This window comes from Stenella coeruleoalba (assembly GCF_951394435.1).
Source record: "Stenella coeruleoalba genome assembly, chromosome: 4".
Lineage (NCBI taxonomy): Eukaryota > Metazoa > Chordata > Mammalia > Artiodactyla > Delphinidae > Stenella > Stenella coeruleoalba.
This window is the reverse complement of record NC_137149.1, coordinates 2,260,104-2,542,958: the sequence shown is the minus strand read 5'-3', so window position 1 is coordinate 2,542,958 and position 282,855 is coordinate 2,260,104. Positions and strand designations below refer to the sequence as shown.

Here is a 282,855-nt window from a genome sequence, read left to right as displayed (position 1 = left end):
AAGAAGTTACACTGAGTCACATAATGGCCATTTTTATTGCCGCGGTACTTGAGTTACGACTTCCTGCACGGTTATGTTCTAACATATTTAATGACACAAGTCACAGAGCTGTTTTTGCATCAAAAGGACAATAATTCTCCCAGGGACAGATCATACCTGCACTCACCATTTATCAGACTTCCTCACGGCATCTCACTGTCTTCTCAATTATGCCCTAAAATCACCACATGCAGGGTGTTCTCAGTGATATATCACTGGACATAGGATAACGTTAAAAGAATAAAAGGCTACACAAATACGCAGCACCAAAAGCAAAAATAAACAAGTGGGACAACATCAAACTAAAAACCTTCTGCACAGCAAAAAACCGTCAACAAAGTAAGAAGGCCACCTACCAACTGGGAGAAATATTCGCAAAGCATATATCTGATAAAGGGCTAATATTCGAAATACATAAAGAACTCATTACAATCAATAGCAAGAAGGAACAGTCCAATTAAAAAATGGGCAGAGGAACTGAATAGACATTTTCCCAGAGAAGGTGCACAGGTGGCCAACAGGTACATGAAAATGCTCAACGTCACTAATTATTAGAGAAATGCAAATCAAAACCACAGTGAATTGGGACTTCCCTGGTGGCGCAGTGGTTGAGAATCTGCCTGCCAATGCAGGGGACACGGGTTCGAGCCCTGGTCCGGGAAGATCCCACATGCCGCGGAGCAACTAATCCCATGTGCCACAACTACTGAGCCTGCGCTCTAGAGCCCATGAGCCACAACTACTGAGCCCATGTGCCACAACTACTGAGCCTGCGCTCTAGAGCCCGCAAGCCACAACTACTGAAGCCTGCATGCCTAGAGCCCATGCTCCGCAGCAAGAGAAGCCACTGCAATGAGAAGCCTGCGCACCGCAGGACGAGTAGCCCCCACTCGCCGTAACTGGAGGAAGCCCACGCACAGCAACAAAGACCCAACACAGCCAAAAATAAATAAATAAATTTATATATTAAAAAAAAACACCCGCAGGGAGCTACCATCTCACACCTGTCAGAATAGCTACTATCAAAAGACAAGAAGTAGCAAGTGTTGGTGAGGTTGTGGAGAGAAGGGAACCCTCGTGCACTGTTGGTGGGAATGTAAATTGGTTCTTCCTCTGTGGAAAACAGTATGGAGTTTCCTCAAAAAATTAAGAATAGAACTACCGTATGATCCAGCAATTCCACTTCTGGGTATTTATTCTAAGAAAATGGAACCACTAACTCGAAAAGATACATGCACCTCTGTGTTCATTGCAGCGTTATTTACAATAGCCAAGGTATAGAATAGACCTGAGAGCCCACTGATGGATGAATGGATAAAGAAGATGTGGTGTGTATATACACAATGGAATATTACTCGGCCATAAAAAAGAATGAAATCTTGCCACTTGTGACGACATGGATGGACTTCGAGGGTATTACACCAAGTGAAGTAAGTCAGACAGAGAACAAATACCATATGATCTCACTTATATGTGGAACCTAAAAAAAACAAAAACAAAATGCCAAGCTCATAGATGCAGAGAACTGATTGGTGGTTGCTAGAGCAGAGGGGAGGAGGGAAGAAATTAGTGAAGGGGGTCAAAATGTGAAAGAAAAATTCCAGTTTAATTTTTAAAGAAATAGTAAAAGGCTATAGTAAACTATACCACAAAATCGATAGTGGTTATTCCTACATGAAGAAATTCTACAACGTTTCACCTTTCTTTCTTTCTTTCTTCCTCCCTCCCTCCCTCCCTTCCCTCTTTCTTTCTCTCTCTCTTTCATTCTCTCTTTCTTTCTTATAATTTTCTGTACATCCCAAATTTTCAAGAGTACGTATATATTTTACAGTGGAAGTGTACGTCTCTCATGTGAATTCAGAGGTGTGCATAGACCGTGGAGTAGACAGCGGGGTGCCCCCAGTCCCCTTAGTGCTGCACCACTGCCTCTCCTGGGGGTGTCGGCTGATATCTCACAGCCGCTCCATCCCCCAAGCCTGGCCGTCCCACACGAGGGGGACTGCTGCACCAGGAGGCCGCCCTCCCGGCCACGTGCAGGCCTTGGCCGTGACTGGGCCCACACCCAGCTCCCCGAGGGACGGGGCTACAGCGGTCCGGCCGGGACCCCTTTCTAGCTCATCTGCTCCCCCTGCCCCATCCTGCTCTCCTTCCCCTTGCCCTGAGATCACCCCCGATAGATCACACCGCACGAGGATGGCCGCAGCCACGGGTGGCCACGAGAATCAGGAAATAAAGAGGCCAGTGTCCAGCGCACGGTGGCGGGCAGCGCTCACCAAACACAAGTGCCTTGGGTGTCCTGAGGCTCCAGGACAGCCCGGATCACGGCGGAGCGCCGGCCTCAGTGCGGGACGTGTTCCACGAAGGCCTCTGCACCCCAAGCCCTGCTGGCCCGGGGCCAAGAGTGACGACCCCTCCACGGAGGCTCGGCTCCCCAGCCCCAGCTCCTGTGCGACCAGGGGGACCGTCGTTCCTCACAGGCTCGAGCCAGGCCCAAGGGAGAGCACGGGGCGGGGGGCGCAGGCCGCTGCCCCCAGCTGTGCCCAGGACCATCTGCTGTGTCGTCCGCTGTGACAACCGAGGCCCAGGGACCCTCCCGGAGAGTAAGCGGCTGTCCTGGGTGTGTCAAAGCCACTTTCTGGAAAGCCCCCTCCCCGTGTTAATGGGGGGAATCAGGCCATGATGTGGGTTCGTCAGGATTAGGTCTCTTCAGGGAAACAGAGAAGCCCCTCTGGGCAGGGCAGACCCCACGCACACAGCCCGGGGGACCGGCGAGGGGGGCGCACGTGGGTGTCGTGTTGCCTAGGCCACCCACGTGCAGTCTGTGCAGTGCCTGGAATTAGCCTGGAGTTTTACAAACATTTGAAGCCCATCATCTTCAACGACTGTAAAATTCGTAAAAGAGCTGAAAGTTCTAGTAAAACGAAAGGGCATGGTTTTTAAAATAGAAACTGGTGAGATAAATGACAAATGTTGTGTGTTTGTGGGGGTGAATCATTTGACGGCAGCAGTGATTCCCAGGACGGGTGAGTCAGGCCTCGTGGGAGGGGTTGCTGTCCTCAGGAGGCTGAGGGACCCCCCAGGACGGGCGTCTGGGTGCCTGAGGCCTGTGCCGCCTCCCGACCCGAAAGCGGGAGGAAGCTGGGCTTTCGCCGGAGCTCAGAGGCCAGGCAGGGCCACGGCGCTGCCAGGAAGCTTCTTGGGCTCCCCGGGCCCCCGGCCGACCAGATTCACAGGCTGGACGTGAGGCCTCATCCAAGCTCCGGTGCACACCTCATTCACGCGTTCATTCATTCACCCTCTGCGCCAGGCCCCGTTCTGGGCTCTGGGACCCCACGGGGAGCGACATCCTCGGGGAACGTGGGACCCAACTAAGCTCCTGGTCGGTGGAGGTGCTCAGAAGCATCTGGATGCTTCCAGGGCTTCAGGAAAACCTGCTCTCCAGACCTCGAGACTCAGCCTCAGAAGGAGGCGTCCCCCAGCACCACCAAGGGAAAGGTCTGCCCTGGGGGAGCTCTGAGCCCCCTCCCCTATCCCTCAGGGAGGCTCCCAGCATCCCCTGCTCCCCAGCTTGGGTTGGGACCCTCCTGAGGATGAGAGAGGATGACAGGAACAGACTCAGGAGGAACAGTCCCAAGTGGCACAGACGAGGCATCTGGCCAATCCCGCAGGACACAGGTGACCCACCAGCTCTACCCAGGCCCCAGCACCATGGCCTCCACACACTGCCAGACAGAACCCAGGTGCGGCCTGGCCGTCCCTGGGTGAACATCCTGGGGCTGCTGTAACCAAGTCCCACAAACTGGGGACCTAACGCAAGGGAAATTTGTTCTCTCACAGCTCTGGAGGCTGGAAGTCCAAAGTCAAGGAGCTGGCAGGACCCTTCTCCCGGGAAGGGTCCTTCCCTCCTCCCCCAGCTCACGCAGCTCCTGGGCTCCCCAACCTCTGCCTCTGTCTCCACAAGGCCCCCTCCCCTGGGTCTCTGCACCTCCTTTTCTATCTTTTTTTTTTTTTTTAATTTATTTCTGGCTGCGTTGGGTCTTCGTTTCTGTGCGAGGGCTTTCTCTAGTTGCAGAGACCGGGGGCCACTCTTCATCGCGGTGCGCGGGCCTCTCACTGTTGCGGCCTCTCTTGTTGTGGAGCACAGGCTCCAGACGCGCAGGCTCAGTAGTTGTGGCTCACGGGCCTAGTTGCTACGCGGCATGTGGGATCTTCCCAGACCAGGGTCCCCTGCATTGGCAGGCGGACTCTTAACCACTGTGCCACCAGGGAAGCCCTCCTTTTCTATCATATAAGGACCCCTGTCATTGGACGTAGGGCCCATCCAGGGTGATCTCATCTCAAGACCCTTAACTTAATCACATCTGCAAAAACCCTTTTTTCAGATAAGGTCACGTTCACAGGCTCTGAGGTGTGGCCGCGAATGTATCTTTTGGGAGTCCCCATTCAACTGTGACCTTCCCAGCCCCTAGGCCTTCTCCCCTGATTTCAGACTTAGCTGGATCCCACAAAGCCAGTTCTTTGGGGAAAAAAAAAATCTCTTTATATACATATTAATATATATTAATCTCTTTCTATACATGTATACACACACACACACGGCTCTTTTCACTGGAGAACCCTGAAGGTATACATACATAGAAAATAAGCAAGTAAAAAATGGGTAATTAACTCCAAGAAAAAGAAAACTTAGGACAGAATGGAACTAAGCACAGCACAGCAGTGACAGCTAACACTGATGGGTCTCTCTGCGCCAGGGGATTCTAAGCACTTTACGTGTACAACACATTCCTCACGATAACCCTGCGTGGTAAGCACAACCGTCACTCACACACTCTCCAGATGCGGAAACAGAGGCACAGAGAGGCTTAGGAACTTGCCCCCGGCCACACAGCCGCCAGTGGCAGAGGCAGGGTTCAGACCCAGACAGGCTGGCCTCGGGGCCCCGATCCTGACCACGGTCAGGACATGGGACCCCAACTTGTGACACGACAGCTTAAAAGCACGAGGAGGAGAAGTACGTCTGGGACAGCTGCAGCCTTAACCATTGCAGCAGGTGTCAAGGGTAATGAACCCCAGAGCCCAGAAGACTAGAGAACGAGCACATTACGTCGTGATCACGTGAACACTCAAAGAAGCGCGTGCAGATATGCGGAAGTGGTCGTTCTGGGGATGCGTGTGACCCAGGTGGGTGGGAGGGGGTTGGCCTTTCAGGGTTTTTTACCTTTTTGACTACGTGCAGGTTTTTCTGTAACAAAAGCAGAATCATTTGGAACGGGGTCCCTGCCTGTCACCAGCCCCCGGGAGGCATGGGACCTCCCAGGGCAGGTGCTGCGGGGTAGGGGAGGCCGTGACCACTGGGCTGTGACCCCTGGGGCGCGTGGCCAGCCCCCGCGTCCCTGGAGAAGCCACTCTTGGGAAGAGCAGGTAAGTCACGGTCCCCAGGACTGTCTCGAGCCGCCCGCCGTCCCCTCCTGTCTGCGCTCTCCCGGCTCTTGTCATTTTTCTTCCTTCACGCGGTGTTGCCATCGCCGGCGGCACGGGAGTCACCCTGGCAGCTTCAAAACCTGCCCCACGGCCACACGATTCGGCCTCCGCTTCCGTCTCTGCCTCCTGCGCCTTCTCCCCGCGTCCTCTCCCTGGATCGGGCTGTGCCAGGTGGCCCCTCACCCCCAGCCCTCTGCCCCCAAATCTCAGCCTCCCTGAACCACCCCCAGACCCATGCCGCCCTGGACCCCCGGCCCAGCCAGTCTCCCGCCCCCGAAACTCTGAGCCACGTCTTGTGGGCCTGGTCCCTTCTGCCCAGGCGATCCGTCACAGCCCAGATGTCCTCCTAGATCAGCTCTCCCACTTTTTCCCTACCCTTGCCTGGGCACTGCAATGCGGGAACGGCTCTGAGCTTCCCCCCGCCCCGCCTGTTCCCCCGGCCTGCGCCCCCCGGCCCTCTCCTGGGGCTTTGTCGTCACCCACACCACATACCTGCTCTAGAACCTCCCCACGACCTGCCACCCCCTCTTCAAGGCCCCCAGAATGAAGCCCCATTTGCCACCGAAGCCTTCACCCTTTGCACCAGGCGGGCTGTGTACTCACGGCACCCCGAAAGCATCCCTAGTTTTCCTACCTCTGACCTGTCCACTCACCCCCCGCCGACTCCCGTGTGCTGTCAATCTTAGACCAACGCCATCCCTCCCGCCAGCTTCGCTGGGAACCCCACATCTCCTCAGCTCACCCCACAGCCTTCCCTGTCAGGAAGCAGCACTGTCACAGCTTCACAGGTCTGGGCGGGACCCACGCTCCCCTGCCCTCTGCCTGTGTGCCAACGACCAAGTCACCGCACTACCTGAAACTCAGTGTCCTTGTCTTTAAAATCAGGAAAGTAATTCACAGCACCACGGGGGGCTGTGAAAAGCCAGTGAAATAACATGTACACCACACTTGCGGGGGCCGAGATTGGGCAGAGCTAATGAAATGACGTTTCCCCGACCTGACAGCTTGGCACTAAGCGCGGACGTCCCGGCCAGGTGCAAACACTTGGGGGTGGAGAGTATCCCCCCTTAGGTCTCAGCACCCCGCCTGACACCCAGAAACACAGGAAACCTGGTAAGCGAACAGCGGCAAGGGCTCCCTCCTGTTCAATTTTCTAGAAGAGAATACGCACACCGGTTTCATTTCTTCCTTCGGGGTTTGGTAGAATCCACCAGTGGAGGCCTCTGGGCCTGGCGTTTGCTTTACGGAAAGGTTTTAACCACGAATTCAATCTCTTCAATGTGGGTGCAGCTACTCAGAAGCTGTTTCTTCTGGGCTGAGCTTTGAGAGTTTGTGTCTTTCAAGGAACTTGTCCATTTCATCCAAGTCCTCCATTTACTGGCCTGAAGTTCTTGTTAATAGTCCCTTGATAATAGTCCTTGTTAAATATCGTAGAATCTGTGCTGAAATCACCTCTCTCTATCCCGATGTTGGTAATACGCATCTTCTTTCTTTTTTTCCTGATCACTCTGGTTATCAATTGTATCGGTCTTCCAAAGAAGCATCTTTTGGTTTCATTCGTCTTCTCTATTTTTTTTCTGTTTTCTATTCCACTGATTTCTGCTCTCATCTTTATGTTTTCCTCTCTTCTGATTATACTGGATTCAGTTTTCTCTTCTTCCTGTTTCTTAAGGTGGGAGCTGAGTTCATCAATTTCAGACCTGTTGTCTTTTCTAATACAAGCATTCCCTCAAAATACTGCTTCGGTTGCATCCCATAATCTCTGATAGGTCATCCAGTTCGAAATATGTTCTACTTTTCCTTCCAATTTCTTCTTTGACTCAAGAGTTATGTGGAAGTGTGCTGGTTGGTCTCCAAATATTTGGAGTTTTGTAGATAGCATTCTGCTGCCGCTATTGATTTCTTCTTCCATCTTTATTTTTTTAACATCTTTATTGGAGTATAATTGCTTTACAATGTTGTGTTAGTTTCTGCTATATAACAAAGTGAATCAACTATACATATATATGTCCCCATATCCCCTCCCTCTTGCGTCTCCCTCCCACCCTCCCTATCCCGCCCCTCTAGGTGGCCACAAAGCACCGAGCTGATCTCCCTGTGCTATGCGGCTGCTTCCCACTAGCTATCTGTTTTACGTTTGGTAGTGTATATATGTCCATGCCACTCTCTCGCTTTGTCCCAGCTTACCCTTCCCCATCCTCATATCCTCAAGTCCATTCTCTACGTCTGTGTCTTTACTCCTGTCCTGCCCCTAGGTTCTTCAGAACGTTTTTTGTTTTTTTTTTTTTTTAGATTCCATACATATGTGTTAGCATACGGTATTTGTTTTTCTCTTTCTGACTTACTTCACTCTGTATGACAGACTCTAGGTCCATCCACCTCACTACAAATAACTCAATTTCGCTTCTTTTTATGGCTGAGTAATATTCCATTGTCTATATGTGTCACATCTTCTTTATCCATTCATCTGTCGATGGACACTTAGGTTGCTTCCCCCATTGTAGCCAGAGAACATACTTTAGATCACTGGAATCCTTTCAGTCTATTGAGACTTGTCGTAGGACTCAGATTTGGTCTGTCTTGGTGAATGTCTTCTGTGAAGGTTTCCACTGCTGTTGGGAAGAGTGTCTACAAATGTCAGTTAGGTCAGTTGGTTGACTGAGTTGCGTAAGGCTCTGGCTTGATGACTTTCTGTCTCCTTGTATCGGTTTTTGAGAGACAAGCTTTATCCCCACTTATAACTGAGAACTTATCTATTTCATCTTGCAGCATTTTCAGTTTTTCCTTCACATATGTTGAAGTTCCGTTATAAGGTGCATAAACTTTCTGGATTGTAATACCCTCTTGATGAATTGATTGACTCCCATATCCACAAGAAATAACCCTCCTTAACCCTCTAATACTCTCTGCTCTGGAATCCACTTTGTCTGACGTAATATACCCACTCCAGCTTTCTTTGGATGAATGTTTGCATGTATATTTTCTCTGTTCTTCTATTTTTATCCTATTTGTGTCCATGTATTTAAACTTCCTTGTATCACCTCATACCGGTCAGAATGGCTATTATCAAAAAGTCTACAAATAATAAATGCTAGAGAGGGTGTGGAGAAAAAGGGAACCCTCCTACACTATTGGTGGGAATGTAAGTTGGTGCAGCCACTGTGGAAAACAGTATGGAGGTTCCTTAAAAAACTAAAAATAGAACAACCATATGATCCAGCAATCCCACTCCTGGGCATATATCTAGAAAAGAAGAGAGCTCCGATTTGAAAAGATACATGCACCCTAATGTTCACAGCAGCACTATTGACAATAGCCCAGACATGGAAGCAACCTAAATGCCCATCAACAGACAATTGGTTTAAGAAGATGTGAGATTATATATATACATATATATATATGTGTATATATATAATGGAATATTACTCAGCCATAAAAAAGAATGAAATATTGCCATTTGCAGCAACATGGATGGACCTAGACATTATAATACTAAGTGAAGTAAGTAAGACAAAGACAAATATTATATGATATCACTTATATGTGGAGTCTAAAAAATAATACAAATGAATCTATATACAAAACAGAAAAAGACTCACAGACATAGAACACAAACCAAAGGGGGAATGGGGGAGGGATGAATTGGGAGTATGGGATTAACAGGTACATATACTATATATAAAATTGATAAACTGCAAGGACCTACTGTATAACACAGGAGAATATATACAGTATCTTGCAATAACCTATAATGGAAAATAATCTAATATATATATATATGAATAACTTTGCTGTATACCTGAAACTAACATAACATTGTAAATCAACTATACTTCAATTAGAAAAGTAAAATTTAATTTAATTTAATTTAAAAATAAATAATAAAATAAAGTTCCTTATAAGCATCATATTATTGGGTCTTATTTTTTTCTTTATCCAACTGACCACCTCTGCCTTTATATTTGAGTGTTTAGAACACTTACAGTTACTGTAATTTTTTTTTTTTTTTTTTGCGGTACGCGGGACTCTCACCGTTGTGGCCTCTCCCGTTGCGGAGCACAGGCTCCGGACACGCAGGCTCAGCGGCCACGGCTCACGGGCCCAGCCGCTCCGTGGCATGTGGGATCCTCCCGGACCGGGGCACGAACCCGTGTCCCCTGCATCGGCAGGCGGACTCTCAACCACTGCGCCACCAGGGAAGCCCCAGTTACTGTAATTTTTAATGATTTAATTTAAATCTACTATCTTGCTATTTCTTTTCCCATTTTGTCTTTGTTCCTTTCCCTCTCCTTCTGCCTTCTTGTGGATTAACTGAGAATTTGTTATGTTTCCATCTTATCTCCTTTGTTGGCTGAAGAACGGTAACTTCCTGGGTTAGCGTCTGGGGATTCTCTCCACCTGGGCTCCCCTCCTGTTCCTGGTGGTCGTGCTCCTTAGCTGAATGCTACCTGATGTCCTAAACCCCACTGTTTCATATCTTTTGTCTGGGTTTTTTTTTGCTTTTCATTGTTTCCCACGGCACCATTTTGGCTAGAAGTGGAAATCCCTATTAATCCCTTTTTTTTGTATTTTTTTTAACTGAAGTATAGTTGATTTACAATGTTGTGTTAATTTCTGCTGTACAGCAAAGTGACTCAGTCATATATATATACACATATACACATTCTTTTTCATATTCTTTTCCATTATGGTTTATCACAGGATATTGAATATAGATCCCTGTGCTATGCAGTAGGTCCTGGGTGTTTGCCCATTCTATATATAATAGTTTGCACTTGCTAATCCCAAATTCCCACTCCATCCCTCCCCCAACGCCCACCCCCCCCCCCTTGGCAAGCACAAGTCTGTTCTCTATGTCTGTGAGTCTGTTTCTGTTTTGTAGCTAAGTTCAGTTGTGTCGTAGTTTAGATTCCACATATAAGCAATATCATATGGTATTTGTCTTTTTCTTTCTGACTTACTTCACTTAGTATGATAATCTCTAGTTGCATCATCATGAGAGAGTTGCATCTCTCTCTCTCTCTCCCTATTAATCCCTTTTTGTCGCAGTCACCTCTCTTGCTTACACCCAAAGACTCCTAAGCGGATGCCTCATCCCGCGCCCGGCCAGCCCCGCTCTCTGTTTAGTCTCCGTTTAGACATCAGCCCCTCCCAGGGCCCTCCCTGCCCCTGTGTCTGTCTCAGGTGACCGTTTTTGTGCCCCCCAGCCCGTCCCCTTGCTCCACCCCAGCCCTCTTCCCACTGCCACCATCGTCTGTCCCCCACCAGACCGTGGGCTCCTTGAGAGCGGGATGGTCCCCATCGCCTGGCACAGTGCCTGACACACCGTGAGCCCTCCGGAGATAAGGGGCTTTGTCTTACTGGCCAATGGATCTCACCTCTGCCATCCAGAAGATTCCAGGCCCTACCTGCCTGGGGAAGAACAAAGCACGTCAGGAAAGGCTTGTCTTGTAGGTGAATCCTGACTGGCCAAGTTACCAGCTCCAGGGCAAAAGCACGTGCTGGGTGGTATCCAGTGTGGAGCTGTGCCGGTTCCAAGCCTGACCCGAGGCCTCGGGCCAGCTCCTCCCCTCTCTCGGCTCTTCTTCCCTCTGGGGCTGCAGCAGTGCCCGCCCCGCTGGGTCCTTCCGCAGACCCCATGAGTTGGGCCCGGAAAGGGTCAAACTCCGGGCTGCTCACGGGTCCAAACTGTCACGGTTACTCCGTACATCACCGAGCTCCTTGGACAAGCATCGCAGAGTGTCTGCTCGGCACATCAGGAACTGAAACACACGGGAATCTAACCAAACGACCACCCAGAGGATTGGAGTGACGAGTGCTGGGCGGGGGCCGGGCGGGGGCCGGGCGGGGGCCTGGGCGGGGGCTGGGCGGGGGCGGCGGACAGCGGCACAGCCTGGTGACGGGCCCAGAGCGCGGGGAGGGGTGCACAGGCATGATTTTAAACATGGTGCTGGGAGGCTGCCCTGAGAAGGGAACCTGAGCTCAAACTGGAAGGAAAGGCCCCCACCCTGCCCAGCTGTGTGTGAGAGCAGCAGCCCTGCTGCCGTGGGAAGGGGGTGGCAGGACCACCACCCCGTCACAGGAACCCATCCCGTGGCTGCGATGCCAGGACAGAGGTGTCCACCACCAGGTCCTCCCGGGCCTCACTGTCAGATGGGCTGTTTCCACTGCCCTCCACTCCCCCATCCCTGCCTCAGTCCGTGCTGTCTTGGCCTCTGTCTCGGTTATGATTTTAGGACTCTGGGCCTCGAGTTTGTTTCGTTTTTGCCCGGAGTAACCACGTCTGTTCAAATTGATGGAGGGACATTTGCAGAGCAGAGTTTTATGGCTTGTTCTTTGAAATGATCACTCTATTTAAAGTAAAAAGTGCGGTCAGATATTCAGGCGCGAGGAAGTAGAGTGCCCACACTTTTCCAAGCACAGTTTGCCTCTGCCCCCCAGGCCTTTGTTCACGCCGCCCCCTCCCCGACCCGGATACCGCCCACCCCAACCTGGGCCCCCTACCCACCTGGCCCCTCCCCCACCTGGATCCCCCAAGGCTCCTGGACAACCCCAGCCTGGATAACTCATGCTCACCTTTAAGCGGCCTCCTTGCAGTGCAGCCTGAGAAGGCCCTGGGAAGTCTTCAGGAAGAACTTAGGGGTTGGCGCCCAGGATCCTGGGACCCTGAGATCCCAGGAGCTGGGAGGAGGCAAGTTCACCCTCAGTGGAGTCGTGCATTCAGCTCCACTGACCGCCTACTGTACGCTGTCTCAGAGGGGCGGGAACCAGACAGAGCGGTCCTGAGGGGTTTCTAGTCCTGTGTGTGTGTCGGGCGGTGTGTCCTAGTGCAGTTGTGGGGAGGGAGCCTAGTCCTCCTCCCCTTTCCCTCCCCTCCCCCTCCCCCTCCTTTCCCTCCCCTCCCCCTTTCCCTCCCTTCCCCTCCCCCTTTCCCTCCCCTCCCCCTCTCCTCCCCTCCCCCTCTCCTCCCCTCCCCCTCTCCTCCCCTCCCCCCTCTCCTCCCCTCCCCCCTTTCCCTCCCTCCCCTCCCTTCCTCTCCCCTCCCCTCCCCTCCCCCTCCCTCCTCTCCCCCTCCCCCTCCCCCTCCCACTCCCCCCTTCCAGTGGAAAGTTCCAATGACGTGAGTATGACTTTTCAGAAGGAGTGTTCTCCCTGGGAATGTCCTCCTGAGAGGAGGAGGGAGCAGGAGGCGAGGGTGGAGAGGGAGCTGAGCGTCTGGAAGCAAGAGAGCTTCTCTCCAAGAGGAAACGTCTCCAAGCCACTCAGAGCCGTCTAAGGACCGAATCATCAGACAGTGTTTTCTCTGGGCGTCTGTAGGCTGGCCTGGAAGGCGGGCACGGGGGGCCTGGCGACGCCACCCTCGCAACAGCAGTGAACTTGGCGTTCAGGGCGCAGGAGGACGCCCGGGCTCAGGAGCTCGGCCGTGGGAGGCTGGTTCTGACCCAGGGAGGCCACCTCACTGTGCGGGCCTCAGCCCCCCACCTGCCAACACCACCATCACAGGCTCGTGTGAAAATTGAGCAATTCTTCATCTTGCCAGGCTCTGCCCCGGATAAACGATGACCTTCACCAGCACAGCTCAAAGTCAGGCCTTGAACCAGGCTCCAGGACTGACGTCTCCCCCTTGGTCGGTGCCCCCTACGGTGGACCCACCTCCCCACGAGGTCACCCCCAGACCATCCCAGGAGCCCCACGCAGACCCCCGGCTGCGTCGCCACTTCCCCTGCTGTATGCAGCTCCCTCGACAGGCCAGCCTCTGTGGTCAGAGCAGGGGGTCAGCGTATGGCTGAGGACCCAGGCCCCGCTCCTCGGGGCTCATCTGGGGCCCCCAGGCTCCCCCCGTTGTCAGGCAGCCTCTGTGTTCTGGGGCAGAGTCGAGGCCCTCCTAGGGGGCCCGGGCGTGTCCAGCAGGGGAGAGGGGTGCTTTCTTGAGCATGCTGGAGGGTGGGGGATGGGGGGTGCACACTGATAGGCAAAGCCAAGAGGGGCAGCTCAGCCCACCTCCCGGCTCACGGTGGTCCCAGGCCTGTAGCCCCAAGCCAGCAGGAGAGCAACGGGGTTGAGTCCAGTCCATCGGGGGTCAAGGCCAGCAGACGGCCCCTGCCTCCCTCTCTGTCTGCCTGAAGTGTTCTGCGTCCTCTCCGACATGGTGAGTCTCTCCTGGTCCACCAAGGTCCAGCCCAGGCTCCCGAGCTGGCAGGTCTGGGGTCTATGGGGGCATGTCCATCCTTTCCATGCCTAAGAAGGCCACCCCTGACGCCAGCCAGGACCAACCCAGGGCAGCACAGGGCCCTCAGCATGCCCCGGGTGGGCCTGGGAGAGACTGTCAACAGCACCCCTGTCCCCACGGTTCCCCTCCCAGGCGACCCCTAAGGGCACAGCAGAGGGACGGGGGAAGGGACACAACCACCTCCCTGCAGGGCCTGTACCTCTTCTCAAACTCAGGGCTTGTCTCGCCCAGCCTCTCTGCCCCCACCAGGCATGTCTCTCGGGACTAAAATAAACTCAGGACCCTGGGGTTACATAACCCTGCCCACAGACACTTTCCCTCCTGGGCCCGGGAGGGCAGTGGGAGGCCTCCGGGAGGGAGCAGGCTGTCCCCTGCCACCAGCCACCCAGGCCCTGGGAGACCCTGGGATTCATCCAAGGCCAAACTTTGAGGCCAGCCCTGTGCATCCCCACCCAGCAGGGAAAAACCAACTCCACAGGGCCAGCGACTTCCACACTGGACTTCCCAGAGCAGAAGACTGGGACCTGGGCTTTAGTCCTGCCAACTGCCCGCGTGGCCCTGGGGACCACACAGCCTCTCTAGGCCTTGGGCACTGGCCACCTCTGTCCCGCCCAGCTCAGGGTTTGTGAACCATAAAGCCCTCGTGTGAAAAGCACAGCTGGTGCGAAAGTCCTGCCAAGGACCCACTGGCTCAGCCAACCTGACAGAAAAGCTGCAGCCTTGAGGCCTGCCTCCCAGGCCAGTGGGAAAGGGCCTGACATCTTCCGGTCAGTTGTAACTAACAGAGGCCTACTCAAACCAGCTCAAGCAAAACTAAATTTAAAATAAAAACATAAAATGTGCAATAACTTTTAATTAATTATTTATTCATTTTTTAATTTAAAATTTTAATTAATTTCTGACTCTTGTAACTGAGGAATTGTGCACCTTCAGGCACGGCTGGATCCAGGGGCTCAGTGGCATCACCTCTTGCCGTCTCTCACTGCTTCCTTCTGCGTCAGACTCATCCTCAGACAACTTCTCCCCAAGTGGTGGCCAGATGGCCCCAGAAGCAAAGCAAGACCAGCAGTGGCAGCCAAAGTCCCACTCTCGACACTGATTGGTCCAGTTTCGGTCCATCACCAGGGCTAGAGGGACATAGGGCCCTTCCTATTGACCATTCCTTGATCCTATGTCCCTGCTGGAGTAGAGAGGGGTGTTGCAACAACCCAGGCCACAGGGACTGAGAGTCGAGGGAATGGCTGAGCTGAGGGATGAAGAAAGAGAAGGCTTTTTCAGGCCGAGGGGCAGCATGTGCAAAGGTCCGGAGGCCCAAGGTGCTGGGGTCGGCACACAGCATCAAGGCACAGCACTCCCTGCCTGGAGGAGCCAAGTGGCCTGGAGGAGCAGGTAGGAGGTGAGGGATGGATTACGCTGTTATCTGCAAGCAAGCTGAGCAGTTCGGCCATCGCCTGCTGGCAGTCGGGACGCTGAAGAGTTGATGTGGGCCCGGTGAGTGTCCAGTGGTGGCTGGAGGACACTGGTGAACCAGGACTGCCCACAAATGGGAGGTTCCAGGTTCCAGAGTCAGGGGCCGGATACTGCCCTGGCTGTGCCAGGACCCACAGTGAGACCTCGACCCAGCACCCTCCTTCTGGCAACTTCAGTGTCCCCATGTGTAAAACCAGGATGTCTGTCCAAGGGACCGGCCGGGTCACCAGACATTCTGGGGTTTATAAGGTGAGGGCCGCCCTCTGGACAGCCTGAAAGGAAACGGTCCTGAGCCCCTGGGGCCCCGACATCCTCCCTGCTGGATGCTGGAGCCGCTCCTGCAGAAGGAGCCATGATACCCACTCCCGCCGCCTCCGTATTGCTGCCCGGTGGAAGGCGGGGTGGGATGGCCAACGTCGCTGTGGCAGGGGCAGGGGAGGAGGGGCACCGAGGCAGCCACATCCCTGGAGACGTGGCAGGGGAGCCACAGAATCTTCTAACAGGGCCCATCGGGATCCAATCACTTAAAGCTTACATTAGTCTAGGGGGAATTCTAGGTCCCAGTAAGGCCATGCTAAAATCGCTCCTGGGACTTCCCTGTGGTCCAGTGGTAAAGAATCCACCTTACAATGCAGGGGATGCAGGTTCGACCCCTGGTCGGGGAACTAAGACCCCACATGCCGTGGGGCAACTAAGCCCACGTGCCACAGCTACTGAGGTCGCGTGCCTCAACTACAGAGCCCACGCGCTCTGGAACCTGCGTGCGCGCGCCGCAAAGAAAGATCCTGCATGCCGCAACGAAAGATCCTGCGCGCCGCAACGAAAGGTCCTGCACGCCGCAACCAAGACCCAATGCAGCCAAAAATGAATGAAATAAACAGTTTATTAATAAATCTTTTAAAAATCAAAAATAAAGTAAAATCGCTCCTCTTTTTGCAGTTGGATTCTCCTGGCAGCAGTGGGTTTGGGCTCCCTGACTTCTAAGCAGGAACCAGCAGCAGGAGACACAGGCTTTTTCTGCCTGGTCAGCATCTCCTGCCAGATCCCTCGAGCAGCCCCACCCTCTGGTCTGGGACAGCTGCCCTCACGCCCTGCTTCCCATGAAATTCCTAGAGCAGGAGCTCTGACCAACCCCATGGCCAAGGTTCTGGCTCAAGGAGACCCAAGAAGGGTCTGCGTTGACCTAGGGCCCCGAAGAATAGACGTTCAGATCCTCAAGTCTGTGGAGATCAAGAGAGCCTCACCTGTCGGGGTGTCAGGAAGGAGACTGGGGGCAAACGTCCCTGCCCTGCAGAACCGAGTCCTGCGAGCCCTGGGGTACAAGGTGGGTGGCAGGGTAGGCTGGTGTGGACCCGCCCCATGGCCAGGCCAGCCAGCCTCCATGCGCACACTCATCGGGCCATCAACCCATCCCACCCCTAACATCACCAACCCAGCTCCCCGACCACCCGTCCGCATACCCAGCTAAAACCCAGCTCCCACCGTTCCACCTTGACAAGCCTAAACTAACACACTCCTTCCACCCACCACTCATTCAGGGCATCCTTTTATCCCACCATCCACCCACCGTCCACCTACCTGCACACCCATCCCTCCACCCACACGTCCAGCCGGGCGCTGACCTGCCCCCATCCATGTGCCATTCATCTACCCAACATACACCTAGCAGCAGATTATCTAGTCACTCGCCCATAGCCATCCAACTGGCAATGAATACATCCACCCAATCATCCCTCTGACCATCAACACTTCATTGATCCACCCATCCATCCAACCAGGAATCCATCCCCCACGCCCTCGTCCTAGCCACCCATACAACCACCTGTTCAATAATCCCATCATTTATCAATGAATCCACCTCCCACCTAGCAGTCCAGTCACTACTCCATCCTCCCATCTACAGATCCCTAATCAACCAACACCCAGTCATTTAACTAACCCACCACCCATCCATCCATCAGCCTACCATCCATCCACCTGCTGCCATCCATCTATCCACTCATTCCTCTTGCCTCTAACCACCCGCCCTGGGCAATTATGCACGACGACTTGCTCATCCACCTACCTGCCTATTCATCCATCATCCACCCTGTCTCTCCTACCATTCATTCATCCTCCAAACTCCCCTTCCATCCATCCATCCACACATCCACCCACTGATCCGCGCATCCATTCATTCATCCAACAAACACTCATCTGTTAAATGTTTATCAAGCATCCACCAACATCAGGCATTGTTCTAGGGGGTAGACATACCACAGGGAACAAATGAGGCATAGTCCTTGCCTACGTGGACCACACATTCTCGTGGGGTGAGACAGACAACAGAGCAACGAAGAGACGTGATATATCACATTATGATCAGAGCTAAAATGAGTAAAGGTCCTGGAGCGTGACGGGGGCCCGTCTCAGGTGAGGTGGTGGGAAGGCGTATGGGGAGTGACACATGGGGAGACGTGGAGTTTGGGAGGGAGACGTGACTCCTAGGCGAGCGTTCCAGGCAGAAGGGACAGCAAGTGCAGAAGTCCTGGGGCTGGAGCGTGCCCGGATGTTCGAGGACACAGAAGGCTCCCTCCGCCTTTCTCACAGCGAGACGTGAAGCCACTGAGGGCTTCAGGCATCAAGGGACCTGATCCTTCCAAGCTCTGCCATTGATGTCGCAGGGCTGCAGCCGGGTGACATCCAGGGGCTCTGAATTACAAAGAAAATACGCGCCCGACACTGTGAGGATGGCCTCGGCTGCCCCCCTCGTCCACACGCAGAGCTGGGAGCTGCCCCTGCAGACCTCACTGCTCGGGGAAGGGCAGTGACAGCCAAGCTTCTGCCACATCGCCCCGCCACTGCAAAACCTCACGACGGGGGCAGCCAAGGCATCCTACCCAAACTGTAAAAGAGACAGAGAGGGGCCTCCTTTGCCCCGAAGGTGGGGATCACAGGCGGCCATCTCTCGGAGAGAGAAGAGACAGCACAGAGAGTGACAAGAAGGACAGAGGGCAGCCTGATGCCACGTGAGCAGCGGCCGTGTGAGCCGACCACGTGTGCCCAAGAGCCTTCCTCGTGCCCCGCTCCCCCCACTCCTAGACGCTGGGTCCAATCCCCAGTGCTGGCAGCCCGCAGGAGTGCTGAGGACATCAGAGGCAGAGGCAGGCCGGGACTGTACTTGGAACCCCCGGGGGCCGCCAGGCAGACAGCCATGCCCAGGACACTGTGCTAAGGGAGCTGTATCTCCCTGGAGGAATCACCCCTTGAACCTGGCTCCCGTTCCTGGTTTCCAAAGAAATCGGAGCCCCAGAAAGGCTTCTAGAAGCCTCAGGGTGACAGTCTCCTAGCCGGTTCCACACTGAAAGTTTGTCCAGTTTTGTTCTGTCCATCCCTTGGACCACCCTGGGAGGGTTGGACCGGGACACATGTCCCAAAGGAGAAATCAGCCGGTCCCAGGCAACAGCCTGCACTATGCATGCGGCAGACACAGTCATCTGCTCTGCCATTCCAAGCAGGGTGTTCAGCCCACCCCTCCCTGGGACAGAAGAGGAATCGAGAGCCCCCTGTGTAGGGAGCTCTCATCCTCGAGGGAGGGTGAGTGATGGTCAAAATGAATATCAACACTGAGCCTGTAAAAAGTACCGACAGCAACAGCGTGGGAAGCCAAACTCAGGATCAAGGGCTTAGAGGAAAATCCTTTTTCTCAAATAGGTTTGCTCCATGAAACAGTCAAAAGGATTTTTAAAGATTCACTGTGTTGTCAATAAGCTACAAGGGACGCAGCCTCTATACATCAAAATCAGGCTCATGTCTCAATCGCTGAAACATGGACGCAGCCCAGGTGTCCATCGACAGGTGGATGGAGAAGCAAAATGTGGTCCATCCATACAGTGGAATGTGATTCAGCCTTAAAAAGGAAGGGAATTCTGACACAGGCTACAACGTGGACGAACCTCGAGGACGTCATGCCCGGTGACATAAGGCCGTCACATAAGGACAAATACTGTGTGTCTCCACTTATATGAGGTCCCTTGAGGAGTCAAATCCATAGAGACAGAAAGCAGATGGTGGGTGCAAGGGGCTGGGGGGAGGGGAGGATGGGGAGGGAGTTTGAATGGGGACAGTTTCAACGTTACAAACGAAAAGGATTCTGGAGACGGATGGTGGTGACGGTTGCACATTATGGCTGTATTTAATATCACTGAACTGTACACTTAACATGGTTAAGATGGCAACTTTTATGTTATATGATTTTACCACAATAAAAAAAAATCGGGGGAGAAAAGCTTAGAGAGACTAGGGCGCTATGATCCACATGAGGAAGATTCTAGAAGACAGCGTCTGCTGAGTGCCCACCACACTCAGGGGTTCAGTCCTTCCCATCTGAGTGCCCCACACGCCGGGCGCTCCAGTGAAGTACAGGTGCATCAAGACAGGCGCCTGGCCCAGCCCTGGCTACCAGCAGCCTCACCTGTGAACCCCAGGGGTCTGTGAGGAGGGTAGCATTATCTGTGCACACTCCCAGGAGCACCCAGCTGGCGAGTGGACAGTTATCCCCAGTTCAAGGAGATCAAGGCTCACCTGAAGTCACTCTCCCAAGGTCACACGTTTAGAGAAGCAGAGATCTGAAGCCAGGCCACCTAGCTCGAGTCTGCTGTGTCACTACTAAACTGTAAATTAATCACTAACCTTTGCACTGTGTGCGAGGCACCATACCTATGTTATCTTATCTACTCTCAGGAGACTGCCAGACAGGAATTCTTTTCTCTGTGTTGACGAGGATGAAAAGGAGACTGACGGGCTGAATCACACAGCTGCCGCAGGACTGGGTTCTGGAAGAACGGGTCAAGCCTCTGAAACTGAAAACAAGAGGAAAGTTTATGCCAGACAACTTAACGCATCGGGAGAACGGAGCCAGCAGAACACGCTTTAAAACAATCGCGAGTAATGAAGACAGGTGGCATCGGTATAAGGACAGACAAACTGACAGATGGGACATGAGAGAGTCCAGAAACCAACACACCTCTGTGTAGCCGCCTGACTTATAACAAAGGCAACAGTGCAGTGCAGTGGGGGGACAGGTGGAGGGGATCATCCCTCAATACATAGTGCCAGGGCTTCCCTGGTGGCGCAGTAGTTGAGAGTCTGCCTTCCGATGCAGGGGACACGGGTTCATGCCCCGGTCCAGGAAGATCCCACATGCCACAGAGCGGCTGGGCCCGTGAGCCATGGCTGCTGAGCCTGCACGTCCGGAGCCTGGGCTCCGCAACGGGAGAGGCCACAACAGTGAGAGGCCCGTGTACCGCAAAAAATAAATAAATAAATAACGCTGAGTCGATTGGAAATGGAAAACAGAAGATCTTGACCCCTACCTCACACCATACAGAAAAATAAATCCCAGGTGGGCTGAGACCTACAAGCAAAACGTGAAACAATAAAGCTTCTGGAGGAAAACACAAGTAAACACCTTCCTGACCTCAGCCTTAACGAAGATTTCTTAAACAAACACAAAAAACACTCACCACAAAACATTTGATAAGTTAGACTACATTGAAAAAAAACTTCTTGTCATCAAAAGACACCATTAGGAGTACTGCAATTCAATACATTATCTGAAAAAGGACTCGCAACAAAAACAGATAAAGAGCTCACATAAATCAATAAGGAGAGGTTGACAACACCACAGAAGAGTGGGCGGAAAACGTGAAGGGCACTTCACAAAAGAGGAAATTCAAATGGGTGATAAACATATAAAAAGGGGTTCAACAGCATTGATCGTCAACCATAATGGGACACACTTCCAGCCCACCAGCAAAACTAAAACGAAAGGACAGAGAAGAGCAAGTGTGGGCAAGGCTGCGGGCCAGGTGGGCTCTCACACCACTGCTGGTGGGGTGTGGTCACCTTGGAAACACGTCTGTGCCCACCCCACCATCCCACGGTTCCACCCAGGACACACAGGGGAAACGCACCCATGAGTTCCCCATCGACTCGTGCTGGAACATTCACAGCAGCTATGATGATAGCCCCAGGCTGGAAGCTTCCCTGATCCCCACAGTGGACACACCGGCCCTTGTGAGGACGAGGACCCACGGCACCACCTGGACTCCCGGGGTGGGGGAAGCGGGCCTGTGTTCCACCGAGGGCAGAAAACCCAGCCCCGCCACCTGGGGACTGGAAGAGCGTGCTGGGCGCCGGGGACCCTCTTTCTTCTGAGCTGGGCACTGCACTAGCTACAGAGTGTGTCCAGCTCATTAAAAGCCCGCTTACTATGTGAGATTTATAGAAGTGCGTGTATTAGTGTCCTGGAGCTGCCGTAACAAAGCACCACAGGCTGACGGTCCTAAACAGCAGAAACTGCCTCAGCTCTGGAGGCCGGAAGTCTGAGATCAAGGTGTCGGCAGGGCTGGTTCCTCCTGAGGCCTCTCTCCCAGCTTCTGGTGGTTGCCAGCATCTTCCGTGTCCCTCGACTTCTAGAAGCGTCACTCTCATCCCTGTCTCCATCTTCACATGGCCTCTCCCCATGTGTGTCTGTGTCCAAATGTCCCCTGTTTACAAGGACACTAGTCAGATTGGGTAAGAGCCCACCCTAATGACCTCATCTTAACTAATGACATCTGCATCGACACTATTTCCAAATAAGTCCACATTCTGGGGTCCTTGGGGGTTAATACTTCAACATATACATTTTGGAGGAGCACAGTTCAATCCGCAGCATGTGAGCATGTCTATAAAGTACATTATGCTACAACAAAAGGGTTTCGGTATTTTTTTTGAGTTAACAATAAAAGTAGCTGAGGTGTATTAGACATATGCTGAGCTGGGCACTACTCCATGCATATTCCAGGCATTACCTCACCCTCACGACAATTGCCCCAGATCCTTGGGAAAGAGGTCTAGATTTGGGGTGCAGTGGAGAGAAAAGGAGGGGACCTATCTGAGGCAGGTGGTCCTCCCATGCTGGGCATCCACCCTCCAGAGGACGTACCAGGCTCCTGTGTTGTGTCCCTGCCGGGCTGCATCTCGGGGCGAGACCCTCACAGAAGGTTGGGCTCAGGTGCCCGTGGCCTGCTCCTCTCTGATGCCCCCCAGGGGGCATCTTTACAGCAGCTCCCAAAATCCACTGAGGAAAGAGGGAGAGTCGTGGCCCCAGCTGCTCCATCTTTAGACGGATGTGACGCTGAGCTGGACCAGGATGAAATAAGGCCAAGAGGCTGGGAGTGGCTGACCCGAGTCAGACCCTATTGTGCTGTCCTTATCATCACACGTTCGGGGCTCACACTTGCTTTTCTTTCATCATAGCTCAGGGCAACCTAACCCCAAACAGGATTCCAAATAATCTCCTCTCTAGACCTGAAGAAACGCGACACAATGGCCGTAGTAAGATCTTCAGGGCAAGAAGAAATGGCTGGCTTGATGGCAGACTTGAAACTGGAGAAAAACAAAACAGTGGCACAAAGGAAGAGCTTGAGACACATTTTTCAATGCAAGTGAAAAGAAAAGAACACAAAAGCGAGAAGCCAGGGAGAATGGTGGTCTCGCATAGCCTGACCCCAAATACTAGGAGACCCAGAAGGAGGCAGGGAAGGAAGGGGCAGAAGCATCCAGAAACTGAGATTGCAGGGGGAAAGTAAAAAGGCGGGGAGAGCAGTACCAAGGGATGTTGTGGGAAAATGATCCATTTTCAGGAAAATCAAGGCATCTGAAAAGCTCCCAAGAGGAAAAGCCAACAGACGATCTTGAAAGTCGCTACAAGCAAGGTGTGCTCGTGTTTTCCACCAAAATGAAGGACACCAGAGGACCACAGGGTAACCAACATCGGCGTGTGTGTGTAGGAAGCATCAGGACCTGAGATGGTCTGGCCCTTTGGCGAAAGCCCCAGAAAGATGGCCCCCAAACGTGATTCTTCAAAGACCCACGCGATCCATTTTAAATAAAACGACAAGGGGGTGTCATGCTAGAAAACATGTGTCTGAGATTTGAGAGTCAGATAAAAACAAGAGAATAAAAGCACTAACCACTGTGGAAGGTTGCTGCTGACACGAATTTAAAATAAAGTTATAACAATGCCAACTAAATGGAATGCATTTAAAACCTCAGGGCGATTCAAATGTTACAGCAGGAAGAGTGAGGTTTCCAGGCTCTGAGGACTTAGGTGCCCTGAGAGAAGGAGTGAAAAGGAAGAGGAAAGCCTTCCTCTGTCTCCCGTAAAAGCGAGTCAGGAGTTACTGTTCAGATTTTGATTATTAGAGAAACACAAATTTAGGACTCTTAGTTTAAAAAGGCAAGTTAAGTGGTAGAAGCAAAAGCACCACGTCTGCCTTCTAAACCATCACAGAAGATTAAAAAAGGAGAAGAGATGTGAACAAAAGAAGACCAAATAGAAACCAGAACCTGTAAGGGAAAAGAATCTGAAAAAGAATGTGTATGTGTGCAACTGAATCACTGCGCGGTACGCTTGAAACTGACACGACACCGTAAATCAACTATACCTCAATTTTTTTTAAAAAGAAGAAAGAAAGAAAAAAAACCCAGCAAGGAAAGAGGTAAGAAGGAAAGGACAAAAACTGCATCAAAACTCATTCCAGGGCTTCCCTGGTGGCACAGTGGTTGAGAGTCCGCCTGCCGATGCAGGGGACGCGGGTTCGTGCCCCGGTCCGGGAGGATCCCACATGCCGCGGAGTGGCTGGGCCCGTGAGCCATGGCCGCTGAGCCTGCGCGTCCGGAGGCTGTGCTCCGCAACGGGAGAGGCCACAGCAGTGAGAGGCCCACGTACTGCAAAAAAAAAAAAAAAAAAAAAACTCATTCCAAACCTATCAGGATTTCTGATTGTTTTTTTAAAAGCACTCCAACGTCTTACTATTTACGAGAGACATCATAAAACAAAATAACACAGGAGAGTATGAAATGAAAAGATGATGAAGGGCACAGATGGAAGTGAAAATACAGAAAGCGGCAGCAGGAGCTGTAATATTGAAACATTGAATTTACAGCCAAAAAATACTCAATGTGAACATCAGGGGTCATATTATGTTGTTCAAATATGTGAATAAAGATGGAGAATAATAAGAAACATTTGCGAGCTGAACAAAACAAGAAAACACCAGAAAAAAAAAAGGAAGAAAATTATTATCAATACAAGGAGACGGGACTAGGTCTGCTTTACGGGCCAAAATAAACAAGCCTGGCAGGGCGGAGACAGAGCAAGCAGATGGGTGAGGCAGTGCCCTGCAGCGGACGCCTCAGGCGCTGTGGGATGTACACACGTATTCCCTTAGACACAACATAATTTCAATCAATATGTAAAATGCAAAGTTTATGCAGTTCTTGTTTTCTTACCATAGTGTGATGAAGCTACAAATAATAAAGGTTTAAGTAAAAAAGTCAACCACGGGCTTCCCTGGTGGCGCAGTGGTTGAGAGTCCGCCTGCCGATGCAGGGGACACGGGTTCGTGCCCTGGTCTGGGAAGATCCCACATGCCGCGGAGTGGCTGGGCCCGTGAGCCATGGCCGCTGAGCCTGCGCGTCCGGAGCCTGTGCTCCGCAACGGGAGAGGCCACAACAGTGAGAGACCCGCGTACCGCAAAAAAAAAACAAAAAAAAGTCAACCCCTTAGAAATGGAAAAGTTTTGGAGCAAGAAGGATATAAAATAATGTATTGTTTGTCATAAAATAAATATAAGGATACTCAGGACCCACATATACGAGATAGAGCCAGAGCTGTCATCAAGCGTGACTCCGTAGCTGCGACAACGAACGCAAGTTTTTAAAGTACGAGTAAAGAAACATGCTTGGTGCTCAGCTTGGGAGTTTGAAAAATACTCCTGGTTTGAAAGGACGTTTGGCCAGCAGCCCTGGACAGACGCCTCAACCCCCCGCTAGAGAGATGGCCGTCCACAGACAAAGGCGCCCTCACAGCTCTGCCAGCTCCTACAGGTGGACAAGTGACCCACAGTGAGGAAACCGGGCTGAGACACATCACTGGACACCCCCTCACATGCGCCTGCCCCCATGACAGGGGACCCCGTGCCTGGACTCCGGGCCAGACCCCAGCATCCCCCTGCCGTGCCACACCGCCTTTTGGGGTGACAGTCACACGACCCCTTCCAGGCCACGTCATCCCATCACCATCTTTTACTGTGGCCTGAGAACCTTGTACCCAGCTGTGATAGGCTGAATTGTGTCCCCCCAAATCCATATGTTGATGCCCTAACCACCCCACCCCCGGGCCTCGGAATGTGACTACACTTGGGGAGAGGACTTTTAGAGAGGTAAAGTAAAATGAGGTCATTAGGGTGGGGCCTAACCCGATAGGATTAGTGTCCTTATGAGAAGAGATTAGGACAGAGACATGCACAGACAGACACAGGGAGACAACAGCCATCTACAAGCTAAAGAGAGAGGCCCCAGAAGAAACCAACCCGTCCACACCTTGATCTCAGATTCCCAGCCTCCAAGACGGTGAGAAGATACATTTCTGCTGCAGAAATGTATCTTCTCCCAGTCTGCAGTACTTTGTTACACAGCCTGAGCTGACTGGTACAACAGCCAAGAAAGCAACAGCAGACATCCCCAGAGACAAAGGACAACCTCCCATGTACCCATCTTGAAAACTTTGTTTGAAGATGAACCCAGCCAATTAAGACATGGATGGAAATGATGTTCAAAACATCAGGAGGAAGACAGTGGAATGATAAGAAGAAACAGTGGGGCCAGCCTGGAGCCAACAGCACTGTGACTGTGATAGATGAAAAGACAGACACGGCAGAAATACTTCTTGAAAGGGATATGACATGAGCTAACACAAACCAAGCAATCAAATACTACACAGCGTACAGACGGCTAAGAGGCTCTGGCCTCCTCCTTCACCAGGAACCCTGGGGTCCTTGCCGTTAGCAGATCCCTCCGTGAGACCCAGATGGTCCACTGGGAAAGCCCTCAGGTGTGCAGGAGGATGCGGGGGTCATCCTGAGGGTGAACCTGACCCAGGCGAGCTCCGGGTGTGCAGGACGACCCCAGCATCATCCGGAGGTAGGACCTGACCCAGGCGAGCTCTGCCTGCTCCGGCCTCAGCAGCCCATCTGGACTTTGCCGCCCTTGGGCCCGCTCTCCGGGGGGGCTGACTGCCCTCAAACAGAGCACCTTGGCACCTCTCCACTTGCAGCCCAATTACAGAAAACCTAAGGGAAAACTGCTCGGAATGAAGACTGAAAAAGACACTGGGATGCGTGGCAGAGGCTCTGACGAAGCAAAAAAAGAGAATCCAGGAGATTACTTGACCGTTTTCCAGCCCTGCGGCTCCACCGTGTAAGCAGGTCCCCGCCTTTCAGCCTCACTCTCTTCCCCAGCACATCGCAGCTCCCCCAGCCCTTGGGGACCTGTTTATAAGTGCTTCCCCGTCTCCTCCCCAGCAGGAGGCCAGGCACAAGAGAGAGAAAGCAAGGAGCAACTTTGCTCAGCACGTGTCACCAGACACTCGTGCGGGTCCTTAGGGTTCATCATCGAGCCAGACAGACCATGAACACCTGCCTTCAAATACTCAGTATGTGTGGGGAGATAGAAAATGATACACATGGTATCACTAAATACATCATATTGTTAGCAGGCCATGAGCACCATGGCAAACCCGGCGTGAATGCCAGGCCCGAGGGCAGCGCTCGAGCTGAGTCTCGAAGCCCGAGCAGAAAGGCCAGGGACGGCTGACAGCAATCGTGCCTGGGAGGTGGCATCCCAGGCAGAAAAAAGAGCTAGTGCAGGTCATCCGCGGTGGGCAGATAGCGACTCTGTCAGCGTAGCCGTGATCCCCAATTTCTCCACCCACCCCCGCAGGCCCTCCAGGACTTGCCGGCCGTCACCTCGATGGGTGACGGACGGGGTGCTAGGCTGACCGCATCAGGGGTTGCAGTTCCCCACCCTCCCTGCGTCCACCCTGCACCCTGCCTGCGACCTGCAGGCCTCCCACTGGAGCGGGGGGAGCCTAACCCTTACTGCAGCCCACTCCCTCCTGCCTTGGCTCTCCGGCAGCTTTGCTGGGATGTACCAGGTGTGGTTTTCTTTTCTGTTTGTCATCACTGCGCTTCTTGAATCTGCAGGTTCATGTATTTCATTAGTGTGAAAACACTGGCAGCCAATATCTCTATAAATACAGTTCCTGCTGCATTCTCTCTCCACGTCTGCTGGGGGCCAGTCCCACACACACCGGCCCACTCACCTCCCTGGCCTTTCATCCTTTGCGTTCTGTGTGCTTGGAGTCCCGGCTGCCCCAGTGGTCACTCAGCGCCTCTAACAAGTGGTGCTTTGTTTTGCTGCGTCCTCATCTGGCTTTTCTCGTTCTCAGCAGGAGGCAGAGATCCAAGCACATTTTTAATCAAGGCCCCGAACGTGGCCCAGCCAGAAACAAAGCAAACTGCAAAGCAGCAGGGACGGTGAGCCCAGCAACACGGCCCACGTTCGCCACGGGCGCCTGGACCCACGCCAGCCAGCACTTCCTTCTCACCTGGACGCTCAGTCCAGAGCCCACTCTTCCCTCTGAGCAGACAGCTTCCAGGATAGGAACAACAGGACCGACTGGTGGGCCGTCAGGAGACAGGGGACGTGCGGGGCCTTGGGGTGAACGGGGCCAGGGAGGGGAGGGGGTGAAGGGAAGGGAGGAGAGTGTCCACCTTGCCGAGACCTGGCAACAAGACGGGGGGGCGGGGGGCAGACACAGGCAAACTCTCAAAACTCAGGGAAAAAACCCTGCTTCCTCCCACCTTTCACCCGTGTCAGTCCAACCAGCCACCGTGCATTTAGTCTTGTTTAAAGTGAGAACCGCACGTCAGTACCTTCAGACGCTTTTCCTCCAATGTTCCAATTTTCTCATCCCCTTGCTTAAGCCGCTGAAAGGAAGTGCATCTCATTTCAGTCCAGCGCAGGCCGAGCCCCTGACTGGGCCCTCCCTCCCCCTCCCCCAAGCTGGGGTTGGAGACACAGAGATGGGTCAGACCCACCCCAAGCCGAGGGAGGGAGACCACGGACACGGGACAACCCAGAATGCCACGTCAGAGGGGAGTGTTAGGGCTGCAGGGGAGCAAGGGGCTTCCACGGGGGTTTCCTGGAGGAGGCGGCATTTGAGCTGAGTCTGAAGGCTGAGCAAGGAGAGGTGTGCTGGATGAGAAGGGAGAAAAGGGAGTTTCAGTGGAAAGATGAGCATGGACAAAGGCCCCGGGGCAGGAGCACAGAGACCACGTTCAGGGCTGCCGTGGAGACACAGGCATGGGCAGACAGGTCAGCTCACTGAAGGCCTGCAAAGTGGACTTGACTTCAGGCTGCGGCCAGTGGGAGCCTTTGAAGGATGTTTGGCGGTGACGGGGCATGAGCAGATCTGAAGGTGTTTGAACTGAGCCGGCCTGGAGGCAGGAAGGCCAGGGGAAGGTGGGTGCAAGGACAGGGGTGGCGGCCGTCTTGGGCCCGGGCCAAGGAGAGCAGGGGGCAACCTTGGGTTCAGTCTGAGAGCGAGGTGTGGACGAGGAGAGGGGAGGAGGGAGCAGAGTGGAGCTCCTTCCCTGGGGGCCGACAGGCCGGCCTCTCTGTTCCACCGTGTGACCTCCAGGACCCACGTGGTGAGACCTCCCCAGGACTGGTGACAAGCACTGCCGGGCTACCTAAGGTCCCCTGGACTCCTGGCACCAGGAAGGCTCGCAAGGACCATGCTGAGCTGTGACAAACGGGAGCCGCCTTGGACACCTGGTCCCTCGGGCGCCGGGGTCAGGCTCTGGACGCTCTCGGGAGATGGGGTGGGCAGATGCAATGCACTGTCCGGGGCTGCGGTCTCCCAGCCAGCCGGCCAGTCCCAGGAATCCACAGGAAACTTTGCCCGCTCACCTGCACGGGGCTTTCAAAAAGCTGAACGAGGCTGAGTGGGCACCTGTGCGTGTCTGCAAAGCCCCAGCAGTTATGGGGACCACGCCTGCCGCCTGAGGCCCGAGGACGCATCACCCCTCCAGCCCCCACAGGCCACGGGAAGCTGACAGGCCACCCAGGCGACCATCAGGTTCCACGGCACCTTCGTGGGGCTGCCTCACCTGTTTATTCTCTCCTGGAGGGAGGGTGGTGCGAGGGAAGGGGCAGGGGGCGCTCCCACGTAGGGGGCAGCGGGTTCCCAGGGAAGGGGCAGAGGGTCTTCTCAGGAGGGGCTGCTTTTCTGAGCTGAGCCTCTAGAGAGATGCAGGCCTTAATTCCAGAGAGAAGCATCCAGTCTGGAAACTTCTGTCCATCCCAGGTGGGCTGGGCAGAAAGCCTGCGTGTTGGTGCTCCTCGGGCATAAGGTCGGCCCTGCAGCACCTGCGGCCCTCCACGTGCCCCCCACACCTAGAGCCTCGGCCGTGTGGAGAGAAGGATGTCTCGGTGAGACAAGCTGGGTCCTGCTCTAGCTCTGCCCCTTCCAGCCCCACCAGTCACGTGATGTCCCTGAGCCTCAGTTTGCCCATCTGTGCAGTGGGCAGGATCCGCCCAGCCTGGGATGCTGAGAGGACCGCAGGGGGTGAGGAGCTCACGTGGGGCCAGTACGTGGTCCAAGTCCTAGGTGACCTCACGGGCGTCCACTCAGGGATGAGCCCCGGGGAGGGGGAGAGGCACACCCCGACATGACGCCAACCTGAGGGTGAGGTTCAGACTCGACCTGGATCATGTACGACTGCCAGCCCCGTGGGCACTGGAGCCCACAGCTGTTTCTTGGGGTGAAGCTGAGACCGAGCCCCTCCCCTCTCCCCAAAGGACCAAAAAGGACCCATACGAAGTGTAATCTGTCTGTGTTGTTGCAGTTGAGGGGATGTCTGTGCCCAATGACAACAGACACTGGGGTCCTCTCCATCGGACAGAACCACAGCACAGGGCTTGAGACCAGAGGGGAGGTCCCAGGCTGGGGTGGCCCGGGTGGAGGTACAGCCGGACCTCGGCCAGCCCGGCCCCCTGCCAGGGGCCCTTCAGACCCTGCAAACCGCGTTCTCTGAGCGTTTGCCAAGCCATCTGCCAAAGAAAACAGAGAGAACCTCTGCCTGGTCTGTGCCTCGGGACCACCAAGGACGTGGATGGAATACGCACACGTAACCTGTAAAGTGCAGCGCACCCTGTAACATGAGACACCTATGAATGAAAAGGCTGGAAGTGATGCGGTCCAGGCAGCCTTTGGGGGGAAGAACGTTCCAAGCAGAAGAGAAGCAGTGAGGAGGGAAGGACTGCAGAGCAGAGAGTGACAGGGAAAAGGTGGTGGGCAGGGGCGGCCAGCAGGGCCTTGCGCGTGCTGCCAGGATCGGCTGGGGGACAGGCGGGCGGGCGGACCACGAGAGGAGCAGACACTGACCAAGACGGACCCAGACAAATACGGGCGAGTCCCTGCCCAGCAAGGATGGGCACAAGTGCCAGGAAGAGGGTGGTCTGGAGACGTCCCAGCCCTGTGTCCCCATCCAGCTGCCCGATGGGAGCCCCAGCCCTCTGTGCACGGCCCTCAGGTCCTCATCTGGGAACCCGGAGGTCAGAGTGCCTCTTGTCCAAGTTCCCTCCGGCACAGATGTTCAGCCCAGCAGCCACCAGCTTGGGGACACTCCAGCCTGCAGCAAGGAGCCGGGAAGGGCGTGCGTGCCTAGGCTGCAGCCTCCCCGCGTGTGCCCGCTGCACGAGCCCTTGCTTACCACCTGAGGTCAGGCGGGGTCAAGTGGAGAAAACCCTGAACACAGCCCCTGCCTTCATGCCAGGACCACGGCCCCCAGGTGCCAGAGAGATGGGCTGTCCCTGCCCTCATCCGTTCACGGTGACCGAGGTTTGAGCTCCCAGTGTCTCCATGACGGCTGCACGTCGGGTCAGGCTGGCCACAGTCGCTGCCCTTGGCAATGATTCCAAAACTGCTGGTCGTTTGCAGTTCAGCACAAAAACCCTATTTCAAAGGAAGCTATCATGAGAAGTGTGACCCCAAGAGGGAAGAGCTAGCGTTTATTTACAGCCACCTGTGTGCAGGGACCACAGGAACATTGCTTCCTATTTCTCTAATCTGTAACAGCATCGTTTCCATGAGAAAGTCAGGACCTTGTGTGATGCCGGCGCACTCTGCCCTGGGAGCTCTGCTAAGACCCAGCCGTCCCCTTGAGGACCGTTCCCGACTGAAGAAGCAGACAGCGACAGGGACCACTAGGCCCAGACCCAGTGGGAAGGTCCAGGAATTCACAACCCCGAAGCAGCTTCAGGGCCCTGGGGCACTTTGCCTTCTCTGGGGGAATTACTCAGTTTTCCTCCTGACTCCTGGCAATAAGTCCCTGATTTTTCTGCTGCCAACGCAAGGGACACGGGTTCGAGCCCTGGTCCGGGAAGATCCCACCTGCTGCGGAGCAACTAAGCCTGTGCGCCACAACTACTGAGCCTGCACTCTAGAGCCCGTGAGCCACAACTACTGAGCCCGCGTGCCACAACTACTGAAGCCCGTGCGCCTAGAGCCCGTGCTCCACAACAAGAGAAGCCACCACAATGAGAAGCCCGCACACTGCAACAAAGAGTAGCCCCCGCTCACCGGGACTAGAGAAAGCCTGCACGCAGGAACAAAGACCCAGCACAGCCAAACATAAATAAATTAATTAAAAAATAAAAATAGGACTTCCCTGGTGGCGCAGTGGTTAAGAATCCACCTGCCAATGCAGAGGACAGGGGTTCAAGCCCTGGTCTGGGAAGATCCCACACACCGCAGAGTAACTAAGCCCGTGCCCCACAACTACTGAGCCCGCATGCCACAAGTACTGAAGCCTGCGTGTCTAGAGCCCGTGCTCCGCAACAAGAGAAGCCGCCGCAATGAAAAGCCCGCTCACCACAGCAAAGAGTAGCCCCCGCTCGCCACAGCCAGAGAAAAGCCCACACGCAGCAACGAAGACCCAACCCAGCTATAAATAAATATATATATATATATAATTTTAAAAAATAAAATCAAATTAAAATTTTAAAAAATTTTTTAAATAAAAATAATAAAATAACTTAAAAAAAATCCCTGATTCTTCAAAGAACACAGAGCACCCCTCCCCCTCCCCCTCCCCCACTGAAAAACTGGAGCGAAAGGAGGTTTGTTTCAAATATTCCAGACGACTGGCACTCTGACGGTATTGTGGGGGCGGGGTCCCCACCCTGGACATCGGAAGGGGCAGGGACGTACGGAGGGCGGAAGTGCACATTGAACATTTCTGGACAATGGTGGTGGCCAAAGTGCAGGCTGCCTAGGGAAGAGGAAGTTTGGGGTGGCGCCTTGTAGCAGTCAGCTGGTGCTGCATAACGACTATTTCCCTGATGTACAAACTCAGCCTTTCTGTTGTCTGGTCAAGGCTGGGCTCAGCTGGGAGGCCAGCTCTGAGCGGCCACTTGGGTCTGGGTCTGCTCCACGAGCTTCTCATCCCCCGTGGTCCAACAGCCTGACTGGGACCGTCTCCTAGGCTGAAGGCAGAGGCACAGGGCGGAGAGCAGGAAACCCTCTTAAAGCCCAGGCCCAAAACCCGCATGCTCTCTCTTCTGTCCAAGGTTGATGCTGATCACATGGTCCAGCCCCATCCAGGGTCCCAGACGCGCATTCCTCTTTCAGTCGGAGAAACAGTCTGGTGGCAAAGGGCTTGGATGCAGGACAGAGTGAAGAATGGTGGCCAAGGATGCCACCTGCCACCCAAGCCTAAGAAACTTTGACTTGGTTCCAGGGCGATAAGAGGCCGTCAGCAAGTGACACATCACAAGGGTGGGGGTGGGAGGGTGAGGTCGGGCTGCTACAGTTCATCACCCAGGGGACGCAGGGAGGAAGTGCGCTGCCTGCCAGTGGCCTAGAGAGATGGCACACAGCCGGAGCGCCCGGCTGGTCCCGTGGCTGCGTGGGCCTGGGGGACGTCTGGACCACTGGGCCGCTTTCTCCCTGAGCCCAAGTACAAAGGCGCCACTGCCCCTCTCTCCAGAGCCCGGGGGTCCCTCCCCCGAGCCCCTCTTGTCCTCCCCAGATCACGCAGGCCCTGGGCTCCAAAGGGTCCTTCCTCAGCAGGACGTCTCCCCGCCTTTGAGGGGAGGGTGTGCACGGGGACCCCTCTACCCAGCCTCAGTCTCCCCATACCCACTTTTCCAGCCCCTCCCGGGGAGCCTCCCCCACAGAAGGGAAGACTGTCCCGCTCCTGTCTTGTCTCCACGGCCCCAGTGCTTCAGGGTTTGGCTGTGCTGGAGGCCAGCGTGCGCCTTCCCTGCCCAGGGCGCCCCGGTACAGTAGCAGGGGTCCTCACGGCAGCTAGAAGGGGGGCCACAGGACAAGGCCCTGCACCTGTGCAGGCAGTGGGGCAGCAGGAAGCCAAGCGGAGGTGGCAGGGGCTTTCCAGACATCAGAAGCCCCCAGAACTACCCCCATCTCCCTTGAGAAGTAAGGAGCAAGGGAGGAGTGAGGTGGAGGCAGGAGGGGCGCTTACATGCCTCCCTGGGCAGTGAGCTCACTCCTTGCCTGGTCTAGGGGGCAGAGCCGACATGGGCGACACCCTTCTTCCTGCTCCTTCCCCCTGCCCCCCAGCCTCCTGTCTCCCACACTCGCACACACACACGCACACGCACACACACACACACACACACACGCACACACACACACACACACACACGCCAGGCAGCGCAGGGGAGCAGCACACGGAGTTCTCAGCCCCCTCTGCACAGGACCGCCCCGCAGGGATGGGGACACAGGGCCCGCGGCCCCTGGCAGGCAGGGAGGGCAGCGGGCCGTTGGCAGACGATGGCCTGGGCGGGGGCCGCCCTGGTGTCTGCACAGATGGAGGCTCCCCTGTGTCCAGTGCGGCCACGTGGCCTCTGCCATGGCCTCCCCCCCCGCTGAGCATCTTGCCATCAGTGCACACACTTAGCTCCAGCTCCACCACCCTGGCTACGCTGGGCCTGCCCCGTCCCTGCGCCTTTGGCCTGCCTGCCCCCAGCAGCCACCTTCTGCCGTGAGGGCTCGACCCCATCACGGCGCTGTCTACAGCCCTCCATGGCTCCCACCGCCCTTGGGACCAAGCCTGGGCCTGACGCTGCCGGCCTGGAAAGTCTCTTCTGCTGGGCCTGGTTCTGCCCTCCCTGCCCCAGACCCTCATCCCCTCGTGGCCCAGCTCTGGAGAACCCCACAGTTGCCCCCTTTCCTCTGGACGTGCCACCTGCTGTCTGGGACCTTCCCCCAAGGCCTTGGAGACGAAAGACTCCGTCTGTGACTCAGCTCAGCTCCCCTACCCCCTCACCAGTCACGCCACCTCGGTTCACTCTGGATAACGCATTTTACAGAAGAAGGTGGCCTGTGGGCAGAGACCGCAGGGGTGAGGGAGTGAGCCATGTGGACGCGGGGAGCCGTGTCCCGGGCAGCACGTGCAAAGGCCCTGAGGCAGAGCATCCTGGGGAGGCGGAAGGATGAGCAGAGAGGTCATGAGGCTGGGTGGGCTGAGAGTGGTGAGGGGATGATGGGCTGTCGAGAGTGTTCAGTGCAGGAAGCGCAAGAAGCAGCCCGCTGGTGCCCGGCCCAGAACAGTAATTACTATCCCGTGTGGACCTCCCTCCTGCCAGCCACTGTCCTGTGCACACGTTCGTGCCAACACAGTGTTTAACCCTCACAGCAATCCCCTCATTATGCCATCTTGCAGATCAATAAGTAGACAGAGAGGGCAAGTGACCTACCCAGGGCCACAGAGCAGATAAAGAGCCCCAGGCTGGGCCACACGTGTGCCCCCCGCCTCCCCCAAGGCAAGGTCCCATCTGGCCTGGGTCATGGGGTGACAGCGCAGGACTCAGCGTCAGCAGCCCTCCCAGGAGCCAGCTAAGTGGAGGAGATGCGTGCTCCCAAGTCCCTCGGTTGCCTGAACTGAAACATTAACCCGTTCATTCATTCACTCACTCATTCATACATTCACTCACTCACTCGCTCATTTATTCAACCAATCCCACTAAGCCCCACCCACTCCTCAAGCCCGAGCTGAGGACGCTGCAAAGCACAGCCGCATCCGCAGCTGGAGGGGTCCTTGGACAAGGACAAGGGCCACGGTGAGGAATGCACAGGGATGGCTGGGTGTGCGAGCTCTCTCCTGGCCACCAGCCGAAAGACACTCCATCTCGCGGGCACGGCCACGCCCTCCTAGCTTTTAGGGCCACACTGTCCGTTCCTGTTAGGATTCTCAGGGACCCAAGAGACCCTGAGGTCTCCTGCCAGGCCTGCCACCCCACCCGCCCTGTGTCCCAGGCTGGGAAGGGAAGACGTCACCTGCCAGTGGCCTAGAGAGATGGCACACAGCCAGCCTGCCCGCCCAGACTGGTCCAGATGCTCTGCGGACCACTGAGCTTAGAGACGCCGGCAGATGGGCACGGGGAGAGGACCGCCTGAGCCTGCCAGGCCCTCTGGCAGATGGAGGTCAGCAGGGTTGCTCAGGCCAGACCTCAGGCAGGGGACTTGGGGTCTGGGGTCCCAAGAATCAAGGCAGATTGGGCGTGGGGCGTGGAGAGACATGTCCTGGCCTCGGCCCAACCGCGCGGAGAAGCACAGTCGAGAGGGGCTGGAGGCGTGAGACCAGACACCAGACACAGCAGACGCTTAAGTGAGAAGGAGTTCCCTCCCCTGCAGAGGGGCTGCTCCGGGCTGAATCGTGTCCCCAAAATTCACACGTTGAAACATTAACCTTCAGTTCTTCAGCATGCGTCCGTGTTTGGAGATACGGTCTGTAAGGAGGTGATCGGGGTGGCCCTAACCCAGTATGACCAATGTCCTTATAAGAAGAGCAGATTAGGACATAGACACACGTAGAAGGAAAACGACAGGAGAAGACGGCCGTCTACGCGCCAAGGAGAGAGGCTTCAGGAGGAGCCATCACTGCCCACACCCTGACCTTGGACATCCAGCCTCCAGGACCCTGAGGAATAAATGTCTGTTTTTTAAGCCACCCCGTCTGCGGTACTTGGTCATGGCAGCCAGAGCAGACTAACAGGGCCGCCCAGAGAGGGCAGCACATGTTAGAGTTTGGTCCTGCCTGGCCCCATCGCCTCCCAGCTGCATGGGCCCAGGGGGAACTGGGAGTGGTTGCCATAGTTACCGAGCGCCAGGCGAAGGCCAGCACTTCGTCATGTGGCTCCGGAGCCTCGTAACGATGGGTGAAGTCTCTGCGGTTCCCGCACAGTGACTGAGGCTCAGGGTGGCCTGCAGTGAGGGGCGGGGAAGCCAAGAGCCCCTGAACTCCCGCGCACCACCAAGCCCTCCTGGGGGGACAGGTAAGCACTCAGCGAGGACGACGGAGAGCAGGAGGTCCAGGACCTACGACTTCACCCTGGGGAGCCTGGACCCTGGCCTCTGGCTGGCCCAGGGAGCCCTCCACCCAGAGCTCGATACGCCCAGGAAACCAGCCCTGCGGTGCCCTCCCAGCCCCCAGCCTCACAGAAAGATAGGGTACCCGGAGAGCCCTGCTAGGGATGGTGACCCATGACCAGTGAAGCTCAGGGGCTCCCCGCAGAGCTCGGGGAGCTCTGAACCCTGAATTCGCCAGTTGATCTCCCTCCTGGGAGTGATGAGTGGGGTGTCCAGGTCGGAGCCTGGGCTACCCCCACAGATGTGACTGAGGGACCCAACGTGCCGCTGGTCTCGGGGCCGGGCTGGAGCCTCCCCCGTGCTACGGCTCGGCCTCCAGTTTGTTTCACTGCTCTTGCTTTGTAAGTGAGAAGGCTGGGCCCAGAACGATTGCAGCTTGCCTGGGGACACACCTCCTAAGGGACTGAGCAGAATTTGAACCCAGGGGTCCTTGGCTTGTGACCCCCCTCAGGTGGGTCCCACACACACACCCCACTGGCTCCTTCTCCAAGGTGTTCCCTCTACTTGGAATGCCCTTCACTGTTCGGTGCAGACAGGTCACCTCCTCCAGGAAGACTTCCCTGACTCCTCCACCCCACCCAGCCAGCTAGTGTAGATGCCCCTTCTCCGATGTAGACAAGCTGTCGTTAGCTCATTCGAGACATTCTGGGCAGAAGCCTGTCCCTATCCGCATCTTCTCTCCAACCCCTGGTGCACAGCGAGGTGCCAGCCCTGCTAGACCCACCCCCGTCTGAGCAATTGCCGTCCTCTGGGCAGCTGTGAGTAAACCTTCGGTGCCTTCAGCTAAGCTCTTCTCACTAGCTCTGCGTTTGTTTTGGTTGTTTTTGCCCTTTTAAAGTAGAAATGGTTTATTTTTAGCATATAGATGCTGTTGCTTTCTTTTAAAGAAGGTGCAAAAAAATGCTGTTTCTTTGCTCGGTCCAGCATGTCTGTGAGCAGCCCTTCTCCGCAGACACCCCTGAGACTCTGTCTGGGCCCCGGCACCCATGGCTCCCCTGGATTCTCAGAGGGGAGGCGCTCTGGGTTGAGAGGGAAGGGAACGTGGTGATTCACCTCTGGGGGACAAACCAAAGACGCAGAGGAAGGCCCCCTCCCCACTGGGAACAAGTCATCCTTGGGCTTCAGGGAGGCAAGGCTAGAACGCGAGCAACAGTGTTCCTGCCACTGCCGGGAGCCCACTGGCCATCCCTCCTCGCTGGGCGCTGGAGCCTGGAGATGCAGCCCGTCCCTGCCCTCGAGAATCTCAAAGAGCAGAGACGGAGACAGAATAAGAGGCGTGAGGGCTGCGGCCAAGTAAGGGAAAGGGAATGGGGCCGCAAAGAGGGTTCCAGAAGGCCTCCTGGAGGAGGTGGCTCCTGAGCTGAGCCCTGAAGGACGGGCAGGAGTTCAGCAGTTGAACAGGCACAGAAGGGATGCGGCAGGAGCCCCTGGCGGCACAGGGGACGGTCCTGGTCAATAACGCCCACCGGGCAGGGCTGTGGTAAGGGCTCTCCAGGCTCGTCCACCCACTTATTCACTTCTCCCTTCTTCTGCCAGCGGTGTCCCCCCTCCGGGAAGGTCCAATCCTCTGGCCAGGCCTCCTCCTTCAGTTTTTACTCACCTTCCTGCTTCCCCACGTTCCAGCCAAGGAGAAAGAAGAAATCAGGCCAGGCAGCCCCAGCCTGCCAAGAGGGAATGAGCCACGTGGGCATCTGCCTGGGTCCCCCATTTACACACGGGGTTGGGAGAGCTGTGCCCACACATCCCCACGCATGGCACGCACAGGGCACTCACATACTCACATGCAGGCGCCCACCCGTGCAGGCACACACACACCAAGGCCCCCTGATGCCCACATCACAGGCTGGTGGAAGGTGGCAGGAGTCACCATCACCGGTTGCATCTCCGCGGTTTCCATGGCAACTTCCCTCGCAGACACCCTGGGTCTGGTCCGGCTCGGCGAGAAGCACAGCTCTTCCCGCCTTCTGCAGCCTTTCAGAGCAGACCTCTCTGGTGCTGGACGGCTCAGCGCTCGGTCATTGGCCTCTGTCCTCGTGGCAGGAGGTGGCAGCAAACTGCCAGGAACGCACCTGCCCTGCCCTTAAGATGCTGCTTGACCTCCTGGAAGCTGCGACCTCGCTGAGCCTCAGCTTCTCTGGGCCCGTGGAGCAGAAGCCACCGTCTGAGGACTGGGCGTGCGGACTGGCCCGGCACACGTAGCTGTCTCCTAGCGGCTGTCCCTTGACTCGGTCTGGGGGTCTGGGGTGGGGGCCCCAGAAGGGGGGCTGCTCTGTATGTCGACCTGGCCGGGGTGCCAGGGCAGAGCTGGCAGAGGACCTGTCTCTGCCTGGCAGTCCCCTCAGGAAGGGCACAGATGTGGCCCTTCTGGTCACAGCTCTGTGACCCCACGAGGCAGAAAGCCACCTGGGCAGCGCCGGCCACTCAGGGTCCCTGGGGCCAAGCGCTCTGTGAACGGCAGTCATTTTCTCAGCCAAGGGTGGATTGGGGCCATCCTGGGTCCCCCTCCAGCTGGATCCACGGGCCACTCTCCACTCAGCAGCAGGTGACCTTTCAGGGCCCCTGCCTCTCTCCCTAATTCTCTGCCCCAGCGACACACGCTCCCTCGGGGCCTCTGCACCGGCCTCCCGCCCACTCTGCCTTCTCACACCAGCACACGTGGGGCTCGATCCCGGCATTTCCGCTCACAGACTGCCAGGGGCAACCAGCGTGACCCCAAACCCCCAGCACGCTGCGCCCTGAGCCAAGGCCCAGGCCTGTCCCTCCATCGAATGTCCAGACCCGGAACCATGGGATGGGGGCACGGCCTCTGTCCCTGGGTGGGGACCGGCACGGCCTGCCTGCCCCCCAGCCTCCCTCACTCTCTGAGAGAGGCCACGCAGCATCTTACCAGCCTTGTCTTCTGTCTCGATAAGGAACAGACCGCGTTCCCCCTGCTGCGGGTCACACAGGCTGACAGCGGCTGCCGTTCCTACTGTCCCAGAGCTGCGCGCACGGACTCCCGGCTACCCCTCACTGCCCACCCCCTGAGCCCACAGCGTCCCTCCTCCACGGTCCTGTCACAGGTCCACCTGTGCCATGCACCCCTGGGCATTCTCCAGACACGGCAGTGGTCACCAGGCACAGTGTCCCCACATGGTCCACGTCCCATATGCCCATACAGGCCGATCCAGGGACCACGTGGCCTTCCCCTTCCCTGTAGGCACAGGTACAATCTGTAGGGGGCGCGGGTTTGATCCCTGGTCAGGGAACTAAGATCCCTCAGGCCACACAGTGCAGCAAAAAAAAGAAATTGAAATGTGACCGAGGAAACTCTACAATTGCCCCAGAATTTGTGAGTGGATTCCTTTAAAATCTAAGAGCAGGAAAAGCCTTTCTAATCATAACTCAAAGCCAGAAGCAATGAAGGGAGATACTGGTGATCCCTGTACATACATACAGACTGTATGTGTGCATGTGAAACACTGAGCCCATCAACAAGGTCAAACACATGAGGTCAAAACGTGGAGGAAATACGACAGTTCATGTCAGGGTCCAAGGGCTCATCCCCCTACTGTATAAAGAGATTTCCATATGACAGGGAAGGGGAGGACCAAATCTGATGAAAAAAAGAGGGGAGGACAGAAGACGTGAGCAGACAGGTCACAGAAGGAGAAACGCAGAAATGCAGAGGCCCCTCAATCACAGGAAAGTGGGCTGAACCTCACTGATCGTGAGAGAAATGCAAATAAACCACCAGAGATCCCCTCCCCCTTCCCCAGCAGAGCTCCAGGGAGCTCTGGACAGGTGGGCGCAGAGTCACGCCCCCTCACCCGCCGCCGGAGGGGAAGCAACGCAGTGCAACGCTGGAGGGAAATTCAGCAAAAAACAGCAATTTCCCTTTAGACCCAGGAATCTCCAATCCATCCGGAAGACACGCCTCCTAGAATGTGGAATCGTGCCTACAGAGGGTGCTCGTCAGGGCGGGGTCAACGTTGCCACACCACGGGGCACCCGCCAGCGCCCTGGCTTCAGTCAGGAGGGCCAGGCGCTGAGAGCAGGCTTCCTGGCCCCAGAGCAAGGGCTACACGGGATCCATTCCCACAAAGCTTAAAAACCAGCTTCAGCTCACCCTTCCCCCACCCCATATCCTCAAGTCCATGCTCTAGTAGGTCTGTGACAAAGTGAGAGAGTGGCACGGACATATATACACTACCAAACGTAAAACAGACCGCTAGTGGGAAGCAGCCGCATAGCACAGGGAGATCAGCTCGATGCTTTGTGACCACCCAGAGGGGTGGGATAGGGAGGGTGGGAGGGAGGGAGACGCGAGAGGACATATGTATATGTATAACTGATTCACTTTGTTATAAAGCAGAAACTAACACACCGTTGTAAAGCACTTGTACTCCAATAAAGATGTTAAAAACAACAACAACAAAAAAAAAAAACAGCTTCATAAGGACCACGCCGACCTACCAGTAAAATAATTGCTGGCCGGGGCACAATTCATGTTGATCATTTAAAAACGTATATTGTAAACCTTGGGGAAACCTCTAAAAAGGTTTTTAAAGAGGTGTAAATAAGTCAATAGAAGAGATTCATTGAATCATTTTTAAATGATCTATCGAAACAGAGATGGCAGGAAAAGAAGGGGAAAGATACAAAAAGCAAACGTAGTGAACGTTCTCACGTATGTGCTTCTGAAGAATAATGGTAGAAGAACACAGCTCACTCATGGAAAATAAAAGAAAACCTTCACTTAGGAAGGACTCATACCTAACTTCCCATTTACAGAACAGACCAGCACACAGGACACCTTGCACAGTACTGGGGGAGCAGACAAAGGCAGGACCTCGGGGCCATCCACACCTGGCCCACCCCTTCAGGATGAATGTCATGAAAAATGTGTCGAGGAATTACAGTTCTAACCCAAAACTTTAAATCTAGAAAGAACTCATCTGGATTAAAAGATACCAAAGAGGCAAACAAGTGATGCAGTGCATAAAACTTGGCTGCGTCTCAGTTCAAACTCACAGCTACAGAACAAGCTTGAGGGCCATTCTGGCCACTTTCAGTCTGGACAGGATATTAGCTGGTATTTGAGAACTAATTTCTAATTTTCTTAGGTATGACAGTGGCATTATGGTTCTGTATTTAGGGTTAAGTGTCACTGTGTCTGCAACTTATATTGAAATGTTCAGATAAAAAAGAGGGAAGGAGAGAAAGAACACACATGGCAAGATGTTGATAACAGGGCTTTCCTGGTGGCGCAGTGGTTGAGAGTCCGCCTGCCGATGCCGGGGACACGGGTTCGTGCCCCGGTCCGGGAAGATCCCACATGCCGCGGAGCGCCTGGGCCCGTGAGCCATGGCCACTGAGCCTGCGCGTCCGGAGCCTGTGCTCCGCAACGGGAGAGGCCACAACAGTGAGAGGCCCGCGTACCGTAAAAAAAAAAAAAGATGTTGATAACAGCTGAACCTGGGTGGGAGAGATACACGTGCTGATCTTCCATATTATTCTTCCATTATGAAAGCATTCATAAGTAAGAAAAAATAAAAATCCCGCAGTTACGCGCAGATCAGATTTCCAGGAGGTGCGACCATCTGGCGCACAGGCACGGGCCCAGAAGCGAGCGAGAAGGGCTGCTCAGCGGCCACCATGGCCAGCACAGCCACACCAGGCCGCGTCTGCCGTGTGCACGTTGACTGGTCCAGCCCCGGCATCCAACCCCCCCTCACCCCCCCACCCTCTGCCCATCTGCTCTGATTCCCATCTGGGGATCCACGGGGTTTTCAGGAAGCTGACTCCACCCTAATCTGAGTGTTCTATCCTCCAACCTCAGAGGTTGGTTCAAGGATGCTCAGGTGATCTAAGTCAGTCCAGTCAGCTCAGAGTGGGTGTGGATAAAGAGCCGTAGCCTCAGGACCTGCTGGCAAACAACTTGAGAACAGATGGGAGGGAGCCCTGGGACAAACCAACCCTGCAGGAGCAGCATGCAGAGGTTAAGGACTGGGTCCTTGGTGACACCCTGGAGCTGCTGGAGCACACCGCACCTGAAGCTGCCACTACCGCTGGGTTGGTCTGTTGTAGAAGCTGATAGATTCACTTAGGCTGCATTTCTGTTGCTCACAGCCTAGAGCATCCTTTAATGCTATACAGTTCTATAGGGGAGTCCCTCAGGCCCTCAATTACAGCCTTAAATCAGTAAACAATCCTGTACCTTGTTTCCCAGAACTCAGGAGTGTAGAGCCTAAAATTTAGGAGAGGGAAGGGCAGCTGCAGGCAGGCATGTCAAAAACATGGAACAGTGAGAACTGACAGCACACAAGCAGATGGGCTCAGCACAAAAGAGGAAGCCCAGATGCTCACCCTCGTGCATAAGCAGGGAAATGCGTATTGAAACCACAGTGAGATAGAGCTTCACACCCACCAGGCCGGCAAAGTTCAAAACCAGGGTAAAATCAAGGGCTGTCAGGGCTGTGAACGCCTAGAATGTTCGCACACTGCTGGTAAGAGTGTCAATTCATGGAGCTTCGCTTTAGAAAGCAATTTAGCACACCTGAAACTAACACAACATTGTAAACCAACGATACTCCAATAGAAAATTTAAAAAATTTTTTTAATTGTTTAAAGGAAACCAATTTAGCACATACACACACATGCATATACATATATACGTGTGTCTGCATATTGTATCATATGTATGCATATATGTGTAGGGGTGTGTGTATATAAATGTATACATTTATATGGCAAAATGGTAATAACTGGTGAATCTAATTGGAAGGCAGGCAAGTGGTCATTGCCTTATTCTTTCAACTTTTCTGTTTGCTTGAAAGTTCTCTAAAATAAGCTCAGGGAAGTTGGGGGATTGGGATTGACATGTATACACTAATATGTACAAAATGGATAACTAATAAGAACCTGCCGTATAAAAAAATAAATAAAATTCAGGAAAAAAAAAGCTCAGGGAAAATAAACTCAAAGAAGGCAAGAAAGGGAAGAAAATATACACAGAACCAGTGGGCAAACAGAAAGCACGAGACAGAAGAGAAGCTTCGAGCTTCAGTGTATCAGAAACGCACTAAGTATAAACGGAGTAAGAACTCTAAAATCCAGCATTGTAGACCGAATACATTGCCTGGAGGGGTCAGGAAGAGGGGAGCCAACACCCAGAAAGCTCTGCGTCTGCTGTATCTTGGGAGGGTTTTCTCCAGAATGACTAAAACAACAAAGCCAGAGCCCTCCCACACGGGACAGAGCGGCCCAGGCCTGGCCAGACGGGGCCGCTGGGTGGCACTGCATGGCACCCCCACCACCGGGTCCCATCAGCCTGCCTGCCACACCCAGAAACTCCACCGCGGGGTGGGGGGGTCCTGGGTCTGCTTCCAGGAGAGGGGGCCGCTGAGTCACACTGACAACTCCGAGAGGTGTAGTGCCAGGCCGGACGCCCTGTATTAACTGAGTGATGGGCTGTCCGGCAGGTCACACGCTCCCCGCCAGGCTGGGCCAGGGCTCCCCCCGCTGTGGACAAGCCATGTGGGAGGGTTAGGGTCAGAAGGTAGCCAGGGACCGGAGTCAGGCTGGAAGCTGACACACGGGGAAGGGCAGGCCACGGCAGCCAGGGGCCCACCTCCAAACTCAGGGAGGGCAGCTGGGGTGCCGGGGTGGAAACCCCTCCCCGGCACCGCCAGGGGCAGCCATCAGCCCTCCCTTGTCCCGGCTCCCGGCCATCCTCAGCCTGGGAAGGCCCCCCAGAAGGAGACTCTGCTACTCTTCATGGTCAAAGTCACGCGGGCCCCTCCTCCACTTCTCACCTAGGGAACATCACCGTTGCGCCTAGTCTACCCTACACATGCTCAGGACATCACCTGAGCCTACGGTCGGGCAAATCACCTCGCACAAAGCCTACTTCATAATAAAGCGTTGACCGTCTCGTGGAATTTACTGAATACTGGACGGAAGGTGAAAAACAGACCTGTTGTCTGAGTCCAGAAGGGTTGTGAGTGTATCGGTTGTCAACCCTGTGATCTCAGGCCGACCGGGCGCTGCCGCCACTGCCCAGTGACACGAGACGGGATGGGACCAAATACAGAAAAGCCATAAGTCACACCGTCATTAGTCAGGCACCCCCTGTGTACAGAGGGAAAGATTTATTTCAAGGATTGGCTCACGCAATGGCGGGGGTTTGTGGGTCCAGGATCGCAGGGTGGGAAGGAAGCTGGAAACCGAGGGAAGAGTTGCGTTCAGGTCCACAGGCGGGTCAGGAGCCCTCTTCCTGGGGGAGGGCAGTGTTTGTTCTATTAAGGCCTAATGGACTGGATGAGGCTCCCCCCATCACGGAGGGTAACCTGCTTTACCCCAAATCCACCAATGTATTCAATAGCTGTTAACCTCATCCCAAAATGCACCATCACAGAAACATCCTGACCAGGTATCTGGGCACGTGGCCCAGCCAAGCTGACACACAAAACTACCCGTCACAGGTACCATTTCTGATAATATTGATAACATGAAATCCCTGGGAATAAACCTAACGAAATACGTGTAAGACAGACAGGAAAAACAAAATCAAACTTCTTTTGCATGCCGTTAAAGAAACATTAATGGAGAGAGAAAACAGGTACGTTTAAAAATCAAACATGTACATGAATTAAAAGTCCCCAAAATGTTGTGAAGATATCAATTCCCCCCGGAACGACTTGTAGAGTCAGCACAACGCCAATCACAATCTCGTGTGCGTGTGTGTGTGTGTGTGTGTGTGTGTGTGTGTGCATACGTGTGTGCATAGAACTTGACAATCTGATTCTAAAATTTCCATGGAATTACAAATCACCAAGATTAGCCAAGATACTGTTGAAGAATAACAAGGCAGGGGGGCCTGCCTGCTCTACCAGACCCCAAGATTTCCTTTAAAGCTACCGTAAAGCCACCGGTGAGGAACCGGGGGGCACCACGTACGCTAGGGAAGCATGACCTCCCCTGTTGGCTGGAGAAGCCCGGAGATCAGTGGACAAAGGGCAGACCTTTCCTTACTACCAGTTTGGAGACCTGATTATCGAGAGAGAAAAAGATATTAATGAGACCCCTGTTTCACACTGTCCACAAAAATCAATGCCGGGAAAAAAATAAGTGATAAATTAAAAGCAATACAGGTGGATTAAAGACCAAAATACGAACGATAAATCCACAGATCTTTTGGAAAGGCGTAAAGGAGAAAATCTGATGATTTCAGGTTAGGGAGAAATTTCTTAAGCAGGACACAAAGGGCACAAATTATAAAGAGAAGGACGAATTAAATGGGCGACGTTAAAATTTAGACCTCCGTTCTGTTCACCAGTCACCACACAGAAAATGAAAAAATAAGCCACACTGGGAGAAGACGTTTGCAGCACAGATGACCAGCAAAGACCCATTAGGAAATATAGAGAGAACTCTTAACTATTCTCTAAGGAAAAGACCAAAAAAAAAAATTTTTTTTTTTTTGCGGTACGCGGGCCTCTCACCGCTGTGGCCTCTCCTGCTGCGGAGCACAGGCTCCGGACACGCAGGCTCAGCGGCCATGGCTCACGGGTCCAGCCGCTCCGCGGCATGTGGGATCTTCCCGGACCGGGGCACGAACCCGTGTCCCCCGCATCGGCAGGCGGACTCTCAACCACTGCACCACCAGGGAAGCCCAAAAAGACTTGAACGGGTGCTTCAGAAAAAAAGAAATTCAAATGGCAAAGGAACACAAGCAAAGATGCAGCCCTGCTGAATTTAAGAAAATGCAAATTAAACCACAGGGACTCCTCTTTGACATTCACTCCGTTGTCAAACATGTTGAAATCCTACTGAACCAAGGGTTGGTGGGACGCAGAGTAAGGGTCCGGCTCACAGGACACTGCTGGTCCTGGCCACGGCTGCAGCCCCTTGGCCACCAGCCAGCGGCTCCAGGGAAGGGGTGAAAACCGTGGACAAAGCGGGTCCCTTCTGGGTGTTTCAGTAAAGGAGTGATACGATGCTTTCAGTGCCCGAAGCAGCAACGTGTTAAGTGTGGCACAGGCGTCCGCAGGACACACACAGCAGCGAGAGTGAACAAAAGCCCGGCACCAGCCTGATGGAAGCGAGTCACTAAAGGATTCCTATCACGTGGCCCCATTTATAACAGATTCAAACACAGAGGAACAACCGAACGGTACGGGTCTGGGGATGCACACACGGTGGAACCAAAACAAGCTGTCACAGAAGTAGGGTTTGGGGCTCCGAAGCGGAAGGGGGCTCCAGGGGGGCGGGCATCACGGTTCTTGTGTGTCCGTGATGCACTTAATGGCAATAAAGCAAAATCAATGTGCACAGCGACTCTCCTCTCTGCCAGTGGACTGGGGAGGGACTGGACGGCCTCCGACCTGACCGTCCAGGTGCACAGGGGCAGTGGATCAGCAGGGCAACCTGGTACCCAGGAGCACAGGCGCCAAGAGGCACCTCAGCGGCACCTCAGCCAACCTGGAGTCACGCCCACAGGGCAGCACCCAGTCAGCCAGAGAGGCCCTGGCCAGACTCCTGTCCGGACAGGAAAGGACCCCGCCGGTCTCTGGTCAGGCCCCTCTCTGGCACCTTGTCTTAAGGGGAACGAGGGAGAAGGACCGGGCAGGACATCCCTCCTCCTCCAAGGTGTGGCCATAGCTCTGGTCCCAGGCGGGCGTGGGAGAGACCCCGCTTTGATGGACCTTTTGTCCTAGAGTTCCCTTCCCAGCCACAGGCACCCGGGAGAGGGAGGGGACACCACCGTCTGCTGGAGGCCTCCCCTGGCAGGCTTGACCCCATGAAACATGTGGCAGCTCCATCATCGCTTGGGGAGCAGCAGGGAGGCTCCTCCAAGGTCACGCCGAGGTCCCCTCTCCAAGGTCACGCCGAGGTCACCTCGGGAAGGTGTGAGCCGGAACTGAAACCCAGAAGTGACAGCCTCCAAGTGCTGTGGGCCCCCCCCGCCCGGCGCCGCAGGTGCACATACACACTCACACCCCCATTCACACTCACATTCACACGCCCCGGCCCACTGACTCACAGAGGACTCACTCCTGGGCACAGCCAGTTGGGTCAGAACACAAGGTCAGCAGGACACCGTCCTTGGTCAGGCGGGTTAGACCGCAACCTGAGAACGGGGGCCCGGGCTCTGTCAGCGCCCGGACGGCCCAGGGACTTTGGGGACACAGAGACTCGGATAGGAGGAAGAAAGAGAACTGGAGAACGAAGCCACTGTTTGCCCCCCTCCCCGCTTCCCCTCCTCTCCCCGCCGCCTCGCCCCTCCCCACCCTACTGACCTTCCAGTCTCCACACCCTGACCCCGAGCTCCAGCCTAAGCGCCGTCGTCATACCAGCGACGACCTGTCCTCCCCGGAGCACAGGCAGACATCCCATGTGCATCGGAGCACGTGGACGCCTCACCCAACACCCTGTAACGCAGGTGTGTGGGAACCCCATCACCACCACCCACCTAGATAAGATGGTGGGAAGAGAAGAGGACAGATGGGGGATACGTGTGAACCGTAGCTGAGGCTGGTCCTTGACCCGTATACACACGAATATGCACGTAAGTTCCCCACCTGAGGAACTGCAGCCAGAGAGATGGTCCCGGCACCAGCCCACCTCCATGGAGGGCGTGGGGGCTGCAGTGGCTGGAGTGAGCCCCCTTCTCCTTTCCCGTGTCCCCCCAGTTAACCTCCAGGTCACCTGGAGAAGCAGCCTCCTTCAGTGTCCTGGCTGGACCCCAGAGGTCTGTAGGGCCAGAGCGCCCGGGATTGAGCCGCCTGTGCCAGAGGGGGAGTGGGTCCTGAGTCCCGCACGGGCTCTGCGCCCTTTGGTCCTGCGACCCAGAGCAGCTCCCGACCCCTCACAGCCTCAGTGTCCCCAGGAGGTGGCAGAGAGAGCCTAGAAAACCTGCTGGATGAATGAGTGAGTGACTAACCCCCCTGCCCCCTCCCCGCCCCTTTGTCCTGTCGTCTCCGGCTCCTGCCCAGCAGCACTTACGTGGGCTCCTCTGGTCCTTCTTAAACAGGAAAAAGGACCACTGAACCCTCAACATCTCACCTCCCCTTTGCAGCCAAAGTCCAGGAATCCTTGCTGTCTCGGGCTGGTGCTGCCCTCCCTCCCTGGAAACCCTTCTCCCTGTCGCCCACCCAGTGACACTGCCCTTCTCACGCCCCCAGGGACCTCGGGCTGCAAGGCTTTCTGTCCTTCCATCACTTCTTATCCTTGCTTCACTCAACAGGGGATCTCTCCCTCCCTCTCCCCCCCACCCCCCCCCCCTCTCTCTCTCTCTCTCTCTCTCTCTCTCCTGAAAACCCACCTCCCATGGACCCTACCCACACACAGGCTGGAGCCTGGCATACAGTAGGAGCTGAAGCAGTGCACTTGCTCTGCACACACCCACGAAGCACCCACCAAGTGCAGGCTCTAAGGACCCAGGGGCCACCCCGGGACCGTGGTCCTAAGCAGGAGGGTGGGCAGCAGGGCCAGGCGTTGCCATGCACGGGACCGTCTGTGGGCCCCGAGGACGGTGGTGGACCAGGACAGCTGGAGCTCCTGAGGCTGCAGTGCCTGGTGGGATCTGGTAGGGGCGGGCTGGACAGAGGATTTCAGGCAAACATGGCGCAGACAGCATTTAAGGAGATGCCAGGGGTCACAGGGCCCTCGGAACCCACGCAGCCAGGCCAGACATGCTGGGGAAGATGCTCATTTCCTGGGACTGGGCACAGCCATCACTGTGTCACCAGTCAGAGCAAACGGACCCATGTCCCAGACGTGAGGGCCGGGCTGCTTCTGCTCTGCGTGCGGTGCTCCAGGGGAGGGCTGTGCTGGCTGGCATGGGTTCCCAGGCCAGCTCGTTACCCCTGGGCGGCCCCTGCAGTCCAGGCCTGGCCGTGGCGTGTCAGGCAGGGTGTCGCCCTGGAGGGTGCTGCCCTGGAGGGGGCTGTGAGGAAGCTCGGCGGGCTTCCCTTTGATGCCACAGGGACTGTCCCCCACAGAGAGCTGTCTCCTGTTCTTCCTTTCACACTCCCCAAGTTCACGTCCTCAGCTCTAACGACGGTGGCAATTGTCCATTTGTCTGCGTCTATCCCCCCACAGGCCACCCAGCCCGTAAGCATGCGGACACACATAGGGCAGGCGGTATCCAGGAGGGCGCCTGGCAACCGTCCCAACAGGGGCAACTGGGACCGAGGGCTGGCCGGGAGCCCCGAGCACGTGGACCCCAGAAGCCCTCATTGTGTGCTCGCCATGTGTGCTCCTTTCATAAACTCCTTTGACAACATCCCACAGAAGGAGGAGCCGGGGTTTGAATCGGGGCCACTGGCGCCAGGACCCACACACCTACCTCTGCACCCATGATCCCAGACATTGCAGGACAAATGAAGCAAAAAGGGCAGAGGGAGAGCAGAGCCAGGGCCTCCCAATACTGAGACGCCACTCACGTTCTGTGGGTCCAGAAGCAGCCTCTCTCTAGCTGCAGGTATTTATCTAGGGTCTGCCACCTCCTAGGTCCTTTAGTAAATATTTATTGGGTGAATGGATGGATGACTGGGTAGATGAATGAATGGGTGGATGGATGGATAGAAGGGTGGGTGGATGGACAGATGGACAGATGGATGGATGGGTAGTTGAATAAGTGAATGAGCAGGTGGGAGGATTGGAGGATAGCTGGACAGGGAAGGGTGAGCAAGTAGATGGCTGGATGGGAGGATGAGTGGGTGTGTGGTGTTAATGTGAGATTGTTTTTATGTCCTCAAGCTGGTTTTCTATACTTAGGAAAGATTATTCAGAAATCTGTTTTTTTTTCCATTAAGTTTTCATTTATTAATGTTACAGAAACCTAGATTTTTTCCCCCTTAAACGATTAGTTTGATCTACAAATCTTATCATACTTTTAAGTCTAACAAATTTCAAAATTCTTTTTAAAGGTTCTTTGATTAACATGAGGTCCCACTTTCAAACTTACTTAACAAAAAAAACACCTTCAGAAATGCAATTACATTCGCAAACTTGATGTACTGTATTTTATCTGATAAACCTTCCCACTATGTTAAGGAATTCTTGTAAACCTAAAAAGATAACTTCCTAATATGATTGTTTGGTTATTTGGGTTTTTTTGGCTGCAGCATGCGGGATCTTAGTTTCCCAACTAGGGATCAAACCCGCGCCCCCTGCAGTGGAAGCTCAGACTCTTGACCCCTGAACGGCCGGGGCAGTCCCCCTAATATGAAGAATCTTGGATTCTGTTAGATGTTCCAACACTGTGTAGTAGACATTTCATGGGATCTCAACGTAAAACCCTCAGTCTAAATCGAGTAATTAAGTGTATATTTTAAATTTGAATTGAAAGGTCGACTTATTCTTCTGATGGCCCAAATCCTCTTAAACAAATGCTTACAATATCAAAGACACTCAGATTCCTTCACGTAAAAATATCAATGCTGTGGACCTGATGCCGTTAAATATTCCTGTACTTAATCCTAAACATGCTTTGGGGTTTTCAAATGTGCTTTTGCACTGAGCAAACAACCAAGAGATTGGGGGCCATTACCTTGCTCATCGGAGGTTGCAAACTACTAGGCCCTCACAATGCAGTTGTTTCACTGCATTGATGGTATTTCCACCAACACAGACGGGGCTCCCAGAGACCGGTTTGTGTTTTATTATGAGAACTTCAGAACTTAGAGTTTGGTCTTCAACCCTTGACCCCACACAGACCCACCCCAGTCCTCTCATACACATCTGCAAACCTCACCCCGGAGGCTCTATTGGATTTTGCATTTATCAAACCCTCCATGATGGGCACAGTCTTCCCGGTAAGACCACACATTCCAGGTGCTAAGATGATGCCAACCGGATGCTGCAAATCTCAGAGCACTTGAGCTGGAGTCTGTGGACAAGCCTTCTAAGATCCCACCACCACTGTGTGGGGTTCGGATGAACGCGTGGATGAAGGGTGAACCGTGATCTGGTGAATAGACGGGTTGGTGAGTGGATGTAAGAGCAGCTGTATAAGTGGGTGGATAGAAGTTTTATGCGTGTGTGGGTGAGTGGGCAGTAGGGCGGGTGGGTGTGTAGGAGGATGACGCGTGGGTGAGTGGATGGGTGATGGGGAGGGGGGCTATGGATGGAGGAGAGGCAGCTAGGTGTGTGGACTGATAGGGAGTTCGTTGCACAGGTGGGTAGACTGAGGAATGCGTGGGTGAATGAGGCAGTGGGTGGGTGGATGGACGGGTGGGTCGATGAATATGGGGAAATATGGGAGGAAACTTTCAGTGGGTTTGTGAGTGAACGGCTGAGTGAATAGGAGGATGAGTGGGTGATGGACAGGTGAGTGGGTGAACAGACAGAAGAAGATGGATGGGTGGGTGGGTGGTGAATGGCGAAGGAGGAAACGCATAAGTCTCTAGTTTAGAAGACGAGTCGGGAATTCCGCGGCAGTCCAGCGCTCAGGACCCGGTGCTTTCGCTGCCGGTTCTCCTCCCATCTGCTCCGTGAGCGTCTTGGAGCAGACGGACATAATGAGTTGTGCCCGTTCGGTCCTCCAGCCCAGGCCCGGGTGCCTGGGAGTCACAGCCCAGGACACGGCCCTTGCCACTGGGGCCAGGGTCAGCAGCCCGTCCTCCTGGGACCAGCCCCAACCGGAAGAGGACTCCGCCCACTGGTGGTTGCTATGGGAAACCCCTGGCTGCATGCTTTTCTCCTCGACTGATCAAGGAAAGAGACTCAGAGTGACAGGGCGTCACCGGGCCTCGCCTCTGGCCAGCTCTGACTTGCCCCCTGACATTTCCCGAGAGCCGGCTAACCTTTTCTGCCGCAAATAGACTGATGGGGCTCCCTCGAGGCGGTCTGGCCTGCACAGGGTCCGGCCTTAGGAGAGTTGGGGACCTAGGGGACATTACAGGGAGCCAGATAACGATAATAACCAGGCAAGAGGGCAGACATTTCTGTGGGACCAGAGAGCGCGGGGGGCTGGAGGGGGCATGCCAGCGGGGGGTAAAGCTGCAGGAAAACAGACACCCAGCGGAGTGGGTGGCCACTGGGACCCCCTGCCCCATGAGGTGGTGAGCTCCCCGTCCCTGGAAGGGTGCAAGTTGAGGTCACTGGACCACCTGGCAGGAAGGTTGGAGAGCCCAGGGAATAGCGAGGTCTATAAATTCTCACCCAGGTCTGAGTTGCTGTGAGTCTGATGCTCTCACAGGATTCTGGATCTTTCTGATGGGGAATCAGAGAGTTAGGCAGCCACTGTCTTGTCAAGGGGTAAGGCCTCTTCCACTGCAGTAGTCAGGGAGGGCAACCTGGAGGAGGTGCCCGTCAAGCAAAGATCTGGGGGAAAAGCATCGCAGTCAGAGGCAACAGCATTTGCAAAGGCCTTGGGGCTACAGGGTTGGTACGTTCGAGGAACTGCCACTGGGGCACAGAGAGCACGAGGGGCCCAAGAGAGACTGGCAGTGCCCTGAGCTCTGAGCACGGGGTTGGGGGTCCTGGGCAGGCCCCAGGGGAATGACAGCTCCTTCTCACTGCCTGGTCTCGCTGCTGCCTTCCCTGAGCCCCAGGGGTGAGATGGGGGCCCCCTCCCCAAGGTCTCTGTCCCTTGATCTCTGACCATGAGTTTGGGTAGGGGGCAGCTGAGCAGCTGGCGGCCCCCCTTGGAGATCTGACGGCCCCAGAGGTGGGCTCTGGCCGCCCCACTCCGCATGCACGGCTGAGCAGGGCTCTGCCCGTGGCTGGTGGGTGAGCAGAGCTCCGGTGATGTGGGAGGGGCTTCTCATCAAAGCCAAATCACCGACCCAGATTTCTCAGCCACCCTCCCCCTCTGCCCGTCCCCGTGACTATACCTCAATGAGGGGAAGGCTGAGTGTGCATCTTAGGGGCCCCCAAGACCCCAAAAGGTAGTGTGTGCAGCCCGAAGCAGAGAGTCCCAGAGGCACAGAACCCCCCGCCCAGCGTCTGGGGTGCCGCCCTCATGGCCGAGTCCCCCTGGCTCCCAGTGGCTGGGCGCCCACATTGTAGGAGACACAAGGCCTCCGGTGGCACAGCCCCATGGGGCCACAGGGCTCGGCCTGCCCAAGGTACCAGTCAGAGAACAGACAGCTTGGGGTAACCCTGGTGGGAGGGTTCCACGGTGACCTCGGAGCCTCAGGACCAGGGCCAGGGCGGTCACTGGACGCCGGGCCCACGAGTCAGCCCCTCGGCACCCAGAGGAGGGCAGACGGGCCAGCATCCCCCTCGTCTGCCCCTGCGGGGAGTGGCTCCACCCTGGGACAGACGCTCGCTGACCCTGCAGCCCGAGCAGGGAGCCGTCGGCGGGCGCCTGCCCCGGCCTTGCTGGGGGGACCTGCAGGCCCGGGAGGTGGCCCGAGGCGGCTGTTGACGCGCGTCTGTGCCCCCGTCTGCCCTTGCGGCTGTAAATCAAGAATTAGTCACAGGAGCTGCTGCTGAGGTGGAGGAGTTTGTCCACAGGACTGGAGCCCGGTCTGGGCCCCAGGACAGCAGGCCTCTTATCCTGGCAGGCCAGGCGGGAGGTCAGGCAAGAGTGGGAGTCAGCATCGTGCCTCCTGGGCGGCCAGAGGCTCGGTTACAGACCAGGAGACCGAGTGTGAGGCGCGCCCAGGTGCCACGGCCAGGACGGGGCAGGGCTGAGACCAGAAGTCGGGCCCACCCGAGGCCTCGCACGCAGCCTCCGTCCCGCAGCGCCCACCTGCGTCCTGTCCACGCCGTCCGTCACGCGGCGCCCACCTGCGTCCTGTCCACGCCGTCCGTCCCGCGGCGCCCACCTGCGTCCTGTCCACGCCGTCCGTCACGCGGTGCCCACCTGCGTCCCGTCCACGCCGTCCCCCAGTGGATGCGGGCGAAGCTCACTCTCCTGCCGTGGTGAGGGGCTAGGGAGGGGCTGGGAAGGGCTTCCCGGGTGAACGAGTGAGTGGGAGTGTGAACAGAGGGAGCGAAGGGGAGCGAGGCCACGGCCAACCCCGCCTTGGGGGGCCCAGCCCAGCGACGCCCTGTCTGCGTCTGCTTCCCCCAGACACAGCGCGGCTGAACACACAGCCTTGAGCTGGAAGCGTGCCTGGGCCACCTGCCCCAGTCCCCTGGTTTTACTGATGGGGAAACTGAGTCCCAGAACCACACACTCCCTCTTGGTGTTTCCAGCGACCCTGGCTCCCTGCAGGGTCCCTCCCTCCAGAGCCCCTCCCCCATCTGGGGTCCTAGCACCCCACCCAAGTAGTCAATCTGATCAACGCCCCCAGTACTGGCCACCGTGCTCACATGGGGCCACTGGTCTTCTGGAGCAGACGGCATTGAACCAGGGATGTGTCTGGTGGTGACAGGACGGTGCTTTGGAGCAGGTGTGTCCACCCCCCCAGACCAGGCTGACCCCCCCAGGGTAGAGAAGTCCTGGACGGCCCCTCCCAACCCCCATGTCTGCACATCTTAACGCCCTCCTCCCCTGCTGGGCGGGGCCGGGGGCTGGGACCATGCGTCGTCAGGGTCCATCAAAGCCCCTCAAGACAAGGGGTCCCCCGGGCCCGGAGATCTCGGGCACACACTGCTTTGTCCTTCCTGGTGGCCATCCTCACCAGGCACCACCTGTGTCACTCCTGCCACCGTGTTGAGACACCTCCCAGACCACTCTCTCCACGGGGACAAACTCCCCCTGCCCCACCCTTGCCAAATCCCCCCACTTGCCCCTCTGCTTTGGAAAGAACAGCCCCTGCCCCGGGGCCCGGTTAGCATGGAAGGAGTGACTCTGTCCCCAAAGAGGCAGCTTCCCAAGGCCAGGTGCTCCCGTGCCCTGGGCGTTCGGAAGTCCAGCACAGCCGTACACGGCCCATCCCCGCGCCGGCCAGCTGACTGTCAACCAGACTGTGACGAGAGGTCCCTGGGGACATCTCAGGCGGCAATGCCCATCCTCACCTCCTGCCGCGGCACCAACAGCCCCTTCCCTCCCACGGCATGCTCCGACACGGACCAGCTGGGCACCGGGACGGCCAGGGCAGGGTGTGAGCGGGAAGGCCAATGCCGTCCTCAGAGGACAACCAGGGACACGCGAGGCTTCAGGTGAAGGGGCGGTGGGCAGCAGAGGGGGACAGTGCTACACTTGGGCTCAGGAATGCAGGCCAGGCCCAGCCCAGACACCCTGGGGAAGCCGCCACGCCTCTCTGAGCCCAGCTCTCCCCTGAGATCGACCCCCGTGTCTCTTCTTCCAGGGAGCCTTGGGCTGTCAGCCAGGCCGTGCACGTGGAAGAGCTTTGGGGGTTGTAATGCGCCACCCCTGCGAGGCAGGGCCCCTCATCAGGGAGTCAGACTCCTGGTGATGGAGGATGCCCGCCATTCAAACAGGCAGACGTGTGGATCCCCGTCCAGTGAGCCCTGCGTTCCCGTGACTTTCGTGATAAAATCAGAGACGCAGTTTCACAGAAGCATAGGGAAGACCCAAGGGGCCGGTGCTGACGACGCTTGGCGGGGAGGGCCCCGGGCCGGCGGCTGTGGTGGGCCCGCGGGCAGCGCCCACCAGGAGCGGACAGAGCAGGGGCTGGGGCCCGGCTTCCAGCCCTGGATCCCCACTTGCCATCCTTCCAGAACGTTCGTGAGCATCTCGTTCCCTGCCCTGGATCCGTCTCTGCTGGAGATCCCTAGAGCTGTTCCCACGTCCTGCTCTGAGCCCAGACCAACACCACAGCTGCCCGGAGCCCGGAGGCTTCCGCACCGTCCCCGCCACCTGCCCAGCTCCTGCGGGCCGGGAGGAGATTCTCCACGAGGTTGGCATTTCTGCACGGCCTCCAGCACAGGCCACCTCGAGGATATTTGCCCGAGAGACAGACTTGCAAGCTAGAGAGCGTGGGCCTAGAGACCCCAGGAGCTCTTCCATGAAAGCGAAACCTCCCCCTCCCCCGGGAGGAGAGCTGCTAACCCTCCAGGGTGAAGAGATAACATCCCCCTTGCCGGCCACGCTGAGCAGAATTGCCAGCAGCTCCTTCACAGCATCAAGGGTTTGCTAACTCGGGACTCCTAGGCCGACACAGTCCTGCCCCCTTTTGCTCCCATGGGACGTGGGGGCAGGAGGATTGACTTGGGCCTTCTGTGCCTTGTCCCCTAACTGGTCCAATTGAGGGCAGTGTGGCAGGCAGATGTGACCACTGCCTGGCCACTTGACCCCCAGCCTCTCTCGGGCACCTACAACCACCAAGGGCCCCCCCCCCCTCCAGCCAGGGCCTCACAGGTCCTGCCTCCTGGGCCTTCTCCCATATCACACCCACACTTGGCCTTAAGAGCCCAGCCGCTCTGTCCCTGCCTCAGGGCCTTTGCATGTGCTTATCCCTCTGCCTTCCCCAGGTCATCACGTGACTAGCTCATTCTCATCATTCAAGGAGTCTCAGCCTTAATCTGCCCCCCACTCTGCCCCGGCCCCACCCGCTGCCTCACAGAGGCCTGTACTGGCCACTTTCCAAAATGATCATTCTCTCTCCCTGCCCCAGTCACCGTGGCACTTTTGCTCTCGGACGCAGCTGAGAGCAGACACAGGAAGCCCCTGCAGTCGTGGAGCTGACGTTCTCACAGGGAGACAGAAAAGGAAATTGAATACACAAATGTAGGCTCAGTGCTGTGTGCTAAGTGGCAGGAAGGAAGGGGCAGCAGGGGATTTGAGCGGGGGATGCGCTGCCCTGTTCCGTTATCCCATGGCCTTTCTCCTTTTCATGTCACGTTAGTCCTGGGGTTAAACGTGCAGGGACTTTATTGAGGGAAACGCCCAGGAGAGGTGACGGGGAGGTTGGGCGGGCGGTGGGGGGGGCATCAGCGGCAACACTGTGACCTCACTCCAGAGGGTAGGAAGAGTGGCTGCATCCCAGGAAGGTTCCGAAGGCTGATGGGGAGTCCTCGAGTCGAGCTTGCCGTCAGAAGGGTCTGGGCGCCCCAGGGATGGGCCTGCCTCAGTGTCCCTGCTGCACTGGGAGCTGCGATGGGAAGCATGACCTCGGCATGCATATCAGCCGGACCCTGGGCCGGTTACGCTGCCTGTAGTTGGAGCCCACGAGGTGTGTCCGTGACCTGCCTGTGTTTGCATGTAGATTGTCTCCACACCAAAATAACCCCTTCTGAGAACGGGCGCCCTCCCCGTGCCTGGCGCCCAGCGCTGAGCCGGCACGCAGATACTTAAGCGATGAGAGAACGGGGTTAGTAAGGAGCAAACACGACCCCCGCGCTTCACCCTGTGCGCACCCCCCGCAGCTCAGCTCTGCTCCCCCGTCAGGAAACAGAGCCGCATTCTCTGCCCCATAGAAGTGAGGCCACGTGGCCCTTTTAATCAAAGGGCATCGGCAAATGTGATGCCAGCAGGGGCCTGAAAAGCACTAGTGCCTGGGGGTCGTGCTCTCACACCTCCGCGTGCCGGCTGACCCGCAGCCCGGCACCAGGCGCGGAGGGAGGTCACGTACAAGACGCAGCTCCAGCCGCGCCACCAACGGACCGCAGAGCCCAGCCAAGCCAGCGGGGACCAAAGAAGCTGCCCACCCGGTCAGGGACTCTTGAGCTGGGTGAGGTCACGGGTGTTTTAAGCCACTAAGTTTTGAGGGGCTTTACGCAGCCAAAGCTCCCCGGCACAGCCCCTTCTTCCTCGGGGTCTCTATTTGCCTTGGAGGGTGAGCTTACACGCGAGACCCTGGTCCATCAGGAGAGGTGGACACTACACCCCTCCCCACCTTCTGGGCAGAGCACTGGGCTCCAAGCTCCTTCATCCAGTGCCTGAGTTCCGTGGGTCGATTTTGCTCGGGATAAGGAACTCCACATTGTAACAATAAATACTCTGTCATTTGTCACCTAGATTTCTGAACTGGAAAACAGAGGGTGCAGTAATTCTCACTGCCCCACTTCTCAGTGAAGGTGCTGAGGAGAAATCACCCCGACTGTGGGAACGGCAGGTCGAGAGAGGACTGTGCGGCTCAGCAATGCTGGCAGTGTGGTTCCCGAGGACTCGGGCCGGGGGTGACGGACGTGGATGTCCCCGCCCGCCCAGCGCTAACTGCATCCGCGGTCCTGGCGAGGAGGCATGGCTCCCCCATCCCCACCCCGTCACACAGGGCCCACCTCTGACCCCTTCCTGCCTCGACCCCGACCCTCTGTCCTGTGCATGTCCTGGCCCCTCAGGGAACAGGTACACAGTCACTATCCCTCCCAGGTCACACTGTAAACTAGAATCGAAAGGCCCCTGGCAGGAGAGGACTGAAGGGAGAAACAGCTGGGTTCAATGCGCTGAATTGTCCTGAGAATCAAGGAGACTTCCCAGAGGAAAAGCTGGTCCAAAGGGGCCAGCAGCCCTGGAACAGCATCCCCTCCCCCGGGTCAGCACCAGATCCTGGGCCTAGAGCTGGGGGAGGGGTTTCCCAGCATCTTAATTTTTGAACATTTAAACAATTACAACCTAGAAAAAAGTTACAAATCTCACTACTGGGCATATACCCAGAGAAAACCACAATTCAAAAAGACACATGCAGGGCTTCCCTGGTGGCGCAGTGGTTGGGAGTCCGCCTGCCAGTGCAGGGGACACGGGTTCGTGCCCCGGTCTGGGAGGATCCCGCATGCCGCGGAGCAGCTGGGCCCGTGAGCCATGGCCGCTGAGCCTGCACATCCGGAGCCTGTGCTCCGCAACGGGAGAGGCCACAGCAGTGAGAGGCCCACGTACCGCCAAAAAAAAAAAGACACATGCACCCCAACGTTCATTGCAGCACCATTTACAATAGCCAGGTCAGGGAAACAAACTAAATGCCCATCAACAGACAAATGGATAAAGAAGATGTGGCACATATACAAATGGAATATTATTCAGCCATAAAAAGGAACGATATTGGGTGATTTATAGAGACGTGGATGGACCTAGAGAGTGAAGTAAGTCAGAAAGAGAAAAACGAATATCGTATATTAACACATATATGTGGAATCTAGAAAAATGGTACAGATGAACTGGTTTGCAGGGCAGAAATAGAGACGCAGATGTAGAGAACAAACATATGGACACCAAGGGGGGAAAGTGGAGGGGGGAGGGGGGGGATGAATTGGGAGATTGGGATTGACACATATACACTAATTTGTATAAAATAGATAACTAATAAGAACCTGCTGTATTAAAAAAAATAAGATAAAATTTTTAAAAAAAAGAAAAGAAAACTTATGGCAGAGATTGAAACTCAGTAAGCAACTAGACGTGTCTTGTTATTATAAATTTGGGTAATTAATTTTAATACTTCTCCCCCCCAAGAAAAGAAAAAAAGTTGCAAGAATAGTACAGTGAATACCCGTATACTCACTTAATTCCTTCCCCAGTAATGTTGTCTAATACATAATCAACACTCAAGATTACCCCAATGTCTTTTCTAGCCGTATACTTTGATCTGGGATCCAACAACGAACACCCGTGGTGTTCGGGTGCTGGGACTCGTGTGTCTGATTTTTCCTCTAATGACCCTGACAGCCTTGAAGGGGTCAGGCTGGTTTCTGTAGAATGTGGCACCATCCGGACTGGCCACGGTCAGATTCAGCTGGGGCACCAACACCCTAAGGGATGCTGCATCCTCCTCGGCACAGCACGTGGGGACACATGACATCCATCTGTCCCTTTTCAGGCGATGCTAAGTTGGACCACTTGGGTAAGGGGCGTCCCCTGACACCTCCACCCTAAAGTTCCCATTTTCCTTTGTAATTAGTGAGTCAACCATCAGGTGTTTCTTTGAGTGTGAATTTCCTGTTCCCCAACAGCCTTTAACTCAATGGTCTTAGCACCCTCCTGTTGCTGAAAAAAATTACCACAAGCTCAGGGGCCCTGAACGGCAAGAAATTATTCTCTTACATTCCGTAGATCAGGAGCCTGAAGGAGCCTCACTAGGCTACAGTGAAGGCGTTTCCTTTTTTTTTTTTTTTTTTGCCTCCCTTCACAGCTTGCAGGATCTTAGTTCCCCAACCAGGGATTGAACCCAGGCCCCGACAGTGAAAGCCCGAGTCCCAACCACTGTCCTTCCCTTTCTAAACTTCTAGAGGTGCCTGGCTCACGCGTGGCCCTCACTCCACCTTCAGCCTCTGTCTCCATCACCGCGTCACCTGTTCCTCTGACTGATCTCCTGCTCCCTCTTCTAAGGACACTTGTGATTGCGTTTTGATAACCCAGAATAATTCCCCATGTTAAAATCCTTCATTAAACCACCTCTGCAAAGTTCCTTTTACCATAAAAGGCAACATCCACAGGTTCTGGGGATGTGGGCAGCTTTGGGGATTTAGGGACATATTTGGGGCCATTTTTCCACTGACCAGAGCATCCCTTGACTACCCTCACCTAAAAGAATAAATATTGCCTGGGGGTTGCAAAAATGGGGATTTTTCTTAACCTATAGTCTCTCCAGCATTGATTAGCTGGCATTGCTCTGTATAGAAATCCTTCCTTCTTTTTAGTATCTCTGTGGACTCATGGGTGCTTTGATGTTTGATGGTCATCATAATATTGCCCAACTTCGGCCACTGGGAGCCCCTGCAGCCTGGCCCTCATGTCCTCTGACCTTTGACCTGCCCCCATTGGTCTTTGAGGGCTTCTGAATTTTCTGCCTGACGTGATGGTCAAGGCTCGCCTTGGCCCACATCTGGCGTTAGTCTCTTGCGAGACCCTCAGCCCCATTAGTAGGATGGCTTCAGAAACCATTGGCGCGTTGCCTGCTATTGGGGTATCATTGCTTTTAGTTCCTTTCCGTGCTCAGAGCTAGGAAATGGATTTTTTTAAATTTTTGATCATGAATTATTCTGCGACTTTCAGTTCAAGCACAAGCCCCAGCGTTCTTCATCACCTTCCCCCGCTCTCTTGTCTTCTTTTTTTTTAAAAATAAATTTATTTATTTTATTTATTTATTGTTTCTGGCTGCGTTTGGGTCTTCGTTGTTACGCGCGGGCTTTTCTCTGGTTGCGGCGAGTCAGGGCCACTCCTCGCTGCGGTGTGTGGGCCTCTCACCTCGGTGGCCTCTCCCGCCGCGGAGCACGGGCTCCAGGCGCATGGGCCCCAGCAGCCGTGGCACGTGGGCTCAGCAGTTGTGGCTTGCGGGCTCCAGAGCGCAGGCTCAGCAGCTGTGGCGCACGGCCTCTAGGTGCACCGGCTTCAGTAGTTGTGGCACGCGGGCTCAGTACTTGTGGCGCACGGGCTTAGTTTCTCCGTGGCATGTGGGATCTTCCCAGACCAGGGATCAAACCCGTGTCCCCTGCACTGGCAGGCGGGCTCTCAACCACTGCACCACCAGGGAAGCCCCTCTCTTTTCTTCTTCCCTTACCTCTCACTGCCCACAGAGAGGACCCTGGCTCCCAGGAATATCTCTCTTATGTGACCAACCTTCAATACATACACAATATTTTCAAAATTATTACACAAGCACTGCTACTCCCTGCAACAACAAACCTATAAAGGGAAGCTCAAGGTTTCATCACAATTAGAAAACCACGTGCACCACATCTGGGTTTTCCTTCCTTTCTTCATGCAAAATCAAACTCTTTCTCTCCCTCCTTCTCTTTTCCAGTAGATTGATAGAGAGATGACAGATAGACACTTAGGTTGTTTCCAGTACTTCGCTATGATGCATAAGGCTACGATGCGTCACCATACATGTACATTGTCTCCTATTTGCAGACAAGTAACCACCACGGAGAAATTCCCAGAAATGGAGAGGCTGGGTCAAAGGGTAAACGTCTATGGAATTTTCTTAAGCGTCCACGTTCTGCTCCGCTCCTGGGGGTGTACAGTTTCCCTCCCCCAACCTCGTGTGACAGCGCCTGGTCCCCAGGCTCCTCAACAGAGCATTGGGCCACTTTTGAATCACTGCCCATCTGATATGAGAGACACTGTATCTGAGTGCAGCTTTTATATGCTTTTTTTTTCTTTTTATTTATGTCTGCGTTGGGTCTTCATTGTTGCATGCAGACTTTCTCTAGTTGCGGTGAGCGGAGGTTACTCTTCGTTGCGGTGTGCGGGCTTCTCATTGTGGTGGCTTCTCTTGTTGCGGAGCACGGGCCCTAGGCGCACGGGCTTCAGTAGTTGCAGCGCACGGGCTCAGTAGTTGTGGCTCATGGGCAATAGAACACAGGCTCAGTAGCTGTGGCGCATGGACTTAGTTGCTCCACAGCATGTGGGATCTTCCCGGACCAGGGCTCGAACCCGTGTCCCCTGCATCGGCAGGCGGATTCTCAACCTCTGCACCACCAGGGAAGCCCCTATATATGCATTTAGTATAAGCATTTTTCACGTGTTAAGAGCCACTGATTTCTCTTTTTCTTGAACTAACTGTCCATGTCTTTCACCCACTTTTCTATGGAATCCTTGGTTTTGTATTCAGTTGGTTTTAATGGGTCACAGAAGAGGAACAGGAGGCAAAGGGGCGTGGGGATCAGAAATGCCCACAAGGAGGGTGACACCTCCACAGAAGGACTAGGGGAGACCCTCCCCAGAGAGCGAGGTGGTAGCGCATGTCCCCTCAGCTGAGGAGGAGCAGGGTGAGGACTCCAGCCTCAAGCCCGACTCAGGCCAGAGCTCACACTTGCTGGGTGAACAGAAGGACCCCAAGCCAGACATTCAGTTTGAAACAGTTTTGGCCACACAAGCTCTGGCAGAAGCAAAGGCAAGTCCTCTCCAGAGAAAAGCGTTTTAAACTCAGACCTCAAAGAACTCCCACAAACAGAGGCCCAGGGTTCAGGGCTTGCCACAAAAAGCTACCCAACGCACAAGCAAACAGCTACCCTGAGTGTGTCAGCCAAAACAACAGACTGCAGAATCAGACCCACAGAGACAGAAGATTTGGAATTATCAGGTAGGAATATGCAGAGTTTCTTCCATGTCTGTTCAATGTGTTTAAAGGAATAAATCATATTAAAAGGATGATGAAAAAGAGAGGCTGGGACCTCCCTGGTGGTCTGGTGGTTAAGACTCCAAGCTTCCACTGCAGGGGGCATGGGTTCGATCCCTGGTTAGGGAACTAGATTCTGCATGCTGTTCAGCGTGGCCAAAAAGTTTAAAAAAAGAAGAAGGAAAAGAAAGAGAGGTTATCAAAATTGCCAAGGCAGATTTTAAAAGAGAGTAGATGTTAAAATGAGATCCAAATTAGAAACCCAGGTGGGTTAAATAGAAGATGAAACCCAGCGGAAGAGAGAATTCAAGAACTGGAAGATGGATCTGAAGACGTCACCCAGAACGCAGCACAGAGAGGCAAAGATGGAGAAACAGGAGAAGCTAAGAGACACAGAAGGGACACATGCAACAGGATCTAATTAAAGTTTGGACAGAGCTGGTCTTCAGCCAGGGCCCCAGCAGCACAACCTGCGCTGAGCAGGGGTCAGGTAGGCACCTGCTCCCAGGGGACCCTGGTCAGGGCATGGGGAGACAGGACAGCAAAGCCACACAGCGGTGGGATTCTGGGCAGTGCCGGCCTCATTCGGATCCCACGGGGGGCTCTGGGGCATGAAATCCACCTCTGAGTTTGTCCTGCCTCAAGACAAGGGGGCCAGCTCTCACACCCGCCACCCTTGCCCCTGGGAACTTGGACTCCACGGGAGCCCCAGGTGCCCCTGCAGCTGGCGGAGGAGCTCACAGGAGATGGGAGGGGGGCTCAGGGGACCCGAGAAGAGGGCCCACAGTGCGGGGTAGACGATAATCAGTGATTATTAAGCTGAGATTTCCCCGGAATATTCTAAATATATGGCTTCTGAAGAAGGAAGATCAGTGAGGGTAAGTAAAGATAAACGCTCATCTAGAAACATCACGGTGGGACTGCAGGCTCTCAAAGGCAAAGGGAAGATTTTTGTAATAAACAGCCGGAAAACAGGTCAGACTGTCCACCTGGACCGACAGACTCTCCATCGTCCGCCAGCGGAAGCCAGAGACGCTGGAATCACAGCTTCAGGGTGTCTGGGATCCAAGACCCAGGGAAGCAAGCTTTCCTTCTAAACCCCAGGACCGAGAGAGTTAAAGGTCAGCAGACCCGCAAGAAAGGAGCGTGTACTTCCAGCAGCAGGAGACCTTCCCCCGGCCGGCAGCAGCCCCGTGCAGGAGGCAGCAGTGCGTGTCCAGCCAGAGGCCCTTGCCTCGCCCCACAGGCCCGACTCCCTCCGAGGCCTCAGCGAGCCCAGGTCAGAGCCAGGCGGCCAGGGGCCTGTGGGCTGGTGGTCACTGCATCCCTGCCCAGAGGTCAGGGGGGAGTGGAGGGGGAGGTAGGCCCGCCCGGCCCCTGCCTCGAGGCTCTCTCAGTCCTGGGGAGGGGACAGGGCGGTGGCACAGGCCGAGGGAGCAGAAGAGGGGCCGCGCGGGGAGTGACAGGTCCCCATTTCATGTCTGCCCCGCCCCTAGGCCCCTCTCCCCACCAGCAGGGAAACAAACTGGGAGCTGCAAAACCACGTGCGAAAGAAGGGAACGGCTGGGGTCCTCAGGCACCGCCAGCCTCGAGCAGCGCTGGGTGCCACGGACACGAGGCCCCAGGGCCACCAACGCATCTGCACCCGCGGTCCCACCCTCTTAGTAAAAGGAAGAGAGTCCGACAGGCGCGGTCAGGGGGAGCTTGAAGACAAGCAACTACATGTGTGCGTCCCGGGTACGATCCTGGGCAGGGAAAGGACGTTAGGGAAAAACAAAGGAAACCTGAATAAAGTGTGGACTTCTGTTCGTAATCCCGCGTCCCTATTGGTCCATGACGTGACAAATGTACGGTCTTCACGTAAGAAATCGATAACAGGGGAAACTGGGTGCAGAGGCTGTGGGAACTCGGCACCGTCTTCCCAATTTTTATGTTAATCTGAAGCTCTTCTAAAAAACAAAGTTTCTCTTTCTTGAGTGTAAATTAAAATAATTATTATCAAAAGTAGACGACTCTGCAAACCGTCTCTCTCTGGATTACCGGGAATAAACCTACACCTCAGCTGGCCTCTGCCGCCACGGATCCCCGCTCTGCGGCGACCCTGCTCCTGCAAAGGTGGACTCACCGCCCGCTGCGGACACCCGGGGGTCCAACCTCTGCGCCACGCGTCTGCTGGCGGCTGGACGCGGCAGGGAGAGGGCCCCCGCCTCCTGCCCACTGCAAAACCTCAGCTGCAAGGGCATCTGGGAGATGCCGGGAAGGCCACTGGTAGGAGGAAGGGGGGTGGCCTGGGTGCAGAGTGGCCGAGCCCTCGCCCAGCTACCTGGGACCCCAGGCACCGCCCCAAGAGAGAAGCCGCTCGCTTCCCTAAGACACCTGCTGCAGCGGCCAGAGCAGCCCAGCTCTCCCAGCCACTGAGGACCTCTTGGCTGTGACAGAGGTCGGGGCGGGGGAGAATAAAAGAAGTTGGAGAAGAGAATCCGGGGACTTAAAGCTTTTGGACTTTGGCTCGTGGAGCTGGCGCAGACCCCTCCCAGCTCAGCTGACAGCAGGGTGGATGCAGGGGGGTGGGCCAGTAGAGGGTGAATTGCCAGCTCTGGTACAAAGGGGCCTTGGGGTCAGCTTCCTCAGCCCTGGGGTGAACCCAAACTGCCCCCAACACTGGGAGTGGCCTCATGAAGGGGAGACAGGGCTGTCCCACCCCTCAGGGGCAGCTCCCCCTCCCAGCAGACCACAGGCGTGGCGGCAAAGCCCTCGGCCAGGGGACAAAGTGTGGGAAGGTGGGCACGCTTCTCCCCAACCCCTGAGGCTCTTTCCCCAGGGAGAAAGCCAATGGTTCCACCTCCTGCCTCTCTCTCACCTTTCTTCACCGACCCCCATGCAGGGAGGAGGTTGGCAAACGGTGGGGGTGGGGGGGTCCGCTGGGCATGCTCAGCCCACTGCCCCCCACCCCTGCCCCCATGCCTGCAGGGGCTGTGCTGTGCAGGCTGGGGGCTCCCCCTGGAGTCTCTGGGCCCGGCAGTCGGTCTCACGCTGGGGGTTGGGTGGGAGGCCCAGCTGGCCTTCACGCTGAGGTGTGTCCTCTGACCAGCCCGTCAGGAGGAAAGGGCAGACCCGCACGGTGGCCTCGCGGGGTCCCGGCTCTGCACACAAACATTGGAAATGATAGTCTACAACTGTGTTGGTATGAAGACGATCCAAGTTGGGTTATGCTTTCTTCCGGCTTTAAAAGAAGTTCAGGGACTTCCCTGGCGGTCCAGTGGTTAAGACTTCCCCTTCCAATGCAGGGGGTGTGGGTTCAATTCCTGGTCTGGGAGCTAAGATCCCCACGGGTCTCGGGGCCAAAGTCTCGGGGCCAAAAAACTGAAACATAAAGCAAAAGCAATATTGTAACAAATTCAATAAAGACTTTGTTTTTAATTCTTTAAAAAATAAAAAGAAATGAAAGGAGTTCTAACATTTTTCATGGCCCCTAAAAGTCTCAAGGGCCCTGGCACTGAGCCCGTTGTGCCCGTTGGAGAAGACGGCCCTGGTGAAGAAGGTTTGGGGGCCCGGCTACTGCCTTCATGCCTCATTTCTCCACGGGTTCAGGACTCAGAATGGAAGAGTCGGCTATTTCTTGGTCCCCTTGGAGACCCTGGCAGCTCTCTACCCCATCTCTCTGTTTCATTTCTTTCACAGCACTTATCACCATCTGAAACCAGCCCGTTAAGTGTCTGCCCCATCAGGAAGCCCAGTCCAGAGCAGGGCGGTGGCTGACCCCCAGCACCTCTGTTCTGTAAACAGCTGTTGGGTGGATAGATGATGGATGGGTAGATAGGTGGATGGATGGGTAGGACAGGAGGGAGTGGAAGGAAGGAAGATGGCTAGATGGGAGGGTGGGTACATGGATGGGAGATGGATAGATGGGCAGATGGATGAATGATAAATGGGTGGGATGGGGGATGGGGGGATGGATGGGAAAATGGATGTGGGATGGAGGTGGAGAAAAGAAAAGAAGGAAGGAAGGAAGGGAGATGTCTAGGTGGTAGATGGATAGATGGGTGGACGAATGGGAGGAGGCATGTACTGATTTTTGATTTGATAAGTAGGTGGATGGTGAATGGATGGGCAGATGGATGGGTAGATGGATGGATGTTTGAGTGGATGGGTGAGTGGATGGTGGGTGAGTGGACGGATGGATCACAGAGCAACCCCGGCACCATGCTTTGCAGGAAGCTCTGTCAGTCCCTGCATCACCAGCACTGGGCCGGGCACAGAGGGAGGGGGCTGGGGAGTGCTGGGGACCCAGCCAGAGCATCGTCAGAGGGACTGAGATGACCCCCAGGCCTACCCCCCAGGCCAGGCCCCTCCTCAGGCCCACTGTCTCCACCTCCAGCCACTCTGATGGCTACGACCCCAGCCCGGGCCTTGGGGCTGCTTCCAGATTCCTCCTGCGCAGCCTTCACAGGTTCTCTCTCCTGCTGGCTTTCATCTGCGACCGTGAGGACCAAAGCACAGTTCACGGTGATCCTGAACAGACTCTCGCTTCTGTGCAGCCGTTAAAGAGCTGCCTGTTGAGCTGCTCCCCTGGGAAGCCGGAGGGGGTCTCGTGCCGCTGCCACCCCACCCCCGGGAGGAGAGTTCTCCTCCATTGCTCTCAGCCCCTCACGCGTGTCCCTCGCCAAACTGTCAGACTGTGCAGGAGCCCAGCCGCTGTCCCCCCGGCTCCTCCCGGAGCCCAGCTCGGGGTCTGGCACAAGGTGAACGTTCAACACACGTGAGTGAGTGAATTATCTAAGAAACTGGGGACTTCGCACAGTGACAAATTCCCGGTGCAGGACTGCAGTCCAGGAGGATCTGGGAAGAAGCAGGCTCCCCGGGGCAGGACCGGTCCACACACACCCACACCCGCCCTGGTGTGTGCAGGACGCACAGGCAGGGCGAGTCTCCTTCCCTTCAGAGTGACGATGCAGATAGAGTGACAGCGGCGACAGAGCAGGTGCCCCTAAATGCGCTCTCCCCCTCCCGGGTGAGGCCACAAAGTGACACTACCGTTATCTCACCTCCAGTAACCCTCCCTCCCTGCAACGTTCCAGAAGTAGCAAGAGCCCGCGGAGCTACAGGAACCCGCATGGCTCTGCTCCCACGCACGTCGCCCCATATGAAGTGCCGCAGGCTGCCGGCATCAGGGTCATGAGTCACAAGTCCCTTGGATGAAGGGGAACGCAGACGCTGCTGGCAAGGAGGAGGGGCACGTCTGGAATCTGCACCCACCTGTCTTCTGTGAAGTTGTCCTCGGGTGAGTGCCCTCTCTGCATTCAGGGCTTACCTGCTACTTCCAGCTGTGTGACCCTGAGCAAGTGCCTTGACCTCTCTGGGCCTCCATTTGTCCCTCTGTAGGAGAGCGGTTAAGGTTACGCTGAATATCAGCAATAATATATCCATTATGGGGCTTCCCTAGTGGCGCAGTGGTTGAGAGTCCGCCTGCCGATGCAGGGGACGTGGGTTCGTGCCCCAGTCCGGGAAGATCCTACATGCCGCGGAGCGGCTGGGCCCGTGAGCCATGGCCGCTGAGCCTGCGTGTCCGGAGCCTGTGCTCCGCAACGGGAGAGGCCACAGCAGTGAGAGGCCCGCGTACCGCAAAAAAAAAAAACTATCAAAAATGGGAATGAGACTAGCCTAAGAAGCTGAACGCAGACGTGGCATGGTCCAGCCATGCAGCGAGAATAAACCAACACACTGTGGGGAGGTGAGGGGAGAACACAGCAGGCTCCGGGGCTCTGCCTTGTCAGCGCTGGAAGGCACAGGACAGCGAAGCTGACCGTTAGCCGCATTCAGTAGCACAGAGGTAAACACACACACACAGAGAGTTCCTGACCAGGTGGGGAGTGAAGGAGGACGGAGGGGGATTTGGGAGACACAAGCTGGACCTCTTCTGCTCCCCATGCCCCCAGCACAGACAGACAGCAGCCCCAAGCACGGCTCACGGACAGACTCGCCCAAGAGTTTCCCATGAGGTGCAGTGACCACGCAGAGACCCAGCAGGACAAGCCCAGCTGTGGACGTCAGTCCTGAAGCTGCAAGTTCAGATCCCGTGTGAACCCTTCTTTTCGGGCCCGAGACGTCCCCCCGTTTTAATCCTGGGCTCTGTCCCATTCTGTTTCCTGTATAACATCCCAGACACATGGCCTTGGGGAACCCATGGGAACCAAAGGGACTGGAGCCTTACCCCTACAGAACCCCAGACCCTCCCGCACCCCCAGGACCCCCAGCATGGAAGGACCCCACGGAGCTCAGGACCCTCTGCCCCAAACGGGTCAGGGCCAAGGGTCATCATGCCCGGAGTCTGGCTTTCACGGGCGAGGGGATGCTAAGCCCCTCGACCTCTCCTTCCTCCCCTGGCTCTGGCAGCGAGCAGGACGGAGCAGGACCCTGGGGGCTCAGGTAGCAATGGGGGGTTTCAGGCTCTGAGACCGGAGTGGGGCTCCTGGCGTGGGTGAGCAGCTGGGCCCACCTCCCTCCCAGCGCAGAGGGGGACATGCACTTACCAGGCTGCTGAGGAGGAGATGCTGGGCCAGGGAAGGGGCGGGGCCCAGCCTGGAGGCTCCTCCAGGCACCGTGGTGGTTCCCAGGCCTGTTGCCATAGCTGCCGCTTGGAAACCCCTGGCAACGGGACTCTGGCATCCTCCAAGACACCAGGAGAGGGGGTGTGAGCAGAGGCTGCGGAGGGGAGATCCTGGATGGGGGCTTCCATTCCCGCCTCGTGGTTTGAGACCCACCCAGACGCCTTTGCTGAGCTACCCTGTCAGGGAGGCTGCGGGCGGGGTGCGGGGGTCCCCAGGTCTCAGGGTGTGTGCTGCCGACTGCACGCCCATCTCTGGGGAAAGGCTGGGGCGCAGTGTTTGCACAGATGCCCACCATGGCTGACCTCAAGCTGCAAGGCAACACCGCACCTCATCGGCTCTCGCCGCAGAATCAGCCTTGAATTTCAGTCTGAGACTTTCATGGAAGAAGTTGGAAGCGAAGAATCCCCACTACACGGTGTGTCCCTGTTTCATGTACCCACACGTGCCAACCTTGTCCGGCCCCTGACACCACAATTCAGACGCGGCCGCCCGGCCCCTCCACTCAGGAGCATCCTCCGCAGGGAGAGAGCGCGGCCAGTGAGCACAGGACACCACGGTCCCCACCCCCAACCTGCCCAAACCACTCCCTCGGCCCTGGACCCTGCCCTCCCTCCCCGGCCAGTTCGGACTCACAGGTCACTGGAAGGGCACAGCCTGGGGGAGGCTGGGTCCCCACCCACCCCTAGGGGCCCCTGCCCCACCTGGGAGCTGCGCATTCCTGTCTCCAGGCCCTCCCTGCCCTGGAGGGACCCTGGCTGGGCCCACAGGCTGGCCCAGACACACACCCACCCCCCTCCCCCTCAGGACCCCATGCACCATTCTCACTGGAACACTCTCCACTGTGGGGAGGACAGGAATAGAGCCCAGCCCCCTTCACAGATGAGCAAACTGAGGTTCAGAGAGGTTAGGTCAGGACCCAGGCTGCACAGCCAGCTTGCAGAGCAGCCGTCCTTCCCCCTTCGCACAAACACCCAGCCCTTCGCCCAAGGAGTGCCCAGGCCAGCCAAGCCCCGGGGGCCGCCAGGCCTGGGGGCAGCCAGGCTCATATCTCAGCCCTGCCTCTGGCTGACTGGCCGTGGGGGGCGGCCAGGGGGCCGGGGGCGCCTTTCTGAGCTGCAGCTCCTTTATCCACGCAAGGCGTATCCACACTCGAGTGTGCTGAGCCCAGGAGATGCGGGGGGCGCTGGGCGAGCCCGGCTGCACCCCGAATCGTACTCCCCGCCCACACACACAGCGGCAGCGCAGTTATACCACCCCTCGAAGATGCAAAGAAGCCCGCGAGACCTCGATAAGGTAATTTTCTTCCCAGATAGTCTCAGAGATCCCACTGTTGGAATCTCACCAGACAAGCTTAGAAGGCCTCCAGGATCCGGAATTACAGCCTCCAGGTAAGTTTAGGTGGGCCCCGGGTCTGGAGGTACAGGTCCTGTGGTAGGAGGTGGCAGGAGGTGGGGGGCTCTCGAGTGCCAAGCCGTGGGCGGGGGGCGGTGGTTCTGGGCTTTGTTCCTGTCCCGGCCTCATTGTCTTTATCTGCAAAATGGGGAGAAAGGACCTTTCCCTCTTAATTCTTGGAAACGCTGGGAGGACAAAGTAAGAACATGACTTGGGAAGGTCGAATTTCTCTGCACACAGAACATATTCTTTGGCGGGAACGTCCCTCGTGGTCCAGTGGTTTAGACTTCGCGCTCCCAGTGCAGGGGTCCGGGGTTCGATCCCTGGTCAGGGAACTAGATCCCACATGCTGCAACTAAGAGTTCGCATGCTGCAACTAAGGAGCCGGCGAGCCGCCACTGAGACCCGGTACAACCAAATAAATAAATACTTTTAAAAAAGAAAAGCATTCTTTGGCAAAGTAACTGGGATTCAAATCCAGAGCTGTGGCTTTGGCCCGGCTGCCAGGGGACACACAACCCCCAGGACTCTGTCCTCGTATGAAATGGGAGCGAGAATCCTTGTTCTGCCGTGGCACCGCCGCCCACCCCACCAGCCGCCACCCCCTCCTGACTGCTCCTCTGACGGCGGGACTGCACCCAGCCATGGCCAGCGTCTCTGCTTGGTACCAGGGCCCCCCTCCCCCACCCCGCACTGGGTCTGGGAGGCGCGGCTGCCCTCAACAGCATCCCTGGCCTCTATTCCCTAGAGGTTGGTAGCCATGCCTCCACCCAGTTGTGACAACCAGCTTCCACCCAGGCCTTGCCAACTGTCCCCGGGGGCAAACTGCCCCCAGTTGAGAACCAGCGATCCGGAGCCCAGACTGTCCTTTTTCCCCTCTCTGACTCCTTCCCCAGACTGGGACGGCTCAGGCCCAGCCCTCACCCTGCTCAGGTCTTTATAAAGCAAGCCCACGTCATGGGGCGCCACATTTGGGAGGGAAGGAAGCAGGGGAGGAAGGAAGGAAGGTGGGGAGGGTGGGGGAGGGGAGAGGGATGGAGGGAGAGACGTGAGCATGAGTGACCCGGGGCCCTCTGAGAGCCCGTGCTGCGCCCCATCACCCCCTCCACCTCTTCCGGGTCCTCCCTCCACCCCCGCTGAGCGGACAGGAGGTCGGGAGCAAGTTGGATCCAGGTTTTTTTTGTTTTGTTTTGTTTTTTGCGGTACGCAGGCCTCTCACTGCTGTGGCCTCTCCCGTTGTAGAGCACAGGCTCCGGACGCGCAGGCTCAGCGGCCATGGCTCACGGGCCCAGCCGCTCCGCGGCACGTGGGATCTTCCCGGACCGGGGCACGAACCCGCGTCCCCTGCATCGGCAGGCGGACTCTCAACCACTGCGCCACCAGGGAAGCCCGTGGATCCAGGTTTTGTGGGCCCTGAAGCTCATACAGTTTGGGGCTCTCTTTACAGAAAAGAATACAAACTTACAGACACAAAATTAGGTATGAAAGGGAACACTTATTTAGAGTGAGAAAAAAACAAATTTAAATTCGGACAAAACGTACAAAATCTGGAAAAACAACAACATATGTTTATTCATTAGCTGCCTGCTCCGGCTCCACGATACTCTTCCTGGCACATTTTGGCCGCATCCTTTTCAGTCATCTCAGCGTATGACAATGCAACGTCACGTTTGAAAGAAGGCATACATATAGAGTTGTCTTTCTTCCAGCAGGGCTGATTGAAATTCATTTTGTCTTATTCAGAGTTAGGACACGTAGCACGTGGCCCCCGCCCACACATGCACTGTTTGCAGGACAGCCTAGTTTCTTGTGCCCTAAACAACAATCTGGTCGATTCCATTTCCTAAGATTCCCGTTTCTAAAAAGGAAACAACGCATGGCGCACGTTTATCGTTGCAGACAACGCACGATAGAGCACATTTCCGTTCTGACGAGGCGTTGATGAGCATTGCATCATCTGCACAGTGGTGTGTGTCTGGACGACTAGCAGGGCCCACAGCTGGCTCCGGTCTGTACCCCTCGTGTCGTGTCCCCTCCGCCACCCGCGTGCTTGCAGCGCTGGACGCTCAGGACGCGTTCACATCCCATATAGCCCTTGCCCTGCACCTTCCCGTCACCCTGCCAAAGGGATGTGTCGTGCCCGGGTCTTAAGTTATACAAGAGGCTGAGTGACGACATACAGAGGTAAGGACGCTGAAACAAAAATTTGATGTTACTTATAGAGGCCTAGACATGAGAGGGCCAGCACACCTGGCAGGGACCCAGGAGGAGCAGGGGGAAGGCCTGGAGCACAGCCCTAACTGGGATTCTCGCAGGAAAGGCAAGGCAGCGCAGGGGACCCGCTTGGGACTGGTTAGTTTAAGTAATTCCAGCAGGCTCTGGGGCACAGGGGCTGTTCCTAGTCGTCTGGTACCTGGCCCTGGGGACCTGGCTGATCAGGGCAGGGGAACACTTGCTTGGTGAGTGAGAGATAAGGAAAGAGGTGGTGCTGAGAATGGGCTCCAGGTCACAGGAGAGATGCAGACAACTTTATCTGTTGGTCTGTCCTTATGGCTAATGGATGCCAAGCAGATAAACACAGATGCTAGGAAAACACCAATCAAGGGAGGAGCTGGGACTTCCCTGGTGGCACGGTGGTTAAGAATCCACCTGCCAATGCAGGGGACACGGGTTCGAGCCCTGGTCCGGGAAGATCCCATGTGCCGCGGAGCAACTAAGCCCGTGCGTCACAACTACTGAGCCTGCGCTCTAGAGCCCGCGAGCCACAACTACTGAGCCCGTGCGCCACAACTACTGAGCCTGTGCTCTAGAACCTGCGTGCTGCAACTACTGAGCCCGCGTGCCACAACTACTGAAGCCCGCACACCTAGAGCCCGTGCTCTGCAACAAGAGAAGCCACCGCAATGAGAAGCCCGTGCACCGCAACGAAGAGTAAACCCCGCTCGCCGCAACCAGAGAAATCCTGCGCACAGCAACAAAGACCCAACGCAGCCAAAAATAAATAAATAATTTTTTAAGAAAGGGAGGAGCCGGCAGGGGGACCGACGGTGGGAGGAGGGTGAGCTGGGGGTGCTTATTCCTCTGGCTCCCCCACTTCCTCTGAATAAACTGTGCTCCGCTTCCCAAAACCACACGTACTCTCAGGCCCCCAAAGACAGTTCACACATTAACATGCTAAAGACACAATGCAGGTGAGCATCTCAACAGATGCAGAAGAATTCAATAAAATTCCATTTCTGTCCTTAAGAAAGCATGTTAGCTGCTTCAGAGAAGGGAACCCTGTTAATCTGATAAAGGCTGTCTACCTAAAACCTCGAGTTAATGGGGAAACGTGGAAAGCTGTCCCTTTGAGATCAGCAAGGAAACAAAGGTTCCCATTGGTACCGCCGTTCAATGTCAGCCTGGACGTGGCAGGCAGCCCGGCGAGTCGGGTCAGGTTTGTAAAGAAAGAAACAAAGCTGTCTTTATTCACAGGTGACACGGTCGCACGTGCGAGAGAATCTGAAAAATCTTCAGAGGAATTAGGATAATGAATAGCGAGTTCAGCAAAGTTGTCGGACCCAAAATCTATGTGCCATATGCAACTTTACTTCTCTATACTAGCAGCAATGTTGGAAAAATAAAATTTCATAATTAGACATTATTTATAACAGCATCAAAAATATCTAAAGTCTAGGAATAAGGTAGCGGGTCACTATAAAGGAGATTCTAAGACACTGTCAGACACCTTTAAAAAAAAGGTCTAGGGCTTCCCTGGTGGCGCAGTGGTTGAGAGTCCGCCTGCCGATGCAGGGGACGCGGGTTCGTGCCCCGGTCCGGGAAGATCCCACATGCCGTGGAGCGGCTGGGCCCGTGAGCCATGGCCGCTGAGCCTGCGCGTCTGGATCCTGTGCTCCGCAACGGGAGAGGGCACAGCAGTGAGAGGCCCGCGGACCGCAAAAAAAAAAAAAAAAAGGTCTAAATAAATGGAGATGAGCGTGTTCATGGATTGGACGGCTCAATATAGATCCTCCCCAAATTCATTCATTCTTACCATATTGATTTATAGAATCAAAGAAATTTCTATCCAAATCCCAACCAAGTTTTGCAGAACTTAAAATACTGATTCCAAGATTAACATGGAAACACAGATTCAATTCAACAAGTACTTACTGCTCCTGCCACTTGGGACACAACAGAATCAAATCAACAAAGACCCAGCCTCATGCAGCTTGCGTTCCAACGGAACTGTCATTCAACACAGCACGTCAGCGAATTTCCCAGTGTGACCAGATAGTAGATGTTTGCTTTGGGAACACGAAGAGCAGAGCAGGTTAGGATGCTGTGGGCGGGCGGGAGGCAGGGAGGGCAGCCAGCAGATGGTGGCCGAAGGTGATGTTTGCAAGACACAAGCATGGCTGAAACACCAAGTGATAAGAGGTGGGGTCTTGCTGTACCAGACGTCAGGGCACACGATGGACCTTCATCATCAAGATGGTGTGGGGTTGGCAGAGGGAAGACTCAGAAGCAAGTGGGACAGAATAAAGACCCCCAAAACAGACCCTTGTCTATGCGGACATTTGATTTAAGACAAAGCCGGTAGGGGTTGGGGAGCGGTGTGCTCCTACCTAAAGCCACCCTCAGAAATCAATCCCAGGCGGAGTAAAGACTCCAAGGTGAAAGGCGAAGCTACAAAGCCTTTGGAAGATAATACGGAATGTATTCATGACCTTGAAGTTGGAAGAGCTCCCTTAAGAAAGACACAAAAAGCAGTCACAATCAAAGGAAGATGTTGATAACTTCAGATATATTAAACTGTCTGTACATCAAAAGATGCCTGTAAAAGAATGAAACCGAGCCGCAGGATGGGAGAAGGCATTTGCGACACACAAAATGACGCAGCGCGAGTGTCTAGGTTATATAAAGAGCTTCGGGGACTTCACAAAGGAGGAACTCGGAATGGCTGATACAGACGGAGAAGTGTCTTAACAGTCAGGAAAATGCTGTCAGAGAACCCAGGCAGGGAGCCTGCCACAGCTACGCACTGCCCGTGGGCACACAGGTGCCTGTGGCCACGGAGGGAACAGGGTGGGCTTGGCTCTTCAAGCTGTGGACATGCAAGCCAGGGGACCCAGCAATTCCACTCCTGGGCAAATACTCCACGAAATGCAAGCTTGCGCACCTGCTCTTAGCAGCCTTGTTGACAGTCGCCAGACACCAGGAACCAGCCGGGTGGCCGTCATCACTAGACTGGATGAAGGAGGTGAGATGCACTCCTGAGACGTCTGCCGTGCAGTCCTGAGCACGCAGGAACCAGAGCTCGTCGGGGCAGGGACGCGTCTCGCCAACGCGATACATCGTGACATGGGTGGAGGGGAAAAGGTGCGAGGGATACACGCAGTGTGAGTCCACGTGTACAAAGTGCAAACCAAACCCTATTGTTTAGGGACGCAATCAATGTTGTAAAGAAATGCAAGGGACTGATGACAGTAAACATAGGAGAGCAATTACCTTACCGCCAAGGAGGAGGAGGTCTGGGGAGGGAGGGGTCCCCGGGCTCACTTCTGCTGGGTGGCTTAACGTGGCAGGAGCCAGCATCGCACCTGCCTGGGCAGGAAGGGCTCCAGGGCACGTCACCACAGCAGTTTCGAGGGACTTCCCTGGCGCTTCCGCGCTTCCCCTGCCTGGGGCATGGGTTCCATCCCTGGTGGGGAGCTAAGGTCCCACATGCCACACAGTGCCTCCTGGGAGGGAGGAAGCAAGTCGTGAGTGGAAAACGCACTCTCCTAACGCCTGGTCTAGGATGCAAGCTTAGGGAGGCCGGGTCACTCAGCGATGGGACAGCTCATTGTCAGCTCCGCCTGGTGAGCCCCCAGCAGAGTACTGCCTTAGAAGGGGCACACCCCACACCTCCCAAAGGCAGAGATTCTAGTTGTTTGTTTGCCACTGTGTCCCCGGCCCCCAAAACAGCCCCTGACCCACGGTGAGGGCTCGGCAGTACTTGCTTAGTGGACGAGTGAACCTCTGGCTTTATGACAAATACCACAGCAATTGACCTTAGGGGTCAGAGGGCAGGATGAGAGGAAGGGGGATCATCGTGTCCTGGGCTAGATCAGCCGCCATGAGTTCGAATCCTGGCTCTGCCACTTTCTAGCTGTCTGACCTGGGACAAGTGACCTCACCACTCCAAACCGTAATTTTCTCCTCTGTAAATGGGGGTGTTTACGGGACACTTCCTAGCAGAAAGCCAGGCACCCGCACAACACTCATTAGGCATAGAGGTCCTCACTCCACCTCTGGAGAGCAGGAAGCCCAGCTGTGCTGTCCCCATCAGGTGGCTGCTGCGGTCCCAGACGCGTGTGACCTTCTCGAGTCACGCACCTGTCACTCTTGTCATCAGAAAAGGTGTCCTTCCCCCCCCCCCCGCAAGTGCAACCGCCCATTGAGATGGGACCCTGGGAACTGGGCCACTTAGGGAAGCGCTCAGGTGGCCGGGGGGAGGCGGCGGGGGCAGTGCCAGGGGCACTAAGCAGGAGTCTCGAGGCAGAGTCCTGGCCACGGCGAGGGGCTGGGCCCAGAGCCAATTTAACTGCACCTCAGCAGGTGCTGCAAAGTTGGATTCACACAAAAAGTACCTGAGTGCACATCTCTTTGGGGGAGGCTGGAGCGCGGAGGAGGATGAACTCTTACAAAAACGGCAACTTTTTAAAATGCTTTTCTTTGCCAAGTTTCAGCCTGGTGGGAGTTTCATGTCGGAACCACTAAGTAGGAGTTGATAACGGACAGGTTAATCATTCTCATGCAGGGGTGCAGTGCTGAGCGATGATCCAGGCACCCAGGTGAGGTGCTTCCAGGGGCTGCCAGCGCGGGAGACCCCAGGGAGAGCAAAGGGCACGGGAGCAGGGGGTGGGAGAAAGCAGGGGAGGGGTCCCCATGTCCCCACCACAGTACACACCTGGGTGGGAGAGGCTTCAGGCCAGCCCCCATGCCCTTGGGACCAGGATGCCAGAGTCTACAGAAACACTGGAGGTGGGGGGACTTCCCTGGTGGCGCAGTGGTTAAGAATCCGCCTGCCAATGCAGGGGACACGGGTTCGAGCCCTGGTCCAGGAAGATCCTACATGCCGTGGAGCAACTAAGCCCACGAGCCACAACTACTGAAGCCCGCGTGCCCTAGAGCCGGGGGGCCACAACTACTGAGCCCGTGCACTGCAAGTACTGAAGCCCACGTGCTAGAGCCCGTGCTCTGCAACAAGCGAAGCCACCACGATGAGAAGCCTGCGCACCGCAAGGAAGAGTAGCCCCTCCTCTCGTTGCAACTAGAGAAAGCCCGCACACAGCAACAAAGACCCAACACAGCCCCAAAATAAAAACAAATTAAAAATTAAGAGATTTAAAAAAAGAAACACTGGGGAGCAGAGGGGAGTGGGGAGCTGTCTGGAGCCTGGAAAGAGCTTTGAGCTGCCTTCTCTCCCCCAACCCCCAGCCCCAGCCCCCTTCACCAGCCCTCAGATCCTGATGGCTAAGGTCTCCCCCAGGAATGTTCTGGATCTGAAGTGGGTACGAGACCTTCACCATCTATTCCTTTGCCCATCATCACCAAGGGCTTTGTGACACCTTGTTTTGAAGAAAAGGCAGCATATTCTAGGACCAGTCTGGGAACAAGGGAAGAATTCATCATGCCTCCCTACATCCTTCCATCCTTCCATCCTTCCATCCATCCATCCATCCCTCCACCCATCCATCCACCCACCCATCCATCCCTCCACCCATCCATCCACCCACCCATCCATCCCTCCACCCATCCAACCACCCATCCATCCATCCATCCATCCACCCAACCCTCCCTCCATCCATCCATCCATCCATCCACCCATCCATCCACCCATCCCTCCATCGAACCATCCATCCATCCACCCATCCATCCACCCATCCATCCCTCCATCTATCTATCCATGCATCCATTCATCATCCGTCCTTCCATCCCTCCGTCCACTTACACATCTACCCATCCATCCATCCATCCACCCATCCACCCATCCCTCCATCCATCCATCCATCCACCCATCCCTCCATCCATCTATCCATGCATCCATCCACCCATCCCTCCATCCACCCATCCATCCATCCATCCATCCACCCATCCCTCCATCCATCCATCCGCCCATCCATCCATCCATCCATCCACCCATCCCTCCACCCATCCCTCCATCCATCCATCCATCCACCCATCCCTCCATCCATCTATCCATGCATCCATTCATCATCCGTCCTTCCATCCCTCCATCCACTTACACATCTACCCATCCATCTATTCATACATCCATCATCTATCCATCTACCCATCCATTCCACACACCTTCATTGAGCACCAACTCTGAGCCCAGCCCTGTGCTGGAGACAAGGATGCAGGAAACAGTCACTGCTCTCAGAGGACATATGGTCCAGGAGGGAAGAAGACATGGACAGAAGCACAAGAAAAAGACACAGAAGCAAGGCTGTGGCTCGTGCTCCACATCCCGTGGGGACAACTGGAGTTACTGGCGTTATGAAGAGAAGATGTGAGGGAATTGGCAACCTGTTGGGTACCCACCACAATAGCTGGCAGAGGAGAAGGAGAACAAGAGACGGTGATGAGCAGTAAAAATGTTACCAGGTCAGCAGAGTATAAATCCCAGCGGCTGAAGGATGCTTGGGGCTGGGCCCTGGAGGGTCTACTGGAAAGACGGGTGGTGTGATTACTGCATGGGTGCTTGGAACTGTGTTCAGGAGGCAGGTAGAGTTCACGTAATGGGTCACAAAGTGGTCTGGCCATAGGAGTAGGTGGCTGGGGTAGGTTGGAGGTCAAGTTCATCAGAGGAGAGCGGGTGGATGGATCACCCACCTGGAAATTGAAATCCCTGAGGATGATAAGGGGAGAGGGTTAAAGAGGGATGCTGTCTTTGAAGGACAGGGGAGCCCCATTTTCTGTTAGAGCGAGGTCAAGGTTCAGACAAAAGGTATAGGATGTGGCAGTGTCGTGGCTCAGGAGGGCACAGCTGGAGCGTTTGGGGGGTCAGGGGGCCATGGGGGAAGGGTCAGAGAAGGGATGTACAGAGCCGCACAGGCAAGTATGGCCTGGGAGACTTGAACATGACATACAGAGGGAGAACGAGGCAAATCTCCAACAGCTAAGTCAGCCGGCCCTTAAACACACTTGCTCCTGGAAGCTGAGCCAGCCCGGACGCCACGGCCCCCAAGGTGAGCACTTTGCTTTGCTCAGGGAGGCGTCCCCCAAGCACAGCCTCCCTTTGCCTCAGCAGGCCAACTCCTGCGACAGGTCGAGGGCTCCCCCCAGCACTGTGTCTGTCTGCGGATGGACACACCTCCGCCCTCACAGCGGGCAGGGAGGGGAGTCCTCAGCACCCAACCCCGGGCCGGGCAGGGTGGGTGCCCTGAACCGAGGCGGAAGAAGTCGAGTCGGCAGCTGCTGAAAACCGACGTCCACCCTTGGGGGATAAGCCGAGGGGCAGAGACGGGCCTCACCCGGAGCGCCTGCTCCGTGCCCGGCCTGCTCTGAGCGCAATTCACTCACTGAAAGGAAGACTTCCTATTCCGACACGTAGAATGCGCACCGAGGAGTGTTTAAAGTGTGGGCACCCGACTGGAGGAACGGAGACAAGACGCACCCCCGTGCTCTGCCCGCTTCTGCAGAGGGAAGCCATCTTGGAAGTCCTGCACCGCAGATGGGGCAGGCTGGGTCCCTGCATCACCACCTGGACCACTGCCTGCTGACCAGGAGCATCTGCCTTTCAGATCTGAACAGGAGGAGGAAGAACCATCTCTCCTCTGGGGGCCTTTATGCACTTTGCTATACGTATTTTGTCATAGGAGTTAGCCTAATGTAACTAATGAACAGGATAAGTGCATTAACTGTTAATAGCCAAGCAGCTGGGAACTGGTGCTTCTGACTAAGAGGGAGTGACAGGCACTGAATTTGCCCTTTTGCCTGAAACAACTAAACAACTGGATAAAATATAGGAAACAATGGTTCTCGAGATACTGGACATGAGGCAGGAAGGACAGCAGATCACCTTAATTCCAGGCACCTTAAAGCCTTTTCTGGAATAACACAGGCTACGATTTAAAACTAACTAAATATCATACTCAGCTGAGAAAAAGACTGAAATAATGCCATTTGCAGCAACATGGGTGGGCCTAGAGATTATCAAACTAAATGAAATAAGACAGAGAAAGACAACTATCATATGATATTACTTGTATGTGGAATCTAAAAAAAAAGATACAGGGACTTCCCTGGTGGCGCAGTGGTTAAGACTCCAAGCTCCCAATGCACGGGGCCCGGGTTCAATCCCTGGTTAGGGAACTAGATCCCACATGCCACAGGGCAACTAAGAGTTTGCACGCCACAACTAAGGAGCCCGCCTGCCGCAACTAAGACCCAGCGCAACCAAATAAATAATTTTTTTTAAATAATAAAAATTTTAAAAATTTTAAATGATACAAATGAACTTATTTACAAAACAGAAATAGACTCACAGACATGGAAAATGAACTTATGGTTACCGAAGGGGAAAGAGGGGGGAGCGATAAATTGGGAGTTTGGGATTAACAGTTATACACTACTATATATAACATACATAAACAACAAAGACCTACTGTATAGCACAGGGAACTATAATCAATATCTTGTAATAACCTATCATGGAAAAGAATCTGAAAAATAATATATATATATATATATGTATATAAAACTAAAACACTTCGCTGTACACCTGAAACTAACACAACGTTATAAATCAACTATACTTCAATTAAAAAAAAGTAACTAAATATCAATTCCTGGGACTTCCCTGGCTGTCCAACGGTTAAGACTCCACACTTCCACCGTAGCGGGTACAGGTTCAATCCTGGGTCAGGAAACTAAGATCTAAGATCCCGCAAGCCGGCGTCCTTCATCGACCCTCCACTTGGAATGCTCTCCTGTTACCTGAAAACTGGGTTTGCCTCTTAGTGGGTGTCAAGCCAAAACACACAACCAAGTCAAGTAGTGGGAGAAGGATTTATTACTTGCAGTAAGTAAGGAGAACATCGAGGCTACTTCCCAAAGCAGTGTCGCCCTGAACAGCAGAACTGGGGAAGCTTTAAGCTAAGGGAACATGCATATTCATGAGGGGGCTTGCGCAGGAGGAATTTAGCATAGAACTGGGGCAAGAGTCGTCCTGGGTTGACAGTCCAGGTCTTAGTTGACTGAAGCCAGCAAAGATCAATATCGTCCATTCTCTGGCTCCAGTTAGTCTGGTGGCCAATTGTCCGAGGAGGTTCGGACCCTGTAAAAACAGCTCGAGAATATGTATCAGAATAATCTTTACCTTTGAAACAGAACTGGGAGTCTTTATGACTGATTTAGTATCTCCGACACGGTTAAATGATTTTCCTGGCCTGGAAATAGCTGTTTGCTCTTACATTCTTTTGTTTCCTTAAAATCATTAACTCCTGAGACGTGTTCTTCCGCAAAGGCGAGCATTGTGGCCAGGCTTAGATTACAACACGGCCTACACCTAAAGTGCCTTCTCTTATGTCAAGAAGCCATGCCTGGTTCTCTTTCTTTGGGGTCTCCCTTGTCCCCCATCTGCCTGCACTCCCTCCCAGGCACAGTCCAGCGTCCTGACCAGATGGATTCACCCTGTCCCTTCTCAAACCATGCAAGCACCTAGGGGGTGCCTCTACCCGACCCTATAAGCTACCTGAGGGCCGCAATCTGCTTCTCACTCTTTCCCCGTTTCCTGCTCTTCCCCCAGGGAACTGACCGGCTCACTGGCCCCATCAAATTGGCCGCGTTCACTTTTGCTCGATTTACGAAACAGCAGGTGGGAAGAAAGGAAACAGGTACACAAGTATCTCTAATACAGAACAAGTGCATAGAAGATAAGCGGGATGCAGTTCAAAGACAAGTGTTGGGGTGCCAGCGCTCCCTGGGTCACGGGGAAAGCTTCGGGGGGACGGGAGCGAGAAGGCTGTTTTCCTCTGACAAGTGAAGGAGTGGGCTGGGTGGGGCTAGGGTTCCCAACAGAGACACTGACGCTGGAGTGCCGAGCAGAGGCCACCTTCCAGAGACCATAATGACAAGGAAGGCTCAAGACCAAGGCAGATGACACAGAAACAATCTAAGGTGCGGCAGACACGCTCCCGATTTCTGAACTGTTTACTCTTTCTACGGAGTCGAAGGGAAAGGGCGCTCCGGTCAATCCGGGCTGCGCGGTCGGGGCTCTTTTCTCCACCAAGTCTCTAGCAACCCCGCAATCCCAGCTAGAGCAGCCCTAGCCGCAGTTAGAGGTTCCCGTCGTCATGAGGCCGCGGCGTGGTTGCCTAGGAAACGCCCGCGTGCCTCCGCAGGGCTCCCCGGGCCTTGTAGTCCGCCGGCCGCCTCTCTTGGACCGGCCACACGGGGAGAGACTACAACTCCCAGGAGGCAGCGCGGCGGGTCCTGGGGGCGGGTCGGGTCCTGGTGGGCGGGTCCGGCCTAGGGCCTTTTCCCTCCCGCAGCTCCTAGGGTCTCCGCGGCTGGAGGAGGAAGATGGCGTCTGGGAGGGCTCGAACCTGGCTGCGGGAGCTCCGGCCGCCGCCGCTGCTACTGTTGCTGCTGCTCCTTGGGCCGTGGCCGGCGGCGGGCCACGGCGGCAAGTACTCGCGGGAGAAGAATGAGCCCGAGCCTTCTTCGAAGCGCGAGCCCGGGGGGGAGTTCCGCATGGAGAAGCTGAACCAGCTGTGGGAGAAGGCCCAGCGGGTGAGCGGCGGCCGGGCCCCTCTACCTCGGGGGTCCGCGGGGCCGGGGCTTCCTCTACCTCGGGGGTCCGCGGGGCCGGGGCTTCCTCTAGTTTCGGGGGTCCGTGGGGCAGGGGCTTCCTTTAATCCTGGGATCGGCGGAGCCCGGGCCGGGGTCTCTTCTAATCCTGGGGTCCCCGGGGCCCGGGTCTCCTCTAACTTTGGGAGTCTACGGGGCCAGGGCCTTGAGCCTTTGACAGCCTCACACCGGCCCGCAGAGGTAGGTGTGGGTACCCCTTGCCTTGCGCCTCCGGGAAGAGGGACCCTGGCCTGGTGATGACAGGCGAAGACTTGAGAGGCCTTGGTGCCTGGGCAGAAGGGCCGCCCCGCCAGTTTGAACTGGCAGCTTTGCAGCTGAGGCCGAGATCCCTCTCTGCAGGCAGACCCAGGTCTCCTGCCTTGCACGTTTTTGCCTTTTCTCCTACGTTGTATTTCTCTGTATGGAGAAACAAGAAAAACAGGTGACGCTGAGCACGGAGACAAGCCCAAGGACAGCGGAAATCCTAGAAGCAAAAGCCAGTTCTTGTTAAATCGGGTGAGGGGATGTGGTGAGGTGAGAGGAGAACACCCGAAACTTAAGACGCTAGTGAACTAAATCTAAATCCAGCTGTGCTCATTTTAGAGAAGAAAGCAAGAAAGCCCAGAGGGCAAAGGACGCCTCCAAGGTCACTCCGCCTGGGGGTAGAATTGGGACTACCCCTTGCTGCTTGGGGTGTGACCTGGACCCCGCCGCCTCCTCGTTAACATAGCGGCCCCTCCTTTGTTGGGTGGGGTTTGTTTTTAGTGAAATGGGTATTTACAAACTTCCCCCAACCCTCTGGGCCACAGCGTCTTCATGAGATCCAGGCTTCCACTTTTAAGCATTCCTGAGTCCTTGAGAAGGAGAGTAAAACAAAGTAAGGACTGAGTTTTGGAAGAGAGGGGAAAACGGCTGGAAGGAAAGTCGGAGGGAAGGGGAAGGGCTGGGGAAGGGATGTGGCAGGGGGACTGCAGGGCAGGCAGGGGCCGGTGGATGCCCCCAGGCCCAGCGCTGTTCCCAGACCAGTGGCCCTGAGGATCCTGCTGGGGGCCCAGCTGTCAGGACCCACTGTGTGTGTGCAGCCTTCCCGGGTAAGAGAGAGCACTCTGGGCTGGAGAAGCAGGGGGGGGCTTCCTGGAGGAAGGGGACCTTGTGTCCAGGAACCTGCCCTGAGCCCTTCTGCTTGCAGGGCTGTCCTGGTCAGCCCCGCCTTGTCCGTCCAGATGCTGCTTTGCATCTGCCCAGCCTGGGCAGCCTCTTCACACCTCCTGGCTGTCACCTGCCCTCAAGCTGCACCCGCCTGAACCGCCCCCCCGCCCCCATGCTCAGTGCACTGCTGACCTGGGCAGCCTCAGGTCACATCTGTCCGAGAGAGTCTGAATCGGTTCTGCAGGAACCCCAACCCTGCCCCAGCCTTGGACGGATGGGCCTTGGACTGGATGACCTTTCCGGGCCCCTTGGCCCTGAATTCTACAATTGCACGTACAAGTCTCTTCTGCTGAACGAAATGTGCAGACCTTCCAGGGTGGGGTCCATGCCTGTTGGCATTTTCCGGGTCCCTCCTCACATCCGGACGCCTCGCGTGGGTAGGCAGACCCACAGAATACAAGCTGGCCTGTCCCGGGCTCTCTACGCTGAGAAGCTTCAAGGGCGGCGGCGGAGCTGGTCCCGGGTGGCGAGCTGTGCAGTCCTCCCGGTGCCGGGCTGGGGTGGGCACTGCCGCTGCTCAGAGCCGGTGCCCAGGGCGGTGTGGGGCACCCGGCACACCTGTGCCAGGGTTTTCAGCCTTGGATAATTTGCTCTCTGGAAACATCAAGTGTTTCTTTGTTTTCTAAACATGAAACGATCTCATAGCATGTCATGCCTAGCGTGTACCCAGGGTGAGGGAGAGGAGTCTGATGAAGGCGCCCGCCTCGCCCTCTCTTTCCAGCCCACCTTCTACGGGGGTGGGGGCAAGTCCCGCCTTGGTCCACAGATGCCGTGGTAGGGGCCTCCCCACCGTGAGACCAGACCAGGGAGCTGCTGGTGTTGCTTCATCACAGCCCAGCACCTCCAGTCTTGACTTGCTGTGAAACTGTGCAGTGCCTTTTGATCCAGGCGCTTTGGAAGAGCTGTGGGCCAGGCGGCAGTCTTGTGACCTCTCCGGGGTGTTGCAAGGCTCCTGAGCAGGGAGGGGCCGGAGCCGCCCTTGGAGCTTTGGGGGGTGGGTGAAGCCGTGGGAAGTCGTCCCAGGGGTGCCCCTGTGGGGATGTCTGGTTGGCGTCTCCCTCCCGGGGTTGCTGCGTGTGCACGCGCACGCGTGTGTGTGTGTGTGTGTGTGTGTGTGTGTGTGTGTGTGTGTGTGTGTGCGTGAGTGATAAGAACTTAAGGTAGATCTACCCTCTTAGCGAATTTTTAAATAATAAGTATGCAGTGTAAATAGTGGAGGGTGTTGCGCTGTGCAGAGCCTCGGGACTCGGGACTCGCATAACTGCCTTTGTGCCCTTTGACCCGCACCTTGCACCCCTCCTGGCTGTTGTGAATAGTGCTGCGGTGAGCATGCGACCCCAGATCTTTCTTCAAGGTCCTGATTTCAGTTCCTTTGCTGGATCACAGTGTATTGATGGTTCTCGTCTTCATTTTTGAGGAACCTCTGTACTGTTCTCCACAGTGGCCGCGCCAATTTTGCATTCCCAGCAGCAGCGCACGAGGGTTCCCTTTTCTCATCCTCACCAACTGTTGTTGTTTTCTGTTTGTTTCCCATAGTAACCGTCCTAATGGGTGTGAGGCGGTACCTCACTGGGGTTGGATTTGCTTTTCCCCGACGAGTCGGGATGTGGAGCATCTTTCCAAGTGCCTGTCAGCCATTTGTATGTTGTGTTTGGAGCAATATTTATTCAAGGTCTTCACCTATGTTTTAAAAAATCAGGTCATTACTTCTGTTCAACGTAGTTGTGGAAGTTCTAGTCAGAACAGCTAGGGAAGTAAAAAGAAATAAAAGTCATCCAAAAAATAAAAAATAAAAGTCATCCAAATCAGAAAGGAGGTAAAGGTGTGTGTCTGCAGGTGATGTGACCTTATGCGGAAAACCCTGAAGACGCCAGGAGAGAACTCAGATCTAGTTAACAGTCACCGCGGCTGCAGGATGCGGAAGCAACCTACAAGCCTCGGCTGCATTTCTGTGCGCCAGCGTCAAACTCTGAAAAGGAAATTAACGAAACAATCCCATTTACGGTAGCAGCAGAAGGGATAAAGTACCCAGTGACATTTCGCCATGTGTCCTGGGCCAGTTCTTAACCTCCCTGGGCCTCAGTTTACCCGAGCAGCCTGCAGGGTGATGGTGAAAGTTGCAGAGGCAGAGGAGAAGGTGCCGGGCTCGTGAGGCCCCTGGCTGAGAGCAGCTCCGTGGAGGGCGCCATGCGCACCCTGAGCCTTGGGCCGAGGGTGTCCGGGATGTGGGCCCAGCGGCGACGGCCGCTGACGAGCGGCTTCCTCCTGCCCAGCTGCTTGTCTCCTGGTTGTAGGTGATTTACTCCGCTTTAATATTTGACAGAGGCTGCTCTGCATTTGGAGTTATTAACCAGTTCTTTTCACATGAGCCATTAACAGTTAACTTCAAGTTAAGGAGGTTAGAAGGGTCCGGAGAGTGGCCTTCTTTGCCTGGGCTCCGTGCCTGCTGTTGGGGGCAGCACTGTCACCCGGGGCATCTCCAGCCCTGAGCCCGCGGGCCTCCACGCTTCAGAGGAAGGCTGGCACCAGATCACGACTCACCCTTGTGAGACGCAGAGCCTCGGACGCTGCTGGGCACCAGTCTGCAGCTCGGGGCTCCGGCCCGGACGTTGGCGCCCGGGGAGGTGGACAGCCAGGAAGGTGTGCAGGGGGCAGGTCCCAGCGCCCTCGCCCACTGTCCTGTCATCTGTGGGGAGCGCCTGCCTGGGGTGGCACAGTCATCCGGGGAGCCGATGCGCCCAAGGGCTACCTGGGGGGAGCCCCGCACTCGCAGCCTCCCCAGGGCCCCGGCTGGGAACGTGAGGCGTCCTGCGACAGGAGCCCCTGGGCCACCAGCACCTGCACACTCAGGCCGCTAGTGGCGGGCGGCTCCCTGGGGACCTGGGATCTGACGAGGCTGGAGAGCGGCCTCGGGGTGTAAGGGCCGGTGGTTTTCGGGCTGCGGGCAGAGGTCCCTTTGAGGCTCTCGTGCGGGGGCACATGCGGGACTTTGGCCGCCTGGGACCCCGGCACAGTCTCCCTGTCGCTGGCGTCTGCTCTCCGAGGTCAGCGTCTCCCGGGCTGTCGCTGGTCCTCGTGCAGCTGGGGGTCACATGTCCTCTTCTCCCCCGTAGCTTGATCTACCTCCTCTGAAGTTGTCCGAGCTCCATGCTGACCTGAAGATACAAGAACGGGACGAGTTCAAGTGGAAGAAATTGAAGGCTGAAGGCCTGGATGAAGACGGAGAGAAGGAGGCGAAGCTCGCCCGCGGGCTCAGCGGTACGTCTCTTTTCAGCCCAGGGGCGGCGGTCGCCCAGGCTTGGGCCCCAGCTTCTTACCCTGACTTGGTTTGATTAAGAGTCGGAGCTGTCCTCGTGAGCCTGGCCCTGGCAAGGTGACCCTCAGCTGTGGGCAGGCACAGCTGCCGGGCTGTCCTGTGCGGGCTCTTGGCACGTGGGAGGGAGGGCCAGGGCAAGGACGTCTGGCCGCGTTAGCGCACAAGCAACCAGGGCTGCTTGGTCCAGGGAGGCGGCTGGGATGGCCAGATGCCCACGGTCACCTGCACGAGGAAGCAGGGATGTTCCCAGGGTCTGGCCGTGTGAAGAGCACTGCCCCCGCCAGTCCGAGCCTTGTGGCCCCTGTGGCCCACCCTGCATCTAGGGCTCCCAGTGCGTCCAGGTGGCCCGGGGCTGGGAGATGGAGGAGGGTGGGGGGCAGGGAGAGCCCCCTGCCCGTGATGCCCGCACCGCAGGCTGGACACCAGGGACACACACTCTTCACAGCTTACTCTCAAGGCTTCCAGTGGGCTGAGCTGCTGGGCAGGGTGAGTTCTGAGGCACAGGCCGTGTAGACAGGGAAGTGAAGCCCCAGGAGGTGAGGTCAGGCTGAGCGGGGCGCTCCCTGGGCTGGCTCAGCTGAGGGTGGGCCCCCGTGGGGACCACTTGTGTTCAGCGCTTGTCAGAGGAGGTGCTGGGGGTCAGGGGTCAGGTGGGCCACTGCTCGGATGAGGACCTCAGGGATGGAGCACAGGGGAAAGGGGAGCCCGGATCCAGAGAGGCCCGGGTGAGGCCTGGAGGGGACAGTGGGGACTGTCTGCAGATGGGAGGAAGGACGCCCAGTCCTTCAGAGCAGGGAGGGTGGGGCAGGCCCACTCCCAACTCAGGAGGTAGGTGTGGGGCGCGAGGAGATGCTGGGAGGGGCGTCCTCCAGGGCAGACCCAGCAGCCCGGCCCTGCTGAGGAGCGCTCCTTCCGGGTCCACTAGGCATCCGCCGCATCATGTTGGCGACAATGGTGCTGAGACGCAGGCCCCCATCTGGCGCAGAGGCTATGGGCGGCACTGTGTCCTGGGCGCTACTGACAGACGACACCTGGTCGCTGTCCCACGGTGACCGGCCAGCAGCAGGCTGGAGCCAGTGTCCCCTCCTGGCTACCGCTGTTAACTTTTCACCAGAAGCTGCCGACGCTGAGGTTTCTCCTCGTAGAAAATCTTTTCTGCAAATAAAAATATGACTTAGGCCGTGGCAGAGCTTCCCCTGACCACCGCCCCGTCCATTCTGTGGACCGTCGTCCTCTCCCGCCCTCGCTGGAGTTCGCCCCACGACACAAACGGGCTGCAGGTTTTGGTTTTGCAAACCTGTGAAGCTGGTCCTAAAGGCAGTCCCGGGATGCTGAGCCCGTCCTGCCGCACCGCGCTCTCCCCCGTGGGTCGGGACAGAGGGATCGGCCGGAAGCGCGCGGCCCCGAGGCCGCCAGTGTGCGCGGGGGCGTTGCTGGAGGAGGATCCCCGGTTTGTTCGCGCTCCTTCCGCTGGGTCCCGAGTGGGCAGGAGAGCTGGGCGGGCGGCAGAGGGGCGGCCCCCAGACCACGGCCTCGAGCCCCTCCTGTGCCCTCCTAGTCATCCTGGCCAAGTACGGTCTGGACGGGAGGAAGGACGCCCGGGCCGTGAGCAGCAACTCCATCAGCCACGGCCCCGCCGACCACAGCCTGGAGGACCCCCGGCTGGAGAAGCTGTGGCACAAGGTACCCTCGCGCTGCCGTCCGCCCTGGAGGCGTCAGGCCTTGGCCTTTGGTTTTCTGCCCCTGCGTCCCCTAGCGAAGGGGGATGAAGGCCGAGAGCTGGGCCTGAGTACTCCACCCGGGAGCGAGGGTCATGCCTGGCCTGCGGGAGTGATCCACAGGGGCACCCGTGTAGCTAACCCCAGGCGGGCAGGCTGCACCCCGAGGCGTGGACAGGTGGGCTCGGCCTATGGGGGGACCCCGAGGCGTGGACAGGTGAGCACAGCCCGTGGGGGTGTTCACTGGGGGTGGCTTTCCTTCCAGGCGAAGACCTCTGGGAAGTTCTCCAGTGAAGAACTGGACAAGCTGTGGCGGGAGCTCCAGCATCACAAAGAGAAGGTCCACGAGTACAACGTCCTGCTGGAGACCCTGAGCAGGACCGAAGGTGCCCCCGCAGGCGGCCCTGGCTCCAGAGCGTTCCAGAACAGAGCTGCTGGGGGGTTGGGGGCAGTGCCGTGCTGTCAGGCCTCCCTGCTTTCCGAGCAGGAATCTCGGCGTTTAGGAGCCCGTCGGGGTGCCCATGCACGTCTGTGAGCGTGGGTTCAGATGAACCCGTTCCTGCGGTGACATGGGCCACCTCTCCTGTCACCGCCGGCCTGACTTCAGGGGGACTTGTGGGGGGCTCGGGACCCGCCCTGAGAGAGCAGTGGGGGTGGGGCTGCGGTGGCTCCACGACATCTAGACGAACTTAGACGGAGCTCCGGGCGGCTCAGGCCCGGGCCCTCACGGCCTCCTGCCTCGGGCTCCCGCAGAAATCCACGAGAACGTCATCAGCCCCGTTGACGTGAGCCGCGTCAAGGAGGACGCGCTGCAGGCGGGCCACGCCGAGCTGAAGGACAAGCTGCGGGACATCAGCCAGGGCTTCGACCGCCTGCGGAGAGTCAGCCACCAGGGCTACGGCGACCAGGCCGGTGAGCCCCGCCCCGCTGCCCGGCGCCCGGGAGACGGCAGCAGAGCCCCTGCAGCCCCTCCGCTCCCAGGGCCACGCCTGGGCTGCTTTCTCCCTCCTGGAAGGTGCACGCACCTTTATTCTAGCCTCACGCGTCCTTTAACCCTCACGGTGGCCCCCGCCCCGCGCGTTGGGATGGCTGCTCTGCTCCTGTGCAGACAGCTCGCTGCTCGGGCCGAGGCCGGAGCTCCTCGCTGGGTGCCGCCCCCTGGAGGATGGCCTGGGGCTCTGCGCGCGTCTCCTGCAGCTCATGCCTGGTGCGGGCTTGCCGGGAGTCGGCCAGGTGCTCTTTGTACCGTCTTCTGTCACCCGTCCGTTCCTTCTCCGGCCTGTTCCCTGAGCACTGGCCACATGGCGGGTGCTGCTGTCGACGCGGGGTGCGTGCAGTGGGGACACGAGGTGGGCTCCCTGCTCCTCCGCATGGCCCGGGTGCCCCGGGGCACGACTCTGCCTGCTGGGCTCGCCCGTCTGCCATGGAGAGGGGACCAGGCCACCGTGTGGACCCGCTGTGCTGATCTGCTCAACTGCCATGGAGCAGGGACCCCAAGGGCCTGGCCGTGCAGAGGAGCGGGGCAGCTGAGGCTGTGCCTCGGCCCCCCCGCTCCCGGGGCTGCACCCAGCCGGACCCTGCTGCTGGCCTGCCGAGTCCTGCCAGCAGCGCCCCAGGGCCCCGGGCAGCAGGGAGGGTCCGCCGGTGGGGAGGTGGGGCAGCTGGTGAGATGACCGCTGGGCGGGCCGCCGTGGCCACTTGCTCCCAGCCGCCTCCAGCCGTGGGAGGGAGGTGGGTGACAAGGCTGCACCGTCGCCACGTGCTCTCGGGAGCGGTGGCTGAAGTCACAGGGTCCCTTCCGTTGGGTTTACTTCGCTTCAGAGCTACAGGGACAGGCAGCGCCTGAGCCTCAGCGTGGAACTGTGGGCAGGGGGACCCGCAGTCTGAGCCTCACCCCCCACCCCCGAGCACTCCTGCTCGCTCGCACAAGGGCTCCTGCGCCCGGGCAGCAGCGGCTCGACCAGGGGCTGGTGAGGGCATCACTGAGGCCCCACCCCGCGGGTCCTGGGAACTGCAGACTGAGCGTGTGTGGAAGGTGTGCTCGGTCGGCTTCCAGAGGACGCTTGCACTGTGCACGAGCACCGTGCACTGTGCAGGTGGCCTGCGTGGCCCTGCGCGTCCTGGGCTGCCGCCGTGCAGGTCACCGAGCCTGCCTTTGCTCCTTCACAGGGTTCGAGGAGCCTCGGGTGCTGGACCTGTGGGACATGGCGCAGTCAGCCAACTTCACCGAGAAGGAGCTGGAGGCCTTCCGGGTAGGGGCGGCGTCTCTCCCAGCGGACTCTCTGAGAACCTGGGCAAGGTCCTCTTCTTTAGTCCTAGCCGATCAGCGTTTCACGGGAACGTTCTCTCCTTGCCGTCTGTGTCCGTCCGCTGCCCCGGGTGGCGGCCCGTGTGGGACGAAGCTGGTCTCCAGTGAACACAGTGTGGCTTCAGGGCATCTGCTTAGCTCTGGGTGCACTGGGCACGAGCTGGGGCTTGTGGGATGAGCGGATTGACAGCGATTTGGAGGGGGAGCCAGCAGGACCCTGCAGGGCCGCAGTGCTCGGCCCGGAGGGAGGAAGGGTCTGGGTCACCTGGGCCTCCAGGTGGGTTCTGCTGTGGCAAAGCTGCCACGGGGCAGGGGGTCAGGGATCGAGGACGGGCACAGGCCCGTGGGCGTGAAGCTTCCGTCTCCTTGGACAGGAGCGCAGGGGGAGGGGAGCCTGCCCGGGGCCTGGGGGGTTAGGATCGCCGACACATTCGGCAGGCATCTTGACGTGGGCCTGGGGGCGCTGGGGGAGTGTAGGGGTTGGGCCTGGAGGCCCACCTGCGCTGGGGTGGGGGGAGCCTGGAGGCCTGTGGGGTGGAGAGGACGGGGCCAGTGCAGGGCTCAGCTCAGGCTGGATGTGGGGTCAGGGCCAGAGGGGACCAGAGGCTTGGCAGGTGCCATTTACCTAGAGGGTGAGGGGTCCCTGGGAGTGGGGAGGGGGCGCATAGGGTGCGACCCTTGGCCCCTGAAGGCCGTCAGGTCCTGCTGGGGCCCTTTAGAGGAAAAGGCTGCTCACCTGATTTCCATGTGTGCTGCTTCGTGATGGCATGGCAGCCAGGACACCCTCCCCCCGAGCCTGCCGTCCCGCTCGGCCCCCAGAGCTGCCCCGGGCGGGCTGCACGGGGAATGGGCGCAGGGTTGCAGCCTTCAGGGCGGGGGAGCCCCGGCAGGCCTGCCGCCTCTGTGCCTTTTGCACAGGGATGTGTTATCTATTCAAAAATAAACGAAACCTAAGCGTGCAGCCACCTGCCCTGGGTGGTCTCCTGAAGCAGCCGTGAAATCCCATCAGGGACCCTAGGGTGGTAGTAAGAGCGTGTTGGGGTAATTCAGTTGTTTCAACATTATTCTAGGAAGAGCTTAAGCACTTCGAAGCCAAAATTGAAAAGCATAACCACTACCAGAAGCAGCTGGAAATTTCTCATCAAAAACTGAAACACGTGGAGAGCTTAGGAGACCAGGAGCACGTCAGCCGGAACAGGGAACGGTACGCCGTGTTGGAGGAGAAGACCAAGGAGCTGGGCTACAAGGTGGGTGTGCGGCCGCCGGCCAGGCCTCCGCGGGACGGGCACGTGACAGTTCCGTCAGCGCCAGCGCGCCGGCCCCCTGGCCCCCTGGCCGCCCCTCCCTGGGCCTCGGCCCCCTCTCTGCAGAGGGGACGGGATTGTCTCGCCCTCACGGAGCTTGGTGGGAGCAACCACGCAGCTGCTCCTGCTGCGGGACTGCGCAGCCCTGAAGGGGGTCAGCTGCAGGGGGTGGGGGACAGGGACTGCCCAGGCCTCCCCACCCCCACCTGCCTCTGGGTCTGTTGAGGGCCGGGCTCTGAACCAGGTGAGCAGGGAAGAGGCGCACACGCGCGAGGCGGGTGGGCGGGCAGCCAGGGCTGGAGCCGGGCCCTTCCAGCCGCACCACTGGCATCCTGGCCCCCAAACATGTGGCCTGGCACTGGCTCTGAAGGTCCTGCGCTCCTGCGAGCTGCCCACGTGGCTTTGGAGGCTCCTGAGTGGACGCGGGAGCCAGCGGTTTCCCAGGCGTTCGGCCTGGGGCGCAAGGAGACCATACTTGGCTCCAGAGTAGCGGCAGGGGTCCCATGCAGGGCGCTCCTCGCGTGCAGCTCAGTGGGGCTTGCAGATACCCTAAATGGGGGCGCTGGCTGCGTTATGGGGTGACGTGTGAACGCCAGACAGTGCTCAGGTGTGCAGGACATGGAGACTGAAGCACCAGCAGGGCCGCTGCCCGCCCTCCCCTGGCCATTCGTGGTGAACCCACAAGTCCAGGCACTTTCCAGCCACTAAGACGTGAGGGCCCGTCTGCAGCAGAGCCTCTGGTTCAGGTTAAGAGAAAAGGAGGGGCGGGTGGTGTGGACCCTCTGCAGAGCCAGCAGCACGAGCATGGTACGTCGCCACAGACGCCCAGGAAATTCAAAACAGAGGAGCTGGGCCCTGGAGGGAGCCTCCTTTGTGCCTTTTGCGCAGGGATGTGTTATCTATTCAAAAATAAGTGAAACTGGGCTTCCCTGGTGGCACAGTGGTTGAGAGTCCGCCTGCCGATGCAGGGGACGCGGGTTCGTGCCCCGGTCTGGGAAGATCCCACATGCCGCGGAGCGGCTGGGCCTGTGAGCCATGGCCGCTGAGCCTGTGCGTCCAGAGCCTGTGCTCCGCAACGGGAGAGGCCACAACAGTGAGAGGCCCGCGTACCGCAAAAAATAAATAAATAAAATAAACGAAACTTAAAAAGTGAAGAAGACCAAAGTACCGAGAAGGAGGGGAGCATGTGGATTCTTTCCTGTGTTTGGCAGAGCCGAGCGGGGCAAAGCCAGGCACCCCTCGTGGGCGTCCACCTGCAGGTCACACCGTGGTGGACTGCACAGCGGGGATGAAGAGGGAACTGGGGCTCCTGGCTCCCCCGACCGTGGAGAAGGGGCTCTGACGCGCTGTGAGCACCGGGGCTGCTGGAGGAGACCTCCCCAGGTCCCCGCCCGGCCCGGGCTCCTGCGCGGGAGGCCGGCAGCACCAGCCTGCGGGGCTCTGTGTGAACTAGGAACAGAAAGAGCAGAGCCCAGGCCCTCGGGCCGCGGCGGCGGCACCCGCCATCATGTGACGAGGACAAGCTGGCAGGAGCCGCGGACAAGTCGGGGTCTTCATTTGCTGCTTTTGAAATGATGTACCATAGGCAGCCTGCCACGACAGGCCCCTCAGCCCACGGGGTCACCCCCAGAGCATGAAGCTCTGGTGACTGGAGGGGACCGTGGTGCTGGGCCCTGTAGGACGTTACCTATGTGAGCCCCGTACACGTGCTGCCGGCAGGAGCCTCGCCTCAGACCTAGAGGTGTGCAGACTGAAAGTGAGCGGGTGGAAAAAGGTATTCCACACAGTGGAAATCAAAGCCAGGACAGCAGTACTCACACCAGACGAAATAGACTTGAAAACAAAGACTGTAACAGGAGACAAAGGTAGGCATTACATGATGGGATCAATCCAAGAAGACACGTAACAACTGTTTAAATGTAAGTGCACCCAACATGGGAGCAACTATGACCAGGCATAAAGGGAGACACTGACAGTAACACTAATAGTGGGGGACTTTGCCACCCCCTTACCTCAGTGGACAGATGATCCAGACAGAAGGACAGTAAGGAAACACAGGCCTTAAGCGACGCATCAGACCAGATGAACGCTGTAGACACCTATAGAGCATTCCAGCGAAAAGCAGAATACACGTCCTTCTCAAGTGCACACAGGACATTCTCCAGGACAGATCACATGCTGGGCCACACAACAAGCCTCAGTAAATATAAGAAAATCATATCAAGCATTTTTTCCAACACACGAGATTGAGACTAGAAATAAACTACAAGAAAAAAAAAACTCCAAAAAACACAAGCACATAGAGGCTAAACGGTATGCTACTCAACAATCAGTGGGTCTCTGAAGAAATGAAAGAAATTTAAAAATACCTGAAGACAAGCAAAAAGACAACTTTCCCGAACCTAGAGGACACAGCAAAAAGGGAAGTGTATTGCAATGCAGATCTACCTCAGGAAGTAAGAGTCTCGAATAAACAACCTAACCTTACAGTTGAATTAGAAAAAGAACAGACAAAACCCAAAGTTAGTAGAAGGAAAGGAATCAGGAGGATCAGAACAGAAATAAAGACAAAAAAAAAATAGAAAAGATCAGTGAAATTAGGAGCTGGTTCTTTGGAAAGATAAGCAAAGCTGATAAACCTTTATCCGGACTCATCAAGAAGCAAACGAGAATGGGCCCAAATCAACGAAAGCGGAAACGCGGACGCGGGGGTGGAGAGCAGGAGCAGCGCTGTTCCTCGCTCCGCTGTTCCTGACGTGCCTTGGGGGCTGTTTGTGGCCAGCGAGCTGCCTTTATGATTTATTTACGATCGGCTCTGGATGGGAGGGTACTGGACAGCAGGATCACCCAGCTGAGAGTTTTCGGCGACGGGCTGCGTGTCTCGGGTCAGGAGCAGATCTGCTAACTGGTTCACCTGTGCTGTTCCCGCAGGTAAAGAAGCATTTGCAGGACCTGTCCAGCCGCATCTCCAGGGCTCGCCACAACGAGCTCTGAGGCCCCGGAGCCTGGCCGGCGGCACAGAGGAGGCGCCAGCTGCCTGGGGCTCCTGAAGACGGGCCTGGGTGCTCCGGGGTGGCTTGTCACCAGCAGAACCTCAGGGCGGGCACGAGGGGGACGGGCCACGAGGGGCCTGAGCAGGAGGGATAACGCCGCCGGCCGGGAAGAGGAGCCCCATGATCCCGCCCCGCCCACCCCTGGCTGGTGGCCCTCTGCCCTCAGCGCAGCCAGCCGTCACCTCTGTTGAGAATGCAGTTCCCAGCTGCCCGTGGAGTGGTGGTCCCCTATGCTACAAGGTCACAGTTTGCGTCAAAATCTTAAAAATCTGCCACTGGAAATACTATGTACAGAAGTCCTTACAAATACATTTCAGTATTTAATTAAACCTTGAGGTCACTGAGGCGTCACTGGGTCCCATCTCGCTGTGTCTGCTGGGCCGGGGGACTTCAGCCTCAGGTGAGCTGAGCGGCTCCAAGCCGCCATGCCAGCTCCAAGGCCCTTCTCCCACCCCTTCCCCCCCCACCTCTGTGGCATGAGATGGAGGAGGGGCTGGCGGGCTGGCTGGGCTCTCCCTGGTCTGGCGCTGAGTTATGGGGCAGAGACGGCAGGGCAGAGGGGATGGTGCCCTGGCCTCTGACCTGAGCTCCTGGCCCTGCAGGTCAGGGTTGGCAAGAGCCCGACGGCCCACAGGGCTCCACGTGCGGCGAGAGGGACCAGCTCAGGGTCAGGTCCACAGCACGCATGGTTCCAAGAGGGTCCCCCGGGTGCTGGGTTCCCATCTTGGCCACGTCTGATCTCGGCTTCAGCACTGGGACCTGCCACGTGCAGACACCCGTTAGCTGTGCTTACAAGAAAAGCCCAGGGTAGCCCGCCAGGCCTGTCAGGGCACCATGAACACGAGTGGGAGGTGGCCCCGTGACAGGCAGCTCGGGTGCAGCCTCGTTCCTCCGTGGGTCGCTTGGCCCAGCGCCAGGTCTGTCCAGCACAGGAGGGAACCCTAACCTGGGCCTTCATGTCATGCCTGCCACCGGCCCAACCGGCTGTTGTGTCCCTCAGCCCTGGCCAGGCTTCGGGCAGGGCTGGGGCAAATGCACTGAAACACCTGTCGGGCCCAAGGGAGGACTCGGTGCCGGGCTTCCAGGCTGCCCCTGGGAGCTCAGAGCTCACAGCCACGCGCTCGGGCACTGGGTCCCCCATGTGCACGCATGGCCCAGCCAGGCTCACGCTGGGGGGCGGTGCAAAGTTGGCCCAGGACGTGGAGTCGAATGGGGTGGAGCTGACAGCCTAGAGGCAACTCCTGGCTTCAGACGTGTGCAGGGGAAATGGAGGGGCCTTCACTGTGGTTTGCCCTCGCTCTGGCCCTGGAGGAGACGGGTGAGGCGGAACCTCCCGATTCAGGGGCAGTGGCTGCACTGTTCAGTCGTAGCTTCTAGACGATCACTTTGAAGTAAAGGGGTGTTTGCGTGAGGGCACAGACATGCCTGTGGCTCAGTGAGCTCTCCCACAAGTGCTGGGGCCCCACCCCTGCTCAAGAAGTGCAGGGCCCCGGGCTCCCCAGGACCCCCTTCCCCAGCACTCCGCTTTCCTAGGGCTAACCCCCTGCACATGTTCCCAAAGCTGTATGTTGGAACCTAATCCCCGAGGTGATGGTACCAGGAGGTGGGACCATTGGGAGGTGATTAGGTCATGAGATTGGGGTCCTCGTGAACAGGATCAGTGCCCTTATGAGAGAGACCCCAGAGCTCCCTCGCCCCCTCCCACTGTGAGGACACAGAGAACCAAGAAGCTGGCCCTGCCAGACACCAAGCCTCCACGGCATGACCCCGGGCTCTGAACTCCAGAACTGAAAGTAACCGGACGCTGTTTACGCCCAGGCTATGGTTTTCTGTTACAGTGGTCCAGTGGACTAAGAAACCACTCTTAGTAAGGTTGGATTTCCCTGTTCAAACTTCATAAACATGCAGTTATAGTGGGGGGATGTGTCTGTGTCTGTCGGGGTGTGTGTGTGTGTATGTTGTCTGGCTTCCAGTAGATGTGCTGGTGAGATTCAACAATGTCGAGCAGGAATTTGTTCCTTTTCGCTGCTACGTAGTATTCTGTTATGGGGCGTATCACACTTTGATTTTACTCCGTTCTGCTGTTGAACACGAGTTGTTTTCAGTTTTGTATGTAACGTCAGTTAGAAATGACTGTGGTGAACATTCGTGGGGGGGTGGAGCTGCTGCCTCCCAAGCACCTCGCTTTCCTCCCCTGGGTTTCCCTCAGGTGCTTTAACGAGGTCCCTGTTGATGGGCAGTTAGGTGTCCTCAACATAATAAAGCCCACAGCTAACATCAAAAGCTGAAAGCTTTTGCTCTAAAATCAGGAACAAGACAAGGATACCCGCTCTCACCACTTCTATTCAACATAGTATTGGCAGTCCTAGCCACAGCAATTTGACAACAAAAAGAAAAGGCATCCAAATTGGAAAGGAAGAAGTAAAACTCACTTCTTGCAGATGACATGAAATTATACATAGAAAAAACTAAAGACTACATCCAAAAACTGTTAGAACTGATAAACAAATTCAGTGAAGCTGCAGGGTACAAAATTAATATACAGAAATCTGTTGTGTTTCTATATACAGTGAAAGTAAACTACCAGAAAGAGAAATGAAGAAAACGGTCCCATTTATAATTGAAATAATTCAAAGAGAATAATTCAAAGAGAATAAAATACCTAGGAATAAGTTTAACCAAGGAGGTGAAAGTCCTGTACACTGAAAACTGTAAGACATTGATGAAAGAAACTGAGGAAGACACAAATAAATGGAAAGATATTCCATGCTCATGGATTGGAAGAATTAATATTGTTTAAATGCCCATACTACCCAAAGCAATCTATAGATTCAGTGCAGTCCTCTGAAAATTCCAATGACATTTTTCACAGAAACAGAACAAACAATCCTAAACTCTTCAGGGAACCACAAAAGACCCCAAATTGCCAAGTCAATCTTGAGAAAGACACAGCTGAAGGCTTCATGCTCTGTGATTTCAAACTATATTACAAGCCTCTAGTAATCAAAACAATATGGTATTGGCATAAAACAGACACACAGATCAATGGAACAGAATAGACCGGAAATAAACCCACACTTATGTGGTCAGTTAATTTACAACAGAGGAGCCAAGAATATACAATGGGGAAAGGACAGTCTCTTCAATAAATGGTGTTGGGAAAACTGGACCACTATCTTACACCATGTACAAAATTTAGCTCAAAATGGATTAAAAAACGTTAAGACTTGAAACCATAAAACTCCTAAAAGAAAACAGTAAGCTCCCTGGCATTGGTCTCGGCGATGATTTTTTGGATCTGACACCAAAAGCAAAGGCAACCAAAGCAAAAATAAATAAGTGGAACTACATCAAACTAAAAAGCTTCTGCACAGCAAAGGAGACCATCAACAAGATGAAAAGGGAACCTACGGAATGGGAGAAAATATCTGTGAACCACATATCCGATAAGGAGTTAATATCTAAAATATATAAAGAACGCATATAACTCAGTAAAAAGCAAACAATCCAGTTACAAGTGGGCAGAAGACCTGAATAGACATTTTCCCAAAAAAGACACACAAATGGCCCACAGATACATGAAAAGGTGCCCAACATCACTAATCATTAAGTTTTGTTTTTTGTTGGTTTTCCTATTTTTGGTCACGCCCTGAGGCACGCGGGATCTTAGTTCCCTGACCGGGGATTGAACCCGTGCCCCCTGCAGTGGAAGCGCAGAGTCCTAACCACTGGACCACCAGGGAATTCCATCGTCACTAATCATTAGGGAAATGCAAATCAAGATCACAGAGAGACATCACCTCACATATTAGAATGACTATTATCCAAAAGACAACAGATAACGAATGTCGACTAGGATGTGGAGAAAGGGAACCCTTGTGCACTGTTGGTGGGAATGTAAATGGCTGCAGCCTCTGTGGAAAACTGTGGAGATTCCTCAAAAAATTTAAAATAGAACTACCATATGATCCAGCAGTTCCACTTCTGGGTATTTATCTGAAGGAAATGAAAACACTAACTCAGAAAGATATCTGCACCCCTGTGTTCATCCCAGCATTATCTACAACTGCCAAGATACAGAAGCAACTGAAGCGCCCATCCGTGGATGCATGGATAGAAGATGTGGTACAAACATACAATGGAATGTTACTCAGCCATTAAAAAGACGGAGCCCTGCCATCTGTGACAACATGGGTGCCCCTAGAGGGCATTGTGCTAAGTGAAGGAAGACAGGCAGAAAGATGAATATATGATCTCACATGTATGTGGAATCTTTAAAAAAAAAAAAAAAACTGAACTGATACAGAGATCAGATGTGTGGTTGCCAGAGGCGGAAGGCAGGGAGTGGAGGACGCGACGAAGGGGGTCAAAAGGCACGAACTTCCGATTATAAACTAAGTCACAGGATGTAATGTACGACACGGCAGCTCTAGTTAACAATGCTGTAGTGTGTACTGACAGCTGACGGGAAGCTGGTCTTCAGGGTTCTCGTCACATTCCGTGACTCCGTGAGGTGCTGGATGTTAAGGAGACTTACTGTGACGACCATTTCACAATATATACAAATACAGAATCGTTACGCTGTCCACCTAAAACTCATATAATTTGTCAATTAAACCTCAACAAAACAATAATAAGGTGTTGTGTCTGACACTGATATTCCAGAATTAGGACGCTAAACCCAGCACAGCACTGGAGGCCCCCCAGCCTCCAGGGCACCTCTCTGCCGGATCTGTGTCCAGCGCCCTGCACAGTCTGGCCTGAGGAGGGTCCAGCCTGGGGACCTGAGGGCACAGGGCATGACAGGACATGAGGGGAGTGGGAAGGGCAGTGATGAGGGTGTCACTGCAGGGGTGCTGGGCCAAGGATGCCCCTTCCCTCTCAGCAAAGGTGGGGAGCCCTTCCCAGACTTGAGTTGGGGTCCAGGGTCCCTGAGACCTCCTCCCACGACCACACAGTGGCCCGTGGGCCTCAGCCCTGGTGGCTGTGACAGCTTTGCCGAGGTGACCCTGCTGGACTTGGCCACCAAGTGCTGGCTAGCCGCCCCTCGCAGCCCTGGAGGAAGGGCAGGCAGTTGTCTGGTCCCCACTTGGCCCCGTGTGGCCGCCCTAGCTGGCTTAGCCCTAGCGCCCCTGAGCCTCGCTGGCCGGAGGGCAGCCATCGTACGTCAGGACAAACCCCTGCCCTTGGCATTCGTGCCCCGTGGCCCCTGCACAGACTCCCGGCTCCCCGACCGCCCCTCTCGTGGCGCCCTTGGCCAGGCCCGGCTGACCCCGCAGGGAACGGCTCTGCCTCCCGTGACCGTGTTGCTGCAGGTGCACGCTGCCCAGGAGACCCCTCGGCCACCCACAGCGCCGGAGGGGGTGCGGAGACCCTTCCTCGATGCCCCACGCATCCATGGCCCTGTGTTAGCCTCACGGAAGCTCAGCAGGCTCATCTCGTTTGGAAAACGGGAGCCCCCAGACGCCAGCCACTCAAGGTCACTGGTAAGGCCCGGGACCCCCAGTTGCCTGTCCCCGAGCAGGCGCGTGCAGCCTGCCCAGGGCATGGAGGTCGGCCCCCCTCCCACCCGAGGGAACCCTGACACAGCTGAAGCCCCGGACTGGGGTGCACTGGCCACGCTTTGCCCCCACTTGTGCCTTAAAAGTGAAGCCTGCTACCCTGGAGTCCCATCCAGGGCGTGTGGAAACCAGACCTGTTTGTTGAGCACCCCGGGGCCTTCGCAGCCCACGAGGCACTTTGCCGCCACAGGCTCGGCAGGGGAGGGGGACTGAAGTTCTGGCCCCACTGGCCTGAGGGACCCGCCGCCAGGAGGAGGAGGTGTGGGGTGCAGCCGCTTGGGCTCCCCACGGGCAGGCTAACCACGGCTCGCTGGGTCCGGGCTGGGATCGCGGCAGGAGGCAGGGAGGGATGGGTCTGCGTGGGCCCTGGTCAGGATCCCCACCAGGCAGAGCAGGGCCCCATCTCATCTCTGAGGCCCGGGTGGGACAGCCCGGCTTGGCGAGGAGGACAGGAAGCCCACCGCCAACTCCAGGAACTTCCCACCATCCGGACTCCCATTGGCCAGTGGAGGGGGAACCAGCCCACCGGCCCGCTGAGCCCTGGACCCCCCAAGGCCACAGGGAGAGCCCCACCCAGCCACCAGGAGTCCCTCCGTGTGTCCAGAGGCACGTGGCACGAGCCTGCACCCTCAGGAAATAACTGGCCGGTCGACAGTGGAACACGAGTGATTTTAAACCATTTACAGAACTAACTAAATGGGTCCCAAGAAGCGGGCAGTCAGCTGAGCGCACGAGGGCCATGCCATCCAGGCGCAGGGCAGCAGTGACCCAGAGGGGACAGCGGGGGCCCTGCAGAGGGCGCCACGTGGTGGGGCCTGGCCGGGTCCCCCGTGGTTGGGGACACGCGTTTGGCTGGGACACATCGTCGTCACCGGGCCGCCGCCTCCAGGGAAGGCGCGGGCAGGTCGCATCCCAGAACCGGAGACTGCTCGCCAGACGCCGCCTCAGGTCCACCTGGAGCCGCCCGACACCTGTCCAGGCGGCACCTCCCGCCGGCCTGGGGACCAGAGCAGGCGTCAGAGGAGCGCCCCGGAGCCGTCCACCCGCCCCCACCCCCGCCCCGGGCCCGGGCAGCGCGCCCACCCTCGGCTCGGAGCCTGAGCGCCGGGACGCAGCAGAGGTGCCGCGGGGCCGCTCCCTCGAGCCGACGGGTCGCGTCGCAGTCCGGCCGCCTCACCGCGGGGTCCCCTTCCGCCTCTGCTCCAGCGCCGGCAGCCTCTCCTCCCGGGCCTGCGCGTGCCGGGCCCCCGCCCTGTGCGCCGCCTCTGTGGCCAAGATGTCGATCTGCGCGTAGCGGGAAGCACCGGCCCCTGCGAGCAGCCCCAGGTGAGCCGGCGGGGGCGCACCCACCCCGCGCTCCGGCCAGGGCCTGAGCGCCGGCTTCGGGGCTGTGAGGGGGTGCCCGCGAGCCCCTGGCCCAGGGCCGATGCGCCCGGGGCTCAAGGCCCCTGCGGACCCACCTCGGATGCCCGCGCCGCCCTCCTGGAGCTGCAGGCCCGAGTAGTGCAGCTGCCTTGGGGGGGAAGGGCTGGCGGGGACGTTCACATATGTGGGCGCCTCACTGCACGGCCTCTCGGGTCCTGCGGGGAGAGGGGCTGTGAGTCCCCAGGCGGTGGCCGAGGCTGAGCTGACCCCCTAGACTGTTCGGGAAAGAGCTCCCCACTGCCCACCCCTCAAGTGTCCCGCTCTCCTCCTCTCCAGGGCCTGGGGAGCCTCCCCGACTCCCCCGTTTTCCTGGCCATCTTTTCCCACCCCACCCACGTCCCTCCCTGACCGGGGTGCCCCTGCCCCCCACAACGGGCTGACCAGGGATGCCCCCTATGGCCCGCTGGACACACGTCCATCTTCAGCCCCTGGCCGCCCACCCTCAAACATCCCTCCCGGCCACTTCCTCCTTGGCTTCCAGGTGCCCTGCCCCTCCCAGGCAGGATGCCCCCCGCCCTCGGCTGTCCTCCCGGCTCACCCCATCTGCTTCAGGGACCCTCTTTGGACCGGTGAGTCCCCACAGAGCATCGTTCCCTGAGCGCAGGCCCACACTTCCATCCACTGTGACACCGCCTCCAGGGTGGCCCCAGGCACTTCACGTCCCCTCCCCCATCCAAGAAACTGCCCCCTGCCTCCCCCATTTCCTAGAAGTCGATGGTTTCACTCAGCAAACGCCAACGGGGCTCCGGGCAGGTGCGACAGGAGCGCGGGGTGGGGGGAGACCCAGAATGCCTGGCTGCACACCCCATCCACCTTTCCCCCACCTGCCCAAGAGCTCTGCCTGTTGGGCCCCGGGGTGGCTGCAGGAGACCAGGCTCACGACCCTGCCTGGCCACTCACCGGCAGCCGAACCACAGCGGGTGGTGAGCCAGAGCCATCCCAGAGGGCAGGAGCCCAGGTCCTCCCTCCTCCCTGAGGGCCCCATCTCGCGACACAGCCAGGCCTAGGGACTCGCGCAAATCCACCTGGCCAGCTCCCGGCCCCAAGGGATTCAGGGGCCGGGATTCTGGTGGGGGTGGGATCTGGGGGGAGTGGGATTCCGGGAGGGGGGAGTCAGGAGGGGGGTGGGATCAGGTGGGGGGTTGAAGCTCCCACAGGACAGCCTGTCTCTGGCCACCTGCCCACAGGTCCGGGGGAGCTGAGCCCGGGAGGGTCCTGGCTCTGCCGGCACCGGGCACTGGAGCGCCAACCAGCCCAAGGGGCTTCAGTGGGCAGACGCCACCCCACTCGCTGCCACGTACTGGCACCGGGCACCACTGCGGGCACCACCTTCTGGAGGCCCGCACCTGCACTGAAGCCTGCCACCTCATCCCTTACCTCCCCAGCAAGGCCAGAGGGCGTCCTCCTTGCTCAGCAGGGAGACTGAGGCCAGAGAGACCCTGTGTTCCCAAGTCAGCCAACCTGGTGGGAACGGCCAAAGCTGGGGGTGGGGACGGCAGCCAGAGCGGGCTGTACCCGGGGCTGACCTGCGGCGACAGGGAGGGAAGGAGGAAGGCTTCTGTTGGACACAGACCCTCTCCCGTGTAACCCGAGATGACAGGCAGAGGCGCCCAGGGAGGCACCTAGACCGGGGGTCCAGGGGAAATCTGGGCAGGCTGCCTGGAGAAGGGGGCACACGCTGAGGGGTGAAGCTGGGGAGCGGGGAGTGGGAAGGCCTGATTGAAGCTGGGAGAGCCCATCAGGGGCTGAGACGGGGTCTGAGGGGCGTCTAGGAAGGAGGCCCAGCCTCCTGAAAGCTGAAAGGAGGGCTGTGGCTTGACCTGAGGTCACGTGGACAAGCTCCCCGTGGCTCAGCAGCTAGTTTTAGGGCTGGATCCGCATTTTCCACAGTGGAAGCAGGAGAGTGGGTGGAGGGTTTGGGGCAGCCCAGCATCTCCAGGGTCACACCAGGCAGCACAGGAAGGCTGCCATCCCGCCTTGGTCTCTAGCAGCGTCTGCGGGGGCAGGGGCGCCCCTCTGGTGGCTGCCCCCCAGCCCTGGCTCCCCCAGGCTCCCCTTTACCTCCCATCTCCCTCCCTGATCCTTCAGACTGAGCCAGCATCTCGGGAGCTGTCTCAAATACTCTCTGGGCCAAGCAGAGATCGGGTGGGTCTGTCCTGACCTCTCCCTGGCCACACAGCAGACCCGGCCCGACCACACTGGGTGTCTCACCCATCACCGCTCTCTGGCCACGCTGTCCTGGGTCTGATTCATCTCTGCTTCCACCAGACCCAGGGCCCCCTCCTCCCCCAGGCCCCCCACCCCAGAGGAAAGGTTCCTTTCCTCCAGTAGATCCTGACGCCTGTCCCCTGCCTGTCCCCTGGAACACGCACTCTGTCTGGGTAAAAGGGGGAGCGGGGGGGTGGACAGCAGGCAGGAGGCATCCAGGACCATCTGGGAAGGCTGCCCACTGCCCAGCGTCATCAGGGAGTGGTCCTCAGGGCCCCATCCTGACCCAGGGAACCCTAGGCTGGCCGGCATGGGGCTTTCCTGTGGCCACTGTCTGACCCTGCATGCCCGTGGCCTTGCCCTTCCCCTCCTGCGCCCTCCACTCTGGACGGGCCTGGGCCTTGCTTGGCCCACAGGGTCTAGCCCCAAACAGGCACCATGCTCCTCTGAAGAGGAAATAAAAAGATCCCGCCCCAGGCTGGAGGTGGCCTCTACTCCACTGAGAAAATGAGGCGCAGAGCACACCCCCGACCTCCAGCCACGCCACCCGAGGCCAACCTCCCCCGACTTGCAGCCTCTCCCGGATTCCCAGGCCTTCCCCTGGGTCAGAGCCAGCATCTGCCCAGCCGTCACCTCTTAACGGGGCTTCTCCAAGGGGACCGCATGTCTCGCCCTGGCTCCCTGCCTGGGCTTCCTCCCACCAAGGTCACCAACGCCCCTGCCCGCTCCTGGGTCCCCAGAGCATCATCACCTCTGTTCTCTGTCACCTGGAGGACGAGCCTCCCTCTTAAAGGCTGCAGCTCCAGGCCAGAGCTGACCCTGCCCGCTCTGACCACGCACCGTCCCGGGCAGGCTGGCCACCTTGTCCTCAACTCGCTGCCTGGCACCATCGCACCCCAGCCGGGGCTCACCCCGGCTGCACACTGCCGCCCTGCCGCCCACTGTCACCCCCTCCCCGCTGCACCCTCCTCCCGCTGACCCCCCGCTGTCTTGTCTGGCACGGACTTTCTGGCTGGGCCGTGACTGCGGCCACTGTGACCCCACGTCCCTCGTCCCGAGGCGTGCCAAAGCCAAGGCCTACCTGAGTGCATCCCCGGGAGCCCAGCGGGTGAGGCAGCAGCTCCCTAGACCAAGGAGAACACATGTCAGTCTGTCCATCCGGCTCCCGCTCACCCGGCACCCAGCCCAAGAGCCAGGATGCTAACCAGGAGTCCCAAAGGGCCACCCGCCAGGGAGACCAGCCAGGGGCCCGACTCCTCTCCAGGGGTCCCTGCCCACCCTGACACCCACAAACCCATCTGGGGTGAGGCATCGGCAGCTCGGGCCTCCAGAACACATGTGGCCTGGCTGCTCTCGTCAGTGTTGGTGGCCGTGTGTCACGCTGCCAGCTGTGCGGCAGGGTTTGTAGCCGTGAGATGCACGAGGTCTGTCACGTCACCCCTGGCCCCGGGCACTGCCGGCCTGCTCTAAGCAGGGCATCCCGGCTGAGCCACTCCTGGGGGCCCCGTGAGATGGGTCAAGGCCCCCAGACCGCAGGGTGGCCACTTGGAGGTGCCTGATTGGAGGCGCAGAAAGACTCCGAGAAGGAAAGGGGTTCGGGGGCTTCAGAGCTGGGGGCAGTGTCTGCCGGCAGACTGGGAGGGAGGGACGGTGCCCACTGCCGGCACGTTCACTGCTGCCTGAGCCTCCATGCCCCAAACCAGTAGGAGCTGGGCCAGCCAGGGCCAGGGGCACCTGACGGGAAAGGGCCCAGCATCCCCGGCGCTTCTGAGGAGGACAGCCCGGCAGTGGGGTCTCATGGGGGGCTGCGGGCTGGCATCGGGGTGCAGAAGCCTGACCCGCTCTCTGGGAGGTCAAAGGGGCTGCCCAAACTCAGGACACAGCACCTCGACCCTGGTCCCTGCCAGGCTGCTGGGCACCTGGGCTGGCCTAACCCATCACCTTGTGTAAAGGCGCCCGGGCAGGCTTGGGGACTTGGGGAGGGTGTGTCTGACCTCCAACACCTGGGACAAGAGCCGACCGCCCTCAGGAGCCCCATCACTAGCTGCTCAGAGCCCCACCCACAGACGGCACCTGCCGTGCCGGCGGCGAGTCCTGCGGGCACAGCGTCAGACCCAAAGGACGAAACCACGTGCCGCGGGAGATGAGCAAACGCGGCGCCTCCTGTCCCCTCCCGCTAGGCGCCAGGGCCAGGTGGGGGCAGGTGGGTGCACGGGGCCTGGGGAGGCGAGGACGACTCTCTGGTTGCCCCCAGCCCTGCCATTCCTGGCACCTGAGAAGCCCACCCCACCCCAGGGAGGGTGAGTGAAGCTGGTGGCCCCAGGAGTGCAGAAGCAGGTGTTCCCAGCCAGGGGCGCGAGGCCCACCCCGTGAGCTCCGGAAAGATAGGGGATGAGGCCAAAATCTTCCCGCGGGGCTACCCTGGCGGCGCACCTGGCCGCACCCGATGAGAGGCTCCGTGCCTCTGGGCTGCCCTGGGCTGCAGGGGAAACTGAGGCACACCCTCCTGGGGGCTAGGCCCTCCTCCTGAGCCGCCCCATCGCCTCCCCAAAGGGCTGTGGTGGTCAGTGGCCACTCCCATGGAGGGCCCCTCCCTCCTCTGGGCCCAGGCCCTGGCCACGCCCCTCCAGCCCAGAGCCTGTCCCCTCCGGAAACTTGCTCCGACCGCGCCCGAGCCCTCACCTGGCGGCCCTCGGTCCACCCCTCCCACCGCACCCCTCAGATGGCTCTTCCCTGAAGTCCCGGCCATCGACCTCGGTCCAGGAGACCAGAGGTCACAGCCAGGGTTCCCGCACGGGCCAGGGGAAGGCCGAAAGCCCAGCTCCAGCCCTCCCTGGCTTCACGTGGAGGGCAAGTCCCTCGGCCGCCGGGGCCACCACCTGCTCTGGTGGAGGGAGGGCCGTCTGCAGGGCACATGGGAGCGCAGCGGGGCTGGGCCTGGAAGATGAGGGCTCTGACGGGAGCGGGCTGCCCAGGCCTCCAGGGCCGCTCCCCACAGCCCGCAGCACCAGCACCTCCCAGCCTCTTTCTTTTGCGACAAGGCTGGTGGGTCCCTCTGGGGAGGCGACAGTAGCAGTGAGTCGAGCCCCTTTGGCAGGCAGCCACCGAGCACTTCCATACAACGTCTCAGCAGGCCCCTCGGGGCCCAGGCAGGCGGACTGCTGTCCTCTCTACGGAGGAGGCCCAGACGGGGGCAATGAGTTGCTGGGGGCCGCCCAGCCAGCGGGCAGGGCCCCAGCTTGCCCTTCCCTGCACTGCAGTGTCGCAGGAACCGGGCCAGAACCCCGGCCCTCAGCGTCCACAGGGACCTGGGCCCCCCGGCTCTCTAACAGGGCGGTGAACAGGGTGAAGTGGGTGTGACGGTGGGATGTGGCTTCCCGGGATGTGCAGGGGGACCCTGATGGGGTCCCTGGAGCTCTGCTGCCCACATAGGGGAGACTAGGGGTGGGGAGGGTGCTCCAGGCTCTGAGCCAGGACCCTCACTGGCCCAGGAGGTAGGGTGTCCACCCTCACTGGACACCGGGAGCCACCTGCCTGAGCCTAAGGGACCACTGAGGACCACATTGTGCTCTCCAGCGAACGTATGCACACACATCACACAGGCCACACACGTGCGTGGGCACACGCACACACCTGGCACCCAAGCACAGATCACACCACACATGTAACACGCGTGCACACAGGATGCGCACAGCCACACACAAGTGCATGCAAATGCATGCACGCCATGACACACATGCACGTTGCATGTCACGTGTGTGCACGTCTCACGCGCTGTACACATGCATGCGAATGAAAGCACTCACATGCACACATCGCACGCTGGCACACACACCACACACACGTGCACACGTGCACGAGGCCTGCGTGCTGCCTGAGGCTGCTGTCCTCGCTCACGCCTCCGGCGTGTCCAGGCTGAAGGCTGAAGGGACAGGCGAGGCCTCTCCCTGCTCTGTGACCCCCGGGCCACGGGAGGCCGAGCCCCTGGATTTCAGAGACAGTTAAAGGCCCCACTGGGAGGGCCGGGGTGGGAGGTGGACACAGCTGGCCACATGGAAAAGGACAAGACGATAAGAAAAAACAATTTTATTTCCAGTCTGAGAACGTATTACAAACAGTGTCAGGTGTGAAGAGCAACAGACGGCTTCAGCCAGCAGTGAAGGTACAAAGCGGAACGGTTACAGCTGAGCTGTGTGCGGGGCGCAGCCGGCCGGAGCCCAGATCGGACGGACACGGGCCTCGCCTTCCACGCGGGCGTCTGGAATCGTAGCGCGAACGGACAAACCAGGCCACGCAGCCAAAATCCATGCAGGAGAGCAGGCCGAGCCGACCGCGGAGGGCGTGGAGGAAGCGCGACGCCCGCAGGCGGCCCACCGGCAGTGCCTGGGGCCCCTGAATGCGAACGCCAGCCCGAGCCCCGCGTCCTCTGGTCCTGACCACCAGCCCCTGGCTCAGCCAGCAGGGCGGAGGGGGGCGCCCGGCAAGTGACCCCGACCCTGCCCTTCCCCGCCCGCCCCTCCCCCTGGAGCGCGCAGGTTCAGAAAATGGCGGCTGGGAGTGAGGCGTCGGGGTCCCGGGGTCCCGAGAGCCAGACCCCCAGCAGTCCCCGGGGCCTCCTGGGCCTCAGCAAACCCCCCAAAGGACAGACCACCTGTGCGCGCAAGCAGGTGAAGCCCCTCGGACACAACGCAACGCGCAGGGAGGTTAGTCTCAGGCTCCTGTTTGATTTGGGCACCTGGTCCTTGGGCTCTGCCCCGGACCCGGCCCCCCACCTTCCACAACGCACTTCCAGCTGCGGCCCTCCCTGCAGGCTGGACCCCCAGGCCCCCAGGCCGCCCCACGGCACGAGGGCAGCCCCACGAGGGCACCGCCCACCCGCAGCCGCCGCCCTCAGGGAGGCGCATTTACCTTCAGTCCTCCGCAGACGGGACACGCGGAAAAGAGAGCCGGAGGGGGCCCCGCGTGGGGGGCGCCCGCTTCCCAGGGCTCGCCCGGCCCCGACGGGGCCTCTGTCGCCTGTCCCCGCCGTCGCTCGCCCAGCCAGCCGGAGGGACACCCCGCCGCCAGCCGGCCGCCCGAGTCCCCGGCGGCTCCGTCGCTGGCGCTGCCCTGTGTGGCGGGGGGCTGGTCCCGGGCCGCCTGGCGCAGGCTGCGGGGCGTGTCGTAGTGGGGCCGCGGCGCGGAGGGCACCTGGTACTCGGCCGCCCCGGGGGCGCAGGCGCACAGGCCGGGCTCGGGCACCACGCCTCCCGGCAGGCTGAGCAGAGAGCCCAGCTCCTCGGCCCCGCGCCACACGTCCAGGCTGCTGCCTGCGAAGGACGAGAAGCTGCCCGAGTAGGAGGAGTGGCTGCCCGTGGCGATGCCGCTGTCCGAGGAGCTCTGGCGGCCGACCTCCTGCAGCTGCCGTGGCCGCAGCGGCCTGGGGGGTGGCCTCGAGGCACCTGCTGCGGCTTCCCCGGGGGCCTGGGCGGCCGCCAGCCCGAGACCCTCCGGCGACGCGCACGCCGAGGACGGGGACGGCTCTGGCCAGGGCACGAGCCGGCTGCTGGCGCTGACGTCTGAGTGGCTGGCCTCTGACGACGAGCTGGACAGGCTGCGGTCGTCCCCTGAACGGAGAGTCGGGGGCTGAGACTCCTGTGGGGCTTGGGCTGCCCGGGGTGGGCTGGGGAGCCTCGGTGGGAGCTGACGTCTAGCCCCCCCACGCCCCCGCCCTGCTGAGGGCCTGCGCTCTCCGGTCTCCAGTCGCCACCCTGGGACGGCTGACCCACACCCTGCCTGGACCTCCACGCCCAGCGTCACCCAGGACGGCCCCTTCGCCCACACCAGTCCCCTCCCTGCCGTCCCCCTGGGAACCAGACGTGAGCCCTTCCTCCGGGAAGGCGGCGGCCCTTGCGCACCTGAGCCCCCGGCTCTAGGGGCCTGGACGGAGAGGCTGCCGTCCCCACTCTGCACCCGTGGGACTGGCGACAATCACACAGGACAAAGGGCCCGCGGAGCTCCCCCGCCTCTGGCCCAGGAGACCCCGGTGCAGCCCCCCACCCACCACCCCCGGGAGCTGCAGCGTCCCCTCGAGGGCCTGCCGGCCCTTTCTGTCCGTCTCCCCGCGGAGCGCAGCAGCTGAGGGGCCTCGCTCCCGGCAGCCAGCACCCCTGAGCCTTCTGTGTGGGCACAGACGGTGAAGCCACAGCCTCACCAGGCCACACCCCGGTGGCTGGGAAGGAATTCGAACCCAACCCCCCAGCCGGCACCCACGGGGCACCAGCATCCAGGCCCGAGCTTAGTGAGTGTGGCATCACAAGTGAGAGAACGAATGGACCCACAGAGGGAGGGGCATGAATGAACGAACAGGAGCTGGGAGGTTGCCTTAAAGGGAGAGCTGCGGCCCCAGGGCCACTGGCCCCCCCTCACGGCCCAGGCCATGGCCCTACCTGCGCTGCCCGGCCAGCCGGAGTGGGAGAGAAGGCTGAGCCGCTTCTCCAGCCGCAGGGCTTCCAGGGCCTCCTGGGCCACGCGCTCCTCCACGGCAGGGCCCCCGGCGCTCAGGTCTGCAGCAGAGGGGACGGTCAGCGAGGAGGCGTCCCCAGCCCTGTCCCCGCGGCCCACCCACTGCTCAGGACATCACAGTTACCCCAGGACTGACAGGGCTGTGTGGACCTCGGTCCAGTCGCAGCACCACGACAGAGCCCCTGGGAGCCCCAGCTCCTCCCCACGCCAGCACCCCAGCTGCCAGACACCAAGCTCAGGGTACCCAAACCACCCCCGTCCAGGTCCCCGGCCATCATCCTGTGTCCTGGGCCCAAGGACAGCCCCCCCTGACCACCAGCAGATGTCCCGTGCCCCAAAGTGGACAGTCCCTGCAGTGGACCAGGACACTGGCACACCCTCCTGCTGCTGGTGAGGCAGCAGGACGCTGGCACTGGACGAACTCACAGCCCCACCACTTGCCCTCCCCGAACCTCAGCCATGACTGCAAAACGTGGGAGCAGAGACAGTGCACACCACGCGCAATGGGACCAAGGTGGGAACGCACAGGACGCGCTTGGGGCAGGGTGGACCCCGGAACTCTGTCTTCTCCCCCTCCCCCTCCCCACTGTATGTGAGGCAGGTCCTGCCTCTGGTGCCCAAGTGCGTCTGACCGAGCAGCGGTCAGCTTGAGAAGACACCCCCAAATCTCAGAGTGTTAAGGCTGCTGACCCAGTGGAGGCCACATCTCAAAAGTCCCCAAAGATCACAGGCTTTCAACACGACACCGGCCAGGCTCAGCGAGCAGGGACCCACCAGCCCCGTCCACACCCCAGCTGTCCACACCCCCGCTGTCCACACCTGCCCCATCCACGCCCGCCCCCTTCTAATCCCGGCCACCCACACCACTGCCTGCGGCTGCAATGCGGTAAGCCGCCAGCAGAGGGCGCTGCCGCACCACCCAGCAGAGCCCGGGCGGCGAGGCTCCGGTCACAGGAACTGCCTCCTTCCTCCCCAGCCCGCCCCCCACCCCGCCCCCCTGGCCCGCTTGGGGGTTGCGGGGCTGAGGGGCCCACGCTGGGAGAAAGGGGACCTGGCACGTCGCCAGCCTCGCCAGCCCCTGTCTCCCTAGGAGGTCCACCTGCCCCCGACCTGGCTATGGTGCCCATGCAAGGAGGCCACGGATGTGAGCTCACTGACCACCTGCTGCCCGGCCACAGGCCTTGGTCTCCCACCTGGACAAGGGGACAAGCGCTGCTTCACTGGGGCGAGGGGAGTATCGGTGACCCTGGGTACCACCCACCTGGAGGGCCTCGGTCAAAGGAAGCTGCGATGACAAGGTCAGCCTTTGTCCCTGCCATGGGCTTGGGCCTCCCCGGCCTCCCCGAGGGAAGAAATGCCCAGGTAGCGTGGCCCTCTGCGGGCCAGCGCCATCCCTGGTCCAGGACTCTTGAAGAGCAGTGTCCCAGCCACAGCCAGGGAAGTGGGAGACAAGGCCAGGCCAGCTCATGCAGCCCTGGCACCTGCCAACCCGATGCGCTGAGACCCCAGCTCACAAGGCGACTTCCAGCCCGAACCCTGGCTCCCACGGAGCCAGCCTTGACCCCAGAGACCGCAGGCGAGGGCCCAGCCCAGGTCTGGGAGACGGGCCGGCTCAGAAGGTCTTCGGGGCTCCGGGCTCGGGCCTCTTGCTGGCCCACCTGGTGCAGCTGCAGTAATTGTCCCAACCGAAAGCCTCGGCCTCTGAGCGTCCCAGCAGCTCAGACCCCGTGGAGGAGGGGCTGTGCCAGGGCGAATGCCCCCAGGAGCCCGAGATCAAGTAGCCCACCTGACCCTCCCGCCAGGCCGGGCTCCCCAACTCCGGCACCCACCTGGGAGAACAGGCCGCAGCCCAAAGGGGCCCTTGGTCGGGGAGATGCCACGGACAATGCAGTCGAACAGGAAACTGATCTGCTCTCCCTCGGCCGAGGATAGGAAGAAGACCCCAGCCCCTGCAGAGGGGGGACAGACCCCGGTGTCATCCTGGCCAGAGCTCGGGTCGGTGGGGCCCCTGCAGGGCGGGCTCAGGGCCGCTGCGCGGGGACTGCCCACAGAGGCCTGAGCCAACCCGTGAGACACCCCCCCCCCCCGCCCCGAGCACCGCGGCGATGTCCCCACGGCACTGTGGTGACGTGAGCCATGCAGGCGGCTCAGGCCACACGCGGGCTCTCCCAGGCCTGAGGACACCATCCCGGCCTGAGTCCGGTCTGCACGGCCTCAGCAAGGTGGGAGAGGGCGTCCTGCCCGCTGGCCCCAAGCCATCAGCCATCTCTCGTCTCCCAGGCTGGTAAGAGGAGCTGGGGCGACTTCTGGAGGATGGGGGTCACAGAGTGGGCCGAGGAGGGCGTCCCGGCTGCGTGGAGAGCCCAGCAGCCCCTCCCTCTGGCCCACGCTCCTTTGAGGGGTGGGCGGCGGGTGCACTTCCAGGAGGGCGGCTGCGAGTCCTGGTTTCCTCACCCGGGCTGTGGTGAGGGGAAGCTGGCAAGATACAGGCGGTGGCTCCTGCCCTGCAGACGAAGCAGCCTGGCCCACCTCAAAGCCCCTCCCCTCTTCCCGGGCTCGTCTTCTGGGTGGGGGGCACTGGAGCCCCTGGCGCGCAGTTGCAGGGCTGAGATCCAGCCTCGGGGCTCCCACCCACAGAGGTGATTTTAAAAGACACGCTTACATACTGAGATACGGGAAAGTCATCGTGGCTTATACACGAGTTCACTTGAATTTGATGCTAACTAAAATAGCCGACTTGTGGTCTATCAAATGGTACATCTGCCTTAATTATTAGAGAAAAGGGCACGTCGACCCGCAGTAAAGACTGTCCACGTTAAACATAAAGATTAAATAAATGCCCCTCCTCCTTCGATGCTAAGCCCCCCTCCCAGGTGCCAAGGCCACGCTGACTCTCTGTGTACGCGCTGGTCTGTTTTTTTATTTTTATTATTTTTTGAAACCTTGAAGAAACGTCACCCTGACTTCTTTGATGGTCTTTGTTCTGACAAGATATAAAGCTGTGCTGAAAACCCTGCTTTTCCGGAGTCATCTGGGAAGCAGGTTTCCGGGCCCGTCCTCAGTTTGGCTCCAATAAAACTCTTTTCTTATTATTGATGGTTTATTGATTACTTCCGTTGACAGAGGGGAGGCCCGGCTGGGATCCCAGCCCAGGGGGCTCGGCTGGAGGGGGCACGTGGGTCTGCGAGACGCCAGGGCGCAGAGCGGCCGCAGGGCCCTGCGCTGGGCCGGAGCCCCGCCAGCGTCAATGAAGTCCCGCGGCCGAGTGAATGGGGCACCGGGTCACCGGGGCTGGACGCCCGGCGTGGCGTCACCACACAGGAATCCCTCGGTGCCTCGCCCTCCTCCCTCTGCCCAAAGAAAGGCCTGCTCCCTCTGGAAGGAGGGTGCCCGGGGCAGACGGGGAAGCGGCGTACTGAAACTGTCCCGGTCACGCTCACTGGCACCGAATCCCAGGGACCCGGGCCAGTCCCACACGTGGTGAGGCCGCCGTGCCCCTGGGCGGCCACCAGGGCCCAAACCGGTGACACGCCCGCTCGAGAGGTGAGAAAGCAGACGCCCAGAGAGGGGCCACGTCCTGGCACCACGGAGTGTCTGAGCAGACGCAGAGCCAGGCCCACCCTGGGGGCCCCCGGGGGCCCCAGAGGCTCGCTGCCCAGAGGGGCTGGGTTGGGGGATGGTCCCGGGACCTTGGCCGACGGCGGGCGGGCGGGGAGGAGGCCCCGTCCCGGCCACCCCCGCTCCCCGGGGCCAGGCCTCTAATCCGGAGCTTACGGTCAGCTGGCAGAGGCCTCGGCACAGTCAGTCCCCCGACTATAAAAAACCACATGACGGGGAGCGGGGCCGGCGGCATTCCACGGGAGTCTGCGAGCTCCCGAGCCTGAGCCTCACGACCAAGGGACGAGGCCTCCCGGACCAGCGGCGACCTCCCGCTGCCCCGTGGCTCCCCTCCCCACCCCAGGCTCTGGGGACAACAAGCTCCCCAGGTGTGCCCGGCCCGCCTGACACACCTCCCCTGGCGCGGCCGTCCCCCTCCACGACTCCCCGCAGCCACCCGTAACACCCCTTCGCCTGCTGAGACTGCTCGGGTGACATGGCCTTTCCTGACCCCTGACCCCTGACGGTTCACCCGGTGATGCTTTCAGGGGACACCTCCTCTGGGGCAGACCCCCCGACCTTTTACCTCCCGGGTCTGATGCTGTCCCGGCCGCCAGGCCCAGCACCTTGAGGCAGGACCACTTCTGAGTCGTCCGCAGTCCCCTGCGTCTAACCCAGGGCCAGGTGCCCAGGAGACCCCCGCGCTCAGTGTAGATGGAAAGGGGGGCGTGGAGGCAGCCGGGCCCCCTCCCCTCCCCAGGGAAGGGCTCTCTGCATTTCTTGTTTGCTTATCTGTTTTGGGGGAGGGGAGGCAAGCTAGGGCCTGGACCCGTTTTGCCACGTTGTACCGGTGTGGTCACTGTCACAACGCCCCCCCGTGCCTCCTCTCAACCACGTCCGTGAAGGCTCCACCCCGAGGCGGGCTCTCTCCCGGGGTCTGCGCCACAGGAAGTAACCGAGGGACGCTCCTTAGGGTTTGGGGCCGAGGCCTTAGGGGCTGGGGACCCCCACGTTTGCTCTCCGGGAACCAGCCACCCTGTGAGAAACCCGGCTGTCCTGCAGGAGGGCAAGGCCCCAGAGGAGAACTGAGGCGTCCCGGCCAACAGCCAGCACCAGGGCCCCAGGCCGTGCCTGAGGCCACCCACCAAACGCCACTGCCCGAGTGACCCCAGTGCACCATGCAGAGGAGACCACTGACCCACAGAACCGCAAGCCAGGAAACAGCACTAAGTTTGGGGTGTCTGTCCCCCAGCAATAAATAACACGGGAAACTAACAGACGGAGGAGAGGGTCCTGCGGAGCAGGAAACAGCCGCCTGCGGGTCCACGGACACAGACGCTGTGGATCCTCAGGGGTGCAGCAAAACTCGCCCGCGTTATAAATATCTCCAGCCGTGAGAAAGAAAGGCCTTCCTTCAAACGTTCAATGAGCCCAGTTAGATCCCGACCGCGTCCCATCTGAAGTTAGTCTTTCATCTGCAGCCTCCAGACCTCTGTCACTGGACCCCAATAAGAGCTCAGTCCCCAGCTCCTCAGAGAACAAGCATTCCACCCTTTGCTGACAAAGACCCCACGGTGAAGTCCAGTCGAGGACAGAGTCTGAAGGCGTTGGAGGACTTTCCTGCCGAGAAGGTTCTAGAAAGCTCAAGTCCAGACAGCACCGATTATTAGTCAGGAAGTTGGCACAGCTAACTGAGCCCCTTGGGATATTATTTTGCACAGACTTTCCTAATAGAGTAAAACATCTGGTAATTAATGTTTCGTTTGTCTCTGCCCTTATTTGGGGAGAAAGAAGCACAGTGCAATGAAATAAGTTCATTCGAAATGAAGTTTTAAATTTCACCTGATCATTTCATACCCACTAGGAGGACTACTATTTAAACAACAAAGAAAAAGAAAAAGAAAACTAAAATGAGACCGAAAACAAGTGCTGGTGAGGGTGCAAGAAACTGGGCCCTTCGTACACTGTTGGCGGGAATGTAAACCGGGGCAGTCGTGTGGAAAACGGTGTGGCAGATCCTCAAAAAATTCAACAGAGAAACTCCATCTGATCCAGCAATTCTACTTCCGGGCACACACCCAAAACAATCAGAAGTGAGGTCCTGATGAGATATTTGCATACCCACGTTCATAGCAGCATCACACACAATAGCTAAAATGCGGAAGCGATCCAAGTGTCCATCGACAGATGGATGGAGAAACAAAATGTGGTCCATCCATACGGTGGAATCTGATTCAGCCTTAAAAAGGAAGGGAACGGTGGCACCTGCTACAACGTGGACGAACCCCAGGACGCTGCGCTGAGTGAAACAAGCCCGTCACAAAAGGACAAATCCTGCAGATGCCATTTATGTGAGGTCTCTAGAGTCAGCAAACTCAGAGACGGAAAGGAGAATAAAGGGTGCAGGGCTGGGCGGGGAGAGGGGATGGGGAGAGAGTGTTTAATGGGGACAGGGTTCGGGAAGACGAAAAGATTCTGGGGCTGGGGGTGGTGATGGGGGCAGAATCACTGCATGAATGTGCTCACTGCCACTGAACTACATGCTAGAAGTGGTTTAAATAGTGCATTTTGTGTTACGTGCATTTTGCCACAGTAAAACAAAAACGAACAAGACCAAAACAACGAACAGCTCCTCCGGGAAGCAGGCTCTGTCCCATCCTCGAGCGAGCCGTCTCCCCACCCTCTTCAGCCCATCCCATCCCCATCCGGGCAGGAGGCAGCCACGCAGTGCAGGCACCTCACATCCTCACGGCCGCTGCTAGATGCCAGCCGCCTGCCCTGACGACACCGCCTGCACACAGCGGGCATCTCCCCCTTGGAGATGTGGGATGAGGCTCGCATGCCATCACGTCCAGATGGTCCCAAGAGGCCACCCTGCAGGTCCCCAAGGTCAGGAGGACACGGGGCCTGCTTTTCTGCCTAGGAGGAAACAGACTGAAGCAAAACACCCCAAAAAGGAATCCCTGAGTCTGCTGAGAGCTGAAAAGTGTCTGGTCCTGCCCCACTTAACCCCGGGGCCAGGCGGGCGCTGGGCTGGCTGGCAGCACAGCAGGGCACGCGGTGTGGGGTCAGGTCCCCCCAGGGCCAGACCTCGGCTCCAGCACGCCCAGAGGGACAGGCCAGGGCAACTCACGGACAGCTCCGGGCCTCAGTTTCCCTGCCTGTAAAATGGGGATGTGCACACACCACGCAGGGTTGGTGTGAGGACCTAGAACCCCACGAAGTATGGGGCCCTGCAAGGGGGTCTCTTGGGGTGACTATCACCCCAGCCCCATCTCTCCCTGGCCCTGTGCAAGTGAGGCCTCCCTGGACACCCAGAGCGTCACCTCCCTGGACACGCAGAGCACCCAGAACCATCCCCGCATGCAAATGCCATAGTGGACTACAAAAGGGTGACAGATTCCGGGCCCAACTCCCACCCCCGGAGCAGAGACTTCAGGGCAGAGGGCTGAAATCAACCACAAACCTGTCAGAAACGGGACAGGGGCCCTAGACCCCAAGGGGAGACTCAACCTCCAAGTATAAACCTGAACAGGTGTTCCTGACGGGGCCTCTGCACGGGCTGCAACCCAGCCTGGGACGCCTGCCCCACCACTCAGGTTCACCTCCAGAGGGCCTCCCCAACGCTCCCGGCAAAGCACTGGACCGCTCAGCCCAGGCCCACCCTGCTGGGACCCTCGGCTGGCCTCGCCCCCTCCCCGCCCACCCCAGGCTGGCCCTCCCTCCCTCCCCCTCTCACTCACCGCCTTAACATTCCTGAACCCACAGGCCCTGCCCACCCACCCAGCTGCCGCCCACAGCAGGACCCTGCCTCAGCGGCTGCACATCTCACGTCCACTCACGGCCCCTGCCTCCATCCCGTCTGCACCCTGGGGCCACAGTTATCACCCTCAACACAGATCTGTGGGTGGCACTGTCCTGCTCTAGCACCTTTGATGGCTCCCTGCTACCCTGGGAACGCAGTGCAAGCTCTGGTCCAGATTCCTCCTCTTACCTCACCTCTGCCACCCCGCACACACTGTTCCCGTCACCCAGCCGCGCTTAATGTACGGCTGGAGCACCTTCTCTCTTCCCCCCAGCCCTCCCTACCTTCGGCGGCTGGGCCAACTCCTATTCACCCCGCAGAGGCCCCACTCAGGTTCACCTCCAGGAGGGCCTCCCCAACGCTCCCGGGCTGGGGTCTGTGGCCCTCCCCGGCTCCCCTTGTGGCCCCGAGGATTCTAAACGCCTTGTGTCTTCCCACACAGGCTGAGTCTCCCCAGCCATGTGCTCCCAGCTCCAACCCCTCACCCAGTGCAGGCCACAGAGAAGCCCCTGAATGCATTCCCTCCTCCCCAAGATTCCTGGGCTTCAAGACCAGGGCTCCAGCAGTTCCAGGGAGACCAGCATTTGGACCACAAAAGAGGCACTTAAGGGCTTCTCAGAGCTGGACAGGCGTGGCAAGACGGTCTCTCCCTAGTTCAGAGCTTCTCCTTTACGCACATATAAAAATCGTTTTAAAATGCTCACTGCACCCCAAGGGGCTGACAGGATGGCCTGGACCCCAAGGAACTAGGGAGAAGGAGAGGGGAAGCGGCCTGCACAGACTCAGGAGCCAGCCTGGGACCCCCGCCCTCCACCACCTGCTGAATTCCTCAGCAGCCCAGGACCCCGATCCTGTCCGCAGCCGGCTCACACGGATGTGGAAATGCCCTTGAAGTGCCCTTGACAGGACCTGCCAATGTAAAGGACGGGGACTTCCTCTGGGGCCCCTCAGCCTAGAAACTTCCGTTCAAATGCCCCCCGGCCCTCTCCAAAGCCCTCCCCGGGCTCCAGACCGCGGACAGACCCCGCTCTCCCGGGCCCACCCTTCTCCCTGCCTGCTGAGCCTCTTGCTGGGGAAGGGCCCCCAAGCCTCTGTGCCACCCTCACCGGCATGCCCTGCCCCCGCCCTGCAGCCCTAAACACACACAGCGGGCCGTGACCACCCCAGAGAGAGAGAGTCGGGCCACGCTGGGGGACCTCAAGCTCCCGGCCACCAAGCCCAACCCCCATCCGAATCATCTGCACAGGCTGTCGTCCATGTGGAGGCCACAGAGAGGACACGTCCACCCCCGCGGTACCCGGAGCCACACGGAGCCCCCCCCCACACCTGCCCGGCCCCTCCCCCACACGCTCCAGGGCCCTCTCCTGACATCCAGTTACCCACGCCTCAGGACGGGTGAAGGGGGCCAGGGTCGAGTTACTGCTCTCTGGAGTGGGCTGAGGGCCCAGGGTCCAGGCTGGGACCTGCCCCAGGGGAGAAGATGTTGATTCCTTACATCCAAAACCCTCCAGGGCCTTCTGGGGACTCTGACCCACTCTCTGTCCCGGTGCCCACAGACTCATCGAGATCTCAACGCTGGTACCGTCACCACTCAGGTGACCCCTGCCATGGGCTGAACGGTGGCCCCAAATGATAGGTTCACATCCTGGAGCCGATGATGGTGGCCTTATCTGGAAAAGGGTCTCTGCAGGTGTTCAAGTGAAGGCTCGCAGACAGACCACCCCCGAGTGCGGGGCGGCCTTAAACCCAACGACTGGCGTCCTACAGAGACGCCCCGTGATGCCGGAGCAGAGACGGGAGTGACGCGGCCACAAGCCCAGGCACACCTGGCGCCCCCGGGAGCTGGAACAGGCAGGGAAGACCCTCCCCCGGACCCCCGAGGGAGCCCGGCCCTTCCCCAACTTTGACTTTGAACGGAACGGTGAAGGAACAAATTTGTGTTGTTCTAAGGCCCCGGCTTGTGGTCATTTGCTACGTGGCCCCAGGACCCTAACTCACACCCCTTCCTGGACCTGAACTAGCCGCCCTCCTCCCAGGACGGCCCGGGTCCTGAGTGGCCTGGTGCTCTGACCACACGCACAGGGGTGCACCGTCCCTTCCCACCCAGCCCTGCATCGAGTCCGGTAACAGCCTAAAAACTGGCTTAAACCAGCAGAGCAGCCGCAAGCTTGTCCCTGGAAGAGAACGGAGCCCAGTGGGACCTGCCGGGGGCATAGGGTCGGGACAGTCTGGCCTAGCCACCCACCACCGTGTTCGGCCACCATTGACTGGGTGGGTTTGGCCAGGGGCCTCCAGACAGCCTGGAGGGGAGATGAGGATGCCCAACAGGGAGTCTCTCTCGGTCCAGGGTCCCTCAGCGGGAGGGAGAATGTCCGGCCTGCAGCCTGCAGGTCAAGGCGGACCCGCTGGGCCAGCCCGGGTTTGTGGACGGAGCTAACTCGAGGCCTCAGGCAGAAGAACCAGGGCGGCCCTGTCACAGTTCACGCTGGGGACCCAGGGAAGGCACAGCGGCTCGAGTTCAGCTTCTGCCCTCGCAGGAAGCGCTGCTCTGATGCCTGGAATTGCTGACGATCGCAGGAGGAGCCCACCCACACCAAGAGTCGGAATTTTCAACCCCGAGGCCTCAGGGGAAGAATATCTAGAGGGCACTATTACATTACGTCCAGGCAAATAAAATGGTCTCCAAGGAGCCGGTCCTCCTGGCCTGCCCCCGCTCCAGGGCACACGCCAGCACCAACCCCAGGTCTGAACCCCAGTCCTCAAAGCAGCCACAAGCCATCCTGTCTGAGGCTCAGCGCGCAGGGATTCCACAGTTCCAGCAGGACGCTGGTCTCTCCCCCCGACCCTGCCCGGGGTGCCCCCAGCAGCTCCAGGGCCCCACATGGAGGAGATCTCGGAAGGGAAGGGCCGCCACGTGCCAAGTACGCTGTGACCTGCGGCTCCCGGCCAGCCACGCGAGGGAGGGAAACAAAGCTGGGCCAGGGTCCCCTGCACCAACCGCCGCTGTCACCTCTGATGTACCAAAGACGAGGTGGCCCACGGCTTGTCCAGCAGAAAGGACTCTGGCCAATGTCCCGTGCGCCCTTCCACAGCAGCCCAGGCAGGCAGGCCGATAGCTGCGCTCACCCCTCACTCATGCCCAAAAACTCCAGATGGGAAACGCACAGGCGCAGCCGCGGTCAAGGCCCTTCGGGCGCCGTCTGCGGCCGCCCCACCAGCTCCAGGGCCACTGCGCCAAACTGCCCGCCCCAGAGGTCCACCTACGCCTCCGCTACATCACCCCTCCCTGCCTCTCTGCCTCTCCAAGCTTGTAACCTCCCCCAAGCCCAGGACCAGGGAGCATCGTACAGTTCAGTGGCTACAGACATGCTGCCTTGAGCAGGAACCTGGCCCTCACCTGCTTGTTCACCTGTTTGCTAAGCGCCTTTGAAGCCTACATCTTGTCCCCTCAAAGGCAGGGCCCTGCGGGCTGCCCGGCTGGGCCGGATCAGCCTGTCCCACCTCACACACCCCTTGCAGAATGAGGGGGCCAGGTGCCCAGCACGCAGCACAACCGTGTCCTCTGTCCAGAGAGATCCAGGCATGACCAAGGCCCCAGAGCCAGGTGGACCCCATCCTGGCCATACCGAGCGTGTGCCAGGCCCTGCGGTAGGCCATCTGCGTGCTCTCATGAGGCTGCGGGTGGCAGGGAGGGGGGCGGTTAATGCCCCTTTACGGGGGTGGAGAGGTGGAGAGAGGTCGCCCCCAGCTTAGAGCCTCCATCCACCCTGCACACGAGGGAGGGGCCGATGATCCCCCTGACCAGGGTCCCAGGCTGACGGAGGTGGGGATGCACAGCCCACAGCCCAGCACACTGACCGTGGCCCTCGAGGCCGCCCAGCTGGTCAGCAGGATGCCCTCGGCCGGCCGCAAGCCCGGGAGGCCACGCAGATAGGCTCGGCCCCGCTGGAGAGGAGGGAAGGGACTTCTCGCTCCCCGCGGTGACAGCAGGTCCACAGAGGCCCCCAACTCGGAGAACAGCAGGCTGGGGGCACTGGAACATCCCCCACTCCCACCACGCCCCTCCCGGCCTGGAGGACAGCTTGCTGGAGCTCGGACACCACCTCGGCCCTCAGGACCCCTGCCTCACTGCTGGGCCCTTGCGTTCGGCCCCCACCTGTGACGTCCGGCCTGGGAGGGCCAAGGGAGCTGGCGGGTCCACTATGGAGTTTCTCAGCACATCCTCAATAAATGCATCTATTCTTCTTCTTCCCCCTTTTTTTTTTTTTTTAAAGCCAGCCTGAGCCGCTCTGATGCCCTGTGACCTGGGATGTAGGCCCATGAGCTGCCTCCGGGCGGCCCCTGCACGGGCTTCCTGCGGGAGGGGCCCTCCTCTCAGCCTCCAACAGCAAGAGCAGAGACGGCTGAGGGTCTGGGCTCGACGTTAAAAGACATAACCCTGCCGTGTCCCCGAGAGGCCAGCGGCAAGCAGGAGGGTCGGCTCTGAACCACGGTCGGGCCGGGAAGCCGGGAGGTCTGGGGCTGCCCGCGGCCCAGGGTCCCCACGGCCCACATACTTACAGTACCCACACCTGGTCCCTCCTTCAAAGATGAACCCGCTGGGCACGGCCCCATAGCGCCGGAGGTCCGACAGCTTCCACTGCCCCGTGACGGCCGGAGGGACGTCCCTGGCCACGACGAGGATGTCATTGCAGAGGTGCAGGGTGGCGGGTCCGCTCTCCAGCTTGGTGCCTGGAGCCACGGTCACGTGGAACCTGTGCACTAAGGGCGGGGCAGGGGCGAGAGGGCGTCGCTGGGGCAGAGGCGGGGGAGGGGCGCAGCTTCCCAGGGTCAGCTCAGAGGGCAGGTCTGCCCCACCCCGCCTCCCAGCGCAGCGTCCAGCCCCGAGGTGGCTACACTCACCTCTCCCATCCTCAGGGGCCCCCTCCCCATCCTAACTTGGCCCCGGCGAGCTCCAGTGAAAGCTCACACGTGCCTCCTGGTAGGTCCGCGGCCTCAGGACTCCCGTTCACAGCACGTCCTCTGAGAACCCCCGCCCAGGGTAGCTGCTGTGGTCCCATTTCAAAGATGGGGAAACGGAGGCCCAGGAGGCCCAGCCTCCCGTTGGTCCGTGGAGAGTCTAAGGTCTGCCTCGCAGCCCAGCCTGACCGCAGGGACGCTCGGGAAACCGTGGACCCCCTGCCCTCTCCAGTTAGGGGTTCTCCCTGGCGCCGAGCAGGACAACTTGCTCCCCGAGATCTCATCCACTACTCCGGCTCGGCGCTCTGCCCTGAAGCCCCTCAGAAGGATGGTCTTCTCTCCCCAGATGGCTCCCACCTCGGAAGAGGGTGCACCCCGGAGTAGCCGGGCCCAGGAGTGGACGGCGGCCTACCCGCCCGTGCCCACCAGCCTCATCTCCAACCCAGAGGGGCCCAGTCCCAGCCCCACCTCCTCCTCCCTGAGCCCCACCCAAGCCCCTGCAGTGGGGCGTTGAGGGGGCTCCTAGGCAAGGAAGCCCTGAGGGCCTGCCGTGCCCGGCCCAAGGAGGCTGGGGGTCAGCGACCTCATCAGTGTCCTAGTGATTTCTGGCAAGGTGCCGAGACAGGGCGCCAGCTGCCTCTGTGCGAGGGCCCTGCCTGCCCCGTAGCAGAAAAGGAGCCGTGCCCTGAGCCAGGCTGAACTGGCGGGAACCCCCAACCGCAGAACTTTCTGGAAAGGCGCGGCTCTTCCCTTCTGCCACTGCATCCCCTCACTGAGCCGTCCACACGTCCCCAGACTAGGGGACTGCTCTGGGGGCGCCCGGAGGTGGGAGGGGCCGCAGCCCGCTAGCCGGGCTGGGCTGGTGTGAGGTGAGCAAGGGCCTTACCTGAGCACAAGACAGTGGCCAAGATCACTGACATTTGAGTGATTATTTAAACAACAAAAATTAACGCAAAAAGCCCACGGTGAGCGAAACAGCAAATGTATGAATCGAGACCAGGCCGGCCGTGGCGCTGGGGCAGCTGCGGACGGGAATGTCTGAGGGTGGCTCGGAGCCCAGCTTCACTCTGAATTCTGACACTTCGTTCGTCACGGGCTTTTGGCTTTAATTTTGAATTTTTAAAATACGGTGTTAAAATATCCCGGGTTTCGAGATAAATTAGGACGGGGGGATTAAAATATACACACTACTCTATATAGAACGGGGAAACAAGAAGGACCTACTGTATAGCACAGGGAACTCTACTCATTAGCTGTAAAAATTATAACGGAAAAGAACAGGAAAAAGAATATACGTATATGTGTGTAACTGAACCACTTTGCTGGACACCTGAAACTAACACAACGTTGTAAATTAAATCTACTTCAATTTTTTTTAATTTTTTTAAAAATATCATGGGTTCTGATGGCTCAGCTGGGGGCCCGCCCGCCTCTGCTCACACGGCCGGGTGGGCGGCGGGGCTGAGAGGTGCGCTGGGTCCCCCCATCTCCCGAGAGCGCTCCCCGCACCCCGCTACTCCCCTTGAGGGACACGCGGGGGACGGCGCTCCCGACACCGCGCGGCTCCTGCCGCCCGGCTCTGGGCCCAGGCAACCCCGTGAGAAGCCAAGGGCCGCACTTGCGGATCACTGCTCAGCCAGCCGCCCGCTGGGGCTAAAAGCTCTAGTTCAGACGAATGGGGTCAAAAGTCAGGGAGCTCAAGAGCGGCCGGCCCCCCAGCCCCCCGCCCCAATTGCGGCCGGGCGGAGGGCGCTCCGCAAGCCCTGGGCTCCGTGGCCTGGAGTCGCGGCCCGGCCTCTGCAGCCCGTCGGTGGGGCCCGCGGGACGCTTCAGGACAGAGGCTGGGCCCCCGGAGCCCCGCGCCGGTGTCACTCACCCTCACCCAGCGCGTGGCGGATCCGGGCGTCCCAGGCGCACATGGCCTCCCGGCTGTCGAAGCCCAGCATGACGGCCTGCGACAGGCAGACGATGGCCAGCGTGTGGGCCAGGCCCTCGTAGGGCAGGCCGGGCTCCAGGCCGCAGATGTCCTCCAGCGCGAGGCTGCTGCGCTCCCGCATCCCGCGGGCTCGCTCCGCCCTGTCCTTGTAGGCCAGCATCAGCAGGCAGTCTGCGGAGGGCGCGGGGCCGTCAGGCACGCGGTGCCGTGCAGGTGCCGTGCAGCTACCGCCCCGGCCCCGCCCCCGCTCGCCCGAGAGCCTGGGCCCCGCCACCCTGCAGCTCCACCTCCTCGTGGGCAAGAGGGTGACCCCGCCCACACGGCCCCGGCCACACAGCGGAAGTGGGCTCAGAACAAGCCCTGGCTGGCCCGCCCACCTGACCCCGGCCCCCAGCCAGGGCCTCCAGCCTGCCCCAGACCCCGGGGCCACGGGGGCCACACTCAGGCTGCTGGCAGGACAGCAGGGAGCCTGCCGGGGGCTCAGACCTCCCGCCTCGGCCCTGCAAGGGTGGCTTCCTGCCACACCCAGAGCCACTTCACCTCCTGGATTTCTCCGTTTCCAGGGTGTGAGCCGGACTCCAGCGCCGGGGAGGGCAGGAGAGCCACTGGGCTTGGGTCCCTCTGCCAGACGCGACACGAGCCGCCCCCGAGAGCCCGCAGGGGACGCGCCGGAGTCTGCCTCAAGTTCCCATTTCCCTCAACACCCTCATCGCTGTGCCAGTATCCCCGCCGCTCCTGGCCGCCTGTGTGGCCCTGGAGAACCGCCCTAGCTCAGAGCACGAGCGACCCTCCTAAGCGCGCCCAGCGCGGCCGCCGCCCGGTCTCTGATGAAGGTGAGGGGTCCGGGGCCTAATGGGAACACTGAAGTGTCGGACAGCCCCGAGCCCCGCACGCTCGACGATCAAGCCCCCTCGTCCGGGCAGGAGGGGACGGAGGGGTGGGCGCGGGACGAAGCGATGAACTGCTTCCCCCGGCCCAACCCCCGAACGCTGGAAAAGCAGCCCCACAGACCCAAGTGACAACCAGATCCCGACGAGCTGGAGTCAAGACTCATCTTTGCCGCCAGGGGAGAACAAGGGTGGTGCTTCCTGCCTGTTTGCCATCAAACCACAGCCACAGCCCCTTCCTTATGAAGGCGGAGGGTGGACAGTCTGTCCCGGCCGCCCGTGAAGGCAGCCCCCGGCAGCACACAGACCAGCCTCGGGGACTGGACTCCAACACGCCTGTATTTCAAAATCCGGGGATTGTGATGGGGGAGCTCCACTTCCTGTCTGACACCCTGCTTGTAGGGTTTGAAATGCTTACCTCAGAAAAAAGTAAAGGTGTTCTCATTTTGAGGGAAACAAACAAAACCCCAGAACCCACAAAAACCCATCTGCCCACCCAAGGGTTCCAGTGTGTTCTCTCCCGAGCACGGCTCCCTTAGGAAACTCGTGGCCCGGCCCGGAGAGAAATTAGTCACACACGTGGCATGAAGGGCATGTGTCATTATGGAAGTGCTCCCTGATGTGTCACCAGAGGCCCAAGAGGTGAAAGCTTGGGGAGGCGGTGAGCACAGAAAGGCTCCCAGTAAAAATGTGCGTGGACAAAGGGAAGCCACCGAGGCGGCTGGGGAAGGGACCACGGGCGTGATGACAGCCCGGCCAGCCACGCGGGCTGCCCCATCCCCAGACACGCCGACCCCTCCTGCCACGCCTCTCCCCAGGGAAGGCCGGCATCTCTCCCGATGGCTTTTCTAGGTAGCTGTCTGTCCCATGTTTCCAGTCTCCCCACTCCCCACCCTGGAAGATGAGCTCTCGAAGGCAGGCCCTCTTCTGCTGGAGCAGTGACAGCCCCATCACCTGACACAGGTGAGGGTGAGGGCCTTCTGTCACAGGAAACACCGTTCGCTTTAGTTGTGGCCTTAACAGCAAGGCAGGGCCAGACTGTCACCCCTTTGTTCTAGGAGTTACGCTCCCAGTGATACAGCCGAGAGCAAAGTCCATAACCCTCCTGTGAAGAGTCGCACAGTACCTGTTTTCGGCTACGTGGACCACGCAGCCTCTGTCACAACTACTGAACTCAAGAGTAGCCGCAGACCACGCGTAAGTGAATGGCTGTGTTGCAATAAAACTTTACAACAGAAACAAGCCGCGGGCCGCATGTGGCTCAGGGCCCTGGTTTGCCGACTCGTGGGCTAGAGCCTCGTTTGCTACGAGCCCCTGTGTCGCCCCATACGTCACGCTCCTCAGACGCCTCCTGCTGCCAAGCAGGTCTTGCCGTCCTGGATGCCTGCACTTGCGAGGCTGGCTTGGGGACCTACACGCGAGAGCCAGCATGTGTCCCCGAGACCCTTTTCCCTGGCTCTAACTGAAATGCAGCTCACATCCTACTCCTTACAGAGATCTGAGACTCCATGCGTACGCTCGCCCGCCTGCACTGGGGTGAATGGGGGCCCCCAAAAGACATTTCCACGTCCTGACCCCCCCAAATCTGCAAACATGACCTTATTTGGAGAAAGGGTCTTTGCAGACGTGAACAAGGTAAGGATCTCAAAATGAGTCACCCAGGATTATCCGCGTGGCCCTAAATCTAAAGACGAGTGTCTTGGGGCTTCCCTGGTGGCGCAGTGGTTAAGAATCCGCCTGCCAATGCAGGGGACACGGGTTCGAGCCCTGGTTCGGGAGGATCCCACATGCCGCGGAGCAACGAAGCCCGTGCGCCACAACTACTGAGCCTGTGCTCTAGAGCCCGCGAGCCACAACTACTGAGCCCACGTGCCACAACTACTGAAGTCCGCGCACCTAGAGCCCATGCTCCGCAACAAGAGAAGCCACCGCAGTGAGAAGCCCACGCACCTAGAGCCCATGCTCCGCAACAAGAGAAGCCACCGCAGTGAGAAGCCCACGCACCGCAAGGAAGAGTAGGCCCCGCTCGCTGCCACTAGAGAGTAGCCCGCACGCAGCAACGAAGACCCAACACAGCCAAAAATAAATAAATAAATTTTAAAAAACCAAAGACGGGTGTCTTTATAAGAGACAAAAAAGGAAAGACAGATGCACAGAGGAGAGGCCACGAGAAGCCAAGTCACAGAGTGACGTGCCCACAAGCCCAGGAGGCCTGGAGTCGCCCGAGCCGGAGGAGGTGGGAAGGGTGCTCCCCAGCGCCTTCAGCGGGTGAACGCTGCTGGATTTTGGGCTTCCAGCCTCCAGAGCACATTTCTGTTGTTTTAAGCCCCCCAGTTTGTGGCAATTCATTACTGCAGCCCCAGAAAGCTAACACACCCTCAGCGTCACTGATTTCATTTTACACATGAACAGAACAGGGCGAGGGTCAGGGCTGTGTGACAGCCCCTGGTGGAAGCTGCCCAGTCACAGCCGGGCCACGGCTGGCGCAGCTGCCGTCCAGCCCCTCAGCCGGCACCCTCCAGCCCCCCGGCAGCCCCCGGCACCCTCCAGCCCCCCGGCAGCCCCCGGCACCCTCCAGCCCCCCGGCACGCCCCCAGCCCCCCAGCCGGCACCCCCCAGCCCCCCGGCACCCTCCAGCCCCCCGGCACCCCCCAGCCCCTCAGCCGGCACCCTCCAGCCCCCCGGCAGCCCCCCAGCCCCCCAGCCGGCACCCTCCAGCCCCCCGGCACCCTCCAGCTCCCCGGCACCCCCCAGCCCCTCAGCCGGCACCCTCCAGCCCCCCGGCAGCCCCCGGCACCCTCCAGCCCCCCGGCACCCCCCCAGCCCCCCAGCCGGCACCCCCCAGCCCCCCGGCACCCTCCAGCCCCCAGGCACCCCCCAGCCCCTCAGCCGGCACCCTCCAGCCCCCCGGCAGCCCCCCAGCCCCCCAGCCGGCACCCTCCAGCCCCCCGGCACCCTCCAGCCCCCCAGCACCCCCCAGCCCCTCAGCCGGCACCCTCCAGCACCCCGGCAGCCCCCCAGCCCCTCAGCCGGCACCCTCCAGCACCCCGGCAGCCCCCCAGCCCCTCAGCCGGCACCCTCCAGCCCCCCGGCACCCCCCAGCCCCTCATCCGGCACCCTCCAGCCCCCCGGCAGCCCCCCAGCCCCCCAGCCGGCACCCTCCAGCCCCCCGGCACCCTCCAGCCCCCCGGCACCCCCCAGCCCCTCAGCCAGCACCCTCCAGCGCCCCGGCAGCCCCCCAGCCCCTCAGCCGGCACCCTCCAGCCCCCCGGCACCCTCCAGCCCCCCGGCACCCCCCAGCCCCTCAGCCGGCACCCTCCAGCCCCCCGGCACCCTCCAGCCCCCCGCACTGGACTCCTCTAGCTGAGGCGGAGCTCCGCTCCTGGGAGGGGCGTGGGTGGGGCCCTTTGATGGGCAGCTGCTCCACCCCCTTCCCTCCCCATCACTTCGGGCCGTGAATTGATCCTATTTTAAAACCTATTCTGTGAGGAGCGCTGTTTAGTGGAAAGCTGTTCAGTACCGGGCACCAGAGAAACAGCAATTCTCGGGTCTGGGCCTGAGACAAAGCAGGTCGTGCCCGGGAGAGACAGCACCAGTGCCCCCGGGGAGCAGTGACACCACCAGCCCTTCCCGCAGACGCGCCGCACAAAGGGCCACGGGAGCCTGCACCGACTGGCCAGCTCCACAGGGGACCCTCTCTGGGAGCACCCAGGGCTGCGCCCCTCGCAGGAAGCCCAGCGAGCTGGTCACTCCGCGAGGTGTCCCGGTCAGCTGCTGAGGAAGCTCACTGGCCCTCCCGCCCCGCGCCCCGGGCCACCCACTCCCGTGGCCGCTTGATCTCCACGCCGGGCCACGAGGGCCTGAGGACCCTGCTCACGGCAGCACCCATCAGCTGAAGCGCGGAGCCGCAGGGGCACAGCCAGGCTGCAACCCGGCCCTGGGCGCCCGGACTCCAGGGGCAGGAGATGAAGCCGCCGCAGGGCCTGGGCGGCTCGCGGCCGGGGGTGGAGGGGCCCGGGGTCATCGTAGTGAAAGGAGGCACGGATGGGGTGATGACGAAAGTGTCAAAGAGTAAACCAAGGGGGTGCACGCGGAGGCACACGCACACACACTCCTGTGCGCGTGCACAGCCACACACTTGATCGCGCGTGCGTGCTCACACACGTGTGCTTACACGCGCATACCTGCAGGCTTGCACACACACACGCACACACTCCACCACTGTGCATGGGCGCCACAGTGGGGACCAGCTGGCCCGGTTCACGTCCCCCATCCGTGTTTGGGAACCCGTCCCTCAGCTCTTAGAGCCTCTATTTTCCATCTGAGAAACAGACGCCACTCACCCTGCGGAGTCAAGGCACCAGCACAGCCCCAGGCTGGCACACAGAGGCCCTCGGTGAACGCCACACGCCAGCAAGCACAGAGCGGGATGAGCGGGGGCCTCAGCCTGGGGCCTGGGACCTTCCCCATCACCATGACACCCAGGGGAGCGTGCCCGCCTCTGGGGTCAGCCCACCCCTGCCCTCTTCTGCCCATAGTGGGCCCTGCTAACCACAAGGGCCACTGAAAGACCCCCAGTGGGGCCCCTCGGAGCCCACCCCACCTCCTTTTCCGTCCCTCAGTGGGGCGGCCTCCCCCATAGCCTTCAGCCCAGTTCATTCTGCTCACGAGAAGCCCGGGGACCCAGGGAACACAGCCCGGCTTCTGCGGAGCTGAAACCCAAGAGGGGAGACAGTCAAACGCTGAAAAAGGTCGATAACGAAGAAAACTCTGAGGAAGAGCTGTTCAGGGGACCGGCATGTGATGGCAGGGGTGGACGGCATGTGGGAGTGGACGGCATGTGGGGGTGGACGGCATGTGGGGGTGGACGGCATTTGATGACAGCGGCCGTCATGGGGCCTGAGCACGGGGGTCAGAGCCTCTCCCAAAGGGACAACGGACTCCCAAGGGATATAAGGCGCCAGCCCGGCAGCACCTCAGGGAACAGCACTGTGCTAGAGGGAACAGCCAGTGCAGAAGCCCAGAGGCAGGGACCCCATGGGCAGGGCTGGCATGAAGGGAGGGGAAGAGTGGTCCAAGGTGTAGGCGGGCTCCAGCCAGGTGGGCCTGCTGAGCCAGGCCAAGGCCGCATCCCAGCACACCAGGGGCCCCGAGAGCTGTGAGCAAAGAGGGCCCAGCCCGGCTGCGTGTGGCGAAGGGACACAGGGTGACAGCAAAGCTCCAGGCCCCTGCAGCTGTCCAGGCCAGAGGAGCTGCTGGTCTAGGCCGAGCAGAGGAAAGGGGGCCCAAAGCTAGGCTCTGCAGTAACCATGGTGACAGCGGGAGGGGCCTTCCCTCTGCGGAGGCAGCGCTAACTCATGGGACCTCTTGGTGGGTGGATGATGGGGTGAGGGGAAGGAAGAGGAGGGCGAGGCTGGACTGGGGAGGGGGGCACCTGGGGAGGGGGTGCGGGGCCGGGGGCAGGGGGCGGGGTTGGGGTTCAGTCCCGGACACGTGAGCCTGAGAGGCCCATCAGACGCCAGGCGGCGTGCACACAGGCAGCTGGACACACGCATCTGAAGATGTAAAAATAACCATGGAGTCAGTCACGGGCACTCAGAGGCGTTTAGCCCGGGGCCGAGAGCCTGGGGAGGGCGGGTGGCCGGGAAGACACAAACCTCCGGGCCTTGTGGGGAGCAGGGGGAGCTGGGAGAGGAGACAGAGGTTGACGCCCACCCACGGGACACAGCCGGAGGAGCGGCTGTTGGCTTGAGCCCTCAGAGGTCACAGTGACCTTGGGCAGCGCCTTCAGCAGAGCAGCTGGGCAGCGGGCTAGGGGCAGCCGAGCACTGGGGATGGGGGCTGCTGACCGGGCCGCCAGCCGGAGCCTGAGGCTGAAGCCGAGGGACCCCGCTGACCCACAGGTCCAGGCCTGTTCCTGATCAAGTTCCGGGGGAAGCACGTTCACCGTGTACGCAGGGCGCAAGGGGGCTTCACGGGCTCCCACAGGCAGGCTACCCCGACCTCGCGGCAGCAGCGGGAACGGACGGTGCCGAGGCCCAATGCATGCCCACCACCCGTCCACCCTCCGCAGGGACCGGCTAGGACTCGTCCAGGGCACACAGTTGGTCCGAGCAGAGGCGAGACCTGAGCCCAGGTGCTCCGATTCCTGGTCCGGAACCAGGGGCTGCAGGAAGCCCTGGCCCCCTTCTCGAGGTCTCCGTGGGGACGGAATGGCTGGCCACCACCCACACCCTGTCCTTGAGTGCCTGCCCAGCCCAGGACTGAGGAGTCACGCCCATTCCTGGGGGACACGGCAGATCCAAGGCCAGAAGGTGGGACCGGAGAAGGGACCCTCCCCACCATCACCACCTGGGACGCCCAACCTCTCGGAATGCGCCCACCTCAGTTAGCAGAGCTGCCACTGCACAGGAGAGGCACGGGCACAGGCCAGTGGGACCGCTCAGGCGGCTTAAGGGGCAGGTGTCCCGAGGCCGCGGTTCCTGGGCAAGCTTGCAGGGCCAGATGTTGCCGAGAGTGGCTGGGCTCACGGTACCTCACCTGGCAGCCCCAGCCCCCGCCAGGCTGCCTGTGAGGGGTGACGCTGAGTCAGGGACCCTGCCCTCCAGGAACTCAGCGCCTGTCTCAGGGCAGGGATAGGAAGGGGGTACTGGACTAACACCTCACCTTCGGTGGCAGGAGCAGGTGCTGACCTCCCAGCCGGCCAAGGGCTTGTGGGCAGGGAGCAGCACCCAGTCATTTGTGGGCCAGCCAGTCTCAGCCCCTGCGCCTATAATGACCCCCCAGAGGCCCTGCCAGCTCCAGGAGTCAGGGTCCCTCCCGGGGGCTCTTCCGGGCTGAATAAAGCCCCCGCAGCTTGCACAGGAGTTGGTGAAGCCCTCGGAGCTCTGAGGGCCCTCGGAGCAGACGGCAGGGGAGCTGCCCTGGCTGCGCAGGAACCCTCTGGGTGCCACACCTGTGGGTGGGCCGCCCCCTCCACAGGGCAGCCACGCGAGAGACACCTCTCCCACCATCCTAAGCCTCAACCCGGGGAGGAAGAGAGGGGCTGCCCAGGGTCACCAGGGGGGCGCCCAGACCCCCCTCCTCTCAAGGGAAAGGATCCAGGCATGAATCCTCTGGCCAGGACAGAGGTCGAGGCCCCAAGGAGCACAGTCCCGCTGAAGTATTGCTCCCTTTTATAAAGATTGTTACTTCTGTCAGTGAGAGGTTTTCCCTTTCACTTTAAGTGAGGACACGGGGGCGGGGGAAGGGGGACGCTGGGGCGAAGTGAGAGCGGCATGGACATATGTACACTACCGAATGTAAAATAGACAGCTAGTGGGACGCAGCCCCACAGCACAGGGAGATCAGCTCGGTGCTTTGGGACCACCTAGAGGGGTGGGATAGGGAGGGTGGGAGGGAGACGCAAGAGGGAGGGGAGATGGGGATATACGTATAGGTATAGCTGATTCACTTTGCTATACAATAGAAACTAACCCAGTATTGTGAAGCAATTATACTCCAATAAAGATCTTTTAAAAAAAATAAATCAGGGCTTCCCTGGTGGCACAGTGGTTGGGAGTCCGCCTGCCGATGCAGGGGACGCGGGTTCGTGCCCCGGTCCGGGAGGATCCCACATGCCACGGAGCGGCTGCGCCCGTGAGCCATGGCCGCTGAGCCTGTGCGTCCGGAGCCTGTGCTCCGCAACGGGAGAGGCCACAGCAGTGACAGGCCCGCGTACTGCCAAAAAAAAAAATCAGAGCTTTTCCTTCCTTCCACTAACTAAACTTTATTGTAAGAAGAACAAGTGGTCCTGGTTAAGAAAAGCAAAAACAGGAGAAAAGACCCAAAGCGGAGAGGGGCTCTCCTACCCCCGCCCGCCTGCAGCCCCTGATTCCCTCCTAACCTCTCCTCGTGGGCCCTCCTGGGAAGGAAATACTTTTCAAAAACAAGAGTCCTGCGTTTCCATGACGAGAAGGCAGGGCGGCCCCTCCTCTCTCCTTCCCAGGCTCCCCCTTGGCTGCAGCCAGGATCTGGGGAGTCTTAGCTGTGGGGACCCCAAGTACGAGGACCTGCCCCCAACACCCAAGGCCACCCGAGGGAGCTGGTCTTCAGGATAAGGGGGGCCAGGTGGCTGCACCTCTCCCAGCCAGGCCCCCCAACACACTAGAGAGGGGCCAGCTCATCAGCTAGGGGCCAGGGAGGGGAGAGCGAGGAGGGTCCGGAGCCTCTGACCCGTCGGGGAACCATGGCCACTGGCACTGACCGGGAGGGAGAGAGGGGGAGGGCTGGCAAGAGCCGGGCAGTGGGTCAGCTTGGCAACTCCGCCTCAGGCCAAGCACCCGCAAGAGGATGACCGCGGCCCTCGTGCAGCGTGAGGATAAAGGGGACGCTGCTAAGATAACCGGCAGCGACCGCGGGGGTTCTGAGACCCTGGGGACCAGGACGTGAGACGCAGGGCTCAGAGTGGACAGCAGCCCAGAGGGGCCGCGTCCACCACCCCTAATCCCCTCCCCGCCCCCAGTCCCCGGCCCAGTCCTGCCCGAGCGCCTTCCCCCTCTTCTCCGCGATTTCCCCTCCAGTCCAGTCCTGGTTCCCCGACGCCCCCGGCTCTCTACCGCTGGGCTGCACGTGGTGAGACCCAGGAAAGGCCCGATGACCACAAGCCCACTTACAGGCTCAGAGTCTACGGTGTTGAGGACCCACTGCAGACTCCCCGGCAGTGCTCGAGGGCCCCCTCCACAGGTGTCCTCCAGGGCCGGCCAGAGCTCACCTCTCAACTAGCGCTCTCGGATACTGGCATAAAATCCACCACCAGGGGCTGCAGATCACTACCCCCCCTACCAAGAGGGACAAGGCCCACCCCGGGACTGCTCTTCGGGTGGGCCACCTGTCCCAGAGGCCGCACAGGCCCTGGCTCACCACCGTCCCGGCAAGCAACCCCCACCCAACAGCCAGCCCCCTGCCTCGGGCCACAGCCTCCCGGATCAGCACGGCCTTCACCCCCGCCTCTGCCACCCTCAGCTGGCCGGTGCCCCCATTCCCTGCCGGCTGGGCACCCCCTCCCCAGCTCTTACCCTCCCCCACCCCTGCCAGGCGTCCCTGAGCTCCCCAGGACTAGGACCCCACAGCTCCAGATGCAGGGCCTGGGCATGAAAGACTGATCGGCTGAACGAAGGGTGCACGGTGCCCAGGCCCCCTTGGAGGGGAAGCTGAGGCCCAGGCAGGAGGTGAGTGTGTCCGTGGCCGAAAGCAGACCCTTCTATCGCAACCACGAGGCTCCCAGAGCCAGCTCAGCAGAAGGGATGGAGGAGGGGACCCGGGAGGGGCACAGGGAGGGGGCCCTCCACACCCTGCCTAGGAAATGGCAGACACCCCAGGCGTCCCGGAAGACTCTCGGGCAGCCTGGCACGTGTGAGGCAGCGTGCGCTCACACCCCCAGCATCCCACACAGACCCCCGGGAGCCTGGGCCGGCTCCAAGGCACCTGTCTCCGGAAACAGCTGCAGCTGCACAGCTCAGAGCCTCCGGCCGCTGAGCTGGAGATGCCCGGCTCCGGGGCTCCCAGCCGGCTCCTCCCGGCTGGGGTGCCGGCTCCGCTCAGGGGGCTGGGAGGGGGCCGTCCTCTCCTCCCAGGACGGATCCCACACACAAGGTAGATTTCACTCTTCTCCGTTCCTACCTGGCGGCCCAGCCTCGGCTCCACCTGGGGAGGCTGGAAGGGCCGCCTGGGGTCAGCGCTGCCCGGAACACCCATCCACGTTTGGATTCAAAGACACGACTCAATCCCCAACTGGGGCAGAACTTTCTGGGATGCTCCCTGCCGCGTGATGGGGGAAGGGGCCAGGACAGGCTCCTGCCCTTTCGCCCCTCGGGCCTCCACCGGCTCCCGCAGGCCTCTCCGAGCCTCAATCCGCCCTTCTGCCAAGGGGGTCCCCACCCCGGGCCTGGAGTCTGAGATGACGGCTCCCGGGCCCGGTGCGGTCGCGGAAGGGTCCCGCGTCCCGGCGTCCGCGGCAGGCGCAGGCCGAGGCGAGGCCGGAGCGCTCTCCGGTTACAGCCCTCGGCCCCGGCGCCGCCGGCTATTTCGGGCGAGCTGGCCGCGCTCCGGGCCGGCCGGGCGCAGGAGGCCGCCGCCGCCCGCCCCGTGCCCCGCGCCCCGTGCCCGCGCCCCGCGCCCGCTCACCTGCCACCGGCGACGGCTTGCGCAGCACCAGCCACCTACTCTTCCACTGCGGGGACAGAGGGAGCGTGAGCGCCAGCCCCGCGCCCCGCGCCCGCCCCCCGTGCCCCGCGCCCGCCGCCCGCCCCACGCCCCGCGCCCCGCGTCCGCCGCCCGCCCCGCGCCCGCCGCGCGCCCCGACCTTCTTGCCGTCCCGCAGCTTGACGTGGCCCTCCACCAGCGCCGCCTCGGTCATCTTCTGTCATGGTTCCCGCGCGCCCGCCGCGCCTCTGCCCGCCGCCCCGCGGCCGCCCAGCCCAGGGTCACTTTCAAAATAGCTCCGGGAGGGCCCTGCGCCGGCCGGCGGGGCGGGCGGGGCGGCGCGCGGGCGGGGCGAGGTGCGCGCCCAGCCGGCCCTGCCCTACCGGCGCCCCGCCCCGGCGCTGCGCCCGGCGGCACCTGAGGCCACCTGAGCGCCCTCCGGAGCCAGGCACATTGCGGGGCTCGGCCGCTGGCGCTCCGGCACTGCTCACCCCGGGCGGGGGGCGGGGGAAGCGGGCTCCCCTCCAAAAGCAAAGGAAACGCCGGACGGGAAGGGGGCGTCCGCGCGTCCAAGCGCTTGGCCCAATTTTAAAGTGCGCCTCAACCGAGCTGGCTTCGCCCTCCGGCACCTGTCCCTCCCACCACCCCGAGCTGTCACCAGACACCGCTGACCACAGAATGACCGTGGGTCGACCCTGGCCGAGACATTGCCCCGCCCCCCAGCCCTCCAAGCCCCCTCTCTGCTCCCCCCAGACCACCCCCGCTCCCCAGGCAGGGTGATGGAGGGGGGTTCATTCACGTCCCCTGGCAGCAGGAATCCCAGGGCAGGTTGCTGCCCAGTAGTGAGTGGGACCACAGTGCCGCGGTCTCGGTTCCCCCTTCCCCCCCGCCCCGGGGCTGAGAGCTATCCCTCCGGGCAAGGATGGCACAGAGGTTCTCTGCTGCTCTATAAAGGCCCCCCGAGAGTCCCCTTTGCAGTGGGGGAGCGCTGACCTTCCGGATTTCCCCTCCTCCACCCTGTAGCTCCAGTCCAGCTGCCCGCTGTTCTTTGGGAACCCAGGTGGTTGGGGGACCTGGCAGGTCGACATCTCAGACTTCAGCCCCCATCCATCTCTAAGACAACCTCTGACATTCACCCCTTCAGGAGCAACCAACAAGGCGAGGGGCCAGTGGCAGAGATGGGGCAGCTCCCTAGAAGAGCGAGGAGAAGCAATGTACCCTACCCGAGGTCCCACCCTAAGGGAGCTGATGTCCCGCCGGGAGGAGAGGGGAGGGCTCAGTGGTGTCCCGTTACCCTGAAATCCGCCTGGGTGGGAACAAGCGTGTGCATCTTCATCCCATCCAGGTCTTGCCTCTCACGGAGGAGGAACTAACGCTCAGAGCTGCGGGCGCCTCCAGGACTGACCCACGTTGGCTGAGCCCCGAGCGGGGCACAGGATCCGTGGGGGCAGGCAGAGCCCTGGGCTGAAGTCCCAGCTCAGCAGCCGCCATGCTGGGCACAGAGAGGGCCAGGTCCTTCCTCTCTGGGCACCCACTCCCCTCCTCACTGTCTCTGGGGAGCTGAGAAGGCAGGTCCCTGGTGGGCACCACCCTCATTCAGATGCCCTGGGGATGTCTTGCCAGGGCGTAATGCAGAGCAGTGTCACGCCAGGCCCAGGAAGCAGCTCTGTGTCTCCTGTGTCCCCTCCTCCAGCACCACCTCCAGCGGCACCTGTGCAGCCGCCAGCCGCCTTCTGCAGAGCAGTTGCCCGACCACAGAGCCCCATTCACGCTCCCCACACATCTCAGGCCCCCAGGGGCTGGCCCAGGACAGCCGGCGTGGAGCCCGGTGGCGCTGGGGGCTGTGGCCACCAACACATCCGCCGCCCCAGGCGCCTGGCACTTGGTCATCCCTGCAGGGAGGGTCAGTGCCCCGCTGCATTCCCGAGCGCTGGCCCCGACCCAGGCTCCTGCCGTGCCTGGAAGCTGCACCTGCTCCTGCACTGGCCCGAGAGAATGCGGGCCGCCGTGGGGACAGACGGCTCCCCCCGCCCCCCGCCGGCTACTTAGAGGTGGGCTGATCTGCCTGCCTGGCTCCCACTCCCAGACCCTGGCTGGGCTCCTGGCCTCTCTCTCCTAAGTTCCTGCTGTGGACCGAATGTTTGTGTCCCCACCCCCCAAGTTCACGTTGAAGCCCAACCCCCAAGGGGATGGTATGAAGCGGTGAGGCCTTTGGGAGGTGATGAGGTCACGAGGGTGGGGTCCCCAGGACTGGATTACTGTCCTTATAAGAAGAGGCATGAGGGACAAGTTCCTTCTCCTCACCCAGCACTGAGGACACAGCCAGAAAGCAGACATCTGCACGCCTGGAAGAGGGCTCTCACCTGACCCCAGCCTGGCATCCTGATCTCTGACCTCCAGCCTCCAGACCCGTGAGAAATGAACCTGCTGTTTTAGCCTCGCGGTCTACAGTGTTTTTGTTATAGCAGCCTGAGCGGACTAAGACAGTTTCCCCAGCTGTTGCGGCCAGAGTTGCTGGTTGCAAGTGGCAGAAGCTGACTCTGGCCACTGAAGCAGGAAGGAATCTGCTGGAAGAATGTCAGGTGTTGAGTAGAACCCAGGGGAGGTGCGGATCCAGCGGGAGCTGCAGGAGATAGGGCGCCAGGGGAGCACAGCCACGCTCGTGAGACCGGACGCCACGCCCGCCCTGCGCCACTGCCCTGCCGGACTCCACAGCCGCCTTCCAAGAAGCCCCCCGACCGTGGGTCAGAGCTGTACCACCGGCTGGCCACACAGCCACGGGCACTGCTGCTGGACATCACTGCCAAGGACACTGCCACCACTGCCAGACTCCATGGCCCCAGGGCAGTGTCACCCCATCTGTGGCTCTGCGGCCGAGGGACCTGCCATCAGATGCTGCACCTGCCGTTCACCATCCAAATGAACTTTAACCATCACACGACTTTTCTGGCCTCTTTCCTCTTCCAGCCTGACGTTATTATGATGAGCCCCTAAATGAGATGATGTATGTGAGGGTCTCTCAAAATGATCACGGGTTTCACAAACACAAGGGAGTGATGGGGACCAGGGCCAGGCCGCCTTGTCTCGTATCTCCAGGTGCTCAGTGATGCTGGAGAAGGACACACACCAGCTGATCGTGGGAAACTCTACGCCTGTGTCCACACGAGCGATACCCCGTGTCACTCCTTCACAATTCCCAGCTCCCCTCGGTCGGGTGGGGCCACATGAAGGGGCTCTGGCCAGCAGAGTGGGAGGAGGTGATGACCGCCACCTCCCAGCCCTGCACGTCTGCCACCCTCCTCATCCACTGCATGGCGAGATGGGGTGTTATGGACCCAACTGTGTCCCCGCTAATCCATCTGTTGAAGCCCTAACCCCCAATATGACTGTATTTGGAGATGAGATTTTTTTTTTAATATTTAAATATCTATTTATTTATTTACTTGGCTGCACAAGTCTTAGTTGTGGCACGCAGGATCTTTTAGTTGTGACATGCGGCATCTAGTTGCCTGACCAGGGATCGAAGTGCAGAGCCTTAACCACTGGACCACCAGGGAAGTCCCTGGAGATCGGATCTTTAAGGAGGTAATTAAGGTTAAATGAGGTCATAAGGGTGGGGCCCTAATCCCATAGGATTGTGGCCTTAAAACACAGGGAGAAACACCAGAGCTCTCTCTCTCTCTCAGCACACACACAGGGCAAGGCCACGTGAGGACACAGCAGGACAGCGGCCGTCTGCAAGCCTGGAGGAGAGGCCTCCCCAGAGATCAGCCTTACTGGGCCTTCATCTTGAACTTCAGCCTCCAGAACCACGAGAAATTTCTGTTGTGTGAGCCCTGCAGTCTGTGGCCTTCTGTTAAGGCAGCCCGAGCAGACTGGCACAGACAGTGTGGAAGATTGAGTAAATGGCTGCAAAGGCCCCTCCCCTGCACCCACACCCCTTGAAATGTGACCTCCTCCCACCGAGAGGTGGAGCCTGCCTCTCTACCCCGGAATCTGCTTTGAGCAGCTCACGTCCACTCTTTCTTTGGAACCCGGCCACCACCATGTGAACGGGCCCAGGCTAGCCTGCCGGATGACAGAAGACGTGTGGCCCGGTCACCCCACGGCCCCAGCCAGGAGCCAGCCAGCCCCCGGGGGCAGAACCGCCTAAGACCCGCTGACGACCCAGGTACGTGGCGGAGCCAGCCCAGGCGGCGAGACGCACCCCGCCAAGCAAGGCCACGTTACCAACCCGCCCGGCGTCGTGAGCTCAGTACGTGGCTGCTTGTACGTCGCTGCGTTTGGATGTCATCTGTGTCATCGCGGCAGCGCTCTGATACACAATGTCTGGAAGCTCTGCAGACAAGGAGCCTGGACCCCGCCGAGTCGCCACGGCCAAGGGCACCGGCAAACGTCCAAGCTGAACAGGAGTCCGCACACAGCAGGCGGGATGAGTCGGGGAGACGCCCCCACCCGCACGTGTGGTGGTGAGGCCGCAGCACAGCAAAGACAAAAGGCAGGAAGGCTGCCGGGCGGGGGTTGGGGGGGGCGGAGTCATGGCAAGAGAACAACAGTTCGACTTAAAGCAGATTTCTCAGCAGGAGTGACAGCAGACAGCGGAACACCACCCACGTGCTGACAGCCAGTAACTGCTGACGTGTGAGGTGCGATGCCAAGCGAACAGCTTTACGGCAATAGACGTGGAAATGGAGACAGATACACTCACGGAAGTGTAACTTCCTAAAGCTAGCTCAAGGAGAAACAGCGTTCTCCACAAGTCCCAGAGCATGAAAAATGACTCAGTAGTTAAATAACATCCTGCAAAGAAAACACTGGGCCCAGGGAATTTTACGGGGGATTCTACCAAACTTTCAACACACAGATCATTCCAGCTTTCTGCAGCCCTCCAGTGGATCAGGAAAGAAGGGACATTCTTGATCTCTTTCTACGAGATCAGTACAGCCATTCAAAGAGTACAAGACAGTCATTCCAAGAGTATACGAGAGGAAAATGACAGGCCAGTGTCACTCACGAACGTAAATGTAAAACCCTAAACAAACTTTAAGTCAATCCAAGAAAAGCTTATAACAAGTATGACAGAATGCGTAAGCCGGGGCCCCAGCAGCTGACACTACGTTAGGGCAGTTCAAGGAGGGATTACCCACAAAGGTGTGCTCTTGGAAGGAACCACACCTTTTGTACGTAAGGGGCACAGTACGTGGCTGTGTAGCCCCCGGCCAGTCAGAGAGCCGTGGAACCACCTCTAGATCTGAGGTGGGGGGTTCCCTGAACCACGAAGGGGCGTCATTTCCATCTTGGGAGGATCACGGCCTTCAGTTAAGGGATCTGGGTGTATCCCTTGCTGGGGTACCGTCACAAAGCACCACAGACCGGGGGCTTAACCAACAGAAATCGTCTCACCATTCTGGAGGCCAGCAGGGCTGGTCCTTCTGACGGTTGAGGACCTGCTCCAGGCTCTGTCCTTGCCTTGTTGAGGGGCCATCTCCCCGCTGTGTCTCTTCACATCATCTTTCTTCTATGCATGTCTCTGCGTCCAAATTTCCCCTTCTTAGGGGAACGCACTCATATTGGATCAGGCCCCACACTCTCTAAAGATCCCCTTTCCACATCAGGTCACATTCTGAGGTCCTAGGGGTTAGGACTCCAATATACGAGCTTGGGGAGGACACAATCCAACCTATAACACTGAGGCGACCCCAGAAGAGGGAGCCAGGGAAATCAGCACCCCAACCTCACACTCCTCCCTCCTCTGACCTCCTGCTGGGGCTCCCCCAAAGGGCGCAGGAGCCCACTGACACAGCCCATCAAGATCAGCCTATAGGGCACCGGGCAAGGTGGGGAATAAATCTGGAGAAGCCGACGGAAGGTAGCTGGCTCCCACCCTGACTCAGCACGGCTCACTACAGGAATGCAAGGCTGGCTTGACGTTAGACCATCTATAAATGCACGTCACCTCTTTAACAGATCCACGCTCGGCACTCCCAGGGGAGGAGGTCAGGGAGAGCTCACGTCAGGCAGAGGTGCGGTGGGACTGAAGCAACACGCTTCCTGGAGGCCGAGAACAGGCGGTCGGAGGTCCGAGAGTCACGAGTGCGAGCCGCTCCACCCTCCACGCTCCTGGGGCTCCAGCACCCGCCTCCGCTGCCCTGGCTGCAGTCAACGTGGTGGGGCTTCAGCAGCACGTCCCAGTCCGCTTCAGGGCTCTGAGCCCCACCCCCGGCATTTGGGGCGATGGGCACACACACTGCTGTCCTCCCAGTGCCCGTCTCTCTTCCTCCGGCTTTGCTGGGGGCAGTGCATGTCCCTGGTGATTTGTCTGGTCCTGTCATGACAACCCTGTTCCCTGCCCTCCCGGCTTCCTCTGCAGCTGGGTGTGGCCAGGGGACCCCATTCAGGCAACGGTCAGGCCTCTCGGGGCTCCAAAGGCTGAGTGAAGGGGGAGGGGCGGTGCAGGAGGGAATGTTCTAGGCAGCAGTGGGAGCACCGCCAGCAAGGGCCCTGGTCAGTTCCACGAACACAAGGAGGCCCGAGTGGTCAGAGTGCAGTTGTGGGGCAGAAGAGGGGCTGGAGGCAGGTGGAGTCAGATCACACAGAGACTGGGGGTAGGCTCCCAGATGGGAGGGGTGACATGGAGGAAGCCCTGGCGTGTCACCCGGGACAGGCGGCGAGACCCGATCCAGGTGGAGCTGTGGAGATGACAGCAGAGGGGAGTAGGACTGTGGGGAGAAGGACCCCACCCTCTGGGCTGCTCTGGGCAGGGGCCCCATGCCCAGAGCAGGATGGGTGGGGCTGGGGCTGGATGCGCTGAATGCCACCCTCTTCCTGAGCCTCCCTGAGACCAGGGGTCCCAGCGCCGGGCACCGCTCTGACCCACCCCCATACACCCAGGCCTCTTCTCCTGACCACAAATGTCATCACATCCCCACCCTGCTGTCCCATCAGGGACACTTGGGACACCCCCAGCACCTCACTACAGCCCCCCCACACACACACAATCCCACCCTCTTTGGCCTCAGCCACACTTCCTTACTTTGATTCAAATAAGCCACTACCAGGGGCTTCCCCGGTGGCGCAGTGGTTAAGAGTCCACCTGCCAATTCAGGGGACACGCGTTCGAGCCCTGGTCCGGGAAGATCCCACATGCCGCGGAGCAACGAAGCCCATGCGCCACAACTACTGAGCCTGCGCTCTAGAGCCTGCGAGCCACAGCTACTGAGCCCGCGTGCTGCAACTACTGAAGCCCGCGCGCCTAGAGCCCATGCTCCGCGACAAAGAGCAGCGCCTACTCGCTGCAACCAGAGGAAGCCCACGCGCAGCAACGGAGACTCAACACAGCCAATAAATACATAAATAAACAAATAAACAAATTTATAAAAATAAATAAATAAATAAGCCACCATCAGCCTCCTGTCTCAGGACCTTTGCATGTGCTGCTTCCTCTGGCCCAGGATTCTGGGCCCTTTGGGCATCTCAGATCCCGTGCCCACAGTGTCTTGCCTGGCTGGTGCAACCCACTACCCTCCACTCACCCTGGCATCGGGGCTCCTCCCTTCCCCTGGCTTCCTTCAGAGGAAGTCTCCAGTTCTCCCCACCTAGAAAACACGGCTGAGGGAGAGTTGCAGTCCGGCGGGCTGCCTCCTTGAAGCAAAATGATAGCCAGGGGTTTTCCCAAATAACCTGTCTTAAGTTCTAGCGTCCGCTGCCGTGGGACAGCCCAAGGCGCCCGGACCCAAGCCCCACTTGCCTGGGGGAGGGTCTGAGCGGGGTCTGGCTGGGCACAGCTCCTGCTCTGGAGAAGGTCTCGTCTGGATCCCCGTCCTGACTGCCCAGGCCGTGGGGCCAGACCCTCCCTGTGGGGTCACAGGCTCCCTTCTCCTCTGAGCAGCTGGGGTGTTGGCTTGGGGGCCCCAGCCCTGAAGCCACAGCATCCACAAAGCTGGGTCGGGGGTCACGGCCTGGGGGCGGGGAAGGCTGAGCTGGCGGCAGCGGGACAGGCAGTGTGGGCCGGGGTCTTTTTGGAAACACGTTTATTGCCAGTGAGGAGGGAACGGCAGGAGGCACGATGTCCCCAGGGGTGGTCTCAGGAGGGATTCACGGGCCGCTTGGGGGGCCGGATCCGGTCGCTGATCCAGTCCACGTAACGGGTCACGCGGGTGTAGACGCCGGGCTTGTTGAACTGCCCGCAGCCGTCACCCCAGCTGATGATGCCGTACAGGTAGGCCACGCCGTTCTTCTCGCAGGCCAGGGGCCCGCCTGAGTCCCCCTGCGCAGAGCGGCCGGTCAGAGCCTGGGGCCCGGCTCAGGAGGCTCACGGCTCAGCTCCTCGACACCCATGAAACAGTCCACCACCCCCTCACCCCAGGCTCCCTCGCCCCAACCCGGAACATGCCTCCAGAGGGGTCAACCCTCGAGGTGGGCTTACCGAGAGCTTGGGCACAGATGACATGGGTATTCCAAGTAAGGGGGCTGCCCCCCTTCCCCCAACCGCATAGGCAGGGCACCCTCCCAGTAGTGGGCTGCTGCGGCCCCCTCTCGCCTCCACAACCAGCTGAGCCCTCCTCCATCTGGGTCCCCCCTCCGCCCACCACGTGCACCAGGCGGCCCCGCGCTCCAGCAGACCTGGCAAACCCCTATTCACCCCCTGGGACAAGTGCCAGCGCCCCTTCCTCCATGAAGCCACCCCTGACTTCCCCCAGGGCGCTTGCTGTACCACGTGGTTGAGTGCCGAGCCCCCCCCCCTTTGCCACCTGTGAGTTGTGTGACCTGGGAAGAGTGAGCAGACCTCTCTGGGCCTCAGTCTCCCCACCTATAAAAGTGGGGAGTAAAGCAGCTTCTCTGACTCAGCACTGATGTGCAGACCCGAGGAGCCCTTGAGAAACGGGACACTGGGATCGGCCGATCGCTCGAGCCCATTTGGGAGGACTCTGGGTGAAAAGGGGTTTGGCCTTCGACGTCACGTGGCCAGCCCTGCCCTTGGCTGGACAGCTGGCCCGAGCCTGGGCTTTGGGAGCCGGCCTCTCCCGGGCCTCAATCCCCGCCCCCTGTGAGCAGGGACCCCACTCCTGGCCCCCGGGCCTCCAGCAATAGTGAGCGCCCATCTGGGGGTGCTCCCGGGGCGGCCGTCCCGGCTCACCTGGCAGGCGTCAGACCTGCAGTCGAAGTAGCCGGCGCAGAGCATGTTGGGGCTGACGTCGGCCCCGTACACCTCCGGGCTGCTGCATTTGTGGTCGGCGACCAGGGGGACCAGGGCCTCCCGCAGCAAGCTGGAGTAGCCACTCACATCTGACGGCCGACAGGGGGCACTCAGCCTGGGCGAGGCTTGCGGGGCTGGGCCGCTGCTCCCGGGGGGCACGACGCTGGCCCCTCGCGCCCACCCCACTCACTCTCATCCTGGTGGCCCCAGCCCGCTATCTGGCACTTGTGCCCAGCCGGGAAGGTGCTGCCGGGCTCAGGCAGGCAGATGGGCTGGACGAACTGGGAGCGGACAGCACAGCGCTCCCCCTTCTTCTCCAGCCGGATCAGAACTGGACGGGAGAGAGGCAGGGGGTCAGCCTGCAGCATGGGGGCCCACGATGGGCCGAAGGTGGCTGCTGGGTCACACGGGGTCCAGCCCCACCGGGCAGAGGGGCTGCGGCCTGGGAGGCCCAGGAGGCGACAGGAGGGCCAGCAAGGCTGGCCAGCCAGGGTTTCCTCCAGCCGCACCGAGGCCACTCGGCCACACCAGCTGCTCTCGCTGCCCTCCCCCCGCCCTTCCCCGCTCTGTCTCTCCTTCCCCTCCCCCTCCCTCCCACCCATCCCCTGAGTGTCTGAGGACCCTCCCCTGCCTGGCACCCACTTCCAGCCTCTCCTGGCTCTGGCCCTGGGTGTGCACAGAGCACACAGCACCGGTCCCGAGCCTCACCGAGGTCATGGTCACTGGGGTTGAACACCGAGTACAAGGGGTACGGGATGTACTTCTCTATGCCGAACGTCTGCGTCACGGCCGTCGTGCGGTTGAAGAAGTGTTGGCCGAGCACCACAGAGACACTTTCCCTGGGGGGGCTGTGCAGTGGGAGCTGGTGGCAGCATGACTCTCGGGCCCCTGAGGTCAGCTCGCCCCCTACCCACGGGGACAGAGCATCCGGTAGACGATCCCAGGAGGGTGACGCTGTGCAGGGCCCCCGCCCCCACCAGGCCCTGGGAGAGACCTGAGCAGGGGCTGGGGTGTGGGCCGTAGTGCAGTAGGGAGTGGGGAGCTAGGGCCACAGCCCCCGTCCTGGCAGCACCGCCTCTGAGGCAGCGGCATGAATGACCCTGGGGTGCCTTGTGCAGGTCTAGGTGGGGTCTGCGCTGACATGCACCCACGTTGCTGCGGATCCCAGCTCTGGGCACCGGTTCTGCCCCACGCCCCTGCTACAGGGGCAGGCCTCCTGTGAAGTCACCCGTGGGCCCAGGAGCCTGAGTACTCCCCTCACCCCCCGCACCTGCGCACGAATGCCCTGTCCCACCCACCTCCTCCAGCCCTGCTTGGCCCAGGCCGGGGACCAGGGTGCTGGGGTCCAGCCCACAGGGGACGGGCCCCTCCATCCAGCTTGGCCCTCCCCAGCCCCTCCCTGGACGTGAGCAGAGGATGCCTGCTCCCCTTCTCCAGCCTCTTAACCACCCCCATCCCATCCATACTGGGGAGGCCTCAGGGGTCCTGTTTCACAGGTCGCACAGCGGTCAGCACAGGGCAGGACGTATGCCCACTGCCCCCCACCCCTACGCTGTAGTCCCTGGGGTGACTGATGGGGACTCACCGTCGGACTCTCACGCTGCCAAGCCCCCAGCCCCCGCTCACGTCCCACTCCCTGGGATGCCACTGTCAGGCCCGTTCCCTCCCACCGAACCCTCCCTCAGAGAGAGCCCCCCACTCCCCACGGCAGAGCCTTGTTCTCGTCACAGCCGTGAGGAGCGGGGGACGGGTTGGCCTTTCTTGCCCTGAGCTCGCTGTCCCCCACCCTGGGGTGTGGTAGTGGGCCTCGCACCCCTGACCCTTCCCCCAGCCGCCAGCCCCAGCCGGCCCTCCGCTCCGGTAGCCCGCCGAGTGGGCGGGGCCTCGGGCTCCCTGCGCCCCACGGTGCCACCAGCTCGGTCTGGGCCGGGGGAGCGAGGCCGGAAGGGGCGGGCCCTGCGAGGCACGGGCCACACCCACCACCCTGCCGCGCACGCGCTGGCCGCCCCGCCCCGCCCCTCCCTGAGCGGGGAGACCTGGAGCTCCCGGGGCGAGGACCAGGGCTGCGCGGCCACACGGGCAGGGACAGGGACAGGGACAGCACCCCGGGGCAGGAATGGGGCGGGTCTCGGCAGTCTCCATGCCCAGCACTGGGCTGAGCGCTGAGTCCCACCTCAGTCAGAGGGGCAACGGGGAACGGAGGGACCAAAGGACGGGGTTTACACGGGTAGGTGGCGGAACGTGGGGACACATGGGTGATGGTTAGGACAGGCGGGTGGGTGCGTAGATGGGTAGCGGGTAGAGAGTGGATGATGGGTGTATGGCCGGGTGGGGGAGCGGAGGCCTAGATAGCGGTGGGTGGAGAGGTGGATGGCTTGAGGGATGGCGCAGGGGTCGTGGACACTGGGGCCAGAACCGCTCACCTGTTGGAGAAGCAGTGGGCGGCAGACACCACCCAGCAGGTATGGACAAGGCTCCCGGCACAGAAGCTGTTCCCGATGTAGATGGCGGCCAGCCAGGGGTGGGAGCCGGGCAGCGAGGACGAGCCACCGATGATGCGTGGCCGTAGGAAGCTCCTCTTCTTGTGCCTCTTGCCACAGGTCTGGCGTCCGGCTGGTCCAGCTGCCGCGGGCCCAGGCAGGCTCAGCAGGGCCTCGGTGGGCGGGGGCTGGATTCTGGCAAGGGATCCTGGGAACACAGGTTACCCGCTCACACACCCCGGGTCCCTTCTGCACACCCCAGGCCAGAGAGGGTACTGGCTGCGTCCACCATCCTCAGGTCCCCCGTGGTTCACCTGCCTCCTGACCCAGCCTAGGCAGTTCGTCTGAAAGAGGGTCCCCAGCTCTGCCCCTGTGGGCACATGACTTACTCTGAGCCTCAGTTTCCTCATCTGCAGGATGGTGAGAACCGCACCCAGTCACAAGGCTTTGTGGGAACCAGGGTGGCCTGGCACACCTGGCAGGTATTCGTGTCCTTCCCAGCAGCCTGGGACCCCAGAGCCAACTCGGGATGGTAGAGAGGCCTGGAGCACGGGGCCAGGGGGCGGGCTGGCCTCATGGAGCAGCCCACTGCCAGGGTCTGACTCCAGGGTACTCACATTATCCACGTGCACCCACACTTCCCTGTCTCTGGGGACCGTCCTGGCACAGTGCAGCCCGGCTGGACCACCCAGAGGACCCGGTGACCAGCTCGCCTGCTCTGACCTCTGGTGTCAACCCACTGCGTGGCCTTGGACCAGCCCTGCTCTGGTGAGCCTCAGTTTCCCCATCTCTCCGATGGGGCCGTGGTCCTCCGGAGGGAGGAGGCCTGGCATGCGGGTGGAGTGGGTTGGGCCACGGCGAAACCACGGTGATCTCAGCGGGGGCGGGGCCAGTGCTGCCCCCACCCTGCTGCTTCCCACCCAGCCACTAGCTGCGCGCACCGCAGGCTGCCAGGCGGCAGTACTCCCAGGAGAGCGCGCTGTCCTTCACCACGTAGCACCAGGGCTTCTCGTCCTTGTCCGGGTTCCTGGGGTGCAGGGAGAAGCAGGTGGGCAGGGGAGTCAGTCACGGCTCCTCAGTGACGGATGGGAGGAGAGAGCTGGGGACCCCTAGCTGGGTGCGGCTCCTGGCACTCTGCCCACCCGCACCCCACAGCCTTTGGCCCCTTCTGCAGGTGGTTCCGATCCCTGGCCCTGGGCTCCTCTCGCCACAAAGCCTCTCAAGCCGAGGGGTCAGGACCCAGGGACAGGCCCCGCCCGCCCGGTGCTGACCGGCAGTAGGCGTGGGGCCCCAGGCCGAGGAGGGCCGCGGCGCCCACAGAGTCCACGTGCAGCTCCTGGTAGAGCAGGTCGGAGTTCCAGGCCAGGCAGCTGAGGCCCGAGGCCGCCGTGCTGGCCACGCCTCGGTACTCGGTGCCACTCCCCACAAAGCAGGACTGGGCCGGCACTGCGGGCGGCACGGTGCGTGGTGAGCCTGGGCCCCAGGACGCGGGGCCACACAGCTCTGAAGTCGAGCGACTCACCAATGTTGCAGAGCCGCCCGGCGTGGTCTGGGGGGCAGGCGCATACAGTGGTCCCGGTGGCCACGATCAGGTGACAGGTGCCCCCATTCAAGCAGGGACTGCTCAGACAAGCTGGGGGGAGGGCTCAGAAGCTGGGCCTCGAGGGGCAGGGGCAGGGCCTGGTTCCCACCCAGTGCCCGTCTCTGGGTGGCCCTGGACGAGCCCCTTCCCTGGGTGGGAGGCCCAGCAATACGGCCCGCCCCCCCGTACCTGTGTGGCGGGTGCCCTGGCACCGGACCTGGCCCCCCGCACACTCGCACTGTTCCACTTGGCCCCGGTGCACGCGGGCCCAGCGATCGCCCACCTCCAGGTACTCGTAGCGGCTCTCGTCAAAGCATTTCCCTGGGGGCAGCACAGTGAGCCGCTGCTCCCCGCGCGTGCGCCTGGCAGCCCCCTGCCCTGCAGCCCCCACCCTGCTCACCCGTGCCGCAGTCCTTGCCAGTGAAGGCCACGGGGCAGGTGCAGTGGTACGACTCGGGGTCCTGGGTGCTGGAGCATGAGCCCCCGTTGAGGCAGGGGCCAGAGGCACATGGGTCCAGGGCAGCTGGGCACACGCAGCAGGGAGGGGTGTGTCTGAGAGCCCGGCCGGGCCTCGTGACTCCCTCCCCACGCCGTGACTCTCGCCACCTTAAAGATGCCCCTCCTGAGTTCCGTGGTGTGTACATGCCCTGGGAGTGAGCGCAGGCCTTCCCCCTCCTCACCACATCCTCTGCCCAGCTCTCAGACCCTGGGCAAGTGGGCCTCTGGCTCTGCATCCAGCACCCTGAAAGCCCGACCCCCATCAGGCAGCGCAGTCCTTTTCCGTGTGCCCTGGGACCCTTGTAAGCGGGGCTGCCAGCACCACACCCTGCGGACCCCTTGGGCCCCCTCCACGTCCAGGGCTGTTCCTGTGCAGCCGCAGGGCCCAGCCTGACCACCAGGGGGCGCTATGACCCCCGGCAATGGCCAAAGCAGTTATGTGGCCCCCCGAGAGGGCAGGACCTGCGGGGCAGGGTGTTCCCCACTCCCCACTCCTGCAGGCCCCGAGGCCTGCAGTGGGATGAACCCCAAAGCCCCCTCCTGCACACCAGGCAGGACCCCAGCCCCAGGTCAGCTCTGACGCCCCTCAAGCTCACCGCCACCACCGGCCCAGCCCCCTCCTAGCTTGCGCTCGGGCCCAGACCCCCGGCACCCACCTGGGCCCTCCCGGGGGGTGGAAGCCTGCACACAGTAGCCCCAGGCCCTGTCCCGGTCATAGTTGTGAGTCGTGGCACACCTGGGGGTGACGCATGCGGTGACGTGGGGGTCCCAGGCCAGAGACCCGCCCACCGTAACGCCAACTCACGCAGGGACCCACGCTGACCACTCTGGGGCTTTCTCCCACGCACTCCCTCATTCATTCATTCACTACATCTGCTGTGTGCCAGGCTCAGTGTGGAGTACGGAGGGCAGGGAGCGGAAGCGTCTCCAGGGCGGGCACGGGGCACGGGGACTGGGACCCACCACTTCCTGTGGGCGCTTCCCTCTGTAGTGCAGGAGTGGACCATGCGGCCGCCGTAGCGGAAGGGGAACCTGCAGGGCTGCCCGGCCTCGGTGAGCACTGCTGGAGGAGACACGGGGGTCAAGGGCTCCGCGCTGGTCACCTCCCACCCCCATCACATACCCCACTCCCTAAGTGCTGCTGTGTTCCTCCAGACCCCCCATCTAGGTGTAGCCTGCCACCTCCAAGAAGCCTTCCTGACCCACCTGTGCCCCCAGGGCTGCTATTGGAGGGGGCTGCCCTGGGCAGGTGGGTAAGCCCTCCTCCATGGGGTCCCTCTGCCCTGGGTGCTGTCGCTGTGGCTGGGGTCCTGGGGGTCACCGAGGTTACGGGGATCGCGGGGGTCCTGGGGGTCACCGAGGTCACGGGGATCGCGGGAGTCCCAGGGGTCACTGTGGCGTTACATTCTGGGGGTTCCGTTGGGTTCTAGGAAGAGCCGAGAGGCCTGTGATGGGGTCGGTGTGGGATGGACCCCGCTCACACTCAGGCCCTGACTCAGTTTCCATATTGGGGCCCTGAGGTCTTGGCGTAGGGACCAGGGGACACTGGCTCTCCCACGGCCTCAGCTGGACCCTGTCCCCTCCCCTCCCACCGAGTCCAAGGAGTCAGGCTGAGCTGGCTCAGGGTCTGCCGGGCTGGCACCACTGCCCTCCAGGCTCGAACCCTGGGGGTCTGTTCTGGGGGACAGACGAGAGCAGCTGCGAGGCCTTCAGCGGCCCCCCCCGCCCCCACCTCAAACACGTGGACCCAGCAGAGGCCCAGAGAGGCGAACAGTCTCCATGCCCCTGGGTGGGGGCCAGCAGGTTGGATCCCCAGGCCCCCCGTCCCCCAGGCCAGCCCAGCACGCCCACCTCACCCCCGGAAGGCTGGCCGTCGCCATGCTGGGCCCTTCACCCACCCCACACCCTGCCCTGGCCTCAGCCCCAGGACCCAGAGTGGGCACGGAGAGCCCATGATCACAGTGCAGTGGGGTCAGTGCTCACCCTGCCAGCCTGGGGCTGAGCCCCTCGAGGCACCAGCAGCAGCAGCAGCAGGAGCAGGGACAGCCCAAGTGGGGGGCAGGGGCTGGGGACCCAGGCCCAGCGCCCCATGGCTCCTCCTGGGCTGGCGTGAGGAGCAGCAGGAGGCGGGAGCAGAGTGGCCAGGGCAGGTGGGGGTCAGGGCCGCCTGGAAATGATTAACCCTGGCTGCCTCCCGTGCCAGGCCCACACGTTCCCCATGTCTGCTGCCCAACTCACCCTGCCTGAGCCAGCCGGCCCCTCTGGCCTCAGCCATGCTGGTCCTGGACCTGACAATGTCCTCGAGTCTCAGCTACGACACCTCCTCCAGGAAGTCTTCCAGGATGACACGGCAGGAAGGGGCCTGGACCCCCACAGCCCCAGCTTCCGGTCCCTACCTGGCCACAGGGTTGGCCACTGTCTATTTGTGAGCTATACTAACCAGAGCACCTACCCATGCTGAGCCCTTTTGAGGGCCCAGGCCTGGAGCATGGGATGTGGCCCCTGGCCAGCAAGAGGCCAGGCACAGAGAGGAGAGTGTGTGCACCACTGCACACAATGCCCCCTGGGACAGGGACCTCTGCCACCCTCTCTACAGCACTTCTGCCTGTGGCTCCCAGGACGAGCCTGGGGTGGGGCCTCCGGGGGGAGGGGGAGTGGAGCGGAGGAGGTGGGCAATACCAGAGCCCCTTCCTGCTGTCCTAGCTCCCCGCCCCCACTGCTCCTGGACCCGCTGGGGCACCCCCTCAGGAAGCCCTCTCGCCCCTGGGCTTCCCCTCGTAGCCGGGACCACCCGTGCCATCCCGCCTCTGTCCTGGGCTGCCCTCCTTCCCATCCCAAGCCCCGGCCAGGCACCAGGGCCACAGAGACCTGGCTTGGAGTCCTGCCCAGGTCTGTGAACGGACGCTGGGGTGTCGCCCCCCAGACACGGCCACAGTTGCCGCCCCAGCTGGCCCCTGGTTCGTGACTGCAGCTGCAGGCAGAGCTGCCGCGGGAACCTCTTCTGCAATTTGAGGGGCCGCGGAGGCGGCGGGGGTGGTGGTGGTGGGTGGCCCGGTCCCCATGAGTCAGCTCAGCTGCCTGCATGGGGCGGAGAGAAGGGCTGGCCTGGGGATGGGCCTGGCGCTGCAGCTGTCTCACTGTGCACCCCCAAATCGCACTCTCTCTGGGCCCCCGTTTTCCCCTCTGTGCAGACGGAGCGAGAGCAGAAACCGAGTGGGTACCCAGCTTGGCACGCGGTGGGTGCCGGGCCCTCTCTTCCACGCGGGCACCCCCAGCTCAGAGCACAGCTCCCTGGGAGGACCCAGAGCAGCCCAGCGGCCAGGGCGCGCTCAGGCCTAGGGCCCTTCTGACAAACCTGACATGCATCTCGGAGGAGGGAGGGGTGCCGGGGGCCCCTCAGCTGCTCAGCGCCGGGGTTCCGCCGAGGCACCTGGGCTGATGGTGCCGTCTCTATCTGCCCTGCCCACCCAGCGTCACACGGCAGTCCTGCCCACTGGCCTGGCCTGCTACCCCGTCCCCTCCCGGCTCGCTCAAGCCTCAGGACCCCTGCACAGGCTGACACTCTTTCCCAGGCCTTCTGGGCAGGGCAGTCAGGCTTCCCCTAAGGTGGTCCCTCCAGAGACAGGCCCTGCCAGACCACCTCCCTAAATGAGGCCAAGGGCGGGGGATTGGGTCAGAGTGGCCTGAAGGGTCCCCAGGCCAAGCTCTGCCCCCACCGGCGGCCACCCCAAGAGGAGACCCTGCACCGAGCTGCACGAGGCGCTGTGACGTGGACAAGACCAGGGCCCTGGACGGGGCAGGACCACGTCCCACTGCCCACAGGCTAAGCCTCGTGCCCCGCGAGGCCAGCCTTATTTCCCTGCTCACCTCCGACCTCACCCCCGAGAGCCGGTTCTCCCCAGCCCCCTGCCGATACACGCACAGGGCCACGGGAACAACGGCTCCCTGAGGGCAGGGTCCAGGCCCCAGGACCAGGCACGAGGCCGACGATCTGGTCCTCAAAGACGCTTTATTGCGGGAAGGCTGGACGCCGAGAGGGAGCTGGGGCGGGGGCCAGGGAGCCCTGAGCCAACGCTGGCGAGTGTCCGGTGCCAGGACCCTCCCCGCCCTCTGCTGGTTCGGCCCCCAGGGGTGGCTGAGGAGGCCCGTCCGAGGCCCTCGAGATAGGCTCAGAGGCTCCCTCGGGATCTCTGCTCTCCACGTGTGTGTCCAGGCAGGCGGCTGGGACGCCGGGACGGGAGGGAGGGCCGGCCAGCTGGGTCGGGTGCGCGGGCGGCAGCCTCAGACGAAGGTGGCGTGGTGTGGGCCGGCCTTGGGCTTGGCAGGTCCCCCCAGGACGGGGCTCAGGCCGGGGCGGTCTGATGTCAGCGTCCCGCCGGCCCGTGACCTCCGGGGGCCCGTCCACACCCCCGGGATGCTGCTGCCCGGCCCAGGCGCTGAGCCAGCCACACGGTCCACGTCGACGATCGTGCTGACTGGGAGGCCTCGGCTGCCTCGGGCCCCACCTCCTGCCGCGGGGAGAAGAGAGAGTCTGTCACCCGTCTGCCCACCCTGGGCTGGAGACCCCACCCCACCCTCCTGGCACAGATGGTGGCAACGGGCTCCTGAGACCCCCACGTGCATCCCAGGGACAGGCGACTTCTGACCTGGGGCCCCCAGGCCTGGCGCAGGGAGCCCTCTGCAGTGGGGAGGGTCCCAGGCCGAGGGAGCTGCAGGCTGCAGGGAAGCAAGCTGGGGGAGGGGGTCTGGGGGCGCAGGGCCCAGGTTCCGTGTGGTGGGACCGGCGCGGCCCCTCATCTGTCACGGGTATACCCTGCACCCTGTCCTCACCCGGCGCAGCCAGGACAGTGGGGACGGCCCACCCACTAGGGTGCTGTCCGCCCAGCTGGGGCCCCCTCTGGGGAGAAGCCCGGCACCCGAGCCCCTGCAGCTCCCCACTGACGCCCTGGGGGCATCAGGGGCACCCGCCCCCAGACGACACCGCGCTGCCCCTCGCCAGGGTGGGAGGGGGGAGGGGTGCGTGGCTGTGTGTGGGTTTGCGTCACGGGAAGGAGCACGTGGTGCCCCTCGCTGGGCGCTGAGATGGCGGAGGAGCTGGGGCGGGGGGGGGGCGGTCCCAGGGCCCCTCAGCGGGATGCAGCCGCCCCTGGGGTGGGGGGTGGCCGAGGAGGGCCACATGGGGGACGGTCTCGTGGGAAACCTCCCAGCCACCTCCGCTGCGCCTCTCAGACACCCCCACAGCCCGTCCCGCACCCCACTGCGGCTCAGGTTCAGGGCCGGGCCTCCACTCCTCCTCGGGGGGCTGTCCGCAGCCAAGGGGCCGTCAGGGAGGGGCTCCAGGGGGAGGCATGCTGCTGGGCTGAGGGAGGACCAAGCACTGGGTGTGGGTTGCCCCAGACGGGGCTGGACCCTCAGGGCACTCTGGGTCTCCATCCACAGAGCTCACTGCCCGGCGTCTCTGAGGGCTGCGGCTCCCAGTGGGGCAGGGGCCTGAGCCCCACCGCCGATGCCCCCCAGGGCCCTCGCGACCTGGCCACGCAGTTGTCCACCTGCCCGTCGACCCGGGCCTACCTCTTCAGCCACACAAACTCTGAGTCCTTCACGCTCTCCTACCCCATCAGCAACACCCCAAGCCGGGTGCCCCTTCCTCCACCCTACCCTGCCGCCTGCCCCCTTCCAGGCTGCTCAGTGGTCAGCCAGGCCTCTGTCTTCAAGTCCCCACCTAGGCCCCAGGAGTTCCAGGCTGCCTGACACCGCCTTGGAAGCTTTTCGATCCCAGGCTGGGCAGCCACACCTCCCTGCCAACCACCCCAGCAGGCTGTCACTGCGCTGTCACCCTGGCTGGCCCCGGGGGTGCGCCCTGGGGGACAGAGGTGCAGTCCCCAGGAACCAGGTCGCTGCGGGCAGGGCACAGGGCGCTCAGCAGGCGCCCTCAGCCTCGGCTCCCTCCACCGAGCCCCCCCAGGCAGAGCCCCAGGCCCTGGCGTGGCCAGGTGTAGCGGGGAGGCTAGCATGCCTGTGGGGTGCTCTCAGTGAGCCTGGGAGCCAGGGACCCTCAGGTGCCTGGGGTGCAGGGGGAGCCCCAGCCCCAGGTTCCCAGTGGACAGGCTGGAGGAGTCCAGGCGCAGGGACACAGGGTCCTGCTCTGGTGACCGCCCCTCCCGGGCCTTGCCGGTGGAGGTGAAGACTTTGCTCCCTGCGTGGGTCCGAGGCCTACGTGCGGGAGTGGGGACGGCCGTGGGGGTCAGGAGCCTCGCCTCCCCTTGCAGGAGCTGCTCTGTGGCCCCCAGAACCCCCGGGGCAGGTCCGAGCCTGTGAGAGGGCCTTGCGTCCTCTCTGATCTAACAGAGGCAGCAGAAGGAGCCTTTCCTGGGGCCTGTGGGACCCACCCCTCCCCTGCTTGCTGGCGGCTTCCCAGGGCCAGCAGATGATGGGGTGGGGCTGGTCTGCGCTTGGATGGGGGCTGTGCAGAGAGGCAGGGCTTTGCTCCCCAACCGTTTGTCCCCATCTGGGGCATTTGTCTGGAGCATTAAGAGGCCCGTGACCCCACGCAGGTTGAGGGGCATGGCCCTTTCCTGTCCAGCCCCGTTTGGACCCCCCAGGGGGACAGAGGCCGGCGAGGGGGAGGGGCCTCAGCCACGGCCTCTCTGATGCCTGGGAAGCTCGGGTGTGCTCAGGATGCGGAGGGCCGCCTGCCTCTGTGGACGGGAAGCTCGTCCCCGGGCCAGGGACGGGCGTGTCACAGGGAGGGGTGGCTGCAGTCCAGGCCCTTCCTGCCTGCCCGCCCAGACTCGCTCTCCTGAGGAAGTGGCAGCCCCAGGCCTGTGACTCAGTGTCACAGTGCCCACGGCGGGTGGGCGTCACCCGTCTGCGTCACGGGCATCACGGCCTCCGTGCCAGGGCCTGCCCGGGGTGGCTGCCCTCCCAGCTTCCCGAGGCTCCCCTTGGCTCTCCTGGCGGGGGCAGCAGCGTGGGGGACCCTGCAGGGCTCAGGGGCCACCGCTTCCGAAGGGAGCCGGGTCTGCCCTGTTCATGAGGGTCGCCCCCTGGGCCTCTGTCCCACGTCCCTCGGACACGCGCACGCGGGGCCGGAGCCAGCGCCGCATCCCCCGCCCCTCAGGCTGCCCTGCTGACCCCTCATCTCCCCAGGGACCACGGGCCCTGCCCCCCGGCTGATTCCGACTCTGCACAGTCAGGCCCTCCCGCCGGGCGCCCTGCTGGAGCCCAAGAGCCCCTCCCGAGAGCCCACCTATCAGCCCCTTGCCAGCGGCCAGGTCTGCTCTGGCCCTCAAGGCTCCACATCGGGAGAAGGTGCAGGCCGAGTCAGGACCCTCCTCCTGGGGCCGGCGGGTGCAGGGCTGCACGGGTGGAGCCAGGGCGGTGGGTGCAGCCTGACCCCTTGGCCATCTCCAGTTCTCCCTGGGTGCTGAATCAAAGCTCCTCATTCAGCAGATCTGTACTAAGCATCTACTGGGTGCCAGGACTCCCGCTCACGGCAGCACAGGGTAAAAGGGGGGGACGGTGACCGGGCAGTCACGGGGCCATACCGAGTGCAGGCGTGCAGACGGGCGGAGCCTGGGGAGGGGACGTGGGCAGCGGCTGCAGCAGTGCCGGCCCCAGGTCAGGGTGTGGGAGGTCACGCTGCCAGCCACTGGCGGCCCGGGGCTTCCACTCTGAGAGACCCAGGGGCCGGGTGGAGCAGACCAGCCGCAGGGCACATGGGGGAGACGTACGGAGAAGGGGACACGAGGAGGATGGACGCGCGAGGGGAGACCCGGGGCCGTCGGCCTGAGCAGCCAGGAGGATGCAGCTGTCGCAACCCGTGCTGGGGTCTGGGGAGGGGTGCTGGGCCAGCTGGGTCAGCCCTGGGAAGCCCGTGGAGGCCTGTGGAGCGGGCCGGGTGCAGGCAGAAGCCCCCAGACATCTAGCAGGACTCAGGTCCATTCTAGCCAGGGCAAGGCCGGAGCGCCAGAACACGCTCCGCTGGAAGGGGGGTTCCGGAGAGAGCCCTGGCAGAGGGCTGCCTTCGCCGGGACCCCCGGCACCAACGTGACCCCGAGAAGGCCAGGCGGCCCCCCACATGCACATCACGGTTTGCGCTGGGGAGGCTAGCCCATCCTCCTGGAAGGCAGGTGTGCGCGGTGGAGGTGTCCCCCGGCTGCCCAGACAGAAGGGCCAGGGCTCTGCTGGAGAGAGGGGACATCTGAAGGGACAAGTGCAAACTTGGCAGTGGTGGGGCGGCGGTGCAGGTTCAAGAGCCTGGGGCCTGGGCTGGGGAGATCCGCACGGCTGTCCCGGGAGGCCCTGACGCCCCAGGGGATGGGCAGCTGGATCCCCACTGTGGCTGCTGTCCCGTGCACAGCTGCACTTCCCCTACTGTCCCCAGCCCAGGGCTTCCGCCTCACCTGGGACTGAGCAGGTGTGACACGCCGAGACTGGCTGGGGGTCCAGGCTGGGGGTGGAGGGGGGGTGGCTGACCACTGAACAGCCAGGTGCAGAGGGGCTCCTGGGACTCACGGCCAAAGCAAGGTCACGTGGTCTGGCTGCCTTCACTGCCAAGGTGAATGGTGTGGCCCTTATCTGGGCTTGTGGCCTCTGGTTAATGCTCCAGCCCCGTTCCCATGTAAACCAACTTACTAGGCTACAGCGACCCCTGGCAAGCGGGACAGCTCCACGCACCTGCTAGGAAGCGAGCTGAGGGCTCCTGACCCCACTCTGGTAACTGGACGTGCCTCTGGGGACCCTGGACACTGTGGCATGAGGCCCCCAAGTCAGGCGACTTCTGCCCCGTCCAGTGAGCAGCATCATCTCTTTGCGCTGAGGCCCCGGGACCCCGGGCCAGGACTGGTGGCGAGGACTCCTAGGGAGGGGCGGGTGGCCCTGCCGGCAGCCGCGTTCCTGCAGGAGGGGGACGGGAGAGGCCCGGCCAGGACCCTGACCCGGGCGTCCAACACCAGCACGGCCAGGCGGCAGCGGGAGGGAGGGAAGCCTGCCCAGTGCCTGGCGGAGGGGCTGCGGTCACCCACTGGACAGAGCGAGGGCCGGCGAGGGAGGGCCCGGGAAGGGCACCAGACACCTCCTGGGACAGCAGGTCCCACAAGGTCAAGCCCTGCACCTGGGGTTCCCGTGTCCATCTGAGTGCTCAGCCGGGGGCCAAGGTGAGGACCCACCCAGCCCAAGGACATCTGGGGGCCAGGGGAGGGGGATTGCTGGGCCGGGGCCACCCACCCACCCGCCCATCTGCCAGTCAGCCCTGAAGACAGCTCCTCTCTCTCCCTGGGAAGAAGGTGCCCTTTGGGGGCGACTCCCACGCCCTCTTCACGTCTGCCTATGTGGATGCGGGGTCTTCGCCTGCTGGGTGAGCGAGCCCTGAGGCTGGCTCTGCCCTCTGCAGGGCCGTGGACGCCGACCTCGGAACCTGACGCTCGCGCTGCTGGGACAGAGGACTCACACCGCCACCCAGCTGGTCCTCCCCGGGACGGGAAATGCCCACCAACGCCCACCAATGCCCAGAGTTTTGCTGGAAACCAAACAGCTAACAGTGGGGAAGGTGGCCCGGATTAGGACCAAATCCACGGCAGGCTACACTGGAAGGCTGCGTCCCGCAGCGGAGGCTCCGTGCCTGGGCCACACGGCCGTTCAAAGACCTCCATCCCTCGGCCGCGTCGGGCACTCACAGGCCTCCCCGTACAAGGGTGCTGGGGACCAAGGGCCAGGGTGCAGGCGCAGCACGGCTCTGAGGGGACCCTCCGCACATGGGGACATGTTGCGGGCAGCCCCCGACCTGCCCCAGGCTGCACGGCCCAGACGTGGCCCCGGCTCCCCGCCCCAGGGTCCCGCAGCATCAGCACGCTGTGTCTCTCGCCCTGAACGGAGGGGCCACGGCGGCCACCACCTAGGAAACAGCTCACGGCAGCTAGAATCAGCAGGAGGTGTGGATGAGACCTGCCCTCTGGGCCCCGAGGATACAGCTCAGTGCCGGGTCCAGACGCGCGCTGGCCCAAGGGTGTCTGCGGCGCCCTACGCTGGCGGGGGAACCTCGGGTCCGGGTCCGCGTCTCAAAGGTGGACGCAAGGTTCACAGGACGAGCAGAGGATCCGTCCGGCGAGCCCAAGGTGGAGGCCGTCCCACCGAGGGCCTCGCAGGGCGAACGGGCACCGCACAGGAGGAGCGGAGGCCCTTCCCAGCTCCAGGAGGCCGCGGCTGATCACAGACCCTCACGGCCCCCCCTGCCGTCCTCCCTGCTCAGGACACCCACGGAGCCAAGCATCCAGGGTCTCCACCTGGGCTCCTACTCATCAGGGACAACCAGTGCACGGGGGGCACCAACGGCGACACACCCCGGAAATGCAAGAACTCGCCGGTCACGCTGCCCACGCTGCCGGGCCACAGGTGGGAAGGCCGAGCCCCGCACTGGGTAAGCCACGTGGGCCCAACGCCCCAAGCCCGGAACGTGGAGCTGGAGAAGCCCGGCGGGAGCTCGGAGAAAACGGCTGGACAGCGGGCAGCCAGCAAGCCGGGCTCCGGGTTTACGGGGAGCGAGTCGGAGGGACCCGGCCCGGCCGGCTCACCCACCACCACCGGGCACCCCACCCAGCCCCCGACCCCGGAACTCTCAGGGAGGGGAGAGCCGTGGCCCCGAGCGCTCCGTGCCAGCCCCTCGCGGTGTCCCCGCTGTCACACCCAGCCTCCCGGTGGAGCTCGTTACTGCCGCCCTTCCACAGCTGTGTCTGCGGGTGTGCATGAGGTGCTCAAGAACGTCTGGTGAGCGAAGGTCTGCTTTCGAAAGCCAGTACATTAAAGTAAACCCGATGAATTCCATTAAAATGTGCAACGTTTTCCCGGGTTAAAATACACCTGTAGTTTTCTAAAGAGGAAACAGATGTTCAAGTGAGAAAGGAAAGCGCTTTAAACCAGTCCAGTGAGGAGAGGCAGAGTTTATTTCTCCCGGAAGAGCACAGACTCAAAACACAGGTGAGACTACACACAGGTGTCTACGGGGAGAGCAGAGGGGAAGTCGGATCGAAGTGCAGGAGACATGCAAGGAAGGCCGCGGCTTCTCCCGGCTTCACGTCCGCGGGCTGTCTCCGTGGGGAGGGCGCCGGGAGCCCGGCCCGCAGAGCCAGTACCCCACGGGTACAGAGCCGCCCTGGGTCCCCACGGAGATGCGGCTGCAGGTCCGACAGGACCCAGTCCTGGGGCAGGACTCAGACCAGAGGGGGCCTCCCGCCACCCCCAACAGCAGCCACAGCTAGTGTCTGCCCACCACGGAGCCCGCCAGAGAGGACGGCGGCACCCAGGGGCTCCACGGGCACACGCCTGCGCCGACAAGGCTCCTCCCTACGCCTCGGGGCCGGGCACACAGGCCGCGGCCCGAGTGCGGGGCGAGAGCCGCTCTCCCGGGAGGCCGGGGGCCTCGCTTCACCTGCTAGTAACACTCACGCGGCTAAGGAGCAGCTCCACCAGCCCTGCTCACCTTGACACGCTCATGCCTCCGTTTGGAGGGCCGCCTGTGACCACCCAGGGTCAGGGAACCCCACGCGGATCCCAGCGCCCAGCACGCAGGCCTCCACCTGCTGTCTGACCGATGGGCGGAGGGTGAACGCCCTCCCTGCAGGGTCAGCACAGCCGTCCTGCTCTAAATCACACGGGCTTCACCCACTTGCTCAAGACAAACACTGTTGTTTTCAGCCTTGAGATTAAAATACTAAAACTGCTAGCTATCCAGATTGTAATAAAAGTAACACATACATTTTGCAGAAATTCCCAGGGCCTTGCTTGGTGGCCTTACTGCCGGGGACCCAGGGAAAGACGGCGGGAGGGCACCGCCGGGCCCAGTGCGGGCACCGCTCACGAGCGCCACGCCACGGGGCGATGCCCCCTCGAGGCCCCGCCGCCCAACCTGGCCACACCCTGACCTCAGCGGCCACAGGGTCCTTTTGGAGAAGGCGGAGGCCGCCACGACCAACACAGTACCCGAGGGGGCTGGCACGCTGAAACCTCCTTAGAGGGATTAAGGGGCGGAGGGGGTAACTTCGCACCGCTGACGCTTTCTAAGTGGGTGGACAGCACCGGCAGGCGACCCTGGGCGGGCGGGCAGGGAGGAGGGGGGTCAGAGAGGAGCAGGGGCGTCGCGCCCGTTGGTACCTGGTCTCGGAGGTGCGGCCGAGCCCGGCGGGGTGGGGGGCGGCGGCAGGAACGTGCTGTTAGGGCTGCTGAGGTGCCCCTCCCCCATGAGCGTCAGGTCGGCCACGTGCTCGCCCTCCACGGTCTGGACGCCCCCGGCCTCCGCCGCCTGCGCCGGGGGGCTGGGGGTCCCGGGGGTCCCGGGGGAGCAGAGAGGCGGGCTGTCGGCAGAGCCAGGGCTGGTGGCCGGGCTCTCGCGGGGCCGGGGAGCGCCCTCCTCGCTGTGGCCTGTCGCAGGTCTCGTGCAGAAGGCCTTGGGGGCGGCCGAGGGGGAGAGGGCGAGCCCCGGGGGTCCAGGTGGCAGACGCAGGAACTCGGGCAGCACCAGGTCCTCCTTCCTCAGCAGCCCGCGCTGGTCGTCTGCTCTGTTGCTCTGAGCTTTGGAAATGAGCTCAAAAAACTCTGTTGGAAGAAAACCCACGTTGACCAAGTGTTATCGCGTTTACCCTCCGGCAGGCACAGCAAAAGCGCATCTGGAAAGCCCTGTCCCGCTGCCCCAGGCCCTCCCCCTTCCTCCTGTTCCCGCCCACACAGCCACAGGGAGGCGGCGGGCCACGCGAACAGCTGCGCTCCTCCCTGGACCGGCTCCGGGCCGCCACGGCCCGCGGCCCATGTCTGCGCTCCGCCCGCGTTTGAAGCCTACCACCTTCTGAGCAGGAGGGAGGCCGCTGACCAGGCGCCACGGCCTGACACAGCCAGGAGCCCCTGGTGCCCGCAGCTGGTGAACCAGCCTAGACCCGTGTGTGTGGGGCCTCTCGGGGGCACCACGCCGGGGCAGAGGGCGGTCCTGATGGGGCCTGTGATCAGCGCCCGGCCCTCGACCCCTCTCCCCGCCGCGCACCCCGCCCCGGGAGCTCCACGGCCCCCCAGGCCGCCCCCTCCCGGCACCTCCGCCCTACGGGGGACGTCCAGCTTCTTCGCTGGCTCCCCAGAGCTCTTCTTTTTCTTACCTGGGTGGATTCTCAGTTGTAACTCGAGTTCACCATCCAAAATAGATGGTGTCTACACTGAGCCTTCTCGAGGCTTAAGTTACACTCTGAGCTTCTGACCAGCAAAGGAGCTTAAAAACTCAAATCTTAACGGATCTCAGAAACGCGAGAACTTCAGGGCAGGCGTGTGTTTTACCCTGGCCCGTGGCCGGACGCCACAGGAAGCAGTGACTAGCCCAGCTGACCTGCCCAGGAAGTGCTCCCTGGGTTACAGCTCAGGGCACAGAACAGCTCCTAGAGCTTCCCTCTGTCACGAGCTTTCGGAAGAAAAGGAAGTCCCCCACGCCTCCGCTCTGTCTCTCATGCCATCCTTCTTCTGTCCTGCAGGCCCGGGGGCGGCTCGGGCGTCTGGCCCCCATGGCCGAACGCACAGCCTTCCCTCAGGGCCCCGACAGCAGAGGCCAGCGAGGCCCGGGCCCTCCCACCGACCTCCTCCTGGCGAGGACCCTCAGGGACGTGGACCCTGGTCCCGAGCCCCTCTCTGAGCCGGGACCCGGCTGTGAGGGGGGACAGAGACCTCCTGCTGCAGCCCACGTGGGGGCTCCCTGACTCCTAGGGCCCGGCTCTCGGTCTGAAAACTGGGGCTTTAGTAGAGTTACACCAACAGCTGCAGGCAGACACAGGGGCGAGTGCTCAATGTGACGGGTCACGGCCACCCCAATGTCAGTAACTCAGAGAAGCTTCTAGTGACTGGACTGGAAAACTGACACTGCATTCACGAAAAACGTGGAAGTTTTAAAAAGTACACATACCCTCTGCTTCGTCCAAATTAATTTTCTGATATTTTTTTTTCCCAATCTTTGCAATAGATTCTTCTCTCTTTGAAAGCCGGGGATCCCTAGCATTCTTTCCATTTTCTCCTTTAATTTTAATAGAATTAGACTTGCCTAGTGTTCTTTCCTCTCCCTGCGTCAGAAGGAAAGTCAAAGTTCCACTCACATTTCAGACACATGACAACACAGTTCATCAGTTATATAAAAGGGTCTTTGAAACATAGATGGCATTGATTTGGACTTCACATGCGTGGCAGAAACATCAATCGCAATGATAAGGATTGCAAAAAGAACAGCACGTAAGGCACACCCACCCAGCCAGCGATTCCCAGGCTAGTGGGAGCAGGCACCGCAAAGGGACCCTGAGAAGACCCCCCCAACCCAGGGTGCAGGCCCAACCAGGGCAGAGAGCCGCTGGGGCCGCGCCCCTGAGCTTTGCAGGCAAGGAGCGAGGCGGGGTGAGGAGGGGAATTACCATCGCCGAGTGGTTTCTGGAGCTGGCGTTTACGGCTGCGCTCTGTTTGGCGGGCCCGCTTTTCTGCTTATCTGTGGGTGCTGAACATAGCGAGACAAGCTTTACAAAACTGCAGTGAATGCAGACCCGTCTCCACATCTAACACAATCACCAGCTCAAAGCTGTACAGAAGCCAAAGGTATCGGGGGCCCCTCGTCTACATGCGCGCTCAGGCCTGAGCACCCATGCGGGGTTCAAGGGGCAGAGGACCAGCCTCCTCCGCCCGCCGCGTCTGGGCGAGCTGTGCATGACGGCGACGGGGAGAAGGCTCGTGGCTGACTGTGCCCACTGGGACTCTGTGGTCCCGTGGTGAGTGAAAGTGCCTTGCGGGTACTATTTGGCACGAATGTCTTTAGAAAGTACGAGAGTCTCACATTTATTATGTATCTTCAAATACGGCCATTGCCCCAAGTCAGGGCTGCAGGCTGGCCCCCGCTGGCCCTCGTGGTCCACAGACCACTTCCCTGGCCCAGGATGGGCTGGCGGAGTCCCAGCCCTCCTGCCTGTGAGCAGCGTCCCGAACACACTGCACGCACCTGCCCGCAGCTATGCCTTCAGACTCACCCGCGCACAAGCGGGCCGGGAGGTCCGACCTTATCAGACCCTGGAGGGAGGTGCTGAGCACCCGTGCCCCGCTCAGGCCGCTCGGCCCCTGAGGCCGGTTACCGTGCGGGGGAAGCGCACACAGCGTCCTCTAGAACCCAGGTGGCCCCCAGGGGGACAGGAAGCAGGCACGGGAGCCCGAGGGCAGAGGGGCGACCGCAGCCCCGGTCGCCCTTGGGGATGGAGACGAGTGATGGGTAGCCCCTTTCAGAGCTGAGCCAGCCCGGGGAAGGGGACGGCGGCTCCTGACATGGCCACCTCCCTGCCCTGTTCAGTAGGCTCCAGAAGGCTCTCTCCAGGAGGCACGCCCCCGCTGCCCCCACCTGGGAGTGCAGGTCCCCGTCCCCAGGGCAGGGCTGCGGGGCTGAGGCAGCGTAGGGGAAAGGGCCCTGCAAACCACCGATTCCTTGTGCACTAGGCACAGGGGGCCCCAGCCCCCGACCTCAGCCGCTGCTGGGCCGACATGGGGCAGCGACGGCCCAGGGTCCCGGGTCCCTGTGCAGAGGGATGGGGAGGCCTCCCAGGAAGAGAGCACTTTCCAGGGAATGCTGGACCCTCGGAGCGACGCAGGGCGTTCGCAGGGCCTGCGCCCCTTCTTAAGGCAGAGAAGACGTGCAGGGGTCCCAGCCAGAGGCCCTCGTGCTCCCGGTCCCAGGGCCTCCTGCCGCAGACAGACGCCCAGCCACGGCTGCACTCGGCCATGGCAGGGGGTCGCCGGGCCCCATGAGACCCTAAACCCAAGTGAGGCCATCTGCAGTGTCACTCTGAGACCACGGGGCAGCAGGGCCGGGAGCTTTCGGGGGGCCGAGCCCAGGGACCCAGGAGGCCGGAAGGACCAGGGAAGCGTCACCCTGCTCACCTTTCCCTCGGGAGGGGTCCTTCTCCTCCAAGATGACCCGCTGTCCGTCCAGACTCGAGATGGGGGCTCCGAGGTCCAGGGGCTCCTTCTCTCCACTCTAGAGGCAGAGACGGTGCAATGAGCGGCTCACCTGGCTGGAGCTTTCCGGAACAACTGCGTGTGGCGCATCGGCCAGCAGGACCATCCCAGGCTTGATGGAGCCATGCGCCAGGTGACCCCAGGTCCCGTCGCCTCGGCAGGGCCAGCCGCAGACGCCTGACGTGCAACAACCGGGATCCCAAGCGCCAGCGGGCCTGCCCGGAATGCAGGCGCCGGGAGGAGCCCGCGGGACAGGGCCGTCACCCAAGTGATGGCTGCTGGCAGCACTGGGCCGAGGCGAGGCCCCGGGGCTGGAGGAGCGCTTGGTGGGAGCCGGTACCACCTGCGTCCACAAGTTGGGTGCTTTTAGGCGTTAAGCAAGCTGGCCTAAGTCTCAGCATTACCTCCAGCCTGGAGGAGGGGACCTCAAGCCCACCTCACTGGTCCTCAGTGCACTAGGAGGCGTGGGAGTAGGGGGGAGATGCCTCCCTGTGGGCAGGAAGCAGGCGCATCTGAGGCCTGGGATCCTGCCCTTCTCTCCTGGGGAGACTATCTTGCTGTTCAAGACCCACATCCTCTGTCGAAGAAAGAATCTGAACTTGTAGCCTGGCTCTTAAATTGCTAAGCGACCACACGCCCAGACAGAGCTCCGGCCGAGTGGGGAACGGACCAAGGCTAGCAGGGTCCTGCCTGGCTCACGACTTCGCAGCCCACAGTTCACTAATGAGGGTCAGCAGGAGGGTCCAAGGAAAGCCACATGCTCACAGCCCATCCACAGGACGCCCCGTGCCGCCCTCCATGACTCTCGCGGTCCCAAGCCCTGAGGCAGCTGGACCACTCTTCCCGGTCAGGCCTCAGCAGCCCAGTGGGGAAGAAGCCCCGACCACTGGCCAGCCCTTTGGGACTGAAGCCCAGCGACCCCACGAGCACGCTTCCATGACTCACCCCACTTTACAGATGGGGAAACAGGCACGGGGACTAAGGATCGCTTAGGATCTCAACGGAGTACGAGCAGGGAGGCCACATGGAACCCAGGCCACGTCCCTCTCCATTCGGCATATTCTAGACTTTAGGACGGCACCCCCATCCCCCAGCGAGCTGGGCGGAGGGCTTCAGGTTACCCTCGGGAAGTCTGAAAACAATTTAACTGGTCCTCTTGTTCACGTCAAAGTCTTGAACAATTCTGGAGCCCATTTCAGAGAAAATAAAAATCCTAAAAATACTTGAAATCGTAGCCCTGATAAAGTATAACTTCTAAAGAAAGGAGAACACAGGCCAATGGGTCATAAGTCACCGCATTTCAAAGCAAACGTGTGGAGGTGCGGGACCACCCTCCGGCTGTAGGAACGGGGACTCTGCTCTCATCCCTGCTTCACCCATGCACAGAGGAACCCGACGGCCCGGCTCCGAAACACCAGAGAGAGCTGTCAGACCCACGGCCTATGGGACGCTGCACAGTGTAGCAGCGGATGCCCGACAGGCTGTTGCAGATCGGGTCACGCACGCCACCGCGTGCCGTCATCCGATCAGGTTTGCAAACAGCGGGAGGCTGCAAGGTTTTCATTTGTTTCTCTTCTTGGTTTCCCTGGGCCCAAACCCCCAAATCTCAAATACCAACCCAAATCGCAGAGGGCACGACCAAGGTACGAGGAAGCAGTAAGCATTTCCCCCACAGGGTGGGAAACAGGAGGGCGGCGGCAACGTCCTCCCCAGGGCCTGCTGGGTGGAGAAGCCGCACACAGGCGCTGGGTCGGCCCCACGGCGTCCTCCTGTTACGCCAGCCACAGCTCGCTTCGCGGACAACGGGGGCAGGCTGGGCCCCAGCAGGCAGCGCTGAGCTTGCGGGCGGCTCGGGGGCCCGGGGGCCCCATGTCGCTCACTCACCAGCCGGGCCACCAGCTCGCTCAGGCGCAGGCCGTACTTGGCCGCCACGGGCCGCAGCACCTCCGCGACTGGCTTGCTGGGCTTGGCCTTGAGTCCCACAGACCGGTTAATCGGCACCAGATCCAGCCTGGTTGGAGGGGGAGAAACAGGAGCACGTTTGCCACAAACACGTGGCAACTGTCATGTGGACGTTCCGTCTCAAAAGCAGAGCAGCATGGCACCCACGGGCATCACCAAGGCAGCCCCAGGTTCTGCACGAGAAGAGAGCCCACAGGGGGCTTCTTTAGGGTCTCGTGGGGCTGAGCCAGGACTGTCACACCCGACAAGGAGCGGCCCCTCCCCACGGGGCGACCCTGCCCCGGATGCAGCCCTGCCGTGGTCGCCAGCAGGCAGGGAGCGTGACCCTCTGGCCCCCGGGGTGCCTGGGGCCACGTGCGGCTGCCCCTCTGAGCTCACAGTAGAGCGGAGGCCAGCGGGGCAAGTGGTCAGAAACAGCCTGTGGCTCTGGAAGCCTCATGAAAATGGCAACTGCATTTCTCTTACCGAAATAAAGTGCGTTTTTCTAGGCGCAGGTCCCTAGACTCCAAGATGCTACTGTCCTGGTGCAGCACCAGAGGCTACGAACACATGAAAGGAAGAGAGACGGGCGTCAGTGGGAGCTGGGGCGCACAGCTGCACGGAGCAAAGTGCAGCTTCAAACGCGGCCCACCATAGCCGGAGAGAAGGCCTCAGCTCTCTGACCAGCTGCTGGGAGCCCGCAAAGGGTTCTGCGCAGCGAGACGGCGCTCTCGGGACCCACCTCCGCCACATGCATGGAGCACAGAGCAGAGTCGGCCGTGAGGCCCAACACAGGCCAAGGCGGCAGGGAACCCGCACGCTCAGGTAAATACACACAGGTTAGCCGGCTCCCCCATCGGCAGGGTCTCCCACAGGGCAGGCGCCCCCAGAGGAAACGCCCACGGTCTCCGCAGCCCTGTACCTTGTCCCCGCCCACCAGGAAGAGGTCCACGGCAGCCCCGTTGATGCCGTGTCGCTCGCAGAGCCCGGCCAGCACTTCCTTGATGGACAGCCCCGCCCTGACGAGCACCACGCAGGCCGTCCCGTCGGGGAGCTGGATGCTGCAGTGCTTGGCGGCCTTGTCCTTCTCGGGCGCCAGGGTCCTGCAGGCCTCTGGCTGGGGGGCAGGGAGACATAGGGGCGGGCGCAGGGTCAGGGGAAGTGCGGGGAGGCCCCGGGGAAGGGCCATGGTAGCTTGCACACGCGTGGGGGGCCCAGCAGTGCGGCTCCCTGTGCACACCCGGCTCCACAATGCAGACACATTCCGATAAAGGCACAGTGTGCTGTGCGCACACGGCCGCTACGCTGTGGGGCTGCTAGTTGACAGACAGCGCCACCCCCTCTCAGCTACAGGCACCGTCCTTGCAGCCCCAGCCTCCAAGCTCTGAGTCTCAACTTTTACAAGGGCCATGCTAACCAGCTTTCCTACTACAATAGGGTGGGCCTTCCCACTTTTGTTTTCGGGGGTCCGGTCTTGGCCTCCCTGACCCGGAAGCACGTGGAGTCACCCTGCAGAGCCCACTGAGGCCATCTGGGGACCAGGAGCTGCCTCGCCCATCTCTCAGCCTAGGAGCCGGGGACGGACAAGGCAGGCAGCCTCTGCTGCTTCTGGTCACCTTTCTGGCTCTTTCTGCCCGACCTCACAGGCCCAAGGCCTTTCCGAGAGGAATGGACAGACAGACAGCAGGTGGGCCGGAGGGAAGAGGCTGGGAGAGGGGCCGGGACGGCCAGGCCAAGGCTCAGAGGCAGCGGCACACACCTGAGGGTGTGAGGCCCCTCAGACCCTGGCCCCCAGGTCACGAGGAGCTGGCGGCATGGGGAGGCCGGGTGTGAGGGGCACGGGGGAGTCTCAGCTCCTTCCTCCGCAGGGCTGCCAGGGGGTGCGCCCTGCAGGCAGCCTGCAGCCTGGGGTGCCCTCTGCCCAGAGAACGCCCACCACCTCTGCTCGGCGCAGGGGATGTGGCCCAGCCCACCTGTCCCACTGCCAGGCCCTGCGGCGGGGGGCACGCCTGCAGGATGGGGAAGCGAGCTTTCCAGCGCGGCAGCACCTGCGACGTGATGCCTGTGCTGCGGGTGGACTGGGCAGGAGCGGGAGGCGGCCCCTCCCCACTGCGCGGAGCAGGGCTCCCACGTGCTCGGGGCAGGAGCCGGACCGGGGCCAGCCCGCGGCCGCGCGCCCCGTGCCAGACCTCTGGGTCCCTGAGTTACAGCACCGCTTCCTGGCTACAGACGGCTCCCCGCATGCCTCCTTCTAATGCCCGACTTGCCCTGGTTGTCACTTCCTTACCACTCTGTCCTCCAAGGGTCTGAAGATCTCTTTCTCCCAAATATTACTTCAGAAAACTAGTCTGCAGGTGGTAGACTGACTGCAAGATGGCCCCAAATGTGCCCTTCCCACAGAGGCACGGGCAACAGTAAACGTCCTTTGTCTTAAGCCGCTGGGTTTTGGGATGCTCTGTCAGGCAGCAATGGCTGACCGGTGCGTGGGCCACCCTCACGGCTCTAACTGGTATTGTTAGAACTGAAGAAGAAATGACATCTACACTCACTACTGCCTGACCAGCTCAAGTGACTAGGAGGCCGGCAACAATAGGGTTTTCCAAAATTGCCACCAGACGCCAGCTGACCAGCTAGCAGGTCAGCCCAATGCCTCCTCCATCTAACTGGAAACTGGGCCAGACAAGCAACTCAGCAGGGCGTGAGGAGAGAGCTCAGGGCCAGGCAGGACCCGGGCCCCCAGCACACAGGCAGACACAGGGGTGTCTGAGCTCACGGGACGTGCAGGTGCTGAGACGAAGAGGAGTACCTGCCTGCTCCCGTGGGCGTCCAGAGAAACGTGCCTGAACGGGAACTAAAGGTCTCAGAAATGAACCCAGAGATATTCTTAGAGCTCAAGGGGCGCTCTCCCCATCCATGCAACAGCTCCCTTACGAGGGACACGGCTTTGCGGGGACTCACCAGGTCCAGGCTCCCGGCCGAGGTCATGGAGCCCTGTGACTCCCGGCGGCCCAGGCCTCCGTTGGCGTGCGCGGGGTCTGCAGGGACACAGGGACTCAGAACCCCCAACGGCACCAGCTTCACGCTTGCTCGCTTAATGCAGAAGCGCAGAAACCCCCCGAGTGTGGTCACGTCCCCCACAGCTCCACACCTCCTTTAGGCTGAACAGACACGCTCGAAGGACAGGAGCCAGGCTCGGAGGCCCTTCGGCGGCACAGCCTCGCCCCTGGCACACAGCCGGAGCCGGGAGCCACCGCCCAGGCCCGCGCTCTGCTCTGCTGGCGGCCGCGCAGCCCCCCGGCTCCTGCTGCCTCATCGCAGGTCAAAACGGAAGCAAGTGCAGGGCCTCCCTGCCCTTCATTTAATCTGGAATTGTCATCTCAACACGTGGCTTCACATGCCAGCCGGTTACGGCATCTTTTACCGACGGCTCACGTCCCATCTTCCTGTAAAGTCCTGAATGAGCTGACAATCGCGCCATCCGATGTCACTGACTAAGCTAACTGTAATCTAAAACTCGCGAGAACTCTGACATAGAAAGGACCTTTAAAAACACGGGGCCTAGGGCCCCGACCATGCCGCTGTGCCGGGGCCTGGGGGTGGAGCAGGGGCCTGATTACACGGAGGCCCCCAGGCCCCACTGACCCACCTGCCAAAAGCAACGGATTGCCAGGCGAGAGAGTCAGGACGCCTGGGGAGCGTCCTGGAGTCAGGACTTAGGGCCTTTCCGGGTGGCTCTCTAAAGACGTGCCGGGTATGGGGACCCCGGTCTCCTGGGGTCCCGCTCGGAGACACAGACCTAGAGAGGCAGGCACTCCCCCATCTCTGGTCCTCGGGGGTCCCTGGCCACACTGACGACACCGCTCCCACCCCCAGCCCCGGCTGCCCTTCCTTGTGGAAGAAGAGCTGTACCGGCCGCCCCAGGCAGGGCCCTGGAGCCTCAGGGCACTGGCAGAGGCCCACAGCCTCCCTACACTGCCCTCTGCAAAGTGGGCGTAAGACCTGCCTGCGGCCGGCTCTGAGCAGGAGATGAACCCTCTGAAGTGCCTGGCACAGCACAGGCACCAGCCCCGCAGGTGCTCCAAGCTCCCTCGGTAGGCTGCCCCACCTAAACTCGGGGCCCGGGTCTGGAGCCTGCAGGTTAGTTCCCAGAAAATAATCCCTTTCCTGACAGCCTGTGGAGAAAAAAAGGCCGCCAGACCCTCCCGCGTGTGCTTCCACGCCCAGTGTGCGCCCCGCCCTTCTCTGCCCTGTCCCCACCACCACCACGCCCAGGCTGCTACCCGCCCACCCACCTCCCTCCCGGCGCGTCCCAGCCCTCGTCCCTGTCCCTCTCACACTGTCTTCTCAGCCACATCCAAGAAAGAAACCAAGGGAGAGAAGATCTAGGATGGCAACCTTTAAAATTTACAATAATAAAATTACAATTCTGAAAACGCCTGGTACCCAAACTATGGTGTCACATTTTCTTGAAAGAATTACAGAAGCTCGTGTGCCTCTCTGCACGCGGCAGGAAGCAAGAGGCCGTCTGGGTGCACAGAGGCAGGACACCTGTATTTTCTGCTTTTCACTTGGTTGCATTTTCCAAATTTTCTACCAAGAGCACCCATTGCTGCTCAAGCAAGAAGAGGGTGGTACCCGTCGGGCACCCTAGCCTGGGGGGTTAGAATGCACCATGCCCCCTCTCAGAGGGCCCTAGAGGCCCTGCTTCCCCAGCCAGGCCGCCCCAAAGGGCCACGTCACAAGCACAGCCCACAAGTCCTCATTTGTCCCCGAGAGGGCCTCGCCCCCGCCCCCCCCACCTCACACGACAAACCACGAACCGCTTGGACGGTCGCCTTGGTCCTTCTTCTTCTGGGACCGCCCGGCGCTCCTGGTCCTTGACCAAGAGAAGAACGCTCCTTTTCGTTTCTTCTCGCTGTCCTCATCTCCCAACTCTTCATTCAGGGACCGTCCTGATTTCGATTTTCCATTCAACTGCCGTCAAATGGAAAACGTCGTTAAAACAGCGTGAAGTTAATTTAACATCACATGAAATGCATGGGAAGGGAGCTGGAGCAGGCCACCAAGACACGTGCTCCGCGGGAGGGCCCAGGTCCCTCAAGGCCAGAGCCTCAGACAAGACGCACGGGAGGTGCGAGTGCTAAGAGGGCCTTGCATTCCCTGCGGGTGAGGGTATAAGCCAACAGGGGCGTCGCTGTCATCTCTGCAGAACAGCTTTCATCTGGGGGGGGGGCCAGCGCGGCCGGGACGGGCACCTTCTTTGGCGTGGACGTGTTTGAGTGGTCGGAGCTGACGCTGTGCTTGGAGGTGGGGCTGCTGGGGACCTGCTGCGCGTCGGGCAGCGGGCGGCCCTCCACCTCCGCCAGGATGCACTCTTGGTACAGCGGCGATTTCAGAAAGCGAGTGTAGCTGTCGAACTTCATCAGGTTGAAGATCTGCCGAGGAAACAGCGCTGTCCAGTGACACACGGAACCGGACACTTGGCCCTGAAGGTGCGGGGCGGCGCCAGGCCGCACGCGCAGCAGGGCCTGTTCCCAAAGTCCCTCATCGCCCCTGGAGTCGTTGCCCAGGCTCCGTTATGTCTGATCACACTTATAACACGCCAGCCCTCGGTGGCCGTGCTTATGACCAGCCAGTTCCAACAACCCACATAAAGCCAGCGTCTGAGCGGCCTCAGGACAGCCAAGGTGCAATCTTGGAGACTCTTTACTTTGTTAAATAAGAATGAAACCAAAGGCAACTGGAAACCTAAAGGAAGTGAGACCTGTCTTGAAACTACCTTCCTCCATTTTCTTAAACCTCATTCACATGACTGAGCAACAGAAGTAACCCCTGCTAAGGCCAGTGGACATGTGCTCTAAAACACATTAAATCCAATGCACACTTTTCATCACAGTGATGTCCTAAAACTGAAAAAAATCCAAGCGTCCATCGATCTCTATGTATATCACCGCCCATGAACCTGTGATGACACACAGATGCATAAGGGAGAGTGTCAACAGTCAGGTACGCCGTGGTGGGGACGTCCTGCTCCAGCGCCCTGCTGAACCCTGGCTCTGAGATGGAGCCCAGCGGCTGGAGTGGGGCGGGGTAGGGGTGGGGGTCCCACCGGCACTCCCCTCGCAGTCTGGTGCCTGCGGGGGCTGCTCTCCGGGACCCGAGTCCTCTGCCCGTGCCCCGGGCAGTCACCTGGAGCTGCTGCTCCTTGAACATGTCGGGGTGCGGGGCGCTGAGGATGTCGTCCGCCAGCTGGGCCTGGCTGTCGATGTTGACCGGCGTGGTGGCTTTGCTGCTCAGGAACTTACTGAAGATCTCGCGGGCCCTGTAGGAGAGCTGACGGGACAGCGCGTGAGTGGGACATGCAGACCACACACGTGTTTTCTGACACGGGTCCAGGCAATGGAGACACATTTTCTTGGGGCCTAATAAATATTTCTTGCTTGCATAATGACTAGAAGTGCCAGCCAGGATGAACTTTTCACTAAATCAGCTCCTCTCCAAATGTTGTCACAGCGCAATCTGAATGTTCCAAAGACCGAGGCTGTGCTGCTGCTACGGGGGCATCCGGGCGCGGGCGGCGCGGGTGCTGTCGCGTGGTGTGGTCTCGCCAAAGTGGGAGGGAGGTCCGGGCAGCACGGAGCGTGAGAAGCAGAGAAGAGGCCTCCTCTGAGGGAGGGGCACAGGCTGCCTCAGAGCGGGTCACGCCGCGGGTCAGCACCCGCACCAGCGGGGCTCACCTGCCCCCGCGCAGCCTGCAAGGGGGGCCGTACGGATGGGCATCCTTAGGATGGCCCAGGATTTTCTCTTAAATCCCCTTCCACACACGGAGTGGCAGCACATGTGTTGAAAGTTTTAGGGCCATTTATGCAAGCTATGTTTAGGCAAAATTAAATATCATATATATTAAGAAACATTCTGAAAAAATTTTTTTTAATCGTGTGAAAATATTTTTACACGGACTTTTCAAACTGCACCATGTGTGAACCTACGCTCAAATCACCCTGCCCTTTAACCACTCCCACTTCCCAGCCGGAAGAAACGTACCTCTTTTTTGTCATGTGCGGGAACATGATGAAAATATTCACAGGCCTGCCAGAATAAAATGTTCTCTTCACTGAATTCCTTCCTTAGAAAATCCTACGAAAAACACCACAGATTAACCTTCACACCGTCCTCGGAAAAGGGTACGTCAGTAGTGGCGGTGGGACCTCCCTCCTCTGTGCTCTGTTTCATTATTCCCACAGAAACCAGGGGTGCCAAGCGCCTCTCCAGAATTTACCTGGGAGCAAACTTAAAAGCTGCCTCACTGGGACCACCTGGGCCTTCCCAGCTGTTTCCTTAGGAGCTGAGCATGCCTTCCTAGTAGCCGGCCTGGCTAGCAGGCAGCTGCTTCCAACGGTTCACAAGAAGCTCTGATGCCCCTCACAGCAGAGAGAGGCGCCCTCCAGCCCCTGGGCCTGAGCGTCCGGGGTAGAAGCAGGAGGACGAGACGTCTGCCCTGCCCAGCCCTGCCCTGGGGCCGGCTGCAGGAGGTGCCCGCTGCCCATCAGACTCACGGAAAAGTAGCGAACTCCGAGCGGGTCCTGCAGAAGCCGTTCGAAGGACACGGCCCAGCTGGCAACCCTCCGCTCACGCAGGCGCCGGCAGCTCTGCACGCTGGGGAGGCTGGCATTGCTGCTCAGGCTGTGGTTGCTCACGCAGTCCTTCAGGTCGGCGCCGTTCAGCTCTGCGGGGCAGCACAGACCTCACTCACCTGCGGGCCTGTCCCCCTCCTGCCCGCGGGGCCCTCACCGTCTGTCTTCTACAGGAGGTGCATTCAGCCGACACAGTGCGGCGAGTGCCCACACCGTGGCCGCATCGTTCTGGGCACCCTGGGTACTGGGCCGAGTGGGAACGACTTTTGTGTGTATGTGATCGGAAACCCGCTCCTCAACGTGCGCTGACACACTCACAGGCAGGCACACGCTCACACACGCTCACACACGCTCACAGGCAGGCACACGCTCACACACGCTCACAGGCAGGCACACGCTCACACTCTCCTCTCTCTCCTTGGGGCTGGGGTCCTGGAAGACCCCATGTCTTCACGTGTGATTTGTGTCCAGTAACAGGGGCAACAAAGGACTAAACACCACAGACTCCCATCCCCCCAAATTAACCTCTCCTCCCAACACACTTCCCAGTACACGTTCTATTAGAACCAGACAAACTGAGTGTAAAGGTTCACGTGGAAAACCAAACACGAAATGCTGGAAAACTACACAAAACAAAAGCACGGAGGGAGGGCCAGCCCCACCCAATGTTACACTCGTCGCACGCCGCATCCTGAACGATGCCGCTGCAGAAGCAGACGCGCCACTGGGACAGGACACAGCCGGATCACTCAATACACGCTACAGGGTCAACTGTGACCAGCTGGAGAGTGACCAAGTTGGCGGTCTTGCAATACGCACTAGAAAAAATGCCACACGGACCAAAGATTTAAACGTAAACAGTGAAGTCAGAGAAATACTAGAAGAAAGCATGGGACAGTTCTCTGAGATACCTGAGTGAGGGCATCCGGCAGGCTCCCGCCCAGAGCCGTCAGAGACAGACTTGAAGCCCCTGTGTGTGAGAGCAGACGGCTGGTGCCAGAGGCAGTGGGCGGGGTGGGGGGCAATGTGGGTGGAGGGATCAGCAGGCACAAACGTCCAGACGTAAGAGAAAGAGGTCCTGGGGACGGACGGCACGGCACGGCAAGTGTAAGCAACGACACTGCATCGCGCGCGTGAAAGGAGCTAAGAGAGGAGATCTTGGAAGTTCTCATCACAAGAAAGAATTCTGCATCTGTGCCCAGTGAGGGAAGCCAGCTAGACTCACTGTGGCAATCATCTCACAATATATACAAATTTTGAAACACTATGTTGTGCACCTGAAACTAACATAATGTTGTATGTCAACTACACCTCAAAATATCAAATCAAATCTCTGTAAAAAATACTGTAAGCTAAGGCAAAAGACAAATAAGAAACTATGGGAAATACATGTAACACGTTACACAGCTGAAGGACTAATTTTCTTTATATTTAAGAGCACCTACGCATCAATAAAAAAGAAAGATCAATAAACCAAAGGAAAGTGGAGGAAGAGTATGATCTGTCACTAAGTAGAGGCTTAAGACGCCCCCAGCCCCAGGGACCCCCACACGGAGCCAAAGAGAATGTGAACCGTGAACCAGCGTCCGGGGCAGCATCAGGGGCCGAGCAGAGAAGCTTCCCTGCTACGTTTCATGCTGATAAACAGGGTCATCCTCAAAAGATGAAACAGTCTATTTTAAAGACACTCGGTAAAGTATGAGCACCAAAACATTTTCCTCCAGCTTTTTCCCCTTAAGGCAATAATGGCTGAACTGAGAGTTGAGGGATGAACAGAACTTAACCGACCTCAGGAAAGCGGGAAAAGCCTTCCACAAGGGGACAAGCACGTGCAAAGGCCCTGTGGCAGAAGAAACACGGCTCACAGCCCGTGTGGCTGTGAGAGCTGGCAGGCAAGGCCAGTGGGGCCGGGAGGTGGGCACCCAAGCTGTGTGGATTTCACCCTGGAGGACAGCGATAAACAAGGGAATGTCAAGATGGGAGAAAATATTTGCAAACAATGCAACCGACAAGGGCTTAATTTCCAAAATATATAAGCAGCTCATACAACTCAGCAACAGAAAAACAAACAACCCAATCAAAAAACGGGCAGGGCTTCCCAGGTGGTGCAGTGGTTGAGAGTCTGCCTGCCGATGCAGGGGACACGGGTTCGTGCCCCAGTCCGGGAAGATCCCACATGCCGCGGAGCGGCTGGGCCCGTGAGCCATGGCCGCGGAGCCTGCGAGTCAGGAGCCTGTGCTCCGCAACGGGAGAGGCCACAACAGTGAGAGGCCCGCGTACCGCAAACAAACAAACAAAAAACGGGCAGAAGACCTAAATAGACATTTCTCCAAAGAAGAAATACAGATGGCTAATAGGCACATGAAAAGATGCTCAACATCACTAATTATTAGAAAGATGCACTTCAAAGCTACAATTAGGTACCATCTCACACCTGTCAGGCTGGAAAGTCTACCAACAATAAATGCTAGAGAGGGTGTGGAGAAAAGGAAACCCTCCTACACGGTTGGTGGGAATGTAAGTTGGTGCAGCCACTGTGGAAAACAGTATGGAGGTTCCTCAAAAAACTAAAAATAGAACTACCATATGATCCAGCAATCCCACTCCTGGGCATATATCCAGACAAAACTATAATTCGAAAAGATGCACGCACCCCTATGTTCACAGCAGCACTATTCACAATAGCCAGGACATGGAAACAACCTAAATGTCCACTGACAGATAATTGGATAAAGAAGATGTGGTACATATATACACGCTGGAATACTGCTCAGCCATAAGGAAGAGCGAAACCATGCCATTTGCGGTAACATCAACGGACCTAGAGACGATCATACTGAGTGAAGTAAGCCAGACGGAGAGACAAATATCATATGATATCACTTACATGTGGAATCTAAAGTATGACACAGATGAACTTATCTACAAAACAGAAACAGACTCACAGACATAAAGAACAGACTTGTGGTTGCCAAGGGGGAGGGGGCTGGGGGAGGGATGGAGTGGGAGTTTGGGATGAGCAGATGTAAGCTATTATATAGAGAATGGATAAACAACAAGGTCCTACTGTACAGCACAGGGAACTGTAGTCAATATTCTAGGATAAGCCATAACGGGAAAGAATATTTTTAAAAAAGAATGTGTGTGTATATATGTGTGTGTGTGTGTGTGTGTGTATATATATATATATATATATATATATATATATATATACACACAACTGAATTGCTTTGCTGTACAGCAGAAATTAACATGACATTGTAAATCAACTATACTTAAATAAAAAATATTGAAAAAAAAGCCATCACATCTATGCTAAAAATAAAACATTCCGTTAATAATAATAAAAAAGAAGGGACTTTTTGTCCTTCTGGCTGCACGTGGAGAGCGGCCAGCGGAGGTCGGCTGAGGCTGGATGGTGAGGACAGGTCGGGGGCAAACTGCAGACACAGCAGCTGAACCCATCAAGGTGTTGCAGCTTTTACTTGTCAAACAAAAGGTGTGTGGATTCCAACACGCAACAGGCAGAGCAATGTAGACCAGTGCACACAGGACACGAGGGAGGCGGGGGGTGTGTGGGCAGGCTTCCCAGGCGCCCACCCCTGCCCTGCCCAGTGCTGCAAGTTTGTGGAGGGATTGAGTGAAGGAAAAATGAACGCTACCGAATACACGTGTTAAGGGAAAGATGACCGTATACCAATCCATTTTTATAAGATTTAGCCGATATGAATTATTTTTGAAGACTCACAGATCAATAACTGACACTTTAAAAGTCTAATCGATAAAGAAACATTAAACATTACAATTAAAAAAAGAAAGGCCCCCCCGGCCGCTCATTGTGGGCTGCTCGGCTCAGCCGGCCAGCGGCAGGCACACCCTGAGGCCTGCCTTTTCTGATGCCTTGGTGGGAGCAGGGCGGTTCCTGCCGTGGAGTCTTAGGGGCACTGGTGTCCTGCACAGAAAGATGCGCTGGGCCTGAGAAGGGGCGGGGGGGTGGGGGGGGGTGGAGGGCTGGGCTGGGCTCTGCCTGCAGACAGAGCCTCTCCTGGGAAGAGTCATTTCAGCTGGGGACGCAGGCCCGGGACCCCAGCTCTCATCTGACCCACGAAGTCAGAAAGTTATCGTGCGCTGGCTCCCCGGGCCTCCCCACAGGCTCTTTTGTTTCTTCTGGCCGACACACCCACACTGTTGCTTCTGGGACCTGAATGCCTGCTCCCTGGGCCTCAACTCAGGCACCAGGAGCTTCGAGAGGGGACAGCAGTGACCCTGCAGGAGCAGCTCCAGGGCCAGACCACGCTGCCTGAGGCCGCAGCCCCGGCCGTTTCCCTCCACCTCGGCCAGATCTCTGGGAATGTGCACACTCTTCAGAGTGGGAAAACTAGAGACAATGCCTGGCTGCGTAAAGCACGTCAGTACACAGCTCTTGTCATCGTGAGATCTCCTGGTGAATCTCTAGGTGGCAGCTTCTTGCAGAAGAATGTGGAGAGCCACGTGGTGGGTGCAGAGCCCCTCGGGGATGGCAAGATCCTAGCACTTCCGTGTGTCCATGACACCGGAGAGTCACCGGGCCTTGACCGCCATTGTCAAGTTCTGAATTTCATAATTCACGCCACCTTAAACTCACTCTGGAATTGCTCTCGACACAGAAAACAGTGCACATGTGTGGGAGGACTGCCCTTGAACACAAATAAAATTCCTTCGAACGCCGGGATTCCTACCCCAACTCCAAGGCCAGAACAGCTGATGGAAGAAACCCCACTATGTCTAAGCCACTGCCTGAGTCTCTCTGGGGTGTCAGGTGCTTGGAAAACAACACACTCATCCTCCAGCCAAAGAAAAACACGTCCATGGAAGACACCCCACATCCCACCTTACAGCTTCACTTTAGAGAACGTTTCCTGGTTTCTGTTGTCGCAGTTGGTTTTCTTTTTTTCCTTTCAATTCACCAGTTTAAGTCAGAGAAATGCTTTCCTGGTGAGAAAGTTTTTGAAGTCTGTTTCAGATCTGCTGAAAACTAGGAAAGCCACCACCTTTACATTGGCTGGACAAACATGCAGGTTACCGTGTTGCAAATAACTTGAAGAATGCCTTACTATTAACATTTTATAGATAATTCTGTAACTCTAGGCTTTCACCCATCATTATCTCACCAGAATATCTCATCCAAACCATAACCTCCAGCACTTTAAATATTTAAATCACAACTCAAGGTCAGGTAATAGGGCTAACTGCCACCGGCCTCCAAGCGGACGGGCCCCCTCGGCACACATACCTGGAGACCGCTCAGTCTGCCTGCCCCCGCCAACCACGACAAGGCACAGACCAGAGGGACTTTACCTGGGCAGAGCCGATAAGAGCCACTGTGATGCCATTTAACCAAATACTTCCAACCATTCACCGCAAACCACCCCTCTGAATCCATACCAGGGTCAGCCAGCACAGCCCCCGGGGCCCCGGGCTCGGGCCACACACAGAGACATTGTTGCTTAGCTCACGCTCCCCAAAGAGGTAAATTAGTGCACTTTCTCCAGAGATCCCAGGCCACAGGCTGACAAAGGCGAGTCTCTCCCTTGGAGCTCACGGAGAAGGAGCCGCCAGTATACCTAGCACAAAGCATCACAGGAGGCACATCCATAATTCAGAGCAGGCCTTCAGCTGCTGCCGCCACGGCTGTGAATTATTCAGCAGGCAGAGAAGCTCCAGAGCTGTTCTCAGAGGCACAGGAGCTGAGGCTGAAGCCCCGGGGGCCTCTGGGTGCTTGTTTTCTGTTAAACTAGCAGCGGCAAAGGAAAAAAAAAAATACTTTTTATAATAAAACTCTTAATTCCCCTATTTAAAACATTTTAATCCCATAAACAGAAAACTTATCTTTTTAATGAGAAGGTGATCACCTTCTCATTAAAAAATTGCATAGTATCAGGAATAAGTATTCGCTAAGTAATAAGCAACTACCCCAAACTGAACCACTTTTAAACCGCAAGGAGCACTTTGAGGTCAAAGCAAAGCATGCACGTGGCTGTCCCATGAAAGCTTTGTTTATAAAAACTGGCGGGGGCTGCATCTGGCTCTCAGGCTGAGCCGGCGGCCATAGATCCTTGGGTGGACACTGCTGCATAAACAGCTACAACTAGGTGACAGTTCTGTTAAAAAGGTGTTACATCAATCTCAACATTTTCCAAGAAAACAATGCAGGAAAAGTGTTTAACGATGCAGCAGAGCCCCAGTGGGTCCCACTTTCCTATCAATGTCCTTTCTGACCTCACGTTTCTGAAGTGCAGCCATCTGCTGATGAGGCAGCAGAGCTCAGGGGTCGCAGAGGCAGTCAGGCCGGGACGCGGGGTCCCAGTCCCTCTGCGTCGGGCCCCTCACCTGCCCAGGGACTCAGGCAGTGCTCAGAAAGGCAGAGCTACCAGCACAGCTGATAAACTGGGGAGACAGGACTTTGAGCGAGGTCCGAAAACACCTCCACTGGACCTAAAGCTGCCCCTTTCTTAGAGCCACACGTGCCATCCTTTGGGGGCAGCTTTTAATTTTGACATAAATTAACCTTGCAGAAAATTACAAAAACAGTTAAAGGAACTCCCATACACCCTTTCCCAGATTCACTAGCCGTCTACATCTTGCTCTGCCGGCCGTGTCATCCTCTCTCCTCTCCCCTTCACTCCCTTCCTCCCAGTCTCCTTCTCTAAACACACACGCCAGTAACTTTTCCCAAACTATTTGAGATTAAGGTGGAGACAGCATACCTCTTCACCCCTGAATACTTTAGTGTGAATTTCTGAAGTACGGGGACATTTTCTTTCACGACCACAGCACAGCCATCAAAACTGGAGAAAGTGACACAGTCCGAGTTCCAGTTTCACCAACGATGTCCTTTCTGGCTATTTCCCCATCCAGGGTCCAATTCAGGTTCGCTTAGTGGTTGTGTCTCTTTAAAAGCTCCCGGCCTGGGGCTTCCCTTAGTGGTGTGGTGGTTACGAATCCGCCTGCCAATGCAGGGGACATGGGTTCGAGCCCTGGTCCGGGAAGATCCCACGTGCTGCGGAGCAACTAAGCCCGTGCGCCACAACTACTGAGCCCGCGAGCCACAATTACTGAAGCCCATGTGCCTAGAGCCCGTGCTCCGCAACTAGAGAAGCCACCGCAGTGAGAAGCTCGCTCACCACAACAAAGAGCAGCCCCTGCTCACCGCAACTAGAGGAAGCCCGCGCAGCAACGAAGACCCAACGCAGCCAAAAACAAATAAATTAATTAATTAAATAAAACAAATAAATAAAAACAAACTAATTAATTAATTATTTTTTTTAAAAAGCCCCCAGCCTCTCTTTGGTCTCTAGACCCAGACATGGGCCGGCTCTTCTGTGGACTGCCCCTCAGTCTGGGCTGCCTGGTGTCTCCTGCTGACCTGGTAGGAGCACTCCGGGAGCGATGGGTGCCCCGCGCGTGTCCTCCTTGCACTTCTCTGCAGGAGAAGGGGCGTCAGCCCCTTGCAGCACTGGTGCTGTTTGGTTGGGGTGCCGGGCTCTCCACTGTGGAGGCGCTAACCTGCCCTCTGAGTTGATGGATGGCTCTTGTTCCTCGTCAAGCTTGTGTCCAGTATTTCAGCATCTGCAGAAGACTTTTCTTTATATATATATAAATTTATTTTCTTTATTTTTGGGTCTGCGTTGGGTCTTCGTTGTTGCGCACAGGCTTTCTCTAGTTGCGGCGAGCAGGGGCTACTCTTGGTTGCGGTGTGCGGGCCTCTCATTGCAGTGGCTTCTCTTGTTGCAGAGCACGGGCTCTAGGCGTGTGGGCTTCAGCAGCTGTGGCACTCGGGTTCAGTAGTTGTGGCTCGCGGGCTCTAGAGCGCAGGCTCAGTAGTTATGGTGCACGGGCTTAGTTGCTCTGCAGCATGTGGGATCTTCCCAGACCAGGGCTCGAACCCATGTCTCCTGCCACCAGGGAAGTCCCCACAGAAGACTTTCTGACACCATAATTCCTCCACATTTTACTGTATGAAAGAGCTTTCCCTCCTCGCCCACTTACTATAAACTCATTTATCTACATCAGTATGCACTCAATGGACTTCTGTTTTTATGCTCTGCCTCCCTTCAAGCCGGCACCTGGGGCCTTCTGGTAAGTCCCCACCATGCACTGAGCACCTCCTTATTTTCTGGTGTAAGAACATGTGTGGGACTCATTTTGTACTTTCCGTGCTCCAGACCAGGAATCAGTTTTGCTCCAAGGAACCCAGTTCCTTTCACTGAGGAGTGGTGTTTGGACACCAAGATCTGGACACAAGGGGCACTCATTGCTACTGGGGGTTTTTGTTGCTTCCAGGCCCTTCCAGTGGACAGAGCTAAGAAATACTGATACCCACACATGCCTATGAATACACAGGTGCACAACTATTTATCTACTTATTTCTACATGCTCACATCCATCTATTAAAACCATGAATTCATACTGACACCTTAAACCCCAACCCCAACCCTAACCCCAATACATTCTCCTGTCCCATATTTGTAACTCCCTCACCAGCAGCGGAGAACTGGGCTCCCACTATTCTTGGTGTATTTGCTCATCTGCTGAAGCCTAGAATACACAGAAGGTACTTTAAGAACTGATAACACGGACTTACCTGGTGGCACAGTGGTTAGGAATCCGCCTGCCAATGCAGGGGACACAGGTTTCAGCCCTGGTCCAGGAAGATCCCACATGCTGCAGAGTAACTAAGCCCATGCGCCACAACTACTGAGCCTACGCTCTAGAGCCCGCAAGTCACAACTACGGAGCCCACGTGACACAACTACTGAAGCCTGCGTGCCTAGAGCCCGTGCTCCGCAACAAGAGAAGCCACCGCGGTGAGAAGCCCGTGCACTGCAATGAAGAGTAGCCCCCACTCACTGCAACTAGAGAAAGCCACGCGCAGCAACAAAGACCCAACGCAGTCATAAATAAATAGATAGATAAATAAAGTTATTTTAAAAAAAGAACTGATAATGCATACACTGCCAAAAACAAAACCACTAACTAGACTTTAATCTTTGTTTACAGTTCTTTTTGAGATAAAATCCACATACAGTGAAATATACAGTCCTAGGTGCAGGATTCCATGAGTTTTAGCATCACGTCATTTACTTTTTTTTTTTTTTTGCGGTACGCGGGCCTCTCACTGCTGTGGCCTCTCCCGTTGCGGAGCACAGGCTCCGGACGCGCAGGCTCAGCGGCCATGGCTCACGGGCCCAGCCGCTCCGCGGCATGTGGGATCCTCCCGGACCGGGGCACGAACCCGCGTCCCCTGCATCGGCAGGCGGACTCTCAACCACTGCGCCACCAGGGAAGCCCATGTCATTTACTTTTTAAAGCCTGTACTTGCTCATCAAGTGAACTGGTCCACCCTTCAAACCAGGCCTTGGGAATATCTGCCATTCGGCCATTTCAACGGTAAAATTCAGTTCTGGGGGAAAACCCAGGTGGAGACTCAGGCCCATGATGGTCATTCTGGCTCTGGGTGGCATAATGCAATAGACTGCATGGGCCTGGATATCTTTATGTCTTGGTTTTCTCATTAGGGGAGAAATTAACAATTGCAGGGCTTTGTGCAAGAGTACGAGTTAAGATCTTTACACCACGCATCTAAATACTGAAAAAATATCAAAGAAGCTAACGTGCTGTTAAGTAAGATATATTCTATTCTCCTCTCTTCAAACGCCCTGAAGTCTAGGCTTGAACTTAGAATTCTGGACCTTGCCCGAGTTCTGCACTGAAAGGTGGATGCACAGGGAGGGCTGCCCGGCCCTCCCCCCACCCCCGCCCTACCCGGCTCAGCTGCACGTCCAAGTCTGCCACGTCCTGCCCACACCGCACAGTAGGCTCCCTAAGAGTATTCACTTCATTCCCCAGCTGCAGCCCTGACACGTTTTACAAATTTAAAGCAGCAGGCCTTTTTTTTTCCTCAAAGCAATCGCATATGGAATCCCTGTGTGTGGACTGGGCCACTGGGAAGGAAGAAGATACAGACAAGAACAGGTGGGACAGACCTCGGCCGCGCTCTGCTTGACCTGGTGCGGCCTCGGGCAGGCAGCCTAGCACCTCCTTCATGAAAGATCTGCCACTATTTACAGAGCCCTTCTGACGATGAGAATGAAATGTCTATGGAGCCTGACAGCACCTCCTCGGCACAGAGTCTGCAAACTATTGATCCATCAGCCCATTTTACAAAGGAAGTTGCTGAAGTGTGAAGCCCTCCTATGACCAGCCTGAGATTAGCTGGTGAAGGTGCTGAGACAGCGTCCATGTGCTCCAAGGGACGCTCCCAGTGTCACCGTTCATGAACTCCTGGCCAGATGTCACAGCCCTGGAGAGCAGGCAAACGCCTCCCAGGTCTATAGGGCAGCGCTCAGTGTACAGTATCCTTCCATATACTTCCCAGGGCCACAGGAAATGTGGGCCCAAACACCAGAAACCTAGATGCTGAGTCTTTCCTGGAGTCACCACCAGAGAGTCGATTTATAACTGTTCTGGCAGAGCAGAGCAGAACAAACTTTCCGTGTCTGAAATGACACAAGTCCTTCTGGAGACTGAAATGCCAAGCAGATGGGGGTGAGATGCTGGGAGAGCTCGCGAGGCCGTGTGAGTGGGCAGAACGGTAGCCAAAAAGGGTCAGCGTGGGAAGTAACGCGACACGCAAAGGGGACGTGTCACTTGTCACATGAGCGCTCGGGATTCACGGCACAGTGCTAGCAACTGTGACCACACGTGGGCTGCCCACTAGCCGGCATCTGACCACAGGGCGCCTCCAGGACTCACCAGAAAGGGACGCGGGACACTTTTCAAAGATTAGCCCTAATCAAATTCATTTAGTATGTTGATTTGAATGAAAAAAATTCACATTATTCACTTACTAATTCCTTAGTGAAATCAGTGTATTTCATCTCAGTGAATAAAATACATACACTCCGTGAAGACCTCGTTTTATTCTGGGGCCAAGAGCCGCACGTGAAGTGTGAACCCTCCAGCTGTGGCCTGACCCTGTCTGGAGGCCACTGCTCAGTGCAGAAGCCCAAGGACCCCGAATGGGGGCTCCACAAGGAAGACTCAAAACTGGCACTCACCCCCGCCTGCAGCCGAGGCACAGCTGCAGGTGCCAGGCCTGCACTGAGACCGTGCAGGTGGGGGGCCAGGCAACGGGCACCCTCCCCAACAGGACAGGGGGCTCGTGGGCTGACCATGAGAGAAGGAAAAGGATCAAGGGGATGAGATCATCAAGGACGCACGGGGCAGGCACCGCCTTCATCAGGGATGGCACTGGGAGGCCACTCCTGTCAGTGGGAAAGAGGTAATACCGAGACATAGGAAAGGCTTACTTTTGGGTCAGGTATAAACTGTACTTTCTGCCTACGGCATCCATAGCCTGGGATTCTGGAACAGTTATGATTTCACATAATTTTAATAATGAAGATAATATGTCAGGTGCAAAACTAAACGAATGTAACACCTGTGTCTTTTATGTGACTTCCAAATAAAGCAATCAAATTCAGAAAGTCATTTGTCCCAGACTGGGCTCCAAAATTCTGGTCACCAGGCTGGCTCCTGAGGGGTCCTTACCTCGCCCCCACCTCACCCCCAAAGAAGGCAGGCAGCTCTCCTGCCCCTTCTCCTGCAGGAGGCGGTGCTGAGTGGTGGGGGCTCCCAAAGCCCCACCCCTGGTCTGGATGTCTCCAGTGGGTGGCGCTCAAGGCAGAGGTGACCCAAATTGAGGAAGCATCGACAAACTAAGGGGTCCGCAATCTTCAAGAGCGGCGTGAATGCGAAAAGCAAGCGAAGAAGGAGGAACTGTTCCATTGAAGGAGACGAAAGAACCACGACAACTAGAAGCCAAATGTAATTCTGAACTGGATCCTTCTACCATAAAGATGACATTTACTATGAATTGGCGAAATGAACAGGGTGTGAGGATGAGATGGTAGCAATGTATCGGTGTTAATTTCCTAATTTTGATGGCTGTATTTTGGTTATGCAGGAAAATGTATTCATCTGTAAGAAATTCACTCTAAAGTATTCAAGATGGTAAGGGTATCATATCAGCAACTTACTTTCAAATGGTACAGGAAAAGTTCTTTGTCCTACAGCTGCAATTTTTGAAAGTCTGATATAGTCTCAGACTGAAAACAAATTACATGGTGCAAAAAATAAATAAAAATAAGGGTGTGCCCTCTCTCCCCCGCCTGCCCCGAGGATCTGCGAGCCTGACTCTGCCATGGAACAATGGATCAGGGCTCCACCACACGGGGGAACCCAACATCCTCCATGCTCTCCTCCTCAAACTGGACGGGCCGTTAAGATGAGTAAGAGGTAAAGTGGGGCCACGCCCTCCTCCTCATTTCTCAACATACATCTGTTGAAGGTCTACTTTGTGGCAAGCTCTGTCCTGGGAGCCAGAGCCCCCAGCCCGGCTCTACCTAGCACAGCTGTGGTGGTTCACGGTGTGGGTTCCGGAGTCACACTGTCCTCCCCGTTCTGTAACGCTGCAGTAACAACCGTGTACTCATGTCACAGGGATGCTGTGAGAACTCCACTCCTCACCAAGTCACCTCACCTTTCTATAGAGCCACAGTAGTAACTATACTGGCATCCTAAGAGTACTGTGACAAGCGGTACCAGGCACATAGTAGGCATTCAATAATACTGGTTGGATAAATAGATCACGTGTTCCAAATACAAGCTAATGAGGTGGCACAGGCTGAAAGGCATGTAACTTCAAATATAAACATCTTGCAGTTTTAATGCACAATTCATAAAATATTTTCTACTTAACAATTTTAAACATAAAAAATAAAATCCCTTACTGATCATTACCTAAAATTCTAGTCCTATCTCCCCTCCCTAGAGGAAACCCACCTTATTAATTTGGTGTTGATCCAAATTTCTTGTTATGCTTTTACAAACTTATATATGTTCCTATCAAAACAATGTATATTGTTTAGGAAAGCTACTACTTTTCGTCTTCCTGAACTCCATTAGCTCTAAAAGTCAGGCCTGGCCACGTGACTGATATGCTGTGGGTTTTCTAGTTAGATGAGAATGTCACTTGTAAATAATGATTATTTCGTTCCTTCCTTTACAAGTTTTAAAATTTCTTTTTCTTGCCTTATAGTGTTGGCCAGAATCTCCAATATAATGTTAAATAGTTGCTAAGATATGAAACACCTTTGTCTTATTCCTGGGTCTAATGTTTAACTATTAAGTATAACTTTAAAAAAATGAAATGGGTAGAAGCAGACTCACAGGTATAGAAAACAAACTAGTGGTTACCAGTGAGGAGAGGGAAGGGGGGTGCAGTATAGGGGGAGGGGATTAAGAGGTACAAACTACTGTGTATAAAATAAGCTACAGGATATAATGTACAACATGTTTTATAACAACTACAAATGGCGTATGACCTTTAAAAACTGTGAACTACTATATTGCACCTGTAACTTATATAATATTGTACATCAACTATACTTCAATTTAAAAAAAAAAAGGAATGGGGACTTAATTTTATTAGTCCCCATTTGCCTCCACTGTGATAATTTTATTAGTCCCTTTGCCTCCACTGTGATAATCATACAGTTTTACCCCTTTAATCTATTAATATAATACAATCTGCTTATGTGACCGTGATATTCCTTTATTGAAGTGTAAGCGCCATGAAGGCAGGGACTTTGCTTTGTTCACCAATGTATCCCCAGTGCCTGTAACAGTTTTTAGAAGAGAGTAGGAGTTCTAAAAATAACTGTCGAATGAATAAATGGTGACTTGAGTGGAAAAGCCTCTAATGTTAAACTATCCTTGCACTCCTTGAATAAACCTCACTTCATAAGGATGCATTTAAAAAATGAAAACACTGCTGGATTCAATTTGCTAAAATTTTATTTAGGAAGTTTCCATATTTGTTCACTAAGTTAAATTGGCCAATAATTCAATTTTGTGCCATACTTGTCTGGTTTTGGTATCAAGGTTATGCTGGCTTGATACGAGCAGGGTAGGGTAGCTTCCCACCTTCTATACCCTGTGTGGTAGACCACGTCAAGTCCAAAATATTTGCTGCCCCTGCTTGTGGGAGGGTTACCGTGCCCCCCACCGCAGTGTCAGGCTTGGCCCTGTGATGCGAGAGAGCGTAGCACGTAGTGCTTGGGAAGGAAGCACCGCCCGGCTCTGCCACAAGACTCACAGTGTCCCATAGAGGAACTGCTGCGACAGCGAAAACACGCAAAGTAAAACAAGGCCAAACTGCAGTGGGCGTATAATGTAAGTAAAAAAGAAATTTTGCTTTCTTAGAGCCACTGTGATTTTGGAGTTATCTGTTATTTGCAACATCATTTATCCCAAGCTGATCGATATACTCACCTATAAATTGGTTTGGGCATGCTGCCTTTTGCGGTGTAGATCTTTGACTTCCAAATCATTTTTGCTTATGTTGATTTATCTAACCAAAGTTTCCTTTTCTTCTTAGGCCAACCATATTTTCCTAAACGTTGTCCAATTGACCTGGTAATCAGATGCATTAGTATAAAGTTATTCGTAGAATTTTCTTATAACTTTAGTTCTCTGTTATCTTTGAAGTCATCTTTGTCTTCTTTCTTCTTCATTCTTAATGTTTTTTCCCTCTTTTTCTTGATCACACGTACTGAAGACTTATTTTTTTGTTGTATTAATCATTTATATACTGTTTGTTTTGTTTTCCATTTTGTTAATTTCTACTTTATGTTTTTCCCTACCTTGTTTTGAAAGCTTATTTGCTGTATTTCCCAACTTTTCTTTTCTATAATATATACATTTAATACTACAAAATTTTCTCTGAAAACCACTTTGACTATATCCCACTGGTGTTAATATGTAGCACTATAATTACTGAACAGTTCTAAACTGTATTATAATTTCCAGCTTAATTTTCTCCTTGACCCATGAATTATTTAGAAATATAGTTTTAAACTTTCAAATGTACAGTTTATTTTGTACTGTCTTTTTGTAACTGACTTCTGTTTAATTACCCTGCAGACAGTAGATGTGCTCTGTTACCCTGCGGACAGCAGATGTGCTCTGTTACCCTGCAGACAGTAGATGTGCTCTGTGTGCTACAAATATATTTTCAATTTGTAGTAACTGCATTTCTGGAGTAGTATATTGTCAACATTGGTAAATACTTCATGTATCTTTGGGAAAAAAGTGTACTCTCTATTGGATGTAAAATTTTATACATATAAAATTTACGTTGTCTGTTTTATAATTCAACGTTCTGTGATCTTACTCTATTTCTTATCACTTGATTTCTTAGTTTCTGAAAAAGGTATATTATAGTCTTCCCCTAAGAATACTTGTCCACTTTTACTGTAGTTCATCTAACTTTGTTTACAAGTGAGAGACTCTATTTTTGGTGCACACTGCCTACTTTCCTCTTTTTTTATTGTTTTTTCACTTGAATTATTCTGTCTGGTATTAATACTGCCGTACCAATTTCCTTTTTCCTTAGTATCTACCTAAGAAAATAATTAATTTCATTTAATTTTTTCAATCTTCCTGTGTCCTTTTGTTTCAAAATTGAATTTTAAACAATCTAAATGGAGAGTTTTCTCCTTTGATGTCCTTTCTCTTCCACTGCTCTTATAATCTTCTTCAGGACCTGTCCTAGGCTCTTTTCTCTATGTAGTTCTTCTAGGCAATTTTATCCACTCCTAGTACCGTTTATATTGGAAATGCAATGAAAACAGCAACAGTGATAGTGACAATAATAACGGCAGCTATCATTTGCGTAGCTTTTCATTATGTGCCACGTACTGTTCTAGACGCATCGCAGGTATCAGTTCCTGTCATTCTCACAGTAGCACTGTAAGGTGGGTCCTGGTACCCATCTTACAGACAGAGAACTGCGGTGGCCAGCTGGTGGCAGAGTCAGGGTTTAACCCAGTCCATGCTCTGACTCGTGTGTCTTATCACCTCTCACGTCTCCAGCCGTCTTCCAGTTCCCACTTCTCATAGGTTTGAGACTTCTCTTTTCTGCATGATCTCTAATTACTCAAGCTTGCCAAGGCACTGAAGTCCACTGGTGGATAGATGACCCTTAAGCTCACGCTTTCCAGGCGCAACCGCTTCTGGCATCCACACTCAGTTACCCCACTGTCTACACCACATCTCCACCTGGAAATTGCGAACCACCTCAAAAGTCACAGGCCCAAAGCAGAGCTCTTGTTATTGCCCTGTTATCTGTTTCTCCCGACCCTGCTCCTTCCCACCCCTGCCGACGTGGTGACCGCCCCCCAGTGGAGGTCTCCTCACCCTGCGCTCTCCTCACAGACACAGAGTCGTCCTCTCTCAGGTCTCCACTACCCCGGATGCTCCTTCTCGGCTTTTTCCTGGCTCTTCCCATCTCCCCAAACTCACATGAGGGACAGCCTCTGCTCTCATCTCGGGGCTCGGCTCCGCTGGACTCGCGGGCCTCTGGCTGGAGCAGGCCCTGCCGCCCGCCTCCATCTCTCCCACCACCAGCAGCAGCACATCCCGCGACCATCCACCGTCTCCCAGAGGCGAGCACGGCCTGTCCACCAGCCTCTCTCGGGTGCTCGGGTCACCTTACACGCAAGTCCCTGCAAAGTCTTGTACGTTACAAGGCTTTCCCTCCCTTCTCTGAACAACAGCATCTGTTTGAGGGTGACACGTTGGCCTGAAGTAATCTCGATTAATGCTGGTTTTAGATACTGATAGAGGTCACTCATCTAAAAGAAACAGTTTTTTAAAAGGCAAACAAAGCCAGATTTAGTATTTATTCCTGGGGGAATGACCTGAAGATTTTTAAAGAGCAAGACAGTAAGTGGCTACGTAATGAAGATCACGAATGCACAGTCACAGAACAATGAGAAAACCCAGCTGCCCTAATACCAATGGCTGTTAGTGGCTGGCGCCGCACTTCCAGTGAAAGCATCACTCACAGATTCCAAAGTGCTGTACCCCCCCAGCTCAGACAGAAAGAAGCAGAGGTGACTCTGGAAAACTGGCAGTGACTCACAAGTTAGCTCCAAAATGTGTAAGGAAATGCAAAGGGCCTGGAATAAGCCAAACCATCCTGAGACTACACAACCAGATCTCTGAACGCACGACAGAACGACAGTAATGACGACACAAGGTGCTGATCCAATGACAAAGAGACCAATGGAACAGAAGCTGGAAGCCAGAAACAGACCCACAAATATACGATTACCTGATAAAGGTGCTGCCTCCTTTCAGTGGGGACAGGATCGCCTTTTCAATAAATGGAGCTGGATCAACTGGGTCCCAGACGGGAAAAATGAATCTTGTCCCCTAACTCACAGCATACACAAATACCAGCTGCAGATCATCAGAGCTTTCAATGCAGAAGATAAAACAACGATGGCTTTACCTTCATGAACTTGGGAAGGGCAACGCCTGCTCTAAAAGGATATAAAAAGCATCACAGAAAGGGAAAATGATAAATTGGATGATACAAAGATTAAAAACTTTTGGTCACCAAAAGAGACCACAAAGAGGGCTTCCCTGGTGGCGCGGTGGTTAAGAAGCCACCTGCCAATGCAGGGGACATGGGTTCGAACCCTGGTCCAGGAAGATCCCACATGCCGCGGAGCAACTAAGCCCGTGAGCCACAACTACTGAGCCTGTGCTCTAGAGCTCGCGAGCCATAACTACTGAGCCCACGTGCCAAAACTACTGAGCCCACGTGCCACAACTACTGAAGCCCGCGCGCCTAGAGCCCGTGCTCCGCAACAAGAGAAGCCACCACAATGAGAAGCCTGAGCACCTCAATGAAGAGTAGCCCCTGCTCGCCGCAACTAGAGAAAGCCCGCGCACAGCAACGAAGACCCAATGCAGCCAAAATAAATAAATTAAAAAAAAAAAAAAGAGAGACCACAAAGAGAATGAACAGGTAAGCTGTGGGGGAGCTCACCTGAATACATAAATCCAATGTATTTTTTCAAATTTCCTACAAATTTCAAATTTGAATTTTTTTCAAATTTCCTACATACCAATAAGGAAAAGTAGATGATCTAGCAGGAAAATGGGCAGAAGTCTTGCATGAGCACTGAGTTGAAGAGACAGAGATTAGAATCAGGCCAGGCCAGGCTGGAATTTGCAGGTGCCAGGAGGAAAGCTAGTGAAGAAAGAGCTCCAGAAATCTCAAAAGAGAGCCCTGGAGTCTGTTGCTGAATTCTAAGGTGTGTGCACACGGGGCGAAACCCATGAGGCCAGGCAAAGAAGAGCTGGGAGCTGCAGGATGAACGTTCCCAGAACTCACACAGGGTTGTGAGATTTCTGAGTCCCCACTAGCTCTGCTTGAATGCCTGGCCTTCAAAGGAGACCCCACATGTGTCAGGCTTCAGTAGTGGGCTAAACTCGCTTACAGTGAAAGCGACTTTAGATTTGGCCTAGAAAAAAAAAGTGTAAAAACAAGCCTCAAAGGGGCCAAGCCAAGCCCCAAGTAGCTGAACTGCCAATTAGAACAAAGCCCTATACTCTTCAAGGGAAGACAACAAAATCCCGCAGCCAGTCGAAAACCACTAGACATGAGAAGATGCAGAAATGTGACCCACGACCAGGAGAAAAGTGAGGCAGTAGAACAGACCCAGGAGTGACAGCGAGGATACGTGAGCAGTGAGAGACCTGTTGTAAACACGCTCTAGAGTTTAAAGGAAAGCGTGAATATGTCAGGAGAGAAGTGAAGGCTTCTAAAAGATCTGAAAGGAACTTCTAGAGGTGAAAAATAAACCTCTGAAATGAATAGTCCACAGGATGGAATTAACAGCATATTAAACACTGTAGAATAGATCAGTGAACTTAAACACAGAGCAAAAGAAACTATGAAGCATATGGAGAAAAAAAAAAAAAAAGGCTGAAAATGAACAAGTCTCAGTGGCCTGTAGGAAAAGCCCAAGTCCCCAGAGTGGGAGAGGGGCGAACAGTATCTGACACTCAACACGCCCCAGATGGCGGATACACAGCAAAACCAAGCCAAGACTCATCGCAATTAAGTTGCTGAACACCAGCGAGAGAGAGAATCTTACAAGCTGAGCAGGCAGGCCCAAGGCCTCTGCTTTCTCTCCTTAGTTTTCTTAACCTGCATAAAAGCTGCTTAGGTAGAGCTCTTGCAAAAAGCCACTGAGCCCTCCCCAACCTCAAGGTCCACTTCTAGACCTTTCCCCTAAATTATTTTGGCCAATCAGATTTTCAGCCCAATCTGTGTAATACTTTCTCTGAGCAACGTTATACCTATTCTCCTGAGAGTGAATCTAATAAAATTTTCAAGCCACTTGGCAAGTCCTTAGGTAAAAAGCTTCCAGCATTTAAAACAATATTAATTATTTTAGTAAACGCTTCACTGAAGTGTAATACATACCAAAAAAGGGCACAAATCATGAGTGAACACTCGTGTGAGAGGCAGAACACGGGCTCTGGCGCGAGTTGCCTCAGGGTGACTGCTCCCCTGACGGGACACACGGCTTACTAGACCAGTCCTTACACTGCTCTGCATGCTACGGTTTCCTAAGAGACGCTTTCCCCCCAAGAATCAAACTAATCAATCCCCTTGGAGTGGAAGGAGACACACCTGCTTCCAGGTGGGGCCTCTGGGGGGAGGATGAGGAACGCACACAGGAAGGGGTCACAAAGGGGACCCCCTTCCACAGTGACTGCAGTGCTTTGGAGGAAAGGCCTCAGGCAAATACGCCCCAACGTTAGCTGGCGTGGCTTCTAGGAGGAAGGTATGTGGTCACTGGTTTATTACTTTTGAACTTCTGTTTGGTTGAAAAAAATTTCACAGTATAAATAATTACTAATAAAAACTCTCTCCAAATATCTTGTAGAACTGGAAAGAAATCAGCACACTGCAAAGAATCTTGGCAGAAATCGAGTCTCTATCCTTCCAAAAACTAAACTCCAAGTCTGACTAGTGTTTACAAAATACTTAGTACTTCGTACCCTATAAATACACTATGCAACTCTGGGTATAATTTTTAGGTTCAAAGCAGACCATAAGGTATGTTACAATATATTAAACTGAAATAAAGACTTCTGGTTAAAACAACCCCTCCCACACAGCAAATAACAAATTAACATTCCATCTCTACTAGTTAGCAAACATTTTTGAAAATGTGCAATTAGGCTGCACTGTTCTTCTGATGAGGAAAATATGGCTTCACCAGAATTCTGTACAAATACCCATGACACCACTCTGAAACCTTTACATTTCTCCTTCTCTTTCATAATTTTACAGGATGCAAATTCATTGCCAAAAATACTAGAGATCATAGTACCTCATATTTTATTTTTAAAGATTTTTTTTTGATGTGGACCAGTTTTAAAGTCTTTACTGAATTTGTTACAATATCGCTTCTGTTTTATGTTTTGGATTTTTGGCCGTGAGGCATGTGGGATCTTAGCTCCGCGACCAGGGATCGAACCCACACCCCCTGCACTGGAAGGCAAAGTCTTAACCACTGGACCACCAGGGAAGACCCAATACCTAGTATCTTAAAGAAGGGTGCAGTTTAACTCCCTCAATTAACAGGCACGTAACCCTCACCACCAGGCAGCTGCTGTAAGAGCCCCGGAAGCGGCCTGACGCGCAGGGCCCACTCCTGCACCGCGACCCCACCAGGCAGGCAGAGAAGGTGCCATCAGGCCTCGAGAAAAGATAAGACACAGAGAGAGACGACGGCGGCCTGCGAGCTTCCCTCCGTGGCCGTGGAGCGCACGGTGTGAGCGGATTGGGTGCGGGCGGCTAGCCAAGAGCTGCCCGGGGGGAGTCAGCTCTTTCCAGAGAGTGACCAAAGCAACAGGAGTTTTTCTGTGCCTTGATGTATTCTCTCACACACGATGGTGTTAAAGGAGAGACCCTCTAAACCCCAAACCCCTGAAGCAGTAAGAGTCACTTCTGGAAACCAAAGTTTACTGTGAACTTTAGTAAAGCGCGAGGGAAACAGAGCTGAGAGGCAGACCTGGATGGAGGGCTGAGGGTTGGCCTTAGGCGAGAGGCGGGAGGGGTCCCAAGGCTGGAGGTGGGGAATGAGGACCCTCGGCTGGAGATGGCCCAGATTGTGCTCACCATGGCTCCCCGGGTGTCCAGCAGGGTCACGGAGCGGGCAGAACCGGGAGATGTGGCCCCGCAGCCATGCCCACTGAGCTACGCTCAGCCCTGGCCAGGTGTGTACAAACTTTTGGGGAAGGAGCCCCGGTGGGCCCTGGAAAGCGATCTGCTGGGCCTGAGACCACTCACCGCCCAGCACCTGGAGGAACGGGCGGAGAGGACTGGAGGCTCTAGTCTGTGACCACCTACTTTGCTCTTTTGTTTCCTACTGAAAGTTATTTCAAAACAAGACAAAACAAACCGGCACACGGCAGCTGCCCAGGTAAGTGTGGGCGACGTGAAGACGAGCCACCGACTCTCCTCCCCCCACGTCCAGCACAGGCGGGGGCGGAGGAGGGGCAGTAAAAATCAGCCACAAACTTAGCAAAAGCAACCAGAAAAGACGGCACCGTCTGATGCCGTAAGCTTCAAACAAGAAAAAGAGAAAGAAAAGAGAAAAAATGAGAACGTTTTGACAGGTTCTGAGTCTAACCCATCCCTGAGTCCCCAGCAGGTGTCCTGGGGAAGGAAGGTGCACCGACAAAACAGGGAAAGTCAAGGGTACACCCTTGTGGGTAGAGCCCAACTAGTGCTGAGGGTGTCAGCTCAGGCAGGAAGGACACGGGAGCTCGGCACTGTGGTCTCTCTGGGCTCAAGAATGTCAGTGCCAGAAAACACAGTGTTAAGGGCCATGGGGACTGCTGACATCCACAGATGGGAGGATGACGTGATAGATGGGTAAATGGGTGGGTGGGTGGGTGGACAGATGGACGGATGGATGGGTGGGTGGGTGGGTGGATGGATGGGTAGGTAGATGGATGTGTAGATGAGTGGGCGGACGGAGGAAAGAAGGTATAGAATATGCAAAAAGCAAACACAAAGTCTGGTCTGGAAGAAAACACAGCCTAAAAAGCTTTAGAAATTCTTCATGTTCTCTGAGAGAAAGGGGAGAAAGCACAGTTGATGAAACAGATTGAGGACAAAATCAATACTATTACAAAATGAATAAAAAGTAAAAGAAGAGGCAAGATATGTCTGAAAAATCAAATTAATAACATAGAAAAAAACCTTTTACAACTAAATTGCCTTTGAGTATAACTGACTGACTTTCTCAAAGAAGGAGAAGAGAACACTCTTGGGCTCTTAGAAACCTCCCTGGTGAGTGAGAGCAAAGAGGCCGAGGGTCTGACCTGCTTAACGGTGACCACGTGATCAGAACTCCTTCCGAAGATTTGCAAACCTATCTGATAAAGGATTAATAAACATAATATACAAGGAGCTCATACAACTCAATAACAAAAACCCAAATAAGCAGATTAAAAAACGGGCAAAAGACCTGAGGTGAATATATTCTTAGACACAGAAGACATACAAATGGCCAACAGGTACATGAAAAGACGCTCAACATCACTGATCTCAAGGAAATGCAAACCAAAACCACAATGAGATGTCACCTCACACCCATTAGTCGACAGTCTTGTCTATTATCAGAGACAAGAGGTGAGTGCTGGAGAGGGTGTGGAGAAAAGGAAACCCTCCTACACTGTGGGTGGGAATGTACATTGCTGTAGCTGCTGTGGAAAACAGTCTGGAGGGTCCTCAAAAGAATTAGAACTAGAACTACCATAGGATCCAGCAACTCCATTCCTGGTGATTCATCCAGATGAAGCAGGATCTCGAAAGATATATGCATCCATGTTCACTGCAGCATTATTCACAACAGTCAAGATATGGAAACAAGTTAAGTGCCCATGGAGGAACAGATAAGGAAATTATGGTGTGTGGATATATATATATATATATATATATATATATATTACGTATAATGGAATATTATTGTCTTAAAAAAAAAGAAGGAAATCCTGCCTTTGCAACACCATAGATGAATCTGGAGGACATGCTAAATGAAATAAACCAGACACAGAAAGACAAAAACTGTATGATCTCACTTCTATGTGGGATCTAAAATAGTCCAATTCATAGAAGCAGGGAGTAGAATGGTGGCTGCCAGGGACTGGGGGGAGGGGGACATGGGGAGACATGGGTCAAGGCATGAAAAGTGTCAGCTGTGAGATGAGTAAGTGCAGCGCGGTGACTATAATCGTAGTGTTTTGTACACTTGACATTTGAGAAGAGTCGATCCCAGTGTTCTCACCACACACACAAAAGGTGCCTGTGTGAAGTGACAGGTGTGTTAATTAGCTTGATTGTGGTGATCATGCCACAACGTGTATGTACATCAAAATATCACACCATATACCTTAAACACATACAATTTTTTTTATCAATTATACCTCAATAAAGCTGGAAAAAAGTAAAATAAAATAATTTTTAAAAGGGAAAAAGAAAGCCTCGCGTAGGAAGCGGTTACTGATATCAGAAGTGAGTCCGAACAACACGCACGGGTGGGTACCGAGCATGACCTAGGGCGCTGACCTCGCCTATAACCGGTTTCTCTTTGGCTGCATCTCACAGCCCAGGCTTATGACGTAGTCCTGGTCACTAAGGGACCATTGGCCCGACACCACATACTCAGCTGCTCTCCACGTTGACTGTAACTACCGATGAGCCTAACCGGCCAGCACACCTCTCAGCTACCAGTTACAAAGGAACTAACCAGCAAGCGCAGAGCCTCCACCAGACCCCCGTCCCCCCTCCCAGTACTGAGCCCCGGGACTGAGCCGGCTCAGGCAAGGCCCAGAGTTCATGGAGCCAACGTCAGTGCCCCAGGCTGGTGACACCCGGGCTCAGTGGCCCGGGCTCCGCAGCTGCCAGGTGACACGGAGCCCCACCGCTCCGCCTTCCCTGTCACTTCCTAACCTGCCGGCCCCCTTCCTGACGTCCTATTGCTTGGCCGAAGTTGTACTTCGTTGGAAAGGGGCAGACGGAGAAAAGCAGGGCAGACAGTAGACATAAAATCAAAGGCCGTCTCCATTCAGAAAACAACAATTAAAGAATGCATGTCTTTCATCTCAGATATTATTTCTGATTTCAAAAGGTCCCGGTTTTTATGTTAGAACAATAATCAGAAATATTACAAAGTACTGCTGATTAATTTATGGCAACAGAGTTTAAAATCCACTCCAGAACGATCTGTCAGACAGAAGAAACTGCACGCGTGTCCCCGTGGACACTTGGGCCGCGGATGCAGAAGCATCCTCAAAGGCCCTGGCCACGCCCAGCAGACAGTTCTGCTGCCGTATTTTACAGAATGGGATTCTACTAAGCTCGCTTGCTTCTTTTTTGAGACGGTTTCACGAAGAAGGAAAAACTGAAAGCCACCGCCCTAACGGCCTAACGCAGGCCTTAGCCCCGAGGCCCTGCTGTCTGCCATACTGTAAATGCCCGAATTCAATATTCACTTGACAAACACCTCCCGTGCCATCGCTGTGCTGAAGCCACCGCGCGAAGGTCACTGTCCAGTGGGTGGAGGGAGCAGACAAGCCAGTGACACCGATAAATAATTAAAATGATGGTACCTCGTCAGCAGTGTCGGAAGGAGATGAAGCCTAGGCTGACGCTCAAGTGAAGGCCGGGGTGGTCGGCGCAGGGCTCCGGGGGGCGCTGCCCCAGGCCGGGGAGACCACGCTGGCAGCGGACAGTGCTGTGGGAGCCCACCGAGACCCCACGCGTCTGAGGGGCCGCGGGAGACTAGGGGAGGAAGTCTGCCAGCCCGGGGGGTGGAGCGAACCGCGAGGGGCGGAGTTTAGGCGGAGGAAGTGGGAGGGGCCGGGATTCAGGGGGCGGAGACGGAGGAAGGTCACGGGGAGACCCTGGGGCCACAGCATGCTTGGGGAGAAAGAGCGAGGTTGGAAAGGCTAGGTTGGTATGTGTATGAAGCAGCTAGAGAGAACGTGCCCCGTGCCCCAGACCCCAGACCCCAGACCCCAGACCCCAGGAGCCAGAGCCGCGTCCCCCATGGTCACAGCCCGACACGTGCCTGCAGGTGCAGGCGTTTATTCGAAAGCTCCCTAATGCCCCAACTTCCCAACCTCAAAGGGCGGGTCCAGTATCGGCAGAGACAGCCTGGCCCTTCCAGGGTGTGGAAGCTGTGTGGGAGGGGAAGTCCTGGCGAAGCTGCTTGGTACTACAGGGTAAAAAAGAAAGAAAATAAGAGAGTAAACTTTAATTACAATAAAGCTGCCTTGTGCCAAACCCCCGGTTCAGGGACTGGAAGGCTCTCTCCCCTCTGCTCGGGAAGGCCTTACAATGCCACCAGCTGTGGCCGCCAGCTCCCCAGGGTTCCGTTCCCACACGGGGGATCCGGGGTGAATAAGCGTTCGGACAATTTGCCACAAGGCAGGTCATTGCATTTTTAAGCGCCTCTCACGTGCTAGGATGTTCTTCCTTTTCTTGAGGTAGAATCTGCCTCCCTGGACTCCCTCCTGGTCCTGGTTTGCCCTCCACAGAGACTGACCTCTAATCCTTCCTTCACAGGGTGGTCTCTGGCTTTGGGCCACTCTCCTGAGAAATCGAAAAGACACACTTCTGGTTGACAAAGATTGTGAAAGCAGCATTGTCCAGCTTTCTTAAAATAAAGCCACAAAACTAGCTATATGGTGAGAACACACATAATAAAGGTATGAAGTGTGAAATGAGTCCAAAAGTTAAACGAGTCCAAGTGACCTCACCGGCAAGGTGAACTGAACACAAAACATTCCTGAGTGCTGATTTATTAGTCACCCAAACCAGGCCGACGGCTAGGTGGAGGCCGCGCGGCTTGTGAAAAGGCTGCTCCCCAAAGCCGGTCCTGAGTCACTGCAGGACTCGTTTCCCATAGAAGCAGTTTGTTCCTGGAGCTCCCAGGCCCCCAGGAGCCGGAACCTCCTGCTCAGCACGAACATGAAACATCTCTGTGGACACACGTTCTGAGTTTGTGCCTGGATCCTCTCACCAGCCCCGACTGCGGATGGGGTAAGGTGACCCCAGGAAGCAGGTGTCAGGAACTGGAGGGTCCAGGGCTGAGACGCGGCGCAGGGCGCTGTGAGCCTGGGTCTGCAGTGAGGCAGACCTCAGAGCCTGGGCCCAGCCTCTTAACCTGGTGTCTGTGTGACCCTCCTTCTGCCTGCGTGCTTCTACCTGTAAAGATGGCTGAGTATAACACACACCTCCTGGAACTAACGTGCAGAAGAAATGAGATCGCTTTTTCTTCTCATTTGTAAGCAGAAAAGAAATTGAAGATGGAAAATAATAAAAGCATGGAAAAACTCAATAGGACACACACAACTGTCTGGTGCAGTCCCTGAAATTGAAGGCGTGCTCAAGAAATAGTGACCTTGCCCCCTCCCTGCTCTGCCGCAGAGGGACTCATGAGGGAGGGGCCCATCCTGAGTGGCCCGGGGCCTGAGGCAGGAAGAGAAGTAGGGACTTGGGGGTGGGGAGCCCCAGCAGGGCAGGGGGACCACTGCCACCAGCCAGGACACCGCTTCCTTAGAAAGGACACAGGGCTGTGAGTCTGGGACTTCCCACACTTGGGAAGTTTAACTTTCCAAAAATTGTAAAATGAAGTACATAATAAAACTCCCCGGGGTTCCTGCATCTACCGCTGACAGAAGAAAACTTTAGAGATGAATAAAGCTTAGTAATTATGATTAAATTGAACATTTTAAATAAACTTCGCAAATGTATAAACGTCCTGCAGAAATGAATGCCTTCTAGCAGAAAAGATAAATGAGCGCACAGGAGGAAGGTGAACATGAACAGAACACTGTGAAAACCACTCACTTCATCCTGGAGTTGGTTACAGGTCCTATTTCCTTTCATTAGGGAAGCTTTTCCCACTCCTAGCTTAAGGTGATTAAATGACATGATTATTGTTGTACATAAGACAGGTAACATAATTCCTTTTATTAAAAAAATAAATCCCCAGACACAGACTTTAGGATCTGTCTGGTCTCAGCTTCAGGTATCTGCACATTTCTCGTACTTCCCACGGCTGGACTGACCCCAGCCGGCGGAGGGTGACTGGCGTCACCTTCCAGGCCGAGCCCCGCCGCGTATCTGCCACCCTGTCTAAGGCTCATGACTGAAGTCTGTAGTTGTTGGACAACAGAAACCCTTGGTTTCTCTTTAGCTTACAATAAAGAGGGTAACGTTGAACCCCGTGACTCCCCAGCTCTGGCAGTACTTGGGACCCACAGCCAGCAAATAAATGAAAATAAAGTGCTGATACGTTCTGACAAATTATAAAATTCAACTCTCAATAGACAGAACAGAGTAATTAAAAACAAGTTAAAAAAACCAAAACTGTGAGCATAGGACTTTTATGAGTATTATCAGAAATAAGGAACATTTGGAAGAAACTCTCCAAATCATTTTGAAGGGTTTTTAAAACTCACGGAACTAAAATGATAAGGGTTACATCGAGAAATATCTTAAGTGAAGTAGGATATCTCCGGCCATCTGCTTTTCGGGGAAGTCCCATTAAAAGAATCCCCTGAACAAAACCACTTAAAGGCAGAAAGTAAGCTTCCTCTTCATCCCACACCTCTCCAATTATCTACTAAACTTTTCCTAAGAAAGGGAAATTTAGCAACCGAGCGTCTCACCCGAATTTGCTCAAATTCAGCGAGAGCTCTACAACCTCCACTTGCTGGTTTACAAGCTGGTTCTGCAAGGCAGGCAGCAGGTCTTTACTTGCTGGCACAGGAATGCGAGGGGACGGGCGAGGGTGCTGTCACACCCAGCACGTCCCTGCGATAAACTGCTTCCAAACCCCAGGTGGCAGCCACTGGGAGGAACGGAGAGCTGCCCCCAAACTGGCCCCGACTAAACCCTCCCCCCACCCAGGGAAGCAGAAAGGCCAAGAAAACATCGTTACGAGAGAGCCAACAGCAAATACACTCCACATTTGAAAACATCGTTAAAAATAATAAAAATATACATCAGAAATTGTGACTTACCACCATCAGACACAGTTGCAGACTGAAAGAAAAGAGAGAGAGACATGAGTTAATTGGGCCTCATGACAGGTCAGGAGATGATAGCACGTCCACGTGAGGAGCAAAAGCAGACTCTGGCCGTCCCCGTTCTGGGAGCGGGTGTCCAGGAGACCAGCCGCCTCACTGGGGCGCGTCCCTGCGCTTCCTGGGCGAGCCGGGGAGCAGGCCGGGCGGAAGCAGCCCATCTCCACTTGGGGACAAATCCCAGCACGTTTGACATCGCCGTCTTAGTAACAACCTCGGTGAGAACCGTGTTACAACTTCGGTCTGATCAGCCCGGGCTGGAGTCCGTGAGGCGCACCCACGTCCAGGAGGCAGGCACCCTGCCCACTGTCCGTCCAGGGCCAGGCGCTGCCCTGGGCACATCACAGCCCCGCTCGGCGCTCTCACGCCGAGGCCCGGCCCGCGCAGGGGTGAAACCGCCCCGGTGGTAGCAGACTGGGGGCTCGCCCACAGCCAACCCCGACCACCAGGCCCAGCCACCCTGAGCAGACAGATGGGGACAGGCCAGGACTGGAGGGAGGAGGCCATCGAGGGAGGTCCTGGAACGACAGGCGGGCTGGGCTCCCAAAGAGCTCTGAGCAATCCTCCGATGGGGACAGCTGAGCAAGGCCCCCTGGGGACCCGCCTGTGGGTCAACAGTTCTGAGGTTGCAACCTAGGGAAGGTCACCTGGGACATGGAGGGAGAGGGCTCCGGAGAAGGAGTCGGGAAAGGGAAAAGCTGGGCGGAGGCAGGAGAGGGTGTCGGTGGCACAGACACCAGGGAGCCTTCACCGCGGGAAGGGGAGCGGGTTCCGTGCAGGGCAACCTGCTGCCTTGTTGACATGTCCTGGTCACGGCACAGGCACAGCTCCGAGAGCAGCGGGCAGGAGGGCCCCAAGGCAGGGACGGGGGCCAGCGGGCCGTTGGTGCGGTGCCGGGCACCGGAGCGGGCGTGCTGCCCTCTGCGTCTTTGCCCAGCGCTGGGCTGGGCGCAAGGAAACCTCCCAGCCACGCCCTAAGAATAAACCCACTGCAGAACCCCCAGGCCTTGCACGCCTTCCTCTCTGCAGAGGGAAGGGAGACCGGAGTGCATGGCGTGGAGGGTGAACGGGGAGCCCCTTCCCAAGTTCTGGGCCCCCCCAACAAGCAGAGGTCATGTTTTAAGACCCCTAAGGCCAAAGCCAAACAAGTGAGGACAGAGGTGCCCCAGATTAGCTGCTTCCGGTGGAAGCCCCATCCCCCCGGGGGAGAGAAAGCATGTATTTGTGGCTGAATTTTGAAAAGAGCCACCATGTCAACTGCATCCCCTACTCACTGTTTGGCCCTCCCGTCGCCAGCGCCAGGGCCCCCCAGACCTTGCCTCCTTGACTTCACGGAAGACAAGGGACGCTCTTGGTCGCAGCCCCTCACCTTGTGGGACTTACACCTACCCTCCTGCCCCCAAGGGTCTGTCCTCTGACAGCGAGAAGAAGAGGCTTCCTGACGGTTTTAGGATGGGGCTCGTCAGCGTTTCACACCATCGTGAGCCCTCGGTCAGAAATACTCTGGAACTATGACCTGGTACCTTATCCGTATATTTTTCAATAGTAAAGACACAGGCTATTGTGGGTCCAGCTTTGAAACCTTCATCTTGCCAGACAGGCAGGCAGTGCGCAGGCCCCGGCGAGCCACCAGCCCTCACACGCCAAGGGCCTGGTTTCCACCAGAGAAGCGCGGGGTGCGTCTCCTTCCCAGGGTGGACGAGTGCACTGTGGGAGGCTGTCCTTCTGCCCGTGCTCACAACAAATCACCTACGATCGTGTTGTAAATTAAATAATATCAAAGGCAAATTACTCCCTTGAGATTATGAGAAGAAAATCTGCAAGGCCATACACAGAGCAGAAATACTATCAATAACAATTTTGAAAAATAAGTCATAAAATGCAAAATCCACAAATGTGAAAGACGTGGCTCACTTCATGTTACAATCATGACTAAAACTAAAGTCTCAGGCTTCAGCAGACTGAACAAAATGCACTAAAAAATCTCACACGCATCCCCAAAATGAACTGAACTCAAGATCCAGGAGACAGGAGAGTGCCTGAAGCCAAGAAGGAAGTGGCCGCTGAGTGCGGGCAGCCCACGGGGAGGCGGGGTGGGCTGGGGAGCGTGGGCACGGCGAGCAGGGCGGGCTCAGCGCATCTGAAGAGGCTCCAGCTGGGGGGCCGCCAGACTCCAGCGTGGGGGGCCCTCTGGTGCAGTGTGAACAGATCCAGGTAAAGTTCCCCAAACGTGCTTTTAGAGCACTTTTAGATTTATAGACACATTGTGAAGCTAGAGCAGAAACAAACGTGCTTTCTAACATACTGCTGCTCCACGGAAGAAAGGGGCACCGTGAAGGGGGGGGGGGGGGGGAACGGAGAGCAGCCGGCAGACGCCAAGGCCGCCAGGCGGGACGCAGGGCTGAGCGGCGCGTGTCCACTCACTCGGACGCTCATGGGGCAAAGAGCCCCAGCTCCGGCAGCCACAAACACAAATCCTCCGGGAAGGCCCACAGGAGTTCCAAGAGTGTGAGCCTGCCCAGACGTGAGCTCACAATTCAAAAATCCCCCCCCAAACCCAAGGAAACCCCACCACGAGAAAGAACCAGCAGAAATAGCAATTAACAGAATCTCAGACACTGGAAGGTTCTAATACAGATGTCAAATAACCATGAAATTGTGAAGAAATAAAAGTTGCAATACAGAAAAGAGGAAGTAAGGTGGCAGATATGAAAAATAACCCAATGGAATGATTGACAATGAAAACTACAACTGCTGAAATTAAACACTCAGTAGAGAGGTTAACAGAGATTGGAGGTTGAAGAGAAAATTTGGGGATTGGAAGACAGACCTGAAAGAAATCACACGGGTGGCAGCACAGAGAGGAGGCACAGGAAACAAGCAGCAGAGACTAGGCTGCACTGGGAGGGTGCACAGAGAGGAAATCCTGGCCAGCCTGCAGCAGGGCCAGCGAAACCCCCTCAGGAGTGAGAGCTGCTCTGCCCACAGGCCAGCCCTCCGGGAACTTCTCCACGATGCCCACCAGGAAGAGGCATCCTGGGTCCAAGTCTCAGTTGTGCCGCATTTTCCAGGAGGGACTCAAAGTCGACAAGCCACAGCCTCAGGGATGTACTTCCTTCCCTTTCCCCACTTTGGGTAGCTGTCCCAAGAGTAGGCGTCTGTGGAGCCACAGGCTGGTGGCCTCTGTGTGCTGAGGGTTCTTCCCGAGCGGCCGGATATCCCCGCCCAACCAAGGCCCTAAGCTCTGCACAGAAATCCTTGACGAGAGGCAAGTTCGCTCTGGGATGGCTCCTGACACGAATCAATGCAGAAGGATCACCGGAACTAGGTACGCAGCCCTGCCTCGCGTCTCCCACCTTCTCTGTTCGCGACTTGTTATCCTGGCAACTGTCTCCATCCCAACCAGACGTTAATCCGAAAGTAGAGCTCTATGGAGACGCACCTCAATATCACCTGGACACAAAACTACTGTCCCGCTCCAAGTTTCCATACTTTTGGAGAAGTCGATGATGACTTCCTGACCAGATTACTTAACTTGCAAATAATGTATAATTATCATTAACCTAATTCTCCCATTTACTCTCTAATATTTATTCCATTTATAAGCACACACCTGGGAGTGACGGAGCTGGGCCATCACGTGAACCGACGTGAGATATCCCCCAAAAGGGCCCGCTGGATCCCTAGTCAGCGTCTGATTCCTTGGCCGTTTTGAGAAGGATACGGAAGCAGGCTACAGAGCACATCGCAGGGGCTTCAATATCAGAGGAGGTGAGGCTGAAAGAGGTGACACGGCGCAGCACGGGCGACAGGTGCTGTCACGGGAGGGGGCGGGGGCGGGGGCCAGCGCCTGGCGTAGGGGCAGATGAGACGGGGCAGGCAAGCAACCTGCCGACAACAGCCTTGGGGGAAAGGCAGGCCACCCCCAAATCGCTTCTATTGACCTTGGGATCGGCACGTCCAATTCTGACCCAATTACCCTTGTTGAGCCTGGCTTGCACTTTTCAAGCACATCCTGGTTGACAGGGGAAGCATCGAAAATGGCAAACATTCAGAAACCCCCACAGATAATTCCCAAAGAAGATCCCCCACAAAGGGTGAGAAGGACCAACTGCAGCTCAACGTGACTTTTAAAGTTAGGCATTCCCCAATTTCCTGGCCTGCTTAGACCACTATAAACGTTTTCACAAACTAAAACTTAACTCGCCTAACGTTTGTTCTCATACTCAGTATAATTTGTATCAACGTGTTTTCATTAGCCTGTACTTCTTGGGTTCTTCCCGCATTCCCATATCACACGCTCTTCTTATAAAAAGTGCAGCTGCAGAAAACAAGCTGCCGGTTAAAAGGTGCCGGAAAGTGAGCATTTTTCTGTGCTTACAGTTTAAACACATGCCATAACTAAACAGCGCTAAAAAGGTCTATGATATGTCTCCAAGACTGGGGTTTACGCTAACGTAAATACACTTGCTTTTAAAAACTTACAAAGTATTTAGACACGTAATTTAAGTTCAAACGATCTCCATGCCTCAGGTCAGCCTCTTACATCTGAGAGCTCAGTGTGAGCTGATTTGGATCTATTCCCAGCAGGAAATGTGTCTGGGCCACACATGTGCACAGATATTTTATTTTTAATTAATGTTTTGAACGTTCTAGATAATTTCTATGAAGAGTGCTATATGATTCTGGTTTATCAAGGCCGAGTCTGTCAGTGACATTTGACAATAGCAGTTATGAGCATATATCATTTCCTAATGACGCGGTACATGGTAATATACAGATATATATTTTCAATTTTGAGCTACTGACAAAATTTCCTACTTTGAACATAAGAAATATTAAATAACCATCTCTGGTTCTTAAAATAAGAAACCAAAGGCTTGTAACTTGCCTAAACGTTTTGAAAAAAGAGATAATCCCAATGATGAAAAGCCTTAAGAACCTAACAATTCAATTTGCATCTAATTTGTATTCATTTGGCCTTTTAAAAGCTTGATCCTCTAAGTTGTTTTTTTTTTAATATTTATTTATTTGATTTTTATTTGGCTGCACCGGGTCTTAGTTGTGGCATGCGAGATCTTTAGTTGCGGCATGAGAACCCTTAGTTGCGGCATGTGGGATCTAGTTCCCTGACCAGGGATCGAACCCAGACCCCCTGCATTGGGGGCGCGGAGTCTTAGCCAATGGACCACCAGGGAAGTCCCGATCGGCTAAGTTTTAAAGCGACTGCTCGCTGGACGGAGCACAGAAGAGAGCAGGGGGTATGGGGCAGGAAGACCACAAGGGGCGGGATGAAGGGCCATCGGACAAGGGATGGAGGGCCACCCTGCTGGTCCCACCCACACGCCAGCCCGCCCTCTGCCTAGAGCTCAGGGGCCTCCACAGCAGGCCACGACCCTCCACGGAGCCATCAAATCAATTCAGTGCATCGTTAGCAGCATTTGTGAAGAGATGAGACAAGATAGGATAGAACAACGTGAAAGCAAAACACCACGAATGCCCCGGGCTCTCCGCTGTTTTAGAGCCCGGCCTCAGAGCTGCACGTCTGCGTGCACGCGAGCACACACACCCCGTGTGTCCTGATGTGACACGCATCCCCTGCGCGGGCTGTAGTCCTGGGGTGGTGCGTGGAGAGCACCTGTGCAAACGTGGGGAAGCCGTGTGTGAACGGCTCTGAGAGCAGAGAGGCAACCTCTCCCTCCCCTTGGCCTGGAGCACCCCATCCGGTCCCTAGCGCTCACCTGCAGCCTCACCTGGAGAGCCCACTACCTGGGCTGCAGCTTCACCCACGCCTTCTCCAGAGAAGCCTTCCACAGCCATGACGCCCTGTACTCCGGCTACATACAGGACACGGGGTGACCTCCCATAGACCTCGAGGGGCCCGAACCAAAGGGGCAGTGCCCGCGCCCCAGCCCAGCCCGGATCCACAGCATTGCACACACACTGTGCACACACACACCCCGCACTGTTCCTTCCCAGCAGTTTCAGCCAGAGACAGCTGGACGCAAGGCTCACGTGCAGCAAGAAGAGTTATAGGTTCAAACCACGACTTCACAGCAGAGGGTCTCTGCGAGCCAGAGGCTGTGGCGACAGCAGAACGACAGCACCACAGGTGTGCTCAGTGCTGCCCAGCGACCAGCGGGGTGGCCGGACACAAGGCGGGCTGGGGCTCACCAGGCAGCTCACAGCGCTTCCTGGGAGGGGTGGGGACAGGCAGTGGGGGCCTGCAGTCGGAGGGCGCAGGGGCCCCAGCTCAGAATGCAATCTGTGCGTCTCCTGTGTGTGTGTGTGTGTGTGTGTGTGTGTGTGTGTCCCAAAGAGCTCTTCAATCTCCAATAAAATCAGAAGAAACCGAAAACCCACAATCACAGCATTTTCCTAAGAATTTAACAGCTAGTATTTCCACTGTGCCCTTGGAGAAGCCTCAGATCATTCATTACAAAAACAAAAGCCCAAAGGAACACGGACGAGGTAGCACACGGGCGCCACACCAACGCTAGGGGTTTGGGGTGAGCATCCAACTTTACACGAGAACCCTCTGGCCTCACTGCTGAAATGAAGACGAAGATCCCCTCCACACTGGCCAGCCCAGCGGAAGAAAGACCCACATCCCCACTGTGTAGACAGGGCGGGAAGTCTCAGAGGGTCTGGGACAACTTTCACGTCTGCATCCCCACAGGACAGCCAGACTCCTGCAAGTCAAGTTAACGTAAACGCTGGCCTCCTGGGATGTCCTGGGCAGGAAGTGGCACTGAGTATAGCCTCAGACAGGCTCGCTCACCGGGAGCTCCTTCTGGATAAAGAGTCCACAGAATTCGAAGCCCCCTCTCTTCTGAACTTGGAGCCCAAACCCAGGAAACGTTTGAAACGTTTTCTCACGGAGGCCGAGGTGCAGCCAGCGCTTGAAAACCTCTGCTCGGCGGAGCTGGAGCCGCTGCTCCCCAGGCGGGCCAGGGGCAGTGGCAGGGGGCGCCGGCCCTGGGGGTCAGGGAGCGTGGGAAGTGGGGAACGCGCTGGGACGGCTTCCACTCACTCAACAGAACGCGCGCTCCTCCAGACGCAGGGTGCCTTCCACAAACCTGCAACCCAGGAGCTTCTGCGAGGGGCTGGAGATCAATCCGGAAAGTCAAGTCCCCGCCGTCCCGGGCAGGCAGGTGTCCCGGAGCGCACGGCACAGAAGGGGGCCGACGCGGGGCAGAGAGAGCGGGGCCTCCAGGGCCCCAGGCAGGAGAGCCAGCGGGCGAGGAAGTATAAGGTCAGACAGACTTGGAGGGTCTCGGAGGGTCGAGCCCTGGGGCCTGCTGACCGCAGGGCTCCGGGGTCGGGGACCCTGGCAGGAGCAGGGCTGGGCCCTTCCCCCAGGCCTCCCGCACGTCCTAAGGGACGCATCTCCAGATCTGCAGAGGTGGGGCGGGGAGGGCAGCCTTGAAGTAGCAGCGGGATGCTGGGACGCAGACAGGTCCTGCTGTTTCAGGAGGAGGTGGGCCCAGCTTCCACACCTGCCAGATGAGAACCGTGTGCTCAGAGTCGAGGGGAGAAGCACTCACTGAGGGGACCTGGGAGAAAGGAGCCGCCTGCGGCCACGCAAACAAACAAGAGAAAGGAGGGACAGGACGCAGGGGAAGCCCAGTTCCAGGTGACCCAGCCCCTTACAGAAGAAAGGGAAGATGTGAACAAAAGGGAAGATGATCGTTTCCTTCAAGTATACTAGGAGGCCTTCTTCTTCTACAGATAACAAGAATCAGAGCGTTAAAAAGGGAGAAAAGAATTTGTGCAGCCCACAGATCAAGTGGGGTACAGTGGACGGTCCTGGACAGACCGAAGCCACTGCCCCATGCAGTTTTCAGGTGAAGAGGCCTGGGGCAGAGCAGGCCTGAGTGACTGGGGTGGACCCAGCATGACGGGATGCCCGCTGGCAAAGACCGCTGGACACGCAGCCCGGTGCCACCCCGGCTCTGGTCAGGACCACCCAGGGCGGCAGAAGCAGGAGAAGCCGATGTGGGGGGAGAGGCCCGTGAGCACAAGTCAGCTCATCTGAGCTAAAAAGAAACTCGGCCAACTGAAGGGCTCCCTGACAGCCCATGAAGCTTCTCCCGGAGAGGTTCAGAGAGAGCGGGCCCCGCGCCTCAGACACGCCAGCCCACAGAAGGGCGCGAGCTCAGATCTGCCCCTGCCCACGCCGCCCGCAGCCAGCGGAGGGCCAGCCGGGGTCCTGGCGTGCGCTCTGCAGGGAAGGGAGCAGCGGCCCACGCCTGGCCACCCTGCGCCTCCCGCTTTAGGTCCTCACTGCCCCAGCACACGGAGCTGCCTTCCTCCGGGGCTCCTCCCTGGGACGCACTGCTCAGCATCGCATCCCCTCAGCTGCGCCTGGACCGCGCCATCCGCTCAGCGGGCGCCCGCCGCCTTGGCCGCCATGCAGCCCGCCCGCTGCGGCCGGTCCTGACACCTCCCTGCTCAGCGCCGCCCAGAAAAGACTACTGTACCGTTTTTTACAGGGCAGCCTTTATTTTCAAATCCCACCCAGAGCCCAGCGCACGCAGGGGTGAAGCCCCTGGTGTCAGGCAAGCTCTCTCCGCAGGACTCCAGAGCCCAGAGGCACCTGCTGGGCAGAGGGAAGGCCGCACGGAGCTGCCACACCCGACTCCCAAAGACCACCCAAGTGCGACGCGGCAGAACCTGTATGCACACCCGGGACCCACAGGGCTGAGCGCCCTCCCGGAGCAGCCGGGCCACCGGAGCGGACGCCCAGACGGGCCGGACATCTCCGCCCGGCGGCACTGGGTGCTGTGGACACGGACTGTGGGTCTGGCGCAGTGAGAGCAGAGCGGGGACGCAGGGTCAGGTCGGCCGAGGTGGTGCCCACGGCGGTGCCCGGGGCCCCCGACCTCACAGGGGGCTGCTCCCACAGCCCAGAAGGCGGTGTGGAGCCTGCCGCGGGCTGCGGTGGCGCGGGGTCACCAAGCTCTCCGGCCCGGCCCTCTGCTTGGCAGGGCTGCCTCGCCGGACGGCACATGGCCAATTCTGTCACAGCCCTCCTGGGCCGCGGCCCGGCCACAGCGCGGAGCACCGCCGCGGCCCCCCACCCCAGTGAGCCAGTCAGACACGGCAGGGGCGCTCGGGCACCGCTCCAAGGTCCGCAAGGGGGTCCAGAGAGGGAGCCCACTAAGCTTTCCTTCTTCCCGCAACGATTTCTCGCGCCTCCTCAATATGCGATCTTACTAGTCCCTGAGGCTGTAACAGCCCATCGCAGTGTGGTTTAAATATGATGACCGCGTTGTTTTGGCAAAGGGGCAGATACATTTCAAAGTCTACTTATATTGGACCTCATTCCTAAAAGATGGGGAGGGCTTCCCTGGTGGCGCAGTGGTTGAGAGTCCGCCTGCCGATGCAGGGGACACAGGTTTGTGCCCCGGTCCGGGAAGATCCCACATGCCGCGGAGCGGCTGGGCCCGTGAGCCATGGCCGCTGGGCCTGCGCATCCGGAGCCTGTGCTCCGCAGCAGGAGAGGCCACAACAGTGAGAGGCCCGCATACCGCAAAAAAAAAAAAAGATGGGGAAACCAACAGGTTCATCTGGCCAGTGAGGGCCTTGCATTCCTGCCGGGTCCGCATCCATCAGCTTCCCTGTGCGCTTCTTAGATGGCTACGAGAGATGTATCCTCTCACGGCTCACGGGTTCTCCTCTCCAAGATGAAAGGCGCTACGAGAGACACAGCGCCCTTCACAAGTCATGGCTTTCCACACTGTGGACGGGGCCCTAGGGTTCCTGTGACACACCCAAGGTAGAAATGGACAATCTGAGGCTCAGGGGAGGCACAGAGCTGGCAAGGGGAGGGCGGCCTTCCCACACGGGCCCCCCAGCCCTACTGCCCTTCACCCCAAGACGTTTCTCACTAGGACTGACCTGGAGGCCACGGCGCTTTCTGCCCCCTTTCCCACCGGCCCGCGGGCAGAGCCGGCCGGACCCGGAGGACTGCACACTGCCCTACCACCTTCCAGCCCATTTCCTATTGCTTAAAATATGACCTTACCAGCCAGATTTTGTTATTTGCTGGGTTGATCATTTGCAAAATTTCAAAATGAATCCAAATCGTTTATATAGGCAAGTAAAAGGCAGATTTCTAGTGATTTTTTTTTCACTCAAAAAACATTTTCTAAAACTTGCTTCTATATACCATGGGAACGAAAATGCAGCCTACATATATGTACAAGTTAGTAACTGGTCAATTGGTGCATATATCGGACACAGTGTATCCAAAGTTCCCTCTTCCACCAGGACGTGAAATGGAATGGACAGGAAACGTCAGTACTCCTGCAGAGAGGGCCAGAGGCAGGCAGGCAGCAGGCTCTCCCGTAAACATCGAAGCCGCCAGCCCACCCTCTCACGTGAGTTTTATCAGTACAAGGAGTTTTCAAAATACATAGTAAATATTTTTAAAATCCATTAAAATCTGCACTTCCTTCACAGGCAGGACTCTTGGCCTGTCCAGCAGACCTACTTCTATTTTCTATTTAAAGGGAATGATGCAGTCATTTTCCTAAACCCAACACCCAAACCAGTCACTTCTGAGCAAGGAGTTCCTCCTGCTGTTCTCTACAGAAGGCTCTAACTAGACATCAGGAGAACATTTTAAGATGAAACAACTCTCAGAAAAGAACGAATTTAAACTGGTACCCAGTAACTGGGAACAATCTTTTGTAAATAATTTAAATTTATGTTTGCCTTTACATCAACACAGCACAGCCACGAGAGGAAAGTAAAAATTATTTTTTTTATTTAATCTCAAATCTTTTAAAAACATTTTATAGTAAGTTCAACTCTATAAGCTTAGATACTAATCAATCATTCCACACGATTGCCAGTAAGTAGTTCCCCGTGTATGTTTATGAAGCAGAACCAGCTCATTACATTTTGAAATGCGAGATCTATGCAACCAGACCACTTTGCTGTACAGCCGACACTGACACGCTGTAAATCCATTTTAAAAAAGAAAACTACACTTCAATTTTAAACAAGAGAAAATGTTAGCTATGAAACAGTAATTTAAAGAGTAAGAAAAATTGTAATACAGGTATCTGGTCGAAACTGAATATCTCAACAAAATTAATTCACTCATCTTCAAAATCTATTACAGTCACGATGGTAAGGGCAAGGAAACACGGATGCCCTCTGTAAGGCTGACTTAGGACGCGGGCAGCGTCCCCCCGAAAGGTTGGGGGGGACCGGTGTGACCGACCCCCAACCCAGCCTCGCTCTGGGTGTTGGTCTGTGGTTCCAGAGCCGGGCTTTTTCCTCCACGGGACTCACTTCAGGCTCCACGATGTAGACACAAGAAAGACATTTTCAAAGTTTACACTTAAAAGCTACCATTCTCTAAACAGGCTGAAAATAAAGCAGTAACCAAGATGCCAAGTTTCCTTTAAACAATTCCGTTTAAGTGACGAGAAACATCTGGAGTTGCTTACCTGCTGACTGTTTAAAACGTGAGTCTCCTTTGGCAACCCTTTTTCCAAATTCATCTTAAGACAGGAGAACTTCTGACCCGCACCAGGCACGCAGCTCTAAAACACACCATGCAGCCCCGCCGCACGCCTGTGCACGTCAGAAAGTTTAAAGACATTTCAGATGAAGTTCCATCCTGCTCCCTCCGTAACCCATGGCAACAGGACACTGCAGGAAGCTGTGGTTTGCCAGGGATTCAGACTCTATCTCAATTGTCTCGTACAAAGAAAAAAAAAATCCGTTTACATAAATCACGCTGTGAGATCATTTTAAAAGTATTTCCTCTACCAAATCAGAAGAATAAACCTTCAGCTGATAGGGGTAATCGCTCAGTCGGCACAGCAGCTGCAGAGAATTTGTTTTTAGCAGCGTGGTGCAGTGCGCCGGCTAATTACAGAGGCTCACGAGTCTATTGTGAGCTCCACGTGCACGCGTGTGCAGGGCCAGCCCTGGGAACCTGCCGTGTTCCTAAGACCTGTCTCGGGGCCTCGGCCCCCGCTCCACGATCTGCCGTCTGCCTCCCAACACCTGACACAACCTGAACGCGAGGGGGCCATGGCAGGTCCTGGTTTTAAAAGGCAAGAAGGAAAGAAAAAGAAAACTGTTTCCAGAACCTAGGTATCACTGCAGAGCTACCTGCTAGCTTTCTGGACATTCGGGATAAACTGCTCTCCCCAAGGTGCTTCCCTGTCAAAACCTCTCCGCAGCAGGTGCCCGGGGTCTCGTCTGAGGGGCTCCAGGAACGGCCCTCGCTCCTGGCGTGTTAGACCAGGAGGACCTCGGCACGCATCCTGTCCAGGGCTGTGGGCGCAGTGGTGCCCATGGGCCAGCGGGCGGGGATGATGGCCTGGGGCTGGGGGTCAGGCTGCCAGTCGGAACGCGCCGAGCCCACCGTACTCTGTTTCCGTGGGAGAAACTCGCACACGGCCAGCGTGAGTGTTCTGTGCACGGGCAGAACTCTCAGAGATAACCAGCGGGCACTGGCTCGGGCTTCCTCAGACAGGCTTTCTCACACAATAAATGTACGGAAGCAGGAGAGGGGAAGGAGCAGAGGCTGCCACGGTCACCCTCTCCGCCACCACGGAGCACAGGAACAGGCCAATGGGGGATGCCGGGGGCTGTGATGAGCCAGCAAGGGGGGTGGGGGAGACCTCGCCGGCTGGCGGACAGCGGGGGAGGGCTGTGTGGAGGGGCAGGGAGGGGACCCGCAGCCCCACCTCTCCCTCTGTGCAGCTGCCCCTGCCCCGGGAGGGGGGCTCCAGGACATAAGAAGCCACTCCTTCCAGCTCCCAGGGTCCCCGGTGCCCGCCTGGCCTGGAGGGGCTTCGAACCCTCTCCTTGGCAGGGCCTCATCTTAAAGAAAGGGGGGGCGCCCTTACAAACGAGGCCCTCTGGGCACACAGACGCCACGGCGGGAGGAGCTGTGAGGTACACGCTGCAGGCCTGCAGGGCTGAGACACGGCGCTAGACACAGCGACATCCTTTCCACTGCCCAGCCTCCCCTTCCAGCACGTACATACGCACACATGCACCCATCCACGTGCACACCTGCACACACACACCCATCCACATGCACACCTGCACACACCCATCCACGTGCACACCTGCACACACGCACCCATCCACGTGCACACCTGCACACACCCATCCACGTGCACACCTGCACACACGCACCCATCCACGTGCACACCTGCACACACGCACCCATCCACATGCACACCTGCACACACGCACCCATCCACATGCACACCTGCACACACCCATCCACGTGCACACCTGCACACACCCATCCACGTGCACACCTGCACACACGCACCCATCCACGTGCACACCTGCACACACCCATCCACGTGCACACCTGCACACACGCACCCATCCACGTGCACACCTGCACACACGCACCCATCCACATGCACACGTGCACACACCCATCCACATGCACACCTGCACACACCCATCCACGTGCACACCTGCACACACGCACCCATCCACGTGCACACCTGCACACACCCATCCACGTGCACACCTGCACACACGCACCCATCCACGTGCACACCTGCACACACGCACCCATCCACATGCACACGTGCACACAAGCACATGTCCAGAGAAAACCCACTGGAGGGCTCTGGAAAGACAACCATGGGGTTTTCAGTGATCAGTTGAGCCCGTGACTCTGTGACCTGATCATCCTCCTCGCTGATTTCCGAGGGGCCTGTACTAATTCACAGGGTTTTGGCGGAGGTACTGGCCTCCCAGCCAGAGCGGGGGCCAGCAGCATCCTAGCCCCAAAGGCCCACCAGACAGACCCTGGAGATGACCACCAGGGACCAAGACGGGAAACAGACTGCAGGACAGGCCACGCCCACAGGGCAAGCAAAGGACCTCCTGGGACCCTGGGAAAACCTAGCACCCAGGTGCTGGGCCGCCCAGGTTACCACTTCGGTGTCAAACTTGTCTTTATTTTAATCATTTCAGACAGAAATATATGTGTCCCTGCAGAAGCAGAACAATTTCACTTTGCGTGTTTATCACGTTCAGCCCAAAAAGCAGCCCAGGACCATCAGGGTCCAGGTGCAGCTGTCCCCTCTGGGTTCTTCTGTCCCTCAGGCTTTCTCTGTCTCCTCCTTTGCTGTCCGTAAGGCAAAGAGAGGAAGGGGTGGGGCGAGAATCTGGCCACAGACTCCCCGGTACTAGATGGTGTCCTGGGCAGCCCAGAGCCCAGCTCACTTCCTGGGGAAAGAGAGGTGCCCGGAGCTCCTGGAACAAGTGACCAGGACATTCTGAGCACCAACCACACCCACCATCGCATCCTCCTTATTCTGGTGGGAGTGTTGACCCGGGGCCACAAAGCCCAGCACAGCCCCCGACAAACCCAGCAAGTGCTGGTTCGGGCAGGAGAAGAAAAGGCTGGTGGCAGCAGACGGCGTGGAGCTGCCCAGCTCAGCCTTGACAGGACAGCCCCCTCTGTGAGCTGAGGCCAGCCAGCCTGTTGGCGCCTCCACAAGAGAGCAAACGGCTGGAAAGCAGGGGGGTCTGGGGGGCACCCCAGCCTGGAAGCCCGACGACAGCACCCGCGGGCGAGTCCTGCAGCTGGAGGAACACAGAGGCCTCTATTCCCTGGGGCCGCACCTGCCCGGGGGTCCGTCCTGAGCTAAAAATGGCATGAGAGTCCCTGTGGGGTGCGCAGACCCGGGTCAGGGCAGCTCAGGGAGTGTGCTGGGGAGGTGTTCCGGCCAGAAGGGACAGATGAGAGGGAGGGGAGGGCATCCAGCGGCAACTGGGGACCCTGGCGAGCTGCATCCCCGGGCCAGGGGCTGCAGGCGGGGTCTCAGGGCCAAAGAGCTCCTTCTTCGTTGTGGGTTCCTTGCAGAGTCACCTGTCTCCCCAGGAGCCTCTCACCAGTCACCATCCCCCGCCCCACACCAGTGCTGGAAAAGGGAGGGCACATTCTCCTTAATACCCTGGACCCACCAGGGCTTCCCGAGGCTTCCGCCCAGCCCCGGGCACAGTTGGGCCTGGAGGGGACAGACACGCGCTTTACTCAAGGTTCAAAGTAACCAAGGGAGATGAGCGCAGACAAGCTCAGAGACAGGCCTGCGTCAGCCTGCCCGGCCCCTCGCCCCTTCACGAGGGCAAGGAGGCCGGCGAGGGCCAGACCACCCTCACTCGGGGATGCCCAGGCTTCCCAAGGAAGAGGCTAAGTGGGTAAAAGGCACAACCGGAGGAGGGTGCACAGCGACCGTGGTGACCGCCGTGGGGAGATGCTCAGGAAACGCGGCTCACCTGCCATCCCAGCTCCTCACCCCAGGCCTCCCGCGGCCGCCTCAGGGCCTCGGCTGTGACGCCTGTGGGCGGGGACCCTCGAGTCTCCCCACAGCGCTGCCGAGGTGAGAAGTCTGACCATGCGCCATCTACCTGGCCCAAGCCCCCCACTCCCCAACCCCTCCCCTCACCCGAACCACCATGCGGCCCAAAGGGTGACCCTAACTGTCCCCCCTTCCTGCCCCGACACCCCTACTGCTCATTCTCGGCTTAGCAGCTGGAGGGACCCTTTCCAAACCCTGAAGCTGCCCTGCCCACCTCCTACCCACCCACAGCACCTGTGCCCCACCTCCCGCCCCTCATGTCCATGCATCCCTGCTGGGAGGCCAGCTCCTCCGGGGCAGGGGTTGGTGTCAGTTTTGTCCAGTGCTGTCCACAGAGCCAGAATAACGTCAGCACACGGTAGGCGTTCAAAAACCAGTCACTGAATGAGGAGACACTCAAGGTACTGAGAAAACCTAGTATACGTCCCTGAGTTAATAGGATCTTAAAGAGAATTAAGATCATTTCCTATGTGCATAGTTTAAAGAGTAGACTAGCATGTCAAAAACCAAAAAAAGCAAAAACTGGCGGTCCAGTGGTTAAGACTCCGCGCGTCCAATGCAGGGGGAGCAGGTTCAATCCCTGGTTGGGGAACTAAGATCCCACACGCTGCACAGTGTAGCCAAAAAAAAAAAAAAAAAAAAAAACTAAACAAAATTTTTTTAAAAATAAGCAAAAACTTCAAAGTTAAATTCCCTAGAAATAGGAAACCAGCAAAAGTAAGAAATGGGTAAAAAGAGCTTGTTTTGAAATGTCTGAGCAGATTTCACCCTGGATAATGGGACTTCTGGAAATCGCCCAGAGTCCCAGAGGTGAGCCAGAGGTGGGAAGGAGTGAACCAAACCAGACAAGTGGCCACAGCCGGCAACTGGGCTCTCAGTCTCAGGTCTGAGGCCCAGCTCGGGGTCCTGCTGCCTTTGCTGTAGGGAGTCAGTCTCAGGGGCCAGCCCAGCATAGCTCAGGGAGCTGGTGCAAAGCAGCTCACTCGACCTCAGCCTCAGCATCAGAGGGACCAGGCGAAGCCCCCTACCCGCCAAAGCCCCCTGTCCCTCCAGAGCAGAGAAGTCTGGACAAGTGGCCAGGGAGGGAACCGCGTGGCCTCAGCGCCCCCTGCTGTCCAGTCCGGGCACTGCCAGTCCTGCTAACAACCCCTGGGCCCGCTCAGGTGAGAGCAACCAGCACAGGCTGCCTTTGACGGCCGGAGCAGGCAGGCACGGAGAAACTCCTGCCAACGGCCAGCAGTGGCTCAGCCAGCTCCACGCACAACATGGGTCAACCGCCTCCAGTGGGTGACGGGGAGGGGCAGCTCCCGGAACCTGGGCTGGGGCACTGTTCCCTTTTAGGCCTGCACTGCTCAGCTTGGGACCCCTGCACCAGGCCCCACTTCGAGGCCCTGGGAGCCTTGAAGACGCCCCACAAACGCGCAAGGCGCTCTTTCTGAGACCGGCTCTACACACTGCAGGCAGGGGCGGGCCTGCAGTGCAGACTCCACTCTTCCTGCCCCGCCTCTCGGGTCCCGCCCTCCTTGGCGACCCTCCAACGTTAGCAGGACCAAAACTCACAGAAACCCACCCGACGCTTGCACACCTCCCGTCTCGAGAGCCCTCCAGGGAGGACGCCCCCCACGGCCCCCGCCTCCCCCCACCTGTCACCAGCTCCCCTCCCCTCCCTCCCCCTTCGTCCCCCGCGACGCTGCCCCACCAAGTCACAGGGAAAGCGTAGCCATGTCGCCGCTTCTCTCCATGGTTCTGCACTGGACATGCCACCATGAGCCACGGCCACACCGATGGAACTGTGCAGACACGTTCTCTGGTGTCCATCTGCCCCCGTGACACCTGCACACCACGAGGCAGCCGCAGGGCGTTCTAGCACGAGCCATCACACTGTGGGTAGGAGAGGTGGCCTCGTCTGGGAGGCTCACGACAACGCCGCCTTGAATTGCTGCCCGTCTCCTGGTCTACACGGTGCCGTCTCAGACACGAGGGATGCTGAGTCTCAGGACACCTGTGTCTTCAGTGTCCCTAGTGACAGCAAACACTCCCCCGTGCCTGGCAAGAGTCTGGCTGCTTCACGTCTGCACCAACACTCACACCGTCCGCCAGTCTTTTCCACTCCAGACCTCCTGGGATGTGGACCTCACTGGCTGCAGCTTGCCCCCCTGGTGACTAATGTGGCTGGAAGCCTTTCCAAGGCCGCATTTGCCGCTGTGGATCATCTCTCATCAGAGGCCTGTTCGAGTCTCTTGCCCACTTTGCTTTGGTAGGTGTTGTGAGGAGCCTCCGTGGGTCACCGCACTCATGTCCCCCCGCCCCGTCCTTGCCCTCGAGGGAAGGTGCGCTTGCGTGAACACAGGTTCCGAGTATTCGCTGAGTCAGATTCAGCCTTGGTCTTTATGGTCAGTGCTTTTTGTGTTCAGCTTAAAAAGCCTTTCCCTCCCCAACACCACGGACATGCGCGTCTACTTTAACCCCTACTAACTCGCGTTGTGCCCTTCCCAGGGAGACCTGCGACACAGCTGGATTCACTGCGTTTGCACGGCGTGAGGGAGAATCAGGTTCTCTTTCACTTTTTCCATGTAGACCCCTACTTACCCCAGCACCACTGAAAAGACCACACTCCCCCCTGCTCTGCACACACGGCCTGACGTCCACAGGTGCTGGGTCTGTTTCTTGCTCTCTCTCCTACTCCGCTGTCTGTCTATCCATCTATCTGTGTGCCGCCACTTCCACAGTTTTACGTTTCTCTAACTTTATAATAAGTTTCAGCAGCTCATAGAGGAAGTCTTCCTACCTTATTCTTCTTCAAGAATATCTTGGCTACACTTGGCCCTTTGCATTTCCACAAAATTTTTAGAATCATCTTAAGTTCCACAAAACAGCTGTTGGGATTTTGGTTAAAATTACATTGAATCTAGATGTCATTTTCAAACTGTGTCCACAACTGATTTTTGTATAGTGATCACATATCCAGCAAGCTTGCTAAACTTACTCATTAATTTTAAGAATCCATAGATGCTTTTGCATTTTTCCATGTTACGATCACATCATGGGAGAATGATCACACTGTCATTTTCCTTTGCACGTTTTTTTTTGTTTGTTTGTTTGTTTGTGGTATGCGGGCCTCTCACTGTTGTGGCCTCTCCCGTTGCAGAGCACAGGCTCCGGACACGCAGGCTCAGCGTCCATGGCTCACGGGCCCAGCCGCTCCACAGCATGTGGGATCTTCCCGGACCGGGGCACGAACCCGTGTTCCCTGCATCGGCAGGCGGACTCTCAACCACTGCGACACCAGGGAAGCCCTGTTTTTTAACTTCCATTGTTCTACTTTCTTAGTACACTGACTAGGACTTGCAGTAAACATTTAAATGGAAATGGTAACAGCAGACATCTTTCCTCGCTGGATCTCAAAGGGAAAGCTTAAGTCTGACACATACAATAGGCTTTTTTATATCCTTATCAGGTTAAGGACGTTCCCCTTAATCCCTATTTTGTTAAGGTTTTTTTTTAACCATGAACAGATACTGAATTTTACCAAATGCCTTTCCTACTTCTGTTAAGATGATATATGATTTTTCTACTTTGTTAATGTGGTGAATTCCACTGACTGATTTTCAAATGTTAGAAAAACACTGTCCTTGGAACAAACATGAACAGCTGGATCCAGCAGACATGATGTAGTTTAGGACCTTCCACCTCTCTCAGCAGTGAGCTGCCCCATAACCCTCCTTTCCTCTAAGGCATCTCTCAGGTTTCGGTGCCAAGGTTTTGGAGGCCTCATAAAATGAGAGGACGTAAAGCCTCTTTACTGATTGTTTTGATAGGTTTCTGTTTCGTTAATTTCTGCTTTGACCTTCATCGCTGTCCAGCTTCTACTTCCTCTGCGTCTGTTTACAGCTCTTTTCCTAACCTCTTGAGGTGACTTCCTACTTTCCTTCATGTCTAACATTCGCTCATAAAGCTACAAATATTCCTCTAAGCTCAGTTTTAGCTACATCCCACAGGCTTAGATGTATTTTCTTTATCATTCAGAATATATTCTAATTTCCACAGTGATTCTTTGAACTCTAGATCACTCAGCCTCTCACGGTGGACGTGAGTGCGGTATCTCCTCTTTGCCACTGGTTTCTGCTACACCTGCCTGTGGCCAAGGACAGACTCTGGGTGAAGAGATGTCCATACCTGTTGACACCTGCTTTATGGCCCAGCACATGGTCAGCTTCCCACGTGTTCCACAAGGAGGAAAGGATGAATTTACTGGGTGCCGCACACATGAGTCCAGCAGGTCAAGCTGGTCAGATCCTTTACCTCTTACTGAACTTTTCCTGCTCAGTCTGCCAGTTACTGAGCAAGGAGTTAAAAAATCTCCTACTGTGAGTACAGATTAGTCCAGTTCTGTTCCTACTTCTGTCAGTTTTTGCTGTAGACATGTTGAGACTGTGTAACGGAATGCAAACAAAATTTATAACTGCAGCTCCCTGCTGCCTCACTATGACGAAGGCTCCTGTCTATCTGTGGGGCGCTCTGCCTGGGAGACCACTTTGCAATCAGTGCAGCCCCGCGACCAGCCTTCTGATTAGTACTGCACAGTGTCTCCTCTTCCGTTCTTCCATTTGCGTTTGATGTGTCCCTAGCAAACAGCATAACCAGACTTTTAATGCTGCCCTGACAGTCTCTCCTTTCTAACTGGGATATTTGACCCCTTTACTGTTATTGTAACTACCAGCACAGCTGGACTGAACCCCCTCACGGAGGCTGCCTACTGGTCCTTCCTGCTCTCCGCCCTTTGTCTCTCCTTTCCTCCTGTCTCACCTTCTTTCAAATTCAACATTTTTTATTATTCCATTTCTTCCTTCTATTAATTTAAAATTTACTTATTATTTTATTATCTTCGGTTACCCTGGAGATTACAACATGCATCCTTACCTTATAAAACTCAAATCTTCATCACACCTTTGTCCTCTTCTTAGTGGAGCTAAGCTCCCAGAAGCAGCCGGCCTCCATCCCCCGCCGGTGCGGCGGGACGATCTCATGCGCTTTCAAACCAAACAAACCACAGCCCCTCTTGCGCACAGGCGCACTCATTTGGATTGACTGACACAGTCACCACCTTTGCGCCCCGTCCTGTGCGGCCCTTCCTGGGTCCTCCTCGCCCGGCGTCTAGAGGGCCCTCCATCTGAGTCTGCTCCAGGAGGCTCAGCCTGAGACACGGTGTCCCGAGGGCCCCGGAAATGGACTCGGAACCGGCCTCGTGCAGAGGAGCCGGGCTGGCGGCAGCCGCAGGCAGAGGCCCCGGCAGGGACAATTAAAGGCAAGATGTGAAAGCTGGTGCCTCTGGGGAGGGGGCCAAACAAGGGTGTGAGGCCCAGGAACGGGGATGGCCCAGAGGCCGCCTAGCACACCTGCCGAAGAGTGTGGGACAGAGGGAAGAACAGACAGACAGGGAGTTCAGCAGGCCTCCCAAAGGCGAGTGTTGAAGTTACTTGTGCGTCTGCATTTTGAAATCTTCAGGCAAAAAGGTCGCAGAGATTGAGTCCCATGTCTCTAACATACTATTTTGACAAAAGAGGTTCACAGGTGATAGAAAGATCGTGTGCCCTGCAGTCCGTGGTCTAAAGAACACTGTGCCTGCGCGTGGCTTCTCATCTGTGAAATGGGGACACTCAGAGGGAAAGGGGAGGGGAGGTCTGGCCTGCTCTCAGATAACAGGAGACCCCTGGTGTCTGTCGTGACGAGAAGTAAGCGGTGACCGCAGGGCCTGGAGCGCTTGTCCGGAAGCAGACCTCGAGCCACCACCGAGCCACACGCGCTGGCTCATGGTCCCCGGGGGCTCAGGCCCCTGCAGAGACCCTTCTCCCAGGACGATGCAGAGACGACACCTGGCCAAACTCCCAGAGGGAGAATGCAGGCTTGGGGGGGACCCCCCTTCTTGGGACCCCGGAGCCCCGAGGCCCTGAGCAGGGGCCTGTTCCGGCCTCAGGGCCCCCGGGGGCTGCCCCACGGCCACTCCCGCTCCCACCTCCCAGTACCATGTGCCCCGCTGCCCCAAAACCCACCCAGGGGGCTTCCCTGGTGGCGCAGTGGTTGAGAGTCCGCCTGCCGATGCAGGGGACACGGGTTCATGCCCCAGTCCGGGAAGATCCCACATGCCGCGGAGCGGCTGGGCCCGTGAGCCATGGCCGCTAAGCCTGCGCGTCCGGAGCCTGTGCTCGCAACGGGAGAGGCCACAACAGTGAGAGGCCCGCGTACCGCAAGAAAAAAAAAAAAAAAAACACCCAACCAGGACTCTCTGAAAACCCTCTGGAATCAGTCCCCCTTCTCATCTGGATAATGAGGTGATTTCAAGGCCCTTTCTAGCTCTAACAGCCAAAGATTCCAGCTTAGCATCAGAACACAAACTAACTTACTGTTCTAAGCAAAAAAAAAACCCAAAGTCAATTTATTCCAGATAATTGTTATTGAGTTTGTAAGAAACTATGGTTAATTTTTAAAACATTACTGAACTCAGATGTTTGCAAACTCATGCTCACAGCAGCATTAGCCAATTAGCCAAGAGGTGGGAGCTACCCAAGGGTCCATCATCAGACAGACGGATAAACACAATGTGGGCCATCCATAGAGTGGAATATTATCCAGCCTTAACAAAGAAAAAAATTCTGACACCTACTACAGCATGGGTGAACTGCAAAGATACTCTACTAAGTGAAAAAAGCCAGACACAAAAGTCAAATTCCTGAAGGCAGAAAGCAGGACAGTGTGTGCCAGGGGCTGAGGGAGGGGAGGGGGAGTGAGTGAGTGAGTGATGGGCACCGAGTTTCAGCTGTAGGAGGTAGGAGCCTTCCGGAGTTGACGGGTGATTTTTGCAAAATGATGTGAATGTACTTATTGCCCCAAACTGGACACTTAAAAATGGTAAATTTTATGCTCTATTTTACTACAATTAAAATATATATCTACTGACACCCTAGACAAAGGCAGAAAACAGCCACAAAGAAGATATTTTCAAAACCTTTATCTGACAAAGGATTTGTATCCCCAAAATGTAAAGAACTACTACAAAATCTATTTTAAAAATAATAAAATAAATAAAATAAAAATTTAAAAACTACAGGAAGGACATGAATAGGCTACTAATTCAAAGAAGAGAAAACCTGGGCTTCCCTGGTGGTGCAGTGGTTGGGAGTCCACCTGCCGATGCGGGGGGCGCGGGTTCGTGCCCCAGTCTGGGGGCATCCCGCGTGCCGCGGAGCGGCTGGGCCCGTGAGCCATGGCCGCTGAGCCTGCGCGTCCGGAGCCTGTGCTCCGCAACGGGAGAGGCCACAACAGTGCGAGGCCCGCGTACCGCAAAAATAAATAAATAAATAAATAAAAGAGAAAACCTGAACAGCCAAAGAGCCCGTGATGGAATGCTCAGTCTCACTCACAATCAGTGAAATGCAAATTAAAATGAGTTGGCATTTTATTGAAACAGGGAAAATTTCAGTTTGACAGTACCAAGTGCCGGTGAGCAGGGTAGCAAGGCCCCTGGTCCTGCTGGCGGCCAGAGCCTGGGTGAGGCTCGGATGAGACTGTCACAGCAACTGACTCCCCAGAACACGCTCTCACAGCCCCGGCTGTGCACACGGGCACCTGCGTGACACTGTCCGCTGCAGCTCCTCTCAGAGAGGTCTGTTCCCAACCTTCTATCACGTGGCCAGCAGCAGCAGAATGGATAAAAATTTGTGACATATTCATAATGGAATGCTACATAACAAGTAAAATAAACTGAGACTACAAGGCAAAACTTGGAAGCATAATACAGTGTTACAGAAGTGGTAGAATAAGACATGCAGTATGGTTACTTCTGTGTATAAAACACACAAAATGAACCAGTGAAAGGACCACGGCTGCCAAGGTCCAGGGTGAGCAGGGAGGGACGACCAGGCGGGCACCTAGGATTTTAGGGCAGTGAGATGCTCTGTGTGACACTGTGATGGTGGCTGTGTGACCTCAGTCCATCTGTCCAACCCTTTAGAATGTACAGCACAAGGAGTGGCCTCCATGCACGCTATGCAACCTCAACTAATCATGTACCCAGCATGGTGGCACATGGGAACTCTCTGTACTTCCTGCTTAGCTTTTCTGTAAACCCCAAACTGCTCTGAGAGTAAAGTCTATTAATTTTTTAAGGATTACAAATCAAAGAAGAGAACCACACAAGAGGATACTCTCGATATGTGTGGATCAATATCATATCTTTAAAGGGGGTATGGGGCTTCCCTGGTCGCGCAGTGGTTAAGAATCCGCCTGCCAATGCAGGGGACACAGGTCTGGGCCTTGGTCCGGGAAGATCCCACATGCTGTGGAGCAACTAAGCCCGTGCACCACAACTACTGAGCCTGCGCTCTAGAGCCCATAAGCCACAGCTACTGAGCCCACATGCCACAACTACTGAAGCCCACACTCCGCAACAAGAGAAGCCACCGCAAAGAGAAGCCCGTGCACCATAACGAAGAGCAGCCCCCGCTTGCCGCAACTAGAGAAAGCCCGCGCGCAGCAACGAAGACCCAACGCAGCCAAAAATAAATAAATAAATAAATATTTTTTAAATAATAAAAAAAAAATAAAGTGGGTATGAAACAGAGCAGGACCCTGGGGGGCCTCCTGGGGACGTATCCCCCAGTACCTCCCCCTCCCTCTTGTTTGTAGCAAAGTTTTAGCCTCCTAGGCCCTCCCCAAATTCCAAACTGCAAATTTAACCAGAGAAGTGAGAAAATGCAGAATCAAAAGAAAACAGTCGAGCAAGACAAAACAATAACAGTTTAGCCACTGAACAGTGTCAAGGACCTCTAGTTCCTCCTCAAGGGCTCTAGATAACATCTGAGCTGTGTCCTTGAGCTGTTCTGCAGATACTAAAATCCCCACCAGGTGGAAGAAGTTATGCAGGCTGCCCACCAGCATGTAGACCCCCAACCGGCTGGAAGGTTGATGGCTGAGATTCCTGAAACATCACCCAGTTACCTCACCACCAACCAATCAGAGAACTGTGCACAAGCTGATCACATCCCCAGGACCCCCTACCTCACACTGTCTGTAAAAGCCCTTCCCTGAAATCCACTGGGGAGTTTGGGTCTTTTGAGCATGAGCTACCTGTTCTCCTTGTCTGGTGCCTGTACTTTCCTTCCCCACAACCCAGTGTCAGTAGATTAGCTTTTCTGTGCGTTGGGCAAATGGACCCAAGTTTGGTTTGGTAACAGGCAATGATAGGCCCCCGAGGGTTCTTGTGTCTAGTACGGCATCTGGCGCGTAAGAGAGGACGGGACACACCGTGATGCGTTGTAGACCAAGGAGCAGAGGAAGAGGGTCCGGATGGGGCAGGAGCGGGTGGGGCAGGGGAGGGGCTGGGTGTGCATAGAAGCCCCACTTGAAGACTGAGTTTACAGGAGAGGGAGAGGTGGTAGAAAATGGGTGGGATTCAAAGGAGATTCAGATGTATCATTTTTTAAAACCTGGAAAATGAAAGAAGAAACCCTAAAATGAAGTTACCTCAAGATCATCGAGGGAGCGGGTGATGCTCAGCCTCCTGGACCTCCCGAAAGATCTCCGGGCAGAGGTACGCTGAGCCGGTGGCAGGAGTCCAATGCCCCGCCCGAACTTTGAGCCCTAAAACAAGAAAAAGACGTCGTTACCCTCTTGGGAGGAGACACTAGTTCTGCCTGACACACCGCCTGGAGAGACCGGAGGAGAGGAGGCCTCAAGGTCGTCCAGGTCAACCTCACATTACGAACGAGTCACCACAACCAAAAACGCAAAGTTGAAAAAAAGAGTCATCCCAGGGCCCCCGAGCGTTTGCTGCGCCACTTCCAACTATGTGTCCAGAGGACAACCCCAGCCTCAAACTCCTCGCCCAAGGGCAACAGAAAAACATGTGCGCATGTCTGGGAAAGCACAAGTGGGCGGAGGAAATCATTAGTGATATAAAGGCTGGTTTTCAGCAAGCTCGTGCTTTCACATAATTTTAGAAGCATTTTAGGAAATTAAAGAATCTCTAGACATTCAGCTGGTGTCTGAAGACCAAACCAACCCAAATGCATGAAATAACCAGCCATTAAAACATCTTATTCTTTCTCTGGGAAACGACCAGAATTAATTCGCTGTCATCATGCCAGACATCTCCCCAAATGTGGTTCCAGCAAATGTCATCACATTTTAAAAATAAAAAGCATCACAGCTGAAAATCTTTGACTTCCTGGGTACTCAAAATCCTAAATGACCGGCTTCAGGCATCAAGGAAGCTACAGGTTTCTAAGGACTGCGAGGCCTCAGGCACTCTCTGCTCCCCACCTGCGTAGGGACCCGGGCATCTTGCAGAAAGACAAAACCTTGCAGCACTCCCTTATAAAGCTCTCGGGGCTAAGTTTCTGCACAGCCAACCTCGCAGACACCACCCCCCGCAGAGCAAGCAGAGGGAGAGAAAGATCCAGAAGAACTAACAGGGAAAGAGAGGGAGGGAGGGAGACACAGAGACACAGAGAGCGGTAGACACAGGGAGAAAGGAGCTGACTCAGGGAGAGGAGACGCAGAGACAAGCCAAGGCTCCATCTCAGATGCGTCGTCACCACCAGCAAAGGGCTCCCCGGGCGTAGTATCGCGTCACCACATGTGTTCAGCAAACCCTAGCATTCCAGCAAGAGCCCAAGAGAGAAGCCGTGTGCACACTGTCCCAGCAAACGCATCCTCCGTCTCTGCGTGTCCACACCAGGCGGTGATGTGTCGCCAGCCTGCCCACCCGCAGTCCCCAGGCCGGTGGCGGAAAACAAGGGTGACACAGAGGGTGCTGGGAGCACAGAGGGCAACACAGACGCCCCACGGGGCTGCCGTGGAGCTGGGGCTAAGGGCAGGCGGGGGCCACTGGAGGGAAGAAGGCAGTGAGGGTGCCCGGCCACAGCCAGACCCCCACGGGCTCGAGAGCATCACTCTGAAAGGGACAATGGCCACGGAGCCGTGCAGAGGTGAAGCTGCACCTGGGCTAGGGCTCGGCCGGGATGCCTCTAAGAAATCAAGTTGCACAGACGACCTGCCTGTCCCCAAACGGGCCCGGGGGACCGGGCACACTGCCGCTCGAAAGCCGAGGAAAAGCTGGCCTCCGAGAACCCCACCCCTGCCCCGAGCTGGGTGAGCCCGTGGTTCCAGTTGTGCCTCTGCTCCCGGGGACAGGCGCCCAGGCCCCGCCCCACAGGGCTGCTCTGTGACCACTGGCAAGCCCACTCAGGCCTTGTCAAGGCCCACACCCTTCCCCGCATCTGTGTCCAAGTCCCCCTTCTCCGCCCCCACCCCACCCCCGCGAGCAGCACCCTCTGCTCACTGCAGGGCCTTGTTAGCAAGTTACTAAATTTGACATATTCTCGAGAAAGATTTGTCTAAGAAATATCTTTTTCAAAAAATATGCCCAAAGCTGAGTCTATGTGTAAAATGTACCTGGAGCCCAGCGATCTCTCTAGAGACCCTCACCCCTGCCCCAGGGCCCCTCCTCGCCGCAAGGTGCGCCCCTTCAAGAGCCCCCTTCAGCCCCTTGCTGGGGGGGGGGGGGTCCCGAGGCTTCCACTCTCAGCAGGAACTGGAACCACAGACCCCCAGCACCACCCCCCTGCACCATCTCCCCAGCTGCCTGGAAGCCCTGGGAGCAGCAGGGGCCTTTGCTCTGTGTGTGCTCCCTTCTGGGACCACCTGCCTGGCCGGGTGGCATCTGCTCAGAGAACACACAAGAGCAAAACTGCGTGAGGGCCTGGGTGCCCAGTAACAGGGAGCCCATCACTGGGGACAGGGGGTCCACGCGGCCGGAAGGAAAGCAGCCGCCTACACGTGGCCGTGCACGGGCGCGTTGCGGGACTGGGGCCTCAGAGGAGGAATAACGCCTACAGAGGTGTGAATCGACCCCGTGGTGACATTTCACCAACAGGGAGAAGCTTCAGCTCTTCTCCGGCTGCTCCTCAGCGAGAGTCCCTGCCCCCCACCCCGGTGTATGAAGACGGCTGTGCATCAATAAACTGCTGGAAAATCCCCGCTGATCTGGCGCCCCCTGCTGGCACTACATCACTCACTCTCCCCAGACAGAACTAAACAGTAGCGATTAGGCAAAAATGGCTACAAATCCGCTTTCTTCAAAGTCAACTCCACTTCTTAAATCGCAAACAACTCATCTTAACTGCTTGGGAAGGCGAGGGGCTGAGGGCTGCCCCAGCTCCGCCTCTCTGCCCGCAAGCGCCCCGTACGAGGGCCAGCCGCCGGCATGGACCTCAGCGTGAGCCCTTTGCGCTCCGGTACCCTGCTCTGGATGGTCAACTCAGAACAGGAGGGCGGAGGGCCCCTGAGGGAAGCCTTCGAGATGAGAAACAGCCAGCAGATAGAGTGAGGGCAGAACTGGGCCGCTGACGCCTGCCCGCCTGCCCACCACCCAGGGAGAGGTCTCATTTTAGCACAAGCAGTGACCTGGACCAGCCAGTCCAGACTCCTCAACCTACAGATGAGAGCCCAGCAGCCAGTGAAGGGCCTGCTCGGGCCCACACGGCCAGCAGGGCCCAGACCCAGATCTCGTTGCACCACAGTCAGAACCAGAAACTCCTAACTTAAGGGTATAAACACTAGACCAGAAGCCCCAGTGGGGCAAGGGCTGTGTCCCCCCTCAACAGTGCCTGGCACACAGCAGGTGCTCAGTAAACACTTACTGAACAAATTAACCAAGGATGCCATTTAGCTTAAAACAGAGACCAGACCATCTGAAGACCTGCCCAAGAGAAGCCGAGGAGTAGGATTTCCAGCTGACATACTTACTTCTCCCGTTATATCAGTCAGAAAGCAAAACCACAGCAACTGGTCAACAGAGAATTTCCCACAAAGAACTGCTAACCAGGAATCAGAGAACTGAAAGGGCAGAAAGAGACTCCAAGATGCCAGGACGGGAAGCGGCTGCACCCCCGGGGCTGGGACAGTATGGGAAGAGGAGGACTTATTTAAACTCTGCAGCCAGATGAGGGGAAGGTGGGACCCGGACCTCGGCCCTCAGAGGGGGCACAGGCAACGGCTGGTGTCTGGGGGATGACAAGGCCCCGGACAAGGCGGGGAAACCACAAACTGGACTCAGCGGCAGCGGCAGGAGGACCCTCCTCCTCTCGGCTGGCCGCTGGGAGCAGAGCCAGGTGGGGACCCAGCTGGCAAGGGGAAGAGGGCACAGACCCCCTTCCCAGAGCCCATCACAGAAGGCGGGCTTGGGGCTGAGGGACAACAGCTGAGTAACAAGCACAACTTGTGAGATCTGGTTGCTACAAAACTCTCCATATCAGGAAGAATTCTAAGCCCCAAATCAAATCAATTTTAAAATCAACAAAATTCCATTTCCAACACAACACTGGACAAACACAGAGCGGTGACTCTGGAATAACGTGTGGGGGCTGAGGAAGGGCTCCTGGTCACAGTGAATCACCTTCTCGAGAAAGAAGCCAAGACTGGGTGTCCTGCTCAAGGAAGAAAAGGGTGAATATGTAGGAAAGGACATCCAACTCGAGACAGAAAATTAAGGAATATGTTTGTTTATTCAATAAATATCTAAGAGCCAGGCAGTCATCAAGAGTGAAAACCTTAAAAAGACAGAAACAAGGTGTGTGGCAAAACGTCCAAGCCAATAAAGGAGGTGATGAAGAAAGCAGGAAAACCAACAACAGCCTTGAAAACAAAACACAAAGGCAGGAAAGGAGGAGAGAGCCTAGGAAAAAACAGACTTACAGAAAGTGCACAGTAACATCATGGAACCAAAACTACACATGCCAGTAATCCCAATAAATATAAATGGACTAAATTTGCGAATTTATTACAGTCTTACTCTTGAATCTCAGAATGTCAAATTGGATCAGGAAAAACATGCAACTACCTGCCACTCATAGTAACAATCCTAGAACATGGAGAAATGGAAAAGTTTAAAGAAAAGGACAGAAAATGCTGACTCAGAGAAAGCTTGTGTAGCTATGTTAATAACAGACAAAATAGATCTCATCTCTAATAGGGTTTTTAAATAAGAGATTCAATACACCAAAAAGGAAGAAAGTGAGGAAGAAGAGGAGGAAAAGGGGGAGAAAAATGCCACCATTGATTTTGTAACTTTATGAGGTTAGAATAAACTTGATATCAAAACCAGACAAAAACAATGAGAGAAGGGAACACTATAAGACAGTTTTACTCATAAACACAGATTCAAAAATTTTACAAAAATACTAGCAAACCAAACCCATTAGTGTATAAAAAGATAAGCACAAGTTAGGCTTACCTCAGGAATGCAAACATGGTTCAATATTCAAAACTCTATCAGTGTAATATACCACGTTAGCATTTTAAAGGAGGAAGCCCATTTGATTGTCTCAATGAACACAAAAAGAACCAAAAAAGAAAGGCCAAAATTCAACACCCATTCATGATGACAAGTATTAACAAATACGAACAGAAGTAATCCTGGCAAGGCAGCTGCACAAAGAAAGCAGTGAATCAATTGTACTTTTATATATCACAAAAGTTAACATTTACAATTTTTAAGTAGGCACCCATTTACAATAGTAATAAAATATATAAGGTACCTAGGAATAAATCTGGCCAAATAATCTAAGAAAAAAATCTAATTAACAACATTTATGAAGGTAGCTATAAAACTTTACTGAAAGAAAATAAAGAAAACCTAAATAAATGAAGAGAGGTACCATTTTCATGGATAGGAAGACTCAATATCCTACATATGTCAGTTCTCCCAATAAAAAAGTCAATAGCATTTTATTTTTTGGAGAATTTATTAGCTGATTGTAAAATCTATATGAAAGAGCAAGGCTCAAGCAAAGCCAAGATGAGATAAGGTGATTTGGCCTATCAGATACGAAGACTTACTACAAAGGTACAATTTTGAACGTAAAGTGCAGTTGGGGTATTGGCAGTGGAGGACAGAGAACTGAGACCCACGTATGTGAACACACGGCACACGGCAGAGGGCACCACTGGGCCTCGTGAGAGCCTGAATTTAGTGCTCCAACAACCGGTCGACCACATAGAGGAAAAAATGGACTTGCCACCCACCTTATTCCATTCACAAAAATCAACTCCAAAAAAGTTTAGGGGAAAAAAAGGAGAAAATCTTTCTGTCCTCAGGGTAGTAGTGAATGTGTTATGTCAAAAGTGCAAGATAAAGGCTGACAAGCTGGATGACATTAAAGTGAATAACTTCTGTTCATCAAAATGCCACAGCAAGGCTTCCCTGGTGGCGCAGTGGTTGAGAGTCCGCCTGCCGATGCAGGGGACACGGGTTCGTGCCCCAGTCCAGGAGGATCCCACATCCCACGGAGCGGCTGGGCCCGTGAGCCATGGCCGCTGAGCCTGCGCGTCCGGAGCCTGTGCTCCGCAATGGGAGAAGCCACAACAGTGAGAGGCCCGCGTACCGCAAAAAAAAAAAAAAAAATGCCACAGGACACGGAACATGGAGAGGGCATTCACGGAACGCTTGTAATCGGCAAAGGTTAATAGCCAAAACCTGTAACTCCTACCAATTAGAGAGAAAGACAACCCAACAGAAAAATGGGCAAAGTTTTCAGTAGGTCCCTCACAAAGAGGAAATCAAATCTTTGTGCTCAAGGAAATGCAAACTAAAGCCGCAACAAGATACCATTTTACAACTAATAGATTGGCAAAAATTGGAGGAGTCTGGCGAAGGCAAGCTTCGGCAAGGATGTGGAGCGATCTGAGTTCTTACAGTAGCTGGTACGGGACTGCCAGGAAAACAGCATGTTTCTGCACGGTTACAGCATTCTGAGCAAATTTTACTGAGACTTGGGACCTGTACTAAAAGTTTCCACGTCCTGGGACTCAGCAGTTAAATTATGACCAAAGAGATGGTGAGAACTCCAGGTGAGACTGACATTTCAAAGGAATGAGGCCTGGAACACCTCCCAAAGAGGCTGATCTTATGTCCCTCCTGAAGACACCCACCTGCACTGCAAAGGGTGAGAGGAGAGACCCAGGATTTTTCCCCTGTCTAGAAAGAGGATTTGCTTAGAGTAACGGTTTCTCTCCCCCTTAAGGAGGGGAAGGGGGCAGCACGTGTATAATCTCCTGGATCCCTGTTTGGGGAGTTGAGGGGTGATACCCGATGTGGTTCTCATTGCTCCAGTCCAGGGCAAGGACTGGGCACGGGGGAACCACTGTCGTATTGTACATCAGTAATTCAAGCTGTGTCTCTCCAGAGACCCGTCTACTGTCAATATGAACGGATACAGAGACCAAAAGCTTAACACCCGGCCCTGAGACAAACCAGCCATTCCGTTCTTTGGACAGACCCTGAGAAACGCCTTCACATACATGCCTGGAGACGTGTGCGAGAAGGCTCACCAACGCATCATCAGTCACTTTGTTAATGGCTCTGTGTGTGTGTGTGGGTGTGTGATGGTGGTATACTCACACAATGGAAGGTTACATAGCTAGAATGATGAACTGCAGCTGCAGATGGCATCATGGATAAATCTTTGAAATGATATTCAGTGATTTCAAAACAGCTTGCATGAGACTGTGTTATAAAGCCGTTTTTACAAAGCTGAAGAAACAGCAAAACTAATCAATAAGGGATTCAAGCACTTCAGACACTTCTGATTCTGGCAGTGGCCACTTAGCTCTGAATATTCTCCCTTTTCCTGGAAACTACACAAAACCAAAGAACAGCAAGGGGTGGCATTGCTTTGTGTCTCTGCTCCTTTGCTCCCATTTCCTTCACCTCAGTGTCCCCCACTCTCGTCCTACAGACTGCGTCCAGCTCTGGGAAGCCCTGCCCTGCCTATTCCAGGAGGGCCCAAGCGCTTCTCCCCTGCTCCCCCTAGCGCCTCCACCGGCCTGGGTCTCAAGGTCCACACGCAGCACCGAGCCCCCCAGAGAGCGCTCAGTGCACGTGGTCAGAAGGAAGGCCTTGCGCAGAGCGAGCCCATAGGGAGCTAAGGAGCCCAGAGTGCCCTTCCCAGCCCGGCCCGGGCCCCTCTGCCCGGTGGTGTTATCTCCCCAGACCGGCTGACTCTCTCTCCGTTGTTCGCTTCCTTTCCTCTTGCTTGGGCAGAGAGTGATGCAATGTTGCCCAAGGGCATGGTTTACAAGGAGTGAAGATCAAAGCTGCTGTTTTTAGAGGGAATTATATCATGGGGCCCTAACCTGGCCTTTTTAGTATTCTCCAGAATTTTCTTAGAATCTATTTTAAAACTTCCTCTCATTGTACTAGAAAAACTGCACAAGATCTGTCTGTTGAATCCAATACTCTCCTGGCTGGATAGCTGATGATGTCATTAGCAATGCCATAGAAATACCACTACAGCTTCCAGTACCAATCCTCACTTTGCTCTCATTAAAAAAATTAAGAAAGTAATTTTCATTTGTTTCTCCGAAGGCATTATTTTTAGTAAGTAAAATATGTTCAGATTCCCATAATAAAAAAATCAAAACAACACAAAATAAAATTATAGTGTCCTGGACGCTTCCCAGTTTTCACTTACTAACCTGAGGTAACTACTACTATCTGTTTGGAGTGTTTCCTTTTAATTTTTTCTATATACTTACATATAAATATATGCATGCTTTAAAATGTCATAGGTTTATTTGGAGGGTATTGAAATATGTTACACAAAAGCGGGATCATATTAAATACGTACATGTGACCTGCTTTTTCGCTTCGGGCGTCTTGGGGGGCTTTCCACGTGGGTAATACCCCGCGCCACCCCCCATGGCAGAGCCCAGAGCCACAGTCCCCTCTCAGTGATGGACATCTGGGCTGCACACCTGTCTGTGCAGCCACACTTCCCAGCCCCCCCTGCAGCAGGGTGCAGTCACGTGACAAGGCCTGGACAATGAGAAGCAGCAAGAGCTTGTGCAGCTTCTGCTGGGGCTCCACTGCTCCCTCCCCCCTCCTGCAGGCTCCCCCCTCCTGCAGGCTCCCCCCTCCTCCTGCAGGCTCCCCCACATCCTGAGGCTCCCCCCACCTCCTGAGGCTCCCCCCTCCTCCTGCAGGCTCCCCCCACCTCTTGAGGCTCCCCCCTCCTCCTGCAGGCTCCCCCCTCCTGCAGATTGGAATGTAGCGGAAGCTGTGTCTCCGTCTGACCTTCAAGTGGAGGCACAGCCGGGGAACCTGGCCCCTGATGAACGGGGAGCCCCCACACCAGCCCTGGGCAGCCCCACCCAAACTCTTAACAAACTTAATAAAATGGAAAAGCATCCATTTATAAACATTATTTAACTCTCGTCAACAATGTCATGCACTCAGCTAAGTCTCCGGGTGATGCCCTCCCAGCCCCCAGCCCAATATCTCAGGGCTCCCCAAGGAGGAAACAGTTCAGGAGCATTGCCCGGGTCAGCGCACTAGGAGTCAGAGCATTGGATGTGACTGGGAGGAGGTCAAAATGCCGAGCATTCCCTCTGTCAACCTCCCACTTGACCAGTGTAATAAAAAAGCCTGAGAGGCGGAGACGTGTCCACCTGAACGAGCAAGTGAGGGAGAAGTGGGCCTTCTCCTTGGCCGGTTTCCCTCCAGGCTTCCACAGGAGTGCGGGGTCCCAGAAAGCCGGGATCTGGACTGCGCTAGGGTATAAAGGACCAAGAAGACAGTGACAGAGCCCTGGTAAAGGAGCATCCTGCAAAGACGGCTGACTGGACAGAGAACTGGCAGGACGCAGAGACCAGCTGGCGACTGAGCGCAGCGGTGCAGCCCCTCTAAGAGCGGGCTGGCTTTGTGCAACACAACAGGAAGGCCGCGCGCCAGACTTTCAAAGGGAACATTTAACACAAAGGGCTGCCACGTATAACGTGGAAGCAATCACAAACACAGAGACCACGAAAGACCATCCTAGCTGCGAGAGAGACAGAGACACACAGAAACAGAGAGAGAGAGGGCGCTATGGGGAGGGCGTCCTGGCAGTGGCCGCTCCCCAGGCCTGGGATCAGCTGTGCTTGCCCCTCACTGGTCACAAGCAACACGCCTCAGCGGCACAGGCGGCCAAGGCTGGCTTAAAAGGAGAAGCTGGGGGGGGCGGCGGTGAGAAGTCCCCTAGGGGTGTGAAAAGCTCCAAGGTTTCCCCAGAACCCCCGAGGCCATGGAGGGCTGTGCCCATGCGCAGCGCTGCGGCTGCACCGGCAGGAGTGGAGGCCCAAGCGGGGCCATCAGCTGCCTGGCTGAGCACTGAAGGCTCCACACACACAGGCCCCTCGGCAAAGACCGAGACTGACCGGCTCCAGGCATCGAAGGAGATCTCTGCCCGTCACTAGCTGACCTCTAAGCGAACCAAGCCGAGACCTCGTGGCCACACACAACAGAGAATGCACCGGACAGAATTTGCTCAGAAAAGCCCCTAAACAAACAGCAACAAACAGCAAGGTGGGGAGAGCGCATCTCCGCTCCCAGGACAGCTGCAAGCTGCGTGGGGCGCCCTGCTGAGTTTCTGGGTTGCGCGAAGATCAGATGTTGTGTGCAGAGGGCGCCAGATGCTGGGCTGAGCCAGGCGGCCGAGTCTCGCCTCTTAGCGCCCAGCGCACACCTCTTTGCCAGCGCCGGACCCTGGAGCTGGGCCTTGCAGACGATGTTCTGTGGCCGGCTCTGCCAGCGGGGCTGCGCTGGTTCCCGTCGGGCTGTTTTCCGGGCGGCGGGAGCAGGCTGTGCCCACATCCTGCTCAGGACCATCGTTCTCCGGCAGCCTGTTCCCCGGACAGCCCTGGCTGCAGCCCCTCGGCCTCCTCCCCTTGGTGTTAAGGCTCCGCCTGGTTGCCGCCCTCGCCCCTCTGCCGCTTCCTCCCTGGGGTTCCGTTAGCGCTCGCTTGGCAGTGGGCCACCTCTGGTCTGGCTACCACTTCTTCAGGCTAACGTCTCCCTGTCCAAATCGCTGGTGTGTTTTCTGTCTCCTGGCCAGATCCTGGCGGACACAGCCTGATTTTGCACAGAGTAAGACACTGAAGCCACTGTCACCACGGAGAGGAACTGACAGTAACTCTGGACACCTACTGCTCGACCTTCCACGGCCTCCGGCCCCTCCCCCTCCTGCTCCTAACGCCTCTTCCTCTTCGCATTTCCAGCACTTCCTTCCTCCATCCCTTCCTGGCCTGTCCTCCGCTCATCCTGACAAGCCGCCAGCCAGCTAGAGCCAGGCCAGGAGGGACACCAGGAGGCCCACCTTAGGACCCTGGAAGCTTCTGCCGCTCCAGCAGGGGCTGTGGGATTAGACTGCACTAATAATGCAGGGGAACCCAGTTAGCAAAGACCTATGGATACACTTGCAGAGATTAGAGCTGGAACGCAATACAATACAATTTATTACTACTTATTTTTAGATAAATCATGTGTCCCATCACGTCACGAAAGGAACGCCACCTGACTGTGGGCAAGTCGCTCGATGTGTATAAACCCTACTCTCCTTGTCAGTAAGATAATGAGCTCATAGGGCAAATAAGGAGATAAAGCGCGCTGCAAACACTGAACGCTACACTGCTACTTTCCAGCGCTGGAAGCATCAGTCCCATGTCAAGCACTTCATTCTTTTGTTACAGTATAAGCAATAACAGCCAATACCTTCGTTTTCACTACATTTTTGTTGAAGGTTAAAGAACATTAAAAAGAAGCCCAAGGCCCTCCTAAGTACAGTCCACTGCTCTCTGACAAAGGGGCAAAGACAATACAAGGGAGCAATGATTGTCTTTTCTACAAACGGTGCTGGAACAAGAGACATCCACATGCAAAAAAAAAAAAAGTGAATCTAGATACAGACCTTACACCCTTCAGAAATTAACTCAAAACGGATCACAGACCTGGATGTAAAATAAAAAACCATAAAACTCCTAGAAGATAGCACAGGAGGAAACCCAGACGACCGTGGGTTTAGTGATGCCTTTTTGGTACAACACCAAAGGCACGAACCACCAAAGAAAGAACTGACAAGCTGGACTTCATTAAAATTTAAAACTTCTACTCTGTGAAAAACAGTATCAAGAGAATGAAAAGACAAGCCACAGAATGGGAGAAAATATTTGCAAAAGACACATCTGATGAAGGACTGCTACTCAAAATAAACAAAGAACTTAGGTGGCGCAGTGGTTAAGAATCCGCCTGCCAATGCAGGGGACACGGGTTCAATCCCTGGCCCAGGAAGATCCCACATGCCGTGGAGCAACTAAGCCCGTGTGCCACAACTGCTGAGCCTGCGCTCTAGAACCCACGAGCCACAACTACTGAGCCCGTGTGCCACAACTACTGAAGCCCGCGTGCCACAACTACTGAAGCCCACACACCTAGAGCCCATGCTCCGCAATAAGAGAAGCCACCACAATAAGAAGCCCACGCACCACAACGAAGAGTAGCCCCCGCTCGCCGCAACTAGAGAAAGCCCACACACCGCAACGAAGACCCAACACAGCCAAAAATAAAAACAAATAAATAAATAAATTTATATTTAAAAAAAGGAACTAAAGACCTGTTTCTTAAAAAAAAAAAAACTCAACAGTAAGAAAACAAACAATCTGTTAAAAATAGGTCAAAGATCTCAACAGACACCTCACCAAAGAAAATATACAGATGACAAGTAAGCATATGAAAAGATGCTCAACCTCACATGCCATCAGGGGAGATGCAGAGTAAAACAACAGTGAGATGCCACTACCTACGCGTCAGGACGGCAAAAACGCTGAACACTGACACCACCAAACTGGGGCCCAAATGTGAAGCAACAGAAACTTTCATCACTGCTGGTGGGAATGCAAAGCGGCGCAGCCACTTTGGAAGACAGTTTCTTACAAAGCTAAACATTCTCTCACCACACGAGCCAGCAATCCCACTCCTTGGTACTTACCCAGAGGAGTTGAAAACTTATGTCCACACCAAAACCTGCAGGCACACAGATGTTTATAACAGTTTTACTCATAGTTGCCGGAACTTGGAAGCCACCAAGCTGTCCTTCAGAAGGTGAATGGATACATCAACTGTGGTACCTCCACGTAACGGAATAGTACTCAGTGCTAAAGAGAAATGAGCGATCAAGCCATGAAAAGACGTGGAGGAACCGTCAATGCATAGCACGAAGTGAAAGAAGCCAGTCTGAAAAGGCTACAGACAGTATGATTCCAACTATACGACAGCTGGAAAAGGCAAAACTACGGAGACAGGGAAAAAAATCAGTGGTTGCTGGGGGAGAGCAGGGGAGGGCTGAACAGGCAGGGCACGGAGGACTTTTAGGGCAGTGAAACCACCCTGTGTGATTCTACAATGGTGAGTACACGTCACTATAATCTGTTCAAGCCCACAGAATGCACACCACCGACAGCGACCCTAATATAAACTATGGACTCCGGGGTTACTGACTGTGACAAAGGTACCCTCTGGTGAGGGGCTGATGGTGGCGAGGCTGCACGCCTTTGAGGGTAGAGAGAACTCTCTGTGCCTCCCTCTCAATTTCATTATAAACCTAAAACTGCTCTAAAAATAAAGGCTTCAAAACACGAGAGACGACGCAGCCCAAGGTTTGACTCATGAATCTGCTCCCTCCTGACTGCTGAGCCTTAGACAAGTCACTTAGCCCTCAAGGACCGGTCACCTCGCCTGGAGAGCGGGGAGCACGGCACCCTGTCTCTGGGTGTCCTGAGGTCAGAGGCCCTGTGGGGACTGCCACCAAGTGAACGGGCACGAGGGTGCACCGCAGTCTGCCAGACAAACACCACTTATTCCTGCCAGTGTAACAGTTCACATGCACAGCGGCAATGGAGAAAACCCATTTGTGGGTTATGTTAAAAGAGGTGGTGAATTCCCCAATTTCTGATAGCATTTTAGCCACCTTCCAGGGCCTTCCCTCCCTAAGCCCTCCCCCAACCAGGGAAGCCCAGGCCGAAGCTGCCGCCCACGCCGCCCACACTGCAGGTGAAAGGAGAGCCCAGCCCATGCAGTCCCACCGAGGGAACGGCAGGGAAGGTGCGCACAAGGGCAGAAGTCCCGCTAGCCCGGCCACTGTAGGAATTCAGTCAAAACCTGCGTGACTACAACTGTGTTTTATACAAAAGCACAAATCTATGCTTAGATACATCACAGTGTTACATGGTCATTTAGGGGAGCTAAAACTACGGGAGGCCTGTCCTTTCCTTCGTCTTTAAGTTTTCTCTGATGTGTTCTACGATGAAAAATAGTAAGACTTGGGAAGGGGACGGATCCTGAACAGAACGTTCAACAAACTCCACGGCCCAGGCCACAGCACTCCTCCAGTCTTTGGAGGGTCTTCCTGTGGGATTTTCAGCTGCTGGGAACAAAAATGTGAACAAACGCAGAAAAGGTGTTTTAAATCACAAAGGTCCCCTGAGAACGGTTCCTTCCAAGCCAGCGAGCTGAGGGCCAGCCCTCCTCTCACCCGCGGGCGGCTGCGTCTCAGCCTGCCCCGCCAGCACCGCCCCAGCCTGCCAGGGCCAGCCCTCCTGCTGCGCTGAGTCCCTCCCCCGACTCGGAACCAAGCTCCCGGCCCCGCCCCCAGCTGTCTGATGCTCAAGCCACGAGCCACTGCCAACTTCAGCTGGCGTTTTTTTCGTAGCAGGACTTTCTCAATGAAGGACTTTCTCAATGAAGGAAACACCAAGGTGAAGCTCCCCGTCCTGAAGCGACCAGTCTCTGTGCTTCCAGAATTTTCTCGCTTCAAAAGGGCGTGAGGCCTCAGCCACTGGGGCCAGAGACGAAGTGGGCTTCAAAGGGGCTGCCAGAACAGGCCCCTCCAGCACCCACGGCAGCAGGAAAGGGTGGGCAGCGGGGAGGAGGGCCTCACCCTGGCCAGGAGGTCACCATCTCTTCCACCACCACCTGTCCCACCTGACGTCCCGCCCCGCCCCGCCCAGAGCCAGGGCAAATCCAGGCGGACGTGCCCTGAAGCCGACATAGGCCGCCAGGGCAGCCAGAGGAAGGCAGGACTGGGAACTGGGCAATGAAGGTGCCGTCGCACATCAGTAACTGACCGAGTTATGAGAGCACGCTCACCTTTCCGGACCCTCCCCTAACAGGCTTACCTTTTTGTCTTCCTTAGTCTTTCTAACATTTCGATGGGGGCCGAAAATGTTCTGCATCCCGAGAGCCTTCCTGGCCCAGTCCCTTTTCTGGGTGCTGGGCGCGGGCTGCGCGGGGCTGCCCTCCAGCCGGTAGCGGTCAGCGGGAATCTTGCTCATGGGAGGGGGCAGCGTGCCACAGTTGATGCTGGACCAGCCGTCGGTGGAGTCCGTGTAAGACTCCTGGTCGCTGGTGTGCCCGCACTGCCACTCCTGCAGGACGTGGACCGGGAGCCATCGCTGGCCAAAGCCACCACCGGGGCCCGCAGCGCCCCTCTTGGAAGGAGGAACCGAGCAACGCAAGGATGCCGGGGGGGCTTCCACGTGAGGAGTGGGCCCCAGGTGCTTACCGAGGTCCCGGCACCTGTCGGCCTGCAGAGCGGCCTCAAACGGGGCCCCCTCGGGGTCGTGGCCGAAGGCCCCATTCCAGGGGCCGCCCCAGGGCTGGGAGCCCCGCCCGACCACACCCTCCCAGGCGCTGCCGCTGGGGCCGTGCCTGCTCGAGCTGGCGCCCAGGTCCAGCACGAGCACCCGGCTGCTTCTGTCCTCGTGGGTGAAGTTCCCGATGCCGCTGTCGCTGTTGCTGCTGGTGCTGGTGTTCTGGTGAGCGTCTGCGTCCCCGTCCGCAAAGGCCCGGGCCCGCACGCCCTCAATCAGTTCGCCCATGTCCCGGTACAGCACGGAGATGAACTGCAGGACTGGAAGCGAGGACGCAGGGAACTCCAGGCAGCCGTTGGTGTCAGGGTCGGCCGTGCACTCAAACCCGAAGCGCCGGGCGATGCCCTGGTGGATCTTGTGACTGAACAGGTCCGGGTCCACCATGAACACGTGGCAGGACGTCCGCAAAGCGCCCTCCTCCTCCTGCGCCAGGCTCCCGTCGTCGGCCGCCTGCATGGTCACCAGCCCGAAAAACCTCCTGTCGTCTGGGCACACGGCGCTGAACGCCAGCCTCTCGGCCGGGTATCGGGCCAGGACAGCGGCCTTGTCCGTGCAGAGCTGCACGCAGTCATGCATGATCTGCATGGTCACCAGCGAGTGGATCTTCTGCTCGGCCCGCAGGCGCCGCAGGCAGCCCCGGATGGCCTGCACGCTGTCCGACTCCAGGCTGCAGCTGGTGGACGGCAGCTCGATGGAGCCCAAGTAGCCCACGACCATGGCCACGTTCAGAATGCTCGCGTCCACCCCAAAGTCTTCGTGAGTCTCCAGCCCAACGCTGAAAACAGAATCATCGTTCACAGCTCTCGGTATCTCCTCCTTAGCTAGCAGGCTGGTATTTGGATTATTTACACCTTCATGGCCAAGGTCAAATCGCCCAGTGGCTGATTCTGAAAGGGATCTTTGTTTCAACTTCAAGGGCTCTGAACTGCTTGCTCGAAGACCAGGGTTTTCAAAGATCATGTTGAGAATCCCTCCGGACTGCATTTCCTCAACGACTCTCTCTGCTCTGTTTATACCTAACGCCTTAGAGTCGAGCTTGGGCTTCAGCCAGCCTTTTCCTTCATAAAATCCAACCTCTTCATCACTGGAGCAGGACTCCAGGTGGCCGATGCCCTCACCAATCACCATGTGCAGGACACCAGAACATTTCCCAATTAACTTCACCACGTCCTCATGAGATGCTGTCTTCACGTTGATCTCGTTGACAGCAAGTATCTGGTCGCCAGCACGGAGGCCCACAAAATCCGCAGGGCTGCCTCTCATGACACAGCTGAGCACACAGGGCGCCTGCCCGGAAAGCGCAAATCCGTACCCCGCCCTTCCTCTGGCCACCTCCACGCTCCGCGTCCGGGGGGGCGCCGTCCCGAGCAGCGGCCGCTCCCCCAGGTCCCCCGCTCTGTACATCTCAAAGTGCTTCCGAGACCAGGAGCATAGCTCACTAGGCCGGCGGATCCGTGGTTCAGGGAATGCTGGAAGCTACCATGGTTCTCCTTGAAATAATGCCCTAAGGAAGAAGAATGAAGAGCTCGTTGTTAAAGATCTCATATTTATACTGCTTACTGCTACTACCCAAACATAAAAAGATACCTCACAACAAAACCGTCACGGGAAGAGTCTCTCGTTGCCACACAAATGTCAACGTGAAGGAGACACACTACCTCTGTGCAGCAAATCTTAAAGTCAGCCTAAGAAATCTTCCAAAGCAGAAGGCCTTTCCCAGGGCTGGTATCCTGCCCAACTCGGATCTCGCCAAGGCTAATCCCACCCCGGGTTTGAGGAACACAGGACTCCCGTAGAATCTGCTTCCTCCCTGTCTGGATGGAAAGAGGAGAGCCCTTGGACCCTAATCACTCAAGGGTGTGGTCCAAGGACCAGTGCCCAGCTCCCCGGAGCTCCCTGCCATGCACTGAGCCAGGGGCAGAGCCGAGGGTGGAAAGGCAGCTGCGTGGCCCCTAGTCCAGCCCCGTCTTTGATCACAAGCTCCCTCCACGCAAAGTTCTCCCCCAGGAAGTGTTGTCAGCTTGTTTTCCCTCATATCCACCACCCTCGCTCAAGTAATTTATTTTGAACAAAGCACCATGTGGAGAAAACACATTAGTCTGAAATATTGGGTTGGCCAAAAAAGTTCGTTTGGGTTTTCCCATAAGATGTTACAGAAAAACACAAAGGAACTTTTTGGCCAACCTGATACTATAGAGGCTGCCTGACAGCACAGAGGAAACAACCAAAAAGAGCAAAGGAATTTAAACTTAACTGTTCCAGGGGGATGACTTCACAATAGAAAGTACTGGTTGTCACTGAAAAAAAACCCATGTCGGGATCCCCAAGACCACCGCTGGGCTTCCAGCAGGAGGACACGCAGGGCTCACGTATACTCAAGGCTCTGATCCATCACAGCGAAGGGCTGTGAAGCAGAACCACCGAAGGGAGAGGGCCTGGGGGCGAGCTTCCAGAACCCCGTCCCGTGGAGTCTCGCAGGCCGCGTTCCACCCCCAGCGACACGCTGTCCCCAGGGAAGCTCGTCAGAGACTCAGAACCGGGGCTCTCATTGCGGGCCCGCAGGCTCCGCAGGCCCCTCTGCCGGGCACACACCGAACTCCAGCCCCGGGGAGGGGGGAAGGGTGTCAGCACAGACACAGCAGGGGAGGCCCAGGGAGCCCCCCATCCCGACACCCCAGCTCCCGGACGCCAGCCCAGGGCCAGCCCCGCACGCGGGCCTCGCAGAGGGCGGCAGCCAGGCCCGCTGGGAGGACTCCTCTCCCCACAAATCCCTTCAGAGATCACTTTGAAAAGCAATACAGTGAGTGATTGTATTGTGAAGATCCAAAACATAAGAGAACATGTTTTTTAAAGAGTATATGTTTTTTAAATAATTGTTTTAAAGTTGTCAGGAGAAATTCTCACGTCTTGGGATAAAGTTTCCAGTAACAGAAGCGTAACTCAGAGTAACTGATGTATACACACCAAAAAGTGAAAGAACTGGACAAAATGGAAAGTATACTATTCGATGACTCAGGAGCAGCTGCAAGTGACAAAACACTGACATGCAGGACGCGTGCTTGAGTAGAATTACTTCATGACAATAAGAGTGAAAAGACAATTTATTTATAAACTACCATGTTATTCAATACCTAAGTGATGCTGAATTAATCATTTAAATATTAGGACTGGAATTTAACTATTTAATATTCATCATTAAAAATGTGTATATTAAAGTCTGCCGTGAACCATGCTTTAGGGTCTTCTCATTGGATCTTCTAAAGGGGTGTGGGCTACACAACACCCCAGAGACGCCACGTCCAGATCCCTGGAACCTGTCACCTCACGTGGCCGAGGGGACCTTGCAGATGTGATGGAGTGAAGGGTCCCGAGATGGGAGGTCACCCTGGATTCGCCGGGGGCGGGGAGGTGGGGGCCGTGATCACAGGGTCCTGGCAGAGGGAGATGGGAGGGCAGTGGGAGGGGGGAGTCAGAGAGCAGAGCAACGGGCCTGGAAGGGGGGGAAGGGGCCTCGCCAGGGGCCTCCAGGAGGAACCAGCCCTGCCCGCACCCGGCCTCCGCCCGCGACACTGATTCTGGACTCCTGGTCCCAGACTGTAAGGGCGTAAATCTGAGTTGTTTCAAGCCACTGAGTTTGTGGTCACTTGTTTCAGCAACCACTGGAGAACTCGCAAAAGGGGAATCGCCCTATTGGTGGGGAGAGAGGATGCAGTGCACGCATGACACATCCCACCTGAAAAATGCTCACAACAGCGTCTGGCTCCCAGCAGTGTAGGCTGTCACCGTGAACTCACTGGGACAGGGTTAGCGAGGCCCTCCTGGTTCCTCCAGGAACAGAAAACCCCTGGCTTTCTCTTCCAAACAGTAACAGATGTTGCCTGTATGAAAAAAATAATTTCCCAGTTTTATATGCAGAATTACTCCATGATTCATCCGACCACCATGGAGTCACAACACTGTGTGACACAATATTCAATGACAGTCTTGTAGGTGGTTTACCCAAACGTTTCTATTAGACTCTTACTGTCATGCTCTTCTATCGATTAAAAATAGTTTCTAATTCATACTAGTAATATCTTGATACCTAATAATCACATTTTGTAATCCAACCTACAGGTTAATTTTTCCTTAAACTGTACCAGTTAATAGTAAAACTGGTGGAACAGACAGTGAAATTCAGAAGAAACCCCTGGGCGCTAGTTTCCAACCTCACCCGGCACGTCTGCCACCCGGGCTCCCGCTCTCGCTCCTGCGCTCAGAGGCCCCGGCTTCCGAGCTCTGAGCAGAGGCCAGCCCCGACCCACTGCGCACGGCCCAGGTGATCCACACGTGGGTGACAGCACTTGCAACACCCCGACTTGAGACCGTCTGCTACGGGCTGAGTGTTTGTGTCCCCAAGTTCACACGTGGAGATGCTAACCCAGTGGGATGATCCGGAGGCGGGGCCTTGGCAGCGATCAGGTTGGATGAGGTCATGAGGGTGGAGCCCCCACGATGGGACTAGTGTCCCTGTGGCTCCAGAGGAGACCCGGGAGCCCCTGCGCTCTGCTCTCCACCATGTGAGGAACCAGGAAGTGGGCCTCACCAGACTCCGGATCTGCCAGCGCCTTGATTTCGGACTTCCAGCCCCAGAACTAGGAGAAATCAACGCCTGTGGTTTAAGCCCCTCGGTGTAGGGAATTCTGTTACAGCAGCGGAGCGGACGAAGACATCATCTAATTAGCCAGCCTCCTTGTTTCGCAGAAAAGGTAACCAGGTCGGAAAGAAGTGCTTCTTCCAAGGGCCACCTCCCGATGGCTCAGTCAGCTAGGACACCAGGGCCTCCCCTCTCTGCACACCCCGCTACCACCGTCAGCCACTCATCCTTCAAACCAACGAGATCTAGAAATAAACACCAGGTGCCTACCCCTTTCCACGGTTTAGATCTGGCAAAAATGAGTCCTGTCCTGATGAATTTCTCCACTCACAGGCACCGAGTGAATGCCTACCTGGGCCAGGCAGCGCCCCAGACCAAGAAGCTACAGAGAGGGTCCCAGCCCTGCCCAGCAGCCCGCCGTCCCCAGAGAGGGAGGGGCAAGAGGAGGCGAACAGCCATCACTCCGGAGCAGGGCGAGTGCCAGCCCCGGCCCTATGCTCGGGTGCCCAGGAGTCTGCAGCAGATGGGCCGGGAAAGCCATCCCAGGAGGGGGCGACTGGCACAGCCGCAGTTCGGCCTCCACCTCTGCCCATGAGATGGGCGATCTGTGGGGACGGCGCTGCGGGTCTCATGGCTGTGCCGCAAAGGTGACAGATGTTCACGGGGCAACAGGCCGAGCTGAGCACGGGGTCAAAAGACCAAAGCAACAAAGAACAACCACAACAGGGCGCGGAAACGAGCGGGAGGGAGAGAAGCTGAGGACCAGGAGGCAGAAAGCACCCAGCGCACGGAGGAGACGCGGGAAGTCCAGGAATAAGGGCAAGACAGCCCCGGAACGGCGGCAGTGGGGAAGCCACACAGTCCACGGCGTGCGCCGCGCCGCTCTGGGGGCTTTACACTTACTAACTCGTGTGGGTGAAACGTCGCTATGATGTAGGTACGATTATTATTCTCATTTTGCAGAGGAGGAAACGGAGGCACAGAGAAGTGAAGTAACTTGTCTTCAGCTGCACAGCTAATCAGTGTCAGAGGTGGACTTGAACCCGGCTGTTCTGGGCTTCCTCTCTCCCCACGCAGAGGGGCTCAGAGAGGAAGCGGAGCGGTGGTGGGACGCGCCCAGCAGCAGACCCCTGCTCCTCAAACCCATCCCCAAAGCCACTGTGTCCCAGCAGCTACCTACAACCACCACCCCAGCAGTGCCCACAGCGCCAGCACCCGCCACAGACTACCTCCCCCGACACCCCTCAGGGACACACACGCGCACGGAGGACCCAGCACACCCCCAGCAGACACACGCCAGGATGCACGCTGGTGGTCCCTGTGTTCCGGCCGCCTCATCCCCCCAGTCCATTCCAGCGCCCGTTCCCGACCCCTGCGAAGCCCTCCCGAGCCCACGGCCACTCCGCCTGCAGCAGTGCCCAAACCACCCGGGAGGACGCGCGGGTGGACTCCGTTCATCAGGGCCACTTCCGGGCCCCTTACTGCCACCAACAACCAACGCCCTCGCCAAGCTTTCATCCTGAAAGGGCCCCTTTTCCACTGCCTGCCACCTGACGCCCCCCCCCGGCGTCGGGGAGACCCTTCACCTGTTCATCGGTGTCACCGGGCGCCCACTGTGTGTGAGACTGGGCCAGACACGGGGCTGCCTCAGGAGGGAACGGTCTCTTCCTGCGAAGACCTCTCCGCAGGGGACCAGGACCCGGAGGCTCCGACGGCAGCAGCTTCCCGAGGGCGTCTGCACAGCTGCTGCTCGGGCCACGCGGCCTGGTGAGCGGTTCCCAAGGGACCCTCCAGGGAGGCAGCCCAGCTGCTGCGCTCCGCGCATGGGGCAGCACTGTCAGCTCCGTTGTCCCTGTCCCCTCTCCCTCTCTGAACTCAAAGCCCCCACGTGGGTGACCCCAAGGCCTGACCCCGGAACTCTCTCCTGAGCGCCAAACCCATTTCCTGAGCTCTCAGCCGCCCATCACCTCTCTCTGCGTGTCGACACCCAAGCACACCTTTGTTGGAAGCACCCTTTTCCTCTTCCTCGGCCCCAACATCCGCCTAAGCCCACCCACCCTTCCAGGCACCAGGCAGTGCCTCGGTCATCCCCACTTCCCCCTCCAGGCCGTCCCTCCCACCCCGCCGCACCATCCCCCTGTCCCCAACACCTTCCACCCACCTGGACGGCCCACCCCCAGCCTTCTCCGTCCCCCCTCCTCCTCACTTCAGCAGCCGCTCTCGCGGTCACCCCTGTCCAGCCTGCTCCTCTCCGGCCACACGCTGCCCCCGTGCCCCGGAGCCCCCCGTCGCGCCAGCCCCCTCAGCCGTCCTGCTTCTCCCGCCCACCTCCGCCCCCTCCACCCCGCCCGCCAGGCATCAGCCCAGGGACTCTCCTGTCCCCCGACTCATGTCCTCTGCCCCCATCCGGGGACCCCCTCCCCCGCAGGAATGGCCTGGGCTTTCTTCACAGCACGTGCTGCGGGGCCGCCACGACATAGGGCGCCCGGGCCCCTGTCCAAAGCCACGTTCCCAGCCCCGGGGCTCTCAGCACTCCCGTCAACCCCGCAACTCTCCTCTGGTCACTCACGACCACCCAAACCCACCCGGCCTTCGCCTCCCTGCCCTTGGCTCGTGGTCTGTCCCCTCCTTTCCAGAGAAGACACCCCGCAGGCCCTCCTTCTGCAGTGCACACCCTCCCCCTACGTCAGGCCAGCTCCTCCCCCAGGCCCTCGACGCCATCCCCACCACCTCGGGGGGCTGACACCGCCCGCCTGGGTCTGAAAACACCCAAGCCTCTCTAGCCCTAAAAGGAGTAAAACCCCTCAGTTGACTCCTGAAAGCACTGAAAGCATTTCCTCTAAGATCAGGAACAAGACAAGGATGTCCACTCTCGCCACTTTTATTCAACATAGTTTTAGAAGTCCCAGACACAGCAGTCAGAGAAAAAAAAAGGAAATAAAAGGAATCCAAATCGGAAAGGAAGAAGTAAAACTGTCACTGTTTGCAGGTGATATGATACTATACACAGAAAATCCTAAAGACACCACCAGAAAACTACAAGAGTTCATCAATGAATTCAGTAAAGTTGCAGGATACAAAATTAATATATAGAAACCTGTTGCATTTCTATACACAAACAATGAACTATCAGAAAGAGAAACTAAGGAAACATACTCCCATTTACCACTGCATCAAAAGGAATAAAAAACCTAGGAATAAACCTACCTAAGGAGGTAAAAGACCTGTACTCAGAAAACTATAAAACACCAATGAAAGAAACTGAAGACAATACAAACAGATAGAAAGATATACCATATTCATAGATTGGAAGAATTAATATTGTTAAAATGTCCATAATACACAAAGCAATATACAGATTCAAAGCAATCCTTAATAAAATGCCAAAGGTATTTTTCACAGAAATAAAACAATTTTAAATTCTGTATTGAAACACAAAGACCCCAAATAGACAAAATAATCTTGAGAAAGAAGAATAGAGCTGGAGGAATCCCACTCCCTGACTTCAGACTACACTACAAAACTACATTAATCAAAACAGTATGGTACTGTCACAAAAATAGACACATAGATCAATGGAACAGAATAGAAAGCCCAGAAATAAACCTACACACTTATGGTCAATTAATCTATGACAAAGGAGGCAAGAATATATTGGGTTGGCCAAAAAGTTCATTTGAATTTTTCCGTAAGATGTTATGGAAAAATCCAAACTAACTTTTTGGCCAACCCAATATGATGGAGAAAACACAATCTCTTCAATAAGTGGTGTTGGGAAAACTGGACAGCTACATGTAAAAGAATGAAATTAGAACATTCTCTAACACCACATAAAAAAATAAACTCAAAAAGGATTAAAGACCTAAATGTAAGACCAGAAACCATAAAACTCCTATATGAAAACACAGCAGAACACTCTTTGACATAAATCATAGCAATATTTTTTGGATCTGTCTCCTAAAGCAAAGGAAATAAAAGCAAAAATAAACAAATGGGACCTAATTAAACTTAAAGGCTTCTGCACAGCAAAGCAAACCATCAATAAAATGAAAAGATAAGCTACTGAATGGGAGAAAATATCTGCAAATGATATGACCAATCAGGGGTTACAGCTCATACAACTCAACATAAAAAAATCTGATTAAAAAAATAAGCAGAAGACCTGAATAGACATTTTTCCAAAGAAGATGTGCAGGTGGCCAACAGGCACATGAAAAGATGTTCAATATTGCTAATCATCAGGGAAATGCAAATCAAAATCACAATGAGATATCACCTCACACCTGTCAGAACGGCTATTATAAAAGCAACTATACTCCAATAAAAAAAAATTTAATTCTAGAAAAAGAATGTCTATCATAAAAAAGAACACAAATAACAAATGTTGGGGGCTTCCCTGGTGGCACAGTGGTTAAGAATCCGCCTGCCAATGCAGGGGACGTGGGTTCGATCCCTGGCTCAGGAAGATCCCACATGCCATGGAGCAACTAAGCACGTGCAGCACAACTACTGAGTCTGTGCTCTAGAGCCTGCAAGCCACAACTACTGAGCCTGCATGCCACAACTGCTGAAGCCCACGTGCCTAGAGCCCGTGCTCTGCAACAAGAGAAGCCACGACAATGAGAAGCCCGCCACTGCAACGAAGAGTAGCCCCCGCTCACCGCAACTAGAAAAGCCCATGCACAGCAATGAAGACCCAACACGCCAAAAATTTAAAAATTAAAAAAAAAGCAAATGTTGGTGAAGATGTGGAGAAAAGGGAACCCTTGTACACTGTTGATGGGAATGTAAATTCGTGCAGTCACCATGGAAAACAGTATGGAGGTTGCTCAAAAAACTAAAAATAGAACTACCATATGATCCCTCAATCCCACTCCTGGGTATATACCCCCCAAAAAACAAAAACTCTAATTCAAAAAGATACATGCACCCCAATGTTCATAGCAGCATCATTTACAATTGCCAAGGTACGGAAGCAACCTAAGTGTCCATCAATAGATGAATAAATAAGGAAGATGTGGTATATACACACATTGGAATACTACTCAGCCATAAAAAAGAATGAAATTTTGCCATTTGCAACAACATGGATGGACTTGGAGGGTATTATGCTAAGTGAAATAAGTCAGACAGAGAAAGACAAATACTTATCACTTACATGCAGAATATCATTTATATTACAATAAATATCACTTATATGTGGAATCTAAAAAATACAACAAACTAGTGAATATAACAAAAAAGAAACAGACTCACAGATACAGAGAACAAAATAGTGGTTACTAGTGAGGAGAGGGAACTGGGGATGGGCAATATAGGGGTAGGGGATTAAGAGGTACAAACTATTATGTATAAAATAAACTACAAGGATATACTGTACAACACAGGGAACACAGCCAATATTTTATAATAACTATAAATGGAGTGTAACGTTTAAAAATTGTGACTCACTATACTGTACCCCTGTAACATATAATATTATACACCAGTAACATATAATATTGTACATCAACTATAATTCAATTAAAGAAATAAATAAATAAAATATCTGCCCTGCAAAAAACAAAATAAAGCAAAACAAAAAGATGCAGCCTCAAGCAAAGGTTATCACAAACAGGAAACAGCCATGGCAACAGAGTCTGAAAAAATCCACAATAACCCAGGGCTGGAGGACAGTCCAGGGCAGTTTCCACAGAAGGACCAGGAGATGGAGTACCACAGGAAAGCTAAGAGACCAAGAGGATGGATCCAGGGGCTATCGGGGGAAGGAAAGCAGTGGATAAATTCAGTGAAAAGCCTCTCTGTTCATCTGTCACTGCATCACCCACAGGGCAGCCAGAAAGGGTTTTCCCAAATGAGTAGGGTATATTTGGGGTTGGATGACTTAGATTGTAGCTTATGTGGAAAACACAAAATTCTCTTTGGAGAACTTTGGAGGCAGCTGAAATTGAAGCCAGATTTTAGCATTTGGTGGGATATTTGACCTCATTTGACTTTAAAAAAAAAAAGAAGTGGGAAAGGAGAGAAAGAAACTGGAAGAAATAGCAGAGGGATCCAATAGCAGCTTAAACAAAGCTAAGATTCCCCCCAGTCCCACCCCCCACAACTCAGGGGACACAGGCCACTGTGCTCAGGTCCCCAAAACAGAGAAAAGCACTGCAGGTTCATTGCCAAGTCTCAAGCCACAAGTTATGCCAAATCTCAAGGAATGGTTTGCAACCAGGCTGCTTCTGCGCAAGAAACTGGTTACCACAGTGCCAGTGGACACAGTGACGGGTGGATGGGTGGATGGATAGACAGATGGACAGATGGGGAATGGGGAGATGGATGGGAGAATGTAGGGATGGATGGATGGGGAGAATGGGGAGATGGATGGGGGATGGGAGGATGGATGGGGGATGGGAGGATGGATGGGGGATGGATGGATGGAAGGATGGACGGGGGATGGGTGAATAAATGGATGGATGGGTGGATGGGGTGATGGATGGATGGATGGGGGATGGACGAGTGGGTGTGGGATGGGGATGAATGAATATATAGATGGATGGAGGGATGGACAGATGGGGACTGGGGGATGCATGAATGGTGGGTGGATGGACTGACTGAATTCATTCGTGGTGGTCAGTGTTTGCCCAATAACACCTCTCTGCCTTGTTGGTCCAAAAATTAATGGAACGCTTCCCAGAGCTACAGAAAGACAAGAACCCTTCGATTCAAAGGGCCCACCAAGTGCTAAGCAGAGGAAGTGAAGTCCCACCAAACCTTCAGAGAGAAAGGTCTCACATGAAGGAAGAGAACCTGCCAGCAGGTGTCTGAGGACAGCAGAGCCCAGTCCTCAAGGTGCTACGGCTCCCACACACTTGCTGAATAGGCAACAGGCAGGTGGAGGCCAAGGCTGGGTGTTCAGGTGCGGGTACACCGGCCATGCTCACCAGGCACTTACGTGAGTGAGCTGTACTAGTAACGTACCCCTGGCCAGACCTTCAGCCTGTGGCAGCTCTAGAAGGTGAGGGTAGTCAGAAACAGCAGCACGTCCAGTCCGGCCATTTGAGTGTGATGGTCACGCACACACGAGGGAGGCGCTGAGACAAGGCACTGCGAGTCCACAGCCACCCCTGCGCCAGCCGTCAGGAGGGACCGGACACCCCTCAACCAGAAGCAGAGTCCCCATCTGCCTGACTCGGGGGGTTCTTTTTATTCACCCATGACACAGCCTCCCACCCAGTGCAGGGTGGCCCCAGGAGGGCTGGGCCCTGGCCTCCATGCACACGGCAGCAGAGGCACAGACTGAATTCGACAACCAGACACACAGACAGGTGCGCTGCGGGCGGTCCTCCGGAACCACCCTCCACCGCCTGCTGGTCGGTGGCCGGAGTCCAGATACACCACGCCAGGAGCACGTGCCACACTCCCCCAAAAGGACTTCTTGGCCTCTGAAAAAAGAAGGGAGGGCTCTTTATAAGAGGACCTCTGGTCGGGCAGTGTCTTCTGCGTGCAGAATTTTACACCCCTCTCCTGAACACCAGAGGCACTAAAATAGCTCTACTGATAGCCGTCTGTCCATGTCCGCCCCACAAACACGTAGGGAGCCTTTGCTGTGCAGGCAGTGCTGTTCTGGGAAGAGGAACAGAGACAATGGGGCTCGTCTGGGGGGAGCCTGTCCTGGAGGGGCCGTCCTGGGGGGGCCCATCCTCCAGGGGCCTATCCTGGGTGGGGGGGCCATACTGGGGAGCCCGTCTTAGGGAGGTCCATCCTTGGGGGCCATCCTGGAGGAGCCCATCCTGGGGGGCCTTTCTGGGGGGCCATCCTAGGGGGACCTATCCTGGGGGGCCATCCTGGGGGGCCATCCTAGGGGGACCCATCCTGGGGGAGCCATATTGGGGGGAGCCATCCTGGGGGAGCCCATCCTTGGGGGCCATTCTGGGGGGGCCATCCTAGGGGACCTATCCTGGGGGGGCCATCCTAGGGGGACCTATCCTGGGGGGCCATCCTGGGGGGCCATCCTGGGGGAGCCAACCTGGGGAGCCCATCTTGGGGAAGCCCATCCTGGGGAGGCCCATCCTAGGGGAGCCCATCCTGAGGGAGCCCAACCTAGGGGGCCCATCCTGGGGGAGCCCATCTTGGGGGAGCCCATCCTGGGGGCAGCCCGTCCTGGGGAGTCCACACTGGGGCCCACCTTCTGCCTGTGCAAAATAGCTGAGACAGAGCACAGCAGACCATTCCAGTCAGGGCCCTTGGACTGCGGAGCTGAATGCTGGGGGCCCAGCCATATCACTCGTGTGACACTGGTCAGATGATGACCTTGCTCCTGTACAATGGAGACCACAGAGCACCTTTCCTGGGGGGCAGGCAGAAGCCAGGCTCACCCTAACTCTTCCACGGTCTGAGGAGTCACAGGGCCCGGAAGAGAACGTAGGACCCCAGGCAGTTCCCCGAGGGCTCGAGCCCCTCACCCCTACATCAGCCTCGCCTGCACCCTCCCCTTTGGAACGTCCCTCCCAGACCACCCACTAGCCCAGATGACACGTGGTGTGCATGTGCAGCTGTGCAGGTGCGGGTTCAGGTGTGCAGGTGCAGGTGTGCTGGTGTGCAGGGGGGTGCAGGTGCAGCGGGAGGTCTCCGTGCTCACATCCTGTGCCCGCTGGAGCGGGAAGAAGGCTCAGTGAGCACCTGCTGAGCCGATAACTGTCCGGGACATGGCCTCGCTGTCTCTAAGTGTTAGAATTTACTTTAGTCCACAATGTCTAAACTTTCTAAAAAGAATAGATATGACTTTTGTAAGGAGAAAAAAAAAAGTTAACTGAAGAGGGCAATGGGTTTTTCTACACAGGCCACTGTCATCAGGAACACCTAATTCCCAGCTGTACAAAAATGAAGGTTGCCTTCTCTCCCCAGACCCACATCAATCCTGCCCCAGCGTGAGGACAAAACAGAGGAGACCTGTGCCCTGCGGCAGGCCCCCACCACTGCTGTGGGGTCTCAGGAGACTCTGCTGGAGCTGGGATGGGGATCAGCAAGGGGGTGAGACCTCAGCAAGACCCCCTGCCCTAGTCGCACGAAAGCACATCCAACTGCGAGTCCAGGGCAGAAGGTGAGGCTCGCCCCATCACCACAACCATCAATGGAGGTCTGGATCAGCGCCAGCTCAGAAGAGGGAAAGGGATCCGAGGGAGCCAGACATCAGAAAACGCGAAAATCCACTCTGGCACGATGCTTCCCTAAAATGAAGCTAGAATCCCACCCTCATTCCCTATTCCCAAAGCTCATCAGCCCTGAACCCCTGAGCCCAGCCCCACACCTCCAAGGACAGCTGGCAGCCGAACCACCCATCAGGTGAGGCACGCAGAGTTCCCAGGCACCCAAGTCCCTGCAAACATCCAACCCAAGAGAAACAGGGAGCCACGGTGGGCTGGGTCAGGCGGCCAGCAGCACGGGTCGCTCTCCACTCGGGTCACCTGCCTCTTCCAAGTACACGACCTATACCCTGAGGGATGGTCCTGAGGTTCACGTGCCAGAGTGGACTGACACATTTCTACTTAAGGAGGGAAACAACGGTCAGGAGTTTTCAGACCACAGGGCCAGGAACTTGTTGAGTATATGGTGTCATATGTTCACAAGCAATGCATACAGAAAGCCCCCAAACTAAAATCCAATTAGCCTAACTGAATCTATGTGACACAGGAGAGGGGAGACACGGACCTGCCATGAGGATGACCTCCAGAGTGGCCCTGTCTTCACCCCACTTGCACTCCTCCTGCACGGCTGAGCTGTCCCCCTGGGCAAGCTCGCCTGCATCCACCTCCTCTCCTCTCCCCACCTGCTCTGAACTCGTCATCACTGTCACCTCCTGCCACCTGACTCTCTTCCGAGCAACCCACCCACAAGAACCCGAATGTCCCCGAACGCCAGCGCCTCACCTCACCTTCCCCTTCTGTTCAGGGCAGAGTCCTAGTGCACGTGATGCCGCGTGAAGGCTGCTGCGTGTGAGGAAAGGCGCTGGACAGCGCCCCGTAAAGAGACCTTCTCATTGAACATCTGGGCCTCTAGGATGCCCACGGGCACCGTCCCTCACCCTGCAGGGGCCCAAGGCAGAGAAGGGCTTATCTCAGAGAGATCTGAGGGATGGCTCTTGTCTGATGGCGTGAACACCAATGAGACTCACAGGAGGCCCACAAAGTTTTCAAGAAAACGGTTTCCGTGGAAACACTGTCAGCTTGAACTGAAAGAGTCACAGGCAGCACAAAATGAAAACTGGCCACTGGATCCCAGAAAGCCTGCTGGCGGGAAGGAGGCCGAGAGAATGACTCAACTGCAGACACGCGCTGCCTTCACGAAAAGGGAAAGAGAAGAACGAGGCGCGCAGAAGGCAGAGCGAGAGCCACTACCCCCAAATCTTCAGACCCAATGAAGCGATTTCCAGCATTTTCCAGGCTGGATTACAGAGCTGCTGTGTGCCTGTGACCCCTTACGCCTTCCCTTCCCCTCCCTTTTGAGGAGCGTCTACAGGGGTTACCCTATGCCTGTCCCAACGCTGCACCACTGCTCTGGGGAGGGGCTGATAGCTGGTCTTCAGTTCCGGTCTACAGACGGAGACGAAGGGCACCCCCGGAGCTGTACTCAAGCAACTACAGCCGGGGACCCTCACCCACACCTGGAGCCCGTCCGGATGACGGCCTTCTGGACTCTGAGCTGATGCCATCGTGGAGGGGTCTTGGGGGCAGTGTGTTTTGTACGTGCGAGGGACGTGAACCACTGGGGCCGCGGGCTGGACACAGACAGGCAGCCTCTGAGACGGCCCCAAGGGTCCTGCCCCCAAGCCGTCCCACTTGGCAGCCCCTGAGTGCAGGCTCCACCTGGTGCCTCGCTTCATAAACTGAATACGGCAAACGGGATGAGATGTCGCTGCCAGGACAGGCTACCCAAAGACTGCCTCCCTGCCCGCCTCGCTCTGAGGGAGGTCAGCGGCCAGGCTGTGAGCTGCCCTGAGAGGCAGCCCACATGGCGAAGAGCAACGTCTCCGGCCACCAGCCAGCAAGGTCGTGCGGCCTGCCACCAGTCACACTGTGACCTTGGAAGGGGATCTTCTGAGGCCACCAACTGCTACGACAGTGAGCTTAGGCGTGGCTCCTCACCCGCTGCGCCCTGATCACAACCTGTGTGAGACCTGGAACCGAGGACCCGGCTGAGCCACACCCGGGGTCCTGACCACGGGAACGGGGACGCAGAAAACACTGCCGCTCCAGGGGCTGACCTGTTACATGGCAGCAGTAACTCATGCACCGCGGGATCCAAAATACGAATGTTATCACTTGATCTGTCACCATTCCTGCTGTAAAGATACACAATACAGCGCTCTACCTATTTCCAAGCAGCAATGCATGATTAAGTATTTTTCCCTCAAATCCAATCTGTGATGAGGTGATTAAGGAAATCATGCTGCATACATCAGAGGTAAACTGACCAGGAATGGGAAAAACTGGCTAATGAAAATGACTACTTTTGGATGACCACCTAATCAATCAGTCTCGCAAGCTAAATATAACAGAGTCCCGTTTGACAAATGAAGCAACCGAGGCTCAGGCATCCCGCCTACAGCCATGTCCGAAGGCAGAGTAAGGATCCAAACTCAGGCCGACCAGTCTCAGTTCGGGCTCTTAGCCACACTTCTTACTACTAGCACACGAGCCCATGCCTGTGCAGAGACTGGCCTCCCCTGAAGCATTTCTGCTAACAAAAATTATCCACCTGGTTCTCGAACAGTCTACCTCAATTCCTTGGTAGCTTCATCTCCCAAATTGGCACGTTAATCTAAGTTTAGGAAGCAGGTCAGCAGCCCCTAAAATTATCAGGATGCATGGTTGTTGAATAATTTATGATGGACTGAACAGAAGAGTACCACATATAAAATGTTCCAGCTCAGCATTTTGTTATTATGCAGAGATTTTTGCGTGGGTTTTTTTCAAAATGTCAGTTCTTAGGGTTTTAACACTTCAAGCCCAGAGAAACCAAGAGGCCAGGCTGCAGGGACACAGAGCAGATGCCTGGGTTCTGGCCTCTGGGGGCACGTCCCTTCCTGTTCCCAAGTCAGCCTCAGCAAGAGTCAGGTCATCACGAGGCAGCCACCCATCGACTAGCGATGGAGACAAGAACTTACTAAACAGCAAAGCAACTCTCAGAATTAGGAAATACGACAAATACAAGTAATATGGAAAGAGGAGAAAAAATAAGAAAGAGGGGAAATGAAAGACTGGCAACCTTAAGAACATTTAAACAAATCAGGAAAATGTATACTGAATTATTACTCACAGTCTAATAACATTGAAAGGAAATGGAATTCCGAACATAATGTGAACTTGAAGACACACAGCTCTGCCGATGTCGTACTTACCACGCAAAGAAGGCTTAAAACACTAGCTTTAAACTCATCTAGTTCCAGGGACTTCCCTGGTGGTCCAGTGGCTAAGACTCCGCATTCCCAATGCAGGGGGCCCAGGTTCAATCCCTGGTCAGGGAACTAGATCCCACATGCTGCAACTAAGAGTTCACATGCCACAACTAAGGATCCCACATGCCGCAACTAAGACCTGGCACAGCTGAATTTTTTAAAAATATGCAAAAAGGAAAAAGAATTTTTTAATAAATAAAAAAAACTCATCTAGCTCCATCTTCTTTCAAGAGAACACATCACGGGGTGTTCTTTTTACAGCACTGAGCTCTCTCTAGGGGACGGGCCGAGTACAGCTCAGCTGCGGAGGAAGGAGAGGGCTGCCCCCAAGGAAGGGAGACCCACGGACCCCTACGAGCGCCCGAAGCGCTCAGAACAGAAGGGCCTGTGGGAACAGGATACCTGCAGGGCGGCTTGAATATTTTATCTCTGTCCCCAGTGCCCCTGCCTATGCCAGGCCTCAACCAAGCAGCCCCCTCACCAGCACTTCTCCTTTTCTCAAAGTGTGGAGAAGAAAGTCTAGATTTAGCAGAAAAGATACTATTTTAAATTACAAAGGTCCATTTTACTGGTGCAAAAATATTACTATATTACATCTTTCTGGGTGATTCTAATCCTTTGTAAAGTTTACATCACGAAAAATCCAAATGATAACCAGTTAAGAGAAAAAAAATGTGTGAGATCTCTCTCATCTAAAAGAAATAAATAAAAGTGTAAAACACAACGTTGTAAATCAACTATACTTCAATAGAACAATTAATTTTTAAAAATAAAAAAAATTTTCTTTCAAAGGCATAAGACCTCCGACAAGCAGAAGGCAGCATCGTTTCACACCGGCTAGGCTCACACAGGCACTGAGGGGCACAGACCCTGCAGCCTGAGAGGACACAAAAGACACCTATGTTGTAACCAGGCACCTGCGTCCCTAAAAACCGTCTCCCGAGCACACGTGGGGCCTGATCGCTGGCTGACCAGGGACCCTCTGCTGCCACTCTGCATCACTCTCCAGTGTGATGGGCATAACGAAGATACTGAGGCAGGTGCATCTGGAAGTAACTTTTAAACTCCCATCACAATAAGAACCCTTTCTACACAGGGAGGAATTTAAGAAAGGTCTCAACTAAGGAAAGGAGGAGCTCGGCAGAAGGCAGGCAGCCGGACATCCAGGTGGGAGATGGCAGCGTGATGGCGGCAGAGACAGGGGCAGGAGACAGGCAGGGGAGAGGCTGGCTGGGCTGCCAGCACCTGCAGCAGACCCTACTCACACCTGCCGGCCGCACATCCACAGCCCACCCTGCTCCAGCCCGGGATCTTCCCCGGCTGCCGCCCAGGGTCCCAGTCCAAACCTCAACGCTCACCCCGGGCAGGTCCACCTCCACCACCCATGACCTCCCTGCTCGCCCATTCATTCATTCACTCATTCATTCATTCAATAACTGCCCAGTGGCCTCTACAGCAGCACCGGGTAGACAACTACGATCAGGTGACCAGTGACGGCCCCGCCCTCCCAGGGCCAACCACCCTGGGGGACAAAACAGCTCAACGGGCCAGTACCATCACACACGGAAGTTGGAGGGACCCACAGGAGGGCAACGGTAGCCCTGACTCCATTTGAAAAATTGCTCTTCCCTGAACCTACCCTCTCCCCCTCCCTCCCTCCGCCGCTCCTTGGCTCAGGTAGCCCCCCCACCAGACCCCCGAACTCCCCCAAGCCTCATCACCCCCCAGCTACCCGGCAGCCCAGCGGAGGACACCCACACCTGGGCCACGCCTGCCATTCGCTCAGCAGCCCCTCCCCTCCCAGCCCTGGGCAGTGGTCCACACGCCACTGTGGGTGCACAGTCGGGGGTGGGGGAGAAGGGGCCAGGAGGCAGGTTTGAGGGGGCAGGGGAAGCGGAACAAGACAGCCGTAAGGAGTGGCAGGAACGTCAGCGCAGGGTCCACCTGCCACAAGGTTAGAACACACAGAGGCCGGAAGCCCCAGAAATCCCGATTGCCCAGAGCACCACACCAAGCAGCTCAGGTGGGCCGGGCGCCCTACCACGCCCCCACCCAGCCCCCCGCAGCCAGGGCTGAGCGGAGGGGCCCGAGAGCGGTGACACCCTACCCCTGCCATCAGCGGGCAGACCCAGCCCTCGAGCTCCTGGCTTGCTCTGGGCGCCAGCCCGGCCATACCGCTTCCAGAAAGTAGACAGGACAAGCTGGGGCTACAGTGTTTCAGGCTCTACAGCTGATGGAACTGCGGGGCTAGTTTTGATTCCAGAAACAAATTCTACAAATTGAAATACTGAAGGTTAAACCGTCTTAATTTTCCATTCCTGTTGCTATTTGACTTGCCCTTTTCAGCTCTGCTTGGTATTTATTTCTGTTTGTGGTTTTTAAACCTGGGCAGGGGGGAACTATAAATAAAGTTGCTGGATGTAGCAAATGAAAAGGAAGGCCACTCTGTTAAACCTGAATTTCAGATAAAAGACGAATGACTTTTTAGTATAACTGTGTCCCAAATATCGCACAGCAGTTTTTATCCGGTGAATCTATCTATGAAGGGACAGCCCCCCAGTCCTGAGGCAGCAGCCCCCCGCCGGAACCTGGCTGTCCCGCCACCCTCCCGGCGGCCCAGGACAGGAGGCACAGCCAAACCCTCCGCCCACCTGGCTGCCTGGTCCCCGCCTCCTCGCTCACCCCAAGGCCGGCACCGGCGGAGAACCACTCTCCTCTCCAAGAAGTGGGTCTTTTCTCAGGCCTCCTACAGAACATCCCGCCACGTACAAATCTGGTCATTCGCTACAGGAGTCAAGAGGAGGAAGCCACAGGGTGTGCACTGCCCTTATTGTCTTTTTCAGGGGGGCAGACGGGAACCTTTCTGTGCTCGGCGTCTCTCTCAGTCACTCTCAGGGAGACAGAAATCTGCAAGCGCACAGAGTCCCAGTACCCGCCTCAGCCTGCACACGGGCTCAGCCTGCACACGGGCGGGCGGCGGGCAGAGCCCTCAGAAATCAACGCAGGACGCGTGGCCAGAGCAGGCCACTGGCAGGAGGCGCATCCCCTGCCCATGATCCCACAGGGCTCCTCACCTTCCAGGTCCAGGCAGGGTGTGGTGGGCTGCATGGTGGCCCCAAGGACATCAGGTCCTAATGCCCAGAACCTGCAAATGTGACCTTATTTGGAAAAAGGGTCTTTGCAGATGGGCTTATGTGAAGAATTCTCAGATGAGGAGACAGTGCTGGGTTACCCAGGGGGCCCTAAATGCCATCACAAGTGTCCTATAAGAGGGAGGCAGAGGGAAGCTGAGACACAGGGGAGGCCACGTGAAGACGGAGGCAGAGACAGGAGCGTAGGGGCCTCGAGCAGCCACCAGGAGCCGGAAGAGGTGGGAAGGATCTCCCGACAACGGAGGCCCCCAGGGGGAGCCCAGCCGGGCCCTGCCCACACCTTGATGCGGACATCCGCCTCCAGAACAGCGAGAATAAATCCCCGCTGGTGTAAGCCCCCCAGTTGGCAGTGCTTTGTTCCACGGCCCCAGGAAACTCACACAAGGTGGGCCCAGGAGCCCCCCAGCCCGGGCCCGGCCGCCCCACCCTCGCGGTGCAGAGTGGACTGGCTGTGAAACGCTAGGTGCACGCTCCTGGCCGGGCTCCAGGCCACTAGGGATGGGGCTCTGGGGAGCGGGCGGTCGGGGCACCTCACGCTGCCCAAATGCCTCCAGGTAAAGTGTGTCCCAGGCCGGGCTCCTCGGGACTGCACTCACGAGCCGCAGAGCCACAGGCTGGCCCGCAGTAGGGGCTGGACGCGGAGGTGCCCACCGGCGCACGTCACTCACAGCAGCCACGCTAACAGCACCAGGAACATCCTGCGGGCCACACAGTCCCCAGCACTTCACACTCGTTGTTCTAGCTCATCCTCACAACAGCCTTATCATTAACCCTATGTTACAGACAGAAACTGGCACAGAAAAGCAGTCTGCCGAGGTCGAGCTAGACACCGGGGTGGGGTGAAGAGCAGGTACCAAACAGAGCCCTGCGTCGAGGGAACCCGCACCAGCAGGACCGCCCCCCGACCAGAGGTCAGCGGACAAAACCCTCATCCTCACCCCTCGGTGGCTCACGTCGGACGGACGCAGCGAGGGGTGCACACCGGCCAACACGCTCCCCACACTGCTTTGTGTGTCTAAGAAGGCATCCTAGAAGCGCCGCCCTGGACTTCATCCCATCCAGGACTTGGTAAGGAAGAGCTTTCTCCTAGGCTGGAGTGGCTCACTCCCCAATTACTTGATTCTCTAGACGAGAAACAAGTAAACCCCAAAGGTCAACGCCTGGCTACTAACCAAAGTGCCAGGAGGTCCGTCAGTGAAGTGAAGGCCTCATGCATCCGCCTGTGCTGCTGAACCAAGTTCCGACCAGGTCCAAAATATAAAACCAGTTCTTTGAAGAGCTACGAAAGCAGGCAGAAACCGGAGGGGAGTTATCCTCTGTAAGAAGAGGGTTGCACTGGGTAAGGTGTGTGTTTGTACACATCTGGAGCTCAGGTGGAAGCTGCAATCCTCCAGCTTCTAGTCACAGGATGGAGTCTGGGCATGGCAGGTGGCTGTAAAGTGAGGGGAACATCTCAGTGTCTCAGACAGGAGGTAGCTGGGGAGAGAGGAAGCCCTGAAATCTGCCGGTAAACTCTGCCCAGGCCCTCGGCCAGCCCCCGAGCAGCCTGTGCACACAGAGCCTCCCAGGAGGAAGCCAGAGTCCAGGCACAGCAGCAGACGTGATGCAGAGAGGTCAGTGTGAGTCCCAACGAGTCAACACTCTCCAGAGAAAACAACCGCTAGTGGAGCACAGTCAAATGTTACTAGATGTTCACAGAAACAGGAAGGTGCGGCCCACAGTCAAGAGACACAGAAGCCAGTGGGAACTGATCCTGAGGTAACCTAGGAGTTGAAATTAGCAGATCAGAACTTTAAGGCAGCTAATATAGTGCGCTCAAGGATTTAATGGAAGATACAGTCAAACAAACAGGTGACCTATCTCAGTAGAGAAATGGAAACTATAGGAAAGAAGCCAGTGGAAACTCTAGAAATAAAAACTACAGTAACTGAAATTCTTAAACTCATCGAATGAAATGGACTTAATTTAGACTGGAGATGGAAGAAAAGGAGACGAGAAAGAGAAAAAACTGTTAAATTAGAACAGGGCCTAAATGCCCTGTGGGACAATGACAAACACCCACCGCACGTGTAACAGGAGCACCAGAGGGAGCGCAGAACAAACGGGGCAGGAAAATATCTGCACAAACAATGACCACATGTTCCCCAAATTTGGTAAAAAAATTATCAACTTATTTATCCAAGAAGCGCCACAAACCCTGAGCAGGATAAATACAAAGAAAACCCTCATACGCACATCACAGTCCAAGTGCTGGAAGTCAAAGGCGAAGACGCCACGTGACACACGGGGACAAGGCGGCGATGGCGAGGCTGACATCTACACAACGGCAGCCGGAAGACAAAGCGAACCAGAGGGCTGGGAAGGAGAAACCGGAATTCTACAGCCAGCACAAAGATCCCTTAAAACTGAAGGGAAATGAAGACAGTTCAGATAAACCAAAATTGGGAGAATCTGTCACCAACAGGCAAGAAATGCTAAAGGAGGTGTTTCAAGCTGAAGAGAAAGGACACCAGATGGAAACTCAAATCTACAAGAGGGAACGAAGCAAACAGAAATGGTGAATATGCGGGTAAATGTCGTGACATATTATTTTCCTTCTGTTAATTTCTTTAAAATACGTATGACTTTTTAAAGCAAAAATTATAACAGTGTGTTGTATGGTTTATAACATATGTAGATACAAGACGAATGACAGCAAATAGCTCAAAGGGGGGATAAATGGAACTTTTATTACTATTATAAAATTCTTAACACTTTTTCTAAAGTGTTACACAATTAACTCTAAACAGGCTGCAGTAAGTTAGTATACATATTTTAGACTACTAAAAAATAATGGAAAGAGGTACAGCCAAAAAGCCAAGCCAGGAATTAAGATGGAATACTAGAAAATAGGTGTGTATATTTACTACAGATAAATACACATCTGGTACATGCAATACATAGATACAAACATGTACACACCTTTGTGTATGTACACACATATATGCATACATTCAGTTAACCCAAAACAAGACAGGAAAGGAAAAACAGCAACACCACCAAAAACTAGGGCAAACAGAAGACAAGTGGAGACACAAATCAGCCCTATTAATAGGCACGTGGAACGGAAATGAAAAGCTACGACAAAAGAGGAGTGAGGAGCGGGTGGAGTCAAGCGGAGTCTAGCAGGCCCGGACGTCCACAGTCGTCACAGGTGACTGACAGTACCTGGGCGTTCACTATATTCTTCTGTTTACTCTGTATCTATTCAAATAATTTCTATAATGAACACTTTCTAAAAATTGGTATTAAGAGTGTTCCAAATATTATTTATGCCCCTTCCCCCCCAAAACTGCTTTGGAAAAGTTTGTGTTTATTATTTGTTTATTTATTAGCTAATAAAAACTTTCAATTTGGGGGAAGTTAAAACACTAGAAATGGAAAAGGAAAACAACACTCACATTCAAAAGCAGAAAGTATGAAATGGGCTTTATGAGAAGCTAACTTTGAATGTCAGCATACAAACAGGCTGAGAGTAAACGGATGGAAAAGCCATAAGGTGCAGACAGTAAACGTGAGACAGCTAGGAGTGTGCATCAGTGTCAGGTAAATGGGCTTCAAAACAAAAGCTCTGCTCATCAGGAAAACAAATCGTCCCTAAAGTGTACAAGCCTAATAACAGGGCTTCAGATACAGAAAGCAAAACCTGAAAGAACTCAAGGCAGGAATACACAATCCACAGTCAACGTTGGAGATTTTAACACTTTTCTCAACAATTATTACAATGACCAGAATCCCTACCCACCCACCCCCAAAATCAGTAATATAGGAGATCTGAACACCATACAGTGTTCCTTCCATGTGCCAGGCACAATTTTAGGTGTTTGAATTCGGCCATGAATAATACTGAGGAAAAAAAAAAAAAAATCCTTGCTCTCAAGGGACTTCCCTGGTGGTGCAGTGGTTAAGAATCCACCTGCCAACGCAGGGGACAGGGGTTCGAGCCCTGGTCTGGGAAGATCCCACATGCCGCAGAGCAACTAAGCCCGTGCACCACGACTAACGAGTCTGCGCTCTAGAGCCCGTGAACCACAGCTACTGAAGCCCGCGTGCCTAGAGCCCGTGCTCCGCAACAAGAGAAGCCACCGCAATGAAAACCCCGTGCACCACAACGAAGAGTAGCCCCCGCTCACTGCAACTAAAGAAAGCCAGCACGTAGCAACAAAGACCCAACATGGCCCAAAATAAATAAATTTATTTAAAAAAAAAATTCTTGTTCTCATGAAGGATATAGTCTAGTAAAAAATAGGGGGGAAAAAGAGAGATAAGAAAACAGAATAGGGCTTCCCTGGTGGCGCAGTGGTTGAGAATCTGCCTGCTAATGCAGGCGACACGGGTTTGAGCCCCGGTCTGGGAGGATCCCACATGCCGCGGAGCAACTAGGCCCGTGAGCCACAACTACTGAGCCTGCGCATCTGGAGCCTGTGCTCCGCAACAAGAGAGACCGTGATAGTGAGAGGCCCGTGCACCGTGATGAAGAGTGGCCCCCACTTGCCACAACTAGAGAAAGCCCTCGCAAAGAAACGAAGACCCAACACAGCCAAAAGTAAATAAATAAATAAATAAAAATTTTTTAAAAAAAGTAACTGTACCATTAAAAAAAAAAGACAATAAAAACTCAAAGTATCCTTAATTATTACCTTCTAAGAGATAAATAGAAAAGGAAAATCGAAATAAAAAAGAACTATTGAACAATAAAAGGGATAACAGAAATAAAACAATTAACAGAAGTGTCAGAAGACAATGCAAAGCAATCTCCCAAGGGCAGACCAAACATCAAAGAGATCAATAAGAGGAGAAGGAAGATCAGGGATTAGAAGGTCAGCCCAGGAGTTCTAGCCTCCAAATAAAAGGGGTTCCAGAGAGACACAAGAATGAAGGAAAGGAAACTAAGAATAACACAAAACGTCAGGCCTAGGCTGAAGGGGGCCACCTGGCCCAGGACAGTGATGAGAACGTACGTCATCAACTGATAGATCAGAACATGGGGAACAAGAGAAGCTCCTGTGGGGCCAGATCACACACAGAGACCTGAAGTCACCATGGCATCAGCTTCCACCAGTGCCGGAAACTACACACAATGATGCAACATCTTCAAAATTCTGAGAAAACACTTTTCAGTAGAATTCTATACCCAGCTAAACTAAAAGTTAACTGAAGAGTGAAACAAAGATACTTTCAGAATCAGGGGCAAAAGAAAAATCTAGCTAATGTTTCTTAGTTATCATGAATATGCACTCAACAGAACAAGGAGTGAGCCCAGACAGAGAATAGAGGTCCCGAGCGTGGGGACATGGGGGCGCAGGCGTGCAGGTCCCATGGGGACCAGGATAGAGTGGGGCAGGAAGCAGGATGCCAGGAGCGAAGTCCTCAACAAGGGCCACCACAAGAGGGGTGTGGCAGGGCACGTGCTGGGGTGAGGAGAGAGAGGTTGACAGGAGAGCGACAGGGTTGAGTGAGAAAGGAGTTGTGCTCAGGTACCGTGTGGTTCAGCAACAAACATGTGAGCAGCGGACACTAGGCTAACCAAAAGAAGGTGATGTGATGAAGTTGGGAAATGGAGGGAGAGGAAGCAGTGGTGCAGCGGAGGGGAGAGCCAGCCCTCCCTCGCACCTTCGAGGGAAATCAAATACACACATTTTAAGACTAGCAGCTTAAATGGGCAGTAAATGCCTGAGAAAATAGGATGCCTGAGATGACTGCCCCTTGGAGATGGGGACAAGCAGGACAGGAGAGTGTCTGCTGTCTGATTCTTTAATCAGTAGGCTTAGCTCTTCATCTGGTGTCCTAAAAGGATGGCCACTGTCAAGGGACAAAAATGGTGCAGCATGGTGTGTGTAAAAAAAAAACCAAGGAAGGAGACACATCGGGATATCACCTGATTACAGGGTTGGGGACGGATTGGGGACAGTAAGGCCACAGGAAAAGAGAGCAAAGAAAGCAGAAAGGACAAACTAGGCATTTTACTTGCCTGGAGTACATGATCTCGGGGATGAATCTGGTGAACCCCCAAAAACCGCAGGTAAACTTGTGTCTGTATTAAAATTGCACGTGCACGTGGGTTAAGTGTACTTCTGAGGACTGACTACAGCTCTTGTCAGATGGCCAAAGGAGCTGGTAACCACCACCCCCAAAAGTAAAAACGAGTGATCTGCCAGACTTGAACCCCAAGCAAAGCTCATCTTCTCTCCCGGGACAGCTGCGGCCTCTCCTCCAGCGCACAGCAGGGGACACCGCGAGGCCCTTCTGGACGCAGGAGCGGCAGTGCCCAGTCGGGGAAGGTGTACGAGATGGCTGCTCCCCAGCCCAGGATGGGAAAGACCACAGTCCTTCCAAAAGTAGTCAGGGTGGTCCGCAACGACATCGGGTCCGAGGCCCTGGAACTGTGAATGTCACCTCATAAGCAACAGGGACTTGGCAGGTGGGATTACTTTAAAGAGCCCTTGCTGGGAAAGGACCCTGGGTTCCACACGCAGGTGTGACCACAGGTGTCCTCACGGGAGGGAGGCAGAGGGAGGTGTGAAGACAGGACACAAGGACGGAAGCAGGGGCGCCAGGGCAGTGTGACACGGGGCCCAGGGCCGAGGCATGTGGGACAGCCTCCAGAACTGCGAGGGGTACATTTCTGCCCTTTAAGCCACTAAGCTGGTGGTAATTTGTTACAGCGGTCACGGGAAACGCATACACGTGCTAACTAGAAAGTAAAAGGTTTATGGGAACTCCACCAAAAAAATGTAAGACGCCCTGGCTTCGCTGTGTTTTGTGTACTTGCTACACAGCAGGTGTTAAGGCTTCACTAACACAGTTTTCTCCTTCATCCTGACCCTTTTGCTTGGCCCGTTTCAGACAAAGACAAGTGTCAAAAGACAATATAATCAGAACGCGAACGTGCTATCACCTCTGCTGTGGGAGATGCGGGCGGGCGGCACGGGCCACTCCTTCCACTGGGCAGCCAGCCTTGACCGCCCTCACCTCCCCTGCCTCCCGGCCGGCCGGCCCCTCCGCCAGGGCCACACTGGTCCCGGCCTCCCAGCCCGCAGCTGTCCTCTGCCTGGCCACTGGCCCCTTCCTCTCAGATGCCCTCCTTCTAGAACGAGGGGGAAGAAGGGCTGCCCTTGACCCTGGGGCGCAGCAGTGTCCAGGCCCCCTCCTCTCGGCTGCGCAGGCCCACTCAGTGCCCGCCTCTCACCTCCTGACCCTGCGCAGGACACTGCCACCCAGCGCCCGCCCACATGTCAGCTCCACACGTCCGTCCAGCCCAGGTCCTCCTCTGCCCATCCCAGCCCACAGGCGGTCACCCAGCGCCTTGGCTGTGGGCGCCTCAGCGATGGGCTGTCCCCATCTGAGCATCCCTGAAGCCCAGGTCCTGTGCCGGCCACCTCGTGCCCGTTATCTCTAGGCCTCAAGACCACTGGGTCGGAAGGCGTTCTGATGAAACCTCACGCTGTGACCACTATGTTTCTAAAGTTAAACTTTAAACATATTCTCTCTACTCACCGCCCTCTCCCCACTGCCTACTTGGGCTCCTGTCTCAGACCTGGGTGCTGGGGGGGTCTCTGGGGAAGCGGCGCCTTGCCCGCAGGCCTCACTGTCCCGCTGCAGGTCCCCCGGCCTCACAAGGGCCCTTCCCATCACAGCACGTGAAAGTACCGGACACTGACCACGCAGATCCACTCACAACCCTGAGCAGCCTCACAGGCAGGTCCCGTTACACACCCAACCCAGCAATGGGGAAACTAAGGCACAGAGAGGGGGGTCGCCTGCCCAAGGGCTCTGTCTACACCCACAACTCTGGGCCGCTCTGTCTACACCCACAACTCTGGGCCACTCTGTCTACACCCACAACTCTGGGCCGCTCTGTCTACACTCACAACTCTGGGCCGCTCTCTGTCTACACTCACAACTCTGGGATGCTGTCTACACCCAAAACTCTGGGCTGCTCTCTGTCTACACCCACAACTCTGGACCACTCTGTCTACACCCACAACTCTGGGCCGCTCTGTCTACACTCACAACTCTGGACTACTGTCTACATCCAAAACTCTGGGCTGCTCTCTGTCTACACCCACAACTCGGGACCACTCTGTCTACACCCACAACTCTGGGCCGCTCTGTCTACACCCACAACTCGACCACTCTGTCTACACCCACAACTCTGGGCCGCTCTGTCTACACCCACAACTCTGGGCCGCTCTGTCTACACTCACAACTCTGGACTACTGTCTACATCCAAAACTCTGGGCTGCTCTCTGTCTACACCCACAACTCGGGACCACTCTGTCTACACCCACAACTCTGGGCCGCTCTGTCTACACCCACAACTCGACCACTCTGTCTACACCCACAACTCTGGGCCGCTCTGTCTACACCCACAACTCTGGGCCTCCCAGTCTCACCCCTCTACCCCTGAGCTGCAGCACGGAGCCTGCACCGGGAAGCCGGCACGGCAATGCACTGCGTTGCTGCAGTGGATTTCCAGAGTTGGGGGTCTCTGGAGGCGGCCTCTGGCCAAACAATGCGGCCGCCCGTGAGATCGGACAGGAAACTCGGGAGCCGTGCGGACTCGGCCCGGGGCGCGCGGGCTCGGCCGCCGTCCGAGCGAACGCGGTGGGCACTGCAGGCCCGCGGCTCAGCCCGGCCCCGACCCCCGGCCCTCCTGTCCCGCCAAGGGCCGGCCCCGCGGCGGCCCCACAACCCGGCCGGAGTCGGGCCCGGGAACAAAAGGAGGGCGGCGGCGGCCGGGCGGCCCCGACCCTGAGGAGCCGGCCGCCCCCAACACCCTCCGCTCCGCTGGGCGGGGCGGACCGCGGAGGGCGCGAGCGCGCGCCCAGAGAAGAAAGAAAGCGGAGGCGGGGCGGCCAGCGCCCGGCCCGCAACCTACCGGCCGCTCGCTCTCCGGCCGCGATCCGCTCCGCCCGCGCGCCCAACGGTCGCCTCCGCTGTCTCCCAGGGCCGAGGGGCGGGGCCGGGAGGGGGCGGGGCCGCAGAGAGGGGCGGGGGCGATGGGGGCGAAACCAGCGCGTGGGCGGGGCCTAAGGGGCTGTTCGGGGGCGGGGCCAATGCGGGCGGGGCCGTGGACGGGTAGGTATCTCTCGGGGGCGGGGCCATCTGTGGCGGGACCGGTGAAGGGGCAGGGCCTGGTAGGGGAGGGGCTGATGGGGCGGGGTCGAGGGAGGAATGGGACCTCCTGGGGGCGGGGCCGTGGGAGGAGCGGGACCTCCAGGAGGCAGGTGGGGCGGGGTCGTGGCCTCCAAGGTCTTGGGAGGCTCTCAGCACGGGGCCGGAGTGCTTGGTCTATGGAGCTGGGACGAGGAGTCCAGTGGACGGGATGGGGGGCGGCGCTTCCACGGGACAAGGGAAGAAGGAGACGAGAGACGGATCTTGAGGGGGCGGATCTTGAAGGGCGGGGACCCCCGGACAGGGGCGGGACTTCCGCTACCCGGGAGACGTGGCGGGTCCTGCTCTGGCCGTGGACGTCCTGCGCCGTCGGCCCGTATCCCCTCCCGCACCGGGTTCTCTCCCGCGCCCACCCCGCCCCCCCGGTCCCGGGAGGTGCGTTGAGACTTCCTCCGCGCCCCGCGTCTCGAGGACCCCGCCCCCTCCTCTCGACTGCCTTCCGCGACCTTGATGATCATCAGACCGCATTCCACCAGGAAATCGCTTTATTTTTGCGGAAGGGAGTGTGGTGTCCCCCGCGGATCACAGCCTCTCCCTAGTCCCCCAACAGGGAGCAGAGGCCAGGCAGGCCAGGCAGGTGCCCAGCACGACCCAGGCTGCCCTGGTGGTCCCTAGGGCGCCTGCTCCCCTCCCACCTGTCCAGACCCTGGGCCTTGTGCCCGGGGAGGCCGTCCAGGGCTGGCTCTCCTCCCCTCCAGCTGTCTTCTTCCTCAGCGGTCCCTACTCGGGAAGTCCCATTCCCGTTAGTCATAGTGACCGGCCAGAGTATTTTCAGGAAACAGTCTGCTGGGCATTTATTGTACGAGCTAAGTGTGGGGAAAATCAAGCCCAGGGCTCCTGACTAGTCAGGCCTTGACTTTCCGTTATGCAGCCGGCACCCACACCTGGCTGGAGCCTGCTGGGTTGTATATTAAATTGTATATTGTATATTAAATCACCAGCCATCACACTTCCAGCCCCTCGGCTGACTGTGAAAAATCAGAAGATCTTCAGTTATGCTTCATATTCCCTTCAGTGCTCCCAAAAGGGCAGCGGAGGACAAATTTCTCACTACCTGACATGTTGTCAGGATGCATCTTCCCCTTATGTTTGCAAATGAAATAGCTCGATAGCATCTGGGGATGCGGACCTGTGTTGGCAGAAGTGTGCTGGCCATCAGAAGGGCTGCCGTGCTCTGCTGAGGGCAGGTAGTGGGGAGCTCTCGGGCATTGGGGCCAACGGTCTCTTCAACAGCACAGCTACGGACTGTGTCCCCCCAACAACTTCACATGTTGAAGCCTATTCCCCAATGTGATGGTATTTGGAGGTGATGAGGTCATAAGAGTGGAGACCCATGAACGTGATTAGTGCTCTTGTAAGAGAGACCCCAGAGAGCTCCCTCACCTGATGGGCCATGTGAGAACACAGACCAAAGACACCCGTCTGTGAACAAGGAAGCAAGTCCTCACCAGACACTGAATTTGCCCACACCTGAATCTTGGACTGCTAGCCTCCAACGTGCAAGAAATAAATTTCTGTTGTTTCTGAGCCACCAGTCTGTAGTATTATTGGCGTAGCAGTTAACAGGGCGGACGTAGGGTCTTCCATGTGGGGTTTAGATTCGCTCGGCCCTACCTGTGCTCTGAGCCAGCAGAGAGCGCTGGACGCCTCTTATCTTGTCGGCTCAGGTTGCTATGACAGATACCATGGACTGGGGGACGTAGACGGCAAATGTTTATTTCTCACAGTTCTGGAGCCTGGCATTCCGAGATCAAGGTGCGGACAGATCCCTGGTCTGGTGAGCACCCTCTTCCTAGTTTGCAGATGGCTGTCTTCTCAGATGGCAGAGAGCAGACAGAGAGGACAAAAGCTCACTCATGTCTCTTCCTATAAAGGCATTAATCCCATCACAGGCACTCCACCCTCATGGCCTGATCACTTCCCTAAGGCCTACCTCCTAACACCATCACCTGGAGGGTAAGGGCTTTAACACATGAACAGTGGGGGACAGCCCAGAGCGGCACTGCTGCAGCCTCCTCTACCTGCATTGGCCAAGCTGGCCTTGCAGAAGGTCTGGGGCGGGTGAACCATACAGCTCTGCTGCATGGACCCCACATCCAGACTCAGAGGAAGCCCCCACCCTGGGGAGTGGGCCCCCTCCAGCCTCCCAAGGGCCAACAGCTGGGCAATAAGAGAACTGAGAAAGAAGGGTCCGGGTTTCACCCGGGGTCAGCTTGCTCAAAGTGGAGCTGTTCACAGGGCAGCCCAGAGACGACCTGCGTCACTGAGCAGAAGGCCAGGAGCTGCACCAGCTGTAGGGGCAGTCCCGCATGCCTCCACCCGCCCCTGCAGGCTCTGTGCTCTGGGGAGCCCCGGCTGAGGCCGGCAGATCCAGTATAACCCTTCCAGAAGGCAGACCATCAGGAAAGGATTTTGGAACTGGATTCCCAACCTGTGCGAAGACAGCGTGGACCCTGCTGCTGGTGATGAGTAGCATGACAGCAGGAAGTGATTCCACGGTGACCACTCACACCCTCATTCATGGTCACTGGGCTGAGATGCAGGCCGAGGCGTGTTGGGACATGTGAAAACTAACAAAGGGAAACCTCATTTAAAATAGCGTTGGGACTTCCCTGGTGGCCCAGTGGTTAAGAATCCGCCTGCCAATGCAGGGGACACGGGTTCAATCCCTGGTCCGGGAAGATCCCACATGCCGTGGGGAGCAGCTAAGCCTGTGCACCACAACAAGAGAAGCCACCGCAGTGAGAAGCCCGCGCATCGCAATGAAGAGTAGCCCCCGCTCGCCGCAACTAGAGGAAGCCCGCATACAGCAAACAAAGACCCGATGCAGTCAAAAATAAATTTAAAAAAAATTAACAACAACAAAAATAGAGTTGGGGGGAATTCCCCAGCAGTTCACTGCCGAGGGCACAGGTTCAATCCCTGGTTGGAGAACTAAGATCCCATACGCCCCATGGTGTGGCCAAAAAAACCAAAAACACAAAACAACAACAAAAAAACCAGACACACAGAAACAAAATAAAAAATAAAATAAAACAGAGTTGGGAAGCCTTGAAGGGGACTTCTCATGCAGTTGGGAGACTGCAGGCCCCATACAGGAAGAGAGTACTTTGCGTCTCCAACAGGAAGGTCACTACTTCCCCAGCAGGAGGAAGCTTTTCTCTTCACCCGGCACTAGCCCAGCCAATGAGAAGCCTCCACTGCTCAGCCAATGAGAAACCATCACCACCCTTAACCGCGGCTTTCCTATAATGGACTTTCAAAGCTGCCCCTCCCACCTTCCTCCCTTTTACTCTATAAAGTTCCTCTCCTTGGTTTACTAGACTTGCTCATGGTTTTGCCATAGCTTGCACGTCCCGAACTGCAATTCCTCCGCTGTTCATGAATGAACTTGTCTTGCTGGTAAAATAACTGACTGGGTATTTTATTTTCAAGGTTGGCAGAGGTAAGTGGCTCTGCCCCGTCGACACCTGCCGGCTGCATTCCCAGTCTATATTACTAACCCCTTTGTCTCCACAAGGAGCCCTATGCGGGGTGATAAAGCGTATGGTCACTTAGCCTAGGGAATGTTCTCTGGAGAGCACAGCACATCCAGGGGCTCGGCAGTAGCTGCCTTGCAGGCTGACGCTGACAGTGGAGGTGCTGCCACGGCTGGTCCCTCATGTCACAGCTCGGAAAGGTGGTGGAGCCACTGGAGTGGGCAGCCTGGCGGGGCCTGGCCCTTGGGGGTCTGTGGTGATGGTGTTCTTGGGGCAAGAAAGATGGGCGGGTCACTGGGTGCTGGTCATTTTCCACAATTAAAGGAAAGGAGGGCTGGTGAGCAGGAGGCTGCAGCAGCGGCCCCGATGGAGAGCCGCAGCCCCTCCTCCGCCTCTAGATCTCAGTTCAGGGGCTCAGAGCCCTTCTGCAGAAGGACCTGCAAGGCCACTGTGAGTCTAGCCCTCCAGCAGGCCCCGCACAGGTCACCACTAAGCAGGGGGAGGGTGCTGGGAGCTGACGCGGTGCCACGCAGCCCCTCCCCGCGCCCTGAGCCATTGCCGGAAGGCCGGCGGGCACACACTGCCAGGCTGCTCTCCCCAGCCTGCGTCTGCTGTACCATCCCTGCTCAGAATCTCCCGGGGACCCCACCGTCTGCAGGAAGACATCCACTGTCTGAGTCCAAGGCTGGCATTCCAGGCTCCCCTCCACAAGGCCCCTTCCTGCCTTGCGAGAAGCCAAGGGGACGGGACCTTGGGCCTTACAGCCAGGCACCCTTGGTGTAGCCAGACACAAGGCCAGATCAGAGCTCCAGTGGTCAAGCAACTAGCGGGGTCCAAGGTCCTCTCCACCCTCCTGAGCCGGTTCTCGTCCCGCCTGCCTGTCCTTGACCGGCCTGCTGGGAAGCGGCTCCCACACCCATCACCTGTCACACCCGCCTCCACCCCACACACCCCTCCCATGCACCCACCAGACCCATACACCCACCTGCCACCGTCCCAACATTCTGTAAAGGGGTCAAGTTCAGGTCTGCCCCACACCCCCAAACTACCCCCCTCCACCCTGGAGCTCCTGGACAGGAAGGACCATCAGAAGGGTGGGAGTGCCCATGCATACCAGGCACGTGCTAGGCTGGGGGACACAACGTCCGGGACAGGAGAGGCTCCAGGAACTCCAGGTGGACCAGCCCAGCAGGTGCCATGGCCCATGGGGGCCGTCGGGCAGAGAGGCCTGCAGGGCCACTTCAGGAGGAGTTTGGGAACCACGTCCAGGATACTAGGCAGCTGTGTTTCCAGAAGAGCCCTTGGCTGGGTGGAGGGACAAAGGAAAGGGGCAGCGGTGGTGATGCTGGGGAGTGGGGACAGTGCCCCGACCTTGGGGAGGGACAGGGCCCTGGGAAAGGAGCAGCAGTGGGTGTGAGAGACTGGAGGCCGTGGTGTAGGCAAGGGAGGGGCAGGGGCGCCGGGCCAAGACCCAAGAGGCAAGGCTGGTGTGGAGCCCAGCGGGTTAGGGCAGCTGGGGGACCCCAGCGAGTTAGACATGGGGCTGAGTGCCCCAGCTCGGGCCCTGCTCACATGTTGTCCCCACCTGAAATCCCCGAGTGGCCCCTCGTGAGCCCCTCCCTTGCAGGCAGGCAAGCTGACCAGCCCCGAAGGTCTGCAGAACCCACCCTCCCTCCGCCCTGTGTTTTGGAATTCATTAGGATCAGTGAACAGACGAAATAACTCAAGTGAAGCACTATGTTGTTTTTAACCAGAACACATGAAATTAATTAAATAGAGCATATTGTCGCTAAATAGAACTTGTATTAATTAGGGACATTGTTACCAAATAGAGTGTGCACTAATGAAACAGACCATATTGTTACAGAAACAGGACGTATAATCAACCAGAACACACTGCCCCCCCCCCCCCCAAGGATCGCGGGGCTGCTGGTGGGCTGGGGACTGGCGGCCGGGCCTCAGCCAAGTTCATGGAGCAGGAAAGGGAGGCCCCTGCGCAGCGCGAATGTCCCCTCCTGGGCAGTCCCCACTTTGAAATGTCTCTTCTCCACCAACCGCCTAAACACACTGGAACAGAACCCCTCCTGCTGGAAAAATACCTACGGGGGGACAATGTACGTCAGGAGATTGTGTTTTCCTCCACAGGAAATCGACAAGAAATAAATCAGAAACACCCCCTCAAGACACGAAAACGTCGGGGGAGTCATTTCTGAACGTTGCACTTTGAGTCCCACAGCGTTTCCGAGACGGCTCGGCGGTGGCCTCGGTGAGCAGGCAGCGTCTGGAACTCACCTTTAAGACCAGGACTTGGAACGGCGACGTCCCCTTTCTGATCGCTCTCTATGGTGTGCACGAGCCCATGCTCCTGGCGCAGCGAGGCCGCATCCTGGGGAGCCTCCGGGCCTGTGCAGAATTCCCCTGGGCAGGCTGAGCACCAGGTCAGGGCGCCTCTGGGCGCGGGCACCCCGGGTGCTTCCCCGGCCTGGCCTCTCTACTCCGCCGGCCCCACTTCTGCCCGTTCACAGCCATGGGTGGGGACCCGGGCTCCCGGAGATGGTGCCAAGCCTTCTCCAGGGTGCGGCGCCGGGCCGGGCCTCCAGCCTTGGGGCGCACTGCCCTTCGTGCCTCCTGAGCTGCTCTGAGCTTCGGGAGTGCTCAGTACGCGCCGTGGCCCTGCAGGGCCCCCAGAGGAGCTGGAGCGCGGCCACGGGGCGCGCGAGGCTGTTCCCGCTGTTCCCCGGGAGGAATGTCGCGAGGCCGGCAGGGTCGCCCTGTCCGTCATGCGCCCTCCTCTATCTGGGACCCGGACACCCTCGGACCCACGCCACCGAGCTCAGGTCCGGGGCAGGTGGGGGACAGGCGCGCTCCTCAAGACAGCTTCCTTCTCAGGCTGCGGGGAGCCCTGCGTGGGATCAGGGCGCCAGGACGCTCGCACCAGCCGAGGAACAAGACCCCACGCCTGCCTGTAAGGCCGCCCACGTCCACCTCCAGGGACGACAAAGCCCCAGGGTAACCTCTCAGTAAGGACCCGGAGCCTCCCACCCCGCTCCCCACCCCGTGCTGGCGCCCCTCAGACGGGTGCTTCCTGCGTTTTCTATGGAGACAACAGGGGTTCTGCGTGTCTATGGAGACAACAGGGGTTCTATGGAGACAACAGGGGTTCTGCGTGGAGACAACAGGGGTTCTAGTCAGCCGGCCTCGTGGAGTGGGTATTATTAGTATTATCCCACCTGTCAGGTGATGAGACCGAGCAGGAGGGAAAGTCCCCAGCCCCACCACGGGCAGGCCAGAGCCAGGGTCCATCTGCATCCGGGTGACAGTGTGACAGCTGCGATGGATGAGTAAGGGGGCGGGGAAGAGCCGAGGGGGAGCTTACAAAGGCAAGACAGCGGGACCGCTTGTCCACTGGAGGGAGTGGAGAAGGGTTTGAGGAGAGACTCTTTGGGGTGTCCTGCTGCGGGTCCCACCCAGCATGGGGGAGACTTGATGCCTCCTCCACATCCAGGTGTCACTCTGTGTCCTGTGTCCCGGGCCACCAAGCCCATCCCACACCCTGACTGTGTGTGAACAAGGATGTCCAGGAATCCCGTGGACCATGCGTGGGACCAGCATCACTGTCCTGTCTGCCTGCCACCCCAAGAGGCAGAGGGCCCACAGCAAGGACAGGAGTGAACCCTGATTCCTCAGGGCCGAGGAAGGAGGGGGTGTCCGGGGGGGTCCCCACCCGTCCACCCGTGGACTCACCCAAGGACCCATGAAAGTACCTGCAGAGAGAGGAATGTTGTACCAGCAGGCCCAGACCCCAGAAGTTCCCTCCGTCCTCTCCCTCTCCCCCACCCCCTCCATTCCACCTGCAGGGACAGAAATGGGGGCGACTAGGGACTTCCCTGGTGGTCCAGTGGGTAAGACTCCATACTCCCAATGCATGGGGCCCAGGTTCAATCCCTTGTAGAGGAACTAAATCCCACATGCATGCTGCAACTAAGAGTTTGCATGCCGCAACTAAGAGTCCACGTGCCACAACTAAGAAGTCTTCATGCTGCAACTAAAGAGCCTGCGTGCCACAACTAAGACCTGGCACAGCCTAAATAAATAAATAAATATTTAAAAAATTTTTTCTTTAAAAAAAAAAGAAAAGAAAAACAAAATGTGGCAACTAGCTGGGGCACAGTGGGAGAAGGAGACTGGGGAAGGGGAAACGCTCACCTCGCCCCTTCCCAGGATTCCAGCCCCCGGCTGGCCCAGGGCAGGAGGGTTTGATTTGATATCACTGATTTGGACTGATTCTGAATTGAGACTATATTCGCCACTTAAGTGATGGAAAGCTAGCTGCCTTTTATGTAAGAGTGAGCGGAAAACCCTAATGCCACCAGAAAGTTTTAGGGACCTAGGAAGTTTGCCCCCCTGCGACGAGAAAGAGGGAGAAAGTA

General features: G+C 57.2%; 4 protein-coding genes across 7 annotated transcripts; 1 reads left to right on the top strand and 3 right to left on the bottom strand.

Annotated features, from left to right (window-relative positions):
* Positions 1–83,907: 83,907 nt before the first annotated feature.
* LRPAP1 (LDL receptor related protein associated protein 1) lies at positions 83,908–97,470 on the top strand. Its single transcript, XM_079920131.1, has 8 exons — positions 83,908–84,165; positions 88,545–88,689; positions 90,306–90,430; positions 90,731–90,851; positions 91,219–91,377; positions 92,635–92,717; positions 93,844–94,020; positions 97,009–97,470. The coding sequence occupies exons 1-8, from the start codon at positions 83,956–83,958 to the stop codon at positions 97,069–97,071; spliced, it is 1,083 nt and encodes a 360-aa protein (XP_079776257.1). The 5' UTR covers positions 83,908–83,955; the 3' UTR covers positions 97,072–97,470.
* Positions 97,471–103,558: 6,088 nt separating this feature from the next.
* Positions 103,559–138,452, bottom strand: DOK7 (docking protein 7). Of its 2 annotated transcripts, XM_079920446.1 has the most exons (10): positions 138,355–138,452; positions 138,177–138,222; positions 127,066–127,296; positions 124,791–124,991; positions 114,658–114,777; positions 112,753–112,869; positions 111,233–111,930; positions 107,406–107,448; positions 104,152–104,286; positions 103,559–104,001 (listed from the first exon to the last, which is right to left on the bottom strand). In XM_079920446.1, exons 1-10 carry the CDS (start codon positions 138,406–138,408, stop codon positions 103,865–103,867), a joined length of 1,782 nt encoding a protein of 593 aa, XP_079776572.1. In that variant the 5' UTR covers positions 138,409–138,452; the 3' UTR covers positions 103,559–103,864. The 2 variants fall into 2 exon arrangements, with proteins under 2 accessions (XP_079776572.1, XP_079776573.1); XM_079920447.1 differs by lacking the exons at positions 103,559–104,001; positions 104,152–104,286; positions 107,406–107,448 and having other exon boundaries at positions 111,077–111,930; positions 114,658–114,883; positions 124,791–124,897.
* Positions 138,453–145,608: 7,156 nt separating this feature from the next.
* HGFAC (HGF activator) lies at positions 145,609–154,056 on the bottom strand. Its single transcript, XM_079920629.1, is given in 15 exon segments — positions 145,609–146,460; positions 147,331–147,479; positions 147,581–147,721; positions 148,099–148,238; positions 149,814–150,078; positions 150,812–150,897; positions 151,142–151,316; positions 151,393–151,507; positions 151,510–151,557; positions 151,559–151,773; positions 151,853–151,975; positions 152,607–152,686; positions 152,914–153,010; positions 153,157–153,376; positions 153,934–154,056. Coding segments are annotated over 15 exon segments (2,145 nt in total). The 5' UTR covers positions 154,042–154,056; the 3' UTR covers positions 145,609–146,277.
* A 1,831-nt stretch (positions 154,057–155,887) lies between these two features.
* RGS12 (regulator of G protein signaling 12) lies at positions 155,888–274,713 on the bottom strand. 3 transcript variants are annotated; one of them, XM_079921064.1, is made up of 19 exons: positions 274,651–274,713; positions 249,231–249,375; positions 245,024–247,001; positions 230,501–230,617; positions 205,548–205,569; positions 177,450–177,619; positions 176,938–177,030; positions 176,083–176,226; positions 175,149–175,328; positions 174,714–174,867; positions 172,852–172,928; positions 170,816–171,010; positions 170,380–170,453; positions 169,837–169,963; positions 167,875–167,971; positions 166,374–166,453; positions 165,878–166,031; positions 164,098–164,538; positions 155,888–156,458 (listed from the first exon to the last, which is right to left on the bottom strand). In XM_079921064.1, the coding sequence occupies exons 3-19, from the start codon at positions 246,899–246,901 to the stop codon at positions 156,232–156,234; spliced, it is 4,230 nt and encodes a 1,409-aa protein (XP_079777190.1). In that variant the 5' UTR covers positions 246,902–247,001; positions 249,231–249,375; positions 274,651–274,713; the 3' UTR covers positions 155,888–156,231. The 3 variants fall into 3 exon arrangements, with proteins under 3 accessions (XP_079777190.1, XP_079777191.1, XP_079777192.1); XM_079921065.1 differs by having other exon boundaries at positions 249,246–249,375; XM_079921066.1 differs by lacking the exons at positions 155,888–156,458; positions 165,878–166,031 and having other exon boundaries at positions 164,343–164,538.
* Between the last annotated feature and the right edge of the window lie 8,142 nt (positions 274,714–282,855).

Coding starts and splice junctions, on each gene's coding strand:
- DOK7 (XM_079920446.1), bottom strand. CDS start 138,408: ATGACCGAGGCGGCGCTGGTGGAGGGCCACGTCAAGCTGCGGGACGGC. Junction 112,870..114,657: donor GCTGCGGCCTGTTCTCCCAG/GTGGGTGCCGGA, acceptor CCTCTGCTGCAG/ACCTGAGCGCCGGGGGCCCT. Junction 104,287..107,405: donor GCTCCCGGGGATGCACTCAG/GTAGGCCTTGGC, acceptor GGGGACTCACAG/CCCCTCTCCCCGCAGGACCC.
- LRPAP1 (XM_079920131.1), top strand. CDS start 83,956: ATGGCGTCTGGGAGGGCTCGAACCTGGCTGCGGGAGCTCCGGCCGCCG. Junction 91,378..92,634: donor GGGCTACGGCGACCAGGCCG/GTGAGCCCCGCC, acceptor GCTCCTTCACAG/GGTTCGAGGAGCCTCGGGTG. Junction 94,021..97,008: donor CCAAGGAGCTGGGCTACAAG/GTGGGTGTGCGG, acceptor CTGTTCCCGCAG/GTAAAGAAGCATTTGCAGGA.
- RGS12 (XM_079921064.1), bottom strand. CDS start 246,901: ATGTACAGAGCGGGGGACCTGGGGGAGCGGCCGCTGCTCGGGACGGCG. Junction 177,031..177,449: donor TCGGAGTTCGCTACTTTTCC/GTGAGTCTGATG, acceptor TGTTTTTCGTAG/GATTTTCTAAGGAAGGAATT. Junction 171,011..172,851: donor CGGCCGGGAGCCTGGACCTG/GTGAGTCCCCGC, acceptor CCTGCCCCCCAG/CCAGAGGCCTGCAGGACCCT.